The sequence below is a fragment of the Nylanderia fulva genome, unplaced genomic scaffold (assembly GCF_048542155.1).
Source record: "Nylanderia fulva isolate GAGA-0341 unplaced genomic scaffold, ASM4854215v1 Scaffold18, whole genome shotgun sequence".
In the NCBI taxonomy this organism is placed as follows: Eukaryota; Metazoa; Arthropoda; class Insecta; order Hymenoptera; family Formicidae; genus Nylanderia; species Nylanderia fulva.
In genome coordinates this window covers 1,205,037-1,442,906 of record NW_028190055.1, presented here as the reverse complement: position 1 = coordinate 1,442,906, position 237,870 = coordinate 1,205,037, and the positions used below count along the sequence as shown (strand labels likewise).

The following is a 237,870-nucleotide window of genomic DNA, read 5'->3' as shown; positions in this document are numbered from 1 at the left end:
TGCAATACTTATAAGCAAATTTCAGGTTCAACCAAAAATATTTTGCACTTTGTTTTAAGAATAAATTATCCAAAATTATTCATATTTGGCGCTATTATGCATAAGAATAAAATACAGGGTGTCCGGTAACTAACGGACCAATGATTAAGGGCGGATTCTCTGGCCAGTTTGGAAACGATTTTTCCTTAGCAAAAATGTTGAGAAGTCAATAATTTTCGAGTTATAAGCGATTGAAAAAATAGGTTTTTTGAAAACTAAACGTTTTGGAGTTAAAAGTCTAACATAATTACATTTTTCAGTTAATTTCAGGTAGAGTTTACTATAATAAAATTTTAATTTGAGGTTTAATTATAAAGATACATAATGACAAATATTGGAAAGTTGTAAAAAATAATGACCTTTTTCGACATTTTCGCTAAGGAAAAATCGTTCTCAAATTGACCAAAGAATCCATTTGTGACCGTTGGTCCGTTAGTTACCGGACACCCTATATATATATATATATATATATATATATATGAGAAACACTATACATTCGTGAAATAATAAATAACATTAATAAAAAATTTGTATAAAGATGAAAATCGTTAAAAAAGAAAATTAAAAATGTGCGGAATATTTGCAAAATAATGCATAATCGAAATCTTTATACATTACACGAATATGTAATTTGTAGATAGTGGCTTATAATTGATGTGACCAACTTAACAAACATTTTCGTTGGTCCGTTAGTTACCGGACACCCTGTATACTTGAATCAAGGGATATTTGCATTCTTTCAAGGATACTGTTTTTTCTATAGAGCTATATACAACAATCGATAGGAAAAACAAGGTTGATGGATTAACTGAACATACGTGAGGCATCACTCGAGGCAACCATAATTTTCAAGCCGGTAAATGGGACTCGCGAGGCCAAACTTCCTTCCGTTTCGAACTCCAGGCGGCGTAACAAACGATCGGCGATCGAGAGAGCCCCATTCCGGAGTTAAACTTTCTTTTTCGCCTTGTTCCTCTCTCTCTCTCTCTCTCTCTCTCTCTCTTCTCTCTAATACCGAACCCTCACTGTTCTCGTCCTTTTTTTTTCGCCCGCCTTAATTACATGTTAATGTCAGGATTATCAGCGTAGCCGGGCGACACGAAGTGGGAAAGTTCGTGTGGCGGGTTAAGCGTTTCTAAAGTAGTTAAACATTTTTCTAATCGACCTTAATAGAGTTCTTGCCGATCCTTTTAACTACCGCGACCGTCCGGAATCTGCCCGTAGTCGCCTAAGTAGCGACGCTCATAACTGCCTCTTTATTTCTTCATTAACCGACCAACTTTGAATTTACCACCCGCAAAAATCGTGAACGATCAGCTCTTTATATTTATTACGAATGCTAAGCGTTATTTGAGCGTCTTTCTGCATATCGCGGAAAATTCAGTCAGATTAATCCTATACTTTCTGCTTTTTTCCATCATATATAGAAGAAGCATTCCTTTTCATATTGTGAAATACATTTAAAAATAAATTATATCCACTTCTTAACAACTTACTTAAGAGAAAATCCATGTAATATGAAATTGTAAATCTGCTTAAACAAACTTTTTCTTTTTTTTATTCCATTTATTTGAAAAAGTAGTATCTTCAGCTTCTTATATAATGTATGAATGCTCTTTGAAATTCGATATTTAAATCGATTCATCATTTAATGCATTATTATTATGCCTTAATCGCTTCTGCCATCTGGAAGGAACAATCTCTCGATCTAAAATCGATCGCGGAATATTTTGCATAATATACATTATGAAGAGAGAGGAAGAGAGCACGAAATAATGACGATATTGTGAAGAAGATGGGTCTCGAAATATTCCAAGCGAAGTATTTCAGCCCGGCGTATCTGTGTCTACAGGCGCATTCTGCTTCCCACGTTCCACGAATGCCACGACTTGTTGACTCAGGTCAGCCTTAAGGTCTTTGAAATTATACGACGGCCATCCTGCGGACGTCCCGTGACTATTCACGAAGCCGTAACCGCCGTCCGGCCAGAAGATAAAACCGGAAAGAAATCTTCGAGTTGGTGACCCACGAAAATGACACGGCGAGATAAACAATCGGGCGACGTGACGCGATACGTATACCGTCACATACGTGTATTTCCTGCACGGATTTATATCTCTACAAGGTATTCCGAATCGACCGACGGGATGTGCTTTTTTTTTTTTAAGGATCGGACTCTTTGAAAATTTGGAGAATAAATTTGGGACCGCAAGACGATAATTATTACATATCTTGATATAATTATGAATAATTATTTAATTTTGCATAAAATTTTAAGGAATACAATAAATATGGAAAATTAATAAGTAGGTGAAAATTGAACTTCGATGCACTTAGCTCTACTTAGCTGCGTACTACATATTTATCGCACTGATTTATATATTTATAAGGTATTCTGAATCGATGTGCTTTTTTTAAAAGATCGGACTCTTTGAAAATTTGGAGACTAAATTTTGGACAAAAACTGCGACGATAATTATGATGTAAATCTCGATATAATTATGAATAATTATTTAATTTTGCATAAAATTTTAAGGAGTACAATAAATATGGAAAATTAATAAGTAAATGAAAATTGAACTTCGATGCACTTAGCTCTACTTAGCTGCGTACTACATATTTATCGCACTGATTTATATATTTATAAGGTATTCTGAATCGATGTGCTTTTTTTAAAAGATCGGACTCTTTGAAAATTTGGAGATTAAATTTTGGACAAAAACTGCGATCGCGACGATAATTATGATGTAATTCTCGATATAATTATGAATAATTATTTAATTTTGCATAAAATTTTAAGGAATACAATAAATATGGAAAATTAATAAGTAAATGAAAATTTAACTTCGATGCACTTAGCTGCGTACTACATTTATCGCAGGAATTTATATCTGTACAAGGTATTCCGAACCGACCGACAGGATGTGCTTTTTTTTAAAGGATCGGACTCTTGGAAAATTTGAAGAATTTTTGGACAAAAACTGCGACCGCGACGATAATTATGATATACATATATCTCGATATAATTATGAATAATTATTTAATTTCGCATAAAATTTCAAGTACAATAAATTTCTAAAATTAATAAGTAGATGAAAATTGAACTTCGATGCACTTAGCTCTACTTAGCTGCGTACTACACATTTATCGCACTGATTTATATCTCTATAAGGTATTCTGAATCGATGTGCTTTTTTTTTAAAGGATCGGACTCTTTGAAAATTTGGAGACTAAATTTTGGACAAAAACTGCGATCGCGACGATAATTATGAATAATTATTTAATTTTGCATAAAATTTCAAGTACAATAAATTTGGAAAATTAATAAGTAGGTGAACATTGAACTTTGATGCACTTAGCTCTACTTTAGCTGCGTGCTACAACGCGCGTTCTTAATGAACACGAACGGCGATCAACACTTATAAGGATAATTGCGACTTAATGCGAGCGCAGATCCTTCATACCGAGGCGTTTCGCCAAGCGTTCCGTCTACGCATCGTGAATACGAAATTAACACCTAGTTAAGTTTCGAAGAACACAGTCATTTGCATGTTAGACGCCGTGTCTATATCTTCTTGTGCGCGCACAATTTACGATAGGCATTAACAGTTACGGTGTGTGAGGATTATACTCTCTCTCCTCGGACTTCTCACGAAAATTTCGGATTATTAAGTACGCGTACCTGCACGTGTGCTTTTCTATACAGACGTATTTGTGTGTGCGACAGACACTTGTGTGCTCCATTCACACGTGTCTATCCTGAAAGAACCGCCGTTACAAATTATCCCGAGTAGGAAGAATAATCCCCGTTGAGCGGTTTTACGACGGAGACTAGTTTTCGTCATTACTCGCGCGAATTACTTAGAATGATTTCAGCTAATGACGCCAACTAATTAACGTCTTCAAGTTTTCAATGGGAAGATCGTTTTACGTCGGATTTATTCGCTGCCGCGCAACGCTGCAATTTTATGATGTCAAATTAAATATAAATTAATTCGTTGCACGCACGCGTTCCGGATTGATTGATTTAACCTATTAAACTATATTCTTCAAGAAGAGTCTTTAACAAGGACAGTTAAACTATTTGTTCGTGTATCGACGCGCTAAGCAGCTATTTTTCAACAACGATTTTTTTTACGTTACGTGAATTGCATTACTATGTAGAATTCGTTGATATAGTGTTGTATATAAATAATATTAATATATATATATATTACGCGCGATTAAAATTATACGATAATAGCCGGAGCAGTAAAAGGAAAAGATTTTCATTTATAAATTTGAAAAAAATAGGTGTTATACTTAATAATAAATAAGTAATTAATATATAGAATAAATAATTAATGATTATAAGTGAACAGATAAAATAAATAGATAATACTAAATTTGTATATTAATCTATATTACATTGCATATTATTTATGAGATTATTCCAGCATTACGTAACTAATAAATAATGAAAGAGAGATATATATATATATAGAGAGAGAGAGAGAAAGACGGATGTACAATTCATTTTGTAATTGCATAATAGTAGGAATTGCACAAATAAATTCATTGCCCACGTTTCTTGTAGAAATTACACAATTTTCCTCGTCGTGGAAAAATAGTGTCGTCTCTATTAAGTCATTATGAATATTGAACAAAAATTCCGATCCTGCGAGCGAAAGGTTAGGCAAACGTCGCGGAATTCTCTCCATCACAATGAGCCGGGTAAACAATGTAAGTGAAGACTTTATGAATATTCACCCGACGTTATATACACTCTTCCACGAAGGTGTACCGTAAAATTTCCACTAACGTGATTCTAGCATTTCCATTCTACCGTTGCGCCGCGTCGGTGCCGAGGGAAACGTATTCTTTTCATCAGAAAAAAATCGCGGAGATGAGGGTGGGGAAAGAATACGTACTAATTTCAATAACATCGATGCACAAGATTGCTATGAATTTTCATTGAATCCCGCCAAGGGGGATTCCGTTACAATAACAGACCGCGTATTTGTTTCACGCGAATAAAATTACGAAAGAACAGTGTATAACAAAATTTTTCAGATTCCCCATCGTTTTCCCGTCGAAAAATAACACAGACACATTCTCATCGAGAAGAAAAGCGCATTTTCATCATTTTTTTTTTTTATCAGAAATTTTCAACAAAATAATCCTTCAAAATTATCAGCGGAATCTTCCCACCTGTTGTCAATGTATATTATGAAAATTTCAGTAGAGACGATGCCTCGACTACGCAAAAAACACAAAGCAGCGAGCACAATGTGGCATAATGCATAATGTATCGCTAATCCAAACGATATCATCACGAATTTTCATTAATTTTAGCTTCAATGCACTATCCACACAGGCATCATTATTTTCACGAAAATATGATACAAAGAGAGAGAGAGAGAGAGAGAGAGAGAGAAAAAGAGAGAGTGGCATAACAATATTAATTATGCTTGCATTACGGCATATGGTTATGCAATTTTTTGCTTCTTTATTTACGTAGAGAAAATTAACTTTTGCTATAAAACACGAAAATGAAAATCTAAAGCATATAGAATAATAACGAGAATTATATTGATAGACGCTAATATATTCATTAATCGGCCTTTGTTAATATAATTATTACGATCGACAAAGACCTTACAAAGGCTTGTGTAGCTGTTTTCAAATCTAACACGCGACTTGTATTTAACTAATTTAAATCATAAAATTAAGGGAGACGCAATAAATTTCATCAGTCAATGCTTTTTTAAATTTATTTTATCTATTATATTTTCATCGAAATTATCAGAAATTGTTTCCTGCGTTTACGCTTTTTCTATATAAACGAGTATCATCAAGTGTGTGAAGTTGACGTTCGTTCAATGACTTCGTTGGAGCGTGTATTAATCGAGAAATTGTTGTGCATGTCATAATCCTACATTTCGAGATTTCAATTTGTCGCAGTTTGCACGTTTGTAACTCTCCGCAATAACTGCTTGTTGCTTCCCTACGATAGTTCAATCACCTCACTTCTCATAGTAGTAGCAGCAGCGGCGGCGGCAGCCACGACAAGTAATAACTCAAAGTGCATTACACCTTGGGACGCGCAATTACGGGCAATTACTCCTTGAAGTAACCCGGCAAGCTGCTACCAAACATTACCGGATGCGAGTATAGCGGAGGTGAGCACTCGACCATCGACGCCTATGGCAGCTGCTAACATTTAGTCAGATATAAACCAGAAGAAACTCATTCAGCGCACAAACAGGAGCGGAGTCGCCTTCTGGCAAATTCTGGGAAAATCGACTTTTGACAGCTCAAAGCCTCGGAATGCATATTGTATTTACGGAAGTCTTCTAATTATCCCCGATCAGCGTTTGCTTGTTATCTATAATCAAATTATATAGATGATCGTCTAGATAAAACTTTGGCGTCATCTTATGTTTGTATGTATTATCTATATCTTAGGTGAAAAAGTGTTTGCTAAATGATCTAGAATAGTTTTCAGATAATTTTGGTGTAGAATCGTGGTACATAGAAATACTTAAATAGTGGAACTTAAGGAATAAGCAATACAATTTTTTATAAATTTTGTGTTTTAAGCAGATTTAAAAATTATTATCTAGAAAATGATCTAGATGAATTGCCATATAATTTTATCTTTTATCGAGATATATTTAAGACAAAATCATCTTTATCTAGCCAATTTCAAAAAATCATCTAAGCACAGCACTGTCCCCAATATTATAGAAACATTCTAAGAAAACGTTTTGCATATTATTTAAATCATTCTTCGTGTCTTTATGTACAGCTAGCATTCGAATTGATTTGAAATTCTATAAACCTTAGACTATACATTTGATTACATTTGATTGACGTGTCGAGCACACCTGAAATGACGCAACACAGTTACGTAATTTCTTTCTTTATCGAGAGCTGTTTCGTGCCATCATTATTTTATTTCCTTCCACCGTAGTTCTACGGTTCTTATGCCGAAGAGAAGTCTTATATATACAAATTTTCCCCGATATAATAATCTGTCGTAAAGTCCGCCTCTGCGCACGAGAGCTTGTCGGAGATGACACGACAACGGATACTTTGTACTAGTTTTTCCAAGCCGGCATTATTATGTTTTCTCAGGACGGGTAATTAGGGTGGACATCGAGAGAGCGCATACCGAGTGACCGCGGCACGAGGAAATTGCCCGAGTTTACAGTATATATACACGTCGGAATAGACGATGTTCCCAATGACGAGAGACTTTCGCGGGTATAAAAGACATATCGGGAAAAATGTGCAGCGCGTGGCCCCCAACGCGCATCAATCTTTCATGACAGATTCTTCGACGATATCGGAGTTGATTTTCGAGTAACGAAAATACACTGCGGCATCAATCATTTTCGAGTTATTAGCATAGGAACAGGTTGAATAGGTTTTCACGAATTAAGCAGCTTCCTCGAGTACTTAACTTCCAAGTATATTTATATATCATTCAAAGCTATACAGAAAAAAAGGAATCCTTGATTCAAGTATATTTTTATTCTTGAACGCTATTTGATTGATTTAAGCACAGAATGCTCTTTGTAATCACAAATTTTTATTTGTCTTAATAATAAATAAGATAGATCTTGTTTTAAAGATCGCATATGGTAAAAACAAACTTAGTCACATTTGAACTAAGAATTATATTATTATATATACTTGAAAGTACTTGTCGCTTGTCCTTGCAATATTTATAAGTAAATTTCAGCTTCAACCAAGAATATTTTGCACTTTGTTTTAAGGATAAATTATCCTTTATCCAAAATTATTTATATTTGGCGTTATTATAAGGATAAAATATACTTGAATCAAGGCATATTTGCATTCTTTCAAGGATACTGTTTTTTCTGTGTAACAATCTCGCGCAATTATATCAGGCTTTTCTAATTCTTTCGATTTTCTCTTTTTTTTTTTCGACAAGCTAATAAAATATGAAAATAATTTGCGAATATTTGAAAGGGATCGTATCGCGCGATGGATCAGCAAACCGGCGATGCATACTCCGAGAAGATAATAAACAAAAAGCCGGATCACGGGAATCACTGTTATTTCACTGAAACTCCCGTGCCGGATTCATTCGCGATCGCGACCATTGCCACAAGTAATTTATCACGCAATCACATTGCGTGTCGCCGCCGCCGTGGGATCAAAACGTTATTTATCTTAATGTTTTTCGTTATTTATGTATCTATGGTTCGCGCGCGCGGCATCACGTCGGTAAGCTTAATAATAATTACTGTTGCGCCGGATTAAATGTAGACAGAAAATTCTGATACCCTCTTCTGATACTCTCCCGATGCTAATACCATTTTTTTCCCAGCGATGTACTTTGCACGCGCTGCGAGATTGGATGCCTTAAGGCGAACAGAATTATTCGCGATAGACGTTGAATAAAAATTTCTTTCGCAATCATTATATTTTAAGACAAGAAGGTCTTCCCTCCATCCTTTTATACAATAGATACTCTGTTGTTCTCTTGTCGCGCGAATAATAGAGAGTTGTTTCACGGAAATCGAGCGCGAGTTTCATTCCGAATATACCATATATTAATTTCTGTAAAACATATTTTTGCAGTATTCAAATACGTGATTTTTGTTGAGAGAAGAAAATTAATTTTCTCGATCCACACACACGCACGTGTAATACGCAATCTCGATTCCTCTCAGAGAATTGGCCAACGCGATACGTAATAACCGGCGACGTGAATCCATCCGTTCACACTTCCGGCCAGTAACTTCATCGAACGCGACAGCGATGTATCCGCTTTGGCATGAGATGAGAGAGAAAGAGAAAGAGAGAGAACGAAATACATGATATTAGAACAGCTGCTTGGTCGCATATGCGACAGCCAATAAACCAGGACAGTTCTCATATCGAAGTGCGGCATGACGTAGCCAGGAGGTTGCACGAAACGCCAGGGATGTAATTTAGCAATGACAATGGCAAAACTGCAGCGTCGTCTTTATTTCCAGTTTTTCCAGATGGGACCGAAAGGGTGCGGGAAAAATCCTGAGAGGCGCCGACGATTGAAGCTATCTTTCCAATCGGCACGTGACAAATAACTACACGTTGTGCAATACAACAGACTACAATCGGTTGCAGCCTCGCGTGCAGTTGCCGGATCGAGTTTGTCGACTGCACTCTCTCGCGATGATCCTTCGTTGACGTCTCTGGAGATTTATCGTTTTCTAACGGACGATCACGGAATGTGACGTTCGATAGCTCGCATAGTTTCCCCGGGTGATGAATCGACTTTATATAATAGTGGCTTTTATGCTATCGCTACCCCTTATTCACTTTTTGTCTCGTTGACAATGAAGATTTTTTTTTATCAATATTATATTAAGACATTTATATATGACGAAAATATTGATTAATATATTTTTCATATTTTTTTCGCAGTTGCATATCAGATATCAATTAACGTCATTACAATTTAATTGTAATATATTCTGAGAATCTGTTTTTTTAAATGAAAATAATGGAAAATAATATACGGAAAAAACATCTTAAATAAATATTTGCCATTTCTCCATCGAGTTTTTTCATAAACACAGTTCGCGAATTATTTCTTGTATACCTGAACAATCGAATTCAGAAATTGTAAGATCTGTCAGCGTGATAATAAATGTAGGGAGAGAGGCTAATGCACGAAGCTTGCGTTCTACAATGTGCAGTCTAACGAACAATCTTTATCGGGATGGCAGGCGCTCGCAACTAAAGATCATTTAAAGATTCTCCTCCGTCATGGCGCAAGATGAGCCAAACATTTTGGCGTAACGGGCTTCAGTAATGGCATTGTATCAATACTGTTTCATCTTGCCAAGATACTCCTTACGAAAGATATCAAGGACTTGGCACGAGGTCATGTCGGCGAAGGGCGTGGAATTTTCTAAGAGAAATGATATATAGAGCCAGTCAAGCCTGGACATCCATATAAGATCCATTCGGCACAAGGTAAGTGGTAAAAAAGAATCACTTCAATTATCTGGGAGTGAGAAAGTAAAAGAGAAGAAAAGGAAGATCCGATTGAATTGGAAAAACAAAGCAATCTCGAGTAATTGTCAATCGAGACAACTTTGAAATTGACTGTTTTATCTATTAATAAAATTGTTAAGATTTTATAATCCGACATTTTCTATTAAACAAACAAACTATATATATTAAATTATATATGTATAATTTTCAGAATTTAAAATCCCTTTACGCATTCACATTTCAGTATTTGTAAACACGTATATACATATACACGTAAAGACAGAAAACTTACAAATTGTAACAGGGGAAAAACACCTTTATTACTTTACGTAATAAAACAGATAATAATCCTTAAGGTTCGCCAGTAATAATTAATAAAAATCTTTCCTCAATGGTAAAAGTCGACCAAAACTGGCAATCATTTATTATAAATAATTAATTAAAATACAACGTTTCGGCTGTCATTGCAGCCCTTTTCAAGTAAATCTATAAAAAATTAAATAAAAATAATTATAATTTTAATACATTTCATCGCAACAAATAATTATAAATTCATATACAAAAATATGTTACATACCAAACGTAAATGCATAATAAATTAATACAATAAATCAAATTATTATTTTATAAATTTTAATTAATTATTTATAATAAATGATTGCCAGTTTTGATCGACTTTTACCATTGAGGAAAGATTTTGATTACGTAATAAAATTGCACATTTTTTGTGAACAGAAAAGTGTCTCTTTCGTGACAGTAATTAAGCAGGAGACACAATGTTACTGCAGAGAGAAGGTTGTTATTGGTTTCTTTTTTTTCCGGTGGAAGGCCGGCTCTGAAGAGAAAGGGAACGAGTTCCGAGACTGTTAAAGTGACGCGAGATAATAGATGTAAGTCAGGAAAAAGCCGAACAAGGATGGAAATCCGGGTGGCCGCGACCGGATGAGAATCCAGGAAAATCCGTCCACTCATTCTGGGAGTACGATTAATCAAAGCCACGCGACGAAAATGAAGGCCGCGCAATTTAGAACGTTCTTACTTTAAAGGTAAGTGAAGGACGTGATTAAATCGAACGAAAGGTTCTTCAAGTACTTGGTACATGCGCATTTTAATATGATAATGGCAATGTTGGATGGAATATTTTTCTGAAACCAATAAAAAGAAAGATAGCTAGTTGATTAAATGTATCTGAGCTTTTATGAAATTAAAAATAGTGAGACAATTATCAAAATGGACCGTTGTATGAATTATTGTCATTATAGTATGAGTGTATAGAGAGATAAATTTTGTTAATATTATTATATAAAATTAGTTATAATATAATTTTAATATTATTGATTTAAAATATTTGTGTACATATATATATATATATATATATAAAATTAATTTTATATAATAATAATATTTTATGTATGTATGTGTACGTTTATTATTATTTTAAGCGGGATGAAAAATTGATATTTATAATTAACTATGTTTCGCTCATCATGTATTAACCCTGGCCCTTTAGTTGCGCAAGAGATGATCCATAGATCTCTCGATTGAAAACAATGGTCATTAAGTATAGGTGCTCTCACGACACATGGGAAAAAGTATCGCTTGAGACTCACGCTCTTCTAAAATATAATAATACCTATATATGGAATTACATATTATATTATACAACTTATAGACACATGCATATTATTTGACGCGACGATGGAATCTAAATCTTTTTCGTCATTTGCAAAAATATCGCAACACTCATCAATATATAATTCTGCGATAATTATTGTCGAATCCGGCATAATCGAAAGCTTTTGAGATATTTCATACTCAAGTTGATACTTGGACGAAAATGAATCTGACTCTCTATTAGAAACGCGGGAAAGAATGACGGCGAGATAAAGACCGCTAATGGGGTCTCTAATGAGTTAAAAGCATGCATCCATCACCGCAACCGCTCACCTGGCTTGATCTCGCGTGGATAAGCCTGCGCCCGCGATTCATCCGCGACGAGGAGCAGCAACACGAGGACCACCGACGAGATCCTAACGACGCGCGCCAAGGTCATCCTCTTGGTCCCGGCGCCGATCGAGCTCTGTGTTCTCCGGTACTGCGAAGGGTCCGGGCACGCACTGATCATATCGTGGGGGATCAAGACAATCGGAATACCCCGATACCAACCGTGATGCCGTGAGAGAGACGCGAAGCGATGATGACCCTCCCAGATCTCTTCGCGCACAGAGGTCACGCGTTGGTTGCACCGCGCGCTGCCTGCGACCTCGAGACCTCTAAAGTCGCTGGCGGCGGCGGCGACGACGGCGAGATTTGATGGTGTTTGTACCGGTGTTGTACTCTCTCGGGGTATCGCGCGAGTTGTCCGCGGCCGAAGTGAGTGAGTGAGTGAGGATGGACTGACAGACGTGCGGGCGTACGCACGAGTCAATGAAGTGAGTGGTACTTATCCGTATAGGAGCCCTCACCTTACCCAACTCTCGCGGACCATCCTCTCTCGCCTCCATTCGCCCCGCTTCGCTCTTTCGCTTCTCGTGTGTACCTGGGTTTCTCTTCTCTCCACATCCGTCTCTTCCTACTCTTCTTCTTCTTTTTTTTTCCCCCGTCTTATTCTTCCTCATCCTTCTCCTACTACCGCAAAGTCTTCCCTCCTTCGCTTCCTTGTCTTTCTCCTTCTTCTTTTTCCTCCGCCACCCGCGTCTCTTATTCCTCACCTCCTTCGCTTTCCTCTCCCTTTCTTGCCTTACATTCGATTTACCGTTAATTGGCGAACATTTTACGCAAAATTTTATTTCGAAAGATATAATGCGGGTCTGTTTCTGTTTGGTCGAACAATTCGCGATGTCTCGGGTTTTACTTCTTTAAATAGTTCATTTCTAATTCATTGACATCTGAAAGAATCGTAGACATTTCATTTATATTCAATTCTTGCAAGATTATTTTCCTCTCTCATCTTTTGCATCGCTTAATATCGAACTGCATGGTGTAATTATGCATTGACTCGTGTGTGTTGTAGTCTCTTTCTCCTATTTCCCCACAATCTCCTTATTTCGTTAAGTTACATAGATTGTACGACTATCGGCGCGAAGTTTCGTAAAAGCGCAACATAAAGAGTTCCAATCTCACAGCTTCTCCAGAGTATCGCCTTGACACTCACTTTTATCACGAGTCAAGAATCTTAGGAGTAATTAGCAAACTTCTCGGGCGATAAAGAGCGCAACATTATACGATATTAATCCCGCAGTGCACAATTTGATTACTCTCTTTTAAATAGCATTGTATTCGTACATAAAACTATATGCATGATGTTGAACGATGAACAATATCATTTCACTCTAGTTGATATCATCGTACAATATATTTAAGCTTACGAATTAATTTGATAATTTTTTAATTACTTCTGCATTTCTCAAATCCACGACACAGACACATTCAAATGTTTTTTACGAAAAATATAATGCAATAGAAGAAAAAAAATAGAAATATACAAATATTGTATATATTCGCTAAGAATGCATATTTTATTTTAAGACGCATACCTTAATTATCATTAAAACGATAGAGAGAAAAAAGTGGAGATTTTACGGTCAATTTCATGGAAAAATAAGTCCGCGGAAGGAACATTGAGTTAATTAACTCAAAGAAATTTAAAGGAGGCGGACGCGCCGTATTTTTGAACACCAGCAGGTAGGTACTTTTTCGCACATTGGCCTTTTTGTTCTAGCTCCCTCATTTATCCACCTATCTCTACCGTGTTGTGTTTCTTCGCATCCGCCGCGCGAGATGTGTTCCCACACACAGTTTAAAGCCTCGCCGCGACCACCTCCGGCATCTCTCCTCTATATACCAAAAAGGCATCTCGCGCCGGGGTGATCAGCCTTCGCGTGCAAACATCCTCATCGCGCCATTCGTGCCGGGGAGTTTCTCTCGCACGTGCGGACGACACGCGATAATTTTATTCCGGTGCTACCTCTAAATAGCTTCGTCATTTTCGGAATGAAAACAACACCTCGTTTCAGCCAATTCATCCTTTCGCGAAGCTCCTTTCACCACCTTGTTCCCGTCGCGTCGCCTCGCGCAACCAGAGATTTTTCCTTCGCGGATTTATTGAAATTTCACGGAGAAAGAAGGAACAAGCCCTTTCTTCATCCCCGTCGTCTTTTCCAGTTCGCTTTGTCTTTTCCATGATGCAAACGCAAACCCAAGACGTCGCCTTTGTCACTTATTTCCCGCTTTTCTCGGCACAATTCCCGCAAAACGTCGCCGTCTGTCCTTTCGACGCAAAGATCTCGGACTCATTTTCCACTACTTAATTTATATAAGTATTCTTTCCTTTTTCGCTAAACATTGCACGATATTTCCTCCTCGTAATTACGACATTGTAGCAATTAAAGCTATTAGAAATGTAAAAAACATTGATTGTTTTTGCATGAGATTCAATAAGATGAAGTAATTGAAATCTCTGAATAAATTAATAATGCAATCATTTTTGATATAATAATTTAAATATATATATATGTATTATATATAAAATAATTGAAAAAGGAGCAAATATCGATGAAAGTAGGAAGGTGAAACGTTCAAAGATCATTTCGCATATCTATAATATTTTCGATTATGTTTTCTGGAGACGCCTTCGGTAATGGATGTCGCAATATTTTACACGTGCTTTGGCTCCCACCCAAATATAAGTGTATTCGACGTTTTCCTCTTGGCTGCAATACCGCGACAAACTACATTGCGTTGTAAAGGCCGCACTGTCAGCCGTAAAACCTTTCGCGCGAGGTATTCGCGAAATATTGATTCCTGCTGAAAGCAGTTTGGACGCAGCTGAGACCATCACGGGGGCGCGGATACACTTTTCCGGCGAACGCGGCGGCGCACGCATTTTCACAAATTTTCAATAATGGATGGCACAATGCGTCGGAATGCCGCGCCGCTGCTTTTTCCTCGCGCGTCAGGAAAAGCTATTGTGAATAAATGCATTAACTAGAATCGCTTCCGCCTGGCTTTTCGTTTACTCGCTGGACCCAAAATAGATCACTTCCAGTAGTACGAACCGATAGAAATAGGCAACTGGTGGTTGACGATTTTAAAAATAGAAATATATATTATAAATCATTTATCGGAAGAAATTATTAAGAGAATTTTCACTTCCTTATTTTTGTCATTTCAACGAAATATTTTCGAATGCTAAAACCAATTCAACACAGGTTTATCCGAAGTAAAACTTTTTAATGCGTCGAGTGTGTGTAAATATAAAATTAATGTTTATACACCAAATTTATAGTATTTACAGAATAATCGTAAAAATGTAAAATATTTATAAGCTTATACTAACCGTACAAATATAATAGATAAATGTAATGCATGTAGAGAAAATATAATCAACATTTTTTTAAAAGTTTTATTTTAGAGAATTTAGATATTACAATAAATCTTATATTCATTTTAATATTATGTTCAATTTAAAAAAAATCTCTTTTACAACAATCGATATAAAATTGACTAAACAATTTAGCATCATTTGATGTTAATTCAAGCTGATCAATAAACTGAATGTCCTGCTTGAAATAATTTGTCATCCTAAAAAAGTATCGTGGAAAATACATTTGCTAAAAATTAATTAATATTTTCACATCATTACGCATTAATTAAAAGAAGAGAAAAGAATTTAACGCAAAAATATATTGAAAATTATTTTCACAATAAGTTATGAAGTATGAACAAATATGACGCAAACATTCGCACGTGTAGGACGACCAATGCGAAGAGAACTCGAAACCACGAAATGAGAGAAAAGCGTACTGTGAAGTCTATCTATCTTGCTCGTCTGACAAATCTGGGGAAATGAAGTCTCGAACATGTACGAAGCCTCTCATGGAGCTTAATAGCAAAAAAGAAAAAAAAACGCAGGTTCACTTGTAATCCTGGGAGCCGCGAGATGCCTGAACGATCTGCTCGCGCGTTCAACAACCATCGTAGCTCTCGTCGCAAAACAGAGCAATTTTATACGAGTAACTTTAACGGGCAACTTTATACGACAATAAGAATGTTACAATGTTGCTCTTCTCTTTTAAACTTCAAATCGTGCTGCGAATTAACAATATCGATCGTCAGCCAGCACAACATGACGGCGAACGTATCCTTATACTTTATCCTTAGATGTATCGTGTATCAAGCATTCACAATAGCATTTATATCAAAATTTATATGTAATGCCTATAATATATTACTCTGTATATGATATATTAATTAAATATAATACACGTTGTGCATAATTTTATATATTTTATACTTATTTTCTCGATATGTACGTACATTATATTTATTTTTATGTATTTGTACGATTATTTTATTTGTATATGAATATTCATTTGATATTTATGCCGTCGATATATTCAAAATTTCTATTTAAACGAGAAGCTGCATCTGTTCACACCCTTGCACGACTTCTCAACTCGCAACTGCGTCTACTTATGAGGCTAATTGTGATGTCGAGACGAGAGTTAAGAGATCGTAGATCATCCATTTATGGCCGCGTAGCCATCTGGTCGCCCTGCTTCGCATGAAGATAGAGCCGTTTCAAACGAAAGCCGACCTCCCGTGAGTATCGAGTATTTCATAATGAGATGGAGGTTCATCGAGCTTTGATCGAGATTACGATTAATTTCCCCTTTTCCTCTCTCTCTCCTTCATCTTTCCCTCTCCTATTTTTTTTCAGAACTCTACTCTTCTTTATTTCTTCGGTATCGTCTCAGCTTGATTTCAAAGTCTTGCACGAAGTATACTTCTCCTGAAGTCAAACTGAGTAGACACATCTTTTTCTAGAAATATTCATTTCCACATCCTTTTTAATTCCTAAATTTTGAAGTGAACGAGAAGAGAGATTGACAATTAATAATTATTAACGATAAAAAGAAGCTTAAAACAATCTAGGCAAGGAAGTGTCATGATATGATTAATTGTATCGATAAGAAACAAAGCAAATAAAAATAAATTTTAAATATTTGTTCTTACATTTTAAAACATGTGCAAATTTTTTATTATGAAAAATTATAGCAATGAGTAGAATTTATTATGCTGGATAACTTTTATCATCCGTTTTCTGTCATCTGTTCAGACACAATTTATAAAGACTAGGTAAGTACTTAATAAACTCTAAATTTCCCCTGTTCTCAGGATCGTTTGTTGAATACATCATACATTTGTTAATTAAAAATATTTAATTATCAAAATTTCTTTGTTATAAAATATTATTTAATGTCCTTTCAAAATGACTCAGTATCTAGAAAACTATATTTTGGAGTTTTCTTCTCTTCATTAATGCGAAATAAGGATATAAAACGTGCGACGATACGATTAAATTATTATTTTATAAATATTTATTTCACATGCTCGAAAGTTTTCCCAACATCGATTCTTATCGACCAAATGAGAGACCTTCTGTAATTGGTTCTGTTCGACGTTCCAGGTCGTTGTTTTCGGAATGTCAAAGATGCGAATAACTTTCGCAATCTCGTCGTCTCTCGCTGAAGTAGGTGTCCATTGATCTATGCACGCGGCACCGAACGAGAATTCATTGACTGAACAAAGAACTTCCAGCGAGAGAGAGTGAGAGAGAGAGAAAGAGAAAGAGAAAGCCGAACTTCACGACGAAACGATTGGATTTCCGATTCTGAAATTGGAAACTTCCTACGCTTCTCGCAATAGTTGGAAGTCGGCTCGCTGATTTTATGCTCCCGCGCGTTTGCGGATAGCACTTTGCTTCATTCTCTGTCTACCTGTCATTAACGTATGGAGTACGCGAAAGCGGAAGTTAGATGAGCGCCGCGAATCGTTTCCGAAGGTAACTACGTCGAAGGGTTTTATTTAAAAAAAAAAGATGAAGAAACAATGACTGAAGAAATTACGTATGTTTCGAATAAAAATCAATAGCATGATGTAATAGCAATTCTTCAGAAACTTATTAAGGTAACACATTAATTGGACACTTAGCCTTTCACAATATAATGGAATGCATCAATAAATTCACACAGATATGTTGTAATGTTGAGATACGTATGTTAAACAATCATCTAAAATTATTAATTGCGATTATATAATAGCATTAGTAAATAATACGGTGTCAAAATAATAATAATAATAATAATGTTAAATAGTATAGAATGCTAAGTTGTAAATGATAAATTTTCTCACTCTTCTCACATGCACTAACATAATTTATGCACATATGTGTTACATTATTGTCATTGAATTTCCCCCGAAGTCCGCGCAAGAGGATATATACCATCCTTCATCGAATACAGAGCCATGCATCAGCGAAGTGCGCTAATTTCCGTGAATGCACCAGCGCCAGGAAAACGATTTCTTGTCGCGGCACGAGATCGAGTAACGAATGGAGAGACACGGGGAATTCCGTCGCACATAGTCACGTCGGTGATCATCGCCGACGACGAGGATGCGCGCCAGGCGGTCGGCTTCTTTCGTATAACTTCTTCGAGGGCGACTCCAGATCCATGTTTCATGAGTTACCTCGCGCAAAGAGGGATAAGGCCGGAGAGGGTTAAGGCCACCGCGGAGCGAAAGCCACGATGGTCACGATCTACGTGGCTCCTAGGACTTACCCTTTCGCGACCGGGGAAAACTGAAAATTTCACGGAATTCTATCGAGACGTTTCTGAAGGTGTACGATCCGTCGTAACACGAAGAAGAAAAATCTATCTCGATGCGACTTTTTTTATTCAACGATCAGATTTTTATAATGTTGCCAAGATTTTTCTCAATAATGTTTCATTCAGCTTGAAATAAAAAAATTATTTTTATTCTTTGTCCATTTTTCTTAAATAATATGTGTATTTGGATTATATCTTATATTATTTAAATACTTATTAATACTTTAATTTAATATAATTTAATATACTCTTTCTCTAAAAAATCACAGATTTTTTAAATACTTTTGTTATCGTATCTAGTTTGAATGAGCTTATTTAAATTATCAGAATTGACATAAATTAATTATCATTGAATATTAGATTGTGATGAAAATTTTAAAGGGACAGCAATGAGACTTTATTTGGCTTCTATGTGCTTATTATAAAAAAAAAATATATATATTATATATATTAGGAGAAAGTAATTAAAAATTCTCTGTATAATTTTCTTGTGATATTTACTTACTATACAAAGTAAGATATATACGTAATAATGGCGAATTAGATAGCGTAGGGTAGTATATCTAAATTACATACCTCTAATGTCTACCCATTTAGCGAATTTATCAAGACGAAATATGGCAAAGTTTAACAGTGCCATATGACGCCGCGGGATAGTTAAAGATTAAAGATGTCGCACATCGTATAGCACTGGTTTCATTCCAGTGCGTACGGGATTTCAAAGATGATGAACTTCAAAGGAATTTCAAATTAAAGCGAAAGAAGGTCAGAGAGACACGCTCTTTAGAATTCTCTGGCAACGAAACGAAATCATATTTAAGCTTCTGCGAAATTGGGTCGCGGTTAGTTTCGGTTACCTCGCTGAAATATTTTATATAAAACACCGCCAAGTAAGACCTAAACAAGCTACAAACGTTGAATATATTTCAAAGTCATTTAAATCGCATAATTCCGCGTAGATTAACTTGGCATTATGTTAAATAGATGCACGAAAATTCTTTGCTATAATTTTTTTCCGGTACAACGGAACCTTGGCAACACCTTTTAATATAATAAATTATTCTCATTTTAGCGTGAATTTAATTTCATTGAATCTCCGCACCCCTATTCTAGAGATCAAACTTAACACAAAATTTTTGAAAATGACAAACGTGCGCAAAACCGAAAATATAGAAATACAATTTTTAATAAAAAAATTAAAGAGAATCGAGTACATGAATAATTGTTGTAATCTACAAATAAAAAGGTAATAAGAGCTAATTAAGTTCTATACTAAAAATTTATTTGTGAAAAGATTTATAACATAAAATATTAAATAATAGACAGAAATAAATTCGTTCGAAACTTTCAGAACGATGCTCCAACTAACTGAACGAATTTATTTCTGTCTATTATTTAGTATTTTATGTTATAAATCTTTTCACAAATAAATTTTTAGTATAGAACTTAATTAGCTCTTATTGCCTTTTTATTTGTAGATTAAAATTTTTTAAAGAGCTGTTACAAATTATATTAATTGTTGTAAATTCATATTAAATTGTATTTCCTTGTACGAAATGACGGTATTCTTCTCGAACACCATTGAAAATCCCGCAAATTTAAGAGGACGCAAATATTCGAAATTTCGGATTCTCACTATGAATACAAATATCCAGAACGGAGGAATCGCCTAACGTGGGTAATATCTCGTGCTTATCTCGCGAGCTATATTCCCGTATCGTAAGTCGTCGGTGTGCGGCGAGCTTTAAGCTCGGCACTTATCGAGGAAAGTACTGCTACTCTGAATCACTGGCAGCACACGGCAATATTCTTTCTGATCGATGCGCTCGCGACGATACGGCGCCTGCAGAGTCCGTCCTTTCAGATATACACCCGGCATTTCGAACGAAAGCCGCGCGCGATATAGCATATAGATGTTGAAGAAAACCGGAACAGCTGATGATGATCGGGACTCTACGCGTCGCTTGGTCGGTCGATCGATCGAGAAATCGAGATCTCGTTGTTTTTATGCAAAAGTAGAGAGATCGTGTACGAGGGAACGCACATACACGAGGGATATTCGTTAGATTGGAATAGGAAAATTCAGACGCGCCCTTTTTCTATCTAAATAAGTGCGAAAAATTTTAGGAATGATTCTTTGTCGAAAATTAAGGGGGGTTTCTTACCCTTTCTGAGGAGTTACACTTTTATAAATAAAGAAGTAAAAATTAAATTTATTTTTTTTTCTGAAATATTTCAGACAAATTTAAAAAATGAAACTTGGAGAATATAAGAAGTCCCCTTTAATTTTCGAGAAAGAATCATCTTCTAAAATTTTTTGCACTTATTTAGCTACACCCTATATAGGGCAGCGTCTTAAAATACTTTAAATCTTTAAGGTAGAATTAAAGATGTATATCGAGATGTGAAATAATTGGAAAGAAAATTCGCGAGATTGGATATACGACGATAAACAAATGCTCGCACAAATATGTCACGCAACTTTGAAATTTTCAATAGAGAATAATATTACAATAATCTTTGTCACGTCAATTGTCAAAATAAAAAAATATAGCAATAAATATAAAATATATTAAGAATATATGTAGAGCTATAACTGTTAAATATCGTGCTGTATAGTCATATAACAATGGAGAAATGGTGAATGAAATAATAGAAATAATATATATAGAAAATGAATACACATGACACACACATACACATATTAAATTTGTCTCTAACCATTTACTATCGCAATTTTCCATAATGGATTTCTAGTGTAGCGGATTTAATAGACGTTTTGATACCACATGACGTCGGCATTGTTACGCCCGTCAAAATGCTGCTGCAAGAGAAAACACATCAGCTGCGATATAATAAACTTCTGAGCGCGTACGTTCATAAATATTGACAGCCAGCCGACATAATTATTAATTACCACGTAATTACTCGCACATTTTATTAGGACCGAATTCGCTTTGTGGAAAATGGAATGTGACAAGTGGCTTATGAGCTTGTTGCGTGCATTAAAATTCAACAATATATTACGTGAATTATAATATTTCGATAATATAATAATAGCAAGTCATACTTATGTAACGTTGTAATTTTATGCTCCGTATACAGTTGCGAATAATTAAATTAAATTAAAATTAAAACAATTGATAATAAAATACATTATCAAGGATTGTAAAATAATTGGATAAATGCAATTACCTGTATTTATTAACGGATCTTTAATAATATGTAGTATAGAGAAAAGTTTTGTACTAATTTTAATAAATAAGATTAGGTCAAAACAGAAATTTCTCAAGTAAAAATGTTTTCAGATCTATTATTTAGGGAGAAATCTACTTTTATATATATTATATGTATAATGTTTAATATATAATTTTCTATATTTTTAATGAGTATGCATTTATTTTTTCCCAAAATAAAAATGTAAATACAACATTAATAAACATAGTTAAGTGTAAATTTTATAAATAAATATTTAATATTTGGATCGCGCGTAATACGAGAATAAAACGTTGATTAAAATATCAAGAGGTAGATCCCAGTTAATTATTTAATGAAATACGATTATTTAATGAAAACTATACAAATAATCCAAATATATGTTTATATGTAATGAAGAAAAATAAATTGAAATGGATCTTCTCTTTCTTTCTCTTTCTCTGTCAGCATAAAATGTAAAAGACTGTCTTAAAATAAATAAGATAAATTATTATAATATATGTATATATAATCACTTTTCAATACTGAATAAATCAGGGCAATCTCTCAAAATTCTAACAGCAGCAGGAAGTTGCTAATTTTTATAACAAAAGCTTATATATATGTGTGCACATTATCACATAATTTATACAGCAAAAAACATATTGGAACTGCATAAATAACTTTTTCCATTTTTAAAAATGTCAGATAAGTAAAAATAAAAAATATTAAGTAGTTCGAATGAGACATAATTAAAATGGCAATATCGTCATCTTTACGACGCGCCAACAGAAATTATACGGGAGAACATGAAAAAAAAATAGCTACTATAGCTAAATTTTAGTCTCTATATTATACATGAAATTTAGTTATTATGCCTAAAGTTTAGCTATATAATAGTTAATATTTTAGCTATAGAATTTTCTGTTCAACTATCCCAAACAGTATTATATCAAAAATTGGTGCAATAAAGACATCTTTAAGATGTTTTTAACATGTCTTTTGGATATCATAAAATTTCTTAAAGACATTTTAAAGATTTGTTAATAATATCTTATGCACCAATTTTTATAGCTAAAAAATATTAGTTATAGCTAAAATTTATAGACATGATAAATTTCAAATTGTAATATAGGGACAGCTAAAAATTTAGCTACGGTGGCTAATTTTTTTCCTAAAGTTTAGCTATATGATAGCTAATATTTTTTAGCTATAGAATTTTCTGTTCAACTATCCCAGACAGCACCATATTCAAAATTGGTGCAATAAAGACATCTTTAAGATGTTTTTAACATGTCTTTTGGATATCATAAGATTTCTTAAAGACGTTTTAAAGATTTGTTAATAATATCTTATGCATCAATTTTTATAGCTAAAAAATATTAGTTATCATAACTAAAATTTATAGACATGATAAATTTCAGATTGTAATATAGGGACAGCTAAAAATTTACCTACGGTGGCTAATTTTTTTTCCGTGAAGATCCGGAGAATAGAGCTCGAGAGACGAATGGAAAGTCGCATTAATCCGCGACATCGTGTACGTACCTTTCGTTTGTCCACCGCCTCTCTCATCGGTCCACTATCCGCTTTTCGCTTCATTTCTCCGACTCGCGTTATGATACGGCAGTATTTACCGGGATGGCATATGGCCAAACGCGGAGGGTGGCTACTCCTACTTGTCCATTTTTGTCGGATGCGCCACGACCGGACATCGGAAACGCGAAAAGTGATCGTACATCTCCCGTTTAAATAGTACATATAACTCTGAGAACGCGACTTCGACGAACGCGGTTCTCTTCTCTTATATATATATACATATGTATATATATGTATATAACTCGCGCGATTAAATTTTGCGGGAAATAACTTACCTTGCACATATCTAGCCGTCGTCGTCCGGCAATCCTTTAATTTATGCCAATGGAAAGGGTCTGCGTTTCTGCAATCGGGGACGAGATTTGCTCCTTTACCAATTTTGTCGTCCATTAAGATCCTTTTTTCTATGCAAGAGGGATCACTTATTCGTCCTGATCAGCTCGCATTAACTATAAGAAATAATTGCAATGTGTTTCATTAATAAAGTACTAGATAAATTATATAATTATTTCCTCAAAAATGTGTTAATATATTTATATTATTATATTTATATTTATATTATTAAGATCCTTTTTCTATCCAAGAGGGATCACTTATTCGTCCTGATCAGCTCGCATTAACTATAAGAAATAATCGCAATGTGTTTCATTAATAAAGTACTAGATAAATTATATATTATATATTATTTCCTCAAAAATGTGTTAATATATTTATATTATTATTTCATACATCGTGGTTATACAATATACATAACTTATTTGCATTTATAAATAATGCAATATATTTGGAATACAAATAAATAGCTTATATTTTATATGTAAAACATATTGCATGTTTCCGTAACTTTTAATTCTTTTCATCCATTTTATTGAATTAATTTTCGGGGAGTTGTGTTAATCAATGGAATAAATGTACTTGTACTTACCTGCTTTGCGCTATTAAAATTGTGAAATCGCTTGAAATGTGTATAGAAATTCGCGATTTGCATGAAACTTCAACAATATCTCGTTTAATTGCGCGAGTGCAAACTTTGGTGATGCTTTTGTGTAAATTCTATTATCCGATACGAGGTAAAATTGATACATTTGAGATACTTGATGTGCGATGCGTGTATGTCCGCAAAACATTCTGGCGGGAATCTAAGAAAATGTACGCGCTCAATTATTGATGCACGCAGTGACATCTAGCAGCACGAATATGAAGTAAGCGTCGATAAATAGCGGATTACGTGCCATCTGGCGGTGCTTTACTTAAAACCAAATTGTAAAATTTTTCAACCTAAAATTCGCATGTGATCGCGCAATAATATATACTCACAATTCTTCAACGTTGATTGTTGATTATCTAGTTCGAAAGGAAAGGGCGATGAGCGATGCCGAACTCCAGGAGGAGGAAAGAGAAGTATTGCTCTCGATTTACGACGGCGATGCGGCTTTTAAACAGCTGACACCTACAACATTTCAATACAAGGTGCAAATCATTCTTGTGCAATTTCCTTTCCGATAATTTTGTTATGATTAAATATTTTTATGTCCTTAGAGAAAACACTTAGCATGAAAAGATGAATGTAAAACAAGTTCTATCTTTTGCAGCGGTTGTTTTCAACACACATTTAGCAATATCTCATCATTCCTTTTTCTTCATTTGACTTGGTTGTATGCTTCATTTTAATTACAGAAAATAAACCTTTTAAACAATATACATATGTATTCTAGTTATACTTAAATATAATACATATGTATACTGTTTAAAATTGCTGATTTTCTGTAATTAAAATGAAGCAAGCATAAAATCAAGTCATACTCTATATTTAAATGGAATACATATGTATTAAACTAATTTCGCCATAATAAATGTTATTATATATAGACTATTCATACAACAACAATAATTTTGTTACACAGTATGGCGAGGATAACGATATGAAATCATTTCTACTGGAAATATCATGGGGTACAACATATCCTACGCAGAAACCAACTATCAATATGGACACATTTTACAATAAACATATGTAAGTGCAGCCAAGCAGCTACTCGATTATTCTTACATTCAATTACTTTGATTAAAGATGAATAATTGGAATATACAGTGTGGAAGAAGTAAAGGACAAGGTGATGAGTCACATAGAGGCAGAGGCTGAGCAATGGTTAGGTAGTGCTATGACGTATACATTATTTCAGTCTGTTCAAGAGCATTATACAGACTTAGTGTCTATGCAACCAGACGCAACCATTGATATAAATTCGCAAACTAGTAGATTGAAGATTACGGAAGAGAACCAACAGGTATATAAATATATTACACAACATATTAGTATGCTGTTATTAGAAAGAATGAATTAAAATAGAATAAGATGATATGTGATGTTTTTAAGGTTGAGGAAACGGTAAAAAAAGTTAAGAAGGAACATTTAAGTAAAGCACAAAAGCGTAGACAATGGAATAAAGCAGATGGCAAAGGTGAAAAACCACGAGGATGGAATTGGGTGGATATAGTAAAACATTTATCACAGACTGGACCTAGATCAGAGGAATCTTAGTTTGAGTCATCTATATCATTTTGTACAGCAATAAAAGGCATGTTATATTTTTATAAATTGTTGGAAATAAAATCAATTTCCTTATCTATATTTCCTAAAGTGACTTTATTCTTGTCATATCATATTATTTTCTTATTGCAATATTGTATAAAAGAAATATTTTAATATAAAGAACACTGTTTTTAATAATTTATAATTATTTAAATTATCTAATAAGTTTTTATTTACATTCTCTATCAACGGAAAATCTCCATTCACCAACTGCCAATAAATTTGTTTTTGTTTTCCATCCTAAAATTATTAACGGTTATGTATATCTGTGCTCTTATAATAGCAAATAAATAAATGCAACTAATTAATTATGAAATTAAAACAACTATATACATACCATTTATATCCAAATTCCTAAGGAATGTTTTATACTCGTTAGAGACAATTAAATCTGTAGCACAGACACTCTGGATAGCTATCGATAATTGTACATTACTATTTGAATCCATAAATTTTTTATAAAGAATATATATATTCAACATTGGATATGATGGTTCGGATGTTTCAGATCTCAGCAATATATCCTGTAATTATTAAAATATTTATAGTATAATATAAAGTACAATATTATATTTAAATAATGAAAGATGTAAAAAAATTTTTTGCTACTTACAATTGGGATTTTTTTTGCCATACAAATGTAAAATCCACACATTGAAGCATAAAAGTATGCTTCTAGTACTTCAACAGGTTGTATATTCTTTTTAAGAATTATAAATATATTCCTTTCTTCTATATCTATCGTTATTAAATATTTTCTATCCTCAAAGAATTTCAACAAAAATTCCATTTCCATAGATGAAATTACATTTCTTTTCAGAATACTTGCAAATGAAACACCAATTTTGATATCAAATCCGCATATACTTTTGGCTGAAAATGATATTTATAATTAGTTATAATTTCTTATATATAGTAAAAGTGGCAATCATAATAGTGTCTTACCAGGATTATCAAGTAGAAATACAGATTCTTCTTTATTCACTATTTTTGGTTCAGGAATTCGCTCGTTTATCATATAGCTTTTAATGTTTAAAGCCAGACGATCTTCATTGAGTGTATCTAAACACAATACTTTAACCGCCGAATAATTTGCATAAAGATGGACTGCCACCAGGAAGAGATACAATTCTATTAAGTATCTATATATATATATATATATATATGACTTTATCATTATTGATAGCATTCATAATATAATATAATAGTAAACATGAAAATATATTAAATACATACCGTCCATCATGGAATAAAGATAATATAAAGATTCCAATGAATGATGCAATTAGATTTACACACATCTCTTGACTCCCATCTTTTGCAGCAACATCAGCCAGATTATTTCGTATTGCCTACAATAGAAAAGTAATATTAGTATTAAAACTATAATGTGTTTGTATTAACAATTATTCACCTGGTGTTGAGTCAGTGCTACTCTCGTAGCTCCACCAGCAACACCGACAAGAGACTTCATAATGGTGGAGATACACAGAATTACAACGGAGTACGATGAGAAATATGACACAAGTAATTCCATTCCTGCTGCCATGTCATTCAGAATATCAGCAAATAGCCTCCATTTTTTACACTGCCCATCTAATTTGGTTCTATAATGAAAAAGAAATACATTTCAATTAAACCTTGACATGAAATTTTAATTATAAATGTATGATAAAAATACAAATCATGAATCTATTTATTACCCATTCCACCATGCAAACGTTATACTGCCGACCATCCCTGCACCACTTTTCAAAATCCATGTTATTGCTGCTGCCAAAGGTGTAGCGTTTGACTCTCCAACTCCTATTCCTATCATTATAGAATGGGTCGCAAGTGTATTCATTATAGTACTCGCAGAGGCCTGGAAAATATAAATGTAGTCATTGTAAATCATTGTCTGCATCCTGTGTTGAATAATGTCAAAAAAAAAAGTTTTTTTATAGACTTCTTCAAGACAAAATTTAGTCACTGTATTAGCACAGCGAAACATATGTCAATAATTCATTTAGTTTAAACTAACTTGCACCGTGTCCCATATCTGATATGCTGTGTAATCGGAATGCACACTATCTGGGTATCCTTGTGGCAAAAATATTTCTTTAACGATAGATACCATCCGGGAATATATGGGTTGAGTTTCGGTCGAATCAAATCTCATCTCGTTGACGCCAGAACCATCTAACCAACAGGTGTTACGCAGATTAATACGCGGCTAAGAATCGATAAATAATTTTCAAAGATAATTTTCTTGAATGTTTTAAGAGATTTTTACCTTCTGACTTTACGTAAATCGTCTCTTTCTCATTTCCGTAGCTTTCCCTAAATAAGATGCGCATGTTTACCAAAGAGGGTTACCGCTTACACTTGATCAGCTGTTCTTCTCGCTACGTTTTTTCCGCTGTCAAATGCTACGTAAGCATCGTCGATAATTTCGTTCAATTCGATGATGCACGAATCTAATCTTTCTTTCACCTTATTCGCGATACTTTCTCCATTAGAATTGATAATTGCGCTTTCCCGTGCATTCGAATTTATCTTACGATCTAAAATATTTATATTCCATTCATCTCGCGAGTCATACGTCATACTCTCGCATTTGCGAGCGCCATTCATTCGATTATTTTTGAAATTGAATTCAGCCGTCTCTTCTTTATTATTTTCAGAATCGTCAATGATATTAAAATTATGTGGCATTTTGTTCTGTTGCATTTTTAGATTATTTTTACGCGCTAAGACATTACTGGGCCACAATTTTGAAAAAGGATTTATCTTCACCTTACGATTTTTCGAGTTGTTATATTTTTTTAGTTTTTCATCGTTATCTATTCCATGTTCATAAATAATTCTTTTTATTTTCTTTATAGCAGGTTTAAATTTTTCTCTTTTCACATCTGTATTACTCAATTTTACATTATGAGATTCGTTACTAATTGTCGTCGCATTTAATAATGATTCGTTTACTTCGTTTTGTGATCCGACATAAAATTTTTTTTTATTCGTTAAAATTTCTTTGTTTTTTACTTTTTGTGTACAATTATACTTCTTTGTACTTGATTTCGACCCGAAGCAGCTCAGAAGAAATCGTCTGTCGTTATTTTGACATCCGATTAGGGTATATTGTACACCTCTGGAAATTTTTTTTTTCTTAATTTTTGATGCGATAACATTCCGAGGATTATTATAATCGCAATACAATATACTATCATTAATGGCTTTATTTTGGTACTTATTGTTGGACCTCCCTCAATTTTTCATCGGCATCACATGAAATTTTTATATCTTCGACATCATTTATGTTTCCCAATCTCTCGCTGATTTCTTTTCCGAATTTTTCAGCATCCGAAATGGACTTCCGATACATTCCCGACGCTTCAGACACGCGCGATCTATTTGGCCGTTCATCATCTTCGATTGATTTATCGTCACGCGGATAATCCTCTTTAAATACGACCGCCTCGTTCGGCGCTTTTACTTCCAGCGCACGTTTCGTGAATGATAAACGAGCGGATAAATCAGTGACGCCTGGCGAATCGTCTCCTTTAAAATTTCTTTGCAGCTCGTACTGTGCACACGTTCGTTTTCCCACGTTTTTCGTCGAATCATTAAATTCCGATGGTGTCAAACTAGAAAATCAAAATTCATGAATGAAAATCGTTAATCGATAATAAAGCACAAGCACACAAAAATATAAATTATAAATTGTAGTTTGCCTCGATAATGTGTTAAATTCTGTAAATTTTGCGGAAAAAATAAATCACACTTTAATGATAAAACTTATAACGAATGATATTTTAGAAATTGAGTCTTCAATAAATTTATGAAGCTGATCTTATACAGACCGAATCTATCTCAAATTCAAAAATATTTACAAGTTATGCGCAAGTATATCTAGTATTTTTATATTAATTTATATTTTATATCAATTATACTAATATTATATATATATTATATATACTTATTTACATGCTTATATATATATATATATATATATATATATACAATTTATAAAAAAATTTGTGAGCCAGAAAGTTAATTTCTTACTTATTACCTCGATAAGTTACACGCCACAGTTAAATAATCTCCATTTTCATTTCTAAATGTAATAATTTCTTTTTGTAATTGCAAGATTCTATCATTCAATTCAGCTACAGCGGAGATAATAGTGTCAATGTTAATATCTGTATTCTAAAATAAATAATGTTTAGAAGATGTATTGTAATATGAATAAATGAGCTATTTTGACAGCTGCTTATTATGCAATATTTAAAAAAATAAATAATACCAATAAAAGAATCAATTATTATAAATGTATGTTTGTGTCTAGATTAATAGAGGTTATTATATTTTTATAATAAAAATATATAAATAAAGTTAAATAATAAATATACTTACATACATATTAGATATTATATTAATTTAGAGGCTCGACAGAAAAGACTATGGAGTCATCCATTAATAGAGTTACAAGATTAGTTTCTTACAAATTTTGATCAAAATTTAAAAAATCTATCAAGAATGCCAAGTTTACTTAATATATTTACTACACATAAAACAACACATGGTCGTGACCATTTATATGGTTATTAGCAAACTGTTATCAATTTTTGAAAAAAATATTTGAAAAACATGTCAAAATATGGGAATACGTTCTTTGAATGGTCCTCAGTTTGAGAATAAAAAATATTGAAAAATGACGTGTCAATATACCTAACATAATGATTCGCACATTGGCTCCTAAAATTTGGAAAAACTAATTATCGCTTTAAATGACTGAAACTAATTAAAAAATGAAAGAGCGAGCTGTAAAATATGGGAATACGTTCTTGAAATAGTCCTCAATTTGATAATAACAAATATTTAAAAAAGACGTGTCCTGATCTCATATGTAACTGTATATATAGTCGCGACTATATTTCATTTATTATCTTAAACTAAGAAGAAAAAAATACTTATACACATATATATACATATATATAATAAAATAAATCGAAAAAATTAGTAGTTATATATACTTTTGTCAACAAATTTCTTTTCTCGTAAAATTCCTTCAATTTTCTTGAGATTTTTTTGCTGTAAGCAATGTATGGCAGGAGATTATTTTTGAAAAAAAAAAAGAATTTGCATGTATACACATATATATATACATATATATCTCCTGCCATACATTGCTTACAGCAAAAAAATCTCAAGAAAATTGAAGGAATTTTACGAGAAAAGAAATTTGTCGACAAAAGTATAACTATTAATTTTTTCGATTTATTTTATTGCTATAACTAAGCGTTTACATTCCAATATTTTGTGTACGTGTTATTTTACACGTACTAAAGCTATAGTACTCGAAAAAGACGGGCGGGTACCAGCAATGGAAAACGGGACCACGCACACACATACACACACACATACGAATCACACATACACACATACACACACGTGTGCAAGAAAGCAATGAAGAGGAAGATCGGTATACATTGGACAAAGAAAAAAAATCAAAAGAGGAAGCGAGAGGTGAGTCGATGACCGTTATGCATCTATGGAAGAGGAAACCTGTCTGTATATATACGGTATACGGCTATATACCATTCGCAATGAAGTACAGGAGAGTAGTCAAGGCTGAAGCAAAGTCATGGTCAGTGTTACTCCTTTCTTCGTGTTATATGATTCAGACGTTTTGTTGTTTATCGTTAATAAGTTCCATATTCATCGATATTATCTCGCAAAAAAATTACGTAATTTATTTTAATACAATTATATAATGGAAAAATTATTTTTGCTTTCAAACAACTACATTTTTGTTCATTAAAATTTTGTACAGAATATGTTTATAGTGTAACAAGTACAGTGATCGCGATGTTATCGTTAGATTTACACTGGGGCTTAAAATAAAAATAAAAAGAGCAGATTAATCTTGACATAGTTTAAATGAGGACAGAAAAAAGGTAGGCAGAGAGATAATTATTAGAAAATACGGATATGTGTATACTTGTTTATGTGTGTACGTGTGATGTTTAGCATTTTGCATTATATTTCACACGATTCTTTCAAGTATATAAGCTAACATACCATGTTTATTAAAATAATATTACATTTTTATAATCTTTTTAGTATGTCTTAATTTCTATAGTTTAATTAAAATGCAAACATTATCAATTTTACTTTGTAATGATTTTCCCATTTAATAAACATTTTTATAGGAACGATATATTTAATTCGATCCAAACATTTTTATTTTAAACTTATATTAAAATTTTTTTTTGCTTCCACAAAAATTATTGATTATTGGAAGACAGCTATAAAAACGCAAATTAATAATTTAAAAAATCATATGCATGTCAATTATAATTAATTTTATTTATATATATAAAATGTGTAATATATATATATATATATATATATATATATATATATATATATACACATAAATTACACATATAAATTATACACACACATATACGTAATCATTTATAATAATAATTGTAATTTTAAAATGTAGATTTAAAAAGTTGTAATAATTTGTAAATTTTTCACTATCAGATATTTCTAAACAAAATTAATTTATAAACAACGATTATATAGTTATTATAGAATAACTGTTTTTCAGGGAGCAAGTAAACCAGTTTTCCTTTTTAAATCGTTCAGTTCGTGTCAGCAACCCAAATCTGATACTTTACTCTTAAGAGAAATGATGTCATTTTATCTTTATTTACATGTTAATAATGCCTCTCTGATTTAAATAAACTTTTAGTATATACAATAAATGCAACAATTTACAATAAAAATCACGTATGTTCTTATATATCAACGTCTCAAAACAAATTAAATTTTTCAAATAAACATGCAGTATTTATAAAAACTTTCAAAATACTTTATACACTTTTAAAATATAATATAAAGTCTAAATTCATCGTAAAGCATTGTGATCTATATAATTAAAAAATTATTATCAAACATCTGTTATTATTGTCGATTATTTGTTAAATAAAATTATAATTTTTCTATAATATAAAACTCTACCGAGCAATTGCTTAAAGGATGAAGTGCCAAAGAGTCTACGAAATGTTTATAAAATATATCTAACTGCATCTTAATTGTTTCTAAATACTATTTAAATAAATAAGAAGTATTACCTAATGCATATCAATCATTGGATGAAATATCAGAGTCATTAAATTTAAAAATATTATGAAATTACTGATTGTATTTTTGATCAATGGCAATTCCGTATACAATTTTAATAACAGTGGATCTTTTGTAAACTAAATTTTAATATACTAACTGCAGTAGCTAACAGAAGGATTTGAAAGAGTTTTATGTGTGCCTCTCTCTTTGAAATTTAAATAAAAAAGAGAGTGTTTGTGTGAATGCAATTTGTTTAACACAATTGTCATATGCACGCCAAAGTTAGTTTAAAATTATTTAACAGTTGAAAGTTTCACGAGTAATTGATATTCATTTCGCATCGAGATCGTTCAGACTGAGCCAGGTGAGTTGGCTCTTCGTCAATTTCTAATGTGGTGGTTACGCAGCTATCAGTTTCATTTCAGCAGTACAATGAGTTGGTCTACGTCATGATCTGTCCGTTATGACATGGAAGAGACACGAGATTAGTGTTGGTGAAAGTACATGTGAAGAAGTATCAAAGTTATCCGAGATAAACTTATTCCGGGCTCCACTGTAATGGAAATAAATATTTGCTTATATGTGTTGTAGAATTTTAAATTCCAGTTCACTAGTTCAGTGCACTAGGACAAAAATTTCACGGTAAAATAAAATAAAATGGGTGTCGAAAGCATTTTAACAGGAGGTTTGACTTCAGCCACCAGCGGGCTGTCATGGTTCTTTCCGATTCTTGCTGCAGCGCTTGTCTACTTCCAATACGAAGCTTTAGATAATGAAGCGTCGCCAATCGACATGCCATCGGAAGTTTTACTGCCTACGTATCATTTCATAGTGGTTGGTGGTGGTAGTGCAGGTACGTTCATAACAAAATTTTTATTAACAAACAATATCAAAGATATTGTTCCTCCTTTCTTGTGATCTTCGTGTTTCCCTTCAGGAGCTGTGGTTGCGAGCCGTCTATCTGAAATTAGCGATTGGAATGTATTATTGCTGGAAGCGGGCGGGGACGAAACTGAGATCTCTGATGTGCCGTTACTTGCTGGATATTTGCAGCTGACCCAGCTTGATTGGCAATATAAAACCGAACCACAGGGCGATGCCTGTTTAGGTAACTTTCATCTTTCATTATTCTTTTTTTTTTTTAATTTCGAAAATATCTCTTTCTCTTTTTCTCTTCTTCTGTATTTAATAAAATATTTCTAGCAATGGAAAATTATCGTTGCAATTGGCCGAGAGGAAAAGTAATTGGCGGCTCATCCGTGCTCAATTACATGCTCTACATTCGAGGAAATTGGCGGGACTATGACATTTGGGAGCAGCAAGGCTGTACTGGCTGGGGTTCGCGCGACGTTTTGTCGTATTTTAAAAAATCCGAGGACAACAAGAATCCTTATTTGATTCGCACTCCGTATCACGCGAGTGGTGGACACTTAACAGTGCAAGAAGCACCATGGCACACACCTCTGGCGGCAGCATTTGTGCAAGCCGGACAGGAGATGGGCTACGAAAATCGAGATATTAATGGAAAGTATCAGACCGGCTTTATGATAGCTCAAGGCACCATCAGACGTGGTAGTCGCTGTTCAAGTGCAAAAGCGTTCCTTAGACCGGCTAGACTCAGGAAAAATTTACACGTCGCGATGCACACGCACGTGACCAAAGTGCTGGTGCATCCCGAAAGCAAACGTACTTATGGAGTGGAATTTGTCCGAGACGGGAAAATTTTTCGTATACGCGCGAATAAGGAGGTCATCTTGTCGTCAGGCGCTGTCAATTCGCCGCAACTTTTGATGCTATCTGGAATCGGCCCAAAGGAACATTTGCAGGAGCTCGGGATTCCTGTAATTCAAGATAGCAGGGTTGGTTTATTAAATGATATTAAAAATTTTCCTTCAAATTTTTCTAGAAATTTTTATTTTATTTATTGCAAAATTCCTGCACTTCCAGGTCGGCCATAATCTTCAAGATCACATTGGATTAGGCGGCCTTGCGTTCCTGATCAACCAAGAAATTTCGATAATACAAAATCGGTTGCAAAATATACAGACAGCAATGCAATACGCTGTACTGGGTGACGGACCTCTCACTGTTTTGGGAGGTGTTGAAGGCGTCGCTTTTGTTAACACCAAGTACACGAACGCCTCGTTGAACTTTCCCGATATCGAGCTGCATTTCGTCTCTGGCTCGACTAATTCGGATAGCGGTGTGCAAATCAGAAAGATTCATGGATTAACAAAGAAATTTTATGACACGGTTTTCGGGCCTATAAGCGACAAAGATACGTGGAGCGTGATTCCTATGTTGTTGCGACCAAAGAGTCGCGGCATGATCAAACTACGTAGCAAGAATCCATTTGATCATCCCCTGATTTATCCAAATTATTTCAAGGAACCGGAAGACATGGCGACATTAGTCGAAGGAGTGAAGATCAGCGTCGCCCTGAGTAGGACCAAAGCTTTCAAACGTTTCGGAAGCGAATTAAACTCGCAGCAATTTCCAGGATGTAAACACATTGCTATGTTTACGGATGAATATTGGGAATGCATGATCAGGTATTACAGCGTAACAATTTATCACCCTGTTGGCACCTGCAAAATGGGACCTTATTCGGATCCCGAGGCCGTTGTCGACCCACAGCTCAGGGTCTACGGTGTAGCTGGACTTCGCGTGATCGATGCGTCGATAATGCCGAATATTGTGAGCGGAAACACAAACGCGCCAACAATCATGATCGCCGAGAAAGGTGCTGACATGATTAAAGAATATTGGTTGAAACAGAAGGATATGTCTAAGAGTGTTTAATAAACGTTAAAGTATCTTGAGATTATATTTAAAGCTGTATAAAGTTATCAAGGTAATGAAAACGTTGAAGAAGTCAGTAAGATATATATCCGCAATAAAAATATGAATAAGTAACAGTCAAAAATAATTTAGAATTGCTTACAAATATTTATAAGATACTCAAATTTTCTACAAACTGTTGTAAAATCTGTATATGTAACATGTCTGATATATAAAATGCTATAGAGAGAAAGAGAGAAACACGCGAGCGTTGTAATGCAACGTAATTTGTATTATATTTCATATATGCGTATATATTTATTCATATATGTAGATGTAAATATGTTATTTTATATATTACGTTTCATTATTATTTACGAAAATCTTACAATTAATGTTGATCGATGCTGATTGATTCTGTTACAAAGTTTATTTATTTTCTTTGAAATTATACATTACAGTAAATATAATAAAATAATGTAAATTAAGAGAATTTTTAAATTGCGCTTTTTTATGTATATTTTTTCTCCAAAACTGTTAATATCGAAACAGAAATTACTAATCGACATGTCTCGCCAACAAATAACATCGCATCGCTTAATGTCAAAAACGTGGATGATCTTCACGTTGAAGATCGTTCAACCTTATTTTGTGAAAGAACTAAATTTTCCAGAGAAACAACATCCAATAAAATTAACATTCAAGATGTAATTGTATACCATCAAAATTCCAAAATGGCCAAAGATAGTATCGACGATATCCTGGTGCGTCTCGACGAGGTCGAGAAGCTACAAGCGGAATTACGACATTTGGTACCACGAGCGACGAGCAACTCATCCAGACATGTCAGACATCAGGATTTATCCCGCGATACGTCCGCATCGATACGTTTTCCATCTCTCTTCACGTTCCCCGTGATTTCGAATTTCACGTCGTCCTCCTCCAAGAATGACAGAGTGCAAAAGTCAGCTGCGCAATTGAATCTTAACGACAAATTGTCGAAGAATAATCGATCCTTCACGACAAATCTGAAAAGTGCAAGGAGATCTCAGCGCGCATCCGCGAGAGAAACGAATATCTTTAAGAATCTATCGAAGAGCACCGATAAAAGCCTTGCGAGATCACACGCGGGAAATTCTTTGGCATCGACTTCTGTAGGAAATTCAAAGACATCGATGAAAGACATTGTCGCAAATCGCGTGTCCAAGAATTCGCAAGCTGTAATTAAAAAGGAATTAAAAAACGGAACATCGAAGACTGCATCTAGAGATAAAACGCAATGCATAACTGGTGAGAGATCGAGCATGCGGCTATCCGAAAGTAAAGATAATTCAAGTAAATAGTGATTATACAATATAATTGTTCATGTATATGATAAATATTATATAATATAATTATATAATTGTTCACAATATATAATAATTAATATTAATATTATATTAAGATTCATATTAATAAATTTAAAATATAATTATTTTATTGCTTTTCGAGTCATACACATATTATTAATTTTTTTTTTAGTTTTTTTCAATTCCTGTCATTCACAGTTCACTCATCTGTGCAGACATCCGACATTCAAATTCAGGTGGCGGAAACAGCGAAACCACGAGACGTACAATCATGCCTAAGAAGAAGACGTGATAAAAAAGAAACGACAACGAGAACGCTTATCGAGCGAATTATGGAAAAGTTCAATTACTACTTTGTAAATGATAACAGAGTGACTATTCCATATCATTATCCAGGAAATAAAAAACCCAGAAGAGTGCAAAAAATAAAAATACTACAATTGTTCGCGGCAAAAAATTTCGTCAATTAAAAAATTATAATTATTTAACAATAATTGATTTAAAAAAAGAAATGAAATAATAATACACGTGTTGCAAAATAAAATAAAATAAATGCATATACCGATAATAATAATAATTTTACATATATATATATATACACGCAGATAGCAAAAGTAGTAATTTTGACGTCAAATATTATGTCATTTTGATGGGAAAATGGTATATTTTTACGTCAAATAATGTTTTGGTATTAAAATGATATTATATATAATTACTGTGGCTATCTGGATATATGTAGTTTTACCATTTTTCACAATCATTCATAATGTAAAAATTTTAAATTTGATCCAGAATAAATAAAGAGCAGTAATATTTATAGCACATACAAAATTGAATTTGAATTTAAATAATATCGAGCAATCGATATATCGCATATCGAGAGTATATCGATAAGTCGACCTATTCCGTGTTGATGTAAAGATTGTGAGACGTTTGACAGTATCACAGTATGATTTTCAGGTTATTTAAACGTCAAAGCCAGTAAAACGTCAAATATCTACGTCTTATTACTTACAAAATTGTGCTGTATTATATTGTGTCATATAACGTAGAAATTCTTATTACATCTATTATTATTGTTTTTTAATATTGCTATCTCAAAATAATGTAGCAATAATGCATTTATCGTTTATCAAGAAGATAACGTTTCTTTCAACCACCTGCCTCTTGTAAATATTCTGTGAATACATTCTGTGAATTAATAATACAGCTGCATTTACGTCAAAATATATTTCCGACAATGGCACTCGTCAATATCGAAGGAATCGACCCTTGGTAATTTATAAATTATGTGGTTTATATATTATTCTTACATATATTTGATTATTTAAAATCTGTCATTTTTTTTGCCAAAGTTTCAAATGATAATATTATATCTCTAAATATTTTATAATTAGTTATATATATTAATCATTTTAATTTAATAATTCTGCATTTAAAAATTTGATTTCTGTGTCAGGCTTACGGAATATGATGCATGTGAAAAGTTGTTCCGTGAGATTATGGAACAGCTTACTCTGCGCGAAGGAGAACCAAAGGCATCAAAGATTTATGCCAGCTTGTCTGCCAATGTCAGATTGCGTATGAAGCAATATACACGGGAAGTTCAGCAATTAAAAAGCAAAGTGGATGAAGCATTCAAGTTAAGAACAATGTATCCTTTTATTTCTATATGTTATATGTACATATTAATATTTGTACACTTTAGACTGTTTTGAAATAATTTTGAATTGATAAATTTCTTATAATACAAACACATAATAGAACATTTGAGGAAGCTGAACGTAGGACAAGGCAAGTGGAACAATTACAAAGTAAGGACATTCAGTTGCAAAAATTGTATGAACCACACACACATGATTATGCATCATCTCGTGCTAATTTATTAAGAGCAAATTCATCAGCTTTTGCTGATGGTGGTACAACTTCTTGGGCTGCTGATGATGATGAGGACGATGATAAACCGTTAGATGTACAAGTATCTGTTAGTGATATTATGACTCATCAGGAGCGAATATTGAGAGGTAAATAATAATTTTAAAGAACAAAAAGTCACTATATACTTATTTTTATAATTTACATTGTTTAATTTCTTATAGAACAAGACAAAGGTTTAGAGGAGTTATGTAAAGTAATTGCTCGTCAAAAAGAGATTGGACAAACTATTAGCAACGAAGTGGATCATCAAAATGGTGAGTAATAATAGATTTTGTATGGAGATATTTTTTTATATAAAAACAAATTCTCTGTAAACTTATTTCCACTATAATATAGAAATAATTGATGATCTGGCTGATCATATGGATAGAACTGATGAATCTTTGATCAATAAGACCCAGCAGGTCCGTACTATTCATTCCAAAGACCGTACATGTGGTTATTGGATTGTGATACTTATACTTTTTATCGCTATTATTATTGTTGCTTTAGTATAGTAAATATTCACAATGTTTTAATTTTCATCTGAAATTGTCTATATCTAAAATATAGAATTAGAAGCTTAATTATTTATAAATAAAGTAATGTAATATCAGTTTTAAAGTAATATCACTATTTTTCAATCGAGTTAAGCTAAAAATATTTAATATTAAGTAGGATATTTTTAATATATTATGCTATTAATATGTTATAAATAAAATATGAAAGCAAAATGTTAATGAAATATTCATACATGTACAATTTAATATTGGAACATTTTAGTATTTGTATAAAAATATAATTCAATGTCTCTAATTTTTATATATTACATATTGATAATATTATTTTCTGTAAAATTTTACCTAATTTATAAAGCTTTTAATTAGCATTAAAAATAATATTAATCGCATAGAGTTTTATAAGAAGCGAGGGAGACTTGTCAGATGGAAATGGGAAATAAAAAGATAGTCTCAGAAATATGGTGTTACATATTTTGCATTTTTCTTTTTTATATCATAAATATCTATCCTGAATCTCTGGTTCTATGCGAACTTTCTCGGCGCTAGGGATATAAAGAAAGATTCACTATTGCTTCTCTGCACTTATAATCCGCGTTTAAATTAAATATATATCAAAGAACTGCTTTTTGTGTACCAGATATCCGCTTTCTCGATTTCTTTCATCAACATTTGTAATAGATAGTATTTCAACACTTGTTTCAGCATATTGTACATACAATTGATAGTCGAAAGAAATGCCGCACGATTCCTTCTTTTCTCTCTCAATCCAAAAACAACGCAAAACAACAATTGGATTACTATCGTAAACGCGATTTCCAGCGATTACCTATACACGAGACATGATATTTAATTGGATTTATGTATGTACATTGGCGTAAAATTCTTCTCCTTTCCAGCGGATATATCACATTGTTTTGGATTTTACAAAACCGTAATTCCCCTTGTCTCGCAAAATTGATTTTTAATACAAGTTTTACTAGTCGCGCCGAGCATATGTCGCTCCCTTTCATAACATACAGTGAGATCTCGTTACAACGCACCGCGTCGAAAATCTCTGTGAGCTGATATTGTTGTACTGGAAATTTCCTTACATCGAAAATGCTCATGCATATCTTGGAACATAGCCATCGAGTTCAATAAAACTCTGCTCTGTCTATATTTCTGGTTTTACAACAAAATTTCGCTGCGCTAGCTAGCTTGTCACTAGAACTTGGGATTTCAACACAGAAACCGCTACGAACGTCACATCAATTATGCGAATTTTTGTTATTGTGAACCAAACAGCTGCCTGATCGTATATAAGAACAGTTCTACGAATATCTGTCTACATTAACAGCCGATTAAACATTTATGCAACAGGGAATCGTTTCGCTAAACATTAGTTAAAGTTAACTGACGTTTAAGCCGACCTTCTCTGCCCCTTCCTAAAGACGGAGGGAAAGAAAAAAATAATAATAAATCGCACACGCAGTTAAATCTCAGTTAACTTCAATTAATTTTTACGATAGCTGTTCACACACGACAGCGCAAAGCAAACGCAATAGAATTTTTCCCCAAAGCATCGGTTGAAAACATTCAGAATTTCTCAACAAGAAACACGAGCTCCTCTTTACAAGTAGCTGTGCATAATTGTAGAATAGACGCACACATCGATAACGTAGCATACACAGCGTTAATTATGTGGTTCCATAACGAGACCAAAGTAGCTTGTGCGCTGACTCCTGCGTTAAGACCAACCATTGGCTTGTGTTTTATCTTAAACAAACAAACTCTGATGCTCTCTATTTTCTCACTTTCTCTCTCTCTCTCTCTCTCTTTGTTAATTGATAATATATATATGTATATATATATTAGAATATTTTTTTAATGTGTCAAATGGGTCCCATTAGCCGCTAATCACTCCACGTTTATGCCACTGGCCCGTGTTAGATGCGTCGACTCGTGTTCTCAATGACGTGCTCATTTTAACGAGGACGACAATTTTATCTAGCTAAACATCGAAGAACATCGAACTGTTTATGCGTGTTCAAGTCTCCCTGCAGTCAGTCTGAATCTAATTGACAATGTGTATACCGAGGGTATGTGTCTCCTTGTTGTGCTGCTTGCTTGAGTTTGTCCCTCCCTTCTCTTTTCTATCTTCAATCTCTTTTTTTTCTTGCCATTAGTTTACTAACGACCGCTATTATCGACTACATGTGTGTTTTTTTTAGATAAGTAGATAATTATTTCTTATGCCAATACCGAGCGTACGATTTTTAGCGTGTGAAGAATCCCGCTAGTCTCTCATATCTATGGATCTTATATGTACTCTAAGTAAACTCTACATTCGTATAATTTTATAGAGTATAAATATATTCGGAGTGTTCCATTATTATCACAAAAACTGATTGACATTCACATACCATTTTTCTTTTCTATTTTTTATATATTTTTCTTCCATTTTAATTGCAAAGGATATCTCATAGAGAGAAAAAATATACAATTTAAAAAGAACCGATCTAACAATATTTTTTTCATAGAAAAACTTTAAAAGATCTAAATATTTCTTCGTAACTTTATATTAAAATTGCACATTAAAAAAAAATAGAACATTTGATATGCGGTATCTGTTTATATACCTGATACTTTATGATTTTTAAAAATTTTTAATATCTACAATTCAAAATTTTTTAATATCTACAATTAAATTTTTCATTAAATCTTTATTGTATAAAAATACTTTTAATTCCATTATTGAAAATAAATAAGATGGTGAGCGAAATGGAACACTCTATATATAGTTGTGTATCAGGCTAATACAAACAGTAATCATTTTGCAATTTGGACATAGAAGCATGAATGTGCCCTATCTCTTAAAATACATAACAATTTTTTCTTCTTTTTACTATTCCAAGCAAATTAAATGACGCGCATATATTTCACCTCTAAAATATTTTTTATAACAATAATTCATCTGACAATGAATGTGTTTACGAAAAGAAAGTGCATAATATGCGCTTGTAACATTTCTCTTAGGCATAAATTCGTCACATTGTTCAATTCAATGAAACAGTATCGTTTGCTATTAGAAGATACACAGCAAAATTGCATAATCCTTAACGCGATTTCTCGCAAGAGAATGCTTTAGAAATGTAAGCAAAATACATATGTATACAATGTGGGAAATGCCAAAATCTTTCGCAGTTATAGTTAGCGTTTTTTAAAGTCCCGTTTGGTACACATTCAGTGGCGGATCAACAAACATCTCTGCTGCATGATATTCAAAGATCTTAATGATTCTCTTATATATAACAAATTTTACATACGTAACATTAAATTATGTATTATTAAAAAAAAATCACACAGAGTAAAAATTTTTCGTTTATGAAATTAAATTATTCACGAGTATAAATTTATTAATTGTATGTACTTGTGAGATCTTATACTAGTTTATAGACAATTATCATGTCTAATAATCCGCCACTGGATACATTTTAATTTACTTCTACAGAGGTAATACCGCCTGTTTCTTCATATAGCTCTATTTGTCGCGTATTTTTAAATTCGATATACAAGAGACGCTTCGTGGAAGAGAAAAAGTATCAGATCTCACTCGAGGAGTGCCACTTACATTGATACATGGCAATATCGATACGCGTGTTGGCAATAATGGCACACGATTAAACACACTAATACGGCTAGTGATTAACAAACATTATCCGATATATCTGAGAGTGTAAAGTAAAATTTTATAGATATTTTTTTTATCATTTCTTTTCTAACTCTTAAAAACTTCATGACATATGATGGACTCATCTCGGACCAAAAGATCTCGCGCACACATTACAATGGTTGTGCATATGTTACGACTCGACATCACGAACCAATAAAAAAAAAAAAAAAAAAAAAAAAAAAAAAAAAGAAGACGCGTGTGAAATAAAAAAAGAAATAATTAACAGAAAGTTTATTTCCCTTAGACATGCTTAGTTTTATTTTTTTCTTTACAATGCACATTGACATCTTAATTTTTTACATTAAGACGAGGGTCACGTGAATACTTTTTTTTCTCTCAAGCATCTCATTTGGCTTATCCTTATCTGTCGTCACAAATATATATACTTCGCTTTTTCTTGCTTTCGCGTATGTAACAATACTATTAGCCTTTTCGCGCTCTTTTAAATCCCCGGTGAAAAAAAATATTTCGATTCCTCGAGCAATATTTTCGCTGTTGCACGCGCGCTTCGCGGTCAAGGAAGCAGAAGAGGAAGGACTTCTATCTCGAGGGATATGAATGTTTGTATGTGTGTGTGCACACGATGTCGCACGTGCAATTGAATGATACCATCGAAGCGATTCAACAAATCATCTATCAAAGCGCAATTCTTTTTTTCCTTTTTTTTTACTTAATATCACAAGATTACGCCTAAACTATAATTAACACTCTAAGCAACGCTAATCGTATATAATGTGTTATCGTGTGTCGCACGTTAAAATACAGATTAAGATTCGAAATTATCACCCTAATAAGCCGTATAATATATATCCTGTTTGTGCTTCGTCGAGCTGGCGAGGATCAAAAACCGAGATTGTAATCTCGATGAAATCGAGATTTCGTTAGATCTCGCGTAACGCGAGAAATGATATCTGTGTTTATTGTGGACTCTCTCTCACGATTTGATTGGCATATTTAGTTTACTTTTTTAACATCTACATCTCATATTTATTTCACGGCAATATGAAAAATTAGACTCGTCAGACAAGTGCTCCGTTCAATCGACAGCTTTGATTAAATCCTTTCCGGTTCTCTTCTTTTAGTGCGTCTTGTAACCAGTGCGCAAACACTTGGATTATCCTTCTTTCGATCGGCTGTTCAGTCTTTCGAACTCAGTTCTTCGATGGCGTTACATCGGGAGAAAAGGTATATGTGTATGTGTATGTGTGAGAGAGAGAAATAGGTAAAGATAGATCAAAAGTTTTGTATTTTATTGTGCTCACATGTGTTGTTTAGTATAATAAGCACTCTTGGTCGTCGTTAAGCGCCCCTGTCACACGGCAATCAACCAACAGAGAAACGCCTTTTGTTAAGATTACGAAGATTCCGAAATCCGAAGTATATAGAAACGACACAACGCGTGACCGCGAAGTACAAATTGTATCTAGAGTAATTATAGGAGGGGGGAGAGAGAGATATGGCGGTATCGTTATTAAGTCTACGTGGTATAAAACGTGTCGTGATTTTCATTCAAGATTGTCGCGAAGCGGATCACGACGTGGCACGCGCCAAAATCGGCCATCCTTCAAACAAATGGTTTCTCAACTCAGCACAATGCTTGTGACTTAACGTTCTAGGAGAGTTCGTCCGATCTCGCGCGTGTACAAAATTTTATTTCCTTCTCTCTTTGCAGATCGACGAGGCGCGCGCTAAATAATGACGAGCGAGTATACACATGATGTTTCGATTATCTCGAAAAACGCTCACACTTCCTCACGATACTCGCGCGATAGAGATTATAAGCTCGGACAGTGTACGATTGTGTGTGCGAGTGTGTATGTGTGTACAAAGTCAGTCTAAATTTAAAGGAGCGCGATAGAACGCGACGATTCTTCATCCGTTTGAGATGCGCTATCTCTATAATGATTGGTTGTTTTTTTTTTGTTACATTACAGGGAATTCGTACGCTGGTAGTAAGATGAACTCATGCTCGGAAGTACTCGCTTCAGTAATCGCGTGTACGTTTGACGGAGGGAGACAAAGAGAGCGAAGCAGGCACAGGCATGTGTGTTCGTTGTAAGTCACTCGTGACTCCAAAGCACATTTACTAATTACTGACGATAAAAGATTCACGAATACGCTCCGACTCGATTCAACTCGCACATCATTGATTTCTTGTCCGCCGGTTTCTCCTAGGTTTTCTCTCATAATTGTTAAGATTAGCACGAGGTATCTCTTTCTGTACTAAGACTACTTTATATTCTCAGATCATAAATCATCCGATTGCGCGAGAGCACGCTTCCCGTAATCTGTGTATCAATCCCCATGTGTATGCATGTAATATGTATATATGCGTATTGTGTACTTCGTGTTAATAAAGATCTGCTTTATACATGACGAGCTACACAGTGTTCGGCAAAGAGTTCTCTCTACTACCGTCGAAATCAATCATAGCAATACAATCATAGTGTATATATATAATATATATGTGTATATATATATTATATATATATTTATATTTACATTTACTATCTACATTATCTACACATCAACAAACTGTTAGTTTTTAGCATTTTCATCGTATTGAATCGTAAATTATTTTCTTTCAAACATTATATATCTCGTCTCGCACATTTACCATCCATATTGTTTTCAATCACTCACACTTTCATTCTTTCATCATCATCATCATCATTATATTATAATCATCTGCAGTATCATCATCATCATTATCAGCTTAATTATCACCATCATCATCACCATCATCTTTATCATCATAATTATCTTTATATCGGCGTTAGAGGTGTCATAAACTCACGACTAGTTCGAAGTAACGATTATCAGTATAAAGTAATCATAATTCTTCGACTCTCGGCCAACTTACAAAATCAAATTAACGAGCGAAGATCATTCAAATAGAATATAAAAAATAGAATAAATACGCCAACTAAAAAAGATAGAGGAGTGAGGGACAATTAACGATAATCAGTAGCTATGTGGTGTATCTATGTCCGCGTGTTAATGGCACGCGCTACGATCGCATATAATTTCGGATGACAGCCTCTTTCTTTTTACCGTCCGCATCCCTTTCGAGGCTGCTTCTCGTCAATTTCACCATCTTCAGGTAATGTCATCGTTGTCCCTTCATGCCGACACTGACGATTCATTCTTTTCTTCTGGGAGAATCATCATCCTGTCTAACATTGGGCGAGGGTTTCCCAAATGACGATCGAGGTAATCGGTATCGTGGCAACATATCGGTATCGATACGATTTAACTTGCCTGACAATCTCTTAGAATCATTAGTCTTCCTCTAATCTCTCCTAGACAAGGGGAGGGGGAGCGAAACCTTCGTGAGACTCACGAGTTCAGGTTAAATTAGGCTGCGGTGAGGGCGAAGGAGCGACAGGCTGAGGGTATGAGGCCGTGTCCTATATGAATGCCCAACATTCCAGTGTCTTGACGACAAAGTCTTCGCGCGGCGCTAACGGTTCGTTGCCGTAGGTACTGCAGGCCTGCGTTCTGCCTTGATACAGGTCACCGTCCAACCAGAGTCCGAATTTGCCACTAAAGAAAACCATAAACAATTAACTCTATGAAATTCTCAATAGAAGAGAAAAAAAGTGAGAAAAAAATGAAAAATACTTACTCTCCGGCACCGATTGCTAAGCTCTCGTTGTTGCCTTTGATGAAGTATAGATTGTCGCCGCTCCAGTTGAAACACTGGAACTTTGGCGAAAACCTGAAGAGAAGGGACTCGCCGGTGCCATAAAAGTGATCGCTTACGTGTAAGGCGCACGAGGTTAATGCACCGAACACCTGTAATAACATAAAGTGTGACATGTGGTGTAAAATTGAAGAAAAAATATCATATGATTACATTGTACATTTGTTGCTTTTGTATAAAGAGCTCGAGCAAACGAGTCAGTGGAAAACCAATTCGTTCACGAAGCGAGTAAATGCGCAAACAACTTAGTGTGTGTGAATGCATGTTAATGTTTCGTTTAAGTTAATTATGACGACTGTGCAGAACTTTCTAATTAAACTCGGCTTAGTTTGTTTCTATATTTCATTAAACACTCTAAAGGTGTCGATTCTCTCTACGTATATAATTAATTTTTACTATAATCTTTTTGATACAAATACGAGAAATTATTTTCATTAAATAAAAAATATTGCGAACAATGTCTTTCTAGTATATGACAGAATATTATTATACATGCGCGCGTTACAACGCTATTATAACATAAAATATAAAAGTATACAAATAAATGCTGGTAAAATATTGTAAGCGTACTTTATGTTTAACTTTTCTACCAAGATTGATTTTTAAAAGCTAAGATCAAATTAAAACCAATCGGCTTAAATTGATAAGTCCACTCCATTTCAATTGGCAAATAAAATACTCACATTGCCTTCGGTGTCCTCGATAACTAACAAGATCGGACTCTCGATCTTTGCCATTTTTCGATACATGCTGTTGAGACTGAAGCCATGCTGGCTGGTGCTGAAGACGAGAGTCCATTGATAACCCTCTGCCCTGGCGGGCAGATGACGACAGAGCTGTTCCCTGTGCTCCTCGCTGAGTATTTCCGTCGTACCGATGAGATCAGGCACGATGACATCGTTGTCTAAGGAGATGGCACTGTTCGCGTAGAGGACTCGCCTCACTTCCTCGCTCATAGACAGTACCTGCGAAAATTCGTTACGTCATTAATTAACATGTCGCCGAATACAATTTTCGACAATGATACATATATCCATCGCTAATTCTAATTGAGGAGGTAAAAAGCAACATCATCTCCAACAATGACAATTTCATGATCGAAAAGTGATCATGGCACAAATGGGGATGCTGTGCTCTGTCATTTATATAAACGCACAAATTACGTGTGAAAATTCTCCTATATAATGTCGATTAGAATAAAAAAATTATTTTATAACATGCATGTAATTTTTTTCCTTTGTTGTTAGATACAATCTATAAAACATTTAAATATTTTTTGAAAGTCTATTAGGATCAAGAAGAATATTAAAACAAATTGTTATAATTGTCGTAACGGTTAATTGTAACAATATAATATCAATTTCTAATCAAGTATACCATATATATAATTGATAAGCAGCCATCATCGTTTCTTACAATAATTTATATATATATAATAATATATTTATTAAATAATAAAATATTTTAATCTGAAATTTTATTATCTCGATTTAAAATCCTGAAAAATTGCAAGATTCTACGCAACAATTTTCACTTCTTATAAACTTGAGAAAATATATTTAATTAGCAAGAGGACTCTGAACATCCCTTCTGCTTCTGACCTCCTCAGTTTAGCTAGCATCTAAGCACATTTAGGGCACATCTAATTGTGTGTCGTGTTGTACTTTGTTAACATGATCTCACGTAACACGTAACCGCAGTGGGTGTCGCGTTTATTCGAGTGAATTGCTAGATAATTACTAACGTGGGAGACCGCACCACGTGAAATGTGTGCCGATATTGAATTACTTTTGTTCCCATCACATCATGAAGTGACTTTGCTTTGCATCGCGCACGATAATGCGATACACGCGTGAGAGAGAATGAAAATTCCACGCGGTGCATCGATACAAGTTCGATTGTAGGGAAACCGGAACCATAGAAGCTGCTATTACGAACGGCTAAATCCTATATCCATAGCGATTGAACTCCACCTCTGTCCCGAAATCATAGACATTTAATCCGAAAATTGACATATAAACGCAGATTGTTGCTAAAAGGTATAGATCTGTGAAGATAATAATAAGGACTAAAATAGAGTAAACAAGACTGTCAAAATAAACTATCTAAACTGCTATAAAATTATAGACAAATTAAAAGATAATTAAATTACATAATTATTACGTAAAATTATTAAAAAAGTGAATATTTATTTTATAATCTTGTTTAATTTTACTCTCTTAATTATTTTGATTGATTTCACATTAGAACATAATTAGGTCAATATATATTTTAAATATGTAACATATACATCTTTTCACTCTATAATAAAATTTTCATTAATAAAGAAAAATAAGAAATAATAATATACATGCATAAAAATAGCAACGAGATTAATCAAGCCAATTTTCGAGAATGCCACAAAGTTACGACCAATTTTCACAATTCTCTCACTAATTGCAATTAACGTGAATTCGTGCTATCATTCATGTGTGTAAAACACGATACTATCGTACGTCAAATTATCGAGAAACCAATCACCAATAATTCTGAATAATTCGTAGATTGGGCTACAAGATGAGAAACTCGATAAAATTTTTTTACATATATCTTCCTGCTCTTGTGATTACAGTTTTATACACCATTCTTACTTATATTACTTTATACTATCATCTATCAAATTGGCATAATTTGATAATTCTCGGTATGAGATTGTGTTATTATCTGCAATGATAAAGTATTTCTGATAACTATACTCATTGTTCAATGCAACCTGAAGATGCAGAGATGTGAAAGATATAAAACATCAATTATTCAATGATCAATAAAATCCATGATTATGCTTACATTCGATAATATTCAAAGAATACATTACAAATGAACGAGAGGGATCTGAATGCATCCCTGAATATCGCTTTATATGTAGATGAAAAATATATTGCATATTATTCTCAGATATTTACATCATTTATAATATTCCTGTTTAATTTATTTTCTCAATCAACGTGACTTCCGAAATCGATTTAGTTTTACTGTAATAAAGTTGTGTCCGAGTTTCGTCGAGTTTATATAGATTGCAAGAAACTTTTATTATTACACACTCTGACATTATAGATTTTAACTGAGTATTAAATTTTCGAAGAAAATCCGAATAATGTTAAATAAAAATAAAAAAAAAAAAAAAAAAAACAATCTTCCGATCTATTCGTGTTACAAAAATAATGCGAATCACGTCATAAATGAATATAAACGCATTTACATCACGTACATAATAAGAATATCAGGTAGCATTATTATACAAATTGCCTCACCATTTTCATTGTATATTATCTCTATAGACTGATTATGGAAAAATCGTGCTCAAGAAAGACGCCGTTTGTCAATATTGTTGACCATTATCAAGTAAACTTGTTCTCTGTAAAAAAGAGATTTATGTAAAAAAAAATAATGAGATAAAAAAGTGATTTCGATAACCTCTGATCCCATCACTGGAAGAATTTCAATTTCCATGCATGTATATATTTGTTATTAATCAACAGTTGTCTTATTTCACCAAGTAATGTTATTCTAACTTTTAAGAGCCTTTGCAAAATAAAATTTAAAAATCTCTGCAAATAAATGCACGTTAATGATATTAAATAAATCTTCTCTCAGTCTGTGGAAGAAAAAGAATGAGCCGTAAAATTTCGAATTTTACGGTATTTCTATGTTTTTGCACGCACGTGGAAGAAGAGCCAAGTAATTTATTTATATGCAAAAATTGTACTATCGTCACAAGCTTATCGTGCTTTTGACATTTGTTCCTTTTATACGGACAGACATAAAAGTGTCACATTGTCAATCGATCGTTCTTTAGTCATGCTAGGAAGTTTTTCGAAGTTTATCAGCTACTTTATTGAAGGTATTGCGTTAATTTTAACTCGATAGCAATACGCTTCCAGATGTTTCGCGCAAACAGCTTGTACATTTATATATCAACTTTAATAAATTAGTCGAGAGAACAGGGTCGTATCTCGTCATAAACAATTTCTGAACTGTTATTCATATAAAGTATCATGAGAAAAAAAGAGAGAATACATATTTGCATTTTTTATGGGAAAATTAATGATTGAATTTCATATTATAATATTATGACTTTCTCAATTTGTGCGACCTAATGGAAAATTGTGGCTTTTCTTCCAATTTTTCTACTTCCCAAAAAAAATCGATATTAAAATATTTTGAGCTTTAAGAATAATAAAATTAATATAAAAAAATCATATCAATAATCCAAAAAATAACAGATAATTCGAGAAGTTTGCAAGTTTGATACAAAAATGTCTTACTGTATAAAAAAATAAAAACTGGTTTTTTTTTTAATGAGAAAATAATTGGTCTGTTTTCGTAATTTGCGATACTGCTTATTGCTACTTAAATTTTCAACAAGGATAGATGAGCAAACGAAATGATAGATTGTGCGTCCTTATTTTACATTTAAGTTCACATGTCAATTAAGACGTCTCACGATTAATACTCATCTGCGATTATGTCAAGCAGTGTAACGACAATAACAACTTTGAAACGGCGTGATAGTCACGTGCTTAAAATGCTTCTGATTAATCTTCGGGAAATAAAATAGATTAGAACTTTTATAAAAACATATTTACATAAGATGTCCTAAAACACTACTTTTAGTAAAATCTAATGAATTAAGAGTCTAATTTTTTTCATTACAAAAATTATTTTCTAAAAAAATATTTTATATCATCATATAGTATATAAGCTCTAATAAAAATGATATGAAAGATGATGAAAGATAATAAAAAATGATATGAATGGTGATGAAAGATAAAATTTTATAATGAACATATTTTTTTATTTTTATTCTTACTCTTCTTAAAGACAAGGAAATTTCATAAAGACGATATTGTATATAATACATCACAAAACAAAATTACAAGAGATCGTTTTTAATTCTTTTTCAGATCTTCTTTTTAAACAAATCAAATATAAAAAAATATAATGTAGAAGAACATTCCTTTCTAGTTTAATGATGATAGAAAACTCATAATATAATATTAGTTAATGGTAATTAGATTGGTAAAAGACAAGTCAATATTTTAAAAATAATAATTTTTCTTGCGAAAATAATAATATAAAATTCGACAATATGCTGCGAATACAAGAACATCCAGATGTATTATATGTTTCTATAATAATAGTTTACTGTGAAATAAAAATCTAAAAAAATTGCAATTTATTTTTGTTTATATCTGAAATGTTTTATTTTTTTGTAATACTCTCTTTTTTCTAAATGTGTAGTGTAATTGTATTGCATTGTGATTTCGTATTACTTGTTAACGGAATGCGGAGAATAAAATTTAATTAAATTTGCAGACTTGTGAGAATAATTGTACGTTTACAGTAATTGTATGTTTACAACAATCGCGTTTAGTTCGAAGGAAATATTTAAACGCGTAGAAACATCTTTTTTAAAGAAGGTCACGATATAAATCTGCTTCGAATCAGTTAGCATTTGTACACAAGTTGATTTGATCAAAATTGAGTAACCGAGTATCGTCTATCTTTTTTTCAAATCATGAAACTAATCAATTATTTAGCAAATTAATCTACACGACGATAATAACAATAAAATTACGATAACATAAATTATTTTTAATGTAGCATTCATCTTGTTGCAATCAAAAGTAGTAATTTATGTTATCATTTTTATACGATTGTGAAAATTATCATGAGATCTTTTGATAAAGATCTTTTGATATGTTGGATTTTATATTTCTGGACTATGAATTCTAAGTAATCGAAATTTAAAAATATCACATTACGTCATATTGCTTTAATATTTGACATGTTTCAATATTGTAAAATGAGAAAGAGAGAGCATATTAATTTCTTTCCACATATTATATGTAATACACGCAAATATTTTCTATTGTAAAATGAATTACGATATTTATTAAATTAATAATTATAAAAATTAATTATAATAATTATTAAAAATTAGATGCTCACCGTAAGCATTCTTGACGAATGCTGAAAAACATAATTCAGAATAGGACATGGATCCACGGTCATGATCAATGTAATAAATTTTAAATATGTGTTATCACACTAAATAGTTTATTACTAACTCTTGTGTCTGAGTCTTGAACTCTTAGATATCGTTGATAAAATATACTCAATGTTTGCTAATCATTTATAACCAGTCTAACGTTACAAAATACGTTCTTGTTTTCGTTTTTAAGCGCGTTGAAAATGATAGACTTTTTCACGTAAACTTTTTATTTCGAAATTAAGAAATACTTCCGAGGAAGCAGAGATTTACGTTATCGCTGTCAAATAAATCTTTGTGTATATCCGCGATTCTATATTTTGACTTCTCTAACTATTTCTGTTATTTTCGTTGTGCGTCAGAAAATCACACTCGCGACAATCTTTTACGAGGCTTGTGCGATCGGCAGGACGAATCGATCGAAACTAAATAATGTCGGATTGAATTTCTACCATCGCGCGAGAAACTTTGCAAAAATCCTTTCATTCGGGCCTGTTCCCCTCTTCTTTCTACTTAATGCCAAGTACATATAAATTCCCATCGAATGCCCGAGTCGGCCTCGAGTGCATTATTCTCGCGCGTTGATCGTCCTTCGATCAACCGTCCTGATGCGACTTTGATAATGACGGGTCGACTGTTAACAAACCAAAGGTAGAAAAAGAGAGACGCCGACGATGCCATTCGATTTGCCAAAAACGCTTTTAATGACGCCGGTATTTTAACAACACTCGTAATAATCAACTTCCGTATGCAGTTTTATGAGATTTTATATGAATTTCCGTATACTTATCTCCGCGAGCTTCGGATCATTTTTTTCCTTTTTTATGCAAGGACACGGAATAACATATTTTTTTCAGATTGTTTTCTTAAAAACAACTACGATATTTTTATCATCAATATATTATCATAATCTCCAATTGTAAATACATATATGAGTTGCAGTTCATTTAAATGTATTTATGAGAAATATATTTTTAAATATAATATTTTAAATAATATATTTTAAATAATATTTTAAATAATATTTTTAATAATAAAATTTTGATATTATTTTAAGAAAATGTATAACCGAGAAATATTTTTATAAGAACAAAAAGTATAAAACAATAATGCATATATAATGATTTAATTATTATTAATCGCTGTCGTCATTTATGTAAGAAATCTGATTGTGAAGAAAATTCTGTCAAAAGTAAAAAGTAGCGAATAAAGCATTGCTCTCTTTAATAATTTAAATAAAACGGACAAAACTAAGTTTAAATACAAAATTAATTTTGTATTATCAATGTTGATATTACGGTCTAGATTAGCGATTCAGAGAAGAAAAATATATCACGCTAATAAAAAATTATAAATATTCCAGCATTAAATATGATCGCTTATCTCGTGTGTTGCTTTTATCTCTGGATAAAGATTTTCCGTGATTAAAAAGAATGAATGTTAACTCAAGATGGATTAAAATGATCGTCTAACGAGTATACCGTAATACCTATATGTTATATACCTCGAGTATATCTCATACTTATATTCACTCCGATTATTGTGATATAAGCATGATTGTGTCCGACCACGTTTACATATGCTAATCTTATGCGTAATTCGCCTTGTACCAGGCGAGACAAGCCACCATCAATCAGAGATAGGGAAAAAACATTAAGAGGCACTAATTTTCATCCCTGTTGATGAAGATTTCTCAGTCTCATGCATTATGTATGTACTCGTTATTATAGACCAAGAAATCTGACTAATTCATGTGTATCTAATAGGTTTTTTAATTGTGTTTTAATTAAGATAAAAGCAAAACGGAAACGCAGTTCAGCGAATAATTAACAATTGTGAAATATATGTCATTTATTATACGGACTCTATAAATTGATTTCAATTGCGAACTGGCTACACGATTCACTAATCGAAATTTCCTGGCAATTTGCTAATTGTAAGCGAGGAATGTCATCGTAGGACATATAATGAGTGGGTATAGCGGAAGTTTATGACATAAGTGTAATTGAACAAAATTATATAATTTCGCACAATATTACTTCATTCTTTTTGATCGCGAAATATTACATAAGTTTACTATTTTATAATTAGTTGATATCTCTCTCTTTTTCTCTCTTTCTCTCTATACATGTATGTTCAAATATTTAGATCTTAGATACATTATAGTGCAATAGCATTTTACTATTATTTTTATTTATCTGGCTAAATGTATAATTTTGCAAAATGTACTAATTTTGTTTAAATTTATATATTATATGTATATATAGAAACTGTAATTTATTTAATCATCTTACATATATTAAAATATTTTATTATTATTCAAGTTATGCAAAATAATTGATGCATATAAATATTAGTTTCCTTCGTGCATTGTTAGAATTAAAATTATGCTATTTGATCATCTGAAATAATTCTTTATAGAAAATTAATCATACCGCACATGAAAAGTTCATAAAAGGCAATAAAAGCCAATCGCGAATGTTAGTTATTCAAGGCGATCGGGAAACGGCTATCAAAAGATTGCGAAGGGTGACTGCGATCGTTATTGACAATCGTGCGGCGCGAAAACGTCCGCCGATTTCCTTTACAATGCCGAGATAACGGACGGGAAATAAATATGAAAGTTAATGAGTCTACGACTCGAATGCAAGCGTCCGAATGTCGCTTCATGTTGAACATACTGTTTTTATTACGTCGCAGCATTCCTAAACAGAACACAGCTATTATAAGATTTAATTATGCAGCTTACGTCATTTTATTTTCCTAAATCAAACACTGAATTACATCAGAATCATATAATCCTGCCTTTAGCTTTGTATATGTAAGATAAATGGTTAAGTTTTTTTTATTTCTTCGCTTTTATACTCATAAATAAAAAAATATACATTTTTTTATGAAAAGAAATAAAATTTATGTTTCCTAAACGTTTGTTCAACCACAGATATAGAATGTTTAAATCGCAACATGACTATTTTTGATGAAGGTATGATCGCGTTTTCTTGGTGCACGTGTTGAAAAACACAAGTGACGATTCATAGAATCGTTAAAAAAATAATTAAATATTACCTACTAGAATATTAAATAGTCACAATTTTAATTAAATTTTCCGATATTTTTTCCTCCCAATATTTTAAGAAAAAAAAAAATATAGACTTTACGTAAAATATACATATATATAATTTAGTAAAACTGAAAATCAAAAAACTCGCAAAGATTCATTTAAATAAAATGATGTAAATGTCTAACAATACATATGTGTTTAAATATGAAAAGATAAGAGTGTTGTAGTGCAATCGTCTATTTATATGTAGATAATATATGTCATGAATCATTATGATTTTAAAAAGAAGTTAAATAAAAATAAAATAAAAATTGCTGATCTGCAAAAAAATTCTCAGAGCGATGATTAATGTGAATATAATGGATATTAATTGTCATATTCTTACCAAAGCCCAGTTTACGAGCTGTTGATTAACGAATGTAGAATAGAATACATGGTAGTCGAAAAACATGTAGCAGAATTGGAAACTCTAATCTCTAAGTTTGTGATTAATTTTTTCTCGTCCATATAATAGAGATAAAACTATATAGAGAGAGATTTACTAATCCATTTAATTAATTAGATTTAATTCACTTTTGAATTGTTTCGGTAACTCGATTAAATTGTATTTTTTCGCAGTTATTGATTCTCAAATTCACATTATTCCATCCACAATAATAATATTATCATATATAATTCTAATTTTAGAAATATTAAATATGTACATGATTAATACATACATATATGAATAAATTCATACGTTCTACATTTGTTAAGAGAACAAGAAAAGACGAGTTTTCTATCTATGAGATAAATATATAAGTTCGGTTACTATTATAAAATTTATTATTTTACTTCCGCATTATTCTGACACTCGTGTGCAGCAAGAGAAAGATTAATGTTTTGGGATAAATTTTTTTCGCAAAAGACTATCTATCTTTTATAATATAAGCAGTAATGTCATATGATTATACGCATATAACCTTTGTTCGGAAAATTTCGAGATTAAACTTATCGTAGATAAACCAAAAATATATTTAATTTTGTTTTCGTGGTAATAACGTAAATTCATTTCTTTAATGCTCTACAAATTTCTTATTCGTTCTTGTTTTTTTTTGCTACATGTCACATATTTTGACTAGCAATTGTATTAGTAGAGCAAAAATAAACTTTGTATGAAGCTTAATCATAGAAATAAAATGATTATAAACTTCACACTGTTATGATTCAACTCGGAAAACTTTGCTACAAGAAAAAAGTTAAAAATAAAAAGATTTCTTATTTAAGAAGTTTTAAAATAAATGCTCCATTATTTACTCGCACTAAGAAAGAAATATAGTTATTATCGGTTTTTGAACTGCAGGGGATGAAATCTGATTGCTAAATGCAGCAACAAGTAACAATTGTTCGAGTCTTACTTATTTTTAAGTAAATTAAAAGTTTTAAAAATGAACGTATATCTGATGAGAAAGATTCTCAATTTCAAAGGTGTCAGCATTTAGATAGCTCGAAATTTAATTCGAAAGAATCGTATTGCAATTGATGCAATGGAAAGTTTATTCGACTGAAGAGTGACATCGTACCAGATTAAAATTTCTTCTTCCAAAATAAAATATTCAAAACATATGCGTCGAATCAAATACATATACAGGGTGTCCAGTAACTAACGGACCAATAATTAAGGGCGGATTCTCGGGTCAATTTGGAGACGATTTTTCCTTAGCAAAAATGTTGAGAAGTCAATAATTTTCGAGTTATAAACAATTTTAAAAAATGGGTTTTTTGAAAACTAAACGTTTTGGAGTTAAAAGTCTAACATAATTACATTCTTCAGTTAATTTCAGGTAGAGTTTACTATAATAAAATTTTAATTTGAGGCTTAGTTATAAAGATACATAATGACAAATATTGGAAAGTTGTAAAAAATGATGACCTTTTTCGACATTTTTGCTGAGGAAAAATCGTTCCCAAATTGACCAAAGAATCCACTTGTAATCGTTGGTCCGTTAGTTACCGGACACCCTGTAGATATTGATTGAGACTACATAGAAGAAAATGAGCAATAAATTTCTTGAAAAAGACCTTTTCATCTTGTTTTCAAATATCTTTTTTACTTTTCTCTCCTAAATAGTTTTTATAAGAGAGGACAGATACTCTTTTCAAATTTATATTCCTACCTGTCTAAAGTTGAAGCAAATTTAATTTGAAGCTGAAGCATTATATTATCGTATTGTTTTATACAATGAAAAAATTCTGCATATTTAACTTTTAAATTTTTCGCTTTTATACATTTTCCTTTTTCTTTTGATTTATACATTTTTACTTTTTTTCGAACAATTTTCTTGAAAAAGACCTTTTCATCTTGTTTTCAAATATCTTTTTTACTTTTCTCTCCTAAATAGTTTTTATAAGAGAGGACAGATACTCTTTTCAAATTTATATTCCTACCTGTCTAAAGTTGAAGCAAATTTAATTTGAAGCTGAAGCATTATATTATAGTATTGTTTTATACAATGAAAAAATGCTGCATATTTAACTTTAAAATTTTTCGCTTTTATACATTTTCCTTTTTCTTTTGATTTATACATTTTTACTTTTTTTCGAACAATTTTCTTGAAAAAGACCTTTTCATCTTGTTTTCAAATATCTTTTTTACTTTTCTCTCCTAAATAGTTTTTATAAGAGAGGACAGATACTCTTTTCAAATTTATATTCCTACCTGTCTAAAGTTGAAGCAAATTTAATTTGAAGCTGAAGCATTATATTATAGTATTGTTTTATACAATGAAAAAATGCTGCATATTTAACTTTTAAATTTTTCGCTTTTATACATTTTCCTTTTTCTTTTGATTTATACATTTTTACTTTTTTTCGAACAATTTTCTTGAAAAAGACCTTTTCATCTTGTTTTCAAATATCTTTTTTACTTTTCTCTCCTAAATAGTTTTTATAAGAGAGGACAGATACTCTTTTCAAATTTATATTCCTACCTGTCTAAAGTTGAAGCAAATTTAATTTGAAGCTGAAGCATTATATTATAGTATTGTTTTATACAATGAAAAAATTCTGCATATTTAACTTTTAAATTTTTCGCTTTTATACATTTTCCTTTTTCTTTTGATTTATACATTTTTACTTTTTTTCGAACAATTTTCTAACTTAATTTTTTCCACCTATTTAAAAAATGAGCTATATAGTCGATAATAAACATTACTGATTTGTCACAATTCGAAGCTTAAATTAAAAAAAAATGAATTCTGATCAACACAATTTGCGGTGACAGTCTCATTGATTCGGTGAAAGGTGAACTAACATAGACTCAACTAAAAACCGGTTATAAATACATGCCTTGTACAAATAGCCGCTCTTTTCAAACTATTAGCACATATTAGTGTATAAATTATATGAAATAAATTGTAAATAAATGCACGCAATTACGTGTTGGCAAATTGTTGAAATCGCTTAATATCAAATAAATTGTTTATCTTGGCAAATTTTACTTTAAATGAAACATTCGAAGATAAATTAATATATATGACTGCTAAGTATATTAATTTAAAAATGCAGCTATACGTAACGCAGTAATAATTATCATTATCGTAAAATAATTGTTCATTTCGGATAAAGGTGTTAGAAAATGACAATTTAAGAATTTTTCGCACCAATAATTTCGATCTCAAATTGTAAGATTTTATGGCGCCTAGTATGGGTCAATGTAAATCAGATATTCCGATATGGCCGGGCTTCCAGAGAAAAACATGTTTACATATTACGTAATTCTAAACTGCATTCCTGACAATTCCATAATCGGACACATTCCGCTCCGTGTAAAAAAATGAGCCTGATTAAAAAGCGCGAGTATATTCGTCTCAACTTTGACCTTTACCTTCGTTTTCTTTTTTAAGAATCTCTTGATGATCTTGGAGATGGGATTTGGCATTTTTGACCTCGGCATCTCCGTTATCCTTCGATGAGTACTAAAAATCGCGGGTCGATGTACCTTTTTTTCGCAGTTTTTTCTTTCGTACACAAATGAGCAACCGTAAAATTTACATTATGTTTCAATACCAGAGAACTAACTTCCTCAAACTATACAAGACTCCTCCAAAAGAGCGAAAAATGTGGCACGCACGCACGAGCGAGTTATCAAAAGAAACAATTTATTTCCACCCTTGTATATTTTTCACAATAGTCTTTAAAAATTTATCACTGCACTTGTTTTAATTGGCTCTTTAGTTCTTTAATCAATTTTTATTAATCGATCAATTATAATCAGCATTAAATCAACGTAGTTATGACGCACTGTAATGTCAATTGATACTATGTATTTTTTTTTTATATGACTCGTCCGATAATACGAGCTTTACTTTGCGAGAACTAGAGTCAGACTGGAGCTTTCGAAGTAAATCTAATATATTCATATAAGAGTGAGAGAAGGAGGGAGAAGAAAAAGAGTGACGTATATGCTTCGGCAGAGGCTTTTCTGACGATTGCGCATCCTCAATTGCGCAGCACGTGCTACCGGTCGTTCTAAATTTCTTATGTTCATAAATCTTTTGAACAAAGAGGAGATATTTCTTTTCAGTATAGAAGAATGTTATTTTGAAAAGTACGCGAATAGAATTTTCCTTTAGAATTTACCCTGAAAATCATGATATCCCGTAGGATAATATGGCATTGGAAGAATTTTATAAAACCTTCTCTGTGATCAAAAATATTAATGTATATATAGTAAATTTTACTATATGCATAGTAAAATTAATCGAGCATATTTTATATCTTACTGTGATAGATTATTAATATTTTTTATTGTAGCAAATGTTAATCAGAGAACCTGTTATAAAATTCTAAGAGAAAATAATTCTCTCTGTGTATCTCTGTGGATTAAAATTTTTACTGAAAAAAATATATATTCAACGTTGAATAAGATTCCTTCTTATCAATAAAAATCAAAAGTCGCTATCTCTCATTATTTAAAATGTTATTGTACTTATTTTGTTAAACCCTACATAAATTACTCATCTTTCTTTTATTTTGTCGATTGTAAAAATCCTTCCAATTTATTCCTATAGCTTTGAAAGTAATTTGTTAGTGTATAATCACTTTTTATTTTGATTTATTTGGTGTTAAGTTTTGTGTATCTTGTATATTGTAACAATAGTTAAACGAAACGAGCTGAGCCGAATATTTTAGTGGTGAATTATGTCGTGCTTTAAACGATGGACACTACGTGAGTATCTAAAAATAAAGAAGAGCATGCTTGGTATCTAAGACTTTATTTTTAAACGATCAGTCGCTAAGTATTTGAAAATAGAAAATATAAATACAAATAAATTATTTGTTTTTGCTATATCAGCAGTTTAATGATGAATGATTTTTTCTCATTTTTTAAAAAATATTAACTGACTTCGAAGATATTTATGATATTATTTTTTGCATTAATTTTTAATATTTTTATCGATTTTTTAAATTATTTCTGATATATATGTATTTTTCAAAATTATTTTTACGGTAATAGTGTATAATTTTGCGCAATTCTGACGCAATTTCTATTGTTTACTTTTACGACTTCATACTCTTATAAGAAATATTGTGAAATTAACTTTTTATCTAAAATCGATATATGATTATGATCAGTATATGTCATATCTTCTTTCGGCTGCCAAATTGCTGTTATCCTGAGATATTTATGAACATAGGGAGAAAACGTAATCATATTTACTTTATTATATAGAAATTCAAGCTCTCATTAATTTCTTATCTTTTTCGCGAAATGTGATAATACGTAAAAAAAAAATAAAACAAATAAAACAAATAAAGTATATTTTTAGTTTATATCCGGATGCGATTAAATTTGCCGTCTTCTCTTAAAACGAAGAAGAAAAGCGTAAGTTCTGCATGTGATAAACGAGTGCGTGGAAATATTCTCCCAAGAAATGTTATCTGCTGCATCTGTGTCAATTTACACCGACTGTGTCAATTCTCATCAATAATGCATCAATAATGCGCCATTATGCAAGCGCCGGAGCAGTTCATAGAGTATGATTCCTGACGCAAATTGATCTATATTGTAATATTTCGCAAGGCATACGCGACTTGTCACGCACAAGATCCAAACCTCATTCTTTCAGGAGTTCGCAACAGTCCATCCATAAACCGTTTCGCAAGGAAACATTAAAAACATTATTGGCCTTTTAATGATACACACAAGAATGAAATCCTATTATCTGGATATATCTTCTTTAAGAGAATATAAACGCGCTTTCCACTTCCACATTTATGCTAACAAAGTTTTCCGCTTCGAGTCCGGACGTACACATCAACAATGTGGTTGCTGATGTCTATCAGAATTACCATCTCGCCTTGAAATCGATAATTCTTATTGTTTTCGACGCGACATCGATTTGCATGAAATCGTAAAAATCGACTGAATATGGAAAGTGCGTTCTGCAAATATTCAATCAAGTCGTGATAGAAGTCCACGAGAAGTCGTAAAAGGAAACACTGGGACGTATAACGAGAGAAACAGAGAGTGAGAAAGAGAGAGAAGGAAATAGAGAAACGGTAATAACAATGCGACACGATAAAGATATTATATGCATGCGCCAGTTCGGAGTATTGAATGAGTGCATGCTGCACATTCATCTAGATTCTAGCCGGAGAAGGGACAGATGCATGCAATCTATTTTCGACAGCGATTTGTCAAGAAACGAAAGAGATGAATCTATCTCAAAAGAAGTCCAACTGCTAAGAAGTAATCATTAAGAGGAGACAATTTCTCTCATATTATTACGTCAATGTCCATTATTTTATATTATTACGAGAATGTGAGAATAAAGAGATTTTAAGGGATTCTCTATACACTTTCTCGCCGCGAGAACTAATGCACATATAATATAAGTCGTGGTCGAATGCACTGGTGTACCGAATCGGGCGCATCGAAGCGGGTGAAGCGGCTAAAAAATTATAAAAAAAAAAGAGAAAAAGGAAAAAAAAAACACAAAACAGGATAGGCACGGCCGTAACATCGCGTGACAACGCGTCAGGTGCACCTGAGAGTTCTAACAAGGTCTAGGGTGCGGCAATGTTATCTAAAAGGTGCATTGTTCAACATCGAGCAATTAGGGTGCCTATGATAGATATCGATCACCGGGCGGGAGGTAGGGATTAATCGATACCTCCGAATCCTGGATCTGCTCGGAATCGGCCGACGTGCTCGAAGTCTTCAGGATGCTGTACAGCTTTACGTAGGGGGCCTTGATCAACTGTCGGCCAATCAACAATCGGCCGTCTTTAGCAGATGCTCTCTCGTCGGTCGCGACATCGTCGCGAGGTTTAAACCGGCCTCGCGCGATCCTCGCGTCGAATATCGACAGAAGCCGCGCGTTTCAATCGCAATCGATGACAATCGCGACCAGCATCGAGGGCCAGAGCGGACTTTGACGTTATCGTCATTAACGGTGAATCGCAATTTCGCGAATTTAGCGCGCCCCGACGCGATATTCGATACAGCCGGTCGACACGAGGATCGGATTATCAAAGAAAGAAATACGAATAGTATTGTAAACAAATTGCAGATCATTGCAATTTAAAGACGGTATCGGAAATAATTTTTCTTTCTTCGAAATATTATACAATATATCGCAAAAATTAATTTTTATTGTCAGATATATGTATTATATATTTTATATTAAGCTCGAAATTAATTTTGTTCTGCAAAAATTTTAGATAGCCGGCAAAATCTTTGTGATGACTAACTTTAAAACTTTTCGCATTACATAATCTGCGTTAACGCGAGGGCGCAAATTGAATTGCTAATTAAAATAGGAACTCCTTATGCAGTAAAATAATAATAGACTCATAAATCGTATCTAAATTCAAAAGGATAATCGAAAATCTATTTTATATATTCATCTATTATATATTTCTCAAAAATAAAAATATCTAGAGTTTTTAATCTTCAATTATATTTATATAAATAACTTCGTAAAAAAAATCTACCTAAACATTATATCTAAAAAAGCCATGAAAAAATATCCTTCTATCAAAATGATCTCCGTCGCTCTATTCCGTATAATTCGTGTATCGACATAGTCGAGATATATACAGAGTACAAAGTACTCACCTCCCAGGACTCCCTTGTCAATTCGGTGATGTCATCGCCTTGTCCATCGCGAGTTTTGCTCTCTTCGGTGGAATCCGCGCCCTCGCCGCTTTCTTGGGGCGACAATTCCGGTGACAGGTCCGTATCGGTATCTGACAGAATGTAGCCGCGTTCCCGCCAGTAATTCTCATCCAGTTCGCCGTAGAGATTCGGCACCCACGCGTGAATAAACCTATACAGATCGTCCACTCTGGAAAAAAATAAAGAGATTCACATCAATCTCGTGTTGTATAATCGCGAAAGGAAATTGTCGTTTATCGCTGCACAAATGATCTGCTCTGTCCTTCGACATATATCGAACGCAAAAGCTCGCTTTTACCTGCGATGCAGAAAGGGCATCACGTTTCTGACCGCTCTTCTCACGTGTCGATCGTAAATAAAATTCACAACACCGCTGAACGCATTCATCGCGGCCACGTTCGTCCAATTCATAGTCACGCAACCGCACTACGGTACACTACGGTTAAAAGGCGAGAGGAACGATAACACCAGAGAGAGATATATATTTCCTCGAGGACGTGACAGACGAGTCAGCTGATCGTACCAGGAGCGCGAGAATTATTCGCGTTTCGAGTCAATATGTCGGAGCAGCGGCTGTTATCAGCTATTAGATACCGATTCTAACCTCGTGGCAATTTTTTTTAAACATTTCCACATCGCGTTTGACTATTTTTTGTTTAATTCCACGAGACTGTTCGTTACAAATTTTTAAAGGAAGCTCTTCCTCTCGTTTTCACAGGATGCACGCGACACACTCGTGATGCGTGCAAATATGTAGGAATTCGCGAAAAACGCGGAACAAAGCTACCAGATACGTCGCGAATGTCGAGTCTCGTTATACATGTCACGTGCTGATTCGCTTGGTACACCTGCACTCTTGTTTCGTATGTATATGCGCTGCGAAATGTAGTATATCCCGGTGCATCGCATGCACTCGCGCGTATCGCGCTGACAGAGCATGTTTCAGTCCTTTACTGCTCGAAAGCTCTCTTTTTGTCTCTTTCCTTTCCTTCTACAAAAATTTAAAATAAAGGTACGATAAGAGCAAATTTTATTTACTCGCTAAGCCGTCATAACAAACAATAAAAAAAGAATTATATCTCTTTAATCTATTTTACAATCGATACGAAGAGTTTTTCTCTGATTACTACGTCAGCCACTAAAATAATACGATAGAAAAATAAATTTTTATTTTCGTTAAAATTTATCATTAAATGTCATTATAATATTTTAATATTCTATTACGCCAATCAAAATGTCACACGTATATGACGTGCAATATGCATATTGCCGTAATATATTGCCGTAAATATAGCATGTTCAGTATATTTTAAACTTTAGTCTCGACTATGTTTTTTTATTCCAATATTTTTTATTTGCTATTTCTATCACACTGTTTGTATTTTATTTATAAATTCTTATTTTAATTTTATTTTAAAATATCCTCGCACTCTATTTACACAAAAGAAATACGAAAAAATAACATATTTTAATTAATAAAGATGGCACAATAATGAATTGTGAATTAAGAAATTAGTAGAATATATTTATAAGAATATTTATAATTATAACAAAATAATTTGTTAAATAAAACTTTATTAATTTTGTCGGTAGAAAAAGTTTAGAAAATTAAAAAAATGTAATCTCGTACAATGACATTTAATGCATATATATGTATATAATCTTATTAGATGCATTTTTTAAGAATGCATCAAACTTCAATAAAAATATTCTATCGTAAAAAATCCCATCGTACATCTTTTAACTTATAGAATTCAAACAAATATTTCAACTTAATAAGAAATATTCAAAATGTATTTTTTAAGAACGAGCAATGACACATAAAATAAATGTGCATCGTTTTATATAAAATTAGATATTAAACAAGGTTTAATTTATTTTATCACACTTGCTGATATGAACGCGTGAATTTTATTCTCGTAACTTGTAGATGTTAATGAGAATATTATTTTTGGCAACTTTAAAATTTATCTGATAAAACTAAGATACAAGATACGATTACCGAGAATAAATTGATACATGGCTCTTGATAGATCTTGATCCAGATGACTACTTAAACAAGAACGATTTTAATTGTCTGTCACTCGATACAATCGTGGTACTGGGAAGCGATTGATATTTGTAAACAAGTGGCATCTCAAAAGAACTGTCAACGAGATTTACGTAATATGATATATGTAGATGACTGATTTGGAAATTCTGAGAATCGGATCACTATCTTGATTAAACAATAATGTTCAGACTATGTTTAAGCGCGAGATACGTATTTTTTTTCCTTTAAAATTAAAGCCATAACACATTTGTTTAATTTTTAAAAAATATAAAAGATTTATAAAATAAAAAAATTCATTAAAAGTTATATATTTTTTTTTCTTTACAAATTATAATATTCCTTTACTTTATTTAACGATATATATTTAACTAATTTTTAATTTCTGACACAAAGTACTCACATCATTCATTTATCTTAGGATTTTTAAATAAACGTTTAACAAGTTTGAAACAAGGAAAGCACTGGCTGTCGGCGCTTGCTAAAGCTCGATCAAGCATCAACGAGTATATAAATAGAAAATCCGGTGGCAGAGGCGAAAATCTATTTTGCGGTGCTTGCGACGTGAAGCATGTGTCCGGTCATAACGCATTCTGAATGTCGCTCTTCGCGAATGCATGCGTAAGTCGACCATATATACGAAAATAATACGTGGCGAGATTTTTCGTTCGAAGCAAAATTACTGGCGCCGAAAAAAAACAGCATTCGGCGAATATTTATTCTGGTACGATCAAATGACTTATCGTGAACAACGCGACGTCTGTAACTCGTTTTTCGGCGACAACTCGTTAGTGGTCAAAAAAAGGAAAAACAAATACCTATCTTGATATAAATACAGATTTTAAGAATGTACAAATACCGCTGCTTCTCTTGTTTACACATAGCAGCCTTAGTCATCGTCAGAACGAAAGAAGTATCGAAAAAAAATCATGAGAATGTCGAAAGTGTTCATTGATATTTTTAAAATTTATTTTTAGAATCAAAACTTTCTAAATTTTTAAAGATTTTATTTTGACATTTAAATATATTTTTATTCAAATATTATTATAGAATATTATTTAATTTTCTATATCTCTTAAGATTATATTTATTATATACCATTTAAAAGAGTCATAAACGTTTTAAGTGATTAAAATCAGAACTTAAACTCGAATGGCTTCTGAATTCGCATCTCTCTTGCGTTCTGACGTATCGATTGCAATAATTAAGGAGATGTGTCGAGAAATTGTAATGTCAGAAATAATTACCTGTTGCGTGGCACGCTGAACCAGTATTCGGGGCGCAGTTTCTTTTTGCCATAGCTCATAATTGGCGTCGATCGCGGAATCTTCTTATCCTTTGGTCTTCCCGTTCGTAGTCTCAGGTACAACGGTGGGTCTTCGCAGGAACGTGCGGGCCGTGGAATCAATTCTGTGTAATACGAGAAGGATTTATCAATATAGATCAAATACTTAAAATTAATAAGAGTTTTATAATCGACGGCTTTATCTTTACGTTCGATATAGTCCAAGTCCAGAAAACATGTGCGATTCACGATTATATCGTAATAAACAAGTATTGTTACGATAAGAAGTTGCCCGAATTTCTTCAGAAATTACCGAGAGAGTTTATACATGTAAATACACAAATAGGTAAAAAATATGAACAAGTTTCGGAAAACGAGGCAAGCACATTACCACAAATAAAGGTGAGAAGAAAGTGTCAGAGTAAGAATTATTATGTGAAAGGAACGTTAACAATAATGATAGATATAATGCATGAATATAGCGATTGTATAGATATATTTATAGAGAGTCCGATTATAAAATTTATATACAAAAAAAGTACACGTGCAGCAAGAAATGGTGATGAAATAGAATAATAACCATTACAATAATATAATAACGATTACCACACAGTGTATCCGCCGTGTGTAAAATTGCGCAAATTATGTTTAATGCACAGTAAACAAAATCGCGAAGAGACAGAAAAATGTGGGACATTTGACAAAATAAAGAGGCAAATGAAAACATGGGAATACGTGACACAAGGAGAAAAGCAAGCTAATACTGTATGAACCTACCCAGGCCTTCGAGTTCGGGAAAATTAGGTGCTTGGACTAGAGGGACAACAGAAACAAATGACATTACTGCATTAGTATGAACCTATTGCTAACTAAATAATGAAACCCGTTGTGCTAATCTGAAATGGATAAAATGTTACTGAAGAGAAAGAGAGATAATTAGAGAGATAATTGAACAACCAATGTAGAGAAATATACAATGGTTACTACTAATGTCTATAATAATCGAGCATAACACATCTTGCAGAGTGTAGTAGATATAGTTTGATTTAAAATAATTATTCGTTTGATTATGATTATTAAAAGAGATTAATATGTAAATATATAAAAATGTAAAATTCTACGTTAAATATACACTTTAAATTGTAATCAAAGTTAATATTTAAATAGTGCAAACAAGATGCGTTCGCTACATGCAATACGGCACAAAGGGTTTCAAAATTCTAGAAATGTATTTATATGTTTTGTTTGGAAAGAGATATGTTACAAAAGTGTTTGTTGAAGTAAATTTAAATTTGATTTAAATTTTTCTATTAAGAATTGTGTTTGTTGATATATATATATATATATATATATATATATATTTATATATTTATATATACACACACATATATATATATATATATATAAATATATATATTAGTGAGTTAGATTGTTGTCTCTATCAAAGAGTAGAGAGTCAATTCATATAAAACAAAATACTGCGCCATTTAACATTTAATATTATTCTCTTCATAAATAAATCGATATTTATCGAATAAAACATTTGTTTTATATATTAAAGAAATGTGATACGTATATAATTCAGTTAGTTTCAATGAAATGACATATAGAATTGACAATGATAAACAATGATAATCTAAAACAATGATAAACTACTTTAACGTACACATCAAGGAAAGCGCATTTGGTTATCAATTCCAAATTTTCTTGGCGATATAAGACGGAGCTTAGAATTTAGAAAATATGAAAAATTATTTTTCGCACAAATCTGTCATAATTTATAGCCAAAAGCGCTCGAAATTTTGAGATGAGAGCAATAAACTGGCAAAACAATACTATTTAAAAAGCTATCTATGTGTTTTCGGGCGAGTGCAGTGCGTGATACACTAACTAATCCCGTTTATCATCCTTATCATTTATTAATTTCTTTGCATCGTATATATAACTGATCGATATTAATATTAATGATATATGAAACAGTAATGAGTGTATTCTGTGTAAAAGGAAATTCTGTTCAAGTATGCCTTCACGATAATTAGACTATCCATTCCGATAAGAACATGAAATAGATTATGTGTCTCTATATGTGCGATAGCGATACTTACTGTCGAAACTCACAAATAATTCTGGCATATCCTCGACCGAGACCATACTGCGGTAATCCAATCGCGGTGCCATTGTCGAAGTTTTACTACCTCGACTGCTATCAACGCTGCTGCTACCGGAGGATGTTAAAGGTTGCTGTCGAATAAAGGTACCTACGGAAGAGCGTCTGAAAAAAATCCGTAAAATATAAAATTATAAAAGAGAAAAGAGAATTTCTTCTCAAGGAACAACATTACAAAAACTTTTGAACGACAAGTACACATTAGTCAGCTATCAAAAATGTTTATTGAACTATTATATATTTAATTTGCACTTTCTCTCTTGTAGTTCAGAAGTAATATATATAATACATTAATAACAATAGGAATTAACAATCAGAGACTGTGTCCAGTATATAAATAATAAATTATATAGCTGCTTGAGGGTACTAAACATTGTGTTAAATTAGTCATGTGTTGGCTGTAAGCAATCTGAAGAGTAGCAACAGCAGTGTCTATGGCTGAGTTTTTTGGCAAACAGTATAATTTACCTGAAAGCAGGAGCCCTCAATCCTGGAGTATCTTGAAACTTAAGAAACAGTGGAAAAAATAGTGTGTGAAGGAAAAAGCATTTTTAACTGTAGAATCCTCGAAATATTGTAAAATTTAGATAATTGTGATAACATGTATGTATATAATAGCTCCTATATCCATAATATTAACAGCTTTGATCAATGCAGAGTGTATTTAATTAACAAATACAACATTGAAAGAGAATTCTACAGAAGTAAAACATTCACGAATTAATAAAATACATCAAGATACGAAAATTGATCAAGAGTAGATCGAATAAAAATAGAAAGGATTGTAGGAAGAAGGGGATACAACAATGTAAGGTCATGTCTGGTCCAGACTCACCCGATGAGGCCTCCTGGACCAGGTGAGAAATTGCTGGAGTCCTGGGAGAGAGAGGAGGCGGTAAGCGGAGGAGTTCCACCCGCTCTACCGCCACTCTCTTCGCTGGGGGTTTTAGCAAACAGGCCGGAGCTAAAGTCACTCACCAGGTTGATCGGCGAGCTTTTTTCCACCACCATTACATATTTTTTGTTAGTTATATCAGAAATGACATTAAAGCGTTAATAAATATCTAAATTCGTGTCGCAAGCAATGTAAGCATAAACAGCTTGAAATTTCTCTCTTGTCACATAATTGTGGTTAATACCACGCATAATTTTTGAAAAATAGCGACTAAGATTGATCATCTCTCTTAATGTACCTTCATACTTCATACTTATATGTATATTCCTTCCGTAAGTTTTGTATCTCGTAATGCTTTTCATATGTGAGAAGCTCTTTTTTTCTATATAAGTAACTAAATATACTATGTACAACAAATGAGGCTATATTTGTGCCATAAAAATGAACTTTTAAAATTAATTTTATTCATAACAAAAAACAAAACAATCTGCATAAGGCACTTTTTGCTCATATGTGAGTAACCTCATTTGTATTCTATATATTATTCTAAAGTTTGCAAAAAGCAAGTTAAAATAAAAATTAGCGCGGCAATAAAATTATTTTTTTTAGTAAATGCGCTTCCTTGCAGAAACGTTATTCATTCTTAACACAGATAGAAGAGTGAAAAGATAGAAGCAGTTGTAAAAATACCATATTTTAAATAACTCTCAAAGTAACGCAATATTTTATGTCAATAAATGTCAATGTAACGTGATATAATTTTGTTCACCTTGAGAAAACTTTGCTGAAAACAGAAGAGTGATGGGAATCAGCGCTGTTCGGAAGGCTCGGTACCTTGTCAGAGATGGATTTGCTGCTTTCATCTTCCTTTTCTCCAGTTAAACCTTCCATCCAGGATAATGGATATGATAGACGTTTTAGCATCTTAAAAAAAGTATGAAATTAAATATAAATATATCTAATATATAGTATAGAAAATATTCAAATATATAAAAGTCAAATATATATATAATATAGAAAATAATATTCTACTGGTTTCACACAGTGCAAATGTTTACTTTAAACATATACCTTGTTCCTTCGAGTTTCCTGTTTATCGTCTTCCTTGTGCTCTTCATCCTTTTCGGGCTCCTCTGCATTACTCTCTAAGCTAAAAGATACCGAACTGGCTTTCTTTCTACCATTAATAGTAGTAGGACCGGTTTCTAACGTGCTTGTAACATTCGTTGGCGCTATCGTTATCGGAGGGACCCAATCGGAGGATAAAACAATATCTGCATCTGAGTACACTTTTTTCGATGGCATAGGCTGAACTACCGGAATTGGTGGATTAGGATCACGGATATCGATACCAGAATCATGGCACGACAATTTGACTAGAGATCCTTCTTCGTCTTCGGGAATGGCATTTGATTTAGCTGGTTCCGTCTGTTGCAATAATTATTTATATTATTTAATATCTTATTAGTTTTATTTAATTTATTATTCTGATATTTTACTAATTTTACATATTAATTTTATTACAACATAATTACCTTATCAGAATTTAATGAATCTTGTTGCTCGTCATCAACAGAAAATGTTCGATCTTTACTAGGAACTGCCCAGTGATGATCAAGCATGGAACGTCTGCGTTCTTCTAATGTTCTACTAGCTTGGCCACCACTGCAAAATTCTTTGTCACTATCTTTCTCATTATCTTTCTCTTTCTCTTTCTCTTTGGTCGAATTCTCCTCCTATAACAAACAATGTTTATTCGTTAAAATAAAATCTTAATACATGTATTATGCATAATAAATATTAATACCATTACAAAAGAACACCTACACTTTGAAGATTAGTGGGAGTTACAAGTTCTCTTTCAAAGGCCTTTGGAAAAGCATCGCCATCTCTCTCTGCACAGCTACATACACTCTCACTATCATCACCCGCTAATTCAGGAAAATTCTCATCCTTCCCTGGAGATTGGCATTTACGATTATCTACTTGGGGTTTCTTCATGTAATAAATTTCAGGTTTTTTGTCCAAATGGCTGGACTCAGTATGGGAGACCCTCATATGCGCAATGTCATAATAAATTGCAGCATTAACTACAAACTCCATCGGCGCAATCACTCCATAAGATTCAGCACCATGCTCAATAACAAGAGGATCAGATACATTAGGATCAAACATCACTGCATTTGGCGTAACTAACAACACACCACCAACTACACCCTGGAAAAATATGTAAATTTTCAATAATTAAAATTATCAGATAAAGTATAATAATAACAGATATTTTAATAAAATAATAAATATTTTTCAAAAGCATTACCTGGCCATCTGTGATATGCCTGACATTGATTTTCAAAAATCTTTCTCTAAATGGTTGCTCATCTTCATCCGCAGTTCCACTGGAAGTTCCAAGAGGTGTCTTTATACGTTCCATATGGCCTGGTTTTGGTGACACTGGTCTTAGATTGTCCAAAAGTTCTGTAAAATCAATGACGTTGCAAAAATGAGTGCAAAGTAAAAATGCATTTTATAAAAAATTCATAAAAAAATTTCAATATATTTAATAGACAACATATTTAATATACATAAAAATAGTAATATTTAGACTTTGACAATCCATAATTGCAGAATTTAAGTTATTTATAATCACAAAAGAATGATTATAAGCACATATTTCACAGTTTATAATCCTGATTATTTTCAAGCAACGACTACTGACACGAGATAATAACACTGAAAGAAAGAAAGAGAGATCCAAAGTCTTGCGTTTTTTAAGAGACGCACAATGTCAATTATCTAACAATGTTTTCTCAGACTCGTATGTCATGTTGCTTCCTTAAATCCCGCCTATGCGCGTCAGAGAGAACTCGATCTAACCTCACCTCACATCCAGAAAGTTCCGACGTAACTCATTATTCGTTGCAACGCATGGCGCGTGCATGTATAATTTCGACGAAATCAGTAATTTCATCATCTGTTTCATCCGCCATGACATTGCGGTTGGGCATTATTACACTAGCCTGCAGTTTACGTTCGCACAGCAATGCGAATATAGCGTATGTATGCGCGCGCTTTACACCGTGTATAGATGATCAGCTGATTGAGTATCGTATACCAGGTGACCCGTATTTTTATCGAACTCTCGAAGTTTGCGAGTTTAAATATCAATGACAGCCAAATAATATTATGAAAAAGCGAAAAATCAATAGTTTTAAAATTGGAGAATTAAATACAATTATTGATTTTTTTTTCAAATAAGATTTAAGTAATAAAAAATAATGAAAAATAATAAAAATAATAATTTAAATAATTTAAAATAATAAAAAATAATAAATACGAATATAGCGTATGTACGCGCGCGCTTTGCGCCGTGTATAGATGATCAGCTGATTGAGTATCGTATACCAGGTGACCCGTATTTTTATCGAACTCTCGAAGTTTGCGAGTTTAAATATCAATGACAGCCAAATAATATTATAAAAAAGCGAAAAATCAATAGTTTTAAAATTGGAGAATTAAATACAATTATTGATTTTCTTTTCAAATAAGATTTAAAGTAATAAAAAATAATGAAATATAATAAAAATAATAATTTAAATAATTTAAAATAATAAAAAATAATAAATACGAATATAGCATATGTACGCGCGCTCTTTGCGCTGGTAGATGATCAGCTGATTGAGTATCGTATACCAGGTGACCCATATTTTTATCGAACTCTCGAAATTTGCGAGTTTGAATATCAATGATAACCAAATATATTATAATAATATGATAAGATATTATGATAAAGCGAAAAATCAACAGTTTTAAAATTAAAGAATTGAATACAATTATTGATTTTTTTTAAAATAAGATTTAAAGTAATAAAAAATAATAAAATAATTTAAAAAAATAATTATCTCAATACTTTTTCTCTACAATTATACTAATAAAATAATCTAAGTTTATTTTTTTACATACAATTAATAATGTAAGATACTATAGCGAATTCGATTGGATGCACTAGTGCGCACTGAGTGCATATAAAAGTTTATCACATATTGTTCACAATGACACAAGTAATTAAAAAAGAAAATAATTAAAAGTAAGAGCTATTATTATTCTTGCTGTTCAATATGAATAATAAGATAATAATAACTCTTACTATTAATTATTTTACTTTTTTAATTACTTATACTTATGTCATTATAAAATGTGTGCAAAACCTTTATGTGCACTCATTGTCAGTGCGCATTAGTGCATCCAACCGAATTCGCTATTAGAAATTAAAAAAAAAAAAAAAAACAATAAATAATATTTTAACAAAAAATAATATTAAAAACTTGGCAATAGGTAAATAATCTTTCTTACTCTCTTACATGATTTTTTGGGAAGAACGTTTCGAGATAGCGATAATTTTCATATACAATATGAATTGTGTAACGCGCGCATATACGATATGATGTTAAGCTACCTTTATGATGTAATTGTGTTTTTCGCAGTGCGCGTCGTGTCGACCACTTGAGTCGTAGATTACAGAAGATGTAAGTCCACGATGTAAGACGGCGATCACGTTCGGAGTTGTCCTCTTCCCCCCGATCTTGTTGGCGTTGCAAAACGTGACGACCCGTGCATACGTTGTACGAACGTTGCGATCGCGTGTGCATGCTTCGTGCTGCGGTATAACTAGTGCGATGCGGCAACGGTGACAAAGCGCGATTCCATCCGAAGAAGACATAAATAAACTTCAAGTCGGAGCAAGTGTGCGCAACAATTTGCCTTGTCTATTGTCCCCGCTAAACGGACCAATGGCCGAGTAGTAAATCACGAAATTGTGTAACGTGGGGAATTAAGTTTAGTATCCTATTTCCCGTAAACAACGGAAAGAGGGAGAGAAAGAGTGCGCGTTTTCTGTCTCGCGTTTACGTACAATATAAATTATTAATTATCTGTTATTATTTATGAATAATTAGGCACCAGAAAAACAATTTTTTTAGCGCAAATGCACATTACGAGTATTTGTGTCACCTGACAAGTTATTTATATTAACTTTGAAGAATTTATGTATCTTAAATTTCTCTATTTAAATCATTTAGCGTTACATTAATTATATGCAAATCTATCAGTTTAATAGATTGAATAAATTCTCTAAAATTTATTTTTACAAAACTATCACTTCTGTGTCTACTTCTTTCTCTCTCTCTCTCTCTCTCTCTCTGTTCAAAATTCAACTAAAAACAAAAATAATGCGCAATATTATGACAAATTGTGCGTTGTTTCAAACTCCAAATTAACCTGATTAGTTCACGCAAATATATCGCAAATGAATGCCTCTGCTATCTACTTTCAGCTGATAATCGACAGGACATAGAAGTTCCACGTTCCCAGAAGCGATGTAATGCAAACAACGTGAAAAGACAAGTGTATTAGTTACAGTAGCACTATATATCGATTTTTCGGAGACACGTAGCACGATGTGGTAACGCATCAATATTCATTTAAGCGGTCGACTTCGTATATACATAGGCAGATAATATAACCGATATATCCCAATTCTTTTCTTTCTATGTATCTAGTCGAATGAGTCAATCTCCGCACCTATCACGCGTAGCTGTTCCCCGGATCCTGCTGCATTATTCATGCTACGTCGCTACGCGTGTATTAAATCTGTCTTGCGCATTAGCATAATGCGCAACAGGATACAGGATCTCGAGCGGATATCGATGGGTCGTCGAATCAGCCAAGTTAGACAGGAAAGAATGAAATTGCCATTAATTGCACACGCCCTCGTGTGTTGCGTCATAAATGCGGGAAAAAAAGCGTGTCGTCCTTCGACAGCTCGACAGCTATACGTCAACCCTGTACCTAATGTAAGTGGACACTTTAGAGGTCATCAACAATATTTTTTCTCTTGCTTCGCAAGAGCAATCCAGCGGTGATTAAGCGCTAAGTGCAAAATAAATGGCCGAATCATTAATAAATTCATATTTATCCCGTTGAAAAGAGCTTGTTATATAAATAATATAATAATTATAATTATAAAATATGTACTGCACATATAATAAGGTCGTAGGTAATGCTCAGTGTATATAATGTTACCTCGGCAGAAGGGTTTTCAAAATTTTAAAAGACCGTTTAAAAATTAGGATCTCTCCCTATGTCTCTCTAGAGCTTAAAACTTAAACTGCAAAAAATCTTCCAAATTAAAATTTGCGAGGTAAAATAATTAAGATTTATAAACTGTGCGTTAAATATAAACTCGAAGAGATTTTAAGAGTTTGAGTAAACACTCGAATGATACTCCAATAATAGTGTCGGCGAGGATTACAACGATATGCTCACCTTTTTCTTCCGGTGGCAAGTCGTCCTGGGACTCATGATCGTGGCAAGGATCAGGACTAGGCGCGTCGGTGGTCGATCCTCCTCCAGGGCATCCTTCTCCTTTCGCCGGGACCCATAATTGCTGACCGGAATAAATGAAAGTACTTCCGAGCCTGTTCAATTTGCTCAGCTCGGACGGCGTCGTATCGAATCGCGCCGCCACCGACGTAAGTGTGTCTCTGTCGCCCACCTGTAATTACGAAGGCAAACATGTTATTAAGCATCTCAATGGGAAACGTGATCCTTCGAAAGAATTACTTTCTTCGCATGTCTAACGTCTTTTCTGTGCAAGCAAATGGTCATTTCTTCGCCGCATTTGCAAAGGCTAGTTCGATTCATCGAATAATAATTAAAATAGATGATCAGCAAAAGTGATTTGATTCATTATTGTGCGTCTCGAAGGAATAAGTAAATGTGGTATTTCTAGCGAAATATGTTAGGTATTTTGAAAAATAAATATGCGTATATTTATTTAACCATTGATCTTTAAACAAATGCTCTTTCATCATTTTTCTAACTCGCGTAGAGATTCGCTGGAACGCATTTAAATATGTGGGATATATAGTATATATATATATATATATATATATATATATATATATTTACTCGAGATGATGTTGTGAGAGGATCAGTTGATAAAACCTCCGTTACTGAGCGCATCTGAGCCTCCTATGCATTTTTCTTCGTATACCCGATAGTGCACATGAGGCCATCAGCCTTATTTACATAAGCTGACAGAAACGCGTTCGAGAGAATATCGGACGACAGAAAATTGAATTCTCGGAAAAAAAAGCCTTGTTGTGTGGCGGTGGAGGTCGCGCTCGCTCGTATGTCTCTTATGCAAATTCGTGTGCAACGACCTGTACACGAGCGATGTAATACTGTTGCGCGAACTAATCGGGCTATTTGTCGCGATAGCTTTCTCCTTGAACAATAGCGCCGGGAAAAGGGTCGGCATAAATCAATTAAAAAGCTCGTCTCTTCCCGCGCAAGCGGACGCTAATCTCACCCGCGGTCGGAAAGTTCGCCATTTTCCACGAACATCGGCGGAAAATAGGGTTTCCGACGCTTAAAACGCGATTTATGTCCCGCCGGGAAATTCGTTAATTATTCCGCGACACTTCAACCCTCTCTCCAATTGCGCGTTGTCTACCGCTTCCCCAGTGTTCTCGTAATTCCATTAGGTGCTATGACACGAGAATCTTGCCTCGCTATTATCATTTTTCAGCAAAGTTCTCCGGAGCTTAAGCTACTCGCGCTCGAACAATTAAGCCATTTATTTCTAAAGCGTTTCAAATCTACAATTTTGAAAAAAAAAAACTTATACATTGTCACTGTATTATTTATTTCCTTTATTGTCTTAGATAAAAAGATGGGTTTTAAACGTGATTTTTCTTACTTCCGAGCGTGACGTTTATTACGTCTTGAAAATATCTTGGAAAATGTTCATTTAATAGTTACTTAATTAGTCTTATTCCTCTTATCTCTTTACATAATTTAATTATTATAATGAGGCAATAAATTAATTTAAAATAAACTTTATCTAAGATTATTTAAAACAACTCGTCACTTTTATCTCGATTATTTATAACTTATGAAAAACAATGAAAAATTGCTACTTGAAACATTCAATCAATCTTTTATTCAACCTATTTCATTATTTATCATTAGATATTTTTTATTTACGCGATAAAAATAATATCTAATTCGATAAATTATTTTTCAAAATAATAAAACATAATATGCAACAATAAAATTAAAATATCGTTAAAGGCCGGCTTGCCAAATAAAATCACGACAAAGAACTATAAGAGTCGCTGTACGAGCCACGAAATATATTTTGCTTAGACATCTCAAATATGAGATTGTTCCTCAACGTCTTAACAATGTCTAAGCAAAATATATTCCGTGGCTCGTACAGCGATTCTTACAATTCTTTGTTATAATAATATGCAACATTTTCGTTTCTGAATATTCGATTTTGGACATTATTAATTTTAAATAAGAATAGAAAAATCGAGATTAGTCAAGTGATAGAGAAAACCAAAGTCTCCCCTTTTCCAACTCGCATCCCATTAGTAGTAGTGCATCCGAACAAGAAAAAGAGCGACTATTCCTGTGGCAGAGATTAGACGCGTGGGTGGCGGTAGTGGGAAGAGAGAAAACGAGAGATCGATTAAAACGGGCAAAAAGGGAAAATCGCAGTGATGAAGCTGAGCCGAGAAAGGCAAAAGAAAAAAGGAAGATTGAGATAGAGGATGCTTTCTAAAACCACGAAGAGTAGGGAGGACGAGCGAGAGATGGCCATTGTTTCAGCTTCCGCGTCTTTTAGCCGTGGCTTTATAATCTTCATCATCGTTTTCGTTGAACGAGAACTGCCAGACCACAAAAGATCTCTCGCGCGTGGAAAATACCCCTGTGTTTGCCCCTATTTTTCAATCCTCTCATTTTATCCCTTACTTTTTTTCTCCCGTTTGCGTATCTTTACAGTTGGAAGATTACTTAACAATCTGCCTCTCTGAGGGTGCATTTCTGCATTCGTGATTAAAAAGTAATATTTTCTTGCGACAATTAATCTTAGCGTTGAAATTTCGCCGTCCAAATTAATATAATTACGAAACTTCTCATTTATTTCAATTCATTTCTCGTTTAAATGATGTATCACATACACATCTAATCTCCATATCATATATTAAGATAATTAATTACACTGAGATTTAATATTTCTATAAAACTTTTATTTTATTGCGTCAAGTTGTGTGGCAACGTTGATTAAAGAGTTTCAGTTAAAAACTATCATCTAACTTTTAGATAAGAAAATTTGCTTAGAAAATTTACTTTAATAAGTTAAGCGGAAGCATAAATGCGTTTCTACAAACTCTTTAGGCGATTTCTCCACAGTTAATTCTCTGTATTAATCCTATCGTAACTCAAAGTTGCAGTAACGTTGATACAAAAGCAAACACAGGTTTAGACATTTTCGCTTGAAAATTGATAAAATGATAAGCGTAAATTTGGAAATTGTTGTTGTTTAACGTGTGCGCGAACGTCATTAAGGTCGCCAGCTCGAAGAAGATAAGAGGGATTGTCAGATTACAGACGTTAATCGATCAACAGGATGCGAGGGAGCCGAAATAAGCGACATAAGCTGGGTTCTAATAGAGCAGGGATTCTAGCCACCGTAATTATCAGGACACAGGGATTACGTTACGACGTTAGTGATTTCGCTGCCGTCAAACAGGATAACGCCAACAGTTACCAAGACTGACGGATAATGATGACCCATCAACAGATTAACATTGCACGTTTCTCGAAAAGCGTTGTTAATATTGTTTGTATAAACAGAACTCATTAATTCTTGTACCATTTAAATATTTCTGATAAACAAGTTTCTTCCAAGTTCTCAAATATTTTCATTTTTTAGTTTTTATCGCTACAATAATTTTTAATCATTATTTATTAAAAAAGCTAAATGCGACATTATAATACTATTAAATTGGATATAAAATACAACCCCGACTGTATTTAGAGATAATCATCATCAGTTTGAATCGATCGAGAGCAAATTGAAGGTGTATATTTGCAAAACAATTGCGCGTATATTTACTGTTACAGATGTTAATTAATCAAGTTTTTGCAGAATTTATTTGGAAATGTAAATAATAGTATTTCTTCGATATTTAGCTCCGATCAAATTATATAACTAATATTTCGTCCATCATCCGAAGGAAAACAAAATGATCATTGAAGTTGGAAGGGAATGGAATGGAATGTACCATGGCATCAAGCTCTCATGGAGTTCTGCTTCGCTCTATCCACTCCGAAGGGAATCAGGAAGTGCAGTTTGTGCTGCAACTTCATTTCCTCATCGGATGAATGTCGCATAGACTTCCGGTTCCCTGGAGCGAACCTTTCACAAGCATCGTATTAGAAAAAGATTAGGATTAGATGAGAAAGAAAAATGCTTTCTTTCTAGATCGTTATTCGATCGAGAAATTTCCCCAGAGACTTTATATATATATATATATCTACGAGAAATCGGCAATTGACGTGATTGCAACGTAGTAGAGAATATAATGTATAACAGGATTATATTTTGCGTAAACAGAACAAAAAATAAGAAACACGAAAAGAATATCAAACTTGTTAGTACGCGTAATAATATACGTTACGTTTCATTTTATGTAATTATTTAATTACAGAGAAGCTTAGAGAAATAAAGGAGATTATCGAGATCCACTGGTTTTGTTAAATGAAAAAATGAAGAGAGGGATCTAAATATCACAGACGTGTCAGAGAAGATGAAACCTCGAAAGATCGCCTTATTCGACACCAGGTGTCTCGACCTATAAACGCGTCTCTCGAGAATCGTCCGGACTGCGATCTTTGCATGTATACATATATATACGTCGCTCTAGAATTCCAGCGATGCGCACGAGTTACCGTCTCGTGTCATCCCGCGTCTACGAAGTTCCGAGGGAACGTATAGCTGATGTCCACAGTACTTGCGAACTCGGGGCAACCTTTCGCCACGAACGCGATCCACGAGGAAGAAACTATTTCGCTAACGAGAGTCTGCGAGTGGCGCTGGCTTCAGGCACGGCCAAGTAATTGGAATTCATACCGAAGTATCTTGCGCCGCGGAACACGCGTGCACGTTGATAACTGCGGTTGATAACCAAAATACGCGAGTAATAGACGCGGTTAACCCGAATTCTCCCGTTAACGTTTTGCGGAGCTTCTTTCGCAACAATTTCGACAGACGCTAAAGTTTGCATAAACTTCACGCTGCGTCATATTTTAATGCACAGAGAGAATTTTTTCTAGAGAAATATCTACAACAATAAGATATAAAATATGTTCGATTAATTTTACGATGTGTCATATTAATATTTTTTATTGTAGTAAAAAAGTCTTATAAAATTCTTCCAATACCATACATGATTTTCCCAGAATAAATTCTAAGAAAAAATTCTCTCCGTGTAAATACATATATATGTAGTGTGAATTTTAATATAAAAAAATATTTCTTCAAACAAAATATTTTTATCAATATAAAAAACGTAAGAAAATTTTCGAATAATTATGAAATTGCATTCACGTAACGGTTTTGAAAAATACCGTACTAAAAACAATAAAAGAATTTTAGCTTACATAAAGACGATTCTGTTCTATTCATACTTATGATATTACGCGACACTTGTTATTATATTATACGATTCAATCTTAACTTTTATTCATATTTATGGATCGACCATAGTATCTCGTGAATATTTAAATAGTCTTTTATGAATCTTTATAAGACTAAACCTTTGCTGCAGAGCTGAAATGTATAATACATTAAAGCCGCTCCGAATCTTGAAATATCCTCCTTTGAAATAACGAAGAAGCAGTTACGTTAATCTACATGTTCATATATTAAAAGGATAAAACGGATATTTATTCATTCGAGCAAAGGTTACGTTCGCTCTCCTTGGCATCTAATCGTCTTGTCTCGACACTCGATTGCCTGTTGAAATGGTGCAAGTGCATGGTTGCATACCAAAGCTTAATATGCACTCAATTATGGCACTTAACATATATATATATTTAAGCACACTTACTGTGTAAGCAATAGTGTTGATGGGCTGCGAGACACGACCGTGCTTCTTCTCCTGCGTGGTGGAACCATCTTTGCTCTCGTTATCGGAATCTGTGCATAAAAGGCAGCATTTTAATCACGTTACATCCTTGAACAGCATGTTGATAAACAAAGCACCTCTAGATGTAATATGCGCATTTATCTTGACTAATTTGAGTTCACACTGCGTAGATAACTCTCATCATAAATATGTCTTTCCCTCTCTTTTACGACTAAAATTAATTTTATTTAGAAAAAAAAAGAGAATTTTACTGTATTTTTCATAAAAATACGCTTGACAGTTTTACAAAATAATTTTGTAATTCAGCTTATACATTAAGTTATTTCACAGAATTAAGCCTAAAAATATCACGTAAAGATATCAAAGGAAAGATATAACAGAGACACCTGTTTATATTTAACTTATTTTTCCAGGAAGATCAGATAATTTTTAGATAATTATCATATAGAGATATTATTATACATATACTATGATAACACGCAATATAGAATATATGTATAATTAATAAAGTTCACTTCGGCTAAATGCATATTAACATAAAATAATGTATGTATAATAATAATAATATTAATATCATGAAAATACTACTATTAATAATATTAATTAATAAATGAAAATAATATTATTTGTCATGATATTAATAATAATATTAATATCATGAAAAAGAAAGGCTGTTACACAAAAGTCGAATTTTTCTTTGCCAAGAAGACTATGAGAAATTGTTTTTCTTGGTGTGTCAGTCAATCGTCGATATCGATGTACACTCATAAAAGAAGGTAAAAAATAAGCCACGAAACGCAAGATAATGAGTTGTTCAACATATTTACAAAGATAAGAGTGTATCGTACGAGTGTAAATTAAATTTTCGCGGTCCGCCTATCTGATTGGATTACTCAGCACCGGTGCACTGCAGCGACTCAATGATAAACGAAGCGGCAAGCACATATGTCAGTTTACGCAAAAGTTATTCCACGGGGTGAACTTGCTGCACGCCAGACAAACGCGGTTAATCACTGTCAATTTGAATACTCATTGTCAGTTCAGTATCAGAGCATCGCGACCGGAATATGTGCGACAAATAAAAAGATGGCGGAGCAGGAAGCAGTTTGCTTTAAAAACTTTATCATTTTTAAAAAAATAAACGAAATTAATTGAAATAAATTAATATCCTTCCGTCAAAAAATCAATAACATCAGCAATTAGCCTAATAGATTTTTATTATACGTGTGTCCGTATTTCTTATTAAAGTAAGATATACTTCAGACCGAGTAATTACTAAAACCGAAGTAATCATTTTAAAAATAAATGCAGAATATCTCACACACGGATACTCCGCCAGCGTGTAATTAATATAATTACAAGAGCTATTAAAAACGCCAATGTCAGATTACTCACAATATTATAATTAAACGGCCGCGTTTCCTATTATTCTCCACAACGCGATCGTTGAGAATAATAGATTTTCTCTATTGTATTCCACAAGCAAACGTGACAAGAGCAACGAAGAATCGCACGACGGGCGCAATCTGAAAGATTTGTTTTTCTCCATGGCCTTCGATAAATGATTCAGACACTTCGCTCAATTTCAACTGGCATTCAATTCCTGCTATTGCGTAATAACCTCTAGACTGAACGTTATATTTTATCCGACCCGACGATACGACACATGGACTTGATACTTTTACAAATTTGCATATTTCATCGCGTGTTTCCCTCTTTCACACACACACACACACACATTCTCTTTCTCTCTCTCTCTCTCTCTCTGCGCAGATGGCGCAAATATAATTTCACACGTGTGAAATTAATTAATATTGATTAACGTGGTTGACAGAAATGGGACATACATAAGCCAGAATGACTTTTGTAATAAATACCTCTTAAAGATTATTTACAAATGAAATATATTTTATTCCGCTATTTATTGATGGATTCAGATATTGAATGCGTTGATTTCATTTTATCAGATTTTTTTAGGAAAAAATATGTATGCTATCATATGTAACATATTTTCTCTTTTATGTCTCAATTATATCTTTATATATATTTATTGCATACTGAAATTTATATACATATACAACCAAAACAATTTTATTTATAATTCGAATAAATACTGCAGAAAATATATGTATGTATTTCATCTTTTTTACCATTTAAATTCATACCATTTATATTCAAAACACAATATGTTGTAAAAATAGTATTTTAAATCTTTCTATTTATAATATAATGAATCCAGCAGTGTTCTAAAAAAATAACAAATAATTCATTAAGCATTACTATGTAAAAAGCAATGGAATAAAATATATTCCTCTCGTACTTGCTAACTAAACACAAATAAATCAGTTTATATTTTTGTAAGTTAAAAGGTAAGACAAAATTTACGAAAGAGACTATCTTCGAGATAGAAAAGTTTGAAAGTTAAAGTTGACAAAACTTTTATTGCGCTGACAAACACGGGAAACACGGTCGTAACACGTGGAATATCTTGTATCTTCGTTTTAAAAGTATTTCTCGCTAGATTTTTTTTCGCATTTCTCGAGTACCTGGATTTGAGAGGTTCTGCAAACTGCTTAAGTAGAACGGCGAATCTTCTTGCGCCACGTAATACACGACATAGTCATGGTACTCCTTCTCGTAAATATGAATGTTGCTCGGCTCGTAGTCCGCGTATTCCCATTGCGAGTCCATCATAATCGGAACGTTAAATTCCATCGTCAACAACATTTCCGTAACATTTCTCGTTTTTTTCTTTTTTTTTTTAGAATCACCGGAAAATGAATAGTCTTGTTAAACGATCCGCTTGCGCACTTAATATTGCGTTTAATATGCTCTGATTGATCAATATGTCAGTGAAATAACGTATTTTGTTTTCGTAATTGATAGATGTTAGTTATCGGAAATTATCAAAGTCTAATTGCAGACAAATAGAAAGCAATGTACGCACGTGATTACATATCTCGAATAAATAAATATTAAAAATGAGAACACACTAAATAATATAATATTATGATATATGCATATTATTCTTGATTGTCAATCAATTTTATACAATTTTTATAATCAGCAAACAAGTATACAAATTCATTTCAAGATAAATATAAAAACATAATAATAAACGTTTCTTCATTAACAAGCAAATAAAAAGATATATTGAAGAACGTATAATAAAATAATAAAATGTTAATAAATATTACATTTAATATACACAATGTCATATCTAAATTTATTTTTCATTTAATCGAATTATATGAAGTATTAATGTATTAATTACTGAACGACTTTAAATGTAGATAAAATTTACGAGAAATCAAATAGGTCAACAATCATTATATATTGTAATTTAGTAAGCTATACACTATCGCAGCAGAATTTCTACAAATTCATAATAATATGAGTTATTCAGTCATTAACAATATACAGTTATAAATTCATAGAAATTCCGCAATAGCAGCTTACTAAATTACATTAAATATAATGCTTGCTGACCTATTCGGTTTCTCGCAAATTTTATCTTCATTTAAAGTCGTTCAGTAAAATTAATATTTCATATAATTCGAATACATAAAAAATAAATTTAAATGTGACATATATTAAATAATATATCAAATAAATATGTATATTTCATATATTTTTCTCAAAATTAATATAATTTTACCAAAAGCTAATTTTATTTATTTCAAAACTTTTGACAAAATTGAGCTATCATTTTGTTAAACATCTTGAATCTTTCATGGATTACATGGATAAACATTCAAAGTTTTAACAGGGAACACTTTCTCTTGTCGGCACACAGTCGACCTTGTCACTATCGGTATGCAAAAAACTTGCATGTTTTACGGTGAAAAAAAGCTGTGTTAAAACTTGCTCGCTTGATAGACTAGATGTATGCGATAAAGAAAATAAAAATAATCATTTACAAATTTTATTAGCCATCTAGTTAAAATTGATTCGGAAAATTGACTTATAAAAAAATTAATTTCTTTAATATTTATAACCTTTATATTTTTTTTCCAGACTCTTATATCTAATTTGAGTGTAGATAAAACATTTTTCTCTTTTTCTTTTTAATTTAATTTCATTTTTTCCATTTTTCTATATTTTGTAATTAATAAATTCAGTGCAAAAATAATACAATATTATAATTTATGAGATGCATTTTAAATATAAAATTGTAAAAAAATATAATTTAAATTATAGATTTTGCATCAAACTATATTAATCTAAATAAAAAATTTTACTAATAAATCTACATATTTGAAATGGTCTCTTGCATGCATGTCGATCTCACAATGATTCATTCGAACTTTGAAGATCAATTAGAGCCGCATAATCGTCATTGCGCATATTGTTGTGCACATCGTCCATTTATAGAATCACAAAATATTGAAGAATAAAAATCACACTAACCGACAACGTAGTAAAAACGGCACTGCTCGAAGAGTACTTGTTCGAAGATACTTGACTTAACAGGTGACACTTATCATATTGTGAAAATGATAATGAACTCGAGATAAGAATGTTCTTACAGCGGTTGCTCACGATGATCTCACGATTTTCGGGCGAGCGAAGCAACTATATAAATTCACGCGTGACTGAAACTGCGCGAAATGTCAGACGCGATCACGTGAGCGATTAATAAATGCACGCGTACAACACGGAAAAGTCTCTCGGTGTCGCCGATCGACTTGCGAAAGACAACGATCGTAATATAACTAGCTATCCGAGTCCGAGCGACTCCAACGATGACCAGAACACGACAACAGACACTTGACAATTTATGAATACGACGACAAACCACGGCCGCGACTCCGACAATTCCGCGCAGCTGATCGCCATGATGGATCACGCTGACGTCACTTTTGGCGGGACTATTCGATCGTGCTTATTCCTCGGCGCCGATACATCGCGCAATTGATTGCGAGATTTATTGCCGCACGGTTTCTCAGAACGGCTTCGATCAGATCGATCAGATTGCGAAATAGTCGGAATGGCTTCACACAATTCTTGCGAATCGATATTAAGAGTATTATTGTCGCAATGAATTGTATAACTGGTATCAATGATGCGTCTATCGATAGTTAAATATAGATTATGATGAAATATTTCAGACAGTGATACTATTTATGTCAATTAATCGAGTTTTCGCGCAAATGCGCATATAATTATTGTGTATTATGTAACAAACATAAAATTTTAGTGTCCTATAAAGGAGCGTTAAGACAATTGCTTTTTGCCATTTAATACAATCGCCAGTCATCGCACGTACCAAATAAACTATTGAATTTTAATGACAATATATAAGAAATAAAAAACAAATGAAATTTTTATGTCACTTCTAACTTTATGCGCGAATGAATAATGAACTCATTGTCAGTAATAACAAGCTTATGAGATAATTTGTAATAACAACCTCTCCTTTTACAAGATAACCTTACACTTTTACAAGATAAAACATTATGTGTGACTGTATTAGGCTATACCATATAACAACCTCTCCTTTTACAAGATAACCTTACACTTTTACAAGATAAAACATTATGTGTGACTGTATTAGGCTATATTAATAATAATTAATATTGTCTCTAATTACATACTTATCATTAATTAGCATTATAATACACGACATTATAATATACAAACAATTTTTTTAGTGTGCAATTCTTGACGATTATTTAAAAATATAATTGAATTATTCTTACTCTTTAAATATAAAATTTATATTCTCAGATCAAATAGAAACACGTTGTTGGATCACTTTGTTGATACTATCGAACTACTGCCATCTCTGCGATGTCATCTCAATATTATTAAATCGGATATCAAATATGCGTGTTTACTTCATCCATAAAACAGATTCTGCTGTTTGAAAGACGGAAGAGAAAGAAACGAATATTTAAACGCGCTTAGGCGAAGGTTAAGATTATATATTTGGCGAATGTGTTTGTTAATACGAATAAATTTCCGTCGATTTATTCCTTCGTCGTTCCGGCCTCCGAGAAACTTTCATAGTCTCGATTGTTCGTGGCTTTGATTTATTCGTGTACAATAAATGTTTGTATAGTCTACACGCAACCAGTGTCGTTACAATGTAAACAATTGCACACATGTGCATACACATCCCCAGAGATGATTCCAATAAAAACGTCAACGTAATCGACAGCTTGCATCGCGCTGTCGAATATCGCTACTCTGGAATTTTTCTCCATTTTTTCTCTTACAAAACAATTTCTGATTACATAAATCTTGAAAAAAAATATAATTCAATATATACATAATCGATAATAAAACATTAAAGTATTAACAAAATTAAATGATTAACGTATCATAAAATATTGGAAATAGATGGATTATCTTGGGTTGTTATAATCGCATTAATTTAATCTCGAGAAATAAAATATTTAATAACAAATTTACGTAATAATAAAAATAATTCTCTGAAAATTATTTAATAATATCGTCGCGAGCATATTGCGTTACTTCGAGCGCGAAAGACTCGACCGAATTATTTCTCAGACGTGCAATTCCGCAAACGGCTGGTGCAGGTAATGAGATAAATTTCTAGCGATAGTTGAAAACAATTGTCCCTCTTGGCGAATCCTCGGTTCCCATTAAAGCCACGCCCGCGCGTGCGTATACGACGAATGATTTAAATGTTCGCACTGGTATCTGGGTTATTCACATGCTGGAAATGGATTTAATAAACTGCTTGCGGGACCATCGAGACAGAATCTAAATTTTAGTGGCAATTTCACATACGAGAAATAGAGCAGAGCACAACGAGGTAATTCGAAAACGCGCAAATCTCTCTTTATGTCACAAGTGTGAATAAAATATAAATAAATCAAATATTCTCTCTCTAAACATTACATCATGTGTACAGGGTGTATAAATAGATAAGTGTGAACAATTTTAGATTCTTTGTCGAAAATTAAGGGGGATTTCTTATATAAACATATATACTCTTATATCCCTCCCTGATGAGTTACACCTTTCCAAAGACGGAAGTAAAAATTAAGTTATTTTTTCTCAAATTTTAGACAAATTAAAGAAATGAAACTTGGTGGATATTTTCCGGTTCATTTTTAAAATTTTTTTATATAACAAATCCCCCTTAATTTTCGACAAAGAATCATCTCCTAAAATTTTTCGCGCTTATTTAAATACACCCTATACATATGATTATGATAAATAATGTAATTTAATAATCACGATCAACTTTTATCAAAATAAATAATTATAAGTCACACCTTTTACCGATGTGTCTCACATAATGATCAATGATATAATGATATATGTATAAATGTAATAAAGAAAAAGCACATATTTCGGCAGACAATTATTCAAAATGTTACGAAAAAATACATCCTGCCCGGTTACATTAAACGAATGAATAAATGACTCATTGTCACTGAATTATTCATGCCGATTGAGAATAATCCGCGGGACGACAACCTACACGCCTGGTGTTTTGCCACTTGCCCGTAATTCCGGTCGACCTCTCGCGGGCCGTTTCTCGAAACGACGCTTCATTAATTACCATACCGCTTTATCCTTAATCCCGCGCGTCAATTAACATTCATTAAGTTCTCCGTTACGCGCCGACGCGACGGAAACGCGCGCCGATTCGAAGAACGCGCGGGATAGGGCGATCGATCACACGTGGCACTTGTGCCACTTTGAGAAAGTAAGTCAATGTGACTCCGAGTAAGGTTGCACTCAGCCCCGAAACAGCCCGGATTCCCGGAGACCTTCGTCTGGTCTAGGACACGCGACCATCATGGTCAACCTCTCCAATTTGCCGAGATCTCTGCCGAGAATTTCCGTATATATCGGATTTGTCGCGGATCATTGGACGGCGCGGATCTTCCGTACGTCACATTGACGGATATATCGCATTTTTATTAAACGACCTATCCATGATAGACCGGCGCGCCGACTTGAATTTATCGCGGAAACGAGCATATTTCATGAGGTGACATATCGTTCGGAGATAATAAAAAGCTGTCGCAGCTGCTTAATATTAAATCCACCGTATAATCAAAATTATACGGTACATAAAATACGATAGATAAAATATTCTTGATATTCGTTATAAACTTTTAAATTTAAATATAATATTTTACATTTTAGATCAAATGTAAGGAACTTTTGTGATTTATTTCCAGAAAGATTAATTGATATCCTTGAAAATTATAATATTTCGTCATTTTATAATACCTAACGTTTGTGTAATTAAATGGGATATATGTAGACCGATAAGGTTTCAATTATTTAATAAAAATAATATAAATATGCTCACCTTTCGCGAGTTTATCCACAGATTCGAAGCGTCCTTCGACCTTGTTCCGCAAAGAATCCAAATCGAAGGGTGGCGAAAGTCCATGATCCACGCTACGGCTCTTGCTCCTATAATAGAGTAAACGTGATCGTTAATTAACTTCGCTCTCGTTTATAACTCGCGCTCGTCGCAACAAATTTGATTAAGTGAAGGGAAATTTGCAGAAATAGATCGAAAAAGATTGAATAAAACGAGAATAAATGGAGATGCACTCCCGTTCAAAACGTTTTTTTTTAATGTCATTTTCTTGTTATTTTCACAAAATTATACGACATTAATTTTTAAAACTTGTCTAATATACCTACACTTTAAAGAAACCACAATAATTTAAAATCATTCAAATATTATTATACTTATTTTTACATCGTAAAAATAATTGAGCAAAAAATTAAACGGTATAAAAACACCACATATTATTATACATATATATACAATATCGTAATTTGCAATGAAAGGATATTTCTATTTATACAATTGATGTTTCCGAAATGTGGAATTAAATCGCTAATATACACTCGAGAATAAAGTTGAGAGAGTCCATTCGCGACTTCTTCTCGCAAAACGGGTAGGTAGACGCTAATAGTTTGACGCGGTGCTATTTGTAAAACGCTCAAGTGTAAAGGCAATTTCGCCGAGCCATAACAAAACGCGGTTCACGCAATTTCACGATGCAACGAACCATGCGAATCGTGCAAGTTACCTCCATAAGTCGAGTGGTCCGCGGACGTGTGGCCGACGAAGATAAAATCCGCTGAAATTTCTGCGAATAGATCCGAATAACGCGACATAGCGGAACACCTCGCGAGAGAAAAAAAAAAAAATAAAAAGAAAACAAGCATGAATGAGATAGTCGGTGTGTGAACTTGTATTATGTCATGATTCATTCGTCGAAATGTTGTGCGACTTTTTTTAAAACCGTTCGTCGGTTGGATATTTATAGAGCGGGTATTTAAAAGCGCGTTTCAATAATTACTTAAAACCATAAAACAACGTGTGCACTTTAATGAAATGTCAAGAGATGCACATATTATTAATTATATTGCCGCTATAAAATTTCTTATCGCTAGTCTTGCCGTCGATGAAACAAGTGTTTTCGAAAAATTCATTAATTTTTTTCGCATTAATATTTTGTTGCGTGTAAAAAAATCTACTATACTACAATCAACGACAATATATAATAGAATCATAACTATCTGTGGTACTTACAATTAGCTCATACTGTGCGAGTTGAAAAGTGAAATAAACAATGAATAAGTGTGTTTTGCATACCTGTAATAAGACATTGTAAGGTTCTCCGTTGATTTCGAAGTGGTGACATCCTGGGACATTCGCCTGGACCTGAGATGCAACAAACAATCCAAAACAAGGATGGTGAGAACACATGCAATCTACGTGCGCAGCAGAGCTTAAAAAAATGAAATTCTAATTAAATCAAAAGAAAAAGCTTGCGTATATGCTTGAAAAGTGATTTTTTTTTTCCCCCGAGAAAATAATTTTTCATCTAGAGCATTTAAAGGTATTTTAAATTCTCGCGGAATTTAATAAACGACTTTGCATGCTTCATGTTTTAATTTGAAATATACAAGCATGCGATTATAAGTGTATAACATGTTTTTCACAGTTTAATAAATTATAATTTGCTTGAAAAACAAATTTTTATTTTTGTCTATAAATTTTACCTAAATTATCTATTAATTAAAAATTCTCTCTCTTTTGTTATTCATAAGTAAAAATGCGCGTTAATATACCGCGTGACGTTATTTTCTCTAAAATATTCGCGTTTTAGCATAATAACATTATCATTTAAATAAAAATATCAGCAGAATATACGCAGAAACTGTGAAATTAAAATTCAAAAATAAGCGTATGGGTCGCGTAAAAAGCATTTGCCATGAACTGTCGCAGTTTAATAATGAGATACATGAAAATCAAATTATAATCGCCACGAAGATATGTAAATTTTCGATCAAATTAACAATGCAACATTCCGCATTGGATGCACATGCAGCTCAGTTAGGCTTGGTTTCTAAAGGGGAACGAGCGTGCGAATGCGTAGTCACACTCGTCGAAAGACGGCAAACTTGCACTCGATTCGGTCAATTTGAGAGAAGTAGCAACTGCGTGCACTTGCGTGCGCTCGTAAGAGAGGTGCTACATCTCTTCCCGCGCTAATTGCATCCGACATTTTAATTTGATTACACTGGCGCGGCCTAGCGAGTTTGCTCGTTAGTGGCGACGCGCTCCGAAACAAGGTCTCTCTCAATTGTCAGATGCCAGGAAATTCACTCTCTTCTCGAAATAACGTATGCACATTTACACATTTCTCACAATCAAATATAACTTACCGAAACCTTATAATCTCGATGGAAATTTTCCACTCACGATCACAATTCGGGCTGATTTTTACCAAATAAAAAGAAATTATTTCTTTCCTACTTTAAAATTGTGAGATTTAAAGTTCTACTTATTCCGGAAGATATCAAATAAGAAATGCGAAAAGATTTTCAATCTTTAATGAAAAAAGAGTTTTAAATTAACTGCGAGATTCGAAATACGCAACAACCAGAGATTTTCCTGTCTCTCGTCGATATACTTATACATTTGCGAGTAAAGAGCGCGAGAAGAAATTATTACGTACCTATACAAAAGGTGAAGAATCAAATTATTTACCGACGATGAATTAAGCAATAAAAATGTGGGATTCTTCCAACAGTAAATTTGTTGAAAAATTTAAGAAATGCGGTCAGAAATCCTTTCAGAATTACAGTCATTTCAGCGCTCGGTGCTAATGCAATATTTAGCTTCTCGGTAATAATTCAGTAGCAAAACATGAACGTGCCAAAGATGCGCACGTGCACATCGAATAAAATTGAAAAAATATTTTATGTTTCGGAAAATACAAATAATATTGGGACTCTACATGACTCATATACATCTGAATACGGAGGCGAAGCAAAAATAATAACGTACAGTATAAAACGTTGTACTTTTAGACGTAGATTTCATTTTAATCGCGCAAAAGTTACACGAACTCTGTGTAACAAAAAGCTACATTTCACTGGATATTGCAATTTGCAATTCTGCAATATAAATTGCGTTAATGCATTTGGTCGCGCGATTTGTCAATAATTAGCCGTCGAAACACACGATCCGAAGGAGGCGGCGAAATTAATATTATCGCGCGCGAGTCGGGATAAAATAAATGTATCGAACGATATTTAATTAGGCGATCAACGCGCGCGCGCCGTTTTCGCGACGTTTTCGCCGATCCGGATTACAAATATAGGCGGACAGGTATATATAAATAGCTTTGGCACAATTTCGCGATAGCTCTTGTTTACACACTCGCCGCTTTCACGCTCATCGTCGCGAGAGCGTTTACTTGGCCAAAAAAACAAATATTTGCGCAATACTTTGCGTGGTCGCGCGATAGTAACGTTCGCGATTCTTCAGCAACGGGAATTGCGAGTCGCCAAGATGTTTGCCGAGAACGTAGATCTACCTCTTCATGCATCGTCGCGAGATACCGCGTAATTCACTCGTGAAAATCGACGTGGGAGTCGAGAGAAACCGACAATTAATAAACCGCTGTTGCGAATTCGCGAGCATCGGCGATATAAATAATAAAACCGCGAAGGTCGCGAATCGGCCAGACACTTCCAACGAAAACACGACGATTAAGGCGCAATCGCGTCGACATGGAAATTCTCAAAGTGGCTCGACCCTTTTGCGCGCAGCAAAATCACACTGTAAAAAAATTTTGTAAAAGTACATTAAAAATATGTAAAATTACATAAATAATAAATGTAAAATTACACGATAAATAATGAAAAGGTAAACACTTTTATTATTTATCGTGTAATTTTACACTTATTATTTATGTAATTTTACATATTTTTGTGTAATATATTACATATTTTTTTACAGTGCAGCTGATGTAATATTTCTCGAAAATCTCCATTTATTAATGGGATTGCATCGTTTGTACGTAGCAATATATATTATAAGTCGAATGATAATAAACAGATTAAACAATGCAATTATCCATTAAAGAAAATTACGCGATAAATCTCGTTTTACTTCAATTTTCACAACTGAATAATAACGCCTAAAAGCAGGCAACTGCAAACAAATGCGTACAACGTAAACGACGGACCGAGATACTTTCGCAGGCGTTTTCCATTGACATCTTTTCTTCATACACGTTGTGGCAATAATAAAAGACAGATTGACGCCAACATACGTCGTATATCTATCAAACTGATACTATAAAAGAGAGCAAAAATAGATGATAGATCATTTAGTCGTCTTATCTTGCTACTCAAGTATTTTCTTAAAAAAGCTTTCATAATTCATAAATATTACGTTTTTTTTTTCATCTTTTTTGCGTCGCGATTCAATATGACGTCAATGAGGAAGACTAGGAGAGTCTCGAGATTAGCTCCTTGCGCCGAGACGCGATTTATCGAACGACTCTCGTATAAACGCGCGATAATACGCTACTGTTGCACGCAGTAGTAAAACAGACGATACGTGCACCAGCGAGAAATTTCTCGGGTACTACGTGACCGAGATCACGACTAGCAAGAGTGAAGAAAAAAAAAAAAACAGGACGGAACGCTTCATCTACACACGCGCGATGGAATTTTAGGCTTCGAGAGAAAGGTGCGGTGTTTCATGTATATTTCATCATTTCTTATGCGATCACCTGCTTCCGCTTGTATATTCCCCCGAGGATGATGATTCCTCGGTGCTTTGAGCGTTACGTCAAAAATGTACGCAATAATAATCACGGGAATTTTTTTCTTTTACGTATACCCTCTGTCGCATGTGGGGAAATCACCAAGACGATTCATTGTTGACGGATATTATTAATCGAGCGACGTCAAACGCAGGTAATCGCAATTAGATTTAAGCCAATTGCCGGGGAAATCGCGCGGGAATTATTTCGTAACACGGCGCAATGTAATCGCTCATTTCGATGAGAGATTCATGACACGTCATTTATACCGAGAAGAGAAAGAAAGCGCGACATAAGCTGGGATATAATTCTTTACTCGTATATATTTGCGTAATGTTTGAAATTGATAGACAATTTTTTTTCTGACAAAATTACACAAATGATTAATGTGCAATCAAAAAATCGTATACCCCTATAATGCGCTGCTTATTAAAGAGAGAGGGAGAAAGAGAAGGTGGAATGTTAAGAATTTGATTGAGCGAAATGATAATTTTTGATTCGGAATGAATATAAAATAAGGCAACTGGTGTATTTACTCGTCCAACCATGTAATAAATATGCTGCTTTATCGCGCGGATTGATTTTACACTTTCCTATTACCATATTTCATAAACTGGGGCCGCTAAATTGGCAAGACTGGGGCATCGTGCCAAAATGATTTCCTTTCGCGAAATTGAACGTATATATATATATCTGCGAGTAACAAGTAAAATTCAGCATTTTTACGAGACACTTCATTATGCACGTTCGTTCGCAAAACACGCGTGCGTGCAATCGCAAAAAAAAACCTTTATTATTCCAGACACGCGCTATTATTTCCCGAGAGAGAGAAAGAGCTCGAAGGAGTTGCTCGTAAGATTTATAGACAATAAACAATATTCCACCGTATGTGTGTGATAATACCGCTATTATACGGTTTATAGTGTTTCGTTTTTCTAAATAACACGCAGTTTCGTGATATTCCTATATACGTAGAATGAATCGATATCGTCTGTGTTTTATGGTATATATTTCTCATCGTGAAAACGCCTCGTATTATTCCGTTTCTCATCATTGTTCTGAACCCGCGTCATCGTATGTCTAATTATTCCAATTATATCGTATCAAAAAGATACACCATTCATGCTTCGACAATAAGATGGAAATATCTCTTTTCATAATAAAAATGTCATTTGAATCGCACTTTAATCACAAAGTGCGCACTTGTGCGAGATTCGAAATTCGTGAGCGGTATATATACGAAGGAAACTCGATTAAAAGTGAAAAGACGAGAGAATTCCCCTTCGTTTTTCGCTAACTAGCCGGCAAAGCAAATACAGCGTTTCCATCGAGCAACAACACGAGGGAGATCTGTTCATCCCCTTCGTTGTCCGACTCGTTTGAGCGATCACTCCGGAACCGCAAGAATGAAATTCCGTCATTCTCGACGACGGATCGATAGAAACGCCAAACTCCGTCACCGAAAGGCAAACTTTAGAAGGAGAAAGAGAGAGAAGTGCTGCGGAATGTGTAGATGCGTGTGTGTGTGTGGGTGTGTTTGTACGAGTATGTGGAGCAATCGAGTTGTTGGGGACAACGTTGCCCGCCGAGACGGAAACTCCGCCGGCTGTCGGCGTTGTTTTAACGAGGCGAGGCTCCGAGAATTCGCAAAGGATAAACTCGATTTGTGCCGGTTCGTGTGCCGCCAACCGCGTTACTTTATGACGTAACCGCGCCCGTATAATGTAATCGACGTAATACAACATACTGTCGCGGAAACTACGCTATTCGGAGCGTCAATTGTTCTGGGATAACGATAGGTGATTAGAGAATCACATGTATGTATATACAGGGATGTCCCAGACCTGCATCACACGTTAATGGGAGATTCCCGAGGCGATTTCGAGACCATTTTTTCTCAGCGAAAATGTCCAGGCATTCAATCGTTTTCGAGTCATAAACGATTGAAGATAAAAGCTTTTTTGGAAACTAAGCCTTGGAAAAATTTATTATTAACAAAGCATTTTTTAGTTAATTTCAGGTAAAGTTTACTTTAATAGACTTTTAATTTAAGGATTAGTTATTTAATTTAAGGTTTAGATTGAAAATAAAAGCTTTTTCGTAAACTAAGTCTTGTAAAAATAAATTAACAAAACTACATTTTTTAGTTAATTTCAAGTAAAGTTTACTTTAATAGAGTTTTAATTTAAGGCTTAGTTATTTAATTTAAGCCTTAGATTGAAAATAAAAGCTTTTTCGTAAACTAAGTCTTGTAAAAATAAATTAACAAAACTACATTTTTTAGTTAATTTCAAGTAAAGTTTACTTTAATAGACTTTTAATTTAAGGATTAGTTATTTTATTTAAGGCTTAGATTGAAAATAAAGGCTTGTTTGTAAACTAAGTCTTGTAAAAATAAATTATTAATAAAACTACATTTTTTAGTTAATTTCAGGTAAAGTTTACTTTAATAGACTTTTAATTTAAGGATTAGTTATTTTATTTAAGGCTTAGATTGAAAATAAAGGCTTGTTTGTAAACTAAGTCTTGTAAAAGTAAATTATTAATAAAACTACATTTTTTAGTTAATTTCAGGTAAAGTTTACTTTAATAGACTTTTAATTTAAGGATTAGTTATTTTATTTAAGGCTTAGATTGACAATAAAGACTTTTTTGTAAACTAAGCCTGGTAAAAATAAATTATTAACAAAACTACATTTTTTTAGTTAATATCAAGTAAAGTTTACTTTAATAGAACTTTAATTTAAGGCTTAGTTACAAAGATACATTATTTCAAACATTGGGAACATTAAAAAAATGATGACCTTTCTCGACATTTTCGCTGAGGAAAACTCGTCTCCAAATCGCCTCAGGAATCTCCCATTAACGTGTGATAGTAGGTCTGGGACACCCTGTATATAATGGAGGACATCAAAACTACTACTTTTGAAATAAATAACCTAATTACACACACACGGCTGATAAAAATTGATTACGATATAAAATATCATTATAACAAATCTAAATGTATAATTATGGTTATATGTATATAAGTTTTTTCATTAAGGAAAAAAATAATGGAGAAAATAAATAAAATAGACTCTAAGCTTATAATATAATAAAGAGAAAACGATTAATTTATTATATAAGAAATAATAATACAATTGCAGGATATTTGATGAAATAAGTATTCCAAGTTCACCACAATATCAATTATAGTATTATAGAAATAATATAAAATTATTTCTTGATTGACCAATTCCTATGCTAGAATGCAATCTCTGCTTATAAGCTACCATTCTCTCATCGAATGATTCTTCCGACTACAATTAACATTCTAATTGCTCTTAAATAATACTGGCACGGGATTCTTTGTTGATTATCCGCCGTGACTCAAAGTGACGTGGAAATTCCATTGTAAACGGAGCGTCAGCCGTGCAATGTACTCTTCGTGTTATCGTCTTACAAATTAAGCGGAAATATCGATAATTGTAAACGGAAGAAGAGATAAACGAGAAACAGGAAATTTCATATCACGGAGATACCAAAGATCTTCTTACATTGGAAACTTGATTTGTACTATCTACATCTTGCACGTAGTGCAGCATCATTTATGTATACATAAATATATATTATGTAAATCGATAGTTTTGGAAATCAATAGCGTACATTATTTTCTTCTTAATTGTAAATAAATATTTCCCGAATATTTCGATAAATTTTAAAACATGTAATATGTATCTACAATAAATATTTAATGGACTGTATTCTCTCCCTTTGTGTATTTTTCTAGAATAAATCCTCGTACGCGTTGTATACCTGAGATCGTTAAATATAAATAAACAAAGAGGGAAAATGAATTATTCGAACCGTGTATTTCTGGTACGTTTTTTCTCGAATATAAATTTCCATTTCGAAAAACAACGCAAACCGAGGACATCTTATAGCTTCCGCCTAATCGGCACGAGTGTTCAATTAATTCAGGAAGAAACTGGCGAACGAGGTCAAAACAACACTCTCCTGTTTACATCGGAAGATTGTGCGAAGGTTGAAGAAAAATATCATTAGCCGAGACTATTTCGCCATTGGGCTCTGAGCTAAAACAATATTTTTTTTCCACGCCATATGAAAGACGTGAACTTTTAACTTCAATAATTAAGTTACATTTTCTAGAAAATGTATCACAAGATTAAATGTAAGAGCAAATGAAATTCATTACTGCGCATCGTTATATAAATGAATGTATAAAGTCCATAGTCAGTTAATTAATTAAACTTTTATAAATTAAAAAATAGGGACGCACTATTGATCATACAACTACTTTCCAGAACATTTTAATTATTCATTAATATTAATAAAAATTCAAAATTAATTAAATTTAAGAAATATAATTATACAAATTTTTTTAGTAATTAAATAAAATTTTAATTTAAAATAATTTTAATTAGAAATATCAAAGTTGAACATTGTAGCAGTTTCATAATCTTTGGAGGGAATTTTTCAAGGGCTTATTTAGACGTATCTAAACCTTTCGCGATATGCTGTAATTATACTCGAAGGTCGCGATATAATTTTAAACAAACGTATATATATATAATACGTATTCGTAGCGCGTATGTCGACATTGCTGTGTAATTTAAACGCATGTAACGTCTCGTTATACGTATTGACTTCGTCGTTAATCGACTTCGTAACACCATCTGCAGCGAACGATTCTTTGAGGTGATCGACTTATTTGGCATGCGCGATTTCCGGCGGACGGCTCTATATGCATATCCATTTCGTTAATTAAAGCCCACCCGCTAAAATCGCGGCCTTCACCGATGAGACAGACCATTAAATTGGAATGGCAATTAAAAGCAGGGATTAATTTTCTGACTGCGTTTTACGGCATGTATACACTGAAAAAAATCCATGTACTTTTAGATGGAAATTATACTAGTTCAGAACTAGAAAAGTTACTTGCTTATCACTGTAATTTTTTTTCCATTTGTTTTAAAGTGAAAATACATATTAATATATAATAAAAATACATGTAAAATATAGGTAAAATTACCATTTTTATGCAAAAATCATATGTAATTTTAAATTTACTATTTTTACTTTATTAAAATTTTATTTTATAAGTATTTATCTATTTTATTTATAACATTATTTTATAGCATTTATACATTTCTAACATTTTCTATGTGTAATTACATGTTCAGTGAAATATTTTTAATTTTGAAAATATTTAAAAATATAGTTCATATAAAATTACGTACAATCTGTAATCTTCCATGTAAGTATCAATATTGCATGATTATGCTAGGTCGAAAAAAACCTAGCTTAATCATGTAATTTTACATAAATATTTTTTTCAGTGTAGCGCGAGCCAAGTCGCACGCTGCGGTAATCATTACGCGTTAATTACAAATTTATAAATCGTAAACAATGCGCGGCGCGGTAGCATTATAACATAATTATATAGAAATTATTAATATTTCAGCGTGAAAACAAATATTTTTATCTATAAAATATAATTAAATATATATAATAATGTTATTATTGCTTATAAAATTAATATTATATCGATTGACATATCAAATACTATAAAAATAAAAAATAAATTTTTAATTTTATTATAGTGTACATTTATACTTAAAATAATATAAATATGTATATTTCAATAAAGTTTTCTATATACATACAATATTAATTAAAATAAATTTATTTTATTATTGCTTATATAATTAATATTATATCGATTAACATTTTAAATATTATAAAAATTTATTTTTTTTAAATTTTATTATAGTGTATATTTATACTTAAAAAAAATATAAATATGTATATTTCAATCAAGTTTTCTATATACATACAATATTAATTATAATAAATTTATTTTATTATTGCTTATATAATTAATATTATATCGATTAACATATCAAATATTATAAAAATTCATTTGTTTTTAAATTTTATTATAGTGTATATTTACCATATACTTAGAAAAATATAAATATGTATATTTCAATAAAGTTTTCTATATACATATAATATAAATTATAATAAATTAGCAAGATATTGGTATAAAACATACATATAGTATAAATTATAATAAAAAGATTATTCAATATATTTATTTTAATGTATTGCAAATTCTTTCATTATTCTTGAGATATAAAAGTTCACAGATCAGCATTAAATTATAATATCATTGATAAAGTAAAAAATGTAATATGCTACGATACTTTCCGCAAAATGTTTATCACTCTCGTGTTATCACTATTATTCGCTAAGCGACAATCTTTTCTTTAACAGTTCGTCAGGAATTATTAGATAAATAATCATTGCTATCAATCGCTGACTCACTTTCTATCTTACTAATCGATGTTTAACCGTAACTTCCGCGTGCAGAATAAACGATTTGCCGCGAGCGAAAAGTGAATGTATTACAAGATATAATGAAGTTACTGCTATTCGCTTTCGTTTTTCATTTGCCAGATATCCGGAAGAAAGAGCAAGCTTTAAGCATTCGATTGTATTTTTTTCAAACTTGATCCGTAGAGACTCATTCAATTTTTTGTTATTTGGCTATTCTGAAAATGTCGGAAGATATTTTCGTCAAGCAATAATTAAATGTTACACTAAAGATCAAGAATTTGGCAAGTAAAAGAATAAGATAAATCTGAAAATTTGATGTACGATGTGTGATATACAAAAATCATCAATTCCAAAATATTATATCTAATTTCAATTAAATTAACAGATAAAATATAATAAAATTTTAAAATATAGTAAATCACAAAACATGAATATTGATATTATACAGTTTTTATTTTTTATATCTCGACCTATTTATAAAATAAAAAAAAAAATAAAAAAAAATAAAAAAAAAATCTTGTGTCGAATCAAACACTAGTTTATGAGGAAAAAATGTATTTCTGGCGCAGTTTGAAAAAATAGCGGCAAGAAAAATGGAGAATGAATGAAATCTCACGGCGCAAAAATGCGCTCGCGTTGGCGGCAACAAGTTAGTTTACGTTGCAGAAGTCATAGCATCAACAAGCCTGGCTCGGCTATTAAGCAACACAAACAGCTGTTGTGCGTTGTTTGGCGCCTTATTCCGAACGTGCCGTCTCCCGATCGAGAATCGTAACATCGACACTGCCAAGTATTCGCGAGATGCGAGAAAAGATACAGAGAGTTGCAGTCTGGGTCGCGGCCAGGTTTAATGAACGCTTTGGAAAACAAAGCTAGACGACGGAATAAACAATGGATGTGCACGTACGTAGAAATCGAATATATTGAAAGGCACGGTCCTACCACAATTTTCTCCAACGGCTATCGCGATTTACAATCTGCGGATGGAGCGAATTATATCGTACGCGAGAGCGTGATGATGATAGGTATTTAAATGAATTACCGAGATCGGTCAGTTAACCCACACAATCAATGCCGTCTTGCGGTCCTTTCGACCTCGAATAGTTTCCCGTTGTTCCTAATTGACTAAATCGTTTATCATCCGCCTTGCATATATAATCAACATTTTATCAAGCATTCTCATCTCATTTTCCGCTGGCAAACTCTGCGCTCAACACGTCAATCCGGAAAAACAAATTGCCAAGAGAAACGTATAGAACAACCTAATAAATCTGTAGGTATAAAAAAATTATAATTTCAACATATAAATTTCTAAAAGTGTTACAGAAGCTAAATTACTTCATCTTTATTATTGAAACAGGTGAGAGACTCGCTCCATCCAAGATTTACTCGGTTTGACTTTCATTATTCAATATTTTCGCAAGAAATCGCGCATAACGACGAAATACCGTTAGTCATTAGCGCGGTTCGCGTAAAACGTGAAACATGGGAGTTCAGTGCATTCTTTGTGCGCGGAAAACGTTCAAAGTGCATTCATAAACTCTCATACTTTTTTTTCTTCAATTTTTCTTGACGCGCTGCCAGAACAGAGATAAAAATTCAACGCGAGTTTTACATTCGCGATAACACCATGATTGACGTCATCAGTTTCGTGTTCTCTATACGCAAATGCCGCCAGTTAATCAACCGCGGAGGAAAAATTCCATTAGCATTCTCATTTATATTTATAGTCGCGCACCGGTAAACGCGAATTCACTCGCTGTCAAACGAGAGCGTGCCGTTTGTCACCAATGATGTCATTCATTATTCTATTACTACAATGTGTACACGCGGTTTTGTTCTCCTTAGAACTCGTGAAATTGATTATACAAATAAAACAGTCACCAGAAGTGGTACTTTTCTCATTTTAATTTTTACGAGGAGTTTCTTCATCCTTAAAAAAAATTAATCGTATATAGAAATTTTCATTCGCGACACAGTCGCTCTATATTTAGCTAATATTTATCTAAACATTCAGATCAACGTTTAAAATAGATCCCGTAGGAAAATATTCTCCCCTCTCTTTCTCTCATTAATTATTCAAGCAAACAGAAATTAGAAATTAATTCCTCGTCGCGGCTTTTCATTTTGTCGATTTTATCACGCGACGACTTTTCGAAAAAACAACGACGTCGACATATTCGATATAAAAACACGTGCGAGAGCAAGTAGCGGCGAGCGTAAAATATATAGCGCACAATTTTCACCGCGGTTTTTTTTCCGCACCTTTTTACTGCAAAAGTGCGAACGACTTCGCGTGGCAGCCGACGCGTATCAATTTTCCCGAGCTGCCGTTCGTTATGAAATTCACTGCTCCGAAAGAGAGAGAGAGAGAGACCCGCGTGTGTTTCGCCGCATTCGTAACACGCGGCTCGACTTTCTAATAGTCTGCAACGTAGGAATCAAGCCGCGCCGGTGCAAACGCAGGGCCGAACTCCCGACGTGTGACGCGGTCTGGCCTATCGTCGACGATAATCTCTGGCTCGATTATTGACGTCGATACACAACACCAGGCACATACTGACGAGGCGGGTTTTTTCCATCGCTTTATAATCTAAATCTAATCCTGCACTTTTTCATCGTCGCGCAGATATCGATTGTGTAGACTTCAGAATAATAAAAATTAATTAATGATAAAGAAATCGTATTGTAATTTAATTGTTTTCTTCGATAGCGAAAGGATTGACGATAAGTATAGTGGAAATCGCGATTAGTTAACGCTCGACTTGTAAACAATATGGACAACGATTCACGTTTCGATCCTTATTGCGATAAGGGAATATTTAAAAATATGCACTGAAAAAAAGTTGGTTAAACCTTTTAACTGTATAAATATTTTATTAATTGATAACATATAAAAATATATTTAAATTAAATATAACATATTAATCTAACAAAGCGTATATTTGACTTAAATACTAATATATGTTCAATTAACAAAATAATAATTTAGTCGAAAGGCAATTTCTTTTTCAGTGTACAAATGATATTCAGTAAAGAAATGATATAAATTTGATAACTGCATGTCCACACATGACTTTGCCTCTCCAATTGAACATATAAAAAAATATTGAAATTAAATATAACATACTAATCTGTCAAAACGTATATTTCACTTAAATACTAATATATGTTCAATGAACAAAATAATATTCAGCAAAGAAATGATATAAATTTGATAACTCCATGTCCACACATGGCCTGTAAAATATGTGACTTTGCCTCTCTATAATTGAACATATAAAAAAAATTGAAATTAAATATAACATACTAATCTGTCAAAACGTATATTTCACTTAAATACTAATATATATTCAATGAACAAAATAATATTCAGCAAAGAAATGATATAAATTTGATAACTCCGTGTCCACACATGGCCTGTAAAATATGTGACTTTGCCTCTCCAATTGAACATATAAAAAAAAATTTAATTAAATATAACATACTAATCTGTCAAAGCGTATATTTCACTTAAATACTAATATATGTTCAATGAACAAAATAATATTCAGCAAAAAGAAATGATATAAATTTGATAACTCCATGTCCACACATGGCTTGTATAATATATGAAAGATGACTTTGCCTCTCTTGATATTTACGCTACGTATTTCCTATTTTATTAAATCTGTTGTTGCGCCGCATATAATCGGCGTTTGTTGTTCCACGTAAAGTTGCACGTTGTTACGCGCCGTCGTAAAAGCACTCTCTCGTCGCGGCTGCATTTTTAAAGCGATAAAGCGGCAGGATGCGCGGAATCCTGTGTTCCGCGGAGATGCGTCTCGGCGATTTTCTACGACCCGTCCCTGAGAAAGTCGGTCTACGTTCAACCTGTGTAAAAGTGAGATATCGCGTAATCTCTCCGCGCTCGTTCCTCGCCGGTCGTCGTGAGAGGGCTTATGCATTTCGTTAGCTCTTGCGCGTCTTCGGCGTCTTTTCAACCGCGCGCCCGATGCAAATGCAACCGCATTTCGCGCATTCACTATATACGAGTCCAAAACTGGTTTCGAGCTGACTCGTAAAAGAACGCGGTAAAAAACTCATTAGAAATTCAGCGAGGTTAATTGTACACACAGGAAGTGGTAATGACTTTGACGAGACTGAAAATATAAGCCATTTAAAAAAGCATTGAATTATATAAAAGACGAAAATAAAAAAAAAAAAAATAATGAGCTATGCATTTAAAGAAGCCATGATATTTAAATTAAAAAAAATTCATTAATATGTAAATAATTTTGTATAATATAAAAAAATGACAATTTGAATAAAGCTGCAGATGTTCTTCTGGGCTTCTTTTCTATCGTCGAATGCATCTGTTCGTTTCTAAGATGCAGATGCCCCGTTACAAAGTCTAAACGCACGCGAGGCTCTTTCTCCCATCTCTAATGATCGATTTTACTTCCGTGCTCGCGCAACACATCGCGACGCTTTGACCTAAATTACCAATTCCTCGGAGAAAAATGACTCATAGTTTTATTACGTGCGCCACTATAAACACCCGACGACAGAATTTCGTCAACTATCTCGCGAGGATTAGTTCTTTCCACAGAATGGATATATATTCATATCAACATGGACTCGAGAAAACGTCGAAATTGTAAAATTTTTATTGCTGCTACGTACACACACGCGATACATTTGTTTGTCGTTGAAAATGTTCCGGTTTCATAAACCGTTCAATTTGAAAAATTTCTGCACGAAACGAATATGGATGCTGCGTACGCATTTATCTCTGTATATTCAACTTCAAAAATTCTACATCGCTGTGAAAGCTATTGTATACGAGCTATTAATAAAAATGTTTTTGAAACACATAGAAATACATTATTTTGTTTTAATGTCATAAACTAGTGTCTACAAATGAGACAATAATTGTCCAAGTTTACCAACAATTACATGCGCTTCAGTTAGTTGGATGTGTACACAAATATCCCGGAATCACGGTCGAAATGTAACTTCCGTATGGAAAGTTTCATCTGCTCGCGATATATAGTATGTGTTACGCGATTCGCGACGCTATGAAATTCATATCCGGCGAAATAAAAAAAAAAAAAAAAAAAAAGGGAGCACAAAAATAGTCGAAGAGACCATCAACTTAAAAAACTTGCTCGGATCGCCATAAAAGACGTCGGAACGATCAGAAATGGCGGAATCAGAGCGTAACGGCGTGTCCCGTCTCACTCAATTGCGTCGCACGCATTTTACGCAAGCGATCGGCGCATAAGGACACACCTTGCGTGCTTAAAGACGACGGAGTCTCACGACATAAATGGCACAACTGCTTAAGGTAGCATTGTCGATCGCTCGTCCATCCGTCAGTCCAAAACACAATTCGTATATATATTTTGTGGAGAACTAAAATTAATTTTCGATATTATATGTGAATTTTTTTATGATTTTGTATTTTAATAATTATATTGAAGAAGACCGCGTGCGGTTGAAACGTTTATTTTATTGTTTTAGAATGACTATTTTTTACGGGAGTTTTAGTATTGAATGATTGTAGCTTAATAATTTATACATGAAATAAATATAATTGCTCGATAAGTTGGCCTTTTATTTATCACTTTTTGTATTTATATATTTTGTGTTATACATAGAAAGAATTTTTTTCTTAGAATGAAAAATCGTTATAACCGTGGGACAATATTAAGAGTTTACCACAATAAAAATATTAATATCTATATCAGAATAAAATATGTTCGATAATTTTACTATGTACGTCATTCATATTTCTTATCGTGGTATTAAAAAAAATATATAATAAAATTCTTCCAATATCATATTGTCTCACGATTTTCAGGATAAATTCTACGAGAAAATTCTCTCCACGTCGAATATTTTAGAACACAATGTATAATAAAAAAAATTCGACAAAATTTTTTACTTAGCTCTCTCTTCTCTCTATTGATTCTCTTACAAGAATTAATTTTTTTACACTTTTAAATTTTAATTGCGCTGAGCTTGATTTTTAACGAACCATTGTACGATTAAGAGCAGAATTCGCGTTTTCATAAATTAAAATAAAAAAGAAATGTATTTTACAGTTTGATTAGATTAATTGCATGTCGCTCAAAGACAACTTAAATATAGAAAACTATTCCCATATTTAATCACAAAGAAATTTCAAGTTGACAAACTCTGACCTTTAATAATAAAATGTAATTTTATATAGAAATTCCAGAATGATATAAAAACCGCCAAAGAAAATATTTCGAAAAATCACTGAAAAATATTCTATCAAAGTTTCATGTTAATCCTACGAAATCCTCATATTCTTTCCTACCGAAGTGACTATAGTCGCTTCATCGAGCATAATAGCACTGATACTTCGAGTGCAATAATCGTTGTCGTTTGCATAACATATATATAGCTAAAGCGCAATAAAGTTGTCGAATAAAATATATAATCGCGTCTAAAGACACTAGAGGAAGGAAAGCAACAGTCGCGCGTGCAAACACGATTATGCAAAGCCTTTTCTATAAGATGCGAACGATATGACACCCGGTAATTTCGTGTCGATCTATAAAAAAGACGGTCGAAGAGGCTCGCGAATTATGTAAGATCGCAATGTATGTATGTTACATGTGTAACATCTGCCTTCAAGGTTCGACATCGTATTGGCTTTTGTGTACAATTAATTGCTACATGAATATATGCGATGTGGTCCTTTTATCATCTGTGTAAATTATCATTATTGTACGATCAAACATTCCGCGACAGTTTTAATTAAAATAATAATGAAGTCCGAAAATAAAAAAAGCATATGCGTATGATAAGATAATGCTTTCGAAAAGCTGGTTATATATCGTGGATATATTGAGAGAATGTTATATTTGAAAATTTAAAAAAATTTTATATAAAATATGACATGGGTCAAGATAATATAATTAATTGAAAAGTATTGAAGCTCTAATGTAATTTAATAAAATTTGTTATATATTTCTTTGCTTGTGAAAGAAGGAGAGAGCGGGAAGAAGCCGCGAAAGGTAAAAAGATAACGAAAGGGAAGGCTATTTTAAGACATTCGCGACCGGTTTGCGAGTCACAAAGAGGCTCAACTACATCCTTGTCCCGAGTGATCCATCCTGACGAGCCATCATTTTTTAGATCGCCCGAATTTCATTCACGCAAAAAATATGACAAAAAAAGAGAAACACATTAAATGATCGCGTCGAGATTAATGTTCCTTTATTTGGAGCAATGTATAATAAATAGAAATATAATAAATTAGTTATAGACATAATTAATTTCTCAATTCATTAAATTATAATTTAGATGTTATAATTAGATATACAAGAAGATTATAATTGATCTTTCTATAATTTCAAGTTAATTTTCCATATTTTTTTAATCGATAAAAATTACGGAAAAATAAACCTGATAGAAACAAAATAATCAAATTTTCAGGGTTTAAACAGATTTTTTAACAACGTAAAAATTTAACGACAGTAGCGTTGACAATGAGACTTGTAATGAATCGCACATATGACAAAGGTTATCAGTATTATGCTGATTAAATAATGCAAACTTGGTTATCAGACAGTGTCAATAACGGAGTCGCGGAATGTTGACAATTCAAAGTACAATGATGGAAGATTTAAAAAATGAGTATTGGTTCCGGTTCTACAGAAAAATTACTATATATCACTATTCGCACGGTAAACAAGAGTTGTTTATGATTTTTGAAAACAGTGTGTGAAATATTCCAGTTTTAATATTTCATCGTTTTGCTAGAATTTTAAATGCACTTCATAATAAACAGTAAATAAATACAGTAAGTATTCATAAATATATATGTATGTGTATATACAAATACAATTTTGGATACATAAATTATTATATATACATTATTATATATATATACATATTATCTTTCGAAAAAAATTTATATAATTATTTTTCTAATTAACTATTATATTGCAAGTTAAAAAATAATTATAATACATGATATAATAGTATAATATAATCAAACTCATTTTTAAAAGAAAGAAATTAATCACTAAACTTTTTATGTGAGAAAAATCAAATGATTTAATTGATTAATCAGATTAATTCCCTCTTTAAAAAAGAAGGTGTTTGTGCTGTTTATGAAATATAAATCCTGCAATTAGCCCTAAAAATAAAATAAAATACTATTTTTTTCCAGATTTCCCTAATATTTGAGAAAACGTGCATAAGTTATGTTACGCGATTAAAATAAAAACTTTCTACGTTCGATTATTCGTCGAGCATGTTCATCGGAATAATAAGTTCGGTTCCGCTAGCTTGGATAGATTTTATGGCGAATTGTGCAGGCAAACCGGCGGTACTTTTCACGATGACTTCCGCGAATAAGTCTCTCGTAGAGAAATCGCAAGATCGCAATGCAACAAGGAAACTTTCATGAAATTTTCTCGAGACACTGTGTGCGTGGAAATATTAAAGTGTCGAAAATTCTATTTCCTCGTAATAAAAACGTCACATTATTTTCGGTCGGAATAATGAATGAAAACAGGATGATGCCAGAATTTAATCACGAGCTAATATCGGGACCACGAAAATCTTATTTATATTTTTGTTTTGCGATTAATCTCTTTACTGTGTTTCTCATTCGAAATATCCGTTGTTTCTGTTAATAATATTTCTCACTTCAAACCGTAGAACAAATGAGCTTTTTTATTCCGAGAAGAATTTTCTGTTTTACGGAAAAAAACAGATTACGTGTTTAAATATTTGTACTCGAATTTTAGATACTGATTCAGCTGTTTGGAGTAAAAAAAAAAAAAAGGTCTTGTAATACTCCGCCTGCCAGCAAGTATCATTTTTAAATTAAATATTTTCGGAATTTTCGAAATTTCCTTATGCGCCGTTTCTGCGTTGCGCAAACATCTGCGATTTATCGTTATTTCTCGCAAAATACCGTTACGACGAACGTGCCGTTATCTAAAACGGTGATGCTTTCTCATCGTCTGGTAAACGACAAAAGATTTTCTCTATAGCCCAGATAATGACTTGGATGTAACAGCGAGATATTTCCAAACTTCCATTTATTTATATACAAGTAAAATATTTCCCTTTAAAATCGCGAATTCATAATTCGTTTATTTATATAAATCAATATACACAATAATCTAAAGACCGATAAAGATACGATCTAAAAAATGAACTGTAAGTTATTTATATCTGCGGGAAAATACGATGATAATTTGAAATTATTGACGATACAATATTATTATTGTAACACGATGGTTATCTGAAATTATTCGGCGATGCAAATTGATTGCAATATCATATTTAAAATTAAATCGACGTGACATCGTGGAAGACATAATTTTCATGAAATTATTTAAAATTATTGAGAATTAATTCGATATTGAGACTGCACCGCTATCTTAATTGTCCGAATTGGAGACAGAAACACAAATATATATCAATGTAAAAGTCACCGTGAATTGGGTAATAAAAATTTGAGATTATCGCGTGTACCAGCCGAAATCTCGTTTACTTGAATTTTATTCCCGTTTATTTCTATCTTAATTTTTTTAACCACCGCGAAAAATGTTTTCACGCAATTTACGCGGCGACGTAATCATTTGATAATTATTAATTATAAATGAGTACATCATCCGTTAAAATTAACCATGACATTTATTTATCAAATAACTGAGCGACGTAAATATGATGAAATAAATTATTCAGAAAGCAATATTCGCCATGCGTGGATCGCAAACTTCTTTCCTCTTTATGCAATATTATTAGATAATAATAATATATATGATAATATATTCATGACTTTTAATGATGTTTAAACAACATCTTTTCTCATATGCTTCATTTTCTTACCTCGATTATCCTTTTAAAACGAAACCACCACATCAGACTCCCAGAAGTCGCTCGAGTGACTAACAAAACGTTCGCGCAATAATATAACAAAACTGTATAATCGCGAGACGAATAAATACCTGACGACCGAGTCCGGTACAAAGATGTTCCACCAGGACGGTCTCTTCTGCCTGGGATAACTTTGCGAGTAAAGCCCTTCCGTGCTTCCGGTCTGCGAGGGAACACCGGACACGCCCTTCCTCCTCTTCCGATCCAACTTGGGCGGTTTAACAAGCGGATGCCAGGACTTGCGGCGACCCTTCTTGGCTTCCTGAATCGCGCGATCGCAATCCTCGTTTCCCGGTAGCTCCTGATTCTCCTCCAGCAGATCCTCGGACACGTAGAACACCGAGTTTCTCCTGCCGCTGTCGCTGCTCCTTCTTTTCTCCTTCGGCTTGTCTTTCGCGTCCTTGGCGTTGTCCTTGACGACGCTCTTGGCACTGTCCCTGTCTTCGAACACGCTGGCTCGACGAGCCTTCTGAAAGAGGCTGTCCCGTCGTGCCTTCAGATCCTCGAGGACGCTGTGTCGGCGATTCTTGTTCGAGTCCCGCAGAATCGCCGCGTTCTCGCGCGGCCTGACCGCGTTCAGGATCCTCGCCAACGACGACTCCTGCTCCATCATCGCCGGGATGGAGTTGGTCGAGGCGAACTTGGTGGTCGCGTGACCGTTCTGCGGCTCGTTGGTGCTGATGTACATCTTGCTCGCTGTTTCCATCCTAGCGGAATCTCCACGTGCGACCGACAAACAGTTCACAATCGCGTACTGCGCATCGCAGAGAGTGGTATCTTGTATCGGGGTCACGTCTAAGGTCAACTCGCGTCTAGATTAAGTATTTACTCGGCTGTAGAGACCGGCGGCGTTGAGAGATGCTGATTTCCTCAGCGATTCCGCCTAATGCCGGGTTAATGTCTTATTGCGACAGCGAGGTCGTCGAAGACGAGGATGAAATCAAATACAAATCGGGGATTCTTGATATCTTCTGTCAGTAGAATCGATTCGGTTATCTCGCGACGGCGTTGACCGAATTAGTGAAGGGATTTTTCCTATACTCACAGATTAGATATATATATCCACGGACGAGAGAATGAATATACACGAGAACGAGTGTCTTGCGGTTGATTCAACATTACACACTGACGAGAGAGGTTTCGCCGAAGGTTACCACTTTGCGGTGTGCGCAAACTTCAAAATACCAAAGGAAATCTCTCGTTGTCACTGTCAATTTGGTCGAACGTTACGTACCGGCCGATTTGGATCTATACGTGAAATTCACGATTCCAATCGTGGCGAGACGATAATCGACTTTTCACATCGACACATTGACCTGGTTCGTTCGAGCGGAGAAACGAGGAATGTACTCGATGATAATTATCGATTATGGGGCGAACGTCATTTTTCACGAGGATAAAAAGAGAGAGAGAAAGAAAATAGGCACGCGGACGACGAAATGGAACGTTAAAGCGCAATTGGCGGCATTAATTTAATTCCACCTGGCGCGGCTCGTCGTCGGTGAAAGCAGCTGAAGCGGTCGACCGCCTTTTCACTCCCGACGCCGACGACGCTACCAGATAGACGTGTGTGCACGCATATTTGTGTAAGTGCTCCGAAAGTAGAGGGGTATATATATATAATACAGCTCTATACACGATTATTTAACCCCAGACAGACTCGGCCGCTTATCTATTTATTTATCTCTGCGTGTGCCTAATCTAAGGCGAAGAACTGCTCCGTTTCTGGTCACCTGTCATCATCATCATCAATTAAATAAATATATATATTCCTCTTTTCCGTTTTTTTTTTTTTTTATTTCATTTATTTTCTCCAAACATGCACGTAATAAATAACAGACTCTTTTCTTCACGTCTTTTTTTTTTTTATTCCTTCCTCGAGGTTACTCGCTCTCGTTGTCGGACGAACGGAAGACACGCACGCACATCACATGTATAGGTATGTAAATATTCGCACGTCGAAAGGATCGAAGGCGCGGGATGAAACTCGAAAGGCACGTTCGATCGACGGCCGTCACGTGAATCGAGTATCGCAGCAACTAAGCGCGTACGAACGCGACCGCTTGTATTTATACGCGTACTGTCTGCCCGGTTCTCACACTCTGTCTTTCTCTTTCTCTCTCGCTCTCTCTCTCTTTCGCGCCGCATCCCCCACTCAATGTCGCGATGAATACGCGTACACAGACGGGAGGATACGCACAAGATCCCGTTGATCCTGCGGTTCGTCCCTCAACCGGAAGAGCCACCGGATCTTGCGTGCACGAATCCTTATAACGTTTTACGTCACCCCGATGTGCTTTAAAAATATATTATCAAGAGAGAATATAAAAACGTCCTGCGAAATTTTTCATACGCTCCGCAAAATATCTCTCGCGCGCCTGTGTCCTTTGAGCTTTTCAAAATATTAATACGCACATCCGTGTTTTGAAATAATAAATACTGTATGGCTTATTCCAGGATTTATATGTCCCTGGTGCGACAGAACGATGTTAACTTTAGATGATCACGGTCATTTTGGTTTTATGGGTGCTACAAACATATAGCTCTTTAAATATTGCACTTGGAGAAAGATGTCGGGATTGTTAAGAATTAATTTTAATTGCTTCCTAGATGCACTTGTACTTCCTGCGCTTAAAATAGGACGCGAGTATATGTGTGGGGAGAGATAAGCAAAAATCAATGAAAACTCATTAAGTAATAACTTTGAAGATTATTTTTTACGCATACACATATGCAAAGTCATTACGTAACTTGTTTTGATTTAATTTTCCGGGTGAGTTAATTTTTCTGCATCATTATCTACATATAAATCATATACAAACACTCATCATTTATACATATATAAATATTGAAAAAGATAAAGAAGATACAAAGAAGAAAAATTATACTAAAAAAAAGAAAACAAAAAAATGATAAAATATATATCCACATTATTATTTATCATGTATACAATATTGATTCAAATATATTTCAACTCTTGATCGCGAAATCATATTTCAAACTGCAACTTCTAGCATTGTCATATTCCGTAGAATTGCACGCTTTTTATAACCTTTTCCCAAACGACCTTAAACTCTCAATGTACGTCGAAAGCCTCGAGATCACGTCGCGGGTTCGACTTAACAAGGTAATCTATAATCGAGTTAATCAATCCGATAATAATCCATCCAACGATAGGGCAAGGCAAGAGATAATAACGGCGATCGCTCGATAACGAGCTGTCGATAATTTCATCGAAATCATTGTTGCGTTAGAATCCTCACTGATTTCTGGAAGAAAATGTGTAAAGATTCTGATTGCATCACTTATGTTATCGATATCTTATAGCGCAATATTTGCAGACGCTCGCATAAACTTATAACATGAAAACAAAGTGATAAATCTAAGGCCAACTTATCGAGCTGAATATTCGAGATGTTCAGTCAACTACCATTTATTACATGTATAAATTATAAAACTACAGTCATTAGATATTAAAACTAACGCAAATTACAATCATTCTATAAACGTTTCGACCGCACGCGCTCTTCTTCAGTATAATTCTTGAAATATAAATTCATACAACTTCACATAATATCGGAATTTAATTATAATTATTCAGAATCGAGAGTCTTTGAGCAATTAATTCGTCATGTCCAACAATGTTCGCCTCGATATGATCTCTGATTTTTCTCAGATCTCGGATAGTTTCATCTTGTCAAGAAGGACTGATGATAGCGCCTACGGAACGGGTTAATTTCTCGCATATTAACGATGAAACTATCCGAGATCTGAGAAAAATCAGAGATCATATCGAGGCGAACATTGTTGGACATGACGAATTAGAACACGCGTTAATTGCTCAAAGACTCTCGATTCTGAATAATTATAATTAAATTCCGATATTATGTGAAGTTGTATGAATTTATATTTCAAGAATTATACTGAAGAAGACCGCGTGCGGTCGAAACGTTTATAGAATGATTGTAATTTGCGTTAGTTTTAATATCTAATGACTGTAGTTTTATAATTTATACATGTAATAAATGGTAGTTGACTGAACATCTCGAATATTCAGCTCGATAAGTTGGCCTTAGATTTATCACTTTGTTTTCAATATACGAGCGACAATTTGTATTAATTTATTTATAACATGAAGAGCACGTCAATTTTAGATCGGACAATTTTATCCGAAATATCTATAAAATATAAATTAATTCATTCTAAATACCAGGAATTGCAACATTGTGACAGATACTATCATCACGTGTTTAATACAGATTTCCACTTGAAACCTGATAAGACTATTAATTGATCCTAACGATAACAATCGTTCAATTAAACGTCGTAAAACTCACGATTTATCGACGTTTAGGGGCACATGAGTTCACCGATAAGCAGATAAACAATGTATTCGTAGGGAAAAAAAGAAGCTCTCGCAAAGCGAGAAAGATCGTACAAGTGACGCGTCATTAATTGCGACTGATCTAAACAAGGGAAAAAATGGCGACAAAAATAGAAAAACGGATTCCGAGAAACTCGATTGTGCATCCGAGTGTCGAGACTCGAGTGTCTCGATATTCCAGATATCGCTGCTCGAGCGGCCACTTTAGATCGATTACGCAATTCGCGATATCGGGGCAGCCGTTTAATTCATGGTCGGCTGCGAGATATTTTTTTCCACCGATCGCCCATACATCTCGACGTCCCGCGTGATCTTGACCCGTTTCCGGACCAACGAGAAAAACAACTACACCTATTTGTTTATGCGATACTTTCTTCAATTTATTTAGGGTTGCTGCATTGCATCTCGCGAGCGTTCTAATTAAACAAGCGCGGCATTCTAAACTAAGATTTTAGATTTTCATAACTTCGTCATTCTATTGTTTCACTAATTAATTTTCTGGTGCTCTATTAGAATTTTTATTTAATTATATCAGTTTTTTTATTATTTTATTTTATACTTTATACGCGAATAAAAACACAACTGTAATGATGTATCAACAACTCTCTCTTAGTTCACTCTTATTTTGTAGAAATAAATTGTAAACAAGAGTAGAAGAAGAAAAAGAAATTCCGTAAAAAGTACGATGGATTTGACGGATCCGCAAATTATGTTTCTCACTGTACTAATTAAAAAAAACTTTGACTTAGCTCTCCTGTCAAATATCATTAAAAATAAACTTTAGGTAAACATCAGAGTTTTTCGCTTGTTACATTAAATTGTCAATTGTGTAACGAGGCAGCATTTTACAAGGATCTTCACGCGAAATTACGAGTTTGTCGTGCACGTGCTTTTTCATTCTATATATATCCCGTGTCTATTACTCAAGTTTTAATTGCAGCTCGGACCTGTTCCCGAGAAAGAATTTAACAGAGGGAAAACTTTGTTAATCAACTATATATATTTCGGCGATAGCAGTTCCGTGTATATTCAGTGCTCCGGAAGATACTTGTACGACACGGGAGAAAGAGTCATCTCGAACAAAGAACGGTGCCGTTTGCCGCGGAAATTTTCTCTCAACGAGCGAGACGCAAGAAGCATATTCAACCCTCTACGGACGGACAATGAGAAGGTTCTAATTGGCTGAATCGAATTAAGAGTCCGAGCCGGTATTTTCATCGTTGCCAATTTCGTAATTGGACACGCGGTTGAATTGATCAATTGTTTCCACCGCGTTGAACATCTATCCGGCCTCTCTCGTTAAACGGGGCCTTCGTTAGGAAAATATACGCGGACACGCGACGGAAATTTCGCTTCGACGGGCGAGCGACGAGCGGAAATATCGTGAAAATGTACTGTGTCTCCTCGTGGCGGCCTTGCAGCTAGACAGCTGATCGCGCAGTGACATTCCCACGCTTGACGATCGATTGCCATGCGCGTGCGAAACCGCGATGTTAACTCGCGAGAAAGCGAAAGAGAGGTGGAAGAAATTATTTTTCAATAAATTTATCCAAAAAAATGTTTTATACATTTTAATTCTATTTACTTTAATATTTATGATTCATATCATTTTCTTATATATATAGTAAAATATAAAATTAATATTATTCATAAAAAGATGTATATTTTATTATTTGATCTAAAACAAAAATTTTGAACTGTCACAATTTTTTAATTATTGCAATAAAATAAAACAAGAAATATTAAAATGTCTATAAGAAATTAAAAAATTATATTAGCTTTTTGCGATTCTCTCTCTCCTTCTCTTACAATTGGACTTAATCAGGTCTAGTGGAAAATATACACAGTGTTATCTTTGCTAAATGCATTCATTGAGACTATACTCGCAGAAAAATGCTTCACGGTGACGGAATAATTTCGCGCATTACAAAACTGAGCCTCTGTCAACCGAGCACACCTTATCAGGGATATGTGTATACTCACATCGCGTATCGCGCAGGACAAGACAGGTTTACGATACAGCTACTGAAATCATAAACGAGACTATCTGTTTCCATTCGAGACATGACGGGAAAACACGACGCTTCTTCTTTCTGTATATCGAATAAAAGATTTTTATCTCTGTGTCTCTTTTATACACACACAATATATCAAATGTAATTATAAAAATAACACGATATATTTGATATGTTATATTTGACATGTTCTTTTTAAAAAACATTATCGACATTCACATAATATAATTTAGTTAATTTACAAAGGTATTATTATAATTACGAAGAATTATCTGCACATTCATCATTATATTGCAAATAAATATTTATTAATAAATTGAACCTGTATTTTATAGAATAAATCGAACAAAATTTTCCTCTCATTAATATTTCTACTTATTCAAACTTCTCTTATTTAATTACGACTCAGCGTAATCGCTATGTCGATCGAAAAACACAAGTCGTAGCAGATGTGTCCTTGATGAAGATATCTGAATTAAAAAGCAATACAGCATAAATCAGTTATGTCAAATTTCCTGGAGGCAACAGCGTCACGTGCCAATTTCAGCCGATAAGTCACGAACATATTTTGGCTGGGCGTTGCGATAAAAGTCGCTTATTTTTCATCGGAATACGTTACATCCGCGTTCAACGTTTCGCAAATTGGAGCATGGAAATTCGAAAAGGCAAATTGTACCTTCCTACGTGACCATCGATATATTCAACAGATGTACTATGCTTGAATACGAAAGGAATAAGTTGACGAGAATGACGAAAGCAAATTGACTTTTTGTTGAAATCTCTTTTCAATTTCAAAATATTATTGATACATTTTTAATATACATATAATCATTTTATAATATATATATATATTTAAAGTAGATTTAATTTACATTTTATGCTTAAATTCGTTAATAAAAAAACAAACATCGAACTTTTAATATCTGTCTATAACAAAAAATTCATTGATTTTATGATAAAATTTTTGACAACTATAGAAATTATTATATACAGATAATTTATTCCGATAATAAAATATTATAAATATTATCTTTGGAATTTATACTATTTATACTATTTTTATTACAAATTTAATAGTAGATTTATAAAGAGTATATCTTTTTTTGGGGTAAAAAGTTAAATAAATTTTCGTATATTTTATACGCGTTACCCGATAAATATAAAATCGTGTCGAGGAATTAAAGAAGCGCGTTTCGAAAAGTAGAGTAATGTAAAATTGAAAAAAAATGTAAAAATTATATCTTCCATTATGATTAAGTCTACGTATTAAACATCATTCTGGGGATATTATTGGACAGACTTTCGTGAACTTCGTATGTAGGCGGGATAAAAAAGATCGGTAAAACCCGTAACGTATCTGCTTGGTGCATCTCGTCGTAAAACGACGATTTACGGCTCGACGGAATTATAAACTTTCATCTCTAAAATTTACGCGAGCATGTGTAGTCGGATAAAAGGATATTTTTTCCAATGGCCTTTCGCGTGATTCTACGAAATCTCACATTTCCAATCGGTTATTCAAATATATAATAATTCTGATATGTAATTGTTAGATCTTTCAAATATGTATATATACACACACATATTTTTTATTAATATACCTATCTAGCCAAATATTTTTAAAAATCATATAAAAAATATATGTATAAAAATTTAATTTTCTAAATGCTTGTGTATTTATATTGGAAAAATCTGGAGCTATTGAAATTATATCAATTTTAATTATTAGTGTCGATACAGATAGGAGAAAAAATGCAATAGAATAATACAGATTATATCGTTTTGATCAAATAATTGAAAATCATTTAAAAAATCGCCTACATGTTAGTCATCGAAGTTATCGAATAATAAAAATTATTTTGCTGATTGATCAATTTTTGTCGCGCAATATTCCCAACATAATTTTTCTTGTACATGATTAATAAAAATTATATTTTATCTATTATTATCAATATTACTTTACTAACTGTCAAAGATAGCAAGATTAGAAAAATAAATAGTACTAATATTATTATTGTTGTTCCTGTTCTCCCCTCCTTTCATTCAATAAATATAAATTGTTTAATTAGAATTTATGTTAAATAAATATATATATAAACATTATATATTTTGCACGAACATATACGTATATATTAAAATTAATTATCTATAAAGTTAAATATATTATGAGAGGAATCTATATCCAACGTTTTACAGAGTTTAATATAAAAATCTTAAAAAGATGCTGACCATGTCTGTTTTACCGACTTTGAATTCAAGAGCTTTTTTTTTTATTGGCTATACAGATTGAAAAATTTTTCTCCGCAATAAAAGTGCTGACAATAATGAACAGGGAACGCTGTAATTTCGTATAAAAAATAATAAAAGTTAAAAAATTAAAGTTTTTTTATCGGCCTCTTGCATCAGCTCATAACAATACTTATTTAATACAAAAATTGTGCGGTTTATTTGTGTAATACAAAAGTTGTGCGGTTTATTTGTGTACAAAATATGGCGCTCTTAATAGAGATGACATAAAAGAATAATACAGAAGTAATAAAAATGAGATTAAAAACCTGTATCAAAAGATTCGTACTTGAATTAATTATGTATGTACTCGTATATTTGCGTGCGGAATCGATGTCGAGGTATAAAACAGCAAAAATTAGTTGCCGAACAGCGCTCCCCATTCATTATTATCGGTACTTTCATTGTTGAAAATTTTTCCATCTGTAAATTCAATAAAAAGTGAACCTAATCTAACTTAAAATCGGTAAAACAGAACTACAGCAGCATCTTCTTAGATCAAAACGTGTTCTTTAATTCGCGTGATAAAAATTGTTGCGTCATTGTCTATATGATATCACTTCACATAATAGAAAACCATCGTAAACAATTCTCAAATGTCTCATTAAGATATCGCTATGTCTCGCGAGTGACGCGCGCAGTTTGAAATAAAGGGATGAAATTGCCGACATATTTATAGCCGGCGGCTGCTTGTTCGTGCAAAGAACGACTCGTTGTCTACCACTTCCCGGAAACTTCGATTCCTCGTTCGGATTATTAAGAGTCCTTTGTGTTAGTCGATAACGAGATAAAGACAAAGAAGCACGCCGCGACCATCTGGCTTGAGAAAGCCTGTACCAAGCAGCATCGCTTTCTGCTTGACATTCCGCGCGTGCAACACCTGTCGAGGAATATTAATGACAACACATCATACAAAAGCATGAGAGGTGCACATTAATGTTGCATAACAAAAACGCCGAGCAAGACCTTGTAATCGTTAGCAGTATCAACATAATGTTCGTTAATGAATCTACATCGTTTTTTTTTTTAAATGCCGGTAACTCTTCTGACTCTATTAATCTTACTTTTATCGCAAACTGCAAATTTTTAAATTATCAACTGTGGTTATAAGCAATTAGCCGGTTATTATATGAATACGTGGGATATTAATAAGTTCAATCTTGATCGACTGTCTGGGTGATTGATCTGTATTAATTTTTAATAATATATTGATAATTAATCTCAATGCGGCAGAAAGTAAAATATTAATTTCTATTTTAAATCTTCTTCCTAAATATTTTTCCATGATTTCGCCACAATAACGCATAATTTAGTGATGCGCAGAAAAAATAATGCACTTTCTTAATGCTAAGATTATTCGAATATATAATAAACGTATAAAATGTATAGATTATTTCAAAGAATTCCATTCTTCTAAGAATTCTATTCTCAAAAGATATAAAGATATTGTTTTTATCATGGACATGACATAAAAATTCTTTTTAACTGAGTAATTTAAAAGTATTCCAGTATAATACCTAAGTATATAACAATATATAATTCTTAGTAAACCGTCCTATTCTTATAGTTTCGAGTCGTTATAATCTAAATATAGACTTTAGCTTTTATCTAGACATTTACAGCGATTACTTCAACCATTCTTATCGCGATTGTTTCTGATAATTAATCTAACAAGAATGACCGTAAATCCGTCGTCTCGTGCATTTTCCATAATAATTGTTATATATATATATTTCTCTAATCACAAAAAATTACTAAACGTAAATATAAATTATTTTCTTGTTCGCGCGTGATTTATATCTTCATCTATATATTAATTATTTATAATGAATCAATCCATTCAGGCAATGTATTTAAGATTATTGCAATATATTTGTCTTATTATCCTTGTCACGCATTATGCAAGTCGAGCATATTTTTTCAAGAGTACAACATTACAACACGTACATAGGTATACAAATAAATTCTAAAATGATGTTTAAAACCATAAAAACTACTAATTTATATAATTTAAATATTTTATAAGCGTTGAGAGCACATCAGTAATTTTCACTTTTTCAAGTTTAGTGTCTCAAATGTGTTTTTCGAAACGTATATGTTATTTAACGAGTCATTTTCAAACATTTTACAAAGTAGGTTTTAATTTCTTTGCATACCATCGTGTACGAGAAAATATCTATTGTTTGACGCGTGTGCCTGTTTAAGATTTTTAATTCCATCTCCTCTTTGAGCACCTAATTATAATAAGTATGCTGGTCACAGACTATTTCATAAAGTATTCCGACCACAGCCTACCTACACAGACGGAACGTTCGATGTTCGCATTGCGTATCTAACCGCCCAATCGAATCTTTTCGCGTTATTTATTATTATATTTCGCATAATTGACAGCAGCAGCTACGCCGATTGTTTTATACGATTTTAATGTCGACATAATTTATTTCAATCCTAAATATCTCGCCGGTTTTGCCTTCCACGGATTTTAATTGCCAGCACGGATACGACGCGAGCACAAACTAGTGCTAATTGGCAACGCACCTGGAAAATTCTAATTGCAATATTATATATGTAATATGTTTTCAAAATCACCGTAAAATTATCCGTATAAACTTGAAGTACATTAAGACAAATTATTCAGAAAAGCCGTTCTAAATGAAGATGAGAGTGAGTTTTACTTTAAAAATCGTGCATTGATTTTATAATATTAATTTTGAAAGAAATAGTTATTTATTTTTATTTTTATCACATAATTTTCAAAGAGTAATATCAAGTGTATTAAATTGATTTAAAAGATATTTAAATGTAAAAAATAATTTATTTTATAGATTTTTATATAGAGTTATTTGGATTACGCGATCAATAAATATATAAACATAGAGAGTGTATATATGAATAATATAAGCAATAATATATGGAATGATTTTTATCAAGAGAAATACTGATTTATCACTGATTTTTGATTATCGATAAAAGAAAGGAGCACATATATATGTATATTTTCCTTTTTTTTAAATATTAATGTTTAAAATTTTCATTTTCTAACTTTGCATATAATTAGCGATAAAAACAACGTGGCAAAGGGATATTAATAACTTTTAGAAAAAAATTAGCAACATCCAGTACGGATAGCAAAAACGTTATATACCAAAAAATATTATCAACTCACACATATACAAATATATCGTGCCACTTGTATGAGATACAATCTAAACTTCTGTTAGTTTAATCATAGCGTTGCAAACGTAATTAAAACATAATTGAAATTGACCATTATAATTATTCCTATATATACCATATCATAAACTTTCACCGACGCCTTTTCGCGCGTGCATCAAAATCGCCAACAAAAAGGATACTCGCAATTTCGGTCCCCAATTAATTACACGCTAATGAAAACTTTGCGCGTAATTAAATATAATTTATAATTATAAGCGTCGGTTTTTCAGAAAAGATTTCAGTGCTTCCATCGTGACGATTCTTTTTCGCTACTTTCCCGTCAACTAATTAAACACAAATATCAAGCTACACTTAATTATTATTTCACAATTTGCCTTGATTGCATCTTTAATGCCAGAATCGAATAAAAGCTAATTAAATAACGTATTTGTATTCAAACAGTTGTGTAATAATAATCAGCGGCGTTTCGTGATTATGTCGATATCGCTGAGCAATAATTATTATGGTATTCAAATTACTACATGAGCGATGTTATATCGATATTATGGTTATAAAATTTCGTTAAATGTAAACATGACTGCGAGAATAATGTATTCATAAATGAATAATCTTTAATACAGTTAATACTTCTGAAAGTAGTTGTGAATAAAAAATTAGCAGGACTAAAAGTATGAACTCTCATTAATTTTCTCTGTAACTTTTGCACGTTGACTCATTCTCGAGTAGTTTAAGAACTCTAAGCTATTCCGAATAACTTTCGCATAAAAGCTTTACGATACGTCTTTGAAAAATATTTCTTGTTTTGACATAGCCTATAAAATGCTTAAGAAGAATTGATCAAGAGACGAGAGATGTTAAACTTGAGAAATTTCCAGACCAACAACAAACAATGCGAATTGGTTTCAATTGTAAGTCGATTGAATATCGCGCGCGTTTGACAGAATGGAATTTTATAACTGGCCGATGGCGATGCTCTCTTGCTTTCCTTTCAAGGTTGATAGCACTTGCCTCAATCGATTATCGCTCGGTACGCTTCGTTGAGTGTGAACAAGATTGGCAGATAGAATTTGCATTAGTATGCAACGAGAATTCTCCTTCCCTTCAACGAGAGAGATAACGCAGAACCTCGAAATACTCGATTATACAGTGACCGAAGAATTTACTATCAAAAAAAAAAAATTACGTAAGACATTAATTTATTATTATTATTATAATTTTGGAAAAATATCGCAATAAATAATTTAATTCACTTAAGTCGCTTAAAATAAACGAATCATTCCAAGCTATATTCGGTAAATTTATTATGCATCTCGAAGATGAATCACAGCGTCATATAAAAATTAAATAGGTTTCAATTATTTCTCAGCAGATATATTCGCGACACGTCGTTTTAAAGAAACTTATTTATGTATCTAGTTAAAATAAAAAATATAATAATTATTTAAAATATCATATATTATTCTTAAGATTGAGAGCCGATAAAAATATTTCTCATTTGATAATAATTATTCATCATAAAGTTCAATTCATTATTAATTGAGAAAATTTTTAAGTAGCCTTGCTAGATGTCGATAATGTTCAAAGAAGTATTCACAAACCAGAGAGATGACGTAGAAAGGAAAGTTTTGCCGCGGATAAAATCGCTTTTAGTGAAATACGGGCGATGTTTCGCAGTTACTTCTCCGATAACGAGACGTCAAAATAAGAAGCACATTTGATAGTGAATTATGGGAGTAATTATGTAAACGTGTAAACATTACACGAATTTTCGGGTCAAGGCCCAACCTTATCATTCAGTGCGCGATTTGTAGCGCATTACTTTTGCATCGTTTGAAAAGAAACACAAATAACAAACGTGCAATCTCGAGCTTGCCGCGAGTCGGATACGAGGAGGGAACCACAGGTATGCAGAAAAAAATGCATATTGTGCGCGCCAGTTATGCATTATCATCGACTTTCTAATTCCCAGTCGACGCGCGATCGCTCCTTTCGCGACTTTATTATCGAACGCGAGCATGTACGTTTATGATGTAATTTATAATTTAATACAACATCGATCTTTCGTTAGAAAGAACTTCCTTAGAGATATTCGACGATAGAGAAACGTACAAAGAGAATTTATCTCCGATCAAAAAAAAAAAATAATAATAATTAGCAAACTCGACGCAGCTGGGGCACAGAAAGGTATCGAATTAATCTTAATCTTCATTCGACTTTACTTTACGTTGAAATAAAACTTTCAACTCCCTCGTCTGACCTATTTGTCGGACTCAAGGCGATCGTTCGGCTGCATTGGCTGCTTGCAGTTTTAAAATATCGAGTGCACCTTTCCGGAGGTTGATAAACATCGACGGTATTAATGTCTGTCTGGCCGACTTTAACAAGGGGGCTCATCCCTATACGATCTCTTGCAGTTTTCCTAGAGCGTCAGTGTCTGAAATCATTTGGCGGAACGACGTCGATTCGTTTTTCGATTCGAACGCGTTTCTCCCATTGTGCCGAGGAAATGAGCTATCGGCGAAGAAAGATAAATGCCTCCCTTCTGCCTCTTTCGCCTTCGTTGTTTCGAAACTTTATGGTTAAGACAGCCGTCAGACTTCTTGGGCCATATACTATCGGACTGCGCTTTCAGTGATCTTCTGTAGAGTGTCGAAGATTTCTCGGATTTATCTCGGACATTCTCTCTAAGCCGAAAAATTCAACGAAAACTTCAAAACAACGGTCGGTCGAACTTGTAAGTGCTCTCTTAAGTACCATTTTATGTTTCAAGTAATCTCATTAAAACTGCAGGCTCGATAAAATATTTAAGATAGATAAAATTCAGAGTAAAAGTGGATTATATGTGAAATGCGTAAAATTCGTAAACCTATATCGAAGGCGATTATATATACTTAAAAGAGGCCCTTAACGCTTGCTCTAAATTAATAATATTGCTTTATCATAATTTTGTCTCGCCTTTATAAGCATAATTATTTAATTATTATAAACATGCATGCTTGCGTTTGTATTAATATCGAGAAAAAAAGTTGTATATTTTTATAAAAGGTCAATTCTTTATAAAAGAAAATGATTTACTTATACGTTATATTAATGAAAGAATGCAGACACACTGCGTTTTAAACGATAACGTCATAAATATATATTGATAAAACGTTATCTTGTAAGTGAAAAGAAAGAAATTTGTATAAAGGGACGAAAAAAAATTATATATAGTCTACAAAATTATTATTCCATTAAATTAATCAATAATATAAATATGACAGATTGCTCTATATAGTATTGACTATTCTATAATATAGGCTGCTTGAAAATCTTATTATTTTTGATGGAGGGATACCTCTCAATATTTCGAGTATTTTTTCACATAATTTTGTCTCGCCTCTATTAGCATAATTATTTAATTATTATAAACATGCATGCTTGCGTTTGTATTAATATCGAGAAAAAAAGTTGTATATTTTTATGTCAATTATTTATAAAAGAAAATGATTTACTTATACGTTATATTAATGAAAGAAACGCGTCATATCGTGTCATAAGAGAAATTATGAGGGAAGTTATCGTGTTTTGCAACCGGTCTCCGCCAGGCCAGAGTGCCACGACATTACTTCGGCCTAGATACTGCTATTCTCCGCATTCCTCCCGTCAGTATGAGACGTAAGAGACGGTAAGTGATTCCGAGTCTGCGTGTCATAATACGAAGTGATCTCATCGCTTAACATGCCGGTATCAACTATTGAATGGAAAGGCGCGTCGAGAGGCAATGAGAATGCCTAGGGGAATAAAATCGATACGGGGTCTTCTGCCAAACCTCGATTTATGAAAACTAACCTGCACGATTTTGCGTATATATACAGGGTGTCCGGTAACTAACGGACCAATGATTAAGCGCGGATTCTCTGGCCAATTTGGAGACGATTTTTTCTTAGCAAAAATGTTGAGAAGTCAATAATTTTCGAGTTATAAGCGATTGAAAAAAATGAGTTTTTTGAAAACTAAACGTTTTGGAGTTAAAAGTCTAACATAATTACATTCTTCAGTTAATTTCAGGTAGAGTTTACTATAATAAAATTTTAATTTGAGGCTTAGTTATAAAGATACATAATGACAAATATTGGAAAGTTGTAAAAAAATGATGACCTTTTTCGACATTTTCGCTGAGGAAAAATCGTTCCCAAATTGACCAAAGAATCCATTTGTAATCGTTGATCCGTTAGTTACCGGACACCCTGTATATATATACATATATACATACGTTACAACGAAAATACGCGAACGCAGATCCGCGCAGATTCCTATCGCGCCGAAAATATATCGACGATTTGCAGGAAAGATACTCTTGGCAGGCGAAAACGCAAACAAACAGTTTATCGATGGAAATGGTTTGTTCGCTATATAGCTACGCAAGTTCGCTCGTATCTCTTGTTTGGTTTTATTTGCGCGTGTAAGCGAAATCATCACTTTGCTTGAACGAAGATGTTTACGCGCGATTCTCTAAAGAGACGAGCCTCGATCAGCGAGGAAAACTACTTGATGCGATATAAAAGCCATCGATCTTTGTTTGTGCTATCCTCAACAAAAATACAGTTCGATCCTTCATAGCGAAATACCGCGGTTCAATAGAATCGTCGTATCGTATCGAAGCAACATATGGTATACTTTTTGGAAATCGGGATAAAACCAAGTATCTCATAAAAATGTGTTACATATCTACGATGTATGTACAAGTGAAAATAAACTATCTAAGTAATGGAAATTGTTTATACATCCTATATTGGAATTTATATCTACTATCCAAATATTTTCTCTCGTTCCTAAAAGCAACATTTATTTATACATCGCAATTTTATTGTTGCGTAAAACAAGCTTAGTTCGTTCCAAAATACAATGAAAATTTATAATTTAAAACAAAAATTCTTATAAAGTTCATTGTTAATCCGATTTTAACATTTTACAGCATCATTTTTATAAAAAAAATGTTTTATGTTCAAACATAATACGCTTGTAATAAATTAATTCTAGGTACGTGCTCTATACGTGCGCTTTTATCATAATAATTACCTCATAGTTGAAGAGAAATCAGTTTTACTACGTGAAAATGCATAGATTTCAATTGTAACAAGTACTCACATGCACAAAGTTGCTTGTTCACGAATAGATACAGCATAAAGAGTACTCACCTGTAAAAAAAGAAAGAGACGAATTAAATAATTATATATAAGAAAATATTCAATGTTTTAAAATAAATAAGTATAGATATTTAATATTTTGTATTTAATTTTTTTTTATATACAAATGTATATCTACGTAATAATTAATTGTAAATAAAAATATTGTGATTTTCCGAAAATTTCCTCACTTTCCAATCACAAAACTTTTCTAAAATAGATTTATTTTTAAGCCTTGGCATAAGGATTAAAAGTCGCCGCGCGTATTGAAAATTCCCTATAAAACTTTTTGTACTCGGTGCCTTTCGAATGCAAAAGGTTAATTAGAAAAGTTAAATAGAGCAAAATATGTAAAGTATATTTAACTCTTGGCTGTAGAGTCGCCATTGAAAACTTTTTATCAAACCCGAAGTTTTACAAGAGACTTGAAATTTATTTTTCCCCATCGTTTGAATTCTACACGTATTTCACACGTTTTTTTACAACATATAATTCTTCACATCCTACGTGATCGATGTTTTCATTTAATCTTAAGATAAGCGCGAAAGCGGGAAAGGAATGCCTCGAATATTGCAACTCTTGCATATATATATATAACTTCGGAACAGAATGCTCGTTCGCGTTTGCAATCGCGAATCGATAAATCGCAGGCGCAATTGTTTATTGCTGGTGCGATATCCAAGACTGGTATGCATATTTCTCAATGTAACCGTTTTTGCAGACACGTGTCCGTCGAGGGCGTGCAATGCAAAACATGAGCGCAGAACGTGCGCCATTGTCCTCCTGCGAGCTATCGCGCGCGTGTCTCGCAAACGCGACTATCTCGCACGCGTGTTCGCTTTATTTCTGTCGGGTGCTCTCGCATCCGAGATATGCAAGAAAGTTATTCATGGCGTTCGCCCCATTCAGCCTCCCACGCTCGACACACGGACGACAGCCGGGAAACGAGAGTGAAGGGGATACGAAATCTCGTGCTTTTTCGAAAAGGAGAGAGAAAAAAGATTCGTCCTTTCGTCACGCAAGATTCGACAAATGCTTCCGATCGCGCGGATAAAACTAGTCGCTTATCCCGTCACTTTGTATTCACGGCGCGCTGCCCGCCATTTTTTCGGTCGCTTCCGTTCGGCGCACGGAAGCGCGACGAATTCCACGACATCGAAAGCGCACGACTTCGATTTATTGGCGTGCCGATAGAATTAAAATTTACGCTTGAAAGAACGTTACTCTTAATTGTGAGATAATGCGATGGAAGAAAATGGATGTGAACTTCAACACCCAGGCCACAAACTGATATTGAATTTTCTAATATTTCAACCATATGCTCCGACAAATTTCAAAGTATTTTATTTTATTTTATTTGCTTTACTCTTAGACTATCGTAATAAATTCCTATCCGATAAAGATCCATTAATAAATGTGTAATTTATTATTTGTATATATCATTGTTACTTAATTTCATCACTTAACAAAACATGAATACTATTATATACATCGGCGCTAATAAGATGTTCTGCTAATGATATTAATTTTTCACGGTTTGCAATCCTTCTTCTTTATCTTCGATAAATATATATACGCAAACCGCTTGTCTTTCCATCAAGCATTTTAATGCCCTTGATGAAGAAAAAAAAAAAAAATGAAAAGAAAACAGCGAGAAAAGAAAAGAGAAACAAATTCTAACAATGCAGAAGAGATAATGTTATTCCGGTTTTCTTATGCGGCAAAAGTCTTGATGATATCCGATACACCAGCGCGCAGTATGCATGGCAAATTGCACAAAGATATCTGCTGGTAGGCTTGTTTGTTCGCGAGGGTGTCCTTGAACGCGAGCAGCGCCGAATGAAAGGGTTGTTCGAAATTGGAGTAATTCATCAAAAGCCGGCTGTACGAGAAGATCGCGGATTTTCGCGGATTATCTCGAGCCAACTACAGCGGAACAATTGTCGACTCTATTAGACGACGAGCGAGAATTCCTCGGCGGAGAACCGATCGACGAAGAGACTCGTTGGGGCGAAGCAATGACCGAGCCGGAGCTTTCTTGCATGCATGATTAGACGAGGCCTGTAAAACCTCGCGGAACCTGTTTGAAACCCCATGAACGCGTTCACGCGAATCAAAGAAAGAGAGAGAGAGACTCGTTCATTCAGGTGTGTCTGGTTATAAATAGAATTCCCGGAAGGCGGCCGCAGCAGCCGATCTTCTTCTCCTTAAGGTAGTTCTATCGCTACAATATCAACTAAAAGTTTCGCCTCTAATCGATAAGGAAATTCATCGTTTATATACAATGTTACCGTAGCAACAATTTTAGTTGAGTCTGTACAGTCTGAACCTCTTCACATAGAAACAGCTTATGTATGAATACACATCATCATTGCAATTTCTCTCCACGTTCCGTTTAGAAAAAAAATTCATTTCTTTAAAAAGTAATATCTTTGAAACTAAACGGTGGAAAAAATTTATTTTTTTTTTAAATAATCCCACACTCATATTGTATATCCCACTGGTTTTTTATTAAAATCGTAAGATCCGTTCTATTGTTATATATTAAAATGTGATGAAAATGCCATCCTTTCAAGTGGTGTATAGAAAAAATGCTATTTTTAATTGTAAATAACTGTTAAACTAAACGGTGAATCGACTTCAAAATTTCGTAATCGATAGATATTAACTCCGTCTACAACATATTAAAATTTCTAAAAATTCGTAAGAATTGTGAAAAACGATAGAACTACCTTAAAGTAAAGCGCCGCGCCTTTCAAGCATGGTTTTCCAGCTCATACGCGACGCTCGATCAAAGATTCTTATACTCATTAACAGCGATAAATCTGTGCGCGGCATTTCGATGCTACATAGATACAGAATCTGTAGTCTCTATGTTTACTTTCGATAACAGAAACGTTTCATCCCGTACACTAAACAAAATTTATTAAATTCGAATATTTATCTCAATATTGCCTGATAAATCATTTATTTGAAATTAATAATATAGATTTGATGTGAAAAATATTTATTTGATATAAGAAAATCCTTTCAAAACATAAATATTTATTTGTTTCAAATAAATGATTGGTATTAAGCAGTATTGAAATAAATATTTATTAATTTAATAATTTTTTTCAGTGTACAAACTGCATTTTTCGACGTGTTTATTATAATTGATTTTCAAATTACTGCGTTTAATATTAAAAAACCTGAGCAAATTTTAATGAGCCACTGACAAAGAGATGAAAAAGAGGGATATTTGTTTCCTTCTCATCTCTTTATCAATATTAGTATTGCGGGTTATCAAAAAAAAAAAAAAGATTATAATTCGCTGTGTAAAAGAGCAACTCCTTGTCACGCCATATATCTTGGCTCAGATAATAATAATCTTGTATGAGATTTCTTTAACGATAATGATAATCCTAGATAAATTTTCTCTATATGGACAAGAGAGAATCCTCTAAATCCTCCTTCCTTAATATCAGACAACGCGATAATTCCGTGTCGCATTATTTGCGTTGGCGGCGTTATTTAACTGCATACGATATCGTGCGATAAAATATACATTGCATTATTTAATTCCCACAAAATCAACGCGCATGCAAGGCTGCACGCGCGATTATCGCATTAGCGAAAATCACCGTAGTACGACAAATCGTTTATATAAAACGCGTACAAACGAAATCTACGATCTCGGAGAAAAATATGGTAAGAGGCAACCGAGTTATATCCATCGTTTCTGTTCGGATCGAAATTAGAATTCGACGAGAAGATCGGAATGCTCGGATCAAACGGGATTTTACTCGCGCGAAATCGCTCGTAAACCACATTTAGAAAAGTCGCATGGTTCGTGTGTGTTCTGGCATTGAAATCGGCGCGAAATCCGTAAAATCATTAATCACGGCTGTGGTTTATTGTGCTTGGTCGGCGAATCGAAAGCTGCAATGTCGACGAAAAATCAATCGCTACCGAAAATCTGAGAGAAAATGTTACTCTCGGCGTGGAAGAGAGTCTCATTTTTCTCAGAAAAATTCCATTTCAAAATAAAAATGTATTTTCCTTTCAAAGAAATGCACAAATGCTTTTCCTTGCAAAGTGGAACAAAAAGGAGAAAGAAGTATATATGTATATGTATATATAGATTTAGCCCGCGCGCTCTGAAACAATTTCTTTTAAGCGCGGTGATAAACACAAAATAATACTACGATGATGTGAACTTGATGGTTACAAAAATAGTATCAGAATAATTCCAATCGGAAAAACAATGCTAAGAGAGTAATGTTAAAATAATTCGCGGATTTGCGAATAAATATAATATAATAATATGAAACAGAGATACGACCAATTATACACATATGCGTAAGTATATATTTAACAAAAAAAGAAAAAGAAAAAAAAAGAGAAAACGATGCCAGATTACAAAAGATTTGTTGCGGCGCGGCGTATTAAAAAATTGGAAAAAGAAAGACGAAGAAGACGCGTATAAAAAGCGGGAAACCGGAGTCGTAGAACGCGAAGTACGACGTCGAACCGGTCGAACCGCTCAAGAACAACCGCATTCCAGAGGATTTCCACAAGATTCTCGGCCGGCGAAGCATCCCCTTTGGAGCATCTTGTTGCAAGATCGCGGGCAATCACGAGATAACGAGGACTCCGGGAAAACTATTTTCGGCGAGCCCGTAACGGCGCGCTTTTACGACGAGAAATTGGAGCACGTCATATTTCAAGGATATGTCCGCGCGCGTTCAATAGAAGCGAGATCGAACGTCGCAACACACGTCCGCGTGCAGCTGCGTTATTGTTAGGAGCCTGCATTATGACAGGGCGTTCTTATTCGCCGACGTCGATCATCTCTATATTTGACATTCCGTGAATAAAGGAAATGAGATTCTGAACGCGATCGAAATTAATTCACGGATCATTGATTGACTGTCATTTACATTTTTTTCACGTGTCAATCGCTCCCTCTCTTTCTCTATCCACCCCCTTCTTTTCACGTTCGCGGACGCGGAAATCAAATATCCGATAATTCGCGAGTTGAGCCAAGAAGTTTGCGCGAGACGCTTTTCGATCTCGCGAGGACGGATCTTTTTCGGCAGACAAAATTGTCGCGTCGACAATTTCGATTTCGCGGAGAATGGGACGCGATGTTAGAACGCAATGTACGCTTTATGAATTTTAATTTTTGCCTACACAACTAAATATTCACCCGGCCTCTCGACGGGGTCAGCGCCGCGACTCTCACTTATATTTTATTTATAGCGCGATTTAGACCGCGCCTCATCCCCGTTCCGCATTCGTATTTTTTTTTTGAATAAATAAAACAACAATCCTTCACCTAGCTGCCAACGCAAAGAATACCACATAGATAAATCTTAGTTACAAAACGCGTAGCCTCATGCGCGTAATCTCGTAGAGAGATGACCTATTTAGTTAAGAAATAAATTTCTAAATCATAATGTATCACGAGATTAACATTTTATATTTTTAGAAGAAACGTTTTTAGATCATAATTTTTGACAATTCTGTTATTATGAGAGATAAAAGATTTAGACGTGTGTTTGACATAATTTCTACGATGTAAAAAATTGCTCGCGATATACCTAATTATTATCAACAGAAAAAAAAAAATAAATACAGTACAAAGATCTAAAATGCCACACACGCACAGACGTATATTAAATCGCAATAAATTATCCGATTATTATATAATGTGCGGCCCCATTTGTGTTATAATGCAAACATATATTCGCAATGATCTTTCTATGCATGCATACATTTTCATCATCCTATCTCACAAGTTCATGGACGTGAGCGGATCACGCGCAAGGGCGCCTTTAATTTGTTTACGAGCTCGCGACGCTTGCGAATATGCGTGTTCGACAATATCAGCAAATTATGCAGCTGCATGTCCTGTATGTGTATATGTGTGCGTGCGTATACATATGTGTATTATTATATGCAACGTGCGTCGCATATGCCATTTGTGCTCGTGTCGCGAGCGACATGTGTGTGCCACGTTAATTGCGTCGAAATCGTTAATTCGCGAAGACAGAAACGGTAGTGATAAAAAATAAAAAAAAAAGTGCCGACCGATCGAAAATAATTAACTTATACGGCGGGAAAAATTATATTTCAATCAAACTCATCTTAATCCTCCTGATAGCGCTTCATTTTTTCTTACATTTTATTTTTATTTTTGTCATCTTTTTTCATTTCTTCCCTTTGGTTCTGTGCAGACACACTGTGTTTTAAACGATAACGTTATAAATATATATTGATAAAACGTTATCTTGAAAGTGATATAAAACGTTATCTTGTAAGTGAAAAGAAAGAAATTTGTATAAAGGGACGAAAAAAAATTATATATAGTCTACAAAATTATTATTCCATTAAATTAATTATACCCCAAAGTGAAAAATATTACAGAAATCAATAATATAAATATGACCAGATTGCTCTATATAGTATTGACTATTCTATAATATAGGCTGCTTGAAAATCGTATTATTCTTGATGGAGATACCTCTCAATATTTCGAGTATTTTTTCACATAATTTTGTCTCGCCTTTATAAACATAATTATTTAATTATTATAAACATGCATGCTTGCGTTTGTATTAATATCGAGAAAAAAAAGTTGTATATTTTTATGTCAATTATTTATAAAAGAAAATGATTTACTTATACGTTATATTAATGAAAGAATGCAGACACACTGCGTTTTAAACGATAACGTCATAAATATATATTGATAAAACGTTATCTTGAAAGTGAAAAGAAAGAAATTTGTACGAAGGCGAAATAAAAATTATATATAGTCTACAAAATTATTATTCCATTAAATTAATTATACCCCAAAGTGAAAAATATTACAGAAATCAATAATATAAATATGACAGATTGCTCTATATAGTATTGACTATTCTATAATATCGGCTGCTTGAAAATCTTATTATTTTTGATGGAGATACCTCTCAATATTTCGAGTATTTTTTCACATAATTTTGTCTCGCCTTTATAAGCATAATTATTTAATTATTATAAACATGCATGCTTGCGTTTGTATTAATATCGAGAAAAAAAAGTTGTATATTTTTATGTCAATTATTTATAAAAGAAAATGATTTACTTATACGTTATATTAATGAAAGAATGCAGACACACTGCGTTTTAAACGATAACGTCATAAATATATATTGATAAAACGTTATCTTGAAAGTGAAAAGAAAGAAATTTGTATGAAGGCGAAATAAAAATTATATATAGTCTACAAAATTATTATTCCATTAAATTAATTATACCCCAAAGTGAAAAATATTACAGAAATCAATAATATAAATATGACAGATTGCTCTATATAGTATTGACTATTCTATAATATAGGCTGCTTGAAAATCTTATTATTCTTGATGGAGATACCTCTCAATATTTCGAGTATTTTTTCACGTCAATAAATTAAAAATCCCGAAGAGAATTCGCGCTCGCTATAAAATCAATCGCACGTCACGTACGATAACAATTCGGTCGCGCTTTAACGAGGCTAATTATCCTCGTTAAACGATTAAGCTGTCGTAAAAGAGAGCTTGCATCGTCCGACCAGTAGATAGGATCTAAACGTTTCCGTCACATCAGTGTAGGTCTTAACTCACTTATATAAGAGTTATTGCAAATTGCGAGACGCGTCCAACCGAGTGCTGCAACTTGCTCTCATACATCTCGATGCAAGAATAAGAAGCCATTCGCGATTTCTGTCGCGATCTCGAAAACAATATCGCGTTTGCGGTCTAATTATCGTTCGTAATAATTCCGTAGCACACAACGAAGTAATCTTTCTATTACTTATTTGTGTTCATCCTATTAAATATACTTATATTAAATATCTTTATAAATATAGCTTTGATCAGATTTTAATGTCACGCATTTATAATGATGTAGTCATCAAGAAAGATAAATAACGTCGCAAGAAACAGCGCGTTTTCTCATCGCATAACGATATCGATCGCTTTTGTCTAGTTCAATGTTAGGTCGAGTACTCGACCTCAATGAGACTCGATCGTGACTTAAATGCCTGAGGATCTCATCTCACTTCCGGCCAATCAATGATGAAATAATGTCACCGTGGAATTCATGAAGGCCTTGAAAGCGGTCCGTGTCTATGTTATAAAGCGAGACAAGCGAATCGATTTGAACGCGGTATGGAGAGGACGCTCTTTCTATATCCGAATACGGCCCGGCGATCGAGAAAGCCATGACAGAATCGAATTTCCCGTTGTACATCTACATATTTATCGGGCGCAGTTGTATCAGTTGATAACAACAGATGTGGCCTTGCGCCGTCAAAGCGAGGCCGATAGATTGAACGGAATTTCTTTGCGCACAAATTATGCAGGAATTCTCCCCGAGTGATTTGCTACATGTATGTTACATTTATAAACTGAACTGAAACTAAAAATAAAATCGAATTTTACGAATTTATTTATCCGTAATAGAACATTAACGTTATTTCATATTCTTGATGAGATACAAAGAAGATATATTTATTATATTATATTTATGTTATTAAAAGATAAAGTTCTTCCTTTTTGAAAGTTCATAAATTTTACGTTGTTAATAAAAATTTTAATTACGTAAACACTTCGGCGCGAGAAACTACCGTTATTACATCGGCGGTTAAATTATGTAGCTTTGTTAATAAGCCTACATGAACGCTTAACCAAGAAACAATTTTATGCAAATGTAGGTATAAGCGCACGGCACAATATGCCACTGACCTATATTTTCCCACGGTCAATTGTAGACTCTAAAGATTATGATCGTGGTAGACACACGTGCACGGATACTCTTCCAGCTTCCTCAATTTTCACGTTATTTCAATACAGAAAATTTAGGACACAACCGCTGCGGATGACACGTGATCAGCATTCACATTCGAGTTACATGTATTTTTTGAACAAAATATGTATTTATTCGTTATATATCCAAGTATTGGAAATGTAATTCAGCATATACGTAAATAAAAAAAAGTAATTAATTCTATGCAACAAATATTTCTTACTGCAAAAATCTTTTGGCTAAGGAGAACCTGAGTAGAATAATTCGGAGCAGTTCGGAAAGCAATACAATTCCTTCTTCGAGTATTATTATTATTATTATTATATCAGTGCTACGTCTTGTCCTTGATATATATCATTACTTTTATTTTTCTAATCAATCAAACTTTACTATTCCTATCTTATCTTTATATTAAGAGTTTAACAAGGCTCTGTAATATAAATATAAATTTAAAGTGTAAGACAGGCAATAAAGAGCCAAATCGCGGATGACAGTGCGTTATCCCAACGAAACTAAAATTTTTTTTGGTAGAATTAGATACCTGTGCACAAGGCACCAAATTTTACTTGGTCACGGCCAAGATTTATTCCAATTTTAAATCTTGGCCGTGACCAAATAAAATTTGGTGCCTTGTGCACAGGTATCTAATTCTAACGAAAAAAATTTTAGTTTCATTGGGATAACGCACTGTCATCCGCGATTTGGCTCTTTATTGCCTGTCTTACACTTTAAATTTATATTTATATTACAGAGCCTTGTTAAACTCTTAATATAATTATTTAATTATTATATAATTTATTCCAATTTTAAATCTTGGCCGTGACCAAATAAAATTTGGTGCCTTGTGCACAGGTATTTAATTCTAACGAAAAAAATTTTAGTTTCGTTGGGATAACGCAGTGTCATCCACGATTTGGCTCTTATTGCCTGTCTTACACTTTACATTTATACTTATCTTTATATTTTAATTACTTTTTGCGCTCAAGTGTTATAAGATAAAGAAAATGCGCAAAGTTACGGATCATATATTTGTTCGCAGAATAAATCGCGCTTCAATGCGTCAATGGACCGTTAAAATAGCCTCTCGTAAAGAAAGAGTCACATTTTCTATCGTATGTGTCTCTTCTTTTTTACAGGCGACCATAAAACAGTCGACGACTATTCGAGATCATCCCTCGGGACACAGGCGTTCTCTGTCGTGTTTCTGTTCGACGCGAATCTTTACGATCTCCAGCGAGATTCTGGAACGTCGATCTGAGCGCGTACTCGATTAGGGCGGGAAAACTGATAGAAAGACGTCCGCTAAATGTGATCGCGTCTTGACTAGAAATTGGAACTGATAATTTGAACAAATTTAATTTTCGATGCTACAAACAGGCTAAGAGAGATTGGATTATCTCACACGAATTTGCAATAAATGTATTGGTGATAAAAACACGCTAATTAACATAATCCAAATGTATATAATGAAATATTATACGTTGCCTTTTCCAAAATCATGACGTCTCGATAAATCTTTTTTTAAAAAAAAAACGCACAATATTATATTGCTTTATTATTATAATAACTCGAAAAAACAGGCTACGTGAGCCGACACGAATGTTTGTGCGTTAAGACAGCGAAAATTACTATTTCACTGTCTTATAATTGTGCATGAGACGCAAAATTTATTACTGCTTTATTATATCGCAATACTATATACTGTTTTATTATGCGTATATTTTTTTATATATTTTTTATATGCACACGAATTATATTATTTAAAAAAATATATAATAATGTACCAACACACACATCAAATATATTCCTATTATAAAAATAACCATGACATTCCACACGCGAGAATTTTACGCTTTATTATATCGCAATACTATATATACTGTTTTATTATGCGTATATTTTTGTATATATTTTTTATATGCACACAAATTATATTATTTAAAAAATATATAATAATGTACCAACACACACATTAAATATAATCCTATTATAAAAAATAACCATGACATTCCACACGCGAGAATTTTACGCTTTATTATATCGCAATACTATATATACTGTTTTATTATGCGTATATTTTTTGTATATATTTTTTATATGCACACAAATTACATTATTAAAAAAAATATATAATAATGTACCAACACACACATCAAATATAATCCTATTATAAAAAATAACCATGACATTCCACACGCGAGAATTTTACGCTTTCATTCGCGTGAGCTCTCTATTTCGCGCGCAAGCCAGATTCGCGTTTCTATATCCCCTTCCCTTCCGAAATGACTGGACACCTGATAAAATACGAGGACATTCGGCGGACGTTGCTCTCTCAATAATCTTTTTGCTGAGACGACAGGCGCCGCAAGAGGTGAAATATCGCGACGAACGTGTGACAAGAGGAAGGCCGACACGCCGCGCCGAGGTGTTCCGTCGCGTGGAAGGCCGAGATGTTTCGAAAGTTAATAATAACAAAGCACACCGAGAGCAGAGCAAGTACGTCCACTCTTCGGATCCTTGAATCCTCCACTGACCGGCCAAATCGACCTTCCTTTGGATCCCTAAGGACCGGACATGCTCTATTGCGAAATTTTTCATCGTCGCGAATAATCATGATATTTATAATAAATTTGTAATAAAATAATAGTAAAAAAATTTTATTTTCTCATTTTTCTGTCTTTTCTCGTTATTATAAATAATTTATTAACTAATCCAATTTTATTAGCTAAAACTTCTGTACAAGCAAAGTAAATTTGTTAAAGTATCGGATAATTATCCTACGTACATATAATGATATGAATATACTTGTTAACATTTTATAATACTTTTTACAATTAATTAGCCATATATTAAGATATATTAATAATTTTAGAGAAACTAAAGTGATTCGAAAAATTTCGTTTCTATAATATTGAAACATTAATTAATTATATATTATAAAGTATATCAATCGTTATTGTGTGTTAGACATTATTTTATTTATAATCAATTATAAATAAAACAATAATAAATAAATATATCTAGTAATTAATATATCTTGGTATCAATTGGTAATCAATTATAAATAAAACAATAATAAATAAATATATCTAGTAATTAATATATCTTGATATTATATAGAAATGAAGTTGCTCGAGTCATCACGTCAAATAGTACGAGAAGTTTTACTCCGAGAAGTTTCTACTCCGAAATGATTTCGGAATAGCTCTCGCTTTATCTTATTTCCTGCGGTTTTCGTTGCGCGCGATTTAAGGGAGTTCACGCAACGCTAAAATCGTTTCGCGATCGAGTCGGTGCAACATGAAGCTACGCAATGCAATGCAATGCATTCACGCACGTGCGTGACTTTTGCGATTGCAAAACTATGCGCGCTAACAGAGAAAGAGAGAGAGACGCGCATGCTATTCGCGAGAGCTAAACTAGTTTAATACGTTCAATTAATCTAATCATACCCGATCATTATTTGTCCCGTACGAGCGTCGCTTTATGTAATACAAAGCGGAGTTACCAACAATTCTATCCGTGCTGTTTACTTGTAAACACACTCGGAGATTGATTATCGGGACCGTTCGTATCGCGAGATAAAAAGAAATTTCAAAATTTCACGATTACGTGTATACTAATCATGTTTTAATTTCCGTGCACTTTCTGCTCTCAATAATCTTGTTATCATCGCTTTCAGAAATAATATATTTTGCTCTCGACGAAGTAAATACTTTTCGAGAGAGAAGAAATATATTTGAATCATTTTATCAAATTATCATAATAATCTATCTCTTGAGTTCAAAATATCAATTATCTAATCTTATGTAAATTAATAAATATCTGAAATGACAAAATATAGAATAAACACGAAACAACATTCACATGAAAATGCATTTGAGTAGGTTTTACGCGATTTGTACTGCTATATGCATACTTATGATGTTTATCTCGACATTCTCGATTCACTTTCAACTTTCACTAATTTACATCGAATTATATATATGCTCTTTGAAGACCTATATATACATATACACATATCAGTCACGATAACGTAGGTCGCCATTGGAGTTAAGGGGACTTAAGCAAAGCCAGGCGTAAATTCGTAAATGGAAGTAAATACAAGCGCGTGCACAGTGATGCTTCACAAACGCGATTGCCTCGTGCAATCTGCATACCTAAGTACACGCGGCGAGTGCTTGTAAACCTACTTGACCCATTTACCCGATGACCTCGTCGCGGGAGATCCCTGAAGAGAGTATCTACCTAATGGCGCGGGCGAACTTGTTCCTCCGCGAGTCAAGAACTCCAGCCGATTATCCCGCTTTTTTTCCTTACACATTTTGAAAAACAATGCTACACAACACAGATTCACGGCGAGCACGAAAGCGTATATACGCTTCGAAATTAATGTATACTATATTTCGCTAGCGTCCATTTGTAAATGGAAAAAATTTCGCGTCTATAATTTTATTAAAACGTACGTTTTTTCCCTTGATAGATCAAAGAGATTATTTGAAAACAGAAGCAAATATCTGTGAAAGAAAAAATTAGAATAAACGTAATTAATAAATGTAAACGAAAATTAAGTTTAAAGCACATTTTTTTCAAATTAAAATATGATATTAGAAATTACATCGTATCATAAAAATATAATGTACATATAAAAGTTTGGACAGAAAGTCGACCTAAAAGTTTTGTCAGCGCCGGAATTTATAATGTTAAGTGCAAGTTCGCATAGACTTTAAAGTTGCGAGACATTCTCGACATTTCTTACGTTCGACGCTCTTAATAGTGTTGAGGAGTAGGTAGATTCCCGGTGAATCTGTTAGAAATAGGTAAGTAGGGTACGACGACGTCATATCCTTCTCACTGTCCCTCGGTAAATCGGTCAGCCAAATCGATTCCACGTGCCAGAGAAACGTTCCAGCTTAGGGATACGTTCGAGAGCAGGAAGTATAAAACGCGCGCCCGATAATTTAATCAAGAAACTTCCGCTAGCGGCAAACTATGCATTTCTTGCAGAAGCACCACGTGCGCAGAAGTCTGGAAGAAATTTGCGCGGAGATCTTGGACACGTATCTATACCGTAATTCCGTGGACGTGCTCGGAAGTGAATGTCTTAGACTTGATACAAGTAAGAACAGGATGAAGATTTTTCAATCGAAAGCCTGTGATTTGAATTATTTGCGCGGATGCTTTGTTACAAACGGAAATCCAGCGTTTCTACGGACAATTTTTCTTTTACTTAAAATTTTTTGCTACAATAAAAATAAAAATAATCGGTCATTGTCATACAGAATTTTACAAAAGAGATATAGATGACACGTGATAAGAGTGTTCATTTCTAAATATTAATGATATAATAAATAATGCTAATAAAGCGCACGGTGTTTAATCTATTATGTCAACGTGTTATTTGTCACTGTTGAAAAATGACACATCGTATATAATAATTTTATTCGACTTTCGTTGAAAGAAGAAAAATAATCAATCGCTAAAAAAAAACAGAAAGAAACAAAATATTTCGCAGACAGACACCGTTCTGTCTCATTCGTTTCTCAATATTCATTTCGTATAAGAATCGGCGGCGATATTATTTCTAGATCGGTCGTCCGAAACGTTTTCGCGAAGGTGAGGATCTCGGGAATGTGATCTAAATTTGCGGTCATCTTGTATGCATCATCGTGTATATTGTGGAGAATATATGCGCTGATATGTATCCACGGTATGTAACATACGTATGTATACATACACGTATCCGATAGCAGACGGCAACTACTCGATGGCATAGATGCACATCCCAGTCGCCGTTGCTATGCATACATGCGAGTGCATAAAGGGCGGCGACGGCTGCTCCTTTATTTTCTCCCGATATATATAAGAGCGGCCTTATATTGGAACAATCGATACATTCGTTGCCGATCCGAACTCGAGATTGTTCGTAACCTTGATCGCCATCGCGGCAACATTTTTTTTCTTACGACTCGAAAGTGGACGAAAGCTCATTTTTCTCATGTTGTTATGTAAGCATCGTTATAAAGCACAATAAATTATAACGACAAATATAAAAACAATTTCTGTTCTTTCTACCGTCGCAGTCTTTGACATGTCTTATGTAATAGGTAATATTCTACAAAATCGATGTAGATACAGTAGCAGTCTATTGCGCACATTAGTCAAAGCAAATAGAATCGTAAACTTTACAAAAGCAGCGAAACTTCTTTGCTGATTTCGTATTTTATAAGAAGCTCATGTAGATGATTTATATATGAGACGCACATCCATTTGAAATAAAAATAATGCAAGTCTGTACAACTTGTTCGGCTTTGAATATAGAATTATGTATAAAGTGAAGTTTTTGCAAGAATTATGAGCTGTTCTTCTGAGTAGCTTATACGGCGAGTACACGATACATGTTGTCAGTGGCGAATTAAGGTACTTAAGGATATCGAGCGCAAACTTAGAGTCATGAAATTTAAAATGCAATCTCAAGAGAAAACTTTCATAAATAGTTTATTCTTCTCGAAAATCTTTTTTCTATATTATTTTTAAAAAATCTTTCAAATTATCAGAAAAGATTCATTGAAATAAAAACCTATACAGGAGCAAGAAAACTGAGTTGTAGAAGTTCAAAGATGCGACAAAGTGACATATGTGTATATGTCAAAAAGTGAAATTGGGTCATCGGGTAAATTATTACGCACTATGAAATTATTTCACCCGTACCGAGTATCTCTATATTCATACAAACGATAAGTGCGCCACATTGACATCAATCGTCTATTCGAAATGACTATTTCGTTGACCGAAATTAGGATACGGGTATGACGCCTCGGTCGTCTGTTCCCGATGTATCTGTCGTATCCATGACACGATTCGGAAATCCATAACGCGTCGTGTTATAAATGGTTGCTACGTCGTGGTTTATTACATCGTACACATTGAGATCGATAGTCACGTAACACGAGAAGATCAAAATACGCCAACATTTGACTCTTTCAAATAAGTATAATACATTTGAATACGAAAGAAAAAAAAGACTCCGATAGTTTATTCTATTTTTAAATAGACAGCATATGAGGCTTTTTCTGATTACGAAAAAACGACCTATTTTAATGACCAATTAAGTGTAATGTCAAATTAAATTGGCGCGTGTAAAAAATAAATGTATCATTATTTATAACATCAGAATTAATCCCTCCTTATTATATTATTATATTTTTCTTCAAAGAAGAAAAGAGAGACGATATCATAAGGAAGATGAGACTGCGAATAATAATAGACTAGAATAGAGATGAAAATAACCGGGGAACGCCGTAGAGAAAAAAAAAACATCGCAGACTAATTAATTTTCGCAATCCACGTCCAAAAGAACGACAAAGCGAATAATATGAAAGTGAGCTACTTGATCAGATTATTCGCGCGGAATTTTCGAGCGAAAAAATAAATCGGACGCTCTAATAAAGTGGAAAAGCGCTGTCGGGGACAGCGTAAAAATGAAGGAAAAAAAAGTGCACGGGTCCTCCCGGCGATAAAGCGAATAAACGCAAATCTGGAGCTCGAGCGCTGGATAATTTATGGTGTCGGATGCGAAACTGGCCCAAATCCGACGATTTACAGCGTGGGGTCAGGGTCGTGCGAAGGAACGAGTTCGCCGGCCGCTATATAGGTGATGGCTATTTAATAACTTTCCCTCTCATTTTGCATGGTGGATAAAAAAAAACCGGAGCGCGAAAGATTGAATAACGAGCCTCGCGCACGCGCGCGTCAAATATGATTGTATAGGCCCGGAGGATAAATCATTAATTCGAAATTACCACGTCGCCGCGATACTTGCGCAACAAAAGCGAGACCTGAAAGACCCTCGTAACAACGTTTAACGATCCCAAGCAATGAATGATTGTGATAGAAATTCTGATATCAGTTTATGTAACTGAAGTTAACGGTGGAAGACAAATTGATTTTTACCTGCGTATCCTTAATGTATTTTCCATCCAAAATTCTCTAGTCCTTTCTCCAGTATTCAAGCTTTAACGCGTAATATTTATCCTAATCCATTAGATACTTATTTTCGAAATTCATTCGATATTTCTATTCGACTCTTCTCCAAGTGCTGATATAATAAAAGTGAACGATAATCAGAGTATCTACGATCGCCATCTGCTGGGTATACTTTATACTATACAGTGTGCGCGGTTTATTCTGTCTTATGGTAATGGCAAATTTCACACCGCTCATTTATTAAAATGATCGATAATACCTTACTTTATAATATAATATGCTCCATCCACCGAGTCGACGATAATCTGTTTTGAAAAACGTATCGGTGAAAATTCACGTATAAAAATTGTACGTCGGAAACTGAACTTTATAAAACTTGCTACAATATTAATTATTTCCTTTTTCGACGCGACATTGCATTAATAACCGCGCGATATTAAAAGCTATTTGTGCAAGCAATATAACGTTGCATTGAGAGAGAATTACAATATTAAATATCACATAATTCATAAAATGCTTTCAATGAATGCGAAATATAATCTGTCTGAGTGGGAAAAAAAAAAACAAGCACGTTTCGATAAAAAAAAAAAAGCTGCTATTCAACATGATATATTACAACGAAGTCGTGATCCAAACAACATCTATTAATCCTCTTCTATAGTAACATTTCGTTGCTCCCTCTCTCTTTTGCCAATTTGGCAAAATTTGCAAGATTATTTGTAATATTAGATGATAAATAGAAATTAAATGACGCGCTGACTTTTAAGCTTTGTGTTAATACATTTCACTTTATTATTTGCTCAAAATAATGGATTATTTCTAGCATCGTAAATAGAATATCAAAGAATAAAAAAGAAATATATGTGATTACACCTATCGTTTAGCATCGCAATCCTTGTAACTTTATGTAATATAGTACCCTACTTTAATACATAATAATTTCATACAATTACTCTCAAGGCTGAATCTCTTGACGAGGAAGAAAATAGGTATACGAGAGATAAAAACCACGATACGTAAAGGGTAAATAAAAAATAAATGTAGCCCCCCAAATTTGACAGCGGCGAAAATACTCACTGCCAAGCGAATCCGCCGGTGATGCCTTCTCGCAACCGATCCTTGAGACTCCGTTGTCTGGAAGGGACAGACGGCTCTTCCGGTTTGATGGGCGGCGGACCGCCACCTCCGGCACCGCTTCCGCCACCGGAGAATAACGCCATTCGATAACGTTGATCTCGAATCTCGAATGACACCCGTTGACACTCACGATCTTTTCGATCTCCCTACGTTAACAGTTTCATATCGAGCGATCACGATCGAAGAGACACCGCGTCTCGATCGAGAGTTCGAAATTTATCGGAGAGATCCTCCCTCTATAGTCAAAAGTATATACTCCGGGCTGAATCCGGCCCGGTTGGGAATCCCCGGGTTTTCCCCGATTTTCGATCGGTTGACGATCCTTCGCGGAAACACGAGAGCGTGGATAAGCGGATTATCGCGGGCGCACCGGAATCATATATGCGAGCTATCTATCGATCCGTCACGATCAACGAATCGACCGGGCCCCACTGACATTATTCGTCGCCGACGACGACAAGTGTATCGGCGGCACAGACAGGCACGAACGAGCGCGAACTAATCGCGGCCGAGACGACATCTGATGATGACCGTTGGCAAACAACGTCACTCACCTCTCTCACGTTTCCCTCCGCGTGTATCTGACATCGTGCCAATTGCCACGAACCCCACGGCAGCGCACCACGAGTCTACAGGAGCGATCAAATTCGGTTAACTCATCCTTAATCGCTTTCTACCGTCACGCGTAAAAGGACGAGTCTCATTTTAATTAGTTGTCAAAATTGCTGAAGGATACGAATCCATTTTATTATTATTCGTCTGAACAAGGAAATATTTATTTTCCGCCCGGAGTTCTTCGGTATATTTAAGCAACGGACGAAATAGTTTGTGTCGTCGATAGTGACAGATATTATCTTCAAAGGAGCTTACGAGAGTATAAAGTATAAGTAACAAGACTCTTAAAATGCAACAATTTTTTTTTTAAATATCAATTTTGTTCAGACTAGTATGTTTTTGAGTACTATTATAAAGTATCTTTAATTTCAAGTTTTTTTGAATATTTTTAGAAATTTAAATATCTTGATTCATCATTAATTTGGAGAATTTTGGAGCATTACTTCTTTGATAAAATATATTTTAATTAATGAATTATAACGTAATTAGAAACTAAGAAATTTGCATGTTTTAAATTAGAAGATTTTCTCTCATGAAAATTTCATAAAAGACTTAAGAATATCATCTCTCTCTCTTTTTCTCGCAAAATGTATTCTCTTCCTTACGCAAAATAAAAAACTATTTTATGTTGAAAAAGTATTCGTCTCTCTCTCTTTCTCTCTCTTTTCCTTCTATTTTTCACCGCAGCAATTGAGAAGAAGATTACTAGATTACGAGACAGAATGTATATTATGTAATCTTCTTTCATTCCAGTTATTCGTGATGCAATAATCTATAGTATTGATGATTGTATATGTATACAATATCGTGTTTATAATTAAAAACCGGAAGCAATGACGAAAAAGACGCGCATGTACGGTACACATGAATCTGTCAGTGCGGAGAAAAATAATGTGAGATGTTACAATGAAACTGAAAACACTAGAATCGTTATGTATCATACTCGTATATCGCTATGCACTCTAATCTTCGCGTTATCTTGCGTCGGCGACGCGAAAACTGCGCACTCACCAAAATATTAAACGTGTGTTGAAAAACGCATTAATCATCATGGTCGAAAATCAATAGGTGCGGTTACAAAACACGTTGTGTTTCTCGACAAACATTACATTTTCTTGAATAGTCCGACGTTAACTGTCGCGTCACGCGAAAAAAACACGCGTTGTTCCCTATTAAAAGTATTTTCAAATCGTTTGCATATAGGTATGTACTTGTAAATTCCAAGAAAGCTAGTCAGCTTTACAAATATGATTCACCATCTGCTGTTAAAGCGCGTACTTCGTTTCTCTTCTTTTTTTTTCCATATCCGATTCTTCGAAGAAATATATACGAACGATCGAGGGTGGAGAGAAAAGAAACGAGGGCAAAGGAGTAATGCATAAAAGAACTGTCGAGAGACAGAAGGAGAAAGGAAAAAAAAAGAGAGAACCTGTCAGGCGAAATTGATCGCTGAAGATGGATCGAACACCCTTGTAAACGAAGCGACATCGCGAACGTTCGCGATAATCAATCAATCGATCCTGTCGATGGACAGCTTTGCTCGCAGAATAACATAACGATCTACAGATGTTCTTACAACTATACTATGAGGCTTTACAAAGCGAGAGCGAATTGATCAAATTCGTGCGACACGCGTTTTCCTACACGGAAAAAATGGAATCCTTGATTCAAGTATGTTTTTATTCTTGAACGCTATTTGATTGATTTAAGCATAGAATGCTCTTTGTAATCACAAATTTTCATTTGCCTTAATAATAAAAAGTTTGCGTGAAGTATATTTTATCCTTAAGATATATTTTTGTTTTAAAAATCGCATATGGTAAAAACAAACTTAGTCACATTTGAACTAAGAATTATTATATATACTTGAAAGTACTTGTCGCTTGCCCTTGCAATATTTATAAGTAAATTTCAGCTTCAACCAAGAATATTTTGCACTTTGTTTTAAGGATAAATTATCCTTTATTTAAAATTAATTATATTTGGCGCTATTATAAGGATAAAATATACTTGAATCAAGGCATATTTGCATTCTTTCGAGGATACTGTTTTTTTTTTTTTCGTGTACAAATTATTACGTTAAGTCGTCTCTCGCATTGTTTTAATTAAAGTGTGTCGATTATAAATTTCTCTCTCGCTCCGATATGAAGAAGCGGGAGAATTTTTGATGCATCGACGTATGCATGGCCATCGCGGTTCTAAAGGCACGACGATAAAATCGAGCATAACGACTTCGCTTAAACTTTATTACGACGAGCTGCGCACATAGTCAAGGCCGCGACGATGATAACGGCTGATCTTAATTATATGGAAATCAAGCGGAGTCTTATTATCGTTGATATACAACAATTCCCGTTGGACCGACCGCTAATTCGAGTAAGGAAATCATCAAGTGCGTTCAAGAATAAAATAATGTTTGGTTTATATATTCAAATATTGAAAAATGTGATTATCAAAATACTTGAAATATTTTATTTAACAAATATTTGCCACATCAAAATTGTTACGATCATATTATCGACGGTATAATGATTTTATACCATTATTAGTTCTGAGAAAGAGAGGAAATATATGTAATTAAACAAGAAGCGTGTATAATATAAATAAAATAATTGTGTATCGATACATCATTAAAATCGCGTTTTGCGCGGTTTGAATATCCATCTGTATGTAACGCAAAATATGAAAAATGTAGATAACTCAAGAGTCAATTATCAGAATATTTGACGCACTTTCCAAACTTTAATCTCCGCGTGACACGCTGCCGATTTATAAAGAGAACTTATGTTAAATCAAGCATGTTCAATGAATCAGAATGAAAAGTTTCAAAGTAACCATCTGCTTTGCAGAATCATCGTACACGTTTGTCTACCCTATCCCAAGATATCTACGTCAGCGTTTCGAGAGCCGCTTCAATGGCCTTGTAACATATACAAAGGGCGACCTATAAAATCCGCCGAAGGTTCGGCCGACGTTATACAGCGAATACCAGACTCTACAGGGAGTTAAATGTGGCGACGAATTTTCCGGCGCGGAAATTCCCGGCCTTGCCGATATACCACGACGACGACGACGACAGGCTTTTGTATCTCGCTCAAGGGCGTTATCAAGGTTAAGGTCACAATCAAGGTCATGTCAGTAGCAGCGGTTAATCCCGGTCCTCGTTTCCTCGTGGAGAACACACCGGCCTACGCCTCTCCATGTCGAAAGCCTCCCAGTATTGATCTCCATTCGCCCACCAAACTCGACCAATCCCAGCTGGCATTGCATGGTAACCAACACGCTCCGCCACGTTTTCCGAAGAACCAACCACGGTCGGTGTCCCTACTACCTGAGCATCCGAAAAATTCCGTGATAACCGATACTAAAGCCGAGCTTTTCTCCTCATGTGTATCTCCGGGAGTCGCGTCGCGTCGTCGACCTTCGCCGAAATCGCGTGACGATCGTTGTTAAAAATACTTTCAATTTATACGTTCGGCAATTACGTAGAAATCCTGTTTGTTCAATTGTTTACTTCATTTTTACAACGATTATTTAATCGTTTATTTTTTTGACTTTGCCATTTTTTTACTTTATATCATAATTATGTAATCATTCTTTAGTATTCTTTTACTGTTATTAGCTGTAGAAAAGAAATACGCGCAAAACAGTCAAAATTTACATTAAAAAACTTGCAACTTTTTGAAAAAAAAATAATACAAAAATTTTTAATTTATACGATGAAATTTATAGAATTTGAATAACTTAAATATGCATGACATTCGAAATACAAAGACAACAAATGCAGTTTAAAATTTTAAAAAATTCGAATTTCTCTCTAATTATCTCTTAAAATAAAATCGGATCTGCGTAAAGATATTCAAACCCGCAACATCATCTTTTACACAATTAATGATACATAGAAAGGTTTGCGTGCAAAGTTTCGTATCAGGCAAAACGCGAGGTAAAGCGTGACCTTGACGGCATCTGGAGCACCGAAAGCGGGTCATTTTCACGCATCCCCTTGAAGCTCCCAACACTTACGATTGGCCCACCAAGATGTTCTAGGCATTGTGCGATTGTTTCTGGAAGTAGGCCACTGCAATCGTAAGGACACCGAGCGCGTCGCAGTTTCGCGTAGAGCTATTGGGCATGCTCGTACTTTTTTCATAACAAAATTTAATGGAAATTTAATTTATTAATCATTTCAAACATTAATTAATCAGTCTCGCATTTTTCGTCAATATTTTTCAGCAAGATTTGTATTTTTTTAATCAATATAAAATTTTTAATTTAAATTGCTAATTGAAAATTACTGCAAGATTTTTAGTTCAAATAGATTTTTTTTTATGCAAATATATAACGCGACAGGGCAAAAATTAGCCGTAACTCTCTGATCTTTTTTGATTTTTGTTATCCATTATTAAAACTGTTTCAACCGTTAGTTTGCACGCAAGAGAAACGAACGATTAGATTTATGTTTACAATTTGTAATTTTCAGAATTATCGACCGAATTGTGACCTTGTCAATCATTATTAATTATTAACGCATAATAGGAACATCTATCTTGCACAATACTCGATAAGCGAACCGAGTGAGTGACCGTTTCGCATCGCTAATAATGCTATCGTAATATAATGGACAGAGAATACACATAAATCATATAAATCAAAATCTAACCAATAACTTCGGAACCAATTACTTGCTCCGTTTACCGATAATATTAAAAAATCATATAATTTTGTTATAAATTATAACGCGTGTGATTACTTAAATCATTTTCACTGCAATATATCTACTATAAAAGAGTATTTAAGTAAATACGTTTTACAGAATGAAAATGTACGTATATAGTAAATTTGATAAATGTATAAATACACATACTAAGCTCTCTGTACATTACAAAAAACCACCATAGCTCCATTTCAACTATATAACCATGTATATATATTCACACAATTCAAAAGGATAAACGGAAATATCATACAATATGTATGTCGCGTTTATATTAAAATACGTATTGCATATTGAAAACGTCACAAATGCTTGTATATGTATGAAGTTGTAAACTTCTGCTGCTGACAATAAAAAAAACGATATCTACCCTCCATTCCATTAAACAATATTTTTACTGTTAACTTTTTCTGCTGTTGCGACTTTATATTGCGATTTTATGCATTTTTTTCCCTCCCTGTTTCAAAATCACATCTACTCCGTTATATGGCACACCAAAGCGCAATAGAATTAAGTATACTTTGCTATGACAGTGCAGATAAGAACTTCCCGTAGTCATCATGTAACAGTATCCCAATGGCCTATCTCGTGTCTCGGTTTCGTATCAAGCTCACACCAAGTATTCTGCCTTGCGAGAATAAATCGCACGCAAAGTTATCCTTGGGGAACTGCCTACGCTTATATAAACCCGTCTCATAATTCAGTGATGAATTAAGATTCTAAAAGCACTACACGAGACTTAATTCTCCGAGATGTGTTAAAACTTTTTAAAATAAAATAAATTAAATTTTTAAAGAAATATTTAATATTATCTTTTATTAATAAAATATTTTTTAAAAAAATTATAAAAAAATTCAGAGATAAAATTTAAAAAATAATTTATTAAAAAAGCATTCAATATATTTAATCGAAAATAACGTTTCAGCAATGTCATATGTAATTGCAAAAAAAAAAACATATTTAAATATATATTTTTTCGAATAGATTTTATTACCGTTTTAAAATTTATCTCGATAATTCGTATCTATAACTCTTTCTATAATTTTCTCCATAATTCATTACAAAAATTTAAAAAAATAAAAAATAAAAAATAAAAATTGTATTAAATATCAACCAATTTTTGAAGAAGCAGCTATAATTCGCTATTGAGTAAAGTATAATGTAATCGCAAAATAGATTAACGTCGACAATCTTTGGAAATGTGTTTATATAGAGAAAGGCGACTGTGCTGAGCTTGCTTAAACTTTCGTCAAAATTAAAATATTAGTTGCCTTGTATCGGAGGCTGATACGTGAAGCGAATCCCTCAGGAGTTTTCAAACATCTCTCAACGCCTAGTTTCACATCTTTCCCACCCTTCCTCCGTATATATTATAATAATCTGCAGTAATAATGTGACAATACATATAATAATAACAAATATTATAATAATATATATGTATAAGTGTGTTTGTATGTGTATATATTATATATACATATATGTATATACTTCGCTAAAAGCCAAAAATGGGAAAGAGAGGAATGAAATCGGATGCTTTTATCGCAACGATAAACTTCTCGGATTCGTATACGAAAATATAGAAAAAAAATAGGTCACAGAGAAATATATACGTACAGGATTAAATAATTCGGTCGTTGCCACCCCTATCATATATATGACCGTCTGTCATCCTATCTCGCGCCTACATAACACGACGAACGTGTCATAAACGTTATCCGGATGCAGTGCAATGTTTCGTAGCACGTAGCGCATATTGGATTACAATGAATCCTCTTATAACGCGGTGCAAAGCTCTCAAGGTTGCATCGTGACCTTTGCCATTATCAACAAAGAATCGTGAAAAAGTAAGCCCTCTCAATGTAACTCGGTTGCAAGGAATCCTCGAAACTTCGAAATCCTTCTTTCCTACCTTATTCCGATTCGAAACATTGCGCGAATGTATATTCCGAAATGTTGCACAGCCTAATTTACCTGCGATCATTAATGAGAAACAGCTCATGCAAACGCAAATATCAATGCAAACAATAAATATTATTCATATTGTAGAGTGATTTATATTATTACTGTTATATATATTTTTCATTTATTTTGTACTCTTTTACTTATACTACTGTTCGACTTATTAATTTAATTAATTTATTAGTATCATCACTTATTAATCATAATTCGAATTATATACTAATGAAATTCAATACATTCAATACAAAGCTATAATTTCAAAATATTCGTTTTTATTGATCATGACTAAAACTTTAAGTATAATTCCGTATCATTATCCGGTGCTTTCTTTTTATCTCCAGAGTGTCGGATTCATCGCATTATTTTCGAAGGAGGAAAGAAAAGAAAAAAATATATATAGCCGCGATTTTACGCGACGCGCGCGAGTCGACTTCTAACGAAATATGCAACGAGCATTCCTACAGCTGCATCTGCTTGCACGCGGACAAGGTTTATATGTAAATGCCCCTCGTTATTATACGAGATGTCGCAACAATATAAAAATGTGACGCAGCTGCGTCCGTAAAATCCTTCCCACCTATGCTGAACGCATCGGCAAAAACAAAACAAAACAAAGATAAAAACAAAGAACAAAGCATTTTTGGCAAAAATCGTGTGCCGAATCGCGGATTATATTTTATCATTGTTGCATTAACATCTACAGAAATATATTTGCATGTTGCGAGTAAAATACAGAGAATCTGTGTGCACCATATATACATTTTAATCTTTTTTTCATGAACAGAAAATGTTTCAAAAATGAAAATTTGATATTTCTCTTTTGCAAAAAATTAATTCTGATAAATTGCGAAAAGAATTAACGCAGCGAATAAAAAATTTCCATTATTGCGAATGAAAGGTTGCATTATCCGCGATATATTCTGAAAACATTTTCGTTGGTTTTTAAATCACTTAATTTAAATTCTGCTATATTATTATTAGTTAATACAATTTTACAATTAGTAGCAGCTTAGCTTTTTCTCGTTTTCCATAATAGCAAATTTAATTGTATTCTATCTTGATAATATAGTTGTATTTCATAATATCGTAAGAATTTTCGACGAGTGAAGAGTTCATAAACGAAAGATTGATTAACGTAAAATATGATAAGGACGTACGTTTCTATCCTGACATTGTATATAAAATTTAATGTTCATGAAAGAAGAACGAATGAAGAATGTTTTTACTCTTATATGACTATTACGCTTGACAACTCATTTCTCATCGTCCAAATCACATAATATACATTAATCGACATTGCTGCGATGCAATGCGCCGCATTATCGACTCTTCTGTCCGCGGTCGATAAGAAAAGAAAAAAAAGACAGTAAATATGGACAAAGTGGGGCGCGTTAATGAATTTCCTTATCAAATCAGAACAACATCGTGCCACGAGTCGCTATTATTATCTCTCCCATCGATCAATACGACGTATAGCCATAGTGCACGACGACTTGCAAATAACATCAAAACAGCTCTGCGCGAAAACCTCATTCATTTATACCACAATGCTCGTTTTGATAAAAAAAAAAATAAATAAATAAATAAATAAAAATAAAAAATCCAAAAGAGATAGAGATACGCATTTCGGTCATTTTTTAATTGGTATCGAAAGAGGGAAAACAACGAGATGAAGTTCCGTATATCCATCGCGCATCTCGTGCTAAACGTGGCTGTCAGTTTTTCGTTCTCTCTGATACCGAACATACATTTTTCACGATAGATAAATCTCAAAGCACACACTCGATGTAAAAGCTCGCAAATTCAAAAATTATTATTTGTCTGTAAAATAATCCTTTACAAAACGCTGCTTCGAGATTTCTACAATCTATTTTTTTATTATCTATTTTTTTATTATTTAATGACGGATTTATCCCTCCTTTCCAGATAATCTTCATATTAAACGTTAATTATTTTTGTATAAATTAAATTAATTTAAATTACTTTTTATATATAAATTTTAATTTCTCGTAATCATAACTCTTTATATTTTAATTTCTACTAATATTCAATCAAAGTTATTTAATCACTTTAAATTGAAACTTAAACTATTGAAATATTGATCATAGAAATAAGTTCAAGTCTATGTTCATATGTTAGTTCCAATAGACTCGCGAGCAGTATCTCACTTAGAAACATCTGGAGGGATTAATCGTCCAAGCAGACCAGGCTTCATTAATCGTGATAATTTAACAAACGACCGCGTCTACGCCAATTTTCAACAGGCGATGTTTTTCTCATCTGGCGGAGAAGCCCATTAGTTAGAAGACATATGATATAGATCATGAGACAAATCAAACGGCATGTTACAAAAATTATAATAGAACCGTGGATTGAAAACTTAACCAAGCATGCTGAAAATATTTGCAAATCTGTATTGTATAAATTCTACATACTTCATTAAAACCAATCAAAACATTCACTTTAATTTTCTGCCATCAAATATTTTGGATACATCTTTTTTCGTCAGTTTTTTGTTTGCTTTTATCCGCAATATTACATAATGTTATCATCTGAATAATATCTTTGTCAATTCTTCAATAACGATAATCTCTTTTTTTTCAAAGGAATTATAGGTGAACGTCGAAACAAGCGCATTAAGTACCGGCTTTCGAATATCGCCCGAGACTATCTCGACGTTATATCCCGATTTAACGAATTTAATTAGTTCGATCCAAATGGCTCTCGTTATCGACATATGCAAGGATGCAAAGCGACACAACGCAAAGGCATGAAACAATGAGAAAAACGATTTGCTGCTAGTAATGAAATATTTTGCAATAATAAATTGCGCACGGAGGAAAGAAAAAGTGTATTTTATTTCGTCAACACTCAGAACACAACGTACGTATTAAAGCTTATATAACATGTAATATTTAGATCTATGTATACATGTATAATATATGTGTGCGTGTGTGCATCAGAATAACTCCCATCTACGGAGAACTACGAAGGATACTCGCGATCTCGCAGGCTTCCCCAGGTGCACTTGGTGCATTTAGCCCTTCACAGTCGAAAGCTATTAACGAGAATCACGTATACCATCTGCGTAAAGGCGGTTTATTCGCCTTCCAATTAACGTTGGATTCGTCATTCCGCTTTCTCGAAATTGCGACGTTAATTCGAAACAAATCTGTTTCTAGATGGATTAGAATAGGAAATTGCAACGCGCGGTTTTAATAAGTCGAATGCAATTTTTAAGCGCATGCATAAGCATGCACAAAATAAAATTAGAAGAAAAAAACAACTCAGAATCTAATACATACACACACACATACATTCGAATTATGGTGAGAAAGATTTAATTCACTGAACTCTTTAATTCACTATTTCATATTGAGGAATAACTTCACTGAACAAGAAAAAAATTTAGAAATTAATGTTAAAAATAACAGTTCACTTTTAATCGCAGTATTAATACTTTTTATCAAAGTACAGCGTGTAAAAGAAATTGAGAAAATATTTTATATGTGCTTAAAGAAATATGATATCTGCGTGAAAAGAAGCAAAAATGAAGGCACACACAGGTTTTTAAATCGACGCCACGCGACGCGACGCATCGTTTTAATTCGACGTTAATGCAAAGGGTCTGAATGATCTCCGGCGAGGGTGAAGGTTATTATCCTTCGTTGGCAGGATTCCAACAACCGAGTGTATTCGAGAAGGGTACTTTCCCAACGTACTTAACCCTCGGTAGATTGAAGAGCGATAAAGCCTCATCCTCTTCCTTCGCTATTCGTCGCGATGCGCGCCTCAATGAACCCTGTTATTCAATCTCGGAGAGATCGACTCGGTTCTTTATTTCCTCCTCCCTTGCACCGTGATCAGTCTCAATAAAGTCTTTCCGTGGTACTACCGCGTCATATCTTGTCGTTAACTTGTTCAACGAAGGAGAGAGAGAGAGAGAGAGAATGGACTAAGAGAAAGACCGAAAAACGAGCCAAGTCGAAGATTGTCGGAATAATCCAAATACCAGAGCACGGCCCGGAGACACAAGCGAAATATTTTACACCGAGGTAAACTAAGCATCTAACGTTAGGTACGATGTTGATAATATATTGACTTTTTGCTTAGCTCTAGATTTACTTATGGATGTCTCAAAAATACACAGTTGAGACCCATATTTTTGAGAGATCCATACATAGAGACAGAAAGAGAATAAAAAGATAAAATAAATAAGAGAATAGAGAGATATCTCACATCACATGGTATACTCAATGTTGCATATGTGCAATATAACTATTTATTTAATTTTAAATTAAACAATTTACTTTATTAAAAAAAGTGAGTGAAATGCAGATCTCAAAACTATCCAATATTTATTATTATTCTTTTTTTAATTTTTATTCTCGCGATGAGAATAAATCTTAAAATATCGTTATGAACGTATTCACGAGAGAATGTTATCCTCAAAATATAATCATTAATTTGATGTCTGTATGGTCCATCAAGTATGTTCACGGAAATAATTATACATTTTATGAAATTACATTATCTCCGCACAAATTACATTATTTTGAAAAGTATAATAGCAAAAATACTTATAATTTTATATTTCTAAGTAATTTTTAGTAAGCGTATTACTGATTTTAATACACGATAGTATTGTGACATGTATAATTGCGCAAGCTTATCGTCTCATTTTGAATTTAAAGTAATAATCTTTCTCTTTTTTTCGTAGAATAAGATATAATATACGTAGTCAAATGACTAACTACACAATGAAATGGCTCGAAAGGATTAACTCTTTCGCGATTATAACCGCAGCATCTGTCAGCCTAGCTTGTTCACTTCCCGCGAAATTCCTCGCCAGCGACACATATATTTTTTCCAGTATTTTACCGACGAGACGTAAAAGTCAATGAACAAAAGTTTGCGCGCGCGAGCATGCGTGAGTGATTATCGTCGCCGTAATTGCCCGTCATGTCGGCGTGGAAATCGTTTTTATCGGTCCTCTCATCGTACACGCGCGCGCGTAACAGCTTGTTAACACCTATTTAATCAAGAAATACCCCGACAAAAGCCGTGTTTAGATCGATCTTTTAAGATTAATTCACATGTGCGTCAATGATGCGTTAGCGGTACGTCAATAGCGTATCAATTCTCTAATATCATTGTGTACATGCAATATGTCCCTTCGCCTTTAACATTTCAACGGACACTCCTGTACGCAAGCTTCCCTTGAGATGTTTTATTAAAAATTTTATTTTTCTCTTATACAGATTATTAATATAAATGATTAATATAGATGCGGCAATATCTAATGTAAAAATAAAGTTATATGCAATGAAGAAATAAAAGAAATCCCTACTCGTTTTACTTTAATTTTATCAGCTCACCAACGTCGAATCAAATATGCGTAATAACAATATTGCGTCTATTATTATATGCGCGTTTGCTCGAACTAATAGAAAATTGCAATTGGAAATGCGAGAATATTAATTTTAATGACGAACTCTTTGCCAATTTAAATCCTCAATTAAAATATCAAAGCCCCAAAATTCTCACAAAATATTCGCTAGTCACGAATATGCAAATCTGTAATGTAAAGATTTACTCACTTCACGAGTAAAATAAATAAATCTCATGTTTTACCGAAAAAAAGATAATACGATTAAATCCGCTATCCAATTTCGCAAAAACAACGAAACAAAGTTATGTCTATTCAGTTTAACATTCTTTAACTCGACTTCTTTATCTTTGAAGCATCTAGTGCAGCAGATATTTTCAAGTTATAAAAAAATCATGTGTTTAGCGTAACTCAATTTTTTTTTAAATACATACTCCCTCCTATTTAACTTCCAGTAAAGTTATGTAAAACATTGAAAACAAAGTTTTTTGAAACCGAAATTACGGACATAGTTAAATCGAGAGACGCCGAAGAGAATCATACGCACATTCAGTGTAACCTTTTCCTCATATCATTCGTGTTTAACACAAATGGAACCAAGATATTGGAGAGACAAATGGCTTTGTGGACTCTTTCGAAATCGCACTGAACGGGCTAAGATGAGTCAATCTACGGATGAAGAGCGAACCCCCTAAAAGAGAACCAGTACGCACATTCAGTGTAACCTTTTCCTCATATCATTTGTGTTTGACACAAATGGAACCAAGATATTGGAGAGACAAATGACTTTGTGGACTCTTTCGAGATCGCACTGAACGGGTTAAGATGAGTCGATCTACGGATAAAGAGCGAACCCCCTAAAAGAGAACCAGTTACAAATGGGAGTCCGAGACCGAGACAATACGGGCCGTACGCGACTCGGGCAAAGTCCTCGCGGAAGGATCGTCGCGAGGTAACTGACGTTTCACCGATGTTCAAACGGAAGCGCGCACCCTCCATGCTTCGGGGGCACCCTCCCGCTCTAGCAGCGAGGTAACCTTTCCCACCCCTCGGACCGAACGCGTCACGGCCTAACCCACCCTCGGCGACCCCAGGACCGTAGCCACCCCGTCGGGTGGAGAGACTCCACCTCCCTTCGCTGCTCGTGTGTCTCGTCCACCGACGTCCTCAACGACGCAGATAGACGGAATCTGTTGTCAAGTTGCCAACGGAATGGACTCCTCCTCGTCCACCCGCCATTGTCTTACTCGTCACTGTCGTCGCGATGCATCGAAAAAATTGTATCGAGGAAAAAAAAAAAAAAATAGGGGATCGTCGTTAATTTTTGAACGAATACATTCGTAGATCGCTCCGGTCTTTATTTCCTCGTGATAAACTCTTTGCCGTCACTGTCGATATATCGTTATATCGTTTTAGCGGCTTTAAAAATGCATTAGCTCGCGACGAAAAAGCGAAATTGCAAAATGTGTGCAAATAAGGCACTTGGATCTTGTCGTATGAAAATAATATATTTAATTCAAATGAAATTTAAAGAAATTAAAAATAGATAGATACGCTACTTGCGATAGAGAAAGGATTCTTCGGTGTTAAAGTTTCGCAACATCCTATAACGGTATAATACTTTCATTGCTGCCTTTGTGATAAATAAATCATTCTAGCTATAATTTTCCTGCGTTAGTAGATGCATTATCGATTGAATAGTCAATAAAATTTTCCATATTGATTCAACGATCAACAATGTACGCCCATGCACACGACAATATAAAAACGACATACCACAAATGATGCAATAACAGGAGTGACGTTATAACGTCATCTGACTGACGCGAACAGATACTTAATTTATTCTTGATAAAACGCAAATCAAATACACGGATCATCTCAATTTTCCATGAAGGCTAAAGAGGGCTAGGTCGGAATAGAAGGGCAGTGGAGGGAAAACGAGAAAGAGAAGAGGCGGTAAGAAGGCGTAGTAAACGGAGAAGCACTGTACATAGACTCGAAAAGCCAAGAGAAGAGCAGAGGGTTGGTCGATGCCGCAAGGTCGTTCGGTATCGACGGTCTACCCCGATTCCCTCCTAACCCAGGTTGTCCCGATCCAATCGACGTTTCGTTACTCCACCACGATTCATTGAGGGCCGGCGTGTGTGACAGACATTTCTAACCATCGGTATAAATCACGCACGATGTTCCCAAAGGCGCGACTATGCTCCGAATCTTGTCACCCTTTTTCCATGCCAAACTCAAGGCATATATCCAATGTTGGGTCAGGGATAATTGCGATACCGCGCAATATTTTTCAACGAAATATCGAAACTCGATAATCGTAACAAGAATATTGAAGTTGGGTAATTAATTTTTTTTTTTTATTTTTTTAATTTAAATAACAAGAACATGCTAATTGCCATCATTGAAAAGTATCAACGCAATTACGTAAAACATATTCAAAAACTTATACTAATATATAAAATAATGCATTTTCTACGGTTTCTCATTTAACAGAAAATTCACATTATTATGAAGATATTTAAGAAGAAGAAACAATAAAAAAAAAAAAGGAAAAAGTTTAAGTTCAAATTTAACTTCTAATGATTTGATACAAATCTTTAATTGAAGTCTTCATGATTTTCTCCGTGATACAAGTTAATCCCAATATTCCGATTTTTTTAATCGACGTAGGAACTTGCTAGAATTAATCTCGAATTTGACGTTTTCAGGAGTTCGATGTTAGAAGGTGCCAACAGCTGATTAGCTAATCGATAATATATTATATAATCGTGCATCATTAAAAAGTCATATTATCGCAACATTCGCCGATATCATTCGCATAACTAGTCAGTAACAAAGTCTAGCCTGACTATCTATTAATAGTAGAATTCAATGCGAGGATTATTATTCTCGCATCATTATCGGTGTGTATGCACCTCTGTCAATGTCAACCTATCCATAACCTCTCTCTGCGAGCATTATTGACGCATAATCCAAAAATAAAACGACGTTATGAATTAGCAATTAATTTCGAAGATATATATATATATATATATATATATATATACATATATTAATTTCGATGATTTATAAATAAATGTATATAATAGATACACGTATTTTAGATAGAAAGCTAATTTGTGTACACGTGTATATCTCTCTGTTTATATTGTATATATATGTATATGTATACACACTTGGGCTTACATATATGAAGAAAAAGTTTGCTGGTACAGCATATTCTATGTTATCATAATAAATTTTATCAAGTTACATAGACAATAAAAAAAGAAAACTTGTCGAGAATATGAATAATATTTACTAAAAATAATTTTGCAAAATCTGCAAAAGATTTCATTATATAAACAAATTAAATCTTATTGTGCTATCAAAGCAGATATGATTTTACAACAGCAAAAAAATGTATTTGTTGAAAGTAAATTATAAATTTATAAATTATAAATTTATAAAATTTCATTTTATAAATTATAAATTTATAAAATTTTATTTTATAAATTTTACTATAATATCGAATAATAGTTTTCTCACTTTTACATCTAATATAAAGCGAGGTGTTTTGCTGCGATAGCAAATTTTTTTCTCCGTAACTTGCAGTATAAATATCTCTGCCCAAGTAATTTCTTGCCGAATAGCTATATCGGTAAAACCTAATAAAATTAAGTTAATAATACGTATTAAGGTATATATTCTTTTGCATCAATGAAGATTGTATACATATATACACGTATATGTGCTTCCTAACCATTCGACGTTCCGATTGAAAACAGCTGCGCGCTGCTATTGATCGTTTATCGGTCTACCATTAGCCAACGAACGACTAATTATAATCATACCATTGAATATCTTGCGCGAGTTTTATATAAAAGCGTATCTCACGTTTCATAAAAGACCTTGGACATCAGCGCAACCAGAGGATATAATGAAAATGTGAAACTCGGCGAACTAAAAAAAGAAAAAAGAGGGGTGTGCCGTGAAACGACAAGGCCGTCTTTAATGAGAACTCGAGTGATTTTTCGATCCATATCCCGAAATTGCAACTAAAGTTCGAAAACAGAATTCAATTCGAAAATTAATTGATTATTTTCTTGAGCGCTTGCTTGTAAAATTACTGTTTTATCCTAACTCTTTCAACATAGATTTTCATATTTATTTTTTGTTTATTTGTTGTTTTAATAAATTTATTGTGTCCATCAGATAGCACAGAATTGAGGATTTTAATTTTTTGTAAATAACGAATAATAAATTTTAAAAAGTATGAATTGTCTAACCTTAAAGTTGCCATACTATTGTCCGACACCTTCTCGGATTGTTTTCTCTCCTCTTGTTTATTCTTTATTAATCCTTTATAGTACTCACATGACACTCACTCGTGGAAACATTACTAATTAATTGTTGGAAATGTACTAATTGATATGAAAGAATACAAAATCACAGATCGCGTCCGGTATAGAAAACTCGCACAATACTATCTTTGTTAATGAACAGTGTATATATTTTACGGTATTTTATTAATTAAACGCACTTCAATAATTACAAGCAATCACATCTTCTTCAAGAGTATATGACGAAAATAATCCATATACGGAGCACGCAGTTCCTGTTCAATCGTGACTCGTCGTAAGAATGACAACAAGATCACCGCGCAAATATATATAATAGCACTCTAAATGGCATCGAATTCTTCCGATGTATAGGAATACTGTGTTTACGTGCGGTGATCTTGTTGTCATTCGCGCGACACTCGAGCGAGCAGGCCTTATTTGCAAGTTCGATATTACTACGTATTATTTTCGTATTACTATACGTATATTCATATTTTCGAGGAAGCTATTTAACGCTATTATTTTCTCTCTCTAGGAATTTATTACAGTTACCAATTATATATCAACTAGCATTTAATTAATTTTCGTGATTATCGCGTTTCAAATCGCCATTAATTTGCATAGTATCCGGATAAACTTGCTGATATCGTTTTTCGATTTTCTCACCCACTAGTAAAATATAGAAAATCTAAAACAAAATAACTCAAGCATCATACGTGTTTAATTAAATAAAATAATACTCTATTGTAATACTATTATAGGAATATACATTACATAGGAATCGTGCGTTCTCCGAGTGTCTTATCTCTCAAAGCACGACCGCAAGAACTAATATGTATATGTACAAATATAGGAGAGATACCAAAAAAATGATCATTTCCTATGATTATTATAATTAGCAATCTATAACTCGCATGACTAATTAATTTTCGCGATTATCCTGTCTTAACTAATCTCAACTAATCATCCACTCAGTATTGCGCAATATCGAGATAAAATTGTCGATGTCATTTTCCAATTTCTCAGTCATTAACAAAATATCGCGGATATAAAATTGATTGAATTGATTTGAGCGTTATTGAAATGCGTTTAATTAATAAGTATAATCGTTATTGACCCCGTATTTTAATATTTATTAATTGCGTATTACAAATTCGGCGCATTGATAATTTATTTGATCAAAAATCAATCGGGCGAGTCAACGAAGTGATAGAATATTCTTGTAAATTTCATCTGTAAATATCTATCTTTAAATTTTAATGCCGTATATATTTGTTTACTTGTATTATAATGAGAAATAGAATAAAATTATCCTACAATGCGTGCTAAAATATTCGTTAGTAACAGAGATAGCATGTGCGAATTTGGTCGTGCAATTCCCCAGTACTAAATCATAACAGTATATATAATTATAATTTTCGTATTCTTCTTCCACATTAAAATAAAATATATATAGTAAATGATTATATAAGTTAAGCATGGTCTGAAAATTGTTGGGCAATTATATTCGGATTGGCAAACGCGCGATCGAAATTTTCACATGTGACATAAAAGAACAATTCAAGAAATGTTAAGGAAAAGAGAAATTTAGGAAAAGCATCGAACATTAGCATGGAGAAACCATGTGGTAAATCATAATTTTATTTATTGATTTTTTATCAAATTAATTGCTATAGCTTATCTTCGCGGTAATATAATTGATTCTGTTAAAACTATAGTATTTTAACTTTTAAACCGAATAAGCTTGAGATTAAATCAACGAGTTAACAATAAATTAATATCTAATTATATCTGCATATAATTTCTTATGATGTCTTATGAGGTTAATGAAAGTTTTCCTATTTACCTATTTCAAAAATAAAAAAAAAATCCTAAAAATATAACTATTAAGAAATAATTAATATAATGCTTATATCTACTAAAGTAGCATAAGTACTGATTTTCTGTCAGATTTTATCAATCAATTGTAATTTATCTGTGTAATTTACTTCGTTTTATGTGATCTCATTTTGTTTATAATATACGAGCTGTACAAAGAATTATTTATGATCTAAAACAAGTTTCATATAATTTTATGATTAAAGCACATTTTTTTGCATCCTATAAACTTGATCTATTTTGATTCTGAATATCTCGTATAACATCAATCAAACTGTTTCTGTAAATAATTAATTGCGACGGAAAATTAATGACGACATAAAATGTCGTTCGTCTCAATATATTACACGAAGATTATCGCAACCAAGATCGGCTGATAAGAATCACACAACAAGAAGAACCGGTTTACAGAAAAGTGAATACGGTAGCTGATCCGAATGTGAAAACATACACGTGTCCCATACACGCGCAGCTTTTTGCGGCTGTACATAATCAGCCACGCGCGTCTCTAAGCAAATGAACCGAAATCCACCATCGTTTTCATCGCCAATGCCTGAGTTGGATGAATACCGCAAGCAAAACACGCCGTGTCTTATCTCTCTCGGCCTCTTTTTGTCCCGACTCGCTTTTCATCACGAACTTATCATTATGTTTCTCGATAATAACTGTTAAAAAGTTTGCAGTGAAAAATAAGAAAAATAAGATTAAATGTCAAAAATAAAAAAGAAAATTAAATTGTCATTATTTTCATTTTTCAAAGCTTTATAGCCGATAGATACTTTTTTCACTTCGTTACACGTAATTCTATTAGAAGGGGTATGTGTTTTCTCTTCAATGACAGACGTTATTTACCAATATCGATTTATCGAGCACGTCAAATTTCCTAAATCGGAAGTTCTCGCCGAACCTTTGATACGAGATTGTTACTCTGGAGAACGAGTGGTGGAAGGTAACGTAACCTAGATCACTTTATCACATGGTAGATATATCGCGATGACAAACCCCAGTCTCGCTCGAAAGTCGGGATAGGTTGGCCGCTTGATCGTTGCGGCCGCACTCGCGTTAGGTTGGCTCCAGTAACCTGGCATTAATAACTGTTACACACATTGGTGCACTGTATGCGATGCACACACGGCTCGCCCTTGCATAAATCAAGCGGAATGACCGCGTAACGAAAAATCGCTTACGCTTTGTCCTATATGTCGATCCTATAGCGTCGCATGTGCGCGCGATAGAAAAGTATTTATCCATCGCGATGTCGATAAATCGAAGGAATCGATTTAGGCTTTAGGCAATCATAGCGTGCCATAAAAAACAATATAATCGGTGTAACTAAACAGTATAACTCGGTGAATTCAATTTTCAACGCCGTCGATACGGGAAATTGAATCTTACGCTATTGTCGCAATTTTATTGTCACCGCAATGAAATGTATACAGATATCATTCTGTGCGCGTACGATCGAATTTATATATCTCAATCATAATATGATGATAATGATAATTTCTTCTGCAATTGTGTGACGGCAACAACTAATTAAAATTTCGCCAAAAATAATCTTTTGTCTCTTTTACTATATATTTAATGAGATTTAAAAAAGCGACCAAAAAATTATGTAATTTATATATGTATATAGAGAAATAAATTTATTTACTATAATTATAAATTCAAATTCCTTTGATTTATTTATGTCTTCTAAATTAATTCGAATAATAAATCTTAATAGTCTCTTCGTCGTTGTATAACGTCTAGCAAAACTCTATAAAAGCAATTTATCAAATAGAATCATGATTTAATCATGCCATTTAGAAGAAAGGAACCATTTCTTGCCTGTTCTTTGTTAAGTGCACAAAACAAATATATTAATTGCATAAAATTGTATAATTCGAATAATGTTCGGGTAGCGCGATGCACGTGGCTAGTGCATTAAAAACAATTATTTTAACAAGCGTAGCTAAGCGACGAAATATTCATTAGTATATACATCTCCGCTTGTTGCGCGCACGAAGTCGCGTGTTACATATACATTTAAATATCCATTAAGTTCATGCCTATGTCTCTTTTCTTCACGCCATCATCATATGTTACGAGATATGGACGATGCAATAATTTAGATAAGAAGCGCAATACAAGCGTTATATATCCGAAACAAAACTCTAACGAGAAGAATTCTTTCTCTCTCGAAAAATTGAAAAGTTAAATGTAAACTTTCGCGTAAACTTTCTTCACGCAATAAACACTCGTTTCTATAGAAAGTAAAACGCAAAATGCGACACAAATACAAAATAAAAAATTTTATCGAGTTTCTTTTTGAACTGACAATGTAATTAATTTTCGACATTTTTGATAGCTTCCCAAATGAGGACTTATCGGTCACAGTAATCAGAGGACGAACTGCAGCACACGCATACCCGAAAATTCACTGATAAGCGATGGCAGAATTAGAACGGAGCTCGTAATTAACGTACAGCAACTGTACAAGATACGCGAACAAAAAAAGCAGAATTTATCGACAATTTTGACATCTTTTCTCTGGTACACATGTGCTAAATTCCGAGAGAAAACAATTTAATCTTCAACAAAAATTTCTCTCATAAAGCACCGTCTGTGTAAATAAATATATGCAAATGAATTTTCAAGTAGAAAAACTTATGATAAAAAGAGATAATATACCAGACTAAAAAGTCTCTTATTTAATTATTACGGCTTATTATGATATACAAGAGGTCAGGGTTACATGTGGTTTTCGAAAATATGTTTTCGTAATTGAATCTCGTTAATTATCAAGTTTAACGAAAGATGTTAATTATGTCTATATGAACAAAATCGATGTGAATAAAATTCGTCAAGCAATTACATATTTTTGATATTTATAGACTAAAACAAATTAAGATGTATATTAAAAAATTAATTCTTAATATAAAAATATATTAATAATTATTAGATAATATTAATAATTTTAGATAATATTAAAATTCATCATATATGCTATTAATATTATGTTTTATAACAAAGTGTTAAAAATAATACGTAAATATTATATAACTTTATGAAAATATTCAAAGGATTATATAAAACAATTTATATTGTTACACTATATTTCCAATTCCATGATTAAATTATTTTCGCGATGACAAATTTGTCAAGTTTGTTTGACATGCAGAAATCAAACACGAAACATCCTTCTCAATATTTCATCATGAGACACCCGGTATACTAAATGTCTCGACACTGTATACATCTTCCGAAGAAAATCTAGCCCAAATATCGATCGTTATATAAAGTCCATACTTGCGGAGCGTAATATGTAATACGATTCGACATATATCATACGATTTAGTCATTTCGATTCCGTTCAAATGTACACAAGAAGAAACTTGATTTGTTAAATCAATTAATAATGTACATACCTATCTACGCGGCACAGAGATTCTTTATATGAAAACTTTTATCGATTATCACAAACATAATATTGCATGTTAATAACCAGATTTTTCAGTAATCGAGCCACTGATAGATTGAAAATTTATTTAAATATATTGAAAATGTCTTTTTCTTTCGAGGATCAAAGATTGTTTTTTTTTTTTATTTGACGCAATCGTACGTTGCAGAAAATTGTATGTCAATAAACATGGTACATCACTACCGGAGATGCAAATATGCAGCAAAATGCAAAGTGCTGAAACTACCTAGCAAACGACATTCATAACAAAACGTCATTTCAGATACTACATTATCGCGCACATTCGCGAGCTGCAGAAAAGTGCACGCGTACGGAACCAGTAAAACGCGCGCATGTCGCCATGACCGTAGCAAAAGATAGGTGTATGCCTTCTACACATTTGTATTGCACCCCTTCTGCACTATTACAAGTTACGACTTAGTATTATCAATAAGAATAACGACTGACAATAAGAAAACTTTTGATGACAGAACTTATAAATACAGGAAAACTCGATAACAATAAAGTTTATTTTAAACTTAATTCAAATCAAAGAAATACGTGCGATTGTTTAACCATGAATCATAATACACTAAAAAGAATCCATATACTTTTACATGAAAATTACTAATTCAGAATTGGAAAATTACTTGCTTATCACTGTAATTTATTTTTCCATTTCTTTTAAAGTGAAAATATTAATGTAAAAATACATGTAAAATATAGGTAAAATTGCTATTTTTATGCAAAAATCATATGTAATTTGAAATTTACTATTTTTACTTTATTAGAACTTTATAAGTATTTATCCATTTTATTTATAGCATTATTTTATAGCATTTCCTATGTGTAATTCCAATGTTCAGTGAAATATTTTTAATCTTGAAAATATTGAATATATTTCATATAAAATTACATATAATCTGTAATCTTCCATATAAGTAGCAATATTGCATAATTATGCTGGGTTGGAAAAAACCTAGCATAATCATGTAATTTTAAATCAATATTTTTTTCAGTGTATTAGTAAGTATAATATTAAAGTAAAATTTCCAAATTATACATGTATTATATTATATATGCATGTTCATGCTTATATATGTATACATGTATATATGTGCATATATACATGCATGCACACAATACGTATACAATTTTTAAATTTTATCTTTGCTTTTGCTATTAAAAAAATTATAAGTCCAGTCTATTTTTTATTCAAAATCTAAACTATTTTCATAAATAATATTTATATTTCTAATATATGCAATTTTTTTCAACTTTTCTTGATATCTATTTTTATATACGTTCCATTGCCACGGGTCCAAATTTTTTGCAACCAATCCTGCAAACGAGTACCCATAATTTTGCGCTCATTACGTGGGCGTAGAAAGACCGTGATCCTTGCACGGAAGATACTTCCAAGCAGCTTTCAACAAGAGGCGCCTATATAAATCCAAAGTGTTTTTCCGCGATTGCGTTATTCTCAACAAAATTCACAAATAAAATTATATTATAATATTGATATCGTGCGCGTAAAAAATTATTTTATATGCAAAATTATTCTAATAACTAATAATGTCAAATAAAATTAAGATTTCAAAAAAATTGTATCTCTCTAATAAGCATGAATAAATTCGGAATAATGATCTAATTAATATACAAAATGTAAAATTGATACTTGCATATATAACATTACTTCCATTTTTATCAATACTATGTATTATTTTCATTATTAATCAACACTTGATATTACGAAAATGTGAAATATCATAAAATTGCATTTTATTTAACAATCTGCATTAAAATAATTGAATAGAAAATTAAAAAAAAAAATATTAGTTAGAAATAGTTTCCTAGACAAAGTGTTGCGTTAAAACCATACATATGCGCGTAGTTAAAAATAAATTATCACTAGTTAATGTAATCAGAATATTGCTGTAATGGACACGTGTTTTGAACGTATATAAAAATGACGATATCCCGATGTTTTTAATAACTTCATATATACTGTTAGTTGCATATTTTATATTGTTGTTAATCCCATATGCCATTAACTGCATATTTTACAATGTTGTTATTTATAACTTCGCAGAATTACTGTGTGGAATTATCAAGTAGAATGTTATTTCGATCGAACAATTTTTTTTCTCGAATTGCGTCATTACTTGAAATATAATAAAACGTCAGATAAATTTATGCGTAACGAAATTTCACCTGTATACATATGCATTTACACATCTGTGGAAACACATAGCTACGTAGTCAATCCATTAATCGGATGACTTTGCTATCGAAGCAAAGTGTCGAGTTTCGACACGTCACAAAACATACATATTTCACTCCTCGAAATTAATTCGACGACATCGGTGCGAATCACATATTTATATAAAAGATCGAAACGATTCGGAATAGACATCCGCTTCGGATTACGAATAAATTTAATTACATTTAAAAATATAATGGTAAAAAAATTAAATCTCTGATGCAATTGGCAAACTTTCAACTTTAGTATCTTGTATATTAATCCACATCGTTCTAACATTTTCTTTGTTGTGAAGAATAATAACGTGTATCCCAAAGGGACATTATGGATTTAGAAGCTCGTTTTACGATATATTTCACCAATGTCGGCAAAGTTTAATCAATATTTAACGAAATTCTCGTCTCGTTCTACAACGAAAATTAAACGAAGCTAAAGCAATCTTTAAGATAATTGTATGTTTTTCCATTAGATATTATGATATTTTAAATTCCCATAAATATTTCGATTATAAGAAACTGTTTTGTTAAAAATATTTCAATGCATTAATAACGCTTAAATAAGTTTACCAGAGAAGTTTAATATAAAAAATACGAGATTTTTATCTCACGGTCTCATAAATAGAAGGTTCGATTATAAAAAAAAAGGGATATAAAAGAAAATGACGAATAATTTCCAATATTTTCAACTGACGTGCAGGTTAGTTTAAACTATATAGCTAATGTATCGAAACCAATGTTGATGTGCGTGTGTCGACCATTAATATCAATCAAGAAGAGACCCCCAAATAGTCGATATCGCGAGCATAAGTTTCTAATGTATAAGCATATCCTTTTTCGGCGACATTTCGCCTCTCGCAACGCAAACGTGGCAAAAAGCAGGCGGAAAGAGTGAAGTGAAAAAAAAAAACATGCTCACATTTTGCTGCGGTCTGCCATCCCCGGTTAACCGTATCCTCTGTTGGTCGCCCTCTCGAGCCCTCTTGACGATGTCGAGCCACCTCCACCTCCTTCTCCTCTTCCTCCCCCACCGACGGAGCTTCGGCGCCTTTCGGCGGACACCCCGATGACGGAGCTTTTCCAGACGGATATGATGAACGTCGAAGATTCGCGTTTTCCGCGAACGCGAGATCAAAATCCGCGACGATCACGCGGTAAAATCGCGACACGGTTGCATTAGAGCCGGTTATACACACGACGAAACGCACAACCGCGCGACGCGAAATAACGAGGGAGAGCGGGCGGAAAAGGGGTGGGAAGGTGAGGAGGGGAGGGAGGGGGAGGAGGAGAGGGATGGCGGGTGAAGTGACAGGAACGCGCCGCGTGTGGCGAAATCTCTCACGATTGCACGGCTCGATAATTCGCCTCCCGGCTCATAACACACGACTCCGAATCGCACCAAGAGAGATCGACGACACTACGCGATGGGCACAATTCAGCGGAAACCGTAACGCGTTTACGCAGCGGTTAACGCGCGATTATACGGGACGCCTCGCGACCACTCGCGACTCGCGCGGCACGAACCATCATCGATTGTTGACGAGCGGCGTGCCTGCAATGCTGCCGACATCTGACAGCGGTGATAGGAACGTCGTGTGGCGGGTGAGTCGATAAAACTGGAACAAAAACGGAAGAATCATTCTAGATGGAATTCCCAGCAAACGCAGTATATAAATGTTATAAAGCATGTTACATGTATATGTTAGTTGTAATTTCCCACTCGTAGATGTAACATTTTTAATATTACATATATTACATTGTAGTTATGTTGTCATTATATGCCAAGATAGCATTGATATATAGTATGATAGCATGTTACATGTAACGTATATGTTAGTTTAATTTCCCACTCATAGATGTAACATTTTTAATATTACATATATTACATTGTAGTTATGTTGTCATTATGTCCCAAGATAGCACTGACTTATAGTATGATAGCATGTTACATGTAACGTATATGTTAGTTGTAATTTCCCACTCGTAGATGTAACATTTTTAATATTACATATATTACATTGTAGTTATGTTGTCATTATATGCCAAGATAGCATTGATATATAGTATGATAGCATGTTACATGTAACGTATATGTTAGTTGTAATTTCCCACTCGTAGATGTAACATTTTTAATATTACATATATTACATTGTAGTTATGTTGTCATTATATCCCAAGATAGCACTGACTTATCAATATGTCAATGTGCTATTTGATATATAATTACAATGTAATATATGTTATATTAAAATGTTACATCTATGAGTGGGAAATTACAACTAACATGGATGTTACATGTAACGTACACATTATATTACCTGTTATATTCCGTTTTATTATAGCAATGTAACAATTATATATCGATGTTTGCTTGGAATAATCGTGTAATAATGAATCAAGGTGATCGACATTAGTTTTGTAATTCATTCAAAATTATTTTACGCGGGTATATATGTATAGGTACTCTTATATAATATAATCAGACATACACACTGACACACCACATATTTATTTATGTACAACATTGTTGAAAAAATGAAAAAAAGATATACTGAAAATAAAACAAGATAAACAAGTAAAAAAGAATTAAATATGAATCATATTAAATAATAATAAGTAATTATGAGATATAAAAGATAAGAGAAAGAAAAAATCCAGCGTATATACTTTGTCATAATAAATGCATGCAAAGCATCAAGCAAAATGTTAACATTATGTATTTACAGTTGGTAATCATTTTCGTTATCAACTTGTGATAAACGAATCAATTTGTGCGTCTTAAATAATTTTTGTAAATAAATATTGATTGTCCAAAAAATTCTATTGGATCCAATTAATATTTTTAATTTTTTTAATCTATTATATAAAGTTTTTATATAAACTTTCCAAAGTATAAACTATTTTATGATCATGTATATTCATGAAAAAGATTGATATATTTTTAATAAAATATTATTCTCATAAATGTTCTTTATACAGTACTAATGTTAGATATATCTAATTACAGACTTAAATGTACTCCAATTTGATAAATATAAAATTTAGAATTAATTATCTAGAATGTGGAGTATTAACATATTACATATATAACATTTCAAAAAGTTGGAATTAATGACATGTAGTATAGGTCCTTCTGTAAACGCGAATGAGTGAAATCTTTCTAATTGGTCCAAGGTCCATTCTGTTTCTAAGTATTATGATGATAAGTGCTCACGTACAAGATTATATCGGATTACCTTTGCATCATGGATGTTTCTGCATCATAAGATTGATTTGCGTTTAAAAGGGTATAAAATTTATCTACTCATCTAACAAACAATAGTCTTTAGTTGTCAGAAAAGGAGAGAGTACGATGTAAAACATGATAGATCGTGCCTTATCTCATAACATATAAACAAATCTTACTCATCCATGATAATTACGTGAGTGATTACGATTTTAATATATCTACTTTATGCAGTTTATTTCTACAAATTAGAATCAAATTTAGAAAGAAAAAGTTATAAAAATTATAAAAATAGTAGCACATTCTGAAAGCAATATTTTACAATTAAAATGTATTTATAATATATAAATATATACTCATATATTTGCATTCCATATTCTTTTTTCTCTTTTTCCTTTTTCTTGAATAAATTTTAAAAAATGTGATAGAAAAATGCACAAACATAATTACAATTTGTGAAATCTGTAGATCTCTTTTTCAATAAATAAAAGTTAAAAGAAAAATAAGAAAATTTAAAAATATTTTTTAAATAAATTATATAATGCGTAGCTTTTTCATTGTTCGATAATACAATCTAAAATCTTACATATTTTAAATTTTATTTATTCAAAATTATTACACTTGATATAGATTAGCTTATTTTTATAGTCAGACTAAAAGATCAAAATTCATTTTTTTCATTTATTTTTTTTTGTCATTCATTTTTAACATCGTTTATATAAAAGCTTTTAATATTATTTTAAGAACATATAAGTATTAGACAGCTGCACCTTATTTCCATACAGGCCTCTCAATAATCAAAACTTTTTTGCTACTATATGCAAGCGGTTAATGGAAAACGAATCTCGATATTGTCCCGGTTTGTAACTGTCATCAAGGTTGCAGACGGAAGACAATGGATCTGTCGAGTGGTCGACGGAAAAAGGGAACAAAGACATTGTGTTTTTACCTGGGAAAATACTTCTTTTGAAAGTGAACGCAGGAATGCAGATTTTTCAAGGTTTTCTCGATTAAATAAAGTTAAAGTGATTTTAAAGTAAAAGTTGTCATTTATATATAGTTAGATATAAAAATATAAGCCCTTCCTTTCTTTACTTTCTTTAAAATTTAATTTTATAATTCTTTAGTTGGAATTTTACAACCATTTTCTAATGTACATATAATTTTATTATATTATTAAAAATTATTATTTTTTTAAATATGCCTTTAACAATTTAGTATTTAGTACATACTGTTATATAAAGATTTAAAATTACTAATTGAAAAATATAATATAATTAAGTAGCATTCTCTATATACAGGGTGTTATAAAAGTACCGAAACAGCAAAATAACTCGAAAAATATGAGAAAAAATGCTAAGTACTGGGTTCCGATACTTTTATAACACCCTGTATATAAGAATATGACAGTTTATCAATCCAGAACATCACCATATGAATACATGTAACATGCTCTATCATATTTAATAAATTTAAAAAATGACACGTCCAAAATTTTGTCGACCCACTTTATTATTCAGAAAAGACGAAGCTGAGAAAACAATGGAACCGCGGGGGCTTTGTTGTGTGGTCCGGAGCCTAATCCAAAAATAGGGGTCCATTGTATGTAAAATACTCTCTTGCGGACAATAATTTAATATTCACATCTATACGCGAGAACTTGCAACAAAGTGGTAGACTGTTAATAAAGCATACATAGCGATGAACGCATTAAGCTACGCGTATTCGCTCATCAACACTGTCACATGGGTGTGTAGAATTTGCAGAATTTGAAATGAGATGCCAGCTCTTTTTTCTTTTTAACTGTTTATGAACGATAATATTACGCTGTTTAATGCAATTTTTCGTTCCTGTTACTGCATCATACAAGTTTTTGATACATACAAGTCTTTAATTATTAATTTCAATTCTGATTCTTTTTATAATAAAAATATATTTTGTACATATTTATATTTATATAATTAGCTTACAATTAGTATACATATAACGAGTGTAATTTTACAATTTCTTCAGACTACGTTTTTATTTTGCTACGTAACTTGATTCTTTTGGTTCTTAAGAGAATTGTATATAATAGTAATTTTTTAAATTTATTTTTTCTAAAATTTTTTCCTTCGATATTATCTGAAAAACATTTTTCTAAACGATTATACAACGAAAAATTTAATAATACTAAATATTCCAAATATATGTATATTATAGATGTGAACATATGTAATGTTATCTGGTCCACTTTATGTCTAGTGCATTCGCTGCACAATGAACCGAACACGCACGTGCGTGTTTTCGGAGTAAAGGAGCACTGTCTGAGTCACATTTTCCCATAATTTCCGCGTAAGTTGCGGTTTACTCTTGCAGCTGCGAGAGCAGAGTTCGTTCGAGAGTACGACTTCGTCCTACTTCCTTCTTTGTCTTGCTTTGTCCGAGAAAATATTGCAAAATCAGCGAGCACGTGACTCGAACGACGTAAACAGTAGAAAAAAAAAAGTAATAAGTTTCAACAGAATTATCGTGAAGAACGATCGTACGCATCAAAAGACGAGCACGCACGTGACTTTGCGAAACAAAGGCTAGCAGTACAACATATACTGCACTGTGTATACTTTACATTTTACATCGAAAAAAATATTTTTCTCCATTTAATATTAAATTATTTGGCTATTTTCAATTATATACAAATGTGTATACTTTACAAATTTAGATACTTAAAATTGAATTGCAACAAATAAATAAATAAATATATAAATTAATAAATATTTGAATTAAATTAATTATTTATAAAATAAACTTTTTTTATAATGTTTACACACATTTTAATTATAGATAATTAAATTTATATAATGGAATGTTCTGATGAAGAGAAAAGAACATTAATATTTCGCTTTGTCATACTACGCTGTTTCGTTTATTATTAGGTGCAATTTGTATATGTGCGTATGCATGTATAAACTACAGAACTCTTTTATCCAAATCAAATGTCGATAAGATAACATGAGAGTCTGTGTGTGTTCTGCCACTAACGATGAGGTTGTCGTTGCTTAAAAAAAAAAAAAAAAAAAAAAAAAAAAAAAATTCCACATAGCGTTCTTTGTATCTGGATCATGAGCGATCGGTGATTCGTGAACATGGAGATAAGCTTTTAATTACTTGACATTATTAAACCTTTGTCTAGGCATGCGCAAATATATGATATTAATATTCGCGATAAAAATATGCATATTTTTTCTAGACGTTACATCTTAAAAATAATTATTATGCAATACATAGAACAGAAAATTCTCTTTTTTAATCATCACTGAAATATTGTTACCTTTTTAGTCTTATTGTTGATGCTTAGTGTGATCTCTCTTATTGAAATATTTAATTGTAAGAGAAATTATAAGATAATATTTTTGAGAATTATATATATTCAAAGAAAATATATTTAATCATCCTGTGATAATACATGCACTGAAAAAAAGAGTTTCATTGTTTTTCGACGAAACAGAGAATTACTGATTAAATCGACCAGAATTCCTTATTCAACACGAATCTTGGTTAGCACAATTAAAATAAATTGTGCAACCAGATTCTTGTTACATTATAAGGAATTATGGTCGTTTTAACCAGCAATTCTGTTTCGTCGAAAAACAACCAAACTCCTTTTTCAGTGTAAAAATTGTAAAAGAAAATTATAAAAATTTATTATTGCCTGTTTATTTTTGATTGTTAATTATTGTTGCTGCTTGTTATGTTCTCTTTTATTACAAGATCTAAATTATAAATATATTGCGAATGTACTTGTACTGCATATGAATTTAAAAATGATTGTGATTTTTCGACATCCGAAGAACGGTTTATTAGCTTACAATTAGATTCGATCGCGATACCGCGATTTCAGCATAAGTGTGCAGGTAGGTGCAGCATACACTTGGATGCACAAAGAGTTTCTCACTGAAATTTGCGCATTGCCGCGTGTGTTTCGCAAGTGGTGCGCGCTCTCTATTTTTGCAGCTGACTCCCTCGACTCAGGAGTGTTTCTTGTATATGTATATATATATATATATGTTTCGCGATCGCGTACGATGCGATATGCATATACGCGTATGTACAATATACTAAATGGCAATGACATTCCGTAGCGTCCGTCTGTTTTTCCAATCGACCAGATCGTTTGAGATGCGATACCGAGCGGGCAGCTTAAGTCGACGAGGCGACCTTGGCTGCAAAGTAGAAGCTAGCTCAAGGATGACAGCTGTCTATCTATTCGAATTTCATCATGGTGCGAAACTAAGCGGGTGAATGTCAGAGCTCTCGTGAGTTTCATTACGAGCCCGTAATTAGATGTATCTTTACCGTTTAATGTCCTCTGCCACTTTGCTTGCTTGGGTGACCCTAATTTAAACTGCTTGCGTCGCGCGAATTTGCTCATCTTCGAGCACGTGTTTAAGGAAAACTGTATTATAGTATTATGTGTTGTCAAAAGCATTCGATATTAATATATTGATTTTCAATAATGTTAACAGAGTCTAACACATTACAAGAATATTTGGAAAAAATTGCAACTTTAAAGATTAACTTTAGAGAGTATTAACTTAATGGAGAGAGAAATTTGATCCCTTTTTTGTTGAAAAAAATAATACAAATAATAAAACTGATAGAATATAACAATAGATTACTTGGTAGAATTTTTTTTATTGAAAAAGGTAGATCGTTATCGAAAAAAGTGAGTCAATAAAAAAATAACAATATCAATAAAATATAAAAAATATCAATAAAAACTGTACTCTTTTTATCTATCTAATAACTGTCTATCTATTATAAATGTAAATTCTAAACGTAAATAAAATAACTATTTTAAAAATCGTTGATAAATGTTCTCCAGAATTGTACGAGACCTTGAGTAGGTTGGCAATCCACGTGTTAGACGTTTTCCTCGACCTACCATTTCCTTTGCTTTAATACTCTTAGGTGATATTAGTGGTATCGAGATAAGACTACGAATACTTCTTTAGGAAGCTTGTACATTTACGTGCATTATAATCGCATAGTTATTACTGTTTACATGAATTACTCAGCAAGTGTGTGTTTGTGTGTGTATTAATTATCTCAAGACAGAGATGGATGAATTTTTCAGTCGATATACCTGGGCTGCGATAAGCGATTAAATTAAATTGTCAAATTTTTATTTATGATTTAAGAGCGTTCTTCTATTTATAGACTTTGTTATCACAGAAATAAATTGTTTTATCGATGTTATTTAAAATTGTATAAAAAAAGTAATTTAAAAAATTAAATAATTAAAATAAATAGTTAAAATTATGAATCGTGCTAGAATAGCTTATGAACAAGTAAAGATAATTGAAATGTATTTTCATAAAGTGTTTTCTTTAATTTTCTTTAATTTCGTAAAAAAATTTACGATATTTATAATATTTCATATATTTTTATATTTTCTGTATATATTGCTGAAAAAAATTATTAACTTTACCAAACCTTTCAACTAAATTACTATTTTGCTAATTGAACATTTATATTAGTATTTTAATCAAATTTATGTTTTGTTAGATATAATATGTTATATATTTAATTTAAATATTTTTATATATTCAATTAACAAAATAATATTTAGTTAAAAGGTTTAGTCAAATTAACAAATTTTTTTCAGTGTATATATATATACATATATATATATATATATATTATATCACATAATTCTATATTATTCCCCTGTGGTATATTTTCTTTATATTTTATGCCGTTATATTAAATAAAAAGTATCCACGCAAGTGAGAAAGAGAAAGTGAGAGAGAGAAAGAAAGATAACTTAACAGCGCTCGCTATCCTTTTCTAACGAACGATGTTTTGATTCTCGCTCCTGCACCGCTATTGCTTTCTCTCTCTCACTTCTCTCGTCTCGAGCACTCACTCACACACATACGCATTAATCGGGAATACATGGTTAATTATAATAATGCTAAAAACGGGTTATAATTAAAGCCGCGATACGACTTCACTTATCAGCAAGTGAAAGAGAAAAAGAGAGACTCCACTTTACAGAGCTCGCTGTCCTTTTCTAACAAACGATACTTCGACTCTCGCTTTTCCATCGTTATTACTCTCTCTCTCGCAATTTTCTCGCCTCGAGCACTCGCTCACACACGTCAGCAATGATCGGGAATACACGGCTAATCGCAATAACGCGAAAAACGGGTTAATTAAAACCGTATCGGCTTCACTTACCGGCCAAAGTACCACCGGTGTCTCCCCATTGTTTCCGTGCTCGTTTCTTCACTCGCGGACGCGAATCGGGAATTAATGGGCACGATACCTGTCACTCGGTTCACACGGCACTCCCGGCACTCGCGGGACACACGTCGAACGAAGAAATAATCGCGAAACGCGACGATCCCTCGACGCATCGCGTAACGAGGAAGCACCGAGTCGCCGAAACCGTTGCACACGATTACAGTTTTCTTGGGAAAAATTTGAACGACGCAACTACTTCACGCTGACACCTGATTGGCCGATCGTCAACGATTTCGGCGCGTCACGGGGAGGGATACCAACCATGCGAGCTCTCCCATCATCCCGAGACTTTTCAACTGTCAGAAAGTCATCGGTGGAAATTTTTGTAAATCGCAGCCATAGACGTAGAAAGCATAGATTATCTCCCTCCACGTAAAATATAAAAAATAAAAATAACATTATCGAACAGACTTCGTTGTTCTGTTTTAACAACGAAAAAGATTAAGGGGATGCTGACTGTGTCCGTTTTATTAACAAATATTATTTTCATTTAAGTCATTAGTAAGCTAATGATTTTTTAGCTTATAAAATTAATTTAGTTAAGTTAAAAGTTGCATGAACAAAAAATTAAGGTAAGATTAATTAACTAAAGTTAATAAATCAAAAATAAATTTTTTTAAATATTATTTTTATATTAAATTAGAATTTTGTTTGTTAATTCTTTTAAAATATATAATAACAATTATAACCAAGAAATTTTGATTTTTATATAGAAATATATTTTTTGGTAATTACAATTGATGACAAATGAATATAAAAATTAATAATACTTTAATTTAAAAATAATACGTACTAAGCTAAGTTAAAAGTTATTATAACTTTTTAACTTTTAATTAATTAACTAATTATTACTCGACTCTGGAATTAAATTATTCATAATAATAACAAATTTGGGCTATTATATATGTACATAAAAAACCAAGAATATTATTAGATAATTGCAGTTTTCTTATCGATTAAGTTAGATTATTAGATTGACCTAATGCAAAAGATTAATGAGAAAACTGTAATTATAATTATTTAGATTTCTTGTTTTTCTTTATATATATATATTAATAGTAACCCAAATTTGTTATTATAAATAAACTTTAATTCTAGCAAAGAATTTTTCATTTTTTATAGCCAACAAACACATAAATAAAAATAATATTTATCAATAAAACACAACATCCTCTTAAGGTTTCACAGAGAATGTTTACTCTTTCTACTTTTTGTGAAGAAAGAAAAAGAGAAAAAAATATCTCGCGTGGAGTGTAATTCATGCTCCCACGGTCTATGGTTATGTCAATTGACAGAGGGTGGCGCTTGCGGCGGTGGCGCTCGTGAAACAGGTTGGTCACCCTTAAGTCTAGGTGGCAGGTTGCGAGCACGAAATATTCGACATATCAGATCGGTGAGTCACGCGTCTCTTGTTCCCGATATGTTCCGGCTACCCCCATTCGCGACGCTCGCGCCCACGCGACCGTTCCGTGACTCATCCGCGATTCTCGGAAGCCACCACTACCACTCCTCGGGATCTCGTCCACTCTCCAGAGATTTTCGTCCATGCGTTACTGGTTTTAACCGTTAGCTGGAAATTCGTATCAATCAAGAGCTACCGACTTTTCGCCCAAGCATCGATGCCATCGGCAAAATTCAGGTAAAATACTTTATCTTTTATCAATTCATTGTAAATATAGGAATATATGCGTGATATATGGGTATTTGCAGAGGAATTTGAAATCAGAAAAAAATTAAGCATTTGCTTTTATGAATAAATCCTGGAATTTATTTGCAATTTTATTGAATATAAAAATATTATAAAATATGAAAAATGTTAAAATAACAAAGTAATAAAACAATTGAAAAATTTTTTTAATTGGGAGAGAATAACAAGAAATTAAAAAAATTTTAATCATATCTCTTTCTGGAAAAAAATTCTACGGACGTCCATGATGATACGCTAATTGGATCGTACTGAGATAAGAACGGGAAGGAATATAATAATAATAATAATAATAATAATAATAACTAATTATCGCGATATTGCTTAATCGTTGATTTATTAAATGTAATGGGTCTAATCACACAGTTCGCTTCTAATAAAACATGTCACGTACGTCACATCTAGTCGATCTATCTTGAGACGCGATCACGCGCCATTCTTTCGCGTTTGATTTGATAAACATCGAACAAACACGTGGCCATATTATTTTCATTCGTAAAAAGAAAACAACTGTTGGCTCGAGTAAAGAAATCACACGCTCACGTGTGTCCTCTTAATGCGTCCTTCGCGAGAATGTCGAGAGTGTAAGATTATCTTGTAAAATATGACACAGCTATCATAATGCCTATATATGAATATTCAATACATCGATCAAAATAAAATAGAAATATTAATTCGAAATTGTTATCATTTCTACAAAGTTCTTTTTGTAACAAAAAAATTCTGTTTTTTTATTCTACTTCATTTCTTTAAAAAAAATTCGGTGCAAAAGTTATACGACATAAAAATCACGAAAGACATGATTGGAGAAAGTAATAAAGTGTTGAACGCGAGATATAACGATTTCTCAGAATTCAACCTGTTCTGAAAAAAATATAGAACGCCTGTTTTTTTGGCAACATTATCATATCGATATAAAATAAGGCGCTACTTTCATCTTTGGTATTTGACACAGACGTCAAATTATATATATATATATATGGTTTAGTTTATAGCTAAAATTTTATTTCTAACATTTATTCGATATTTTTTCTTCAATATAAAATTTTAATTAACAAAGAGAGGAAAGAGTTAAATATACTTAATATTTTATACAAACACTCCTATATAAAAAGAGAAAACAATAAAAAATCAAATTCTTTTATTATAATATCATTTATCAATTGTAATATATATATTATATTTGTTTTATTATAATATATCTTTTTTAATATGAACAACCAATTATTTTCTATCCTCGTTCGATTAATTATATACGTGACGTGCAAAGATTCAAAACAATGATACATTAATATCCTTGTACGTAGATTTTAATATAATGAAAATATCGAGTCGCAAATAATTACGCAGAAGGGAGATGAGAAGTGATTAAATCGTTCTAATGAGCCGGGCGCCGCGCGACAGACGGACTCCCTTGTTTCACGCGCGATAGCGCCCGTTATCGGACATAGTGGCACGTTACTGTCGCGCTCGAGCGGGATTGGCCGGCCGGGAATAGCCCATGACGTCATTCGCGCTCGAGAGACCTCGACTCTCTCCGCGGTGCCGAGCGCGGATCGTCGAGACGCGCGCGCGAGGTATTCCCCCACGTATGAGTCATCCATCGGGTGCAGTTTTACACAGTTTCGAGCAAAGGGACCCGCAATTCGTGCGTGTCGCCTTCGAGTTCCACGTACATTCATCCGGGACAATCTTCGCTTATCCGTTTTCCCATCCCTCTCTCTCACTCTCGGATTTATCTGCATTCCTATCGCGAGAGAGCATCTTTGAGAGGTTATAATCGCTATACCTTCTGATTCCCAGTTTTTCACGCGGATTCCGCGAAAGTGAACGGCAAGAATGAAGCTTGACGTCTCCGACGTGTTGTACGACAGCTCCAGCGTGTCAAGCGACAGCGGGACCTCGCAGAGCTCCCGCGTCAGCCATGATTTTCTCTCCAGCATCGCGAATGCAGCCGTGCTGCCCAATAACGTAAGTAGCATCGATCGAGCATGAAACGTATGCGTGTGTGCTTTTTTTTTTTCTCCTTTTTGATGCAAATGCGATGCCGTTGGATCGTCGCGAGATTACGTATGTCGCGTTGGACTCCAATCAATTCGAGGTATCATCGTGCGATTACGTAATGTCTCGCGGCGTGACAATGATGCGTTAAAGCGGCTATCGTTGCACCTGGCGCAAAGTGCACGCTTATGGCGAAGTGCGACGAGTCTTGATGGAAGAGAAGATAGACTCGCATGCGCGATTTTCTTCTGTCTATTCGAATTTTTGCAATTATATATTATTTCTACTGTAAACGTAATTTTTAATGAAGAAAAGAAAAATACAAATTAAGTAAGAAAGAAATATTTTAATTGTTAAAGTACTCGATATTGAAGTAACATTTTTCAATAAAATAAAAATCTAGACATGGCTAAATAAATATACATATTCCACACTGAGAAAAATAAATTTGTTAACTTGATTAAATCTTTCAACTAAATATTATTTTGTTAATTGAACATATAAAAATATTTAAATTTAATATAACATGACTTAAATACTATAATATATGTTTAATTAATAAAATAGTAATTTAGTTCAAAGATTTAGTCAAGTTAACAAATTTTTTTTCAGTACGTATATCTCTGAATTGATGACATAGGTTCATATTGCTAAACTTTTATTATTTATAATATAATAGATATCTTATTTTTTCCCCCCAACAAATAAATAAAACTCGGAAAAATATATAAAAATATGAAAATGAAGTAAAGTACATATTATATCACACATTGCTTTCTTATCTTGTTTACAGAGATAAAAAGCAATTTAATGTTTCTTGAAATGTTTTGTTAACATGTACGTCACAGATAAATAAAGCTCTCGATAATTACTTATTCAAGTCATTCGAGTAGTAAAACATCCGAAATATTACATCACTTTTAACAACTGTATACTAAATTAAATTAGCTCATCGTCGAAAAAAGTCTTGAATTTCTATTAATATAAAGTGCAAGCTTTAAAATTCAGCTGATTAAAGTTTATTGAATGACAGAAAATTATTTATCAATAGCTTATACATTTAGTTGCAATTATTAAGTTTGAAGAATTTATTGATATTTTATAAATTGGACCATCGATCCAATTTATCTTCATAAATCTAGGAAAGATGATGCATACGATTATATAAACACACAATTATATAGGTGTGATATAATCCTTATGTTATTTTTCGTTAAATGTTTAGCGGAATCGTTTAAAGTTACGTGGTCTATTGCTTATGATTATAAGCTACTATGACACATCAATCGCGTGCACGTCTGGAAAATGCATACTATTTCACAGAAACATAAATTCTTATAGACAAGATATATAAGTGCTATTTGTCAATACTCCTCGTGATGACTCATTTGAAGTACAATAAAATGTGCTCTCGAAATTTTCAATGAAACGATTATATATTAACCATGAATACATAATATAAAGAATCAAATAAATTAATATTTATTATACAATGGGAATATTACGAAACGTAATTAATTAATTATGATATTATACTCACATTTGGATTTAATTTTTCTGCAATATTTAACATACAACTAATTATAAGAGATATAAAATCAATTAAATTTATTTCTCGTTTAAAGCTATTTAGGGACTCTCGAGACTTTTATTGATGCTGCTGTTTTTTTTTATAAAAATTCATAGAATCTTACTTTTAATATATTAAAATATTATATATTATTTATTTCAAAGATTTTAATTTAATTATTAAATAAATAGTCTCTACACAAATAAATATTTAATAAATGTCCTACACTGAAAAAAATTGTTCACTTGGCTAAACTTTTCAACTAAATAATATTTTAATTGAACATATAAAAACATTTGAATTAAATAAAATATATTACATTTATTAAAACGTGTATTTGACTTAAATACTAATATATGTTCAATTAACAAAATAGTTATTTACATAGTTGAAAGGTTTAGTCAAGTTAACAAATTTTTTTCAATATATGGCTTGATATAAAATTTAATATGACAAGACATTGATAACCACGCGTTTATTAATGTCATTACATTTTTAAGTAGAAAAAGAGAGTTAAATTATTCTTCAACACACCCACACAATACATTACAATGTAATACAATGTGTCAAATGTGGTCCCTGTACTTTGCACTCAAAGAGCTTCTTTATCCGAGAATATTAGAAGCGGCATGCTGCTAAATTTATAAAGCGCGTGCCGTCATCGCTATAAACCGAACTGCTCGAGTTCGAATGAAAAACATATTTTCACGTGCCGTAGTCGCGCGAAAATGTCATCAACGTTATCAAAAGCAAATTGTTATATTTCACTATTTGCCGCAGGCATGTGATGTCTACACAGGTATAGAAATATTTTATCATGTAGAGGACCAAAACCGTAGCTCTCTTATAATTACATAACAATTCTAGTTGTCTATTGGGAGACTTGAAGTCTAATAATTTTATTTTTTTTTAATTTTTGAAAAATACTATAGTCTCAAATGGTTTATATATATCTTCAATTTTTATATTATTATATTCTATTTTGAATCTGCTATTTTTAATTCATATAGACTTTGCAAATAAATTAAACATATCCCTGCACAAAGTATAACTTTCATTCCGGTTCTGCATAGGTGTCCTTTTAAGGTGCATACTATACATGCACCATTCCAATAAACCTCCGAGTTACTACGGAAACGATCCAATCGGGCGTTATCTTTCTTATTGCCGCGTCCATTCACCGATCGGGAAAGATCAATGGTCTCTTCAGATCGCCGAGTGTTTGCATTTACGAACGTGTCTTCGTGTGAACTTTAAAATGCGAGACGTCGACCGTTTTCTTTTCTGCGAATTATCGAACTGCGGTTTATGAATGATGCGTCATTGTTGCGATGCGGTTCGATGATCAATCTTGACATACGACAGAGTGTACGACTTTGATCCTGAACTGCGGACAACGAATTGTTTGCTTTTCTGTCTAGACATGTGCCAAAGCTTTAAACTTTTCATCGAAAAAAATTTTATTGTTTCCAATCAAGAATAGGGTATTCAATATAGTAATATTTTTATTAAAGGAGAAGACATTTGTATAATTAACTATTAAATTATTTATTAGTGTACAAAGCATCCACGATTAATAATATTTATACAATATTTGTTTTTGATATTATAACAGAAAAATTATCCATTTCTTTGTATAAAATTTTTTATGTAAAAAATGACACAACATTCGTAACAAACTATTTTTCTTTTTATTTTTTACGATATCTATGATTTAGCAAAACTATGCACGTTGCAAGACGTTTAATGTAAAAAATGTTTATTAAGCATGTTGTTAATCGCATCATTATTCCGTATAGAATATACTTATTTAATAATAACAGTATTCGTGTCTATCTGCGCTGTGATTTATTACGACGCCATGGTATGTATATTTATAGATGCAGACAGGAAGTAGAAAATTCTCTTTGTCGCGACAGACAATATCTCTGTGGCATCGACGGGGGTTAATGCCAGTTTCTCTCCCTTATATAAGGTGTCTCAAAGTTGGCCAAAAATTTTTAAAGAATATAAATTTATACTATTATAGATTTCTTAAAAAATGAAGTTTTCGTAGTAAAACGTTGAAATACTAATTTTTTTTATAGCTACAAAAACAGTTCCAAAACTATTTTATTCATAAATATCGAAAATTAGAAACTTTTCTTAATTAAGAATCAGAAGCATAGACAAAAGAATTGTAATAATTTATAATCTAAATTGGAGCAAATTTTTTTTTTAGATTCAAAGATTCATTTTGTGGCAATTACAAGACAGTTGCAAAATAATCAAAATATGTTAAGGCAATCCTTTCTTAAATTTGAGAAATGATATACAACAGTAATTATTTCTCGAAATTTTGGATGAGGCGAAACTGAAAGTTTGAAAAGAATAAAATCTCATATCTCCCTTCCATTAATTGCATAAGACACCCTATATACATTCCCCGCGTGTAAACAGGATGGCGATGGTATTGATCTAGCTAAGCTAACATTTTCGCTCGGCGTGCTCGGCTTCGGCCACTTCCAACAGCTGTTTTGTAAAGAGCCGCCGCGCGTTTTGTGACGGCTCGACCATTTAAAAACACGCGTGCAACATATGCACGCATACGCACTCGCAGCGACACGAATCGCATTCTACTGCTGCGCAATAACGCTTATGTTGCCAGATAGTAACTCTTGCACCAGCTGTTGTCACCTAATTATTTCTCCTTCTATTAATTATAGAGTTCGTACGGAGGATTCGAGCGATAAAATGCAAATAATATTTATAATGTGACCACAGGGGAGAACGAAAGTGCATCTGCCTGTGTCAGACTGTTACTGATCTTTCCACTTTTTGCTCTCGCGTGGAACCAAATTTATTTTGCATCAGTCAGATTTTCCTTTGTGCGGGTGGTATTTAAAAGATGCAGACACGCGCGCCGCACGAAAAAGAACTGGCTGATTCACGGTCTTTCACTATATAATTTATTCCACATTGTGGCTTCTCTCTTGAATATCGAAAATGTCGGCAGAACTTTCCCGGGTGGCAATGGGGTGGGATCGAAAGTTTTTTCCTCGTACGAATTTCGGCGTCGTTTGTCATCCGTGCACGCGCGCAATTGACCGACCAAGCTGCAACCTCCTCATTAAAATATCTCTTTGTCGCGTGAACAAAGCCGATCCTCCGCGGATCTTCGTTCTCGTTACCCCGTTGTGCTCGTTAAGGCGCGTGGGTCTTCATTTGTCAAGACAATGAACTCTTTTCGTTCCACAAAGCGAACAAACAAACGAGAATCCATATGTATATTTAATAATGGACAACAATAATGTACGATTACAAGTGTATATGCTCATATTTTGCATAATAAATATTTAAAAATTGTTCAATTTTAGTTCGCGCCAGCCAACTATGATATTGATAAAATTTCGATGATTATTTCAATTAATTATATACGCAAATGTTTTTAAATTCAAAGTAAATAAATAAGATTTTATCGGTTATAAAACTAAAGTTTGGTCGAATATTATTGTCTAAGTTTGAAGTGCGATAACGATTATCTAGACTTAATGCGACTCTTTTTATAAAGCTTTAAATTATTACACATCTAAATTAATTTTATATAAAAATTAGTTTAATTTTTATTTGAAATTAAAAACCATTGGATTCTTTTCTATTGGAAACATTACATAAGAGGGATATATCTAAAGCTATTAATTATGACGATATAAAAAACCTTGTTTATTTATTTTATATTATAGAAACTTGTAATTCTTATCTGTTTCAAGTTTAGTTTTGACTTATCTTAAAGAGGATGATAAGATTATCACTTCACATTAAATAATGTAGACCTCAGATAATTTTAAGTTAACAATATTTTCTCTCAAGAACATAGTCACAATCTATCTAATGGTACTTTTAAGTTTTTATAGATAATTTATTATAAATATTTCTTCTATTTCAAATTTTACTCTTAACATTGGCGATTAAAATGTAGCTGTCTGGGGTGAAATCGGTTTCCATTACTCGGGACTATCTCTATTAGGCAAACAATTAAAAGGCAATCAGGAAAAGTAAATGTTTCGTAAGGTAACTAGGTCAAGACGTGCTATTGTTCTTTAAGAGCAATTAAGTGAATTGATATATCACGACCTTTGCGAACTGAAAATATATTTGAAATGTTTAATTTTTTTTCTTTGTGATTTAAAAAATCTCAAAATATTAACTTTGGAAATATTTAAATAATGTTACTTTCATTAATTTATATCGATAAAAAAAGTTACCTTAATACATAATAAAATTTGACAATTTTCTCTAACAATAAATAACATGCTTAATATGTATATGAAAGTATACAAGTATATGTATATGATTGTCAGAAATGTGCATGCGTTGGGAAATTTAGTGCCAAGTGCAAAGTGCATTTGACATTCCTTGAACATTTTCTAAATAGCTGCTTTTCGTTGACAAACAGGCATAATTTTCGTTTATCGGATCATAAATCTTTAACGACTGAAGAGCATATCAATTTGTAAGCAAACGGAAAAAGTTTCTATTGGAATTTCTTATCTATTTGAAAGCATAAAATAAATAAAAGTATATAAAACATTTTCTTTTTAATTTTGTGATTTAAATATTTAGAATATTTTTAATAAAAATATATATTAGATACACAAGCGTTTTCGTTCCGATTTGTATATAATTTTTAAAAAATGTTTTTGTAGAGATATAAATGAAAAGAGCCAATAATAATTTAGTAAAATTTATAATACATGTTTTTTTAAATTTGTTTTAGACTTTATTATCTTTATTCTCAGACAAGCAAATTTTAAATTATCGAAGATTTAATTTCATATTTAAAAAAAAAAAAAAAAAAAAAAAATTATTACATTCTATCTAAATATTCGAATAAATAAAATAAAAAAAATAAATATATACTTCTTGAATCAATAAATAAAAAAAAATATTAAATTTTAATAACATGAAAATTACATCGCATATAATAATAAAATATGTTTCGCGCTGCGCGTAGATGCATGTAATTATCTGGATATTTCATACAATAGCCTCACATTTTTAAAGTAATTAATTGAGTTAACAATACGAAGCACACGTGGAGCATTCGGATTGTTTTCAGTACGTCCTAAACTGCGTCGCAAACATTAGACGTTCCTCGCTTGCGTTGCAGCGCAAGAGCACTCGTTGTTGCATAAACAGATCTGGCGATATGTTGTTGCCCCAGATAAATAATTTTTTGCCCCTCTCTCGTTCATTGGTTTGTAATTTTAAGAACGGATGTATATAAGTCGTCGGGCAAATATCCGCGTACAAACAGCTTGTAAATTACAACGTATTTTACGATGGAGAACCCGTACCTTTTCAGGAGGGTTCGTTGCACGCAGAAAGTGCACTCGTGAAACGCGGCAAAGAACAAAGATAAAGAGACAGAGAGAGAGAGAAAGAAGAATTGCGCACGTGCACGGCGGATTGTTATTGTTAAACACGGTTTCTTCTGCGATATAATGCATTCGCACGCCTATTTTAAAAATTGCTGTCAGCATCAGTGAGTCATTGCTAATCATCGCGTAATACGTTATTTGACGTGACGTAGAGAGTACACGTATCATGCACGTTCGAAGAGAGAAAAAGGGAGGGAAAAATTCAAACAATGTCGATGATTAAATTGAATTATTTAGCGTTAAAGGAAAAATTTTATTAACTCGAATGCCTACACAGAGAGAATTTTCTTTCAAAATTTACCCTGAACATCATGATAATCGTCTGATATTGGAAGAATTTTATAAGAGTTTTTCTGATTAAACATCTGCCACAAAATAAGTTTTTGATCGTGATATGGATGATCAGAGAAACTCTTCTAAAATTCTTCCAGTAGCATATTGTCTCACGATAAAATTCTAAAAGAAAATTCTCTCTCCGCGTAGTTATTCCTTCTCTATTCCCACTATAGAAAACTGAAAAATTTCGGATCACCCCCATCGATTCGAGCAATTTCGCCAACTTGAACGCACATCCTGAACGTGCAAATTGCGATTCGCAATTTACACGCTTCCGGCGTGCCGTCAAAAATTGTCGCCTATGAATCCCCTCGATTTATCCGATTATGCAAGTTAACCGCGGGTGTACCTAGAAAAGGGGCTCCGGTTCCCCGTGCGTTCCTCGATTCCGTGAAATCGTCGTCGAAACGAGCATCGAGACGCGCGAGGCTGATTGGCCGCTCGCTATCGCGCGAATCAGCAATCAAGATGGTGATGACGTCATGCGGAGCGCGCCTGTATGCGAATTGGTGGGGGAGAGACCGTCGGTCGGCTTTCTATATAGTTACTCAGTCACGTTGGCGGGCTCAGTCGACAGACGTACGTAAGCACGCGCAACTCAAAGTAAGCGATTAGAGAGACTCGTCGATAAACCGAGCTTTGTGACAGTGTCGAGTTCTTCGTCGTCGCGTTAGGATCAGTCTCTCGCGGCGAGAACGCACTTCCTTCCTTCTCGTGGACAAAGTTTCTTTTCTCGTGCGATATCAATTTTAACGGAGATAGTCGTCGAAATTCGCGAGAAGTTCAAAGCGCTTTGATTTCGGGAGTGAAATTAGCTGAAACACAAAGAGTACATGATGACGCAACGAGTGCCCAGCGCCGGCTATTACGACAATATCGTCGAGGATCACAACTACACGATGTTTTCCATGTATCCACCGATTACGACCGTCCCAGACAGTTGGCAGATCATGAAGGAGGATGCCATGGTAAGGGTTGCTATCGATCGCGGTAGGATTTTGGCCAGGGAATCAGATGCTCTCAACCTTTTGCCTATTATTTTTATCATTCGTCTTTGAGAAAACACGCGCGGATACAAATTTAATATGTATCTTTAGAATTTCTTGATACATTGAAATTTTATTTGGATATAATTAATTAATTTTCATAATTTCGAAAACAAGCGCGTCTTTCATCTGCAAAATTTGAATGTTAAAATACATAAAGTGCTTTTTTATCGAAATTTCTTGATAAATATTTTAAATATTTTATATTTTTCACATCGTTGGTATAAAACGATTTATGAATTATTTTAATACACATTTTATATAAAAATATAGATAATATTTAAAATGCAGAACCTTAGAATGTAATATTATAATGTTACGGTTTAAATCGCGAGTTTTTGAAAACAAATAAAAATAATTACTCGCGATAAAATACATTATATAACATGTCGCGCGTGAATAACGGTGTGCAAGTGAAAACATAATCGATTTTTTAACGCACACAAATCATCGATTACGCGCTTCTCGTGCAGGTGTCACAGTTCAAGGTTGGATCGATAATGCTAAAACGATGGCTGCGCTCCAAAACTTGAATCGTGGCTAGGTGAATTACAATCGATGTTCCTTACATTTTTAAAAAAGAGAAGAAAATCAGCTAACCGAACAGATTATTTTTCTCCAACTCTCTTTGTCTGAGAAGCCCGTCCGACGATAATCACGTCGGATGTTTTAAAACTTCATTAAATGACAGGATTTTCTTTCTGTAGGATATTTATTAGACGTGCCTGTGAGGCAATCTACAGTGCTCGGCATCGACAAAAATAACGCACTGATTAGATAAATGTGCCGTACTATTGTTAGAGGTGATACCGATGGATAGCTGCTTTTAAGTGAAAACGCGTGTCGAGGATGAGGAAATTTATATCTTTACATTGTAATTCTACTTTGTGATAAATACACACAATAGGGCTTAAAACGCTCAAACAAAGAAATGTGAGTGAAACTGCAAACTAATTTAGGACCACAAACGATAATCTGGCGAAAGAATGTTTAATGTCTTGTTTTTACAAAACCATTTATTTAGAATAACAAAATAGCTCTTGTTTAAAATAACAAGTTAATAAATCATATTTTATACAATATAAACTTTGATCTCTCTTTGTTTGTATTTTAATTATCTCGTTCTATACTTTGAACAAAATTCAAACTTTCGCAAAAACTTTACATGTAATATTTTTATTTTGTTATAGACAGGATTTAATTATTATGACTGTGTAGTTGTTTCTAATATTTTTTAAAATATCAAGCACAAGTAATATACATGCTTATTTACGCATTTAATGTTAATCATGTTACAAGTTTGGCTCATACTAATCGCAACTTGTAATCTGTTGCCATTCTTTGAACTCATTACTTAAATCGGCTTTTTATTATTTCTAAGAATAATCCAGCTTAGCATGCACGAGTGGACAATACGTACAATCATAAGAAACGGTTAATAATTACGTGCTTTTTCATGTCGACGAATAATGTCACGAAAACAGGTATAGAAGAAAGAAAGAGCTTTATATAATAACGGTTTACAATTAAGTTAATAATCGAGCTAATATACGTGTGAGGATATGTTTATTTTAAATTTTCCAAGAAGCGACTAAGAAAGATAAAGATAGGGAGAGAGAGTTATCACATTTGATGCGTCGCTCTCACCTGCCGATCCCACCGATTTCATTCGACTCCGATTTCTACGAATCTCGATTCGCCGTACACATCATTCGCTCGCTTTATCGCTAAATGACACTTTCTTATTCAGTTCGAAAATATCTCGGACAAACTTGACAAATAAATAACGCGCGATTTATATAGTTTATTTAAAGGAAAATGATCTATATTTAAAGTAACATTTTATTGTAATTTTATTGTAATGAAAAAAAGGATTATTTCAGCTTGAAACAGAAGTAAGAAAGCATACAATTTATGTTAATCATTTTTCAAAGTAAACTTGATACTTTTACAATTAAATTATTTAATAAAAAATGAATATTTTGAATAAAATAAAAAAGTATATATTTATGTTGGAAGAAGTAAAAATAGACATAGCTATTTTAATTTATTTACAGTAATTACAAAATGAACTTAGTGCAATTCTAAAAATAGCAAAAATTATGGAGAATATAATTTTCCACAATTTATTTCTCACTTATGTATTTTGAAGTTATTTAAAGAAACGTTTTCGAATAGTGCCCACAAGTTTTCTAACTATCTCTTATCGCTGAATGTATTTTTACCCTAATAGCTTTTTTACGACTAGAAAAGGTCTTCCTTGAAGCTGATGTTTATCTAAGTAAGTCTATTATGTAAGAAGTCTACCATGCTTTCCAAAATAATTTCCGCCTTTTGAGGAAATGTATTCTTAGTCTTTGACCCTAGAACGCAAGAATTCAGCACATTCCTCCAAATACTTCAGAATAATATATAGGATTATTTATTTAACGAATTTTTTGTTGATTTATATAGATTAATTTTTTAAGAAATTTTCACTTTTATCAACTCAAATGTCTAATTTTTATTTAGATAACATTAAATAGAAATTCAAAGATTATTATTCTTTTTGTCAAATTTAGATATATATCGTTAGATACACCAAACCAATTTGAATATCTTTCAAGATTACAGATTATAAAATGATTATAAAAATATTAACATATACCTATAAATAGATAAAAATCTTTTCACGTTTAGTAAATCATTAAGAGAAAATCCTTAGGAATTCTTGCATACGTTGTTTGCAAGAAACCGAAGGAAAGCAGTTAAATCTGACAGGAAGCGAATACTTAACGCTCGTTAACCCGCCAATTAGAAGGTTTCATTGAAGACAGGGTTAAGTCTAGCGAGAGCAATACGTATAGGTCATAAGGCAAGAGGTGTCATCCTGCTCTCGGTATTAAGAAAATGCTTCTTAGCTGTTTCCTTGTTATTTATCTCTTCCGTAAAGCACAATTGCCAGAGATGGAGAGAGACCGCATTATTCTGAATAGCAACCCGCAAATCTAAATATGTGAAGAATTTCTCTATGTCTCCAAAAATGCATACTTCATATTTCCTATCATAAACTCCATTAAGACCTAATTCACATTATCACATTAACTACTAAGCTCATTTTATTCATTTGAAGACTGAAAAGTCATATGATTTAAAAACTCCTGCTTTCTCGACACTATATAAACATTTCTTATGAACGGCAAAGTTTTACTTATATAAAAAATTTACTTGCATTTATTTTATATCAGTTGTCGATAAAATACTGTTCTTTCCAGATTATTTTTATTATGCATGACCGCTTATACCTATCTATCTGGTCTATTTTATTCTTTTTAATATGGATCACCAGCTAGATCGGTTAAGAAGCGACGTCGCGCGTAGAAATTTCCAACGTTCTTTTTTTCCTTCTTTTTTTTTATTTTAGACACGCTTATCTAATAAGTTTCGCGTCTCGCGAGAGGCGGGGCGCGAATGAGTCATCGCGCGTAGTTCGCCGGCGATTTATGAATGAAAATCCACGCACGTGTCGCGTGCACGTTGCCTCATAGTAGTGACATGCGACGCCCGCCACGATTATTCGCGAGTCATAAACATGTCGATTGTGCCCGAGAGCGAGATAGACCGATACCGAGAAGGAGGATGTATCGTCGGGCACTTGCGAACGAGTCGTGCCGCAAGTTCGCCTTCGCATTCCGGGAAGTCGATCGCTCCGACAAGGAGGAAAACTTGTTCAAGGTTCTCGTCAAAGTAGTTTCTTTGTTTTTTCAGTTTCGAAATAATATATATCTCTCTCTCTCTCTTTCAATTAAAAATACGATCGCTATTTCGACATCAAAATTAATCATGCGTCACGAAATCAATTGCAATTTTTTTTCTAAACCAGCAGGGAAAACTGATTTTAAATATTTATTTTAAATATAGAACGTAAATTAAAGGAGAACCCGCGTGATCTTTTTTTCTCGAAAAAAAGTAGATTTTCTAACGATTTACCTCGATCTATCGAGATTCCCCTTGTTGCAACACTATATGCGCTCAATTTATTTTATGGCGCCGATTGCGAAAGAGGAAACGGCGCGTGTACCTCTTCTAAGTCTCTCTTGTAAGGATTTTTTACGGCGCGTAACGAACTAGTGATCCGGTGTGGTCGACCTCGAAAGAAGGTCTTGATTTCGCAGAAAGATATCTCGCATATGAGTGACGTCAATTGGCTCAATACTTTCCCCCGAGTGAGCGCTGGACCTCTTTGCGTAATCTTGCGAACTTTCCTACGTTCGCGAGAAGTGCTTTCTTATCTTACTAAATATCGCCCAGATGTTGAAATACTTGTGCAAATATTGCCTCGCGCTAAATGTGCATAGTTGACTATTTTTCTGTTTTAATGAATGATCGATTGCTTTCATATATTCTATAAATGCACCATGCAAGAAAATAGAGTGAGTGCCTTAAATAATATAAAAATTTATTTTTGAACATTATATATTAATATATATATATATTAAAAACATGAAGCTTCAATATTTCAGTATCAGTTAACAAGTTAACACAATATTTCAAAATAACCATATTTTGAGTTATTAAATGTACATTTGATATATCGATAGTATTTTAAAACTTTTCATTGTATTAATCCAATAATATCGATCGGACGAATAGTTCCAAAAGACAAAGAAGTTGACATATTACGATACTTCAAGCAAGTTATCGCTCATAATTCTTGCTTGGTAAGCCAATTTCTGCGATGCAAGGTCATAACACCGTCGATGATACGTCACCTATGTTAAGCGTGTCGCGATAATAACGTCTGCTAACTGCGCCTTTGATTTACCTGGGACCGACAAAGAGGATAGTATGCGACTCTGATTAACGTAATAATATTATTACCGGTCGGTGCACACACATATAGGTATACACACACACACACACACACACCGGATTATGGTAAGCCGCGCTCATGCGTCACACACACTCGGGATTATATCTTCTAATAACGTCAACCGAAAGCCCGCCGTTTCTCTCGTCGTTTCTGGTATTGCGACTTCGTGGTATTAAAGCGGTATTCGTTTGTACCGCTTTAATACCACGAGTCGCAATACACCACAGAAATATCATGAATATAAGATAGATGAAAAATTTGTGAGAGACATTGAGATGCAAAATTTTGAATGCTTTCAGCGAAATAAAAGTTTGGATGGATGTATATTTTATTATGAATATTATTGAAATTAATCTTATTTTAATAAGATAACAATTTAATATGAATATAATATTGTATAAATAATATAATGTAATTTTCTCTAGAAAAACATTTAATTTAAATTTCCGCCTAATTGAAAATTTATTCGATATGAACGTAATGAGATAAATTTATCGGTCGATTAAGCAAATTTTCTTTAATTAAACGACGATTAATTTAATATTGACCGATGCGATATTTAATACACATTCTCATAATGTCTTCCGCAATGTATAATATTCTAAAATTTTCCAACGTCACGCTCTTCCTACTCGGACGATTTACTAATGAATATCTAATGCGGTCGTTTCCACATAATAATTCGTCGCGTAGAAACGACGCCATTATTCGCTGTCTAATGGATTCTCTCTTTGTTGAAAACGTGGTATAGTTGGAGGAGATAAGATCTGGATTCTTGAAGGAAGAGAAAAGGGCTCTTATATATATATGTCGGATTGAGAGATGTTCGTAACACTTGTGGGGAGAGAAATAGGTGAATCGAGGAGTTAAGAGCGGGCCCATAATTCAAAGCGAGGCTCTCCCGAGTATGATGGCATGATAAACTGGCCCGGGCTATTCGGGGCGATGCGCTCGCGAGTTTGAGAGGTCGTAGAACCCTGCGGGCCTCTTTTTTAAAGAGTGCGTTATGACGTGTGGGATAAACGTATCCAATTTCGTGGAACCATTGTCCGCGCTCGCGACGGACACGAAGGCCACAAAAACTTCGGGGACGACACAAAGGGCCAACCTGTCCGGATATCGTCGAATGGATTAGTGTTCAGAATCGAAACACACGCGCGACATGCGAGGGGATCACAATACGCTGGAAATTTAATTCTATTGTGCCACTGAGGCGTTTAGAAACTATACGAATTTTATGAACCTCGACACGCTATTATTAGAACTGTGGCATTAAGTTATTTTTTTTTAGCAGAGTGGAAAATGTTTTGTAGAATGACAAAGGATTTGCTTCTCCAGTTTTTGTTTCTTGTGATTTCTTATAAATAGTTTATTTATTTAATTTCTGCGGAATATATTTGTGTGATAATTTCTCATTGATTCGAAAGAAAAATAATGACTACAGCAGAATTGAATCTTCTTTTTTCTCTATCTTTTTTTCTTTTTAAATGTAAAACAACAAAATGTAATTATATATAATCAAAGTTCAAGATTTGAGAGTTAATAACATAACAGAAAAAAATTTATATATAAAAAGAAAAATGAAATGTGTATAATTACACGATATAGAATACTAATATAGAAATTGTTACACATGAAACACATAGTTATAATCTCATTTTACACTAATTGATATATAATAATACTAGCCATTCCTGGGAGAAAAGGAGATAAAGGTAATACGTGACGGGAGAGATATGAATATTTTTAAGAAACGAAAAAGAGATTCGATAAGCGAAAACAGACGAATAATAATGAAGCATAGTTCGCAGTATAACATGCTGATACAGGATCCGAGATAGAAAATATAGACGTGAAAATGCGTATATATATATATATATATATATATAGAAAAACATTTAATTTAAATTTCCGCCTAATTGAAAATTTATTTGATATGAATGAACGTAATGAGATAAATTTATCGGTCGATTAAGCAAATTTTCTTTAATTAAACGACGATTAATTTAATATTGACCGATGCGAATATTATATGTATATATATATATATATATATACATATAATATTTGACCTGAAATCTATAGCCGTGTGATTTTCAATATTATACATGTGAGTTTCATACGAGATAGAATATCAGACTGTGATTCGATTAAAAACATCTTTTACGTCAGATTTCTAGGAAAGAGACGCACGAGTCGCGTCTCGAGGTCCATCTCGCATTATGTACGCGATTATGTAGATGTAGGTATTCCTCGCCGAAGAGCGGCTGTCGAAGAGTGCAACCAGTCGGAAATGCCTTCATGATTACGTCACTAGTCAGGAATTCACAGATCGTTGTGCCCTCAAAGTGTTTTCTCCTTCTACGTAGGAGGTCGTCTGTTCTTTTTTTCATTCCACCTCTTTAGTCCTTAACGCTTATCGTCCTAAGGATACTTCCGAAAATCTTTCGGCACGAAGATTGATGATGGAATTTCCGCGAAATTATAACGTGAACTGATTTTCTTTATGAGAACAGCCGTTGCGATAATCATTCTGTTTTTTTTTTTTTACTTTGTTACTTAAATCATTTTCTTAGACGGATTAAATACAATTTTTTATTTAAAAATATATGAAAGTGAACATTTTATTATTTATTCGTCATTGAAACTTAACATTGATATTAGACTAATTAAAATTTTATATCGAATTTTTTTTATTATTAAGTTTAATTACTGTTAACTTTTTTCATTCTACAATTCCTCTTATTCCATTATTTATCAGGTGCAAAGTGGGAGATCTTACGAGAATCGAGAAAACTGTGGAAAATAGATTCTGCATAACGTAATCTTGACAGATATGATAATTGCAACATGATTTAGCAAAACAGTCAATTACTCTATTTATTACGCGACGTATATCGACGTCAGCGAATCCAAGCTAATCGATTATCATCCTCGATGAAAAGTGAGCGATCATGCGGCCTTGAGTCAAAGTGTCGGTTTCGTCAGACCTGTATATCTTTTATATCGCGGGGGATCAATTACACGCGTATTATCTGCGACGGTGGAAAACATGATGTGATAATGAGAGACGAGAATCGTTGCCATAAGAATTCCGTCGATTTATTGTTTGCTAGATTTTTCTCATATCTCGAGAAACGCATATATCCTATTATATAAAAATATTCTTTATTCATATTAATTGATGCACAAATAATTCCTAGAAACACGTTCGAATCGTGTCATGTGTAGAAAATTTTTTTATATGCAAATTTTATATGCAGAATTTGCAATATTTATAATTTGCTCAGTTTGAATTATAGTGAAATTGACACAAGTATTTAAAACTTAATAATTTGAACGAACGGAGTTAGGCGAGGTAAAAGTATGTCAAGAATGTCAAATATGGATTGGAGCTGCAAAATATTTTGTAAAGAGACTTTGGTCGTGCGGTTCCTAGAATTTTTAACGGATCTGTTTAGTGAAATCGGGACATCTTTAGCGAGATGGCGAAATCTTGGCGCAAGATTTCGTCGATACAAGGTCGCGTCTCTCGCGGAATTTCCAAAATTACGAGTGAGTCGCTGAACAAGCGACTCGCTCTCTTCAATGTCGTTCACCTCCGATCGTGACTCCGCAGCATCGCAGAGTGCTCTGTTGGCCTTTGTTCTCGGACTTTGGTGCTAAAAACAGTCAGTGTCAAACCAAGTTCCAGGCTTATCTCGATAAATACCGACGGAATAGTTTCAGGCTACAATTTTGTTCGCCATTATCTGAATGCTGCGTAGAAAATCGATTTTCTATGGAGACTAATATGACCAGAGAGATAGTTTTTCCAACTTCTGGTATCTACCTGCAGTAAAAATAGTAGGTACAAAGAGTTATCTGAAAATAGAGAAGAAAAAAAATTATATTCGAAGCTTTATTATATTATAACTTTAGAAATCAACAATCATTTTAATATGAGAAATTTCTATATACGATTTTCTTGTATGATAGATTTACGGAATTTCTCCATATTTTTCTCTTTTTTATTTTCTACTTTCAGCGTTCTTACTAAAAATAATTTATAATTGTAAGTACGTTTTCGGTTTTTTGAGCGATACTTATAGAAGATGCATATTTAAAAAGCTTTCAAGCTATATCGTTATGATAAAGAAGTGGCGTGCAACCCACAACGAGTCACTGTTTTCAATGATAATCATATATCGGGACTTAGGAAAAGCCAGATTGTAATTAGGCAGACTCTAAGCACAATCTTCAGAACTCGTTGCTTCGAAATGATTGAAATACATTTTGGGTTTTAAATTAATTCCGTGCGATGTTTTCTTTATTTTAATACTCTTATTATTTTATACATGTTAATATTGTTCTATTATAATTCTAATTAGTATATTATTGTTAAATGTTGTATACAATTTTTTTTTCCGAAAAACACAAAAATTTGAAACTACTCCGAAACGAATCTCATATTCAGTTAACCATCTACGAAATTAATTTAATGTTAATCTCGATTCGATAGTAAGATAGTTACACAGGAAGTAGCCGGTATATGTGACGCAATGTCTCGTTCAATTTCACATTTCTCGGTACCGATGATTCGTTCCGACACGAAGAAACGTGAATCATTCGCCACTGGCGCCAATCACGGATCACGGATATATGTATATCAGAACGGATGTCCCGGGTTATGGCGAGAAACGCGTCTTTCCACGCGGTAAATGTAAAGTTGATCGGCAAAATAGCTGTCATCATCGTGTCGTTTGGTAGCGGCTTAAACGCGACACAACGAGACTCCAATGAAGTCATCCCTCGTACATCTTCTACCAGCAGCCCTTCTTCCTCCGTCTCCCCTCGCATTCGTCACGTTGCACAGTCGAGGACTCTGGCGCGCAAAGTTCTCTCTCGGCGGCGCGAAGGAGAGAAAGAGACGAAGACAGAGCGAGCCGAGCGCGGCCGAGAACAGCCGAAGCGGTGCGACCATGTGGCGATACCACGATGACAGAAGCGCTGTCAGTGTCACTGCGACTGCCGTCCGACGTGGTTGGGTGCGGACATTTTTACGTCGCGTTCTCGCGGTCGGATTCTTTTCGTCTCCCTCCTTTTTTTCTTTTTGTTCCTTTCCCCCGCTTTTCTCCCTCTATCTCGTCTCGCTCTCAGGACGGCCTATCGAATTCGCCGCAAGGTCGACAACGTTGACGACGTTTTCTCGCACGCGCTCGCGAGTGACGTCAAGACGATTATCAGAAAACGCGCAAGGAACGTGCTTCGCTTCGTTTCTGTGAAAGGAAACGCGATCGGTTCAGGTTAGGCACCCAGGGCCCCCGACGATAGTTTCGCGAGGTCGTCTCATCCGTTCTGCCATTCGTGCAAGGTGAGTCGAAAAATCATTCCCATTTTAGGTAGTTGCGAAAAGACGAAAACAAAAGTGTCCTTGCGTCTGTCGCTTATTGCGCTCTTAGTACAACGTCGATAATGAAGCTTATTCCCGGCTGTTTAACAGCGGCTCTCGATCATGGCGCGATGGAATTCAATTCGACATCGTGTTGCAATTTCGCCGCGAACGCGCCGCGGGTCGTCTCGCGCCGATAACAATTCCGCTCTTTTAATCGCCGCCATCATTTTTTACCACGCTTCGAGCGCGGCGGAAAATTAATATCGCGTACGCCGGGAAATCCCAAGCGCGCCAATCCATGCATCGGCGAAAAAGATAATTATTACGCGCCTTGTGTATTTTCCACTGCCTTTTCGTTATCGGTCTTCGCTTTTGTTTTTTTTCCTCCATTCGCACTTTAGACTCGCTCGGCACGATTTCGCGCGCATAGCGTCGTTTATGTAAACGAGCTTTTTAGACTAATTGAATAACGCATATATTATTTTCTGTCTTGACGGTTCTTTGCACATAATCACTTTATAGGAGTTTCGCAGCGGATGCACAACAGCACATTAACTGCACACAACGTGTGTAAGAAAAGAATGACATAGAAAAATACTTTTCCATTATATACTTTACGAACATCTATTTGTAAAAATTCAGTTGTTCATTAGGATGAAATTGTCGCTACAGTATATCAATATTTTCGGAGATAAATGACATATTGAAATTATACGTTAATATTTATTTAATAATACAGAGACACGCGATATAACATAATGTCGATTCGAAAAAAAAAACGTGTGACGACATCGTCGCGCCGATTGACGTCACATCATGCTAGATAATCGCAGCGCATAATGACATATCTCACGTACATCTGCGCGACGTATCAAGAGTTAATTTTATAAATGGCACGAAACATTGCTACAACGATTTAATTTTCTGGAAAAATGTATCTTTCTCTGGAATAATATTCGACTACTTCGAATCGTGATGTTAGCCAATGGCTTTGTAAATCTCGACCAGTGTGGTCTTCCGGAAAATCCCAATCATGTTGCAGATCTGTATTTTTCTGAATATAACGCGTAAACAACTCTCGACATAGTTCCTTCCTGCCCTGACCACGACGAAAACAACGAGGATGAACATTGCATTTTTTTTTTACAGAAATATAACGCAATGTTTTTCGCTTTCCTTTTTTCTAATATGTAATTAATATCGTAATATTTTTCGCAATATTTTTCTTTCACTCAATGAAAGATTTGAACACAATTTTGCGAGAACTATTTCTTTAATCATATATATATTTTTCGTATATTTATTTGGTGTATTCAATTTTCGCGGCGCATATCGCATAAAATGATTGGATTTCTCTTGCGCGATGCGCTTCTTTTCTATTTGCATACGCTGCAATTCGCGCGAGCAAAAAACAGAGCCGATCCGTTACGATATATTCGGAACATACACGACTGTTATCATGTTTACATTCTTTGTTCTCGACGTGCCACTGGCATCGACACGTTCGCGCCGTTGAAAAAAAATTGTTCTTTCAAGTCGCGGAAATATACGGATACACAAATACGCGTTACACAACATATATACGCATCTATCTACGATAAACATAATTTATTTACCGACATAAAACTTGAAATTTTTTTCTATCGACGAAAGTTAATGAAAGTTAATTTAGTAGTGCGAAATTTTATGACATTCGAATAATAAAAATATTTTTTACACGAGATGAATAAAAAATAAGCGCGTATAACTTAAACATATAAAAAAAAATATTGTGTCTCGTTATCTTCGTCGAGAATTCATTAGTGAATTTTTAAGACGACACAAAAGCGGACGGAAACGTTAAGCTTGGTAAAAACGGAGGTAAAAGATAGAGGTTTCCTTTGTTATCCAAGGTTTTGCTCTCGTGGCGGCTTTCGACCGCGCTTTTTTTCCGGCGATCGCAATAAAGTATAGAGCACGCTATTTCTGACGTATAGTTGCGTTATTATTTACCGCGTAATATCTAATCGCATGATTAACCGCGTATGCGAAGGGCGATAGAAAGAGATGGAGGAGGAGAAAGAGAATGCATTGGACGTACAAATAAATAATACGGCACGGTTCTCTTTCGATCTATGTCGATTTGCTCCAACTATGTTCGTTACGCAACCACGCGCGCTATATTATATCAAAATAAGCGTAATCTTCGGCTGTAAACACGATCCGATAAAAAAACTCGATCCAATGATCGAGACGGGTTTACGCCTAGAATTCACTATATTTTTTCTATTACGTTTTAAAATATGAAATTGTATATATATATTTAGAAATTAAAAATTTTATAAACTTTTTTAATATACAATTTTGAAAGATAAATCAAATTTTATCTTAGAAAATCGTTAGAGTGAAATGTGCAGAAGAAAAATCTTGAAAGCGCACTTTTTTCTCCTCCAGCAATCTGAAAAATTCCAAATATCACTGAAAAATAATGAACATAATATATATCCCGTTAAATTTATGTTCACATATAATATAGCACTCTTTCGCGACAATGGTCATTCTAGTGACATGTGTTTAGTGTTGGTGAAGTCTGTAACAGGCTCGGCTGGTCAAACACGCGGATTGTTTAGTATAACCTGGTTGCCACGTGTTTTCATATCATGGTACGATAAGCTGGTTTTAAATGTCCATATTGTGTTCGTAGAGTCTCACTTACAAATAGATTTTTTTGACGAGACATATTGGATTTCTGATAGAAGGAATGTTTATCACGCATATAAAAATTTCGCCTATAATTGTGCGATATTAGCATTAATTTTTAAAATGTAATGCAAACATTTTTAATTATTCGATAGCGGGATTAATCTTTCAAATTTATTATATTGTACTTTATATAATACTTAAGAAAAGAATTGTGGACAAATAATTTTAATTTAATAGATTTTATCGAGCTCGTTATCTCGATATTTATAGTGTTAAATATAGTATGAGTTTTTGATAATTAAGAGAGAAAAAACAATAAAATTTGAAAAAAAATATATACTAAAATAAAACTGACTATCAGCATCATGCGCACGTGGCGCTACATCAACCTCTTAACGACGTGATACAAAGAGCCACATCCTGGAAATATGTCCAGCATGATAGATAAACAACTCCATGCAACGTGACGTGACCGTTTTGAATCTCCGTTTCTTCGTTGGTTTCTCCGCAGCATGAATAGCGCATAAATCAGAAAAGAGCAGTCCAAAGAAAAATATATTTTTTTTAATTTTATTTTATAGCTTTTTGAGATATTTATATCCTTTTTTAAAACATATATATTTCTTTGAAATATTGATCAAAGATATCAAACGTTAAACAATTTTTGCATTAATTCTTTAATAAGCTTGATAACTTAATAAGCTTGATAAATATTCTAAATGAGATAGTTAATATAAATTAGTCGAGGAATATTTTTTTAGATATGAGTATAAATGCGAATACGCGATAAGTGTATCGATTATATTAATTATCACCTCTTTCTAATTTCTCGAGATTGAAGTGTTTCGTACTTGAAATTGTCGTTGAGGTGAGAGATCTTTTGGCGCAAGTCCAAGTCGTCGAATCCGCGAGTGAGAATCCGGCATCGACGACAAATAACTCTACACAGGTGTTAAACTTAGAACCCGGACTAATTAAGGCTCTCTAAACAGCGGCCGCGTAATAGGGAATTTCGAGTACTGGGAAAACCACTGATCGGGGACAATATCACCAATAAAGCCATTTCATTTTCCAAATTTTATTATCTCACACGTATAGAACACGTCTGATGATTGATTATAAATTGTATATTATTAGAATAAAATTATATGCAAAGAATGTATATATATAATTACAAATAAAATCAATATACGTAAATACAAATAATTTATACATAAATATAATATGACCATGGAAATATATAACATTAATTAACACAATTATTTACGATAAAATATTTAATTTTAAAAACATGATTCTAATTATTTAGACTACAATTATAAATAAAATTGCAAAATCGGTTCGATATTTTCAAAGTATATATTGAAAAACATTTGATTTTTTTTCGCGGTCAATGGTCCACGCACAAGGCTGCAAAATGTTATTTTCTCCCCTCTCATCTCGTGTTCATCTCGCGGGGCGCACATACTCGAAATTCGAAGGTTATTTTTAGGATAGATTTCGTCGTCGCGTAAGGCCACGACGAGCGACGTCGGCGTCGCTCGCTCTCAGTTTTAAAGAGGCGTCGGTGGAGGACGCAGTGGTGGACGACGAACTCTTCGACAAGTGAGAAGAGACGAGCTTCTATATGCGAGTGTGCGGTGCGGATACAAAGGAGGGAACGCGAAAAGGGAGATAAAGAAAGATAAAAAGGAACACGCGAAGCGAGAACTCACCGACGCCCGAACGATCTTACGAACGAACGATCGACTGAAATATCATTGATTCTTCATTTACTCTCTTGAATTCCTTCACTTTCCCGTATTCCCAACTTCACTCTTTCCCGGATATCTCCTTTACCCTCCGCTATATCTCACCGTCATATTTTCGACGTCGAACAAACGAACACTGAACGAATAATCCCTCGAGCTATGGCAGCCACCGCCATGGATCCAGTCGACATTGCGAACATACTCGCGCAAGAACTGCTCTATCAGCAGGTAAATCATCTCTCGGACCACAGAAAAATCTTCCGAATATCTTTGCAATTTTTTATTTTTTTATTTTTTTATTTTTTTATTTTTTTTTAGAAAAATTAGCGGAAGCGGAGCGCATTAAATTATATAACACATTTAGATAATGATTAAATTATTGATTATGATTATTAAGCTATTACTATGTACATGGAATAACATGTTAATTAAACGTATAGCATAAATTGCCCGCTTAGACTTGATATATAGTATGTTTTGTTCTATACAGAATAATTAAGTAGAAAGAATATTATTTAAGGATGCATTTTGGATCCGTTTCAACTCGGAGTAAACAAAGTAAAAATTAATTATTCCATTTCAATATTGAATATTTCTTCCGTGGATGATCGCGATGCAGTCGGAAGATATTGACTGCTTTCCCTGGACGCGTTCGACGATATTTGATCTCATTGTGATGATGCGGCGCGAATAAAGTGGTCTTTGTCGACTCGAAAAAGGCCCCCAGAGAGGCAGAGAAGAATCCTCTGGACGATCGTTTCTAATCTGAAAATAAACGCGACGGCTGGCGCGCGTTCGAGGAGCGCGATGAGAGAGAGAGAGAGCATTTTCATTCATAGCGCGTCGATTAATTTTGGCGGAGCAAATTTCCGCGGCAAAGCCGCCTTTCAAGAGATTTTTCGCCCGAATTATAAGAGAAAATCTATTCGCGCAATTTCTGCGTATTTGAAGGAGAGAAAGCTCGCTTCGGAACGGCCAAGTCCGGCTTATAGCGGGATGATTATTGCGATGTGAAGGAACGAGGATTGTGCAATATTGTGCAATATCGCGTTCGAAGTTCCACCCGTCTCGGTGAAACTATCGCGAGTATATCGTTTACGCGATTATTTCCTAGCGAACTCGGGTGGGATAATAGAATGGTATAAAATGTGAGTTTCGAGTTGTACGTCGAGAGAATTTTTTTTCTCTTCAAAATTATCCTGAACATCACGCAGTATCGTGAGACAGTATGATATTGGAAGAATTTTGTAAGAGTTTCTCTCATTAATATATACATGAGATTTTTTATTATGTGGTAAATATTATTCATTTCCAGAGTAAATTCTAAGAGAGAGGGAATATAATATTTATGAATCTATACTAAATGTCAGACGACACGAAATCAGTTTGATAATCTTGATCGGAAATTATAAAATGTTTGCACGTTATGATATGAAGTAAGAAATTGTCACGTGCATGTTAGATTTTGTAATTTACATTTTTTCGGCGATTTAATCAAATAGCAAAATGCGATCCGAATTATTAATGTGCGAATATTTTCAAAAGTATTTGACAAAATTGCGTTTTAATTATTATTAGAGCCACATGTGAGGGCTATTAATCTGCACGACGTTTCTAACAAATTTCGCCAATTAATTTTCTACGTTGGCATAGTTACAAATTATAACAGTAACAGTCGTTTTCTCACAGATTTTGAATCTTATATATTTTCAATAACTATATATACAATTATATCATATTTTTTGAAATTATAAAATATAGGAACGCGCGCATTATTTTTTTATTACACTTAATCGAAATTCGTAAAAGGATTCTTTAATAAAGGAAAAGATGAAAATAGAATCATATAGACTTTGTTTTGTCAAAACAATAACAATCTCGTGCATCATAAAGATCATACGATATAAGATCGCGAGTGGATATTTTCGGAGGCCTTCGGATTCGATCGCACAATTAATCCTCGGTCTGGAAACGATGCTTTAGATGAGGATCTATTTTCCGTGGTTTAGAATTACGGCAAATGCGAGATGTGGGCGCCCTCGCTCTCTTCTCGTCGGCTTTCGAGAGAAGAAATCGAGCACGACCGCGGCTTATTATCTTCGTATGCGCGTTTCGCAACAATTTTCTGGTGGCTGATATCGCCCTTTGTCCATAGACTCGCAACGCGCGTTCAGGGCAGATTAGAGAGAAAAAGAGAGAGAGAGAGAACAGCGAACGTGCATTTATTTATAGAATCGCGGACCGCGTGCGCCGTACGTGTTTAGCATACGTGTGCGTGTGTGTGTGTGTATGCGCACGTATGTGTGTGCAACGCAACTACATGAAGGAGGAAAACGAGCGAGCAACCGCATCGCAAAACGGAAGACGCGTGTTTGCGTGCCAACAGCTCTGTGAAAAAAAAGGCGCGACATCTCGCTCCGTCACAGAAGAGAAAAATTCTGTTGAAACGGAGTTTGGTTGGCGATTCGCGAAATTTTGTTTACTTCGCGCGAGATGAACGCTCGAGGTCTTCGTTTTGCGCAGTAGCGATAGCGACGATTAGGTATATCAGCGTATCATATGCGATGATCAAATTCGGGTGTAGTGTTCTGTAACTCGAAGCCGACTCTTTCTTAAAAAGCACGCGATCAAATGCGATATTTTTTCATTTTTTGAAAACGTGTATTTCGACATAACAATTTTCATTATTGTAATATTTTATTGATCGTAGTTAAATGACATTTGTACTCTTTATTCCTAAAATTCCTTAAATGTTTAATTTTTTAAGCTTACAATTATAGTTGTTTTATTGCCAGAAGTTTTGACTAATTATTGACAGGTTTTTTCTTACAATTAGATTTCGATTTTTAATATCTCTAGAAGTTTTAAAAATAATAAAATATCTTATATCAGGATAATAAATTGTTATCTTTGAATCACATATTGGAATATCCAATAAAATAGTCGAAACTCGCGTGTGATGTATCATAATGATTCATTGCGAGGGAAGACATGTCAACACATAATATATGCACATATGACTTGTTCGAAGTAATTCTGCGATGAACAATGTACGAAGGTGAACGGCCCGAAGATCATGAGAAATTGTCAATTCGTCAATCATAAGTGGAATGACATTTCTCTATCTCTTTTTTCTGACCTTCCTGCATTAACAAAAGATTTCATTCTTTCGTCTAAATTTTTTTATTTGAAAAAACTAAATGGAGTGCAAATTCTTCCATTTTTCTATTTGCCCTGATCTCACGCTACATTTACTTTTTATTTAACAAAAGGTAAATGGAGTGATTCCTCCATTTTTTCCACTTGCTATTGCCCTGGTCACACTCTAAAAATTGCGATCATTCTGTCGACACATGATCGATGCCGCACCTATCGATCTCGTCACGCGGATACTTGTTCCATTTTTGGTGATCACGGAAAGCAAACAGCGTTCAGCGATAAACGCTTTCGAAATTTCTCAAGATTTGTCTTTCTATAATAACTTTCTCAATACAATATAACGGAAGTCATTCCTGTGATAATAAAGTAAATTTTCTACCAAATTCGTGCCAAATCGTAAGGTGCCTTTGTAGAAGCAGTAATAAGATTGTAGCTCGTGGCAGAGGTCGAAACAATTGATCAATGAGATAGCAAAAAGCTGGCTGGCAGAATAATCAAAAAGTGATTGGACGACTTTCGTTCAAGATGTCCATTTCGTTTTAGACGCTTGATTAACTTAATCGAAAAAGTTAATTTTTTATCAAAACGAAAACAATTGTCATTTTTAGGTCACTCTTTCACTACATTTTTCTTTAAAAAAAAAAAGGGGGAATGTCAATAAAAATGTAAGAAATGCAAAGATCTCATCGACAAGGATTTCGATCGATCGTCGCGAGCAATTTCCATAATTCCCAAAATTCACCTTCGGCATTTTCTCGCGTGGAATGACGAGAAATTCCGGTGACCGTGACGCTGCTACGCGCACGAACATGATTTGGTAACGCCTAAGTTTAACGCTCCGGACATTCCTGAGGTTCGCGATGGGTGAGAGCCGGAGCATGGTCGATCGGTGGGTGGCCCCGAAAATCGGCCGTTCGGGGCTACACTAAGTAATTTTAGCGATGACACTTCAAGCGCCCGCTTGCCTACGGTATTCTCCTTCGTCACGGAGTTTGATCTCGCCGAAAGAGATGCATTAATCGATACTGCACGCACACATGCATGCGCGTACACACATCGAGGAAAAATCATATTTTCTGCAACAGGATCGTGTGTTTTCATTCGCTATTCATTTGTTTTCGAGATATCTGAGGATTATGATATAATCTGCATATATATGACTATTATTTAAATATTGACAATGTAATACAAAATGTACATAAAAAATTATTACTCGTATGTTACATTCTTGATTAAATATTAAAGAATAGGAAGTTATATGTATGTATATAAATTATTTTCAGAATATAATTAAAATATTAAGATAATATACCTTCACGGAAAGAATTTTTCTTAGAATTTACCCTGAAAATCGTGGTAATCGTGGGACCACGATAACATATATTTATATACACCACAATAAGGCACGAAATATGTTCGATTAATTTTACTATGTACGTATATATTAATATTAATATTTTTTATTGTGGTAAATATGATTTTCAGGGAATAAATTTTAAGAGAAAATTCTCTCTGTGTACACATTTATGAAGGAGAAAAAATAAATTTTTTCATTTATAATCTCTGAAGCTAAAAGACGCATCGGAATTTTTGTCTTTCATCGTAATTGATATATCGTTACCTGGTTTTTTTTTCTCGTTACATTACACATCGTACGGTACAGATTTAATCGTGCGGCAACCCAACATTTTTCATCGCGACGAGGCAAAGACGGCGGTGACCTTCGTTAACGGCCGGGATATAGCGATTTGTAATTTTAGAAATGATAGCGGCGCGTTTCTTCTCGCGAGAGAGCGGAGGACAGCTTGTCCTCTCCTTTCTGCGTCCTTTTGTGCTTTCTGGGAAACGCGCAACGCGTATAGATTACGTCCCCGACTGGCGATTGGACGGTGCGATAATGGTGCGCGAGACTGTCGCTACGTGAGCTGTGATTCGAGGTGCTCGTTAATATCGTCGTATAGCGAGAAACAGTTTCTTTCTCTCTCTATCTCTGTTTTTTCTTCTAGAGAAATCATGTTTGGTTGACCGCGAATATATTTTTTTTTTTTTTTTTTTTTTTTTTTTATTGCAGCCGCTCGCGGCATGGAAATGACGCTTTTAATTCAAAGCGAATTACAGCATTGCGTAATGTTGACGCACGTGCGCTGCACTGTGTTTGTTAATTGCTACTTTTAAGACGAGGAGCACGAGATATGGGAAAAAGATTTGCAAAAATTTTCACGCGAATAAATCGCAGAACGCCTTGACGCGATTTCAACGATATCATATATATATATATATATATATATATATATATATATATATATATATATATACGCGTCTCTGGAAATCGTAAACTCTAACGATTTATCTATCTGCCTGGCGCGATACGTTATCGGCTATTGGATCATGGATATTTTTATCAACATAAATCTTGACCAGATTAACTGGCCTGGAAAGTTGGAGATAACGATGCCTCTCCTATATTAGTAGCAGTTTCTTGCAAACACAAAATCGCGTTAGCAGAAAATCTTACGTCTCCGCGGGAATCAAATTTCGTCAGCTTCTGTTTTTAGACGCAAGACGCAGAATTCTCTAAAGAAGTTCCTCTTCTCAATTAATTTTTACCGATGTCTATATGCAAACGTGTATAATTTGATTACTTTTTGATTGTTTTTTGATGAAAATGCGAGATAAAAAACCAGAACAGGATTTATACGATCGATGTGTCTTTGCCGATTCAGAAACAGTTTTTTAGCGTGGAATCAGATTCTCTCCGTCTTATTTGTCTCATTTATTAGGCAGATAAAAAAAATTCCAATCAACACATTCGTTATCTCTGCGTTTACAGTTGGTATCTCTGGACGGATTGCACAGCGGGGTACCGACCAGAACGACGCCGACGTTGACGCCGACCACCCTCCGCAGCATCGAGCAGACGTTCCTGGAGCTGACGAGCGAGTCGGCAACGACGCACGGTCGCGAGGCCGGTTTCGTGCCACCACTGGTCGAACCGTCGCAGCCGACTCCGGCACAGACGCAGAACACGACGGCGGCGCATCTCCCGGTGCCGACGACGACCACCCTCATCGAGAGCAGCCAGCAACAAACGCAGCCGCAGCAGCCAGTTAGACGCAACATGGGTGGCAGGAGGCCCACCAGGACGATCGGGATGACTCCCGAGGAGGAGGAGAGGCGACAGATCCGGCGCGAAAGGAATAAGATGGCAGCGGCGAGATGCCGCAAGCGAAGGATGGATCATACCAATGCCCTACTTGAAGTAAGTGTTGACTTACCGATGCTTCAACAGTTGTATTAAAATATATTAATTTTTGCACAATTTTGTTTCGTTCTTAAGGTGCCATTTCATGTGCAGCATGCTACCGCAGCAGTTTGTTGCTGTTGGTGAAGTTCGATTGAATGAAGGCAAAGGCAGCAAAGTAGAAGAACACGCAACTAATTATTATTATTATATTAGTTAAATAATAGATTTAAGAATAAAATAGATTATTATATGAGAATATGAAAGCAAAAATCGTAATTTTAATCTGGAAATAATAAGAGGACAGAGAAATATGCTCTAATAAATTTTGATCACGTGACTGATTTGCTGCTGTAGCATGCTGCGTATGAAAAAGGCACCTTTAGCGAGAATAATCTTTATAGTTGTCAAAAAATCACGAGTGTCTCGTTAGGTAAAAGGAATATTGGTTTTGCAGGAGACCGAGGGTTTGGAACAGAAGAAGCAGAACTTGCGGGATGAAATAGATCAACTGAATCAGGTCAAAGAGGAATTGGAATACATTTTAGAAACGCACAGAGCGGTCTGTCGCCATTCGCTGCGCTCTTCGTCCCCGATGGATGTGAAACCTGTGTTAAAGCCTGATCTTCCGGTGGAGAATCACTTCGTCGAGCCTGTGAAGAGCGACACGACGGTGGCCGCGTCGACGAGACCGAACAGACCTAATTCATTGCCGGTCGGATTGGATAATAACAACAGACTGAATTCTCTGGCGATGTTCGCCGAACCGAAGGAGAGACCGGACACGCTTGCTTTCAAAACAGTGGAAACCCCGGCTTTCATGAAGCCGTCGATGGACGTGGCCGGTATGCCGATTACTACCCCGACCAGCGGTCTTGGATTTAACTTCGAGTCCCTAATGGATGGTGGCACCGGTCTCACGCCGGTCTCGACGCCTTTGATACCATCGTGCTCGACGCAACAGAGGAACAATCTATCAGCCGTGGATCTCAGCTCCCCGGATGCGAATCCACCGAAACTCGTGAGCTTGTGACGCCACGATGACGTAGCGAACCACGGATCGAACGAGGAGAACGATCCCGAATGAGAATGAAAGTACCATGACGCGAGAAGTTTAAATTTTTTTAAAAAGAAAGGAAGGCAGAAGTATTAAGCGCGCCTGCTTTTTACAACGAAATTTTAAATCGTTTTCACAAGCTCTTTCACGTGATTTTTGCTTATTAGAAAGCGCGATTTTTAAAGCATTTTATTGTGACAGTTTGTCGATGGTTATAAATTTATGAAAATTGTAAACTAATCTACGTATTTGTTCTTATAAAATAAGACGAATAAAACAAGAAAATTTTTGTGAGAACGCGATTATTTTTGTATGATATTTTGCGAATGCATTGATCTTTAACAAAAAAAAAAGAAAAAAGAAAGATTTATTGTATTTAGATTTTAATAGTCTTGTGGATGCAGTCTCAGTATTTTGCCCATTCGTAGAGGACAAGGCCAATTGAAACTTTGTATTGATCGATGATGAAATAATTTACTACGAAGATAAATTTTAGAACAATAAGATAATTATACATTTGAAAAGAAGAAGCGCCCAGTTATGTGCGCCTTAAAGAAAATCATCGCAGATATAAGCAATAATGCTGTCTGCATACAAGTGATATAAATATATTTAACGTTTAAAATAATGCATTAGAAATATATATAATATAAAGAAGATTTGTCATTTTGTAAGTAAAACGAAAGATGGATAAAATTTTATACTATGATTCTATACTGAGAATAGAAATTTAGATTGTAAGGAAAAAACAAGTTTAGCTCAAAACTTCTAAATACACTAAGAAATCGCAAGAGCTCTTCGAATTGAGCGCTTAACATTGATCAATAACACAGTTCGCATAATTTAAAAATATATTTAATAATATTATAGAGAGCGAATAAAATTACGCGAATGCGAGAATTCCTATATTTTGTCCAACGTTTATAAGCTGATATTTTGTACACTGGTATGTATAAAAGGAAAGATTATTGTCTCGCTTTCATGCTATTCGCGTTGACATGAATAAGTTTTTATACGCGACTGTCGTTTTTTCCAGTCAATCTCACAACATTATAACATTTAATCCCTCCATATGATATATAATATATACATATACATATATTTTACGATATATGACATTTTTGCATGATCTTAAGCAATATTAATATATTATGCGCGACTACTAGTGATGTATGGAAGTTGTAATAATGATTATAATTAATTTAATTTTATTAATATTAATATTAATAATTATGAATTTATTAATATTAATAATTATATATAATCAACATTATATATAATTATTTTGATAATACAGCTAGTGACTTTTTGTTCCAGCTGATTAATAAAATTTGTTTAAAAGCTTTCCAGCATACTTAGTGGTCGCTATTGAGAATCGTATATGGAGATTGTAATGCACCAATGATAATGTTGCAATATATTTTGATTAGATTGAATAAAACGAAGTGAAATTGTATCATATGTAATATTATTATTATTATTATTATATACAGCTACTGTATGTAATATTATTTTCTCTCGTATTGCTTAAAAAAAATTATATATATATTTTAAAATCTTTTAAGCTTACTAATTGCTTCGTCCTCATCAGCGGCAGTCATTAACTGATAATGACTAAATTCCAATGAAAACGTCGCTCTACCAGACGTGATAATTCTCAATGCTGTTGAATATCCCAATAATTCTGACAATGGCGCAAGAGTTCTGATCACCTAAAAAAATAAAACAATATTTTAATATTTCGTAATTTAAACAGTTACATTTTATTAGAAATAAGAAGCAGATAATTTATATTATACTTGCCTTATTATAACCGCGCATGTCAATTTGTTGTGTTTTCGCTCGTCTACGAGCGAGATCAGCATTGATACTTGGGGAACATTCCTCCGGTGCAACGATCTCCAATTGCATGATGGGCTCTAATAACATACTATTTCCGCTTTGGAGTAACTATGTAAAAAAATATATTATTTAGATATCTTCAAAATATTTCGACATATAGATAGTCAAGAATAATCACTGTCTATCCATGATAATTTATAATTTATATCATTTCATATTTATATTTACATTTTATTGTATCAATTTCAGTTCTATCTGTGTAGAATTCTAGCATAACTGAACTATTAGACAATCTTAAATATTATTGTATTATCTCTCTCTCTCTATTAAAGAATTATTATATAAGAATCATATTATATCTATTAAAGAATTATTATATAACATAATAATCATCTATTGTAGAAATTTGATATAATATCAAGCAATACATTTCATCATTAATTTACATTTACTAATAGAATTTATGTAATATATAATTTAAAGTATAGACTGACCTTCCGGATGCATTGTGAAGTAGCTGCGGAAATTATGGTATCCGAAGTACCACGTGCCAGTTCTAGCCAGTGCAACTTGACGCCAACATTAATTACGGGACAACTTAACTTGACGCCATGCAATAATGCAGACTTGATACCGCTTTCGATCGCATTCATCACTCGTGGATGAATGCTGTCGATATTCGATGCGTTGTCCGGAGATCTGTCCAGAAGCAGTTTCTCTTTTCCTTCATAATTAGGTATCAAGGACATAGTGATATTAACCTGATGTCTCGTCTGACCTACTTTGTGTTCCACAACTAACGTGTCTTTAACGGCATCCTGAATCGTTTCCTTATAGGCGATTTGCAAAGGACCTAAATCTACGTCGATTTTATAGTCTCTCTTGATTCTCTCTTTAATGATCTCTATATGCAACTCGCCCATTCCTGCGAGAACGATTTGCTCCGTTTCCGGATCATTTCTTACACGCAGACTAGGATCCTCTCTCTGTAGTTCCTGAAGAGCGATTTCTAAGGCAGATTGCGCTGACAAGGAGGGCGGTTCTATAGAACAAAAAAAGACTGGATCGGGCAAGTTCGTTCCGGATGCGAAGAAATTGTTCACGTAATCTGGGCTTTTCTCCTTCAGCATAATGCCTTTAGCACGGCTGCCAGCGGACGCGCTCGTCGTCACGAGATCACCCGTGATGGTATCCTTCAGTCCGCCTACAGCTGCGATATTCCCAAGACTCACTTCGGCTACTTCCTCGTAATCATCGGCGCAGGCGATATACAGACGAGTACACTGCTCGTTTTGCTCCCGTGTTACATTGTACAGCTTCTGACCTTTCTTCATATTGCCGGAATAGATTCTGAAGAAAGTGATCGGACCTCTCTGCTTGTCGTGAACAATTTTGAAGACTCTGGCTGCTAGATTGTTCTCAAAGTATCGATATGGATTTAAATTTTTTACATTTGCTGGTGATGGCAGATAAAGAATGATGTTGTCCATTAGAGGTTGCACTCCTATATTTTTATAAGAACTTCCTAATATTACAGGCACACCTTTTCTATTTATAGTGATTCTGCGTAACGAATTGATCAATACCTGTGGTTCCACATTTTCCAGAGACTCTTGTTCTATGATGATATCAGCTAGTTTGTCATCTAAGCCTGACAATCTATCAGTCAATACTCGTCGCTTCTCACTGACTATATCCCACAATCTTTCATCATCGTTTTCAGTTATTTTTGTTTTTATTATATTCATACCTTGACGTTTCTTATCGAATGTCAACTTTTCCATAGTTATTACATCTACAATACCCTCTAAGACTCCTGCTTTCTTCATAGGAATTTGAATAGGTAGTGTTTCTATGTTTAACTTGGATTCAATAGACTGTAAACTCATGTCAAAATCAGCATCTGCTCTATCCATTTTGTTAACATAAATTATTCGAGGAATATTGTACCTGTCCGCTTGTTTGGAAACTGTTACTGTCTGGGCTTCCACACCAGCGGAACCATCCAGGATTACAATTGCACCATCTAATATTTGTAAAGTTTGTTCAACCTCCATGGTAAAATCAATATGACCAGGAGTATCTATCAAATTAAAGTGGTAATCTTTCCAATTGAATGTAACAGCAGCTGAAGTGATGGTTATCCCTCGCTGTTGTTCCTGTTCCATGTAATCAGTCACCGTATTGCCATGATGTACTTCTCCCATATTTCTGATGAGACCAGAGTAAAATAACATTCTTTCAGTTGTGGTGGTTTTTCCTAAAAAAAAAAAAAAAAAAAAAAAATACACTTATATAATTCAAACCAAATAAATTTCATTTATATAATCAACACGTACTAACCAGCATCAATGTGTGCCAATATGCCAATGTTACGAATCTTTGCAGTTTCACATTCTTTAGGTTTAAGCTCTTCCTTTGGTATAGAGGCATTTTTATGCGTATATCGAACACGTAACTTGCACCACGATGTCTTTAATAAATTATGCTTCAACATTTTCTTGTACTCGTACAATCTGACAGTGTTTTACTTTCTATCTGCTCCTATTTGAACATAATCATTTTTTTATTATTTCAATATCTTTCAAATTTTACACTATTATTTATTTATATTTTACTTGTTACTATTAGGAAAATATTTTTAATAATGTAAATTAATTTTTACTCTTCATATATGTAAATAATTGCTATTGTCAAGGAGAAAATGCGTATTTAATTATCTTTTAATAAATTTTATTAATATCATTAATTAGAAGAAGAACAATGTGCAAATAAACATTTAATAAAAGATTGTAACCTGAAAGAACTTATTGTTCACATTGAAAAAAAATACATGCATGCCAAGTTTAGAATAGAGCGATTAAATCTAATTTTCATGATTTCATAATCGATTGAAAATATATTTAGATAAGAATTAGCGATCGAGAAAAAAATGACAATTAATCGTTCTTCAACGAACGTGATATCTACATTAAATTTTAAATACCACAAGACTGAATATTTACCCTTCAACATCAGCTGAGATTGGCTTAAAACCATCTTCACGCACGATTCATACATTCGTCGTCTATAGGTCTACCTCGATAACTGTCATGCGCATGACTGTCAAGCGTCGAAGCTCCAGTAAACGATCATCTGTTCGCATTCCGAAATTTATAAGAAATTATATCGCTCCAACATCCTAGCACGAAAGCCAAATTTTGTCGAATCTTGTATATTCGCAGGCTCAAACGCTCGTATTAAAAATTTATTATTCGTGCTTTATTGGGTGTGAACGATTGATCGCACGTGAGTCACCGGAAAGATTTGTTAAGAAGAAAACGCTAAGTTTCTTATTATGTGCGCGAAAATGGCCTTTCAACATCAGCCGGGTACCGCTATGGAGTGCCTAAGCGTATGTATTCTTAAATTTCATCACGTAGTTGTGTTTTTGTCCATGACCTGTATACAATAAATCCTTTGCAATAGGGGTACCTCAAAGACTCATTATAGTGAGGAGCGAAGTAGCTACTGAGAGGATATATCCTCTAAATATATATTACTTTAACAGACAGAATTCTTTAAATAATAAATTGTTTTTTACATATATGTTTGTATCATTTATCATATTACATATATTTATTAATTGATTATAGATACCAATTACATTACACAAAGAAACAGAAATTAATGAGAATGGCGAAGAAGTAATGAAATGTGGCTTTAAAATTGGAGGAGGAATTGATCAAGACTTCACGAAAAGTCCACAGGGTTATACAGACAATGTAAGAGATATTACATTACTAAGATATATCAGTTAGATATAATTTGTATATTATTTTAAGATAACACAAAAGCTTGATATCAATTTTTCTTTTCAGGGTATATATGTAACAGAGGTGCACGAAGGATCACCAGCTGCAAAAAGTGGTCTTAGGATGCATGATAAAATTTTACAATGTAATGGGTATGATTTCACAATGGTAACTCACAAGAAAGCAGTTTCTTATATAAGAAAGCATCCGGTGTTAAATCTTTTAGTAGCTCGTAAAGGTGTCACCAGTACTTAAAAGATGTGCCAAGAGAAATTTTTTGAACAATATTTATTTTTTAATCTACTTTAAGCTGTTTGTCCATTCAATTTATTTTTTCTGCCAAATATTATAATAAATATTAGTAAAATTTTGATCCATTACTTCTATATAAAGATATCGTTAAATTATATAGTTGAGGAAGTTAAAGTTTCTTTGTTTATTTTAAAATTGATATAAGAATTTATACTAATCTGATATTGTTAGTTAATATTGTTAACACAGTCAGTTTCTTCTGATCTAGAATTATCGAGATCGAGCATTTCCTCTATTCCAATATTTCTCCTCAATCTCCAGTCTTATTCTAATGACATATACATGTAATAAAAATACTGCGCGTTTTGTTTTTCATTTCACTTTTACTTTAATATGATAAATGTTCTACAAAAAACAGTATGAAAATAGAATTGTATCTTATTTAAGAAAAAAATAATTGAGTTAGAATAGAGAAAAATTTAGATCAGAGAAATGCTAGAAAAGAAAAAATCAACTGTATCCTTATAAAAAAGTTTAAAAAAAGAAATGCCAAAGTATAATAAATTGCATTAACTTGCATATATCTTTGACTATAGAAATATTAGTGAATTGTATGTTGACTTTTTCCTATAAAAAGGAAACTACCAAGAATTTTTGATAGTTCAATATCTTTTATTTTCTATTATTATATTATATTATATTTATTGATTTTATATTATATTATTTTATATTTATTGATTTTTCTCTTATATATTTTAATTATTATGCATGAATTTAAATAACCCGCTATAGTCAAAGATATGAATAATAGAGACATAATAACCACTTTTATAGCTATATATCCTTTAACTGTGGCAAAGAGAATTGATATTTGTGTGTGAGAAAAAGATATTTAAAAAAGAATTCCAAAACCTTCCACAAATATTTATACCATAAGAATTACTTTTTCTCTCATTCTCTCTTTTTGAAGTATGATATTTCTTAGAAAAATTTTAGACATAATATATTAGTTATTTTATCATATTGCTTATCTTATTATTGTGATAAATTAAGTATGCATATATAAAATTAACGTGGAGTAAAACATTCCAAGCTATTTGCCTAACATATATATTTACACATTTAATATTCTATTATTGAATATCAATAATCTTTACCAATTAAAAACTGAATCAGCATACTGAAGTATAAAGATATGTTTTTTTCATGTCTCTCACTTAACAGTTACTATGATAAATACAAAAGGTTTCCGGATGGTTGCCGCATGGTTTAACAGCGTAATGCCTTTACGCTGTTAATAATAACAGTAATAACAGTAATGGCATTACGCTGTTAAACCACGTGGCATCCATCCGGAAACCTTTTGCATTGATGATTCCAATGGCCGGATGGCGAAAGTCTCAAAACTAGAGTTACTATGATATATATATCGTTCATGAGGAACGATAAAAATAATATATTCATATCATTTTTTCTAATTTTCCATGAAAGTAAAAGGAGATTATATATTATAATTACATTTACATTGTATTGTTAACATTGTTTTAGCAAATAGTCATGCTACGAAATAATGCAATACTATATGTAAACAGAAATATCAAACAACTTTTGTACTTCGTCTCTTTGTTTTTATCCAAAGGACGAATTTTTATATATTTTGTAATTTTTGATACGATATGAAAATATAAAAATAATTTCATATTTTATCTCTTTTTTAAAATGAAATTGAAAAAGTATGATGGAAAAATTAAGAGTTCCTGTATGATGTATGTGAAGATACATTGGGAACATTATTGTTACGTATATAATGTGTATATATATGTACACATTATATATTATATATATATATATATATCTTAGTCTAGTAAAATGTCAAAACATTTCAAATACACAGTACTATATATGTACAATGGACGTATAAAATGTACAGTTCCAAAGTGTATCAGACATACATACATACTTACATATACATTTTATATATATGTATACACTTAAATATATATGTATGAATTGTAGAATACAATGTTATGAAAAGCCAAAGAAATTGTTAAAACTATTCTTCTTGTTATTTTATTTATCCTAATCTGAGAAGATTATTCAAGATGTATAATTACTATTTGTAAATGTTAAAACTTAAGAAGAGATCTTCTTATATTTAATAATAATAATTGAGTGATCTGCGTTTGAACTTTATTGCCTTCAACATTGATGTATGATGACAATAGAAATTACAAACTACTAGCTAAGTCCGCACTACTTGATACGTGATACGTCAAATCAGTGGCTTATGTCGTTTTGTTCTTGTTTCAAGTAAATATCAGAAGACGTATATCGCACTATCGGATAGTAATAAGTTCTATAAATATCTTCTTAGTATTCAAATGTTGAATTTATATAGATCCTATATTTCTTGATGCAATAATATACTACATACATTTTTCACACTAGATACACATTCTTCATACTAGATACACAATTACATTCTAAAACAGTAAAGTTTTGTAAATTTTAGTGATAAATAACTGGTAAACATACATTTTTAATTAATTGTTTAACAAATATAACTGATCGATCATACAATATTTTTATTATACCACATGCTATTCTAAAAATTGTCATTTGAAAAATACATTTTTTTAAACTGGACTATTGCTAATTGCAATCATTAAGACGGAATTTGTTCAGAATACATAGGAAGAATATTTTTATTCATTGGTATAATTAATAAATAGAGCTTGTAATCTCTCTCGCTCTCTCTCTTTCTCTCTCTCTCTTACAAATTATATCTTAGTGATTAAAGATAATTTTTTATACAAGCTTTCTCTGTTTGTGTATTTTTATAGAATGTTTTCTATTGAAAGTATTCTTAACACACTTTTCACACTTTCTCTGTTTTCTTGTTATTTATCATAATTGACTATACAATATTTATTTTTCTCGAACCTCTTTATCCTGCATTTTAGAATTAATTAAGCTTATCTAATTATTAGTTTAATTATATTAATGCTATTTTGTCAAAATAATTTATATAAATATTATGTATAAAATTAATGCATTTTCATACACTATCTAAAAATTAACAATAATATAGTAAAATATTATTTTGCTATCCAAACTTATTCACATTTAGTGATTATAAATTGTTTGTAATATTCTGTATTTTTAATATATTATATTACAACCTTTCAAAATCAGTTTTCTTTTCGTTTAATTTTTTATAACTCGTTCTGTTGTATTAGTATTTTCCATTATATTTAACATTTATTGGCGCATAATAAATTACTAAAAATGTATTACATGTTTTCGTACGTATTAATTTTTAGATAGCTAGAAAACACAGTTAATATATTTGATCTAAATATATATTGATAAGAAATTAACATAATTCAAAAGTATAATTTGTTATTAATAATTTGATCAAGATATTAATCATATATTAACATTTAAAACAATGATTTATGTAATTAGTCTATAACTTACTAATTTGTTTTGCATACTACATTAAAGGATTAATTCGTGAAAATATGTCAAAAATATTTTAAATGCAACTATCGTTTAGAGCAATGGAATGTTTGTTCCTGTAGTACTATAAACATTAGTGTTTTTATGCATCTTTCCTTAAGAATAATTTGAGTAAAATGTAATCTTATGAGGGAAGAACATTTTTTGTTACCCGTGTTCTTTATGTGTAAATATGTGTTATATAAATTAATATTAAATCACAATTCAATTGCACAATTTGTATTACCGTCTACTTTAGAGCTGGAAATTATAGGGTGCTCTTGCAACGGTGTCTTTACTCTTTATATTGCAATATGATCTATATCAAATGTACAAGATCTTATTCTGAGTACTAAATTTCTTCTACATATTTCCTCTCTTTATATGAAAATAAAGTTTAAGTAGATAACATTAATATATACTGTATTATTGTTTAACAACTATAATATAACATTGGTTTCGTAATTGTCAATGTGAGTATTTTAGGCTTGAGAATTAGATTGGTGATGTATATAGAAGCAATCGCGTCAAAAAAATTAAAATAGATTAATTAAAATCTGAATTGCAGTTCAGCTTTCCTAAATACAAATAAAAGAGATTTCGTGTTTTTTAATAATATATACCATTAAAATATTAAAAATATATAAGATGACTTTATGTCTCTTGCAATTCAACGTTCACTTCCATTGCTTTTCATCTGGATAATGATGAACTAGCCTCTGATCTTCCACTAGCAGACTGTAAACTCATCATTGAACCCCTAAAAGAAACCAATGAAAATATCAATGCAGAAAATGTTATTAATAAAAAATATGTACTGTATGTTTTTTATTTTTGTTTTATTTAAAATATTTCACGCACCTGTAATGTGCAGATGGCAATGTCTCATAAAAATACATAAGTTGAGCTTTATGAGAACTAATAGATGGAAGAAATTCGGTTTGGTCTTCTTGATTTTGCCATTGTAATATATAGGTACCTGTATCTTGCATGATATGCGTTCCCTACACCAAAGTGGCAATAATGTATATAATTATACTAGTATATCTATATAGAATCTCACTCACAAAAATCATTTAAATAAATCACAAGTAGATAAAAATGTGCAGTTTTACTCTAAATAAATATATCTGCATATTGTATTTTAATATAAGAATAGAAACGTAATTTAAATTACTACAATTTAATTGATACAATCAAACTAAAACTATATCAAATATATATTTTGTTTTGTATTCTTGATCAAATAGTTTTATTAGTAATTGTGTATATATGGATCAATTTGATATACTTTCCTATTAAATAACAATAAGTATATAAATTATATAAGAGAATACATACTTGGATGCTTTCACCATCATGACAAACTATACTAGGTTCGACTTTAACATAATTATCTTTTAGTTCCTTTGCAACTTCATGGTCACCACCTATTGCAAGCTCTGGGATTTCTACAAAATAATCAATACTCTCTTAGCACTATAATATGTGAATTATGTATTGTTTTGAGTCGTTCAAAAATGTTATTTATATGACACATATGTGATTACAAATATGTGTTTCTAGTATTTTACCTGCAATAGTACCATTTTCGCTATTTCGCGATTTGTGAAGTACTGTAAATACAACATTATGTCGCATTACATCAAAATCCCACGTCAAAACAGCACCTGGATCATCTGATTCTATGAACACATGATGAGTTTGGCCACGGCTCAAACTAATGGAGTGATATAAACTATGTTCATGTTCACCGGAAGTACCCTCCAGATCCACTCTGTACAAATTCTTCGGAACCACTCCACCTTCCATTATGTAAGTCTATTTTAATAGAAATAAAAAGATTATTCACATACATGTATACATTATACTTTTGTTACGGAAGATATTATACATATAAGTCTATTAAATACTTAAAAGATTTTACTACAATATTAATAGCTAATCAAACTTCAGATACTTGGTTTTTATGAATTCAAAGTCTAGATCTATCTAGTCACATGTTATTTAATTATTTTACATCTTATTATTTACATTATTACATTTAATTATTTACATCTTTGTTTAAGTTTAATCTGTTTAAAATATTCTGAAATTTAACTAGCTAGCACGCAGAATCACTTCACTTTTCGTGCGCCCGGTGTTGTTCTAGATTTTTTAATTAGTGCTTGAATTTGTGTGCGTCACATAGGTTTCTGATTATATATAATGATAGATTTCTGATCATAATTGATGATACACATAGATAATGCGTCAATGGATTTCAAAATCTATATATGTATTAAAAATAAATAAAAAATTATAACAGAGAATAGATGATTCGTATATAAATTAGTCTGGTCTCAGATGTAGATGATGTATGAAAGATGAGATGTACAAATGTGACACAGACAATGCCTATGTCTAGCAACTGCTGAAATTACATTTAACGATTTTCTGAACAATGCTTCTTTATTATATGAAAATATAATAATGTGCATTTTTAATAAATATAAGAACATCACAATTTTTTGTTCCACTAAAGCCAGTTAGCTGCAAAGAACAACTTCTACAACATGATCAACATAAATTTCGTATCATTTTCTTACGCTGTTCGCAGTTGTGTCGAAAATGTAAAACCTTCGAGGTACCATACTATAGACTTCGCATATATTCATGTCCTAGTATTTAACATGCAATACATTACTCCAATATGAATATTTTAGAAACGACACTATTGTGTGTATTTTTTCCAGAAAGGAAATTAAAATTATAAACTAAATCTTTAATTGTCATAAAGTAAAAATATATCAATAAAATAGTTATAATAATTTAGTGTTAATGTTTGTGTTATACTATAATATAATATTGCACTATATTTTGTTTATACAATAGAAAAATTATATTAGAACCTGTTAAATGTTTATATGATATTTATGCTGCCATAAAAACATTTTACTCTGTTATATTATATATATATTAATATTAACAATATATTTTATTATTAAAATTGTGAAGTTTAATATGCAATATTAAAAAAAAAATATATATATATATATATATATATATATCTTAATTTTTGCTAATATTATTATAATCTTACCTCTGAGGAACCACCAAGAAATTCAGGAATAAATTCTTGATTAATGTATTCACTAAGACCTCCAGAACCTTGTTCCTGGTAGTCTGAACCACAATAGAAAATAAACTTTTTCCTAGTATTTTCGTCTGCAATTTTAATATGTACATAATTAGTAAATGAATATTTATGAATTTTTATAATTTAATTAATAATAAATCTAAATAATTAATAAATCTTCTTACTAATAAAAGTGCTGATAAGTGTCCACAAAATAGGGAAGCACCTGGGAGCACGTATGATTAAAACCCTTCCCATTGTTTCTGGATAATTTGCCTCAACTATTTCTATTATTCTCAATAATGCCTAGAACAAATTAAGTAAAAATTTATATATTTAGCAACACAATTATTTGTGACATATAAAATATAGAGAAATTAATATTTTTTAACTATAAATTAATTTATTTTATATATTAAAATATTCATACTTTTATCCCAGGTCTCCATAAATGTCGCATATTTAAACCTTCTAAATCTATCAATAGAGTCCATTGAGACACTGGATGTCCCCAAACAGTAGTAGCTTCTTCCATCAAGTGTAGACCTTCTTCACAGATATGTAAAGCCTGTAGAAAAGTAAGAATTGTTAAATATAATTGTTAAATATAAATTTTTTTTAAAATATTTTCAAACATAGATCTAACTTACTAATAATAACAATTCATCTTCCCCAATCGATTTAAGTAAGCCTTTGACATCCATTTGACCCAGTCTTAAGATATATAAAGGTCGTCCATCTATATATCAAAGGGGGATACATAATTAAATAAAAATATGATATACCAAGCATTTTTTTTTTATGTATTACATATATTGATATTATTTTTCATGTAAGCAGCATAATCCAACATAGATATTTTGAGCAGTTTTTTTTTTTAATTAAATAATTACCTTTATCAAAGTGATGCCAACCACCAGGAAAATAATCTTTAACTACTTGCGGCATTTCGTATTCATCGAGAAGTTTATCGATCTGATGTTTCTTTCTCCAGTGTAAGGACTGTGTTAACATTTCTCTGGCCTTTTCGACAGAAAATTCAGTTGCCCTTAGGAAACGTAGGAGCGTTGCGTAACCCGGTACCGAGCTTCCCCTCAATTCTTCTATGCTATGTCTAAGTTGAACTAATTTGCTTTCCTGTATCATATCTAATTTTCCTAAATATCTCTCTATATAATCCGAAGATAGTTGCATCTCTGAGATGAAGAAAATAAAAATAAATTAATATATATGCACTGTATCATTTATCAAAATATGTATTAAAAACGATAATGTGCATACCTCTGTTGCTGGGCAGTTTGCTGTCGGCATTATATAATTCTTTGTCACTATATAACTCATTATTTTCGACCACATTTTTCCTATATAAAAAAAGTAACCATTGCAGATCGAAAATAATTGCTCAATATAAATTGTTAATATGAATTTAGGTAAAATGTGTTAAATGTTTACTGCTGGAATTAAAATTGCAAGATGTTACAATTAGGAAGATTCTGATTCTTTTTTCTTTTTCTATACAGACAATTAACGTGTGCTCGTGATGTCTGAAGTGCTCGTCCATGATCTTCCTTACAAGCAATGTGGAATTTATGCAATCAAGAAATATAAATTCTAATGTGTCTATCATTTGATTTAATATAATCACAGATATACTTACTTTTCCTCTTCAGAAGATCCTTCTTGTGGATCTTTCCAAGGAGAAACAAAGGTAATACCTTCTTCCTTCATTTGATTTATGAAGAATTCAATGATTTCCTTACCCTTTAATTAAACATAATATAATTACTTATGTAACAACAAAGTTACTGTTATTATAATTATTATATCTGTTATCTGTATAATAGAAAGTGCTGTGTATGTGCATTACCTTAGCAATATTTTGAGCATATTGCTTCATTGCTAATTTTTCCATTGAATTTTCAAAACCAAAAAAATTTTTAATATCTAAACTTGCTGTTTGTTCAAAGCAAGTCCATTCTGAATTTTCAGGATGAATCTAAATAACAGATTAATAAAATTAAAATCTAATTATTTTTTTTTTATATAAAGTTAGAAGATGTATAATACTTTTCTTTAATATAAAGAAAAAGTGAAGTTTTATAAAATATCTGTATATGTATGTGTTTATGTGTGTATGTGTAAATATGAATCTACATGTAATACTTACAAAATATCTACATTTTTCAATAACTGTTACCCTAGTGGCAAAACTTTCGTTGTATGCTTCTATTTCTAAAACATTATTGCGCCTATCTAAAACATTTCTTTGAATGAAGAATACAAAATCTACACCAATTATCTGAAATAAATAATATATTACTGAACATGTTTTCCTGATGCATAAAAACCTGTTTTAATGATATCAGAAATGTTTAGTTTCATAACTACTAATGTACAATACTCTGCAAAATCTCTAAAATTAAATTAAAAATACTAAGTATCTATAATAATAATAATAATAAAAATGACAAATCTCCACAGTAATTGAATGGCAGACTGAATGCCACGATAAGATAAGGCTTATTTTCTGTTGTTACATATATGGACAAACCTTTTTCAAGATATAAGGTGCCTCAACATTTAATTTACACCGTCTTTCCGTGGTTCTAACAGCACCATCCTGGCTTTCCTCGTCTAACATGACTTCACATCCAATAAAAACTGGTATTTGTGGACATGTTGGAAATCTACGCTCGTATGCCTGCAAACAAACAAGTTATCTTGTTTACCTTGTACATCACATTACGATAAGATCATAAATTAATTCAATTCACGAGTAATTATCAAAGCAATTAAATGACTTGCATGTTCAGACTTACAGTTGCAAAAAAAAAAAATAGACATTTGCAAGATTATTGTGTTCTTTCTATGGAGTTAATATATAAGTATTCGCATGATTCGACCATTTGAATCGATTATTGGATTATCTGGGATATGCACATATGTGCTAGGAAGGATATAGAAAAGCGGAGTGTGTTGAATAAATATTTTATGACGGCCAAGTTCGAAGGTTGTGTAATAATAAACACACCATCATGACAAGAGGGAACGGATGCTTGTAAACCCGTACGGGTGACTGATATTGTTGAACCATGTTTGTTTATTATCTTTACGCGTTTTCGCGTATCTCCGATTTTACACTGATTACACTTGTTCACAGAACTTAGGATAATTCGATCACGATATATACACTATAGCCATCACAGCTAATCAATTGGCAGACGGAAGCAGACGGAATGCTCTCCAATTGGGGTATAGAAAGTACTGTCGCTGCTCAGCGAGAATTCAATAGAGCGGAAACTCGCTGGAAATGTCAAACGTCACTTTTGGCGCCCTCTTACGACGCGCAACTAAAAAGTACGATAACCATCTTGTCTGTTTATACCCCATGACCGAAGTACTCCTTTTTCGATTCATTTTATAGCGTGCCGAAATCTGTTCAAAACAGCCGTTACTATATAGATATCTGTGTTATTTTTGTAATCATTGTATTGAAAAATTTATTTATATTAAAATCGATTATATATTTAATTATATATACATATGAAATATATTTAATTCGCCTGCGAAATAATACTCCGACTTTCGCGCGTTCCGAAACCAATCGTAAGTAGAAATTTGTTATGATTTTTAAGTTCTCGATTGATAGATCAGCGCAATGACTAATACGGACACTTGTGTAAAGTGTCTCCTTGTAAAAGTTGACTGATTTCGCGTAAAAGTCTCGCGAGGAATCGCTCGCTAAGCTCGAGTCGCAAGTGACATAATAATTCGGATATCGGGAATCTCTTTTTTTCATGTGATGAGCAGCGCATGTGAGGATTCGTGTCCTTGGACGAACTATTTGTCGGAGGCGATCAATAAATACGTCCACAACCTGTTATCGTTTCTCTCGTCGACTTTCGGGTTAACCTTCAATTCCAACGACATCGTCATCCTCGATGACGAGACGTCGTCGAAGTTGCGCGACTTCCTTCACGAATTCGTTGCGTTGCTTGCGTTCGACGATTTTCAACTTCAGCTGCTCAAAGTCTTCCTGTTGACATTCCTGAGTAGTGTGGCATTGATCTTCGTTGCCTGGCATATTTACGGCACCAGAATTACGAAGCAATTTATGAAAGCAGGTAAGAGATTGTGTGAATAACAATCTTATTTTTTTTGTATGTTTGTGTACGCACGATAAGATTAACAGGAAAAAAAAAAACCCACTATCATGGATTGAAGTAATTATAAAATGTTATATTTTTAGGTGCCGCTGAAGATTACAATACATCAAGTGAATAATCTATTGGATATTTGAATTTTATATTTCATTTTTTCTGAACAACAGCAATAATTTGACATCTGATAAATATGGCTGATAAAATCAAGTCTTTCTTCCAAAAGAAGAAGACAAATGCGAAATTTATGAAAGCAGGAAAAGGCTACAAGTAATTACAATAATAATATAAATTTTTGAAGCTAGTTTAATGATGACATATTTAATGATAATGTGAATAAGTTAATAATATGTAATTTTATATAGTTTCATCGTTAATATGCGAGAAATTAACCCGTTCCGTAGGCGCTATCATCGTTCTTCTTGATAATTTTGCTACTTATTAACAGTTATTAAGGATGACACATAACAAACCAACAATACAGAAAGACAGCTCATTTTAAACTCCCAGAGTTGAGAGTTTAAAATGAGCTGTCTTTCTGTATTGTTGGTTTGTTATGTGTCATCCTTAATAACTGTTAATAAGTAGCAAAATTATCAAGAAGAACGATGATAGCGCCTACGGAACGGGTTAATTTCTCGCATATTAACGATGAAACTATCCGAGATCTGAACAAAATCAGGGATCATATCGAGGCGAACATTGTTGGACAGGACGGATTGAAACACGCGTTAATTGCTCAAAAACTCTTGATTCTGAATAACTATAATTAAATTTCGATATTATGTGAATTGTAAGAATTTATATTTCAATAATTATACTGAAGAAGACCGCGTGCGGTCGAAACGTTTATAGAATGATTGAATTTTATATTTTATTTAACTTTTTGTTGTTTATAGATTGACAGAGTCTACCAGTACCATTAGTTCGACAGAATATAAAGAACCAGCTAGGAGAGCGGAACCTACAGAAGAAGCCAAAATTGCAGGCCAAGCTGCCTTAGCAAGATTAGAAGCGAAGAAAACTGATAAACCAAGATTTAACACGTATGTAATATTAAAATTATTTTTATTTGTTATCTTTCATAATTTATATTAATAGGATTAATAAAATTTTTGTTTTATTAATAATAAACTTTCTTCGCACAGATCATACGCTGCCATTCAAGCACGAGTTAAACGTGAATTGGAATTAGAAAGAAAACAGCAAGATTTACAACAGACAGAAAATACAGCATTGAAAGAGAAAAAAGACAGAATTGAAGATCCTTCCATTTTTGCAGTTACTGATGTATTCTTTCGTTGTCCATATTTATCGGATGAAATATTGCTTCGAGATGAATGGAAGAAGAAAATTAGAGAATTTTTATATGAACAAGTAAAGGGAGAAGAAGCAGGATTAACAGCATGTTTAATTATTCAAAGTTGCAATACTGGAAAAGAGAAGATTGAGAGCTGTGTAGAAACACTTAACAAATATTTGGACAATATCATTAACAATCCAGATGTTGAAAAGTATTGGAAAATCAGGATGTATAATAGAATATTCCAAGTAATATATTATTATATGTTATATTTTATTTAATAGTAAATTTGATATTAGTTTAAATTAATATAAAATAATTTATACATTTATTCATAAATGCATGTTTTTACAGGAAAAAGTTTTGCCTATTGAGGGAGCGTTAGATTTCTTAAAAGCAGCTGGTTTCGAGCAGCAAAACTTGATACATAATGATAACGAAGAAGATTTCTTAATATGGAATCCTAATAATTGTAATATCGAAAATCTTGTGATCTTACAAGAAGCATTGACCTCTGCAGAACCTATTCCTATTGAATTGGACAGGAATCTGCAAGTATTAATGCCTAACCAAGCTCGCATAAGGAATGAATTGCCATCTAGTTTTTTCACTATTACTCCAGAAGAAATAAAAAAAGAACAACAATTACGGTAAGTTTACATATATTATGCTTAATATGACAAAATGGAAAAAAAATATTAATGTAACATATAATTAAATAATTTATCAGTACGGAAGCTATAGAAAGAAATCAAATGCTAAGAACAAAGGCTATGAGGGAGAAGGATGAGCAGCGTGTACTTAGAAGATATAAATTTGCTGTACTTCGTATTAAATTTCCAGATAGAATAATATTGCAAGGTACTTTTTCAGTACATGAGAAATTCCAGAATGTAATGGAGTATGTTTCTGAAAATCTAATCGATGATAAAGTGTTCTTTTCCTTGATAACACCAGATGGGATTAAGTTAGTAGAAGAGTGTTATGATAAAACACTTTTAGAGTTACGGTTAATTCCTACAGCTATTCTAGAATTCTCATGGAACACTACAGATAAGGAAAATATGCCTAAAGGATATTTGAAGGAAGATGTACTTGCTTATATACAAGATGTTTGAAAATGATACTATGCTCTGATACAGATAATCATTAATTAAAAACACAAAATTTCTTGTTAGTTAGCACTTCGATAAATAATGGAAATATGATTCTGTCACACATAGTGACTCTATTCCATATATAATTATATATTTATATATTTTATGACTACTCCAGTTTTTGGAATATTTTTCTGGTATATTATGCATCATTTTATCATGTATTGTTATTTACATTAAAACGCCATGTACGTATATGAAAATTGATTGAATTATATTGATTAAACTATATTGATTAGATCTTTAATACAAAGAAATTTATATATATAATCATATATTACGTTATCTAAATTTATCTATTAAATTAACTACAATATGTAAATAGAAAATTTTTATTATACAAGTTTTTTATTATACAAGTTATACATATATAATATAAAATGTTAAAATATTGTTGATAAATGTAAATAAGTATTAATAATATTTAATTTTATATACTTTCTTGCAATATCTGTTTTTTCACCAAAATAGGCCTGCAGTATTATTTATCTAATCAAAGAACACAGAAGTATAAATGATGAATATGCGTTGATTCTCATCTGGAACATGATAATGTATATACGTTTGTATGTGTATGCATGTATCAAGTTTCAGATTTTATGTTCAAGTTTTAGATTTGTTATCGTGTTCTTTTTTTCTTTTGCAGCACGTTAATATTCTATCCATATTTTAGCACGCTATGCGTCTTTAAATACACGATACCGAAGTGCTGTTCTGCTTTCGGGAAAACCGGTTGTTCATACAGCTATGCTAAACCACCGACAATTTTGTGTCCCTCGGCAATTACTTAAAACCAGTTTGATCATCACCTCTACCGCCCTCAATAATATTTAGGTGTGTGGAATGATAATCTTTCTCTTTCTTATAACGGTACCATGGACAGTAATGCTGCATATAAAAACGGAGTATATGAATATAAGTGCGTTTTGATCTGCGATTCATAGAGAAAAAAAACTCGCTTTTTGTGATAATCAAGTTTGTAATCAATAATGCATTTTTATTTTGCGATAGAAAAATATTAAAAATTTAAAATTTATGTAAAATGTACGCGAAATTTTGCGAATCCAGTTCGATTTCACGAGTCGACCCGCATGTTGCGTACAATAATCGACTCGGCACTCCCAAATGCGTGCAAACGCAATACGCACCGGCTGTTTCGCGCCTATTGTTACATTTACGCTTTTTCAAGCATATTGTTTGAACCACGGACCGCTTCGTATTTCCTGTTGCGTGCCAGAATGGGGCTTAACGTTGTATTTGGGCGCGTGCGATTCTGTACGAGGAATTTTTTTACCTTTCACGTGCATACATGACACGTGGAAATCGAGAAATTTCGCAATATCAAAAATATATAATATTGTGTTGCAGTCAGCAGAGAGATTTCTTTGCCAGAACTCAGACTAAATTTTTTTGCATTTTTATGTTACAGATTTCTTGATATATTATCAGAAAAATTTATTGCAAAAAACTGGAATTAATATTCATAAATTGAATATCTATTACTATTGAATTTGTTATGTCATATTTCCATTATTTAAGACTTAAACATGTTGTTATTTAGATACTTAATTCATGCCGATAATAACTATATCGGCTCGATTTCCATTGTATTTTTTTTTACATGAAATGGATTTTCGTAGCGTCTTCTGTATACAACAATAGACTTTCTTGTCGATGTTCCGGCTTTATTCCTCAATTTACCACAGTCTCGTGGTCAATTTCTCATGTCGATTAGCATCATGCGTTGTGGTATCGATGGTTCTTCGATCTTTTCATCACACAAAGGTGTGGATGGCTGTCAATTTCGAGAATACGACAAATTTATTACAACATGTAAATATAGTAGGATTATTATCGCATAAGAGCTTATAAAACATGCGAAAGAAGCTATTACAATATTTTACATTTTCTGAACAATCAATATTTCATGCTTCTGTGCACTTCCTTAATTATTATAGAACAGGTAGCTTCCTAAAGAATTCAAAAGTCTAAATATGTCTGGAAAGATTAGACAAATAGGTGGAAGGATGTATAAATATATGTATATATTCTTTTTCTTTAATATGTTATTCTCTTATTTGAAATATCATTTAGAATTATTTTTGTCGACCATATTCCTACTCGAATGAATAACTCTTCTGTCAATTAATTTTTTAACAATTTGCTGTGGATAAAAAAATGAGTAAGATTCTAAAGTTATTGTAGCGTAATTGTAATCTCGCATTATTCTTGTTTAAGGAAGATGTAAAAGGATATGACGATAATTTTTCTATACGGGTGCTGTAAAGTATGATTGCGCCACGCGGTCATTTGCGGGATAAATCATCAGATTTACGCGGTTCGTAATGACAGAACGTGATATGCTTATGATTTTCAGTATCCGTTCGACTGTGCGATATAATGGAATGTAATGGTTCGCTTATTAGAATGTGTGCATGGCCGCGGGGGATGCGTTTATATAAATGCTCTCGTGTGCGCGAACGTGCGTCTGTTCATATAATCTCGCATACCGCGAATCCCATCGCCCTTTTGCAACCCACTTAACGATCTAGGCACACCTGTTGCAGAAACAGGTGGTAATGATCGCGCAGAGCGAGTTTTTCTTGATTAAGGAAGAGTGATATCGCGGGCGTGGAATTTCTGTCAAGAAATCTTAACTTGCGCTAAAAAAAAATTAATGTTCCGAGCTCTCTTGTATAAGAACAAAACAAAATACTTTCAATCCGTTCTCTTCGTCAACTCTCACTAAAGTTTGAATAAAATTACACAATAATTATATTACTATAAATATAATTTTTTTTTCGCTATTCTTTTTTGCTAATTTAAATTTATTTTTTCTTAATAGGTATTGAATGCAAAATTATGAACAAAACGTAAAAAGACCTTTGAATATAATGCGGTCTAATTTTAATTAAAACTAAGAATTCCAAAGATTTTTTAGAAGTACTTCGTATAACGGGATGATTCTTCAACACTGTGATTATACACGTGATGATGTCGAAATGTACAAAATGATAAAGTCCAACGAAGGTGATAATTAGCTTACGCATGCCAAGGAAAATGAGAGAGGATAATATCGTGTAAGGCATGTAATTGCAATCGAATAATGAAATAAAAGAGAAGAAGCTGCATATCGGAAGCGCGAATGGTGCCTGAGGCGTTTATGAGAGCAGATCGTCGAAGGACTCGGGATAGTGATAGATAGACAGATAGAGTGAATTCAAACGAGTATCCACCCATCCTGCTTAGAATCTCGTCTACCGGAAATTTGCAGTTACC

At 33.2% G+C, this 237,870-nt stretch overlaps 12 protein-coding genes and 1 long non-coding RNA gene across 37 annotated transcripts; 8 read left to right on the top strand and 5 right to left on the bottom strand.

Moving 5' to 3' along the window:
- The first annotated feature begins 24,755 nt into the window (after window positions 1–24,755).
- Window positions 24,756–26,136, top strand: LOC114938490 (RWD domain-containing protein 4). Its single transcript, XM_029312479.2, has 4 exons — window positions 24,756–24,974; window positions 25,409–25,518; window positions 25,597–25,792; window positions 25,882–26,136. Exons 1-4 carry the CDS (start codon window positions 24,870–24,872, stop codon window positions 26,044–26,046), a joined length of 576 nt encoding a protein of 191 aa, XP_029168312.1. The 5' UTR covers window positions 24,756–24,869; the 3' UTR covers window positions 26,047–26,136.
- Window positions 26,122–28,503, bottom strand: LOC114938428 (RUS family member 1). The gene is made up of 9 exons (XM_029312394.2): window positions 28,373–28,503; window positions 28,121–28,278; window positions 27,801–27,961; window positions 27,512–27,704; window positions 27,334–27,449; window positions 27,043–27,239; window positions 26,711–26,970; window positions 26,435–26,621; window positions 26,122–26,337 (listed from the first exon to the last, which is right to left on the bottom strand). Exons 1-9 carry the CDS (start codon window positions 28,434–28,436, stop codon window positions 26,267–26,269), a joined length of 1,407 nt encoding a protein of 468 aa, XP_029168227.2. The 5' UTR covers window positions 28,437–28,503; the 3' UTR covers window positions 26,122–26,266.
- Window positions 28,459–32,789, bottom strand: LOC114938435 (uncharacterized). The gene is given in 4 exon segments (XM_029312405.2): window positions 28,459–29,337; window positions 29,339–29,723; window positions 30,149–30,285; window positions 32,769–32,789. Coding segments are annotated over 4 exon segments (1,422 nt in total).
- An 839-nt stretch (window positions 32,790–33,628) lies between these two features.
- LOC114938489 (glucose dehydrogenase [FAD, quinone]-like) lies at window positions 33,629–36,319 on the top strand. Its single transcript, XM_029312478.2, has 4 exons — window positions 33,629–34,069; window positions 34,154–34,324; window positions 34,420–35,075; window positions 35,164–36,319. The coding sequence occupies exons 1-4, from the start codon at window positions 33,874–33,876 to the stop codon at window positions 36,016–36,018; spliced, it is 1,878 nt and encodes a 625-aa protein (XP_029168311.1). The 5' UTR covers window positions 33,629–33,873; the 3' UTR covers window positions 36,019–36,319.
- Window positions 36,320–36,525: 206 nt separating this feature from the next.
- LOC114938436 (uncharacterized) lies at window positions 36,526–37,816 on the top strand. The gene is made up of 2 exons (XM_029312407.2): window positions 36,526–37,332; window positions 37,545–37,816. Exons 1-2 carry the CDS (start codon window positions 36,732–36,734, stop codon window positions 37,814–37,816), a joined length of 873 nt encoding a protein of 290 aa, XP_029168240.2. The 5' UTR covers window positions 36,526–36,731.
- A 458-nt stretch (window positions 37,817–38,274) lies between these two features.
- On the top strand, window positions 38,275–40,241 carry Syx8 (syntaxin 8). Its single transcript, XM_029312391.2, has 5 exons — window positions 38,275–38,621; window positions 38,806–39,000; window positions 39,111–39,370; window positions 39,446–39,538; window positions 39,621–40,241. The coding sequence occupies exons 1-5, from the start codon at window positions 38,587–38,589 to the stop codon at window positions 39,779–39,781; spliced, it is 744 nt and encodes a 247-aa protein (XP_029168224.1). The 5' UTR covers window positions 38,275–38,586; the 3' UTR covers window positions 39,782–40,241.
- On the bottom strand, window positions 40,242–172,768 carry mtd (TLD domain-containing protein mustard). 17 transcript variants are annotated; one of them, XM_085481418.1, is made up of 19 exons: window positions 160,394–160,517; window positions 147,110–147,798; window positions 92,468–92,536; window positions 91,160–91,266; window positions 82,819–82,907; window positions 77,177–77,405; window positions 73,173–73,330; window positions 72,683–73,072; window positions 72,391–72,591; window positions 71,927–72,283; window positions 71,625–71,779; window positions 70,796–70,954; window positions 69,899–70,065; window positions 67,756–67,918; window positions 64,399–64,627; window positions 63,452–63,538; window positions 47,886–48,167; window positions 47,125–47,294; window positions 44,726–47,042 (listed from the first exon to the last, which is right to left on the bottom strand). In XM_085481418.1, the coding sequence occupies exons 2-19, from the start codon at window positions 147,250–147,252 to the stop codon at window positions 46,907–46,909; spliced, it is 3,291 nt and encodes a 1,096-aa protein (XP_085337544.1). In that variant the 5' UTR covers window positions 147,253–147,798; window positions 160,394–160,517; the 3' UTR covers window positions 44,726–46,906. The 17 variants fall into 17 exon arrangements, with proteins under 17 accessions (XP_029168226.2, XP_085337540.1, XP_085337544.1 ...); XM_085481419.1 differs by having other exon boundaries at window positions 147,110–147,491; XM_029312393.2 differs by lacking the exons at window positions 147,110–147,798; window positions 160,394–160,517 and adding an exon at window positions 112,271–114,256 and having other exon boundaries at window positions 40,242–47,042.
- Window positions 75,315–78,256, top strand: LOC114938426 (uncharacterized). The gene is made up of 3 exons (XR_003821075.2): window positions 75,315–76,313; window positions 76,411–76,704; window positions 77,147–78,256. It is a non-coding gene; the product is annotated as an uncharacterized LOC114938426 (long non-coding RNA).
- Window positions 172,769–182,757: 9,989 nt separating the features above from the next.
- kay (transcription factor kayak) lies at window positions 182,758–216,920 on the top strand. Of its 4 annotated transcripts, XM_029312438.2 has the most exons (4): window positions 182,758–182,909; window positions 184,779–184,946; window positions 213,997–214,425; window positions 214,865–216,920. In XM_029312438.2, the coding sequence occupies exons 2-4, from the start codon at window positions 184,815–184,817 to the stop codon at window positions 215,438–215,440; spliced, it is 1,137 nt and encodes a 378-aa protein (XP_029168271.1). In that variant the 5' UTR covers window positions 182,758–182,909; window positions 184,779–184,814; the 3' UTR covers window positions 215,441–216,920. The 4 variants fall into 4 exon arrangements, with proteins under 4 accessions (XP_029168271.1, XP_029168272.1, XP_029168270.1 ...); XM_029312439.2 differs by lacking the exon at window positions 182,758–182,909 and having other exon boundaries at window positions 184,549–184,946; XM_029312437.2 differs by lacking the exons at window positions 182,758–182,909; window positions 184,779–184,946 and adding an exon at window positions 192,870–193,270.
- Window positions 215,542–220,627, bottom strand: mRRF2 (mitochondrial ribosome recycling factor 2). 3 transcript variants are annotated; one of them, XM_029312435.2, is made up of 5 exons: window positions 220,312–220,625; window positions 219,650–219,850; window positions 217,801–219,566; window positions 217,268–217,414; window positions 215,542–217,176 (listed from the first exon to the last, which is right to left on the bottom strand). In XM_029312435.2, the coding sequence occupies exons 2-5, from the start codon at window positions 219,801–219,803 to the stop codon at window positions 217,015–217,017; spliced, it is 2,229 nt and encodes a 742-aa protein (XP_029168268.1). In that variant the 5' UTR covers window positions 219,804–219,850; window positions 220,312–220,625; the 3' UTR covers window positions 215,542–217,014. The 3 variants fall into 3 exon arrangements, with proteins under 3 accessions (XP_029168268.1, XP_029168269.1, XP_085337538.1); XM_029312436.2 differs by lacking the exon at window positions 220,312–220,625 and adding an exon at window positions 220,104–220,292; XM_085481412.1 differs by lacking the exon at window positions 215,542–217,176 and having other exon boundaries at window positions 217,238–217,414; window positions 220,312–220,627.
- On the top strand, window positions 220,368–223,408 carry LOC114938455 (tax1-binding protein 3 homolog). Its single transcript, XM_029312442.2, has 3 exons — window positions 220,368–220,700; window positions 220,942–221,070; window positions 221,167–223,408. Exons 1-3 carry the CDS (start codon window positions 220,644–220,646, stop codon window positions 221,353–221,355), a joined length of 375 nt encoding a protein of 124 aa, XP_029168275.1. The 5' UTR covers window positions 220,368–220,643; the 3' UTR covers window positions 221,356–223,408.
- Window positions 223,409–223,525: 117 nt separating this feature from the next.
- On the bottom strand, window positions 223,526–231,451 carry retm (real-time). 4 transcript variants are annotated; one of them, XM_085481413.1, is made up of 16 exons: window positions 231,003–231,451; window positions 230,523–230,672; window positions 230,139–230,270; window positions 229,839–229,967; window positions 229,629–229,732; window positions 229,253–229,332; window positions 228,865–229,167; window positions 228,622–228,710; window positions 228,402–228,539; window positions 228,157–228,277; window positions 227,936–228,060; window positions 227,442–227,513; window positions 226,428–226,674; window positions 226,195–226,304; window positions 225,715–225,857; window positions 223,526–225,613 (listed from the first exon to the last, which is right to left on the bottom strand). In XM_085481413.1, the coding sequence occupies exons 1-16, from the start codon at window positions 231,063–231,065 to the stop codon at window positions 225,547–225,549; spliced, it is 2,073 nt and encodes a 690-aa protein (XP_085337539.1). In that variant the 5' UTR covers window positions 231,066–231,451; the 3' UTR covers window positions 223,526–225,546. The 4 variants fall into 4 exon arrangements, with proteins under 4 accessions (XP_085337539.1, XP_029168276.1, XP_029168277.2 ...); XM_029312443.2 differs by lacking the exon at window positions 227,442–227,513 and having other exon boundaries at window positions 231,003–231,447; XM_029312444.2 differs by lacking the exons at window positions 227,442–227,513; window positions 231,003–231,451 and adding an exon at window positions 230,791–230,996.
- Gint3 (GDI interacting protein 3) lies at window positions 231,351–236,680 on the top strand. Its single transcript, XM_029312446.2, has 7 exons — window positions 231,351–231,577; window positions 231,782–232,095; window positions 232,221–232,401; window positions 233,031–233,177; window positions 233,280–233,682; window positions 233,789–234,084; window positions 234,165–236,680. Exons 3-7 carry the CDS (start codon window positions 232,325–232,327, stop codon window positions 234,550–234,552), a joined length of 1,311 nt encoding a protein of 436 aa, XP_029168279.2. The 5' UTR covers window positions 231,351–231,577; window positions 231,782–232,095; window positions 232,221–232,324; the 3' UTR covers window positions 234,553–236,680.
- Window positions 236,681–237,870: the final 1,190 nt, after the last annotated feature.

Bases quoted from the DNA above. Each gene is read 5' to 3' on its own strand.
- LOC114938490 (XM_029312479.2), top strand. From the start codon at position 24,870: ATGAGCGATGCCGAACTCCAGGAGGAGGAAAGAGAAGTATTGCTCTCG. The intron at 25,519-25,596 runs GTAAGTGCAGCC...TGGAATATACAG, and splicing joins ACATTTTACAATAAACATAT to TGTGGAAGAAGTAAAGGACA. The intron at 25,793-25,881 runs GTATATAAATAT...GATGTTTTTAAG, and splicing joins TTACGGAAGAGAACCAACAG to GTTGAGGAAACGGTAAAAAA.
- mRRF2 (XM_029312435.2), bottom strand. From the start codon at position 219,803: ATGTTGAAGCATAATTTATTAAAGACATCGTGGTGCAAGTTACGTGTT. The intron at 217,415-217,800 runs GTCAGTCTATAC...TTTTTTACATAG, and splicing joins CTTCACAATGCATCCGGAAG to TTACTCCAAAGCGGAAATAG. The intron at 217,177-217,267 runs GCAAGTATAATA...TTATTTTTTTAG, and splicing joins ACATGCGCGGTTATAATAAG to GTGATCAGAACTCTTGCGCC.
- kay (XM_029312437.2), top strand. From the start codon at position 193,136: ATGATGACGCAACGAGTGCCCAGCGCCGGCTATTACGACAATATCGTC. The intron at 193,271-213,996 runs GTAAGGGTTGCT...CTGCGTTTACAG, and splicing joins TCATGAAGGAGGATGCCATG to TTGGTATCTCTGGACGGATT. The intron at 214,426-214,864 runs GTAAGTGTTGAC...TTGGTTTTGCAG, and splicing joins ATACCAATGCCCTACTTGAA to GAGACCGAGGGTTTGGAACA.
- LOC114938489 (XM_029312478.2), top strand. From the start codon at position 33,874: ATGGGTGTCGAAAGCATTTTAACAGGAGGTTTGACTTCAGCCACCAGC. The intron at 34,070-34,153 runs GTACGTTCATAA...GTTTCCCTTCAG, and splicing joins GGTTGGTGGTGGTAGTGCAG to GAGCTGTGGTTGCGAGCCGT. The intron at 35,076-35,163 runs GTTGGTTTATTA...CTGCACTTCCAG, and splicing joins CTGTAATTCAAGATAGCAGG to GTCGGCCATAATCTTCAAGA.
- LOC114938428 (XM_029312394.2), bottom strand. From the start codon at position 28,436: ATGCGCATCTTATTTAGGGAAAGCTACGGAAATGAGAAAGAGACGATT. The intron at 28,279-28,372 runs GTAAAAATCTCT...CCTGTTGGTTAG, and splicing joins GATTTACGTAAAGTCAGAAG to ATGGTTCTGGCGTCAACGAG. The intron at 27,450-27,511 runs GTGAATAATTGT...TTTCTATTGTAG, and splicing joins TAGCACTGACTCAACACCAG to GCAATACGAAATAATCTGGC.
- Gint3 (XM_029312446.2), top strand. From the start codon at position 232,325: ATGGCTGATAAAATCAAGTCTTTCTTCCAAAAGAAGAAGACAAATGCG. The intron at 232,402-233,030 runs GTAATTACAATA...TGTTGTTTATAG, and splicing joins AAAGCAGGAAAAGGCTACAA to ATTGACAGAGTCTACCAGTA. The intron at 233,683-233,788 runs GTAATATATTAT...ATGTTTTTACAG, and splicing joins TGTATAATAGAATATTCCAA to GAAAAAGTTTTGCCTATTGA.
- LOC114938436 (XM_029312407.2), top strand. From the start codon at position 36,732: ATGGCCAAAGATAGTATCGACGATATCCTGGTGCGTCTCGACGAGGTC. The intron at 37,333-37,544 runs GTAAATAGTGAT...TGTCATTCACAG, and splicing joins CGAAAGTAAAGATAATTCAA to TTCACTCATCTGTGCAGACA.
- mtd (XM_029312393.2), bottom strand. From the start codon at position 112,905: ATGGAAACAGCGAGCAAGATGTACATCAGCACCAACGAGCCGCAGAAC. The intron at 91,267-92,467 runs GTATGCAAAACA...ACTCTATTATAG, and splicing joins CTTACAATGTCTTATTACAG to GAGCAAGAGCCGTAGCGTGG. The intron at 64,628-67,755 runs GTAATTATTTCT...ATTTTTTTCCAG, and splicing joins TTCAGCGTGCCACGCAACAG to AGTGGACGATCTGTATAGGT.
- Syx8 (XM_029312391.2), top strand. From the start codon at position 38,587: ATGGCACTCGTCAATATCGAAGGAATCGACCCTTG. The intron at 39,001-39,110 runs GTATCCTTTTAT...AACACATAATAG, and splicing joins GCATTCAAGTTAAGAACAAT to AACATTTGAGGAAGCTGAAC. The intron at 39,539-39,620 runs GTGAGTAATAAT...ACTATAATATAG, and splicing joins CGAAGTGGATCATCAAAATG to AAATAATTGATGATCTGGCT.
- retm (XM_085481413.1), bottom strand. From the start codon at position 231,065: ATGGTTCAACAATATCAGTCACCCGTACGGGTTTACAAGCATCCGTTC. The intron at 229,733-229,838 runs GTAATGCACATA...GTTTAATTAAAG, and splicing joins ATGCTCAAAATATTGCTAAG to GGTAAGGAAATCATTGAATT. The intron at 228,061-228,156 runs GTAAGAAGATTT...TTAAAATTGCAG, and splicing joins ACTTATCAGCACTTTTATTA to ACGAAAATACTAGGAAAAAG.
- LOC114938455 (XM_029312442.2), top strand. From the start codon at position 220,644: ATGTGCGCGAAAATGGCCTTTCAACATCAGCCGGGTACCGCTATGGAG. The intron at 220,701-220,941 runs GTATGTATTCTT...AATTGATTATAG, and splicing joins CCGCTATGGAGTGCCTAAGC to ATACCAATTACATTACACAA. The intron at 221,071-221,166 runs GTAAGAGATATT...TTTTCTTTTCAG, and splicing joins CACAGGGTTATACAGACAAT to GGTATATATGTAACAGAGGT.